The following is a 288,358-nucleotide window of genomic DNA, read 5'->3' as shown; positions in this document are numbered from 1 at the left end:
TATAGTTTTAATATTTTGCATGCTTTAAACAAAATCAAATACATAAATCAAACTTTAAAATTTTATAAAAATTAAGAAAAATCCAACAAACCTTCATTTAAATTTTGAAGTTTCTATTCGGAACTTTTAGACAAATTTTGGTTACGCAGTAACATTAGAATTTTACCATTGAAAGAATCGCGCGTATTCAAAAGATCTTCCACAATATGCGCTTATATGTTATATTTTTACTTACACCCTATGGTCCTAAAACACCGGAAATGTTTAAATAAAAAAAACAGAGTTAAATTCCAGGCAAATTTATTTTATCTCCTTCAAAATATGACCCGTTTGAAGCAACACACATGTGCCAACGTTTAACCAAGTCCGCCATGCACCTCTGGTAGGCCGACGAAGGGATGGCCTTCAGCTCCTTCGTCGCATTCTCTTTGATCTCCTCTATCGACTGAAATCTCCTTCCACGAAGTGGTAACTTCAACTTAGGAAACAAAAAGAAGTGGCACGGGGCTATATCAGGTGAATACGGTGCTTGCACGATGGTGTTTACTTGGTCTTGGGTCAAATAATCCAGCACAATTTGGGCTCGGTGCGATGGCGCGTTATCATCATGCAAAATCCAAGAATTCGTTTAAATTTTCTTCCTTGTTCACTCCTCTTGGGAGCATAGGGCCTCGACAACACTCAGCCTTGCGTTGGATTCTTTAATCTGTTCTTGATTTCTGACAGGCTAAGTGATTAGCCTGCCGCTACTAGTCCTAAGTAGTGGGAGTGCCCACCTGTCATTGTTTAAGAACAACGCCTTCTTACTGCTTCGAGCGCCATCTGCGTCTCACATTTTTCTGGCAGAAGGATCGCACTTTGCTAAATTTCGTGTGCCTGCGCTATTACCGCGGTCGCCCGCTTTCTTTTGCTGGCGCCACTGATGCAATGCAATAACTGAGAGTTTTTCTTTGTTTTTTGCTTGTTCAGCCATAATGCAAAAAATGCGCAGACTATTGTGCGGGAGTAAGGATGGAAAGGATAAGTTTTTAGGGTTGAGGAATGTAATTGGAGGAATTTGTAGAAACAGGGAAAGTGGTAAATTTGGAAAAGTGCGAGGGCCGTGCTTTACGTGGGATGTGAACCCACAACTTCTGGGATGGCAGGGTATATACAGTGCACAAAAAAAAAAACTGGGACACCGTTATTCAAAAAACTTTAATTTATATAAATAAAGAAACTATCCTCAGTGATTCCCCTACTTTTTTTCATAACTGAATTGCAAAAGGTAAGGGATTTTCCAATAAGTGGTGTTATTCCCGTAAAAGATCAATGGTTTAATTGCTTGTGTGACACGTAGTGCCGTCTGGTTGAAAATAAACGTTGTCCAGATCAAAACAATCCAATTTCGGCCATAAAAAATCTTTAATTATCTCTCGATAGCGCAATCTATTCCCCGTAACTGTTGCTCCAGCTTCATTTTGGAAAAAGTAAGATCCAATGACGCCGCCGGACCATAAACCGCACCAAACAGCCACACATTGAGGATAGAGAGGCTTTTCAACAATAACTCTTGGATTTTCTGAACCCCAGATCCGACAATTTTGCTTATTGACGAAGTCACCGAGGTGGAAATGGGCCTCATCGCTCAAGATGATTTTTCGAACGAATTCCGGATGATTTTCATGCATTTCAACGACCCAATCAGCAAAGACTCGACGTTGTTTGTGATCGGCCAGCTTGAGTTCTTGTGTTAACTGGACTTTATAAGCCTTAGGGCCCAAATCATTATGCAAAATACGGTGTAATGATGTTTGTGGAATGCCTAATTCCAAGGGACGACGAGGAATGGACAAACCCGGGTTTTCTTCAACAATTTCGGCCACAACAGCAATATTTTTGGATGTTCTTGAGCGACGTGCACGGGTTTTATTCTTCACATTATTAACTTGTCCCAACAGCTCGAATTTTTTCACCAACGAATACAGGGCGTGCACTCCTAGAAAAAGTTCCCTTATTTGTGAGTGTAATGTGAGTAAAAGGTTGAACTATGGTCGCAGTTTTTTTTGGAGAAGGGAAGGTATAGCGCTCAATACGTCTAATGGGTTGGTATTGTAAAACATGGTGGCGGCCATGTTATGAATTGGGGTACAATGACAGCAAATTGAGTGTACTCGTTTTGTTTTATTGAAGGCACCATGACTAAAATAAATGATCTAGAAATATTGAAGGGTCATATTCCCAAAACTGTCGAGAAATTAGTCCCTCGCTGCCGTCCTTATACAATCCCAATATAAACTCCCCCGAGAAGAGAATAACTAGAAAACTGCAAAAGTTGACTTTCTTGAAAAATATATTTTGCTCTTAATCGTAGGAATACAAAAGTTCTTAAATATATTGACGAAATTCTAAGAACTGCAACGGGAACGGCAATGGCAGCTTTAGTTGTTGTCGTTGTTGTTATTGTTACTTCAGGACAGCTATAGCTGTTGTTATTTCGGGAATTTAATACCTTAATATAGTTTTATTTATTCTGGAGAACGCTAGCAGTTGAGCCTCAAAACTGCAAGCATTGCAGACCATCAAATACTGCTTCTAGTGGAAATGTGATTGGCGTGGAAGTCATGTGTTAACTTACGTATGGCGCTTACACTACTTTTCGAGGTGCTTGACCGAGCTCCTCTTCTTATTTGTATTGTGCGTGGTGATGCTGTCCCATAAATAGAGGAACCCTAAGGACCTTCACTTCTTTGAACGGCAGATGGCTTTTTTTTATAAGGAAACTTTTGCCGTTGCCTACCGACAAGTGACAGATATGAGAAAATCCTTTTTCCTATCATTTTGTGTTTCACACTCGGTGTTTCGGGCCCGGTCCTTAGTTCCATTAAATTTTTGATTCCATCCCTTCCTATAAATCCCACCTCTTTTAACTAACCTAAGGCCCTTTGACAACAGAAGGACTATCTTTTCTCAGTCTTCTGGGACTGTCGTGATAAATGACAATATTAATTACGCCTCACTTCTACGGCTATACAGGTCCTTTTTCCTACCAGTAGTCCTCGTTGTTATCTTCTAGTTATCCTTTTTATATCAGTAGTACGAGATTTCGAATTCTTTTATCCTTGGTTTTTTGTGTCAAAAAATGTGTTTTTTAAACTATTCAAAAGAATACACCCATTTCGGCCTTTTAAGCTTCGAGAGCGCATTCAATAACGTATCTCCTGAAGCAATAACAACAGTGCATACGAAGATGGGAGCAAATAGTGCGCTGCTCTAGTTTACATAATAAATGAGAATCGGACGGACAATAAGTGCGGAATTAAGGAACTTCTACCAAGAAATTTCCGACAATGGGACGACGGTAATCTCACCACTGTTGTGAAAGTTGGCGGGCAGTAGTCTCCTCCAGAAACTTTCGTCCGGTATAACTTTCTTCCAGGCGGAAAGATAGTTAAAAGTGCCAATGATAATGTAAAAACAGTCTTGGGGAAACACCTTCTTCTACAAAGATCTCTGAACCAAGTGTTTTTTCGAAGGCTAGGAGTAAACATCTCCTCTCTTCCCTGTTCTAAAAAACAAAAATATTCCTCTCACTCTCTGAGTAACGAAAAGGGATAAATATCTAGTCCTTGTGCTGGAAAGGATACTTATCCTGGTTACTCACAATTGGAAAAGAAATGGGCAATGGAACCAATAATAGTACACTGGCTCTATACAGTGGTAGGTAAGCCAATCCGTTACTATGGCATTGTAGTGTAGCGTAACGAATCTATCTGCAGAATTCCTCGACAATTGTGGTCGACTCTCAACACTAAACGCACAGCATTACAGCTAAGCGAAAATAAGCACAGCCTCAGTGTGCTGATTTACATATGTTACAACGGGGCATGAAATGAAATGTGAATCAGTACGTTGTATGACTACTCCGGGCATCTATCACACCTCGTAGTCTGATTCTCTTAGAATTAATAAATTTTTGAACATTATAGCCCTGGGGTATTTCGTGCCATGCCTCTAAAAGAACTTTTATGAGTTCTCCACGACTTCTTGAGTGCTTTTTAGTAGATTAGTAGATTAGTATCTGGGCTTTGAGCTTATGTATCCAATGCTTTACTGCAATTAAAAAGAAACTACATTCTGGCCCTATGAGCTTTTTGGTTTAGATCGTTGCCCTGGTAGAATTTAAACTAAGTTGTTTTGTCAACAATGAAGCCAAATTTTGTTGCACTATTTGCCAAAAGGCATTGCAGTATATCCAAATATTGTGTTGCATCCATCTTATCTTCTATAAAGACCAAATCACCCACTCCCTTGCTAGATATGGATCCCCACACCACGGCAGAAAGTGTACTAAATTTCACTGTCGGTATAATATTCCGCCTTTTCAGTGATTTTAATGGCTGCCTCCACACTCTATTGGGTACATCGTTGCAGTATAGCATGATTTTAGTCTCATCGCAGAATATCACAACATCCCAGTAGCTATCTGGTTGAGCTAAGTAGAGGTGGTTGAGCGACAGATAACCGCTTTTCAATAGGCTATACAGAGGCTTCTTTTGAACAGCTCGTGCAGTATTATTGTGCTTTTGCAAAACTTGGTGCACTGTTTCATGAGATTTCTTGTCGGGCTTGCAGCTACTTTTCTCAACAAAATATGTTCGGCGCGGTCAGATATTTCCCGCGGTCTCCCACTTGCACAGTTTGGCTCGAGCCTATTTTCATTTTTTGCATGATTTATTATGTTATAAATAATTTGTTGGGTTAAATAAAACATTCTTAATAACTTTTGCACACTTTTTCCTATTGTATAATTATAATAGACCGAGTGAGTCACGTCAAACGAAGTCCGCTTTCCGGGCATTTTTGCGTTCTTTATAATTTACATATAATTTGATATTTTAATCAGCAAATTACTCTTTCGATCACTTTATGTCTGATTGATGACTAACGCGTGTGTAACAACTCAGTGAGATAAGGGTATATCAATCATCGGCAAATGATGCCGAAAATAGGTATGTAAAAACACTTTCTCGACAGCTGAGAGAAGTAATCCTTTTTTTGTTTTGTTTGCCTTGGTGGATTCAAACAATTTACCATTAGGAAATACTAGTAACTTTAGTAAATTAATGCAAAAATTTGAAAAGGCTCTCCAAATTCAATAAGAAGCGATAGTTTTAGTTAGAGAAGTGCAAATAACTTTAATATTTTAGTGTGTGAGAACATTTTCTTGACAAACTGTATATAAGGCTTATCGAGGAAGGAAATCGATCAAGGCAAAATTCTCAGCATCTACCTTATTTGGTGCCGCCATAGTAAATTTGTATGACCTTATTTTTGGTTTGGTATTTGGCCGAGCTCCTCCACATGTTTGTGGTGTGAGACCTACAGTTTTATGCCGCCGCCGAACGGCCAGGTATTTTTTATGAGGAGCTTTTTAATGGAAAAACCGCTATTAGAGAAAACTTATTCAATCATTGGTGCTTGATGACTTGTATTTCGAACATAGGCAACACCAAATAGTGATATCGCAGCAACTCAGAAAGAAAGAAATTTCTTACTGCTTGTCTTCAATAATAATAAGTTCGGAATGGGAAACGGAACTTGTTCCATGAGCAATGCTGGAGAGCTTGAAAATATAGGACACTTTTTGGCACGGTGCTCAGTACTAAGAGAGTATAGAATAAAATTATTTGAAAATCCACATTAGAAGAATCAGAATTAATTAATGTTCTGAACGGTATCAATGAGTGCTGGGATGAACTTCGTGATTAACATTAAATATGCCTATAAATATAGAAAATTACTTACTATAGAACTTAATTTTTAAAGAATGTCCTCATTGTACGTAATTTAACTACGATATACCGACAGACGGCGTATATTGAAAATTGACGCCAATGTTGAAAATTTATTGTATAGTTGATAATGGAGAAATCTTTGTAACTTTATTTTTAGAATTGTTTTAAAATTATATTTTTTACATCTTCTATATGAATAAATGAATACCACTACTACTACTGGCGAGTCCAGGGGTTTCAGCCTTTTTTTTGCCTCATTTTTCTCTGCATTTCATATACTTATGATACTTACTTATGTGGCGTCATAACCGTGTGTTGGTTTTGGCCGAATCCAAAATGGAGCGCTAGCTGTTTCTGACCTTCGCTCGTTGGTGCCAGTTGGAAATCTTGAGCAACGGAGATGTTATCTTCCTCTTCCATGGGCAGGCCAGCGCAGCCGCTGTATTTTTACACGCTTAAGGGGGTCTTCTACCGTCACGGTTTGAAAAAATCGATTTTTTTTTTTTAGATTTTTTAAAAGCTACTAATGTTAAGAGTATGCTATAAAGAGGGTTTTATGAAAAACATGTTCCTTCATGAGCATTTCGGGGAGAATACATGCATGCGCGTGGCATTTTCGAGCGTTTCTTTATCTTTAAACGCCTTTTCCCGAAAGTTGACTTTTTTCAACTTTCTGGTCACACATCTACTATAAATATTTGTCGAATTCATTCCATCTTTTTTCCAGTTATTCAGTGAACATCTCGCTATGTTTTCCCAGACCACTTTTTTCAATTTTTGATTAGTTTAATTTTGCGGGCCTCTAAAGTGTAAAAAAAAGAGGAAATTTTCAAACTTTTTTTTAAAATCACGCATTTTTTACAAATTTCAAAATATTTAAAATCGCCACTGCACTATGGGCCACAAGACCAAAAAATTTGGCCAAAAGTCATTGAAAGATTTTTCAAAATGCAATATAGTATCATAATATAGATAAGTGAAAGTAGTTATTTTGTAAATGTTATAAGTTTTAATGAAATATTTAAGCTTGTAATATAAGTTAATATAAGTGTAAGGCTTAAATGATCACCATATAGCTATTGTTCTAAACTGTCACTGTTTTACTGAAATGTAGTATTTGTCATTAATTATATTGCATTTTCTCATTAGTTGCAATCATGTAGTATGTGAAAATAGTCAATAGCTGAAAAAATAAATCTGATGTTAGAAATATTGAGAATAATTGTGAAAAATTTTGTTTTTTTTTACTACTTGTTAATACGCCGATTGAGCCTTGCGCAAAACTCCAGAAGCTATAAACAATTTCTTTACATTAACGTCTTCAGTAGTTCATATGTAACAAGCTAAAGGTGCGGTTTGCTGCGGTTTTTCATTTTCTTTTAAAAAAAATGAAGTTTACTGATCTATGCGCGAGTTGACTGTATATCAATCATTTGCCAATAGGGTGTAAAAAGTTAACCAAGTATTAAGAGTCACACAATTTTAACTTATTAAGGGCCGGTATCGTTTTATTTAGGTATGGAAATAGAGAGGGATGCATCTACTGGCACAATATCAATTCATCAAGAGCATTATGTGAATCAACTTCTTAAAACATGGGGAATGGACTCATGCAAGTCGGCAACTACACCTTGGGTTGATGGCACGGTACTCAAGAAGTGTGAGAAGCAGTGTAAAGATATTGACGCGATGCGATACCAAAGTTTAATCGGAGGGTTGATGTACCTGGCGGTAATATCTAGGCCAGATATCGCCCATGTTGTATCTAAATTATCACAATTTAATAATCACCCACATGAAGAACATTTTAAAGCTGCCAAGCACGTGTTACGATATTTGAAGCAGAGTTCAGCAGCGAAAATAACTTATTCATCTACTGGCGAAAATTTGGTGTGCTACACAGATTCCGACTGGGCTGGTGACGTATCTGATCGCAAATCATACAGCGGTTACGTAGTATTCATGTCTGATGGTCTGGTTTCTTGGGAAGCAAAAAAGCAGTCTATCGTTGCCCTCAGTACAATGGATGCAGAATATATATGTAGCTCTATGTCAAGGCGCAAAAGATGTTGTTTTTCTTCGAGCGTTGTTGCGTGAAATGGGGTATGACGGATACGTAAATGAACCTACGAACATGCATTGCGATAATCAAAGTGCACAATTTTTGCTGAAGAACCCAATGGTGCACAAGCGCAGTAAACACATAGATTTAAGATTTCATTACGTCCGTGAGTTGTTTGAAAAGGGCGAAATCGAGGTACATTTTGTAAATTCTGATGCAAATGCAGCAGATATAATGACTAAATTTTTAAAGAAATTGAAACATAAAAATGGATGTAAATTGCTAAAACTTACAATGTAATTAAAATGTACTCAAAAGTAGCAATATTATTATTACAGTTTTGTCGTAATGAAAATATTAAAATACGGAAAAAATCTTATATTTAGACGACATAGAATTATCCGAGGAAGAAGACTCACAATCTGATGTAAATGACGATATTTGACCTCGTAGAGCAAGCAATTAGTATTTACCTATTTTTAAAAAAATTTATAAAAAAAATAAAAACCAATAAAATAATATTTAAAAACTTAAAAAAAATTTATATTAAAACAACAAAAAATAAAAAAAAAACAGAAAGAGTCTGAAGTCGCACTGTAACCTCCTCGTGGTAGATTCCGGAAACTACAACTTATTATGTAGGCTAACTGCAGGCGTGTCTCTTTATCTGACATATTGGATCCACCATTTTCAATTGTTTAAATCTAATTGCAGATTTGTCAACAGCGATACAAAAAAGCCCGAGTAACAAGTTTCAAATTAATCAGATAAAATTTAAAAAAAAAGGTCCGCATAAGGGATTCGACATTTTTAATTTCTAAAATCTGGCAGCAGATTCGTAATCAGCGCCCCCAAAAACCCCTAAATACTAAGTTTGGTAAAAAATAATTAATTTTAAAAAATTTATGTCCGCCATATTGGATCCGCCATTTTTAATTGTTGAAATCTGATTTCATATTCGTAATCAGAGACCATCAAAACCCCTAAATACCAAATTTTGTGAAAAAAATCCAATTTTTTAAATTTGTGTCCGCCATATTGGATCCGCCATTTTGAATTGTTGAAATCTGACTTCATATTCGTAATCAGAGACCATCAAAACCCCTAAATACCAAATTTGGTGAAAAAAATCCAATTTTTTAAATTTCATGTCCGCCATATTGGATCCGCCATTTTGAATTGTTGAAATCTGACTCCATATTCGTAATCAGAGACCATCAAAACCCCTAAATACCAAATTTGGTGAAAAAAATCCAATTTTTTAAATTTCATGTCAGCCATATTGGATCCGCCATTTTGAATTGTTGAAATCTGACTTCATATTCGTAATCAGAGACCCCAAAACCTGTACATAGCGGTATTAAAAGTTATAAATTGTTGGTGTTTTGGAAATTATGAATTTTGGCCACTTATAAGGGTCTCCTGGCCCATAGTGCACTGGGAAAACATAGCCAACGCTACACTTTATGATAAAAAAAAAAATTTTTTTGATTTCAGATAAGTAAAATGGTCGATCGCGTGCCACAAAGTCGCCTAGGACATTTTTACAAGGGCAACCTCGAGGACGGTTCAAGGACACAGGGCCAAAGAATTCGATTTGAAAAATATATTTTTAAATAGTGCAAACTTGTGCAAATTAAATAAAAAAAATCTGATTTCATTATCTCAAGTGGTTGCTTTGTAATTAATTCCCAAAAATAGGCCCGAGATTAAGGCGCGACGGTAGAAGACCCCCTTAACTATGTCCATGTCCCTATATAGCTCATACAGCTCGCTGTTCCACTGTACGCAGTACTCCTCACTAACGCGGAGGGGGCCAAAAATCTTACGTAGAATTTTTCTCTCGAAGGCCCTCAAAACTTTTTCATCTGCTGTTTGCATTGTCCATGCTTCTGCGTCATATAGCAGGACAGGAATGATGAGTGTTTTGTAGAGTGCCAGTTTGGTCTTTCGAGAGAGAGCTCTACTTCTCAATTGCCTACTGAGGCCAAAGTAACATCTATTGTCGAGAGTTATTCTCCGTTAGATCTCTAGGCTGATGTCATTTCTGTTGTTAATGCTGGTCCCAAGGTAAACAAAGTCCTTCACAACTTCGAATTGTTGGTTGTCAACGCTGACACATTGCCCAAGACGCGAGGACTCCTCATTTACCGCAAGACCCACATTGCTCACCTCCCTCTTTAAAATGCAAAGAAGGAAAAGAAAATAGTTGTTGCCCCCTTAGGCCTCTGAGCTAATTTCCAACCTTGGTGTTACTCACTAAATACCAAATTTTAGAAGACCCGCCAATATAGTCGCTTTGCAACTCGCTTTCCCTAATGCATAAACATATTTATGTATGAATTCATAAACGCTTTGGCATACGTTAACTTTGTCCAGCGAAGCAGTTCCTTTTGCACATTAATTCTTACAACCAGAGCGAGGCACACAGATTTCCATAGTTATCTGGTTGTTTTGCATAAGTAGATAAATGCATAAGTATATGTAAATGCGTTTGTGCATGCGAGGAGGTTTATTTGCTTTAAGATGTGTAAATAAATCTGCTGCCCCTTTGAACCATCTTTAGCGTTGCAATGAGCATTCATATACCCACACAAGTATACTTACTTCAGCGGCATTTAAATATGTTTCGTACTTGCTTTACTCCAGCTCTGACTTTTGCGTACCGATATGCTTAGACACGCCACACTACGCTCAACTATAGCACGCTTCACACGCTTACCAACAACGCGAAGTTAAGCTAAGCAAATATTTCCTATAATAATGTCCTTTTCCAGCAGATTTACATTTGCGTGACCGCTTGTTCTGCAAATATACTGACTCACTCGGGTATGCGCTGATAAGCTCAGAGAAAAGGCCATTCACTAATGCGGTCACTTAATATTTGTATGAAAAGCTTTTATGTACACACACTCATACATGTGTACGTGTGTACTTTACAAAAACTGTAGATGTGTGTGACACTCTGTTTGTCTTATATATATTTATGTATGTGTGTACGAGCGCGCTAATGTGAACTACATTCGACCGCAAAGTGAAACGTTGTTTAAAATTCGGAGAAAAATATAGTATTTTTCTTCTTCTTCTTCACGGCAAACGAAGAAAAGTGTGCCACTAATTGAAATCAGTGAATGGAACCGAAATGCTTCAAATTAAGATTTACGGTCGGTCACTTACGTAAAAAACAAACCAAAAAAGAAATACCCAAACTCAAACATTAAAAATGAAATGGAAGGGCAACCAACAAAAATTTATTCACGCAAATGTCCTGTCGTCATCAACGCATATCTAATATCCTCTAACAGCTGATACGAACGTTGATGGACGTCCCCCGACATTTTAGCCACATTTCAACGCTCATTGCTATTTAAACAAGAAAAATACTTCAAATGGCTAAAGCGCACACATACTCATACACACCCTCAGTTAAGTAGACACCAGTGTGTGCCAACCCATCAGTCACCTCATTTGTGCTCACTTCCACTTTCTTTCCTTCATTTGTTAGCTGTTCATTGCACAAGTTGTAGTCATTCATTTACTTCGCCATTCATTCGCCCATTTAAACATTCAAGAGCTCATTTTCATTTGGTCATATCGCATAATTAAAACACAATCTTATCGCTGCTAGCACTCAGCGAGTGCGCTCGTTTCCAAGTTTTTGACATATGCACCTATGCACCCGCAATATTGGTCTTAAATATACACAAATACGTGCAAAATGCTAAGGATGTACACATGCGTTCTCAATAATAGTAACGCGACATATTACGAAGTTTTGACTTTTTTCTAATTTTTTATTTAATTATTTTTTTCTTATATAAAAATGTAGCTAATTTGAAAATCAGATAACTCAAAATGTCAAGTAAGGTTAGGGAGTGCTGGCTGATCTGTACAAATATCTCACTTAGCACTCTGGGATCGATTATGTTACCAGTTCTATATGTTTGGAGTTGAATTATTATTTTATGTAATAGGTCTATGAATAAGTTCGTGCGTTTTTTTTTACGAAATTTGAATTTCGGATCATTCCCATGGCTTTTAAACGTTTGGAAATGGTTGATTGATCAACTCCCAAAGTTTTTGCAACCTCTTCTTGCGTTTGAGCCGGATCTTGATCGAGCAATTCCTCCAATTCGGTATCCATGAACTTTGGCGGCGCGGCCAAAATCACCACTTTTAAAGCGTGCAAACCACTTCTGGCACGTTCGCTCAGCTAGAGCATGCTCACCATAAACTTCCATCAAGATACGATGACTTTCGGCTGCTTTTTTCTTCATATTAAAGAATTCCCCGCAAAAACACATTATTTGGCACGAAATTCGACATTTTCAAGTGTGGTAAAAATATTGTTGTTTACGCTTCAAATAAAAAACTTATACTGACGTTTGTGCCTTACGACAGTAGCTCTAAAATGAATGTTTGGAAATGTGGATCGATGGAATAATAATCAAGTTACGCCATCTGTTGTAAAACCGCACGAACTTATCCATAGACCATTAATATAATTCGTTATGGACGTTTTCACGAGTTTTAATATAACATTTCTTTAAGCCTTTTGTCAGCAGTATCCTTCAAGGATGAAAAATATGCTGGTCCTAGGCACAATCGTCGAGTCCCACAAAGAGCAGGAGAGTTGCAAAATAGGTGTTCAAAAGTACCTCTAGCATTCGCTTCGTTCCATGTGTTACACGCATGACTTTGGAGTAATCCCATTGTGGGTGCGTGATATGGGGTGAGACAGTGACCCGTCAGTATTCCAACCAATATTTTGCAGTCTTTCCTAGAGAGTGATAAAATAAAGTTTGCAGTTAGTTTTGTACGAAGTGGAGTGTTCCCATATTTTCTGCGTTTCCAGAGCAAGTGTTTCCGTTTCCGGAAAGGAGAGTTATGGGCATATTTCTGCCGTGCTCAATCTCGGCAAGCAAATACCTGGCTTAGTGAACTCATCGGCTCTCTCATTTCCTTTTATTCCTTTATGTCATCTATTCGGATCTGCATTGTTGAACACATTTCGAGTTAGTCCAAGGAGTCATAAATGCTTTAATAGCCGCTTGGCTATCAATAAAAATGTTTGTCCGAATATTAAGATGAGTTAGTCAGCTGCTTTTGTTGCGGCATAGATTTCAGCTTGAAATATACTATAGTAATTAGGGAGTCTGAAAGACATTTGGATATCAAGTTGCGGACAAAAGATAGCAGCTCCTACTTCTTCCGCCACTTGTACCCATTTTGCTCTTTTGGCACATTTAACTTTTGGAATTACGTAGTCTGACCTTCTGTCTGAGTCCAGAATGTGGCTGTGACCAGAAAACATCTTCAAGCTGACATCTTCAGCCTTAGAGCAAATCTTTTGGCTGAGTATTCTTTCTATCGGCCCTGTTGGAGTTGTGCTGATAGCGTCGGTTACATATATTCTTGCAATCCTTTGCACGCTTTCCAATCTTTTGACGTAAGTCACTTTATCGCACGCCATCCGCCCTACCAGTGAACCATAGATAATTATTGGTTTAATGACCGCCATGCATATCCGAAGTGTGAGTCGAGTAGATAAGCCCCGCGCTTTCTTCTGCATACGTATAAGGCGTTAGAGGCTTTCTTTGCTCTTTCTTCCACATTTAATCTCTATGGCAGTTTGCTATCCACAACAATATCTAGGTATCTAGTCGATGTTTTTGGTGTCAAATCTACTCCTCCAAGCAGTGGTGGTGACTGTCTGTTTTACTTTATTTTCAGTCCGACCAGTTCCGTCCACTTGCAGATCTCTCTAAGCATCCTTGTGAATATTTCACTCATCGTTTGTGGACACCTACCTGAGATGATAACAGCCAAGTCGTCAGTTTGCTATTCCCAAGCTTGTTTAGAATCTGATTTATCACTAGGAACTGAAGGTGTCAACTATGTACAAAATTTAAAAGCATTCAACAAATATTTATTCAAATTCCAAACATTTTAGTCAGAATTTTTAGAAAAATTTTCGGTAGAGCTCCAATGCAAAGTGGCTCAAAAATTAAGTTGATTTTTCAAATTTTGTTTTCTTCCATACCGAATACTCGACAATTTTATATATTTTGTCAAATCCTCCAGAAAACAAATTCGCCAAAAATCAAAGCGATTTCTTAAGGCATTTTAAACTTGCACTTTTTTATATTAGAATTCAATGGGCTATTAAATTATAAACTCTAAATTTTTCTAAAAATTCTTCTTAAAAAGTTTAAAGCTTTGATGAAAATCTGCTTAATTTTTTAAAATTTTGTTCAAAATTTCTTTTGATTTTTATTTTGACAAGGTAATGAGGGAATACTTCTTCACTACTAACATACTCAATGCTGACATTACTTAAAATCCAATTTGACGCGATGTGAAAATCTCCAGAACCATTATTGGCAAAGAATGTTTGTTGTTTGGTTGAGTTTCAATTTGTTCTCAGGATATCTGATTTGCTGCCAACGGCGCCTAAGCTTTCGTTTTTTTATTTATCAGCATCTTGATAAATGTTGGGTGTATTTTGCGTGAATTGAAGCACGGCATTATCAAGATGAGCAATGGTCAGAATACGGTCGGTGCCTACCACCACAGCTAATTACAGTTGGAATTACTGTCGTTCGGTAAAATCATTAAATCATTATTTAAACCCGAATTTTCTGATATTTAGAGCTTTTATAAAAAATAAAAAAAGTTAAATGGAAAATAAATAAATAGTCAAAAGTATGCAATATGCGCTGCTATTATTGTGAGTATGTATATATGTACATTTGGGTTACCATTATGAAATGCTCAATGAAAGAAAAGGAAAAGTATGTTTATTTCGTAATTTGAAGGTGGTTGGTTGGTCAAGCAAATAGAAACACACGCATTTATTTACGCGTACATACACACACACAAATACATTTAGCGGTAAGAAGCGCTTGAATGCTTACTTATGCAGCCAATTTCTGAGTATATGTAGATGAGTATGTATATATCTTTTGTGCACGAAATAATGAAATAAGAAAATGTAAAATTGTTTGCGAAAATATCGCCTTTAGTAGCAACAATTCTCAGCCCACACCCGACTTCTCTCACATTACTTCTCTTTTCTCGTTTCAGCTGCTAAAGAATATGACTTCTAGGCAGCTTTGCTTTTTCCAACCAGAAGCAGTGTTAAATTTCTATTGACCCAGTTAGAATTCCCAACTCGACAAAATTATAAGTAGAATCACATAGGCCATGGAAAGCGTTCTAATAGGGCACTGGGCCTCAACTCAAAGATGATAAGTTGGTTTTAGAGTGTGATCGTGGCAGCCAACTTAGCTTATACCTTCTCATATCTCAGCCTAGTGGGTAAAAACTTTACAGAAGACCGCCATAACAGCGTTAGATAAATTACTGATTATAGCTTGTCTCTGGATCACAGCTCTGATGTTAATTTTTTCACCTGCGGCTTTAAGACCAGCTCCTCTTCACATCTTTTTACAAGTAACGTTAGCTTTAGAGGAGATGCATTTGTGGTTCGATGAAGAACACCAGACGGTTCATGGAAAACCGTTGGTGCCGGATTAATCTGACTCCGGATGGTCAAACAAATTTGCTCTGGTAGTGAATTCCTAATCAAATTCTCTGACCGAAAAAATTTAAAAAATCAAATACCAGCTTTTAAACGTTTATTTGTATGTATTTACATTTGAATAGCAGCTGGCATATCGTATCTGATACCAAACACTCTATGGCGACGGGCACAGGCCTACAGTGATTCCAACAATCTCAACGTATAGCAGCATAAAACTTGCAAAATATATGAAAGCCATATTTTTGTTTCTATATTTTCAGCCATGCTCTTCAAAAATCCCCTCAAGCCCAACTTTTCAAGTTAAGTTAAGATCGGTTAGGCCACTTTTAATATGTTTTTTTTTTTCTTCTTCGAAAGCTTACAAGCAAATTATTTATAAAGGGTTTTTCAATTGGCGCGTTCAAATGATAAAACTTTATTATCAAAATGAGTGTTCATTAACGCAAATGTTGCGCGCATTGCGCCCATTTTTCGGTAGACGTGGTGGCCCTTCAACGTCGACTCTTCAACGTTTGGTGGCCAAATTTGAGACGACCGGGTCAGTAAACAATCAGCCAACACCCGTACGTTCAAGGAACACAAGATCAGCCGAGAACATTGCCGCGGTCCGTGAAAGTGCACAGCAGAACCCGAGGCAGTCTATTCCTCGCCGTGCACAAGAACTTGGCCTTTCGCAGACTTCAATTTGGCGAATTTTGCGTCGGGACTTGGGCCTACACCCGTACAAGATCCAACTGACCCAGGAGCTCAAAGTTGATGACCATAGATAACGCCATTTGTTCGCTGACTGGGCTTCGAATCGTTTGGAAGAGAGCTCCAGTTTTGGGCGAAAAATCATTTTTAGTGACGAGGCGCATTTGGATGAATGGCTGTGTTAACAAACAAAATTGCCGTATATGGGACGACACCAATCCACACGAGGTTCACCAGGTGATAATGCATCCTCAAAAAGTTACAGTTTGGTGTGGATTTTGGGCCGGCGGCGTCATTGGTCCGTACTTTTTTGAAAACGACGTTGGTGAGGCGGTCACCGTCAACAGCGAGCGCTACACTACGATGATAACCAATTTCTTATGGCCCATATTGAACCATATGGACCTAGACGACATGTGGTTCCAGCAGGACGGCGCTACTTGCCACACAGCAAACACCATTTTATTCCATTTCAACATCTACCCGCCCTTATTGAAAAACCCTTTAGAAGACATGGTAATAGGGTAACAAAACAAGTGTATCTAAGAAAACTGTTATCCATAACTAAGTTTTTCGATAGCGTTGCCACATAGTTGTCATTACAATGTTTAGTTTCGGTAGAAATTAAAAATTTCAATTTGTTATTAAATCGTTTTTTTCACAACCAGGCAGACCACGAAATGGAATATTTTTGAATTTATTGAGAAAAGTAATGAATGATAAACTAGAAAAAGTCGTTAAAACTTAAAAAAATACTACAAAATATATTCGAAAAGTGGTTTAATTAATTTTAGGCACCTAAAATTAGTATCAGTTTTTATAAAATCTCAAATTTAAATAAAACATAATATTTAAGGTGTGCTCATATACTTAATCTATTCGGTCACATCTCGAATATGAAGTTTTAATTTGGAGGTCGTATAACCAGCGTGGCGGCCGCCGTAGCCGAACGGTTTGCGAGTGTTTATAATTCGGTAGTACCCAGTAGGGTACGGTAAACCCCGAGCATGAAACGCCAAATGTTAGAAATATTTTCTTCTAATAACGATCACCACTCGACAGGCAAAGACAAACCTCCGAGGGCATTTCTCCCACGAAAAAGCTCCTCATAAAAAAATCATCTGTCGTTCGCAGAAGGCATTAAAACTGTAGGTCACTGCTTTGTGGAGCTCGGAGCTTGGCTAAATACCTACCAGTACCGGATGTACACGAAAAATATATATCTATATAAGTGTGGGTCAATTTGTATGGAACGATTTTTTTCGATATCGTTCCTAACAGATTCAAATTCTGTTATAAAGAGGAGTTCGCCAAACTGTCCAGTAAGTGAAATAATTTATACTATATTTAAGTATATGTATACATATTTTATCCTGCCATATTTAGGGTTGAACGTGTCCAAAATTATCAAAAATTTGATTCCAGAAATTTTGACATCAATGCTACAACAAAATATTGTAAATATACAATCATTGATCAAAAAATTAGATATAATGCCGAAGTTGAATTTAAAAAATTATACAATAATGGTGGGAATCAAACCGATTTAAAAAAAATATAACACACACGAATTCTGAAACACTAAGCGCTGAAGCTCATTATCGTAAACTATCTTAAGGTTCGTTTATTTGCAATATAAAATATAGACTTTTAAAACGTAAAGTTATACTTCTTGGCCCTTGACGATTATGCTCTAATAAATTGAAAAAATTGCATATTTTTTTAGTGTGATAAATTAAAGGGACATTTTGAGGAAGTTTAGATGGTACAAAATAACTTGCCATGTGAAGTCCGAGGAAGGGGCAAAAACAGTTTTCAAAGCCATTAAACTGTTCTATTAAAAGTTACACTGTCGATTACCTATATTGTAACGAAAGGTAGGCACTGTATGTGACTTCAATTAGGCAGATCAACATCAGAGAGCGCTAGTGATCTCTCTTTAGATTTGCATAATATCGCAACGGACTTTAGTTGTTGATTCCGGTCACTAGCAGAGGGCATCTTTACTACTAATGCACAAGCATTCTTGTGTGTTGTGTCCTACGTCTTTCGCACTTCACAGGCGGAAAACATCACGCAAAGGCGAAGGTTTGTGCTGAGCTGCGCTGCAAACCTTTAAAAAGAATTTCAAGCAAATACTCGCCAACTACTTGAAGGATTCCGTTAATAACGAAATCAGTTGAAATTGCGTTGCTTCCGAGAGACAATTCCAAATTTCCAATTTCAAATTTGCCACTTCAGCGGCCAGCTCACCAGTCATCCACATGAGCCTATGTTTTTTTTTGTTCATTACTGCAGTCCACTGTTCAATTTTCGAGTCTCTCTGCTGCTTCAGTTTCTTCTCCAACCTATCAAATACAGCTGCTGCATGAGGAGAGATTTAGGGGAGGATGCATGTTTTCGCACAGGATTGTTCTGTGTTGAAGGCTTGATTTGCTTTGTTAATTAGCATTCAGGTAAACCAGCATTATACTGACTAGATGAACAAGTATCTGCATATCAGCCGTAGTTAAAGCGCACCGTGAACGCTGTGTAGTGTGTACGGTACACCGATACGTTAGCAGTTATTAACAAAATTTGAAATATCTATGTGGAAAACTGCAAATATTAAACACGATTTACTTCAGTGGCACACGAACTCAAAATAATCTCTTGTGACCTCATTCCACATCGCATTTTTTAAGTAATTATAAATAATGATTACTATACCCACAACTAAACAAAACAAATAACAGTTTACAACCAAATGTCTTTTTATCTTAACATTTTTGTCTGCAGCTTTAATACAGTGAATATTTGTCCATAATAAAATGAGCGGGAGTGTTTTTAAAAATAACGGCGATTGAATGTTGCAGCAATCTTTTATATCTATAGACACGCAAACTTCTACGCTGGAAAAAATTTTAGAAAAATTTGTTAAAGACGAGTCAAAATCAAATTATAATCAAGGATTTCCAAGCGACAAAATATATTTATTTCCTCCATTGTGATTCGGACTTAATTTTTTTCATCAAAAAATTGTCTCTCTTAAAAAATGTTACTTTTCGCTTTCTTCTTGTTATTATTTTTTTTAAATATTGGGAAAATTTTTACAAACCCTCCGCCTGATTCCCGCCATTATTTTGTGCAATAGATTAATTTTAAAAATATAATAATCAAGGATTAAAATTGAAACACAAAAAACCCACATCGTAAATTCTTCCACTTCCCTATGACGCACCATTGACAGCGACTTGAGTTGTAGAGAATGTATCACAAGTGTACGTATTTTTTTATATTTTTATTCGATTTCCCAGTACAGAAGATAAGAGCCGTTCAAGAGCAATCAAGTGCCATTCAGTGTGATTTATGTGGCCATAAGCGAGGAAAATGAATAACAAAAGTGGCATTGTAAAAAGCATTTAATAATAAAAGATGTTACCTTTTAAGAATATTTTTAAAAGAAGTATGTAAGTGCGTGTGTGCATATATGCTGTGTATAATAACAAGATTGGTTCGCTCAAAGAAAGCACGGGCGCAAACAAAGGGCAATATAAACACACAACATGCAAACAAAAATTGTCTAACCATGACGCGCCATTCCATTGAAAGGCGATCAATGAAATAGAGCCATCCAAAAGTGCCCAAATTTATGCAACGCGGTGTCCACAATTTATGGTTGTGTTTTTGTTTTGTATACATATCTATGTATGCATGCATGTATATATGTATATATGTATATATGCATGTATGTATATATGTCTGCTCGCCAAAATACCACGGTGATGCGCCTTCAAATGGCTCATCCACTTGAAAATAGCACCAACGGCGATGTTATCAACGGCAACAAAAACACAACGCAAGAACAACCGCGTTGACAATTACTCAGTCCACTCGCAATAACAAAGCCATTTATTTATTTCACATAACACAAATTTGCCATTACGATTATCATATTTCATCTACAATCAGGCGGCAGCCAACTAGATATAGTACTTCAGTCAGTCAGTCAGTCACCCTAGGAGGGACATAGCGCAGCGCTAAACAGTAGCTACCCAAAGCCACTCATTTGAATGTAGACACCTACGCAAAAGCCCATAAAAAGCCACTCAAACACACATACTCACACGCGTATGTGTATATGTATATGCACATAATTCACATTTCTACTTTCACCGTTATTTTTGCCACGAGATTGTGTTGTTTTATCCCAAGCTTATGGAAAACGCGTGCGTTGGCTTTCAAAATATGGGCTCGTTGTCAATGCCTTGGCGCAAGGATGCCTAGTGAATATGATGATGTTGTATGCTGAACGTGCTCCTGACTGACGTGTATTTACCTGCTTGTAAGTGAGATCAACTGGTAGGTGGAGGCTTAAACTGAAGAAAGGCTGAGATTGTGGGATTTAAAGGTGAAATAAATTCCGAAATATTTAGCAGACATGCCAATAGGGGGTAAACAAGTGGAATACCTTTTGCTTTTATATTTTAAACTATAAATTGACATATTTTGATCAATTTAAACAGGCATCAGATGCGAGGAAGCGGAACATAAGTATGTACAGGCAAATGTTGCAGCAATACCCAGAAGCTAAGTGTGGTTGAGAAGGCGAAATATTTTGCAAATTTAAATATAAATATTTTGAATATTCGCTGTGGGTGCCAGGCCACATTCTTTTAGCTAGAGTTCCTTACCTTGATTAAGATATGGTGCTGTTACGTCGGTTATCTTAGTTAGTCTGGCGAAAAAGCGATACACCTATTATTCGAGTCAATTTATACTGCAGGCTGGGATATCTAGATATAGGTGGTGGTGGACCGATTCCAGTCTTTCCGGTCTTGGCAACTTCTGCAGAAAGAGCTTGTGTACATATGCCACCTGTGGAGCATTGCTAACCAACAATGACTCCGGTATGGACCGTTACTTCAATCGTAAACACACTTTTGCCTGCTTCTCGTCTAATTTGGCCATGCCAACCATGAGGTCTCACAATCATGAAGTTTGCGTAATAGATCTGTTTAAAATTTGTTTGCCTTAGATCCCATAACGAGTATTACACTTGGTAAATTGTGACTTTCTTATCTTCAATTTTGCGCAATAGAAAAATTACCCAGCTACGTATAAATACCAGCAAACCAAAGCAAAGTGACGTGCAAAAATTGTCAAAAGGAAGTTCGATAACTTCGATAACGACTGACATAATAGAGATGGGGCGAGGCAATTAATTTGAGAAAAGAGTAACTGCTATTGAGAGTCAGAGAACGCAACTTCATGGTAGCGTACGCCTTGCGTTTCTTAAATTCAAAGGGGGCACATGCAAAGCGCTAGCACAATTAGAGAAACTCGAGAATAATGCAGTTTAAACAGACATAGTCATAAATTGGTCCCACAAAGCAATAATGACAAAAACTCATGGATTGAAAAGTTCTGAGCCTAATACATAAATGGCATGAGTTTTAATGCATTCACCTCTTTTTCAGTTAGTACATCGCAGTGGGCGCCCGAATGAGACGGTAACACCAGAAAGCATAAAAGAAATCCATCCAGCTGACATCGTAAAGATATCAAAAGAACGTATTGGCTTTATATTGTGTGAGCAATTTACTATGAGAAAGTGGGGGCCCGTTTGCTCACTGATGACCAAAAACAAGAGCATGTTGGTGAAACTACATGAATGGTAAAACTACATGAATTGCACTTCGAATTGATCCTACATCCACTGTATTCGCTTAATTTGGCTCCCAGCGACTACTGGTTGTTCGCAGACCCAAAAAAGTGCCGGTAAGAAATTTCGCTCGAATTAAGAGGTTATCGCTGAAACTGAGGCCTATTTTGAGGGAAAAGATAAATCGTTCTACAAAAGTGGTATTGAAATGTCAAAGTGGCGCTGAAATGAATGCGTTGTTCTTGATGGAAATTACGTTAATGAATAAAGCCAATTTTGAACAAAAAAAGTGCTTTCTTTGTTAGGTCCGGGAACTTTCAGCCCATGTGTTATGAGCGAATTGTTTTCGAGGTAATGTCGGGCGATCGACTTTGGCCCACCAAATGTACTTAAGGTATTTCGAAAGCGACCATACAAAAGAAAGACAAACTCAGCGCCAATATAGATAAAACTCTACTCTTCGATAACAAGGAATAAATCTATTACTGGTTTCTGCAAACTCAAAAAGAGATCTTTATTGGTGTCTGTGCTCAGTCTTTGGCCAAACATAAATTAGTATGATGAGCTAATCTGGTCGAGTTTTGTGAAAAGTTCTTTGGCTTGCGCGGGGCTGTAGGTATTTCGACAGCGCTGTAGTGAAAAATAGAATACATAGTGGCACCACAAATCAAACTATTCTCTGAAAAGTCTGCATTAGTGTGGAATGAGTTTTTTTAATTGCTTTTCATAGGCCTGCAGAAAGTTGGCTTTCTATCCCAGAAATGAGGAGTGACATATTATTTGTCTCATCGCATGTTTAGAGGTGGCCCGGTACCATTAATTTTTGAGAGAACATTAAATTCAACCCTTTCATTTTCACATCACCAAACTATGTACGTACCTGCGTGCATACATTTATATATACACTTTTTTAGCCGTCACTATTCACTGTTAGTTGTTGCTATGGTTAGGTTAATTTGAAGGTGTTGTCCTTGCCTTCTAAGAAAACTCAGAGCGCTGTTTAGTGTTATCTATGTATTTGGTGACATAAAATGGCATAGTGTGTGATAATTTGCATCGGTTTTTATTATTCATTATTTAAGTTATGAATATTATTTTATTATTTTACTTTAGTATTGAAAAGTATTTTTCAAAGCTTGCAAAAAATAAGTACATGGAGGATATAAAATTATTAGAGAATCATTGGAATAAGTCTCATTTTATTCAATAAAAAAACCTAAGTTAATAAAAAAATTGAAATGTGGCTTTGTTACTTTGTTACTTTTCACCTAGGTAGGTAGGTAGGTAGGGTGGTTGTCGTAAGACACACTTAGACCTTCGGCAGGTCCATTGTGATACCACTGGAGCTTATCCTTACTCTACGTGTTCCTTTTCAAACCATCCGGTTGCTTTAATAAACGAGCAGAGCTTCGTTAGTTTTAGATGGGCTATATCCGCTACATCGGTTAGAAATGCTGTATCAAGAGTGCGCCGCCTTCTCATAGCTAGGTTTTCACACTCACATAAAAGGTGTCTGACTGTTTCCTCTTCTTCTGTATTAAGACAGCTTCTACAGAAATCGAAGTACGGAAGTCCTAACCTTCTAGCGTGGCTGCCTCTTAAACAATGACCAGTTAATACACCTATCATTTTTCTTATAGATTCTCTGTTGAATCTTAGCAAGATCTTCGATCGACCGCTGTTCCAGTTCGGCCATGTCTGTCTGCTTAGTTCGCATGTTGTGAGGTTTTGCCAGCTTGTATTTACCTTTTTGATGGTTTCCCTGTCTATAAGTTATTTACAAGTGGCTATGGGCGTGGGTATCAGCGCCTTATCCGGTTCGAGATCGAGCGTTGTACCGGTTCTTGCAAGTTCATCCGCCTTACAATGCTTGACTGTCCGAGTAAATGAAGACTTCATTTGTGGATAATACTCTCGTTTTTATTTCTTTAAGTCCCTCTTTTATGACAGTGACTTCCGCCTGAAATACAATGCAATGATCAGGTAAGCGAAATGATTGGCATACTCCGAGTTTGTCGGAGTAGACCCCTCCACCTACTTTGTTGTCCAGTTTTAAGCCATCTGTGTAGATGTTTAAGTCATTTAGCTTAACAATGAGCCCGTTATCCCATTCCTCTTTGGAAGGAAATACTGTGACAAAGGATTTATTAAAATTGATGTCCTTGGTCCTACAGAAATCCGTTGTGCTGGGAATGCAGGGGAATTGTTCTAAAATTGAGGAGTGCCCTCTTTGGTACGTTCTGAGTAGGCCGATTTCTCTTAGTCTGAGAGTTGCTTTGGCAGCTGTTTGCCTACCGTACTGCTCTATTGGTAGAATGTTAAGAATAATATTTAGTGCATCTGTGGGTGTGGTTCTGAGGGCCCCGCAGATGCAAAGACTGGTCATTCTTTGTACGTGTGCCATGGTTCTTTTAATGTACAATTTATCGAAAGCTGGCCACCATACTAATGTGCCGTATGTTAGGATTGGTCTGACAATTGCCGTGTAAAGCCAGTATACGATAGATGGGGAGAGACCCCAACTTAGTCCTATCAGCTGTTTACAAGAGTATAGTGCTATTGTCGCCCTTTTTACTCTATCTTCGACATTTGCCTTCCAAGTTAGCTTTCGGACTAGTATTAGACCTAAGTAACGGGCCTCATCACTAAATGGTGCCGTTCCACCTAGAGTCGGAGGAGCTATATTTGGAATTTTATATTTCCTGTTTCCTACTTTTCACCTAACCTGGATAAAAATAACATACAAACTTTGCAGACCTTTTTACTTCTACAAACTTCTTACAATGTGAAAAAATCTTATTATTATATTTATACCGGCTTAAAAAACAATATTTAAGGAGATAATAGTATGAACCAAAAGCAGAAAAAGTCTCAATAAACATGATTCCGTAAGTTATTCGTTTTTTGAAAGATGGCAACTCTTTGTTTAGTACCTTGCCCTAACCAATATAAGTTCCTACCCCTACGATTTCTGTGTATACGACACCGCGGTGCAAAATTTGTATATTTTTTCTTTCTTTCTACAATTTTTATTCCTGGATATTTCCTGGTATTCCTAACACCACTGACTTTTGGGGCTCGGTGAATACATACCTGGACAGGTCTTATCGATCCATTTTACATCCAGAGAAGACTGAAACAATGGGATAATAAATAATGAAAATAGGGGCAGTATATCTACTTATGGCTCAAGACTCAATGATCAAGTGGGAGGTGGTGTATTTTCCGAAACTATAGGCAGCAATTCCAAGCCGAAATCTTGGCAATCACAGAAAATATAAATAAAACTTGTTTGAGACAGTGTTTAAAATTATTAAAAATACTTGCAAAGTATTTTTCTACTCTGGGTGCCAGGACATAGTAACATTAAATGTAAATGGAAGGCAGATGAGTTAGCTAGATTGGGCTTCCCGTTCCAAATTAGTCAAAACAAGGCCGACATAATGCCGGCTCGAATGAAATATTGGTCCCACTACGAGTCTACTAAAATTAATGCTGGGGAAGGAAGGATCTTAGAATCGTGGAAGGTGTATGGGTACTGCCCAATAGGAAGATGTGTCAGTAGATTAGGGACACAATCCAATGACTACTGCAGAGGCTGTCAGGATATAGAAGAGGCAGAGACAGTCGAACACCTTTTATATGGGTGCATGGCTCTGTGTAGAAGACGGTTGGGATTGATCGGTTTCGCTTTTCTGAACAACATTGCGGATATTGCGAATCTCAAACTAGCTACGCAGTGGCGTAGAGAGAACCAAGTAGAGTAAGAATAAGATAGTTCCGGTGGTATCACAAGGAGCCTCTAACTGGCCTGTGAGCAGCGAAGAACAGCCACTTCACCTAACGTAACCCACTTTTTTTTTTAATTATAGTTCATACTACAACAAAAATCATGTAACGCAATATTTCCAATTTGTACCAAATGTTTCAAAAGTTCATCAAACCATCCAACATTTTAACTAGAATTTCAAGAATTTTTCTGAGAAAGCAGTTGTACAGTCTATTGAATTTCCGAGTTTGCTCACGATGTCGGATGCTTTCTTTCATATAAAAAAGTGTCCGTTTTATAGAGAAAATACCGAAGGCTGCTAGAAAGCGAAATTTCGGATTATAAAACTGGATACTCGCAGTTTTTCTAAAAATTCTGGTTAAGAGGTTTGAAATGTTGATGAAATGTTTTTATCAATAAGTCCTAGTGGTATAGACATTTCACGCAGTCTATATGTATAAGTATATGCTATGATAAAAATTAAAAACCCAATACAATAACTTCAGTTGTGGTATTGTCCCGAAGTCCTTTGTTTCACATTGGCGTTATGGGAAGAACTTTCCGTAAGCTGTAATGGACGCCTACCAATCCCCAGCATCCGTGAAAAAAACTCTACGCACACATTTTTATATACGTGAAATACTCAAATCTGCAATTACCAGCCCGTAGCAATAATAATGCAGTCACCGTATCGAATGGGTTATAAATTCAAGAGTATCACTTCTGCAGTATTATTGTCATTACGTCCCTCTAATGTCATATTACAACAGATTAATACTTTTCAACTGTATGCCTCAAATTTTTGTTTTGAATTTAAAATATTTCTCCCTTTTTATCCTACATATTTTCCCCTCCTACTACTAACAGCTTGTGCCATATCAGTTTCACATCTCCAATTTAAACATCAGCAATGTTGCTCATACGACCCGGTCGCTGGTCGCCATGCAACAATATCGTTACGAAATCAACCGGTCGACCAATGTGGCCGTCAGCTACTCTACACTCTGCACAAACGGTAACACAGGCATACAGTTTGTCGGCAATTCAACAATCACATCTCCCTATTTTTATCTATGGCCATCCTCTCCCCATCCTCGTCTGTGTTGCACCGTTATGGAGTTGAAAGTTCAAATTTCATTTTAATAATAAACGCTATAAATTTCATATTATGGCGTATTGTTCTGTTGGCGCGACGACACAGTGTCCATGTAAAGCCGGTATTTCATGCTCACAATTTTAGGTTCTATTTTCAGTATGAGTGGCAACCTGCTCGTTTTTATGCGATGCGAGTATGCCCTGCGGCAACTCACTCCCTGCCATATACCTTCTATCCTATCCACCCGTCTGTTGCGGTCATAACGGAAAAGAACTGAAAAATTGTCGAATCACACAGCTGCAATGGAACGAAATGGCCTAACGCACTTTTGCCAAACGACCAACGATCACTGGTGCTGAAATTACGTCGTAGCAGTAGGAGGCCCTACAGCGCCGAGATTTAGATGCCATTACACAAACATAAACAAAAAATATATCTGTCCCTGCGCTATTCGTCCATTCTTCATCCACCCACTGATTCATTCATTCCTTCATTCATTCATATGCTCCTCGCATTAATGTTTATGCTAATGGTGACAGAAAACGCGCTCAATTTTTTCTGGTTACGCAGTAATTGCACCACCCCATCGCAACAGTAGGAGTTCAGTGATTCAGTGTTTTTCACTTTTATCTTCGGACTTTTTCATATTAAAAAAAGAAGCTTAAAAAGTCCCCTAAATGAAACCTGAAGCTGCTGGGGGGCACCGTGGCTTTATTATGGTTTTATTGCTGCTCTGTGTTTTTTTTTTTGTGTATTTGTTTTTTTTTTTGTGAACACTTTTTGTTTAGTAAAACAATTTTGATGAAAGTTGAAGATTTATTATGTGCAAATATTTTCACAGTCATCACCTGCAATGTGTGCGAGTGCTTATTAATTTCTTAACGTTGGAAGCTACCTAGGGGGAAGCGGGGATGATATAATATTTTTGTAGATTATTGTAGGGTCACTGAAGAGTAAACATAATAGGAGATTAGCGCTCGGAAGAGAAGGGCGGCGAAGGAAGGATATTTGTTTAAAACATCCTCTTTTTTTAGAGAATTAAATAGACTATTTGTATTTTTATATATACTAGAAACAGATAAGGTGAAAATGTTATCAAAACTGGGCACACTTAGCCAGCTAACGCGCAAGACTGCTTTAGGACATTCACTTTTTAAATTGATCATTTTAACTGTACATCTTTCATAATTCTCGAATTTGGTAACTCCCAGCTACATAATTAATTAACAAATTAATTAAAGCGAATAACAAAACCGATTGTAAAGGGTGTTTTTTTAGAGGTTAGGTTTTCAAGTTGGCACTACTTTTTTCGTAGATGGTCTTTTTGACAGCTGTCACTTGATTTATGCTCAGTTTGGTTTGCCATTTCATAATGAATAGACTTACACCTGAACAACGTTTGCAAATCGTGCAAATTTATTACGAAAATAATGGTTCGGTTCGCGCGGTTCGAAAATAATGGTTTTTGTTCAGCGATGAAGCTCACTTTTGGTTGAATGGGTATGTCAATAAGCAAACTTGTCGCATTTGGAGTGAACATAATCCACAAGCCATATTTCTTTAAAAATGAAGCCGGCCATAATGTTACAGTCAATGGAGAGCGCTATAGAGCCATGATTAATGGCTTTTTCGTGCCTGAATTGGACGATGTTGATGTGGACGACCTTTGGTTCCAACAAGACGGCGCTACATGCCATACAGCCAACGCAACAATCGATTTATTGAAGGAAACTTTTGGTGAGCGCATTATCTCGCGCCATGGACCTGTGGCGTGGCCTCCAAGATCGTGCAATATAACACCGCTGGACTATTTCTTGTGGGGCTATGTGAAGTCGCTTGTCTACGCAGATAAGCCCGAGACGATTGACGTCTTGGAAGAGAATATTCGGCGCGTTATTGCTGACATACGGCCTCAATTGCTGCAAAAAGTGGTCGAAAATTGGGCCTCTCGGCTGGAATTTATTCGAGCCAGCTTGCTCGAAATCATTTTTAAAACATAATGGCAAACCCTTATCTTTATAATTAAGCTAAAGTCTTGGCCATAACATTAAATTATATACGTTTTATTTCATCTTGAAAACCTAACCTCTAAAAAAACACCCTTTACATTACGCAGGCAGAAAGTTGATTTTAGACTCAGAAGATCGTGGGTATAACAAATAGCTATCCTCCGGATGATTTCAAAGCAAATCGTCGAAATGCAAAAATGCTGTACCTCAGATTTCGCCGATTTTGAAAAAGCTTTTTCTTGACTACAACATCAAAGTATCTGGAGCGCACTGCGGCGTAAAGGAGTCTCAGATAAATTGGTAAATATAATACATGCACAATATTCAAAATGTCAATGTAAAATGCTGCACCACGATGCATTATCCAACCCCATTGAACCAGTTGCCTGATTGAAACATGGCTGCATTCTGTGCCGCTTTTGTTGCTGATCGTAATTGATGATGATTAGCAAAGCCCTTGACGCTCAACCTGGCAGAGGGATTATTTCAGATTCAATCAGTATTGAACATTTACATAGTCTCGATTATACTTGTGCTGCTTTATTGCAACAAAGGGGGCATATGGAGCGCAAGCTCAACGATGTAGCTTCGCATGCAGAACTCGTTGAGCTGCGTATAAACTTTGGAAAGACAAAGTCAATGGCCGTTAATGGTTCTAGACCTAGCGCATTCACGTTGTACGGATAATCCATTGAAGATATCAACAAATTTGCCTAAATAACCCCTGACGGTGACATTGCGCCTGATATTTAATGAAGAACAATTAAACATATAGCATTATTTGCCTCACTCTAAGGTATCCAAAAAGTTAACCACGAAAACAAAGCTGTCTTACATCCATCCCGCATATGGCGGCCCGATAAATCGATGTCAAATGCTAGGATCCTCACCCGCGATATGCAAAGGCCGGTCGAAATTGAGATTCGCGGCCGTAAATGAAGATGCATTGGTCGTGGTATGCGAAAACCTACTACTGACATTAGCAGAATGTCATTAGACTGGAATCCACAAGGCTCAAGCAGTAGGTCGACTAAAAGATTCAGTGAGGCGAAGCTTATACGATGAATTTACGATAGCTGAGGACTCGCTGGCATGGCCAGAAATAAAGCTTAATCGACCCTAACGGTACTTTTTGGTTTCTGCACTTTGCGTTCCCAGCCGGTGCGCTATCGAATAATAACAATAATGGAGCTAAGTGTTTGCCTCCTCACTTACGAGCATCAAATGCGTTCTTTTGTGGAATTAATTACGATGAAAGTTTAAGAAAACTTTTATGGCGAGCAGTTTTTCATTTTCATGGAAATAGTATGGGAATAAGTTTCCGCCCTCGTAAAAGAGGTATCGCTGCTGATACTATTTTTAGATATAGGGTTATTCAATAGGTGCTCTTCAACTTTTTTCCGATAGGGAGGGCGAACGACGCAATATTTTTTATTTTTCGCTTGTGATTTGTAAACTTCATTAGTATACATTTCATCATGGAACGCTACACACTTGAGCAACGATTGCAAATCGTGCAAATTTTTTATGAAAATAATCGTTCTGTTGCTGCTACTTTAAGAGCATTACGGCCATTTTACGGTCCATTTAACAAGCCGTCTCGTTTTGGGGTTATGTGAAGTCATTGATCTACAGTAACAAGCCGTCGACGATTTGTGAGCTCAGAGGCAATATTGAACGCGAAATTGCTGGAATTTCGGCCGATTTATGCAAAAGAGTGGTCGAAAATTGGGTTCAACGATTGGACTTCGTAAAACGTGCACGCGGTGGTCATGCAAAAGAAATTGAATTTCATACTTAAATGTATATGTTCAAACTCGATAATAAAAAAAAAATTAGTTAAAAAAGTCAAACCGTTTGTGTTTTATTCAAAAAAGTTCAAAAGTTGAAGCGCTCTTACTGAAACCCCTATATATACTGAAGGTGTATATGTGAGGTCTCGATCGCAGTAGTTGACATTCGTTTGAAGCGTAAAAATCCTTTTTTATCTGACGTCAAAAATGCCTTCGCTTGTCCCGAAAAAACCGCATTTGCGGGAAGTTATGCTTCATTATTACCTTTTAAAGAAAAGTGAAGCGGAAACGTGTCATATTGATCAATATTTACGGTAATCACGCTCTAACAAATACAACTTGTAAAGAGTGGTTTCGATGCTTCCAAAGTGGCAATTTCGGATCGCGAAGGGGTACTGAAGAAATTCAAAGATACTCAACTACAACGATTATTGGATGAAGACGCATGTCGAATCCTTGATGATATGTCTAAAGAGTTGGATGTTGACAAATCAACCGTCGGTAAACGTTTGCGCGCGATGGGAATGGTGCATAAAGCAGGTAACTGGATCCCACATCAATTGAAGGAGAGGAATATCGAGAGACGTTTGATGACGTGTGAGATGCTTCTTGAGCGGTAGAAAAGAAAAGATTTTCTGCATCGCATCGTCACTGCCGATGAAAAATGTATCTATTATGATTAACCTTAGGCATGGAAAATGTTCAAGCCTGCCAGATGAACCAGGTTCATCGACAGCGAAAAAATATTCATCATTCAAAGGTTATGTTGTAAATTTGGTGGGATTACCCTTGGATGGTGACACCCTTCATCTATTATGAACTGCTTAATCTAAACCCATCACTGGCGATCGTTACCCACTACAGCTAATGCGTTTGAATCGACTTCTCAAAGAAAAGCGGTCGGAATGGAACGGTAGACATGATAAACTGACTTTGCTGCGTGACAACGCCAGACCCCATCGGTCTTGAAGTATTTATATATTGTATAATATATATATAGTATATTTGCCCAATTCGCCATATACCCCAGACATTGCACCTTCGGATTACCATCTGTTCCGATAAATACAGTCAGACCTTATTGGAGAGCGGTTCACTTCTTACGAGAGCATCGCAAACTGGGAGTATAGTTGTTACTTCCAAAGGCACATAATTTACATAGCATATTGTATTATTAAATTATATAAATAATTCGTAACTTTGGACGGAAACTTATTCTCTTACCCAATACGTTTTAGAATATCATCTGCGTGCTCATCACCGCGTAGGTACTTTTTTCCACTTCATTTCTCCTTCTCCCGAAAATGAAAAATGACACCATAATGGACGGTGTCCTTTTACCTGCCATTTATTCTGAGAGCTTAATTGCTTAAACTCTGTGCTAAATTTGAAAATCTTGTTGAAAAATCTTCTGTTCATCACCCATTCATCTCTATTTGCTTTTAATTTCATTTCGCTCACACGCAATTCACTTTAAAACTGGGATTCCATTCCAGCAAAAACGTGCATTTTGCGTACCAATGCCATTCACTTTTTTCTTTATTTCCACTTTATGCATATCACTAGGTGGTGCATGTGGAAGTTGTATATATTTTTCTTGTATTGTTAGTTGTTGTTTATTGTTTGTTGGTGGTGATCAATTGTCGTTGGTCCTGTTTTCCGAGGCGATACAAAATGGCAAACGGAAACGGATGCCTTACTTTGCAATTTCTCAATGCAGCAACAATGCAGACACCGCTTACCGTTGTCCTCATTCAAATGCTGATGCAACGTTTACCTCATTGATGCCTTACAACTAACTATATGGAAAAAACTCAGCAGCAACACCAGCGAACAACTATCCATTTCATTCAGAGCATCGACTTCGACGTCAACATGCGCTAACCGCTCTCGTCCTCTAACTACCGACCTCCCCCAACAATGTATCATTGCCAAGTTAAATTATTCATTTCTTCTTTGGCACAAAGTGTTCGATGCTCAAATGAATTTGTCATTTTAAATTTGCCGGCGAGCAGCGCTGCTACCCGTTGTATAACGGAGTGGCGGAAGTGGCGGCGGAAGTCTTCCAAAAGAACTTAGTAAAAAACCAGCAATAGCAGCAATAATAACGAACGGCAACAACAGTAAGGTAGAAACAAAAAATGATGTACTCAAACCCGATACTAAGTTGAGGAAGAGACAAAAAACGGAAATGAAGGGAAGTGCAAACGGAAGTACAAAAAAGTGTTCAACAACCTAGCGAGCGAGCAATCGAGCAACCAAGCGACCCGGCGACCGAACAGCCAACTGGGCATACAACCAAAGAAACAGCATGAACAGACTGAACGGCCACAGTGCAGCGGCAATGGGGACAACAGTTGGGGCTACGAATGTGGCAGCAGCCAAGTTAGTTTGCGATCCCTCAAGCTTCTACAACCATTCCTGCCTTAAAGGGCAGAATGCGAGACAGAGAGAATTCTGCCTTTTACGGGTTCTACATTTTTTGCTCCACTTTGGGCTCACTTTGCTGGCTTCTGCCCAATATTCGCAAATTTATTTAAACTCTTTGCCTGGCTGCCCGCTCTCGGTTTGGTTTCATTGTCGATTCATTGGAAGCTGGGTGCTGCGGTTGTTTGCCCGCAAGCCTTAGAGTGTTGTTGGACCAGCTGTTGCCGGTGCTGCGTCACCTACCAACATACTCATGCATTCACATACATACATACATACATATGTACATGCCTATCAGCAGCCAAACTTCATTTGTGCGGAATAATTTCATTGTAATGTTGAGGTATGCTGTGTGAGTTAAAAAAAATTAAAGAAAAACATTTTGAATTCCAAGTTAACTGTAAAAATATACAATTAAAATATTTGATTTATTTAATTTTACTCATACAGCTTCAATGCATATCACAAAAGGTTTAATTATTAAAAAACGAATGGCTGTCGACAGTTTCACTATCAATTTAGTGATGAAAAAAACAAAAAGTATCTAAGTAAATATTCATTTATGTAGCCGATCGGTTATTTTAATTGACGTAGTAGTAAAACTGGGAGCATGAAAGACCACTTTCCATATTCTTGTACACGGTGAAGGCACTCAGTTCGGAATGTGCTCGAGAATGCCAAAGATTATTATTATACAATATCTTCAATATCGCAGAGTTTCGAAAAATGAAGTACGCGAAAAAAAGGTCTGAGACAGGATTGTTTTCACAAGTTCAAGAGAAGATTGAACCTAGCACTAGGTGGATTACTCATCCATCGCTTTAGCCAACACTCGATCTTCGAAGAACACTGAGCTTCTGATGCTCTCTCAGAAATGAACATATGGCCGTTAAGGCTACTGAATACGAAATATTAAGCCAAACGGAAGTTTCAGCTTAAGCCTGGATTTTGAAAAAAAGGATTTTCTTAAAGTGCCAAATATTGTAAATAAAATAAGTTACGACTCTAATTTATCGAGCAACGTTGCAGGCAATGCTTATATCTCTATGTTTTCAAAACTCTATTGTCGGTTAGAATTGTGATATCAATCAAGATTATTATATTATTTTAAAAGTCGAAGCGTATCAGGGAATGAGTAAAAAGGACTATTCCAGCGTTTTAACAAGTACAAGGGGACGCTAGTCACCCCATCAGAAGGTTTATAATTTTCGCAAATGCCTTCGTACGTCAATCATAATTGGCACTTGAGAACTAGACAGCTGCAGTATACAAACAGACAAACAGTGGAGCACGTAAATTTAATAAAAAAATTATTTAAACAAAAATTGGATGATTTATTTTGCACCACCTTGAATATAGAGTTGTAGGCTGGGGGTTCGTTTAAGCTGTATTTTTTACTGTTTCGCTGTACGTATTTGAATTTGTACTTCAGAAGTCATTATAAAAAAAAGTTCTTTAAATCCGACGAGCGTAAAATTTCATAAATGGTAGGCTCTTTATAAACTTATTTCGGGTATTTTTTTTAAGCGCTTGGGAATTTAAAATGATAATAAAAAACAGAAATATTGTTGGAATGACTTTGTTTTTAAGTGGTAGATAATTGCAAGATATTTATTTTCGAATGTGGTATTTGGACGCGACGAGTTACATGGTCCATTCGATCAGTCCAATAAATCGATTGATAAGCGCGCTATATGGAAAGTTGTGCCGTATTCTTGGAACCAAATGTCGTCGATGTTTCATGATTCATTTTTGGAAGCAAAAATTCAGTCAGCATAGCTCAATAGCACTCGCCATTCACTGCAACGGCAGCTCCTTCCTCATTTCGAAAGGAATCACGATCGATGATACCGCCAGTATTCTATGAATTTCGTCCACAGATTTATTTTTTCAAAGCAAATTTCTGCAACATGGAAATGTTGCTCTGTCGTTAAACGATTCATGATGATTTGCCAACCCTTGCTGAACCGAAATGTCAAACAAGTTTTCCATTCTCAGCTGTCAAACCATAGTCATCGATATGGATATTTCTCATGCAGCTAAAAAAACTACCGATGTTTCTAAAGAGTGCCCCGCAAAATCAATAATTAGCGATTCCCTGTGAAGGGATTCAAGTATTTTCAACAGTTTCCTCAAAATTTTTTTATACAAATGTAGGCTTGAGGTCTAGTAAGAAGTGAACTCTCAAACAAAAACAATTCTGAAAAAAATTAATCATTTTGAGATTTACTCTATGTTCAAAATTTTTGTTTATAGAGTGAAATTTTTTCATTTATTCTACCATTTTTTTAATTTTTTTATTATAAAATATACTTCTTAAAAAAATTATTTTTGGAAAAAAAATTAAATTTTTTGGAATACATTTTTTGTTATTTTGTGGAAATTTTTTTTTTTTTGTATTAATTTGTATTTATTTTGGAATACAATTTTTTTATTTCTAATTTTTTGGATTTTTTTTTATTTAATTTTTGTAAATTTTTTTTTGTTTAATTTTTTGGATATATGTATATACCTTAAAAATAAGTTTTTGAAAAATAATTATGTATTTTAGAAAAAAAAATATTTTAATTTTGTTTTATTATTTAAATGTTATAAAAAATTTTGAGAAACTTTTTTAACATTTTAGAATAAAATATAGTTCTTAAAAAATATATTTTGGAATTTTTTTTAAATAAAATTTTTTTAAAAAACTTGTTTAATTTTTTGGGATACATATATACTTCTTAAAAATTAGTTTTTGGAAAAAAAATTATATGTTTTGGAATATTTTTTTGTTTTTTTTTTTTAATTAAATTTTTCTAAAAAATGTTTTGGAATATTTTTTTGTTTTTTTTTTAAATTAAATTTTTCTAAAAAAAAATTTAGCAAATGTTTGAAGACCACCCCCTTCAGATTGCTTTCCGATTTTTGTCCTTAATAGCTGAGATATGCTCAGTAATTCCTGAAGGTTTCGTAGTTGCAATTCCATTAACTTTTCAAGATATGTGCAAAATATTCAAATACGAACAGCGAATATCTCGTTTTGTAATTTTTTAGAATAAAATATACCTTTTGAACAAATATTTCTCAACAACGTTTAGCAAAAAAAAATAAATTAAAAAAATGTTATCGCTCGCCGGAGGTTCGTGTGACCTCTGCCTGTTCTATAAAATATTCTATAAACCTTAGGAACATCATTTGGAATTCATCGTATAATAATAAAAAAAAGTGAGCAGAAATATCATCGAAAACGAATTAGTTCAACTTCGTAGCTTACGAAAGGATCTCAACTTGGTGAAGAGAGTATCAACAATTTTAAATAGATGATTGCGAAAAGTTTTTAAAATATGAAATTTATGTATCTGAAATACATATCAGTTTGTTCATGTGGGTCAAAAAATCTATTAGAATTTTACTGCACGTCGTAAAGTAGAAGTCTGATTAAAATTAGGCGAAAAATTTAAACGATTTATCTTGCTTAAAGTACAGAAAAGAAGAATAATTTCAAGCGTGCAATGCGAAGGATTAAATTTATTTTCAGTAAACTTGTCAATGAGACTATTTTGCAATTTAGCCATTTCGGTTGCGAGTGGCAAACGTTCGCTCAGTGTTTTAGCAACAAGTAAAAATGTTCATCGATTAGAAGTACAGTATCAGGGCTACTTACTCGGTGTTTATAATCAAAAATTGGATTGCTATTGGATTTTAAGTTGACTATCAAAGCATTCCCCTCAGTTAAAAGTCTGTATAAATTATGGTGTATCCAAAGCTTCCCCAAGCTCCTTGAAGCTATGCCCCCCTTTTTGCGAGGCCGTATGTGCTTATTGTGTTCTGTACTGATACAACTTTTAACATTAAACAACTTTATTTATATTCTCGCAGACAACCTAGAACCACTTCCATGAAATTGGATACACAAACGCAAAACAACGTAAAGTGTTTTAATAAAATCAGCCGCGATTCTGCGGTTGAGTGCTAAATGGCATCTACTTAAATGCATGCACATACACATTCGTGCATGAAGGGTACATACATACATCCGTGTACCAGCATCAACGAACGTATAGTTATTTCTTAATATGTGCCCTTAGAAAACTTATACATTGCCTGCAATTTTATGCACATGTGTGAGTATGGCCGCCGCATTTTGTTATAAAGTTTCAGATAAAAGGAAACTTCGAGGAAGAACTTTTACGCAGCGCTACGCGAATAAAAATAACCAGAAACAAGCGAAAAATGGCGTCCAGCACTCAACATGCAGGCGGAGTCCTACTACAGTACGCACACATACATACATATAATATATATTAAAAAAAAAAACAAAAAACAAAAAAAAAACAAGTAGGGGTAACGGCACTTGTCCCAATTTCACCAAAAACTCGGCCGTACATTGTTCCTATTCTTTTTGCTTTCACTGTTTCTTGTTGTTTCGGCAACTTTTGGCAATTTTCTGTCACTTCCGCTACCACATCCTCTGTTGCGTTGCTTTCGTTGCTTTCTATCGACTTTGGTCTTTCTCATGGCACTTGAACCATTTTGCTACTGTCGACCGCCTCACTTTACGTTTTGCTCCCTCACGCCGTTTTGCTTTCACTTCACATTTATAAACTTTTCTGTTCATTCGTCTTCGTTTTCTTCTCTTTCTCTTTCTCGTCTTTTTCTTCTTCTTCTGCAGTTTGTCGGCTTTGCCGTTTGCTCCCAATTGAATTACGCCGGCATGAAAGCCAATTTTATAATTGAAACGCTTTCATTGCTTAGAGGCAAAGTCTATTTTAATTTACTCTGAACAAATCCCCCTTTGTTGGCACATACACATATTTGCACAAACACGCAGACACAAGTACAAATATACTGAAAAATTATTCGAGTTGTACGAGTTTCCGGCATTTCTGCAATACGTAGCAAAAACTTCGACACCCCGGTTAAAGGAGCAGGCGATGTTCGCAGTACAACGCTTCGCATACATATGTACATATACTTGCATATGCACTCGTACAAATGTATAGGACAAAAGCCAGCCTGGCAACCAAGCGAATTGCTGTGCGCTAGCATCAACATCATCGAAATTCAACTGTCCCATCGTTAAATCGTAGTAATCGTCATTTTCAGCAAACCAGTACAAGCCACACATATACTCGCATACATATAGGTATATGCACACGCATTTATGTATTTTTTGGGAGTTTTATGCCGTTTCAAACTCACTTCCGTTCTAGTTCCTGCTTGCCCTTTACCATCCCTTCATCTGCCATACTCTGCTCTGTGTATTAAATGCTTTGCTCATTTTTATTGGATTTGCATTTTGGGTTCATTGAAAAAGTTGTCGGCAAATCAATAATGGCATGGGGTATTAAAGTAAGCTAACTTTAGCTGTTTTCTTTTGGTAAGCAAGTATCTGTGGTGGCAGTCGAAATTAGCTGGATTGTCTGATGTTTGCTACCCCACAGATCAGATGTTGCGATGAGCTGGTCGCCAAATCGTCGTCAATCGATTCTGCGAAATTATTATTCATCAGCCACGCCCCCTTCCTTTCGCCACGTTTCGTCTATTTTGGCTCTTCTTCTCCTTTCACTTAACGAGCGATACCCTTTTGGTAGAACGATGACGCGCCATTGGCGCTGTAATTGAAAACTTTTCGTTTACTTTGGATAACTGCGGCGAGAAGGAGGGTGAATGGTTGTGCAAGGCAAAAAGAAGGCTAAACAGAAGAAATGTGTAAGTATTTTCTGCGTTGAAAAGGATGCTCTTTGATGAGGCTGCTGATGACTAATAAACATTTTTTAACAGCCGCATTGAACAATTCGTCTTTTTTTCTTCATTAGCCAAATAGTTGAAAATACCAATTTTGGCTACTGTATCCTTTGGGATTAACAACCGCACTGAATACTCTATGTAGGAGTACAAATATATTCAAACAATAATCTGACGCCATACATATATGTGTGCATATGTACACTTGTCTACACATCAAGGGTGCCTAAACCGCAAATATTTGGGAAATATTTCAAATTAAGCAGTTTGCCGATAATCGTCAGAAAACTTGATATTAGAATGCTTGGCTGCAACGTCGGCATCTACCAATGTAGACGCACAAGGGTGGTTCATGTTTAGAGCGTGCATTTCTTTCTTTAGTTGTGTCTTTTATTTGTCATACAAATTTTAGAAATTTCCACAAGCCGTCGTTACACAATTTGGATTTTCCAATTTGGACTGCAAATGACGAAGACACAGCTCAGCGAAATTTTCTACCCAATTTCAGCCCATTCTATCCAACTAGGAGAACTGTTCACCCGGGACTTCAAGTAACGGAAGAGATATTTCTGGACAAACCACATAAAAACATCTAACAGGTTTCTTTTTTTTTTGTGGTAGAAGGTTAAAATCAAAATGTCGGAAACATCATCAACGGCACCGTCGCGCCAGTAGTATGTGGGTATACTCCCACTAACACTATAACGTTCCTTCTCCTCGGCTGATTTCCACCCTGGGAGCACTGTAAGCATTTCATCAAGGTGGAGCCGCGTTTATATATATTGACACAACCAAGTACCTGCGCCCTGGTTCCTCTCTTGTGGACGTATGGAGATTTCACGCCAACGACAGTATCCACTCCTCCCACTGTTGTAATAAATGGTTTTGGGAGAAATGGAACATCGGGATATTTTCGATTATTTATGAATGTGAATGATTCACTCAAGTGTTTGTGTTTGTCTTTATCTGTCCAGCAGCTGCCTTGCGCTCACATTCAATGAATTGAAGCCGTAGTATTATTTTTCCAGCAAACGCTCGAGCCGCCCCACTTAGCACTGACTGAGCACATGCCCCATAGGAGGCTGATAGGACTAGGAGAGTTTCCCAAACCCATTCAAGTACTGCCAGTTCTCGTGCGAAGCGATCTCAATGGAAAGTCACGTGTTTCGCGCTTTCGATTGCCTTAGGGCAGCTTGAGCACAATGGGCAGTACGGCATCTAACAGATTGCATATGCTTGATAAAGACTATGCATCCATCTCAAGCAGTAACCATACCTGCTGTATGGCTAATTAGAAAAGGATTCCACAACTCTGCAATCTCTTGAAAAGTACAACGTTAATCCTCAGTGGGTACCAAGAAAAAGCGATATTCCGAGAAATGATGTGAGAAAAGCATGTGGGACAAAGCTGGGCTTTCTACATTTTCCGAGGTCGAGGAAGGGGCTAATCTGTATACTTGCAGAGTACCTCGTTCACTTTAACAAACACTCAGTGAACGAAGAACAGAGAGCTTGCCAAAAATGAATATCCGACCTCCCAAACTTTGAAATTATAGAAAGTTTGGAAATTGGGCGGCTGTTTATTTTCATTCCTGCTTTTAAAAGACGGGGCGATAGAGGTTGCTTTCCAGGTTTCAACGAATTTATCTATATTAAGAAAGATTTCCGGCATTGTTTTGAAAATGCAACTACCCGAACATATTTTGAGTAAATCTTGTGCAGACAAATATTGAAACACTTCGAATGTTCCCTCATTCTACTATTCCCTTTTTTAATATAAGTAGTCATTTTTCTAATAAGCATCCACCGTAGACAAATGCGTTCGTGTGTGACTACCATTCCATAGTACCCAGACTCAAAATCTCGGGCATGAAACACCAAATGATAGGAAAAGTATTTTTCTAATATGCGTCGACCCTCAGCAGGCAAAGTAAGCCTCCGACTGTATTTCTGCTTTCAAAAATCTTCTGATAAAAAAATTCCTCTGCCGTTCAGAGGCGGCATACAATTTTTTTATTTTTTTTGGGATGATGCTCATGGAAAGGAAGCCTCTCATAAGTACTGCTATACCGACATAGCATTATGCGCGACTGGTAGCTTCACAGCTACATCTACGTACCACATATCCAGACTTAGAACACCATCGTACGTTAAGTTCCATAATATTGGGGGGTCTTAATCTGATCCTTAGGGAACCCTTGCTGGTACGATGTACTCATTTAACGGTTCTAAGTCTCAGTTTATACTCCGAAAAATAACTCCCAATTATTCTGGAAATATAACTAAGCGTCCCTACTTTTATTAGGATTTTTAACCTGCAGAGTTAAAACTGTAGGTCGCTCCAATTGTGGAATAACATCAAAACCGACACCACAAATAGGAAGAGGAGCTCGAACAAACACCTACCAATGGATGCAAGCAGCGATTATATTATTTTATATCCCTCCATCTATCAGTGTGCCTATATATTTGAGATAGAAGTTTTTTAAAGTAATAGTGGCTTATGCAGATATGAGGGATGTTAGAGTAGAATTATCGAAACTCTTCATTTTCTTCCTTCTGTATTTTGGAACCGTTGTAATACATACCCGTATATAGTATCAAGAAGAATAAGGTATAGTATATATATATAATAATTATATAGAATATTCAAGGAGTTGTATCCAATGAAACCACAACACTAATAGATTCCTGTTATTTAAACTTAGTTAGCAACTGCCAACGAATAAATGTGCAAAATCTTCAAACCAATGCCATAAAAATTCAATAGCGTCATTCACTTCAAGACCCTTAATTCCACATGTGAGATATCTTATAATAAATGTATGCACTTTTGTGGCCTTGTGCATGTGTTGGTGCTGGTGTTGGTGACAAGTCCTTTCAGTGCGCAGTTAATGATCACAGCTGCTTGTTTTGGCAGTGGTGTGAGTTGGTGTCTTATTTGTACTTGCCGATGCGTTAATTCATACTTACATACTAAAGCAGATGTAGTGCAAATGCTGCTTGTTACCAATTGGGACAGAGAACGACAGTTAAATATTGGGGTCGTGGCTGATACACTGATATAGCAGCTAAATCACACGCACATCCCTGCATATCACCTAACTACGCCGCATTGTATCGCACTGCCTCATAACTTACGTACATATGACTAGCCTGTTGGAAAGCAGTAGTGCTAGGAAGGCCCCAATGATAGTTTAAATTCTGGCAAAAAAGCATATTCATAATTACCAGAGCGCCCAATATGAAATGCCCGTTTTCACATACATATATGTACTTATATATGAGAAGAAGTCCACCCGTAACGTGGCCTTTGAAACCGGTTGGTTGACTAGGGAGAGGACTTGTTTAAGAGCCAATGAAAAAACCCTAAATCTTAAATCGTACTAAGGTTAGAGCCACAGAAGCAATAAGGAGGTGCGGAACATGGGGCATTTTTAAACGAAAATTGGTTTATTGTAGGTTTCAGTACAATAACAAGTAAATTTAAAAATTAAAAAAAAAATCGTTATAATTTTCAGATTTATGCAATATTGAAATTTTTGGTATAGAGTTTTTTAAATTGAATTAACTTCGATTAATTGTAATTATAATTAAAAACAATTTTTTTGTTTTGAGGAAAACAATTTCTTTCAGTTTTGAAAAAGCTCTAGTGAAGCGCTAAGTCTCATTAGAAAGTGCACGTGCAAAGTCGCTCTCTCTCTAAGTACATTAGAGAGGCGCACGTAGTTTTAATGATCAAATAAGAGAAAAATCTGAGGGGATATTTTTCAAGAATATTTTCCAAAAAATTATATTTTATCATGAATTAAAAAAAAAAACGTGAGCGGAACTGAGAACAACAATGCCCGAATAGTCTAAATACATCACTCTGTTGATACCCGTTTTTGGTCTGCCAGTTCTTTTTCTATCGACAGAACCATTTGGTATACTGTCGTAGCGAAAGCTACTATCAGTTTGTGTTCCGTTCTGCCCCACACTCGGGATCAGTTAAAGGGTGCATTTCTATAATAAAACACATCCAATATTTCCAATATTTGATTGAATGTGCCCAGTCCTCTGTTCTACGGCAGCAATGCATATCTTCATGAATCGCTGCGTGCTCTCATGCAAAACAAGCATTGAGATGCGCCTGCCTTGTTAATAAAAAAAATTACTGGCTCTGACCAAAAGTTAAGTCTGATTTTCTTTCAACCAACTCAACATCAGGATGTACTTGTTAGTCAAATGACTGTCTCAGCAATCTTGCCATCTGACCAATATAAAGGCTAATTATTTTGTATTAAACCACAGCTGAGATGTCAATCTGGTTGCTGTTTTTTAAACTTAAATTTAAAAAAATGTGCATAGGTGGTACAAGTAGAAGCCCCCATACCTTTCAGTGATTAAATCATGACTATAGAGGAGCAGCTAAAACATCAAATCCACTGAAAGAGAAAAGTGCTCGCTTTTTAGGACGACCAGGAAGAGAGTTATACATTACACAAAGTGGCGCTAAATTAATCAACTTTGGTTATGAATAAATTTTTTTAAATAATAATGGAAATCTTTTTAGTGATGGAAATCTTTATTTCGACCTTTACACGGCCTACTGCTTGTCTGTTTGTATACTGCAGCTGTCTAGTTCACAAGTGTCAAATATGATTGGCGTACGACGCCATTTGTAAAAATTAAAAATCTTCCGATAGGGTGATTAATTTTGTGCCACCTTGTACCTATCATATAAGAAATATGCTGCACCCGCTTTGGGCCAGTTTGAAGCTCATCACATTGTGTGTAGCAAAACTAGTACTTTTGGGAGTTTGCTCCAGTTTCCACTGTAGGACATTCACATAGTAGTGCATTCGCAATCTTTCATATTTCCAAACACATACGTACACACTTGACTCAACTCACCAAGCCCCCTGCCAAAGACCCTCGCAAAAGTACCAAGCATTACGAAATTCATGTGAAATTTGTCTTCTGAATTATTGATGAATGATGAACGTTGGTCTGCCTACGCTCGCTCGCTCGCTGCCTAAATGAACGAACATTTCTTCTAAGTATAATTTATATCCACACTGATATTTGTGCAGCCATTTGTACTCGTACGTAGATATGTATGCATGTGCATGTATGAAAGGATATCCAATATTTATTGAAATATATGCTTCTGAAGGACTCAGCGTATATGTATAAGTGTGTATGTGTGCGTGTGTGGAATTAAGCCTCCCAATGCGTTTGTAATGCAAATGCATGACGCACACACAAGCAAACTATCAGTCTAATTACCCGCTTTCGACATGTCCGTCGCTTTAATATACTTACTCTTGTGGCTGATGTGCCTATCGGCTGGGGTAGCTGGGAATATTTAGTTGTACGCTACATAGCTCCACTGTGCTCCCATGCAGCCTTTGAAGACTTAAAGTTATTTATGGTTTCATATTCGCTTGTCTTTTTTAATTTTTTTCATGTTTGCTTTTTGAGTTTTGCTATTTTACTATATTTGTGCAAATACTGCCAATAAAAGTTATGCGATTCATATGTTAAGTACTTGCATATTGCATATTAGATGTGCCAAACTTGGCATGCATGAGATACTTCAAGGTTGTGTGATGTATAACCTCATATTCATATTGTCCCTCTTTGCTGGCTGCAATAGTTTTGCTCTGACGAAACTTGCCACCCACTCATTTGCCTTTTCGTCCAGTAATTCATTTTTGTTTCGCAAAGTGTTTGCTTTGAATCAGAATTTCTCTCTGCTTTTCTTTCAACACTGCAAAACGAGCTTGTGTTACCCACATGGACGGACTCATTTCTAATTCCATGAAGGCAGTTTGAGTTTAATAACATTCCCCTTTAGCTTGTAGAAAATATTTCAAGACCTTGACTGAATACTTTGGTGGAGAGAAATTATTGCAGTACTGAGCCTTGCTTTTGAATTTATTGCGGCCCTAAGGGTATACATATGTGCATATGTATGTATGTATGTATGCAAGTACGTATAAGTATTCATAAATCGAAGAAGAAAAGCTTTCTAGCAAATGATTACATTTGATATCGAGTTTTGTAATTCTTAAATGTGTGGAATGTAAAGTATGCAGAGTGGGCTTAAAAGTAAATAAAACTTTTTAGGAATAAGTGATGTTTTGATTCAATTTTATTTCCAAATTAAGTATTTTATAATAATTCAATTATTTTACTCCATCAAAAATATTTAGCAATAATCAAATGCAAAAATAATCTCTTTTTTGTGGCATTTCGAAATAACATAATTTTTATGGAAGTGGGTGAAAAAGCAGAATTGAAGTGTAACGTAAGTATTTTTTGAAAAAAAAAAATTCATTGAATCAATATACTCGTCTTCCTCGACGGATAATAATTTTTCTGCTTTTCAACTTTTTCCTATACTTTACAACTAGTTTTTATATTATAACTTCTGCTCAAATATGAACGAGACGTTATCAATAAAACGGTCCGCGGATGACATATGGCAAAAATAAATTTTTTGATTTTTGGTACCACTTTTATAAGCTTACATGGCAAATTTCAGCGTGATATGTCACATAGTTTGTTTTCTGTGCTACTGTAAACAAGTCAAGCTCGAGTGTGTTCTTCGAATTTAACGATGGAAATTCAAGTTGAACAAAGAATTTGTTTGAAATTTTGTTATTCCAACAAAATTTCGACTTCAGACGCCCTAAAAATGTTGCAGACAAACTATGGGGACTCTGCTCTATCGCGTGCACGTGTTTTCCAGTGGTACAAATCGTTCAAAGAGGGCCGTACATCGGTTGAAAACTTGCCTCATGAACGTCGTCCAGCAACATCAGTAAACGACGAAAACAAAGGAAATTGTGCTTGAAAATCGCACAAATCGCAAAATCGGTTAACGCTGAATATTATTTAGACGTTTTAAAGCGTTTGCGCGAGAACATTCGTCTTAAAAGGAAGGAATTGTGGGACAACAAGTCATGGTTCTTGCATCACGATAATGCACCAGCTCACACATCACGTCTTGTTCGCGATTATTTGAACAAAAATAATGTTAATATCGTTCCGCAAGCACCGTATTCGCCTGATATGGCTCCATGTGACTTTTTCCTGTTTCCCAAGCTCAAGTTGCCGCTCCGTGGAAAACATTTTGAGACAATTGAAGTCATAAAAGATAATTCGAAGAACACACTCGAGCTTGACTTGTTTACAGTAGCACAGAAAACAAACTATGTGACATATCACGCTGAAATTTGCCATGTAAGCTTATAACAGTCCTACCAAAAAACAAAAAAATTATTTTTGCCATATGTCATCCGTGGACCGTTTTATTGATAACGTCTCGTTCATATTAGAGCAGAAGGTACATTAGTTTTTGTTTGTTCATTATTTTTCTCTCAATATGTCTTCTTGGTAATTATTGTAAATAAGCTATTTCCACCGCGAAACAGTTGTTTTTCAACGCTTTATTAATTCATGCAGTCGTTAGAATCTTTTCCAACTGTCCAAAAGTCAATTGAAAAAGATCTTAATCTTTAATCTCACTTAACCGTGCTTGCATTAATTTGGTGCTATTTATCGTAACTGGGGTGGTAAAGGGTAATGAATATTCCCATACAACTAAAAACAAAAAAATGACGAAAGTACCATTTTATTTACTTTTAAGTTGTATGACTCAGCATAACCTCCTTTATCTCGCCAATACTTAACACTATTAGTATTGACTTCCAAGCCATCGATCGTAAATGGTTTATCTGCTAAGAAAAGTTACTTGGAGTATATAAAAAAATGGTCCAAAAAAATTAAGTCCAATAACGCCGTGCCTTCAAATAGCAGGGCCATTTTTTTCGACAATTCGCTCACCAAAAATTCGTCCCATTATATTAATTCTGCAACTATTTAGCACTAAGACTATTGGTATTGAGATGAGATGCCAAAAAGGTGAGAAATAACTTCGGTGTTGGCTATTGGTATTTTTGCTGCATGCATTGTCTTCAATGGCACTATTAACATTTTCTTGAAGTCGAGTTATAGTCGAGTTGATTTCATAATCAAAAAATTTGAAAATTCACCTATCACCTTAGCTTTATTCAGCTAGCTTCGATAGTATATGTCGATTTAAATCAAATGTTATCTAACTACTCCAAAGTGTTCATATATGGATAGCTACATGTCTCAAAAATGTATTAATATCTTGACAAATCTCAAACTGCTACGGATTTAACAAAAAGCCAAAAAGGTATATGCCATTTTTTTTAATATTTTGGATTTGTCCATGAAAAAAAATAGTTGTTAGGGTTTTAAGCATTTAGAGTTTGATTCCACCCTTTAAGGAGTGTTTGAAATACGCGCGCTTGCCGTGATGTATTTATCAATGAATAGAACTGCGTTAAAAAATGTAAAATTCATATAAAATTATATCATTTTTCGTTTTCAAATTTTTTCTGAATTTTTCATAAAACTACTCCTCTTGAAGGTTGTGTTTTGATATAATAAAAAAAAGATTTAAATTCGGGCCCAGACAATCCCTTCCAAATTTTATGAACATTCAAAAAATTAAATTTTTTAAATCGGACAAAAATTGCCTTCTCTAGGATTTTTGAAAAATCCCCATTTTGCGGCGACTGCTCAGTCTCAGCTTTTCGAGAACGTCGCCTAGCCAGTATGTACATCCTCTAATGCACGAGGAATATTTCTTCCGTTCCGCTGCATAGTAAAGTGAGCGCATTGGCGTAACCGAAAAAATTATTTCTTCAAACCAGCCTGCTACCTACTTTAGCGGAAAATTTGCTTCAAATTCATAATTATTTGAAGCTATGTGACACAGTAAGTTAAAAAATTGCAGTCCATAAAAAGCAATCCACCCTTAGGCTCATAGTTGTGTGTGTTTGCAATGTAAATAAATGTGTGAGAAGGTAAGTGAGTAAACACCAGCTTGGACACAGCTTTATTGAGCACTCGTCTTAACCTGTACGGGTATATCGCCTTCGGTGACTTCCCAGTCAAATTGTCTACTTTAACACTCTAAACTTTCTTTGTAACTGTCTGCATCAAAGGTGGGAGGTAGGGGATTAAAATAATTGCAATGCACCTCGTTAAATTTTACTGTAGAAGTCTGTGACAAAAATTATATTTGAAGTCGTTTTATGCATTATATTTGCCATAAACTGTTCTCGCTTGCGTCCATAATTTTAAAACTGTATTATTATTATTATTATGATAAAGGGATTTAGCACTGCGACCTGACAGATATATTATGCCCCCTTCATGGAGTCCAACTTACTCATTATTTTTGTATTTGAGTTTTATTTCCTTCTCTGGTAAAATATTTTACCCAGGTATTTGTGCTGTTTATGCATCGGTACTAGGCATGATGCCATCGCATCGTTGGCGGTTTTATCCCTACAGAATCTGCAAGGTCTATTGGAATATATTATCAGGTTAGTAAGATGATGATTCAACATACTTTGCCTGTTAGCATTCTTGTTATGATTCTGAAATTATCCATATTTAATTCCATATAAACTTTGAATCGGTTTACGTTAAAGCTGCCTACCATTGATTTTTAATGGAATAAACCCGGTTGTTTATCCCAGTGTGATTTTCTGTAACTGTAGCAGTAACCCTTGGTAAAAAAAAACGTGTATCCCCTGGACTAGCACTGGCTTATTCAAAGTTAACCCTGGGGACATTGATCTTCTTTCATAATTATGTATTAGCGTTTGTTCGTTTTGTTTTTGTAAAATTTTAGGACTTAGTAATAAATCTGTCAGGAGAAGAAATACTTCATTATTTATCCTATCTGTATATTTTATAGCCACAACTATATATATTTTTTTATTAACCGCTTACAAAAATATTGCCAGGTTAAATTAAGTGTGTACATAAAGTACATAAAACCATGTTTCTGAAAAACACGAAAACAAGAAAGTTAGGGTTATATATATCTGTATTTACCCTTTCGCGGCCGCCGTAGCTGAATGGGGTCGTACGTGACTACCATTCGGAGTACATAGGTTCGAATATCCGTGAAACACCAAAATGAAGAAAACATTTTTTCTAATAGCGGCTACCCCTCGGCAGGCAAAGGCAAAATGCGAGTGTATTTGTGCAATGAAAAACCTCTTCACAAAAATATCTGCCCTTCGGAGTTGGCTTAAGAACCTGTAGAACCATCCATTTGTGAAACAGCATCAAGACACACGCCACAACACCCAAAAAGCATGTAACTGTATGTATATTAACTCTTTCGTAAGTCGTCTTATGTGGTTATTGATTGTAGCCACAGAAATATGGTACACATTTTTCGGTCTATGGTTTTTATGAAATTTCGATTGACTCAATACACATTTTGCACTTTTGGAAACTGTTCGACCAATTATAAAATGAATCCTTTAATAACAGTTAATATAAATCAGTATCTTTAGTAGCTAATTAAACAATCAAATCTGACGAAAAATGTTAACTGCTTTTAATTTCACAAATTCTGTCCAATCACCAAATCGACAATCTGCTAATTCCAGTGCTATACGCACATAAATACCACCGTTACGTATGTATTTATATATTGCCTGCATTTGTATGTATGCTTAGCTTGCAATCATTCGCAAACCGCACCAACTAATTTTGCACTTTCCGATGTTTGTCAAACATCAATCAAATGGAATGAAATCAAAGCATTGATGAAATTTTGATTTGAAGCGGGTTTTTGAAAAAAAAAAAATCAAAAATAGCAGATAAAGATCTGCGCGCAAATTACCAAATTGGCGCAGGCAACTGACAGCTGCTATTATAGCTGAGTATAATAAAACTTAATTGGTCATTGAAGTTTTCAAATATTCAATTCCTGAGAATTAATGAGCACAAACGCAATTGAGGATATTCATTTGTATGGATTAGTGCATGTATGTACTTATACACATGCACATATACATATTTCCCATACCAAATTGTAATCTGAACACGAAATTCGCCGCAATTCTGCACAATTTGGTTGTGAATTTCAAAATCAATTGCAGCTAGCACCCACATGCACGTACATACGCATGCTTCTATGTGTGTAGATAAAAAGCATTTAATCATCACTTGTTGTGAATATTTAGGTTGCTCAGAATGAGAATACCTGCATTGGCAGACGTTTCTGCTAAACGCGCATTGATTGCGCGGTAAATACTTTCATGCATGTACGCACACATATGTATATATTACACATTCATGTGTATGTGAGTATGGCTCCATGAAAGCAATTTGCTTTAGCATATGCACACTCAAGCACAAGTGCATACATACATATAACTGAATGCACGTATAAGCAGATGTAATTGCTTTGTCCTGTCGAATTGACTAGTTCGGAACTACTTTACTAACAGTTTGCTTTCTTGCTGCTCCGTTTTTTCAATGCTAGTAAACAGTGTGTTACAAATTTCTTCCGATTCGTAGCGAATATTACCAGTTTCAGGTGAGTTGCAAACAAGGTGCAGGTGGTGGCACTAGACCAACTACACTGTTCTGTACGTTTGGTTGTCAAAGCAAAGTATTGAGAAACTAGAAACCAAATAATGAATTCGCCTTGTTTCATTCTGAGCTGACAGCCACATGGACACCACGAAAAAAACACACAACTCAGCTGATTTACCAACTCCACCTTTAATAGATTTGCCTTGGTTGCAAATGTAAATACAAATTGAAGATTCAATGTATGAATTAAAATATTTCATTTGATTTCATTTCGTTTTTTCTTTTCGTTACTTTACATTTTATTTAGAACAACTAGAACAATTTTAACATGAGAAATTTCTTAATCTAAATTTTTACAACTGTTCATTAGCAAATCAATCCCATATAAATTAACAATAACAATAAAATACGGTTTTGATGGTAGGAAAAGGAAAGGTAGATTAAGAAAAAGTAGTTATTAGAAAATAAAGAGAAAAATACAATGCCCTAATTCCATGCAATCGAACACTTTTGAATTAATCATAGACTTGTGCCTAGTAGTTACAGAAATCTGTAAGTAAGGTCGGGTAATGAGTTCCACACTCCAACAACAGCGTTAATGAAAAATAATCTGGATGATGCTATATAATTAAAGTTTGGAGCATTCAAACTGACGACGACATTTGCAGACAGGAAAAATTTGAAGTCATGAAGTGCCGCCGTCTAAGTTTTTACTATATACCCTTAAAATTTTTATTATGGGCTACTGGGAATGACCAAAATCGTCATCAAGGTCTTGGGAAACTGGGATAAGAGGATACGCATTCCATAAATAATGGATTTGAAGAAACTACTAATATATCAAGAAAAAGTTTGTATTCTTTATTTTTAAGCAAACTAAAATAAAAGAATATTTTTGCACCAATTCATAACTTTTAGTGATTTGTTCAGTAATAAAAAAACAAAACACTGTGTGTGTGTTTGTTGTTTCATCTGGAAAGAAAAACAAAAAACAAAACCCCTTTTTGAAAATTTTGTATTTCCCTTGCCTATTTGGTATTCCATAAATGTAGCGAACTATTTGTTCAACCCCTTCAACTTCGTTACATCGAGGTTTCACTGTGCTCTGTTATCTCAAATGCTTGTCTTTTGATTGATGACACCGATAATAATTGAAGGGAAAGTAAGTTAAATTTTTAGGCTTCCCTGAGCAGATGATTGACTTCATCAACATTTAATTATTTATTTCTCATACCTTATCATTTAATTCTCCGTACCTTACAACTGGTACATTTCTAATCACTCTCGAACCAGTATGACTCCTTCCATCAAATACCATTTCATGAACTGGAATATTTACTGAGTAGTTAGGCTTTTCACAGCAGGGGTATGAACACTCACGCACACATACATACATTTGAATACGAGTACATATGGAGAATGAAAGCTACCTATAAATGTGCCACATTCGCAATCCATATTTAAATATATTTACAATTAGGGACGTAAATGCATACGAGTACTTACATTTATTGGTTTTTATAAAAAACATGATACTTTCGTATAAATACATTTGTATGATGGTATAGAAATACCAGTAGGAAGGTATGGGATGCTGAAAAGTAGCATTAAATTCTCAACTTCCATAGTTACTGTGTAAGGGGTATTTTTTGTATTCATTTTTAGAATATTTTTTACATTGCGATTCAGCACGCTCTGGCAAATTGCCATGGAAAGACTAACAGTCGAGCAACGTTTACAAACAGTGAAAGTTTGTTTTCGGAATTTGCGTCAAATGTGCTAAATTTGCAGATCACTTTATCTACATTACGTTTAGACTGGTTTCTATTTTAACTATTATGCGAGTAAGCAAAATGACTGCTAGGCCTTTAAGACATCTTTATATACGTTAACCCTCACTAATATTACCGAAAATATTGAGCGCTACAGGCGGTTATTAGCGACTTTTTGATCTCACACATAAACAGCCAATCTTTTTCACACAGCCAGCCTAATCATCACTTTACTTTGACAGAATCATCTCTGAAAATACTATACCTGTTTAAGTCAAGCGTTTTGAATTCTTTGCGGAACTACAATTTGTTGGGATCTGTCAAGTCGATGATTTGTGCTTATTACATTTGCTACAATTGATGACTGCAAAGCCAATATTTGGCACATTACTTGCAAGATAAGACCGGTCATGTAGGAAAAGGCGAAATAAAATTGGACGACTTTGACCCGGCTCGAGGTGGGCATGTCACGTAAATTGTTAAGCACTCCAGGAACCGTTTCTTCAACTAACTTTCAACATTGCAGCTCACTTATCGAAAGAACTGCTGGTTGCTAATTAAAAAAATGTGTTAAAAATAAAATGTGGGAGCGTGTCATTATTCTGTATTACAAAATTCTGGGTGACAAAATTCTGTAAATTGCAAAAAAATTCTGCTTTTTAAAATTCTGCTTTTTTAAAATTCTGCTTTTTAAAATTCTGCTTTCTAAAATTCTGCTTTTTCAAAATTCTGCATGTTTAATGCGAAAAATTCTGCTTTATTCAAGTTTTGTGATTTTCGTCATACAAGAAGTACCAAAATAAACATTTATTCCATAAATATACATATATGTTTAAGCGATAACAATATTTTAGTTTAGCCAATTACAATATTTTTTGCAATTCTTTTTAAATATGTAGTGTGACTTAATTCATTTCCTTTCTTAATAATTCTTCGCAGCTGTTTGTTTTTTTTTAATTATTTTCCTTTTTCTTCTAACTCTTTCTCCATTTTCTTTTCTTGATATTTGAGTTTTCGCTAAAATAAGTTCCTTTTGCAAACTTAGCACAAGATGGTAAAATTGCGAATTTCTTCTTCCAACAATAACTTTCAGCCGCCGATGCCACGCTTCAATATTGTTTTGTGTTCTAGGAAACGTTTCTGTTTGCGATGCATTATGGTCATGCACTGACCAAAACTCGGGAGAATATTTGGAATTATTATTATTTATATCAATATAATTTTTATCAAACCAAACTAGTAATTTTTTTACACTTTCATCATCGCAGTTATTAAGTAATGTTTGAAAGTAATTCGGTATTTCGCTTGGCGGTACGAAAGCTAAGCTTTTAATCATTCGGACTTGCAGTGCGAATTCCACCGAAGTCCCATATTTTTGAGCCAATCTATACATAAAAAGAACATACTATTACTTAGTATACATACACAACCATAAAATAGGCTTTAATTACCTCTCCTTCTGAACCTTTCGCCATATTATTTGTCCAAAATGGAACAAACAGCCGCGTAAATCAGTATTTGGGAAACATTGCTTAATTGCCGATATGATACCCATTTCGAAATCGCAAATTATACGCTGAGGGTACAAATTCATGGTTACCTGCAATCGTCAGCAACTCGTTAAAAACAGCGACATATGACTTCAACGTTTTTTTGCTCATCAAGCAAAAAACGAGAGGCACGATTTCGCCATGTACTCTGCCATGTATGGAAAAAAGTTGCCTCATAACGCGAGGAACAACATGGAAAGTTCCATCAACAGCCCAGCAGTCACTGCTACTCAGCATTTCCAATGAAGATTTTGTCCCCAATATTATAAAAAGTTCATCATCGACCCACTTTTCTGCTAAGACAAAAAGCTCGCCTTTAAGGACATATAAATTAAGTGGCATATCAATATCATCTACAGTTTTTGGTTCTTTCATGTTCCATTTCTTTGTCCTAGTCCGCATTATTTTACTTTTTTGGGCCATTTTAGAAGGTAAAGCATCACGGCTATCGCTCGGAGTTAGCACAATGGTTTCTCGAATTATCTGGCTAGCCGGCAAGCATGTTTTTTTAGATAACTCTTTAACCTTTATATTAGCATCGCGAACAAAACCTTCCACTGCCTCAGGGCTATGGGTATGTACACCGGACCTTTTAATCACACAATGGATACCGTCTTTTAATTCAGTCACCAATCGAGATTTACGGTGACACGCTATTCTCTTGGAACACGACCAATTATATGTCCTTTGTTTTGTTATTCTTTCTAAGTAATAGAAATACCCATCAACACCCAACATTTCCTTATTTTTATTTGTTTTCAAAATTCTTATTTCGGACATTTTTATCAATATAATATTAAACCACGCTCTTTCACAAAAAGTCAGCACTTAACAGAAGGTAAACAAACAATATAAGAACCGTTGTAGACAGGTGTGGTGAAATTGTAATTCCTCATTTGTGATAGAAGTTCTCATCTCCAGGTAATATTTGATTGCAAACATACCTATGTACATACCAATGTATAAATGTTGTCAACTATAATTAACGTAGGTATGTACATAGGTATGCACGAATATGTTAAAAACAATGGGGCGCATATACTCAAATTGTGTAAAAAGTTTTACTAACAAATAACCATACCTAAATTTGACAATGAATATCCCACAATGTTCTGTATTACAAAATTCTGTATTAAAATAATAATGTTAACAATGTTAAAGAGGTAATGTAATTATTTTGGAAAAGTGCGCACTTTTTCAAAATAATTACATTACCTCTTTAACATTGTTAACATTATTATTTTAATACAGAATTTTGTAATACAGAATTTTGTAATACAGAATTTTAGAAAGCAGAATTTTAAAAAAGCAGAATTTAAAAAAAGCAGAATTTTAAAAAGCTGAATTTTGTTTTTAGAATTTTGTACATACAGAATTTCGACACCAACCCATAAAATGTACCAGCTCATTTAACTATACAATGTTTACTTTGTACATGTGCATTCGTGCTTTATTCTCTACGAACTTTAAAATAGTATAAATGAAGTAAAAAATTATTAAATACGAAAACAAATTACTTGCATGTAAGTTGGTATTTCATATGGAAAAAAGGAAAATATTCTGTGGAAGAGTTAAAAGCCAAACATACGCACAACTTAACTCGAAGTGGGGTCGTAATATAATATCGTAATAGCGGACTATTTATAGTCAGATATGTATATATGTACACCGAGAAGTAATGTAAGTGTCACTATTTTTACTGTAGCTTGCTTGGCTTTGTCGATTCCGAAAGTTTTAAAACCAAATCTAGCTTTTCATAATCAGGCAGGTCCGAGGAGAGGGGGGAGGATCGGGGACTTTTTACCCCGGGCCCGGTATTCCCAGAGGGACCCGGACTCGAGATTATACGTATTTATATGAATTAGACATAATTGGAAAGAGCCTGCATTTCCAATTTTCCCCTGGGGCCCGGATATGCTCTCTACGGCCCTGTAATCAGGTCTCTGGGAGAAATTTTTTTCCTTTGGTTTTTTCTGGAACAAAAAAGAATATTTTTTATAACTTCTGAAAATTTTTTTTTCAATCAAATATTAAAGGTACTGTTTAATCTTCTAAAAAATTACAATGGTTTGTAAATTATGAGTCCCATTTCTTTTTAAATCAATAAAATAGCACCAGTAACTATAGATGCTTTCCATTTCAATTCAACCGGGCTATTCGGGTCATGTTCTTCGATTTCGATGAAACTTAAATATGTTGCTCTCTGGTCAAAATAATGAGACACGTATTTTTTTGTTCGCCCGAAAAAAAGTTTTTTCAAGCTTTATCGGCAATTTTGTTGTTCGGCTCAAACTCGATTTTTTTTAATTGTATAAGAAAAAATTTTTTTTAAACGCCCATAACTTAGTCAAATATGAACCGATTTTAATAATTTTGGGTTCAAAATGTTCGTAATTACTTACACGAGCAACTTTATGTAGAAACAATTGCAAAATAGTAGTTGAAAATTTTTTAGTTTGCAAAAAACAAAAAGTGCAAAAAAGTTTTTTTACTCAAAAATTCATTACTCAATAACAACTCATTTTAGCTGCTGGGCATTCAGCTTAATTGAAGTTTGAGTTGTCCTCTTGATTTGGAAAAAGTTATAAAAAAAAAAAAAATACACTTTTTGAAATATTGAATTTCGAAAAAATTTCAATTTTTTTTCTTTTGTGCTAAATAAAAAATTTTCAACTACTTTTTTGCAATTGTTTCTACATGAAATCGCTCGTGTAAGTAATGACAATTATTTTGAACCCAAAATTATTAAAATCGGTTCATATTTGACTAAGTTATGGGCGTTTAAAAAAATTTTTTTCTTATACAATTAAAAAAAATCGAGTTTGAGCCGAACAACAAAATTGCCGATAACTCTTGAAAAAATGTTTTTTCGGGCGAACAAAAAAATACGGATCTCATTATTTTGACCAGAGAGCAACATATTTAAGTTTCATCGAAATCGAAGAACATGACCCGAATAGCCCGGTTGAATTGAAATGGAAAGCATCTATAGAGATATTGAAATTTGAACTAAAGCTACGCAAAACTTTAGTTTAACCAAAAACAGACAATTTAAAAAAATATATAAAAAATAAAAAATAATTTTAACTAAGTATAGGAAAGTTTTGGACATCCTAGAGCTACTAATTTATAATAGATTACTATATGTTATGAAAAAGAAGCCAACAGGTCTCTTTCGGACCAATTTTCGAAATCCCTAAGATTTTTAAACTCGGACCGACAGGTTTATTTAAGGCTAAATGAAGTTAAATCAAATTAAATTAATTAAAGTAATGCGGCCGCCGTAGCCGAATGGGTTGATGCGTGACTACCATTCTTAATTCACAGAGAGAACGTAGGTTCGAATCTCGGTGAAACACCAAATTAACAAAAACATTTTTTTAATAGCGGTCGCCCCTCGGCAGGCAAAGGCAAACCTTCGAGTGTATTTCTGCCACGAAAAAGCTCCTCATAAAAAAGATTGCCGTTCGGAGTCGGCTTGAAGCTGTAGGCCCCTCCATTTGTGGAATACATCAAGACGCACGCCACAAATAAGAGCTCCTCCAGCCAAACACACAAAAAAGGTGTACGCGACAATTATATAATATACATACGGCGAATATCGCAGGGGATGGAACGATGAGCTGTATGAGCTTTACGGCGACATAGACATAGCACAGTGAATAAAGATCCAGCGGCTACGTTGGCTGGGTCATGTCGTCCGAATGGATACAAACGCCCCGGCTCTGAAAGTATTTGATGCGGTACCAGCTGCTGGTAGCAGAGGAAGAGGAAGGACTCCTCTGCTTTGGAAAGATCTGGTGGAGAAGGACTTGGCTTCACTTGGTGTGTCCATCTGGCGCCGATTAGCACGAGCGTAAGCGGATTAGTACAGCTTACTTTGTTAATTAAATGAGAAAACGGCATTAAGTACTTTAAAATTTTTACACTAATAAAACAAAAATAAATATAAAGAAATAAACCAGAGCTTTCGATTTTGTTCTCACATGAGCAACGAATGCCGGCAATCGATGCTCTGTACCTGAAAATTTTCCAGGCTGAGCTCAAGTTGTTTCGAGTAGTTTGAGCGAAGCTTGTTTTGATTATTTTGATTCTTTTTTTAAGTTTTACAAATTATTCAAACAGATGCTAACGTCGTTGGAAACCTAAAAAAATGCTGTTAAATAAAATGGACAGTTTGTGTGGTGTTACTTTGACGCCTTAACATCTCCTTCTTCTTAATTGGCGCGATAACCGCTTACGCGATTTTGGCAGAGTTTAACAAATCGCGCCTGTCGTTTCTTTCTCGTGCTAACCGGTGCCAATTGGACACACCAGGTGAAGCCAAGTCCTTCTCTACCTGATCTTTCCAACGCAGACGAGGCCTTCCTCTTCCTCTACTATCACCAGCTGGTACCGCAGGATCGCCCTTCTTATGGATTGGGCAGAGCACACTTAAATTCCAATCGGCAGGCATGCTTTCATCCGACCATATTTTGCATAGAAGCTGATGCATGCACCTTACCAGCTCCTCGCCACTATGTTTGAATAGCTCAGCCGGCAGTACGTCGGCGCCTGCAGCTTTGTTGTTCTTTAGCCGCGTTATCGCTATTCTCACCTCGTCATGGTCAGGTAGCCGAACGTCAATTCCGTCATCGTCGATTTGGGTATCGGGATCTTCACATTCTCTGTGACATGCGCAGCTATCTCTGTTTAACAGATTTTAGAAGTGTTCGCTCCATAATTTAAGATTTCTCTGGATGTCAGTCACCAGTTCGGCGTCTTTGTTTTTAAAGGAAAACGCCCCGGTCTTAAAACCTTCTGTAAGCCGCCGAACTTTCTGATAGAATTTTCGGGCGTTGTTTCTGTTGGCCAGCATCTGAAGCTCCTTGCACTCACGTATTTCGGCCCCTCGTCTCTTCTGCCGGATAATACGTCTCTCTTCCTTTTCTAGCTCTCTGTAGCGATCCCACATGGCTCGCGTTGCGCCCGATCGCAGCGTGGCTATATAGGCAGCATCCTTTCTTTCTGCGGCAGCATGACATTCCTCGTCGTACCAACTGTTTTTTCGGGCTCGCCGGAATTCGATTTCTTCTTCGGCGGCGGTACGTAGGGAACGAGAAATGTTGCTCCATTGCTTGTGCATGCCGGGTTGTTGGGCAGTGCACTGTGGGACCAAAAATTCCCTCCTTGCCCACCCTGGCGTTGAAGTCGCCAAGCACGATTTTTATGTCGTGGCGGGGGCAGCGCTCATAGGAACGTTCCAGGCGCTCATAGAAGGAATCTTCGGTCGCATCGTACTTCTCTTCCATAGGGATGTTAAAAAATCGCGCTTTGATGCGGATTATTGCGAGACGCTCGTCCACCGGAGTCTTGCCCTGTCCATTGCATCTCTTGGATGGCAGTGATGTCAGCCTTTACTCTCACCAGGACATCAATCAGCCGGGCAGAGGCACCTTCCCCATTAAGGGACCGGACATTCCAGGTGCATGCCCTCAAATAGTATTCCTTATTTCGTTTGCAGGGGTCGTCATCAGTGTTGAAAAGTTGTTGTATGTAGTTGTTTAGATAGTTGAATTTTGGTAGAATAAAGTGCAAGTTCAAATTTGCTCACAAATCGCGTTGATTTTTGGCAATTTTTTGTTTTTTGTGTTGGGTGTGTTCTTCGACGTAAAAAAAATGTCAGACATGTACTAAATACTACTGTGGGCAAAAAGTAAGGTGAATTTATTGGTCAAACTTCGCGGGATTAAAATTTCGCTCTAGTTATTTTTTTCATGAGTTGGCAGCACTGTTAATAACATCTGGGCCAACTTTCATGTGAATGTCATTATCAGTAATATATTTACGCTTGTGTTTACCAAACGACCAATAGTGCATTTTTCGATTTTTACAATGTCTGATTTGATTGAGCAGAGAAGTGCCATCAAATTTTGTTTGCGGAATGAAATTTCGGCTGCGGAAACGTTTAGCATGTTGCAGAAGGCATTTGGTGGTTCGACCATGTCGCAGAAAAATGTTTATAAGTGGTACAAAGACTTCAAAGAGGGTCGAGAACGTGTTGATGACTTGGAGCGCTCCGGAGGACCATCGAAGTCAACAGATGACCAACACGTCAATAAAGTGAAGGAGTTAGTGCTCAAAATTCGGCGGTTGACTGTTAAAGACCTTACTGATATGATCGGAATATCAGAAGGATCTGCGAAAACCATTTTGAAAGACCATTTGGGCCTACGAAAAGTCAAATCTCGTTTGGAACCGAAAACTCTCAATTTCTTGGAAAAAAGTCGTCGCGTTGATGTGTGTGAAACAATGCTTTCAGACTATCAGGACAAGCTCAAATGCATCATTACGGGAGATGAGACTTGGATTTATGCTTTCGACCCTGAAACAACCGACCAATCAAGCGAATATCGTGCTAAAGGCGAGGCCAGACCGAAAAGAGCACGTCAAAGTCGTTCATGATGCCAGTTTTTTTCGATTTTCGTGGTAAAATTTGTATATCATTTGAAGTGATGTGAAGTGATGTGAGGTGAGTGGGCAGCAGGCCTATTAAGTGTCCCGTAAGCCTGATGAGTATTTTGTAGCAATTAGTTTAAATGTTTAGCTCAATAACTCTATGGCTTGAGCAGTTGCTGAGCTGCTAAGTGCGATATATACATACATACATAGTATTCCGATTTCAGCCAAGGGTTTCCTTCCTGTTCGTGGTGTTCGTGTTCATGCTGCATTCTTTCCTTCAACTGGTGTGTCCTTTTGCAGCCCGCGAATTTAGTTCCAATAGAGCGCTTGCGATTGTTGTAAATCAATTACAATTACAAAGATACTCAAGCATTTAACAGTTATACCGAGAATATCACTAAAGCATATGTACCTCGTTACAATACTAACTCCGGTAGCCATGGCATCCATCAGAAATTCACAGAATGTGCATTAGATGCATATGCGCGGCGTTAGGTACGGGAAGAGAGGTTCGTTGAGAACAGCTTAGCATTATTTTATCCATCAGCAGAGAAATCGCTACATAGTTAGCGTGTTCTGCATACGTACATAGCTGCTTACACATACACATACAATCATACACATTCCTACAATATAAGCGCATATGAGCATGTGAAAACGCATGTGGATGTGTTTGTGAGTGAATGTGTTATATGTGCACGCTCGAGTGAGTTTGTGTTCGTTGCAATGAGTTTGTGTACGTTGCATGCATGCCAACGCGTACGCGCGTCACTGGTTGAAGCTTTTATTGAAATTTATTTCATGTTTTTCGAAAAAATGAGAAAAAATTCCTATTTTCAATTCTTTCTGTTTGCATGCTTGAGAGTGTTTCGAAATTGTGCCTTGACTGTTGGTTTGTAGCTGCTGGATGTCGCCACCCAACAGCCGCCTCTTGCCCCGCATCGCTGCTTGATTGCTGACAATCAGGCGTCCATGACAGAGTGACAGCCCAAATCCTGCTTGCAAGCATTTGGAAAATCAAAAGTTTGTTGCACAGTCAGCGTAACAACGGTTGTAACTTTCACCACCCAACCACCCGCCACTTTTGGTCGCACAAATGTGCCGCCGCTCAGGCGGAAGTGCGCCAGTGTTGCCACATCACGCCATTCTCTGCAGCATTCCCATCGTCGTGCTATTTCTCGTCTTCGTCCTCGCTTTAACTGCTCCAGGGCTGTGCGGTGCCGGTTGGTTTTGCCTTATAAGGCGTCAGTAGTCGTTGGTAGAAGTTTTTGCGCAAAAATAGAAGTACACCTACGCTCACATACAAACTTTGAATTTGTATGTACATAATGGTTGCCTGGCAATATTTTGCTCAGCCGCTCAAACTCATCGCAGAAATTGATGCTTGTGATTGTTATTGTTGTTGAAAGCGAGCGATCAGCGTACGCTTCGCTCGCTGCGGAAACTGTTGAAAGTTGTTGCAAATACAATACACACACACAATATACTCAAACTTGCTATGCGCAAATGTATAGAACGCTTAGCGATAATAACAGCTGGCAAAATTTTATTTTCCTGCAAACGCCACAACTCAACAGCAGTAGCCGTAATAAAAGAAACCAAAAAAAAATTACGTAATTTTTGTATTTTTAAACTTTGCTCAAAGTTTTCAGTTGTATGAACAACAATTGGCTATATGCATACATACATACTTATGTATGTTTATGTAGTGCACAAGTGCAAGAATGTGTGTACAAATTTGTATATTTGTGTGTGCGTGGAAAAAATTGACTTGTTTAGTACCATATAGGTATACCATACATGTATATATGTATATGTGTATGCGTAGGTTGATATGTTTAAAAAAAATTGATTAAAAATTCATTCAGCATTCACCCACTTTAAGCATGAAGAAAATATTTCGAAACTAGGCAACAAACATCATCAGTCCATACTCATAGTAATGCAGTTAGCCACATAGGTATAAATATGTATGCACAATAGATAGACCCAACCAACATTTATACTTGAGATCAACTTGAGTTTGAGTCAAGAAATTTTTTTTTTTTTTTTTGGGGTGGGGGAGGTAGACGTCCATGAAGTGGACCAGTTCTATTCACCCACGTCTGGGTCCACCATATTTGTAGCCAGCTTCCCGCTATAGGTTCGTCTTCCTATGTCTCTATCTGTGGCGCGTTTGTGTCTATTCACCACAATTGGTTTCTTTGTCCCCTCCTTTCGACATATGGAGGTTTAATGTCATCGATAGTCTCAATTTATCCCCTTTTTGCAGCAATCAGTATCAGATTGTTCGCCTGCAACAGGAGTCCAAGTAGCAACTCACGTGTTTGACGCTCGTCTCTCAAACGGTCACATTGGAAGATAACATGCTCTACATCTTCGATCGTGTTGCAGTAGCGTGGCCAGTAGGAGTTGTCGGCCACCTTAAAACGGTGGAGACACGACCGAAAGCATCCGTGTCCGCTGATAAACTGCGTGAGAACGCCACCATGTTTCTTGACACCCATGCTGCAATTTCAGGTATAAGCCCATAAGTTCAACGTCCGTTGACTGATAGATCCCATCTATGTTGCTATTCTTCTATGGAACGAAGACGTTCTGTATCTTTTATCTTTTTTGATGAGTTTGCTACCTGCCTGTCGTGGATATGACTCATTTCTCGTACCTATATATTATATCTATAGGGAGTTTTCCGGCGATAACGCAAATCACGTCGTCAGAGACGGTCCTGAATGCGTAAGCGACTCTTAGTGCATTCCGTCGTAACAGCAGTGCTACGTGTCGTACGTTGAATGGTTTATCTCCCATCCAAATAGGGGTAGAATAGAGAATAGCAGAATTTACCACCTTTGACAGGAGGGGTCCTCTTGCACCTTGTGCACCCCCCCCCAAATTTAGCAGAACTCTTATGAGCACGCAGTTCACTGCAGCCGCTTTGGAGCACACAGTAGTTAGATGCTGTTTAAAGCTGTTTAAAGTCGTGCATCAATCAAGACAAACAGGTACTTAATTGCCTCTTGCGACAGTATGTATTTCGTGACCGGCAATACGCAATTTCATCTGCTTCCTCCTTTTGCGTGCAGTAACTTGATTCCCGCATCCATAGCCAATGTTGCACTCTTGCCGCTGCATCATTACATTTCTCCTCCAGATTATCTAACCTTTTATCACACACTTCTAGCGCGATGTCCCCGGCATAGCCTAACCAATGTTGCTTTGTCTGGCAATTGTATCCTTAGCAGTCTATCATACATAGCATTCCACAGCGCAGGTCCCAGGACTGATCCTTGTGGAACGTCACCGGAAATATTGTATGCTTTCAATCCGCCGTCTGCATCGCACTGAAGGAGTCTGTCGCTAAAGTAACTACTAATAATGCGCATCAGGTACTCAGGAACAAGCAGTTTTTCATGCGACTGCAGTATGTTGGGTCCCCTCGCCGCATCGAACGCATTTTCACGTCTCGTGTGATAACTGCGCAAAACTCCAATAAGGTAAGTCCTCCGCTGATGGCTTCGCATGAAATGTTTGTCACCATTCTCATCGTCGTCGAAAGCCATATTATAGCTTCTACTAAGAATCAGTACTCGAAACAAAAAGCGCATTTTTTTAAACATTTTTTTTAACTAACCCCTCCAATTAAAAACCCCAATGGATTGTGAGCCAAAGGCGACACAGCGACTGCGGAATCTGATCATTTGGAAAAATCCTTTAAGCCTTATAAAGGAAATCATGCACCACTGTTCACTAGCATACATCAAGTTGAAAATCAGTTCTCGTTAGCTTCGCTGTCAGAGATTAAGCATGAATGTCTCCATAAATTAAAAAACAACATTTGACTTCGATCTTAACACCGCAGAAATCTTAAAAAACTTCCACAAAAACTTTAGTTAAGCTAACACGGCATATAAACGCATGCCTTAAGTTAGAATATGTGCAGGCGTACTAGAAAGTTTCAGAAGTAATAATGCCAGCGAAGCGTGGCAAAAGTCCTCAAGAAGTGTCATCATACCGTCTATTCTCCTTGCTAGCTATAATGTCTAAGTTACTCGAAAAGATAATTGTGCGGCGATCGCAGTCTTTTATTAAAGACAAACGGCTTACTCCTACTCACCAGTTCGGATTCCGATCAAAGCACTTAACAAAGTTCACAGAATCACAAGCGCAATGGAAGACGCAATCGAAGAGCAGAAAGTATGCTCTTTCATATTCTCGATGTTGCCAGACCGTTGATAAGGTATGGCATGAAGGATTGCTCCATAAGCTGAAGGCCTTGCTTCCAAAGAAATTTTTCGGCATATTAACTTCGTGTCTTTAGGAGCAAGAGCGATGGGACTGATTCAAGCCATAAGCCAATAAATGGCGGATTTCCGCCAGGAAGTATGCTAGTATCTATACTCTATGTGCTTTCCAGATCTGACCATCCGGTATCTAAAAATGGCATAACGGTCACCTTTGCTAATAATGCCTGCATTTTAGCAATCGCTGATAATGAAATTCAGTCCACTCGTAAACTCAAAGAGGACGTTAGCAAAATCACTGAATGTACTGGAGTAGCGTATAAAACTTAATTACACTATAACAATCCGTGTAGATTTTACCAACAAAAATATTCAGTATGCAACACTGCAAAGTACTTAGAAATGCCTCTTGATGCAAAGCTCTGCTGGAAAGAGCACATCAAATTAAAACATGATGAATTAAGCTTTACAATGCAAAAATTCAATTGGGTTATAGATAGAAGTTCCCCTCTTCCCATTCAAAATAAACTTTTAATTTCTTTGTTTGGGAAATAAGTTCGTAGCGGTTTTACCGAAGACTTTTATTTAAACGTACAACAATAATAACATTAATAAGTTAATGAATTGTACATACGCCGTTGCTGTTTACAATATCTCCACCAATTTAATGATGCCGTTCCATTAAAATCGACTGTGGTGTCAAAGTTTTTAAGCACTTCTTTGTTATCAAAGGTAACCCCCTAGATGGTAATCGATGGGTGCAAGATCCAGAAAATACAGCGAATGCTGAAGGACTACCGATTGGAGCTTCTGGACTGCGGCTTTAACGACTTGTGCAACATGGCGCCTAGCGTTTTGTAAAGGAAAATGGTTTGACCATGTCGATCAGGTCTTTTCAGTCGAATAGCCTCATTCACGCGGTGTAGCTAGGCAATGTAGAGCTCCTAGTTAACCGTGACATTCTTTTCAAGCATTTCCTAGTGCATCATGCCATCCCCGTCCCGCCAAATACAGGATCTTCTTTGGACGAAGATCCGGCTTTACTGTTGGCTTTGGCGTATCTCCTGACAATTCTCATCTCTCGTGACAATTCGGTATAAAAACCGCTGTTTATGACCGCGTGCTGCTCGATGGGGGGCGAGATGCCGAGACGCTGAGAAGCAATTTGAAGGGGACTTTCTTCACTTTTTTCTTCGTAAATCGCATTGAGTGAAGATGAATCAGAATCGTTTTACGATCGCAGTTCATTTTTTCTGCCAATTCATGACTAGTTTGATGAACGTTCTCCTTCAAAAATGATTTGAGACGTTTTTCACTGAATTCAGAAGGCCTTCCGCTGCGGGACGTGTCATCGACGGCAAAGTCACCATTTTTGATTGCAAACCATTTCCGTGCTGTAGACATGTCTATGAAACCTTCTCCATACACGTCGCAAAGGGCCCGGGCTGCTTCGGCATTTCATTAACCTTTCAAGAGATATTTAAATACTTACATCGAAGCAACAAAAAATCAATGCCTAGCGTTAGCATACATACTCGTATATTATATCCATTTGCCGTCGTAGATACACGGTATAAGATTTTCCGGGTTGTCGGACAAGTATTTGATATTTGCCTCTTTGCGCTGCTTACTCTTTAGGCGGAGAGTACTTTGAATATTTCTGCCCCTTTCTTCCTTGCAATTCGTCCACAGCGAAACTCCTAGAGAAATCCCTGTTACATGTAATGGCTTTATTCCTTTGTATACATTTTATATTAAAGCAATGTTAGTTCGAGATAATTTTTAATCTCAACCTTATCTCACCTTCCAATCCATTATAAGATACTCATTGGAGAATGGCCTTCAATCTGAAAATAAAATTATTTTCGCGGTTTAGATATCCAGTGCAGAATGATGTTCGATATTAACTTGAAGGTTATAAATTTCTCAGAGATTGAATGTCTATTGATAAGTATATAACAACTTAAAAACTATGCATAAATTTCTTAAATGTAACAAAAATAATTATTTTGTGCTTGCTGGACATCAACAATTTTGCCTGCAACAACTCAGCATGTCTAAAGTGGCGTTCAAGGCACGGAAAGCAGCAACGGCAACAAAACGCTTTACTCCAAAAATCACTCGTAGTTTAAAATATGAAAAAATAACCACAATAGCAAAGTTGAAAAATCGAAACCAGCAAAGAACCACTTAACACCAATTTCGTGGCCTACAGAAATATTCTAGACTGAAAGTTACATACGATTTGCTACAAGTTTTGCATTCCTGTGCATGCATACATTTTTGTTTTTGGTTTTTTTGGTTGGTTATGAAGCTATTTCCTTCAAGCGCTCAGTTACACATATTTCTAGGTATAATCACACAATACCTTGAGCTTCTTTTATGAATTTCTTTAGGAAATTTACAAAATTCGCAATTGTGTAAAGAATTTTATTTGCTATGGACGCTTGACGTTCGAAACGATTTCTGTTTATAGCAGGCAAAATGGAGCAATGAAATTTACAAAGGGGTAATTCAAATGGAGAGACATCTTCATACTTGGAATTAGACAGGTAATTTAATTTTGCATCATAAATTTAGTGTCGAGCCTCTCTTTCAACTCGTCTACGTACTTAGAGAAATACAGATTATTACATTTTCCTAGCTTCGACATTTTCCTAGACAATGACCAAAATACTTGGATCACTTGACAAGGAATCGGTTCTTAGCTATTCTGTTGTCGCGCGGTTAAGTTTTAGGTATTTTGGCTCTCACGTCTTTGCTAAACCTGCCAATATAGCAGGTCTTGATATTAGCCACCTGGTGAACTTCATCAGCATCACGAAGTGATTAACAGCAATTCAGTGATATTTAGACAAATTCACCCACAACCCCTCCTCCACCTTCTTATATCCATTCTCTCCTATTATTTCACCTTCTTTTTTTCTGCAGTGGTTTTACAAATGACGAATTTCATTTTTTCGGCCACGTGCATCCATTTTGAACAACCATTTAACATATACTAACTTAGTTCAATTATTATTGATCAAATTCAGTGTTTACATTGTGAGAATGAAACCTATTTATTCATTATAAATAGGATTTAGTGTCTTCACGCTAAGCCCAACTCTTAGCTTCTTTTGCGATTGCACCATCACTGCACCTCCAAGCTGAAGTTGTAATGACTGATTCAAAAAAATACTTTGCCTGAATGAACAGCAAGAAAAGATCAATGTAGAACATATTGCAATGGAGACTCTAGTAAAATATATCTTCACTCAGTTACGTTACTTATAAAGCTCTGCTGGATTGCTACCGAACTGTGCCGGAGATGGCTAAGCACAACATTTTCGACTACGCTTAGACATCGGGTTATAAGGGCATAGAACACAACTGTCTGGCAGCTGAGGTTGAAGGACAAAGTATGGCCAAGCAGATTTTTCCTGCGTGGTGATTAACGAACGGTACAATGTACGCAACGTTGATGAAATTGAGCCGTCATTATACGAAAATTCATGGAAAATTTCTTTAAAGGGATTAATGTTACATACCGGCCATTTATTTTATACATAACCTATAACCTCCACATGTAACGCTCTTTACTGCATGACAAAAAACGCCACAACTTTCCAAATAAACAGTGCGCCCCTCTTTTAAACTCCCAAATAGGAGGTCCTAATGGAATGTGCTACATTATTCAACATTTTTTGCTGTATGATCTACATTTGATGGCTATGAAAGCCAGCGCTTTGCTCTGGGAAGAGTAAAGTTTAATTAAAAAGAACTTAATTGAATAATTGTTCACATTTATTAGTGTTTTTTCATAGAAGAATTCCACTCGACAAACTTACACAGCATAGTTTTGAAACAAAAAAACAAAGGCAAAGCAAAAAAAGATATACAAACAGCAATCAAAGCCAACAGCAAAGGTGTGGCATTAACTACTGAATAAGTGCCGGACTGCAAAAAGCAGTCAGCAATAGAGCAAATGTGTGAATCAATTGCCGGACCAAGTATAGACGTACATTCTACGAGTATATCAGATACTATTTGCTTCCATGTACCTACATACACATATGTATATGTATGTGTCACTGTTCATGTGAGCATGTTGCACGCGACGACGCTCCTTGAGAGACTCTTAATCTTTGCAACTTTTTAATTACTTTTTCAAGAAGTTTGCAGCATTTAAAGTTGTTTAGAAAAGTTGGTGTGGCAGTCATAAACAGAATACGAAATACAGTAGAAAATACAACAGAAATAAAAACCAAAAATAACACAAACAACCAGCAAATAGCAAAAAATCAAAGGAGCACGAAAATTAACAAAAACAAACATTTAAAAAAATAGTAAACACCGAAAACCCAAAAGCACACGCACGAAACCAGGCAAACAAAGCAGTGCGTGCGTGTGTGGCACATTTCAAACTGAAACCAAGCCGCATGACACACGTACACACACACACACACACATTGGAATATTTGGTATTTCGGGCCGGACTTAATCCGCATGTTTCACCCGTCTAAGCAACCAGCACGACAGCCGTGAGCAGCACCGACAACAAAGCTCATTTCGCTGTTGTGCTATAGCAGTGAAATTTGTGGTTGGGCTTGCATGCCACACCAACTGGTTTTCCGTTCGATTGCAATGAGCCGTGGTGGCCGCATTTAGGCGTTTATTTCGTACGGTTGAATGTAGCGCACTTTTATACCCAGTGTGCTTAAGTGTTTTACGAGGCTCAATGTCAGGGTGTCTATATAACAAGGCCTAACCGTTCATCTTCCCTCCTGTTTATGAGCGTCGATGAGTGGCGAAGGAGCATTCAGATTTCGTCCTTATTACGGAAACTCTACAGAATAGGTGAAGATAATTGTAAATTATAGGATGACAGTGCTCCAAAGCTTCCAATGCGCTGGTTGATAATTCACTGATAGAGACTTTTGCTGCTGCTTTCAATTGCATTCCGAATGATTCTGATTGCTTTTCAGCCTCAAACGTTACACGGTGTTTTCATTAATAAAATCTTTCTATCAAACAATAGATGAAATTTTCAAGTGTATTTATCACTAAACTACATACGCTACACACTTTTCCCGGAAGCAGTAGGAAACCATCCAAAACATCTACATAAATATTTATTATTACTCACTTAAGTTAACCTACCGGGCTGGACCCTGACAGATTCGAATAAAAAATAATTAAGATAAAACTGCATATACTATATACTTAATATACCTATAAGTATAATTAGGCTTACGTATATTATAATTTAGTTTTTTAAATTTTTTAAATATTCTAAGCCAAACTATTTGGACCGAAATAGCATTAATGATTAACAGGCGTAAAATCTATGAATCGGCTCATTGAAGCTATAAGTTTTATATTATATTTTATTTTAAATATAGGTTGAACTCTTTGAACTCTGGGCGAAATGTGAAAATATAAATATTACAAAAGTGATACCCTGCATTTGCTTGTGTTTGAAAGGCTCAGAAAACGGTCATGAAATCATGAAAATGCATTCGGTGAAGAGCAAATTTTGTGAACTGTTGTATGAATTCCCTCCAATCAGTCAGAGCATACAGTGAATCCTGTAACCCATATGTGGCTTGGGTATCACGAATTGGTTTTACTGGCATGAGAATATACTTATTAGGCTGAATGAATTCTTGCGAGCTCGGTTTGATAAATCCGAGTTTAGAGTTGATGTCCTTCCTATGGCAATCAAAACTTAACTTTGAGCCGAGATAACCCCAAGTCTCTAAGCACATTAGGTTAGAACCAGTATATGTATCATACCCTATGATCAGAAAGCACCGGGAAGGTGATGTTGATTGTTTTCTTCGATTGTCAAGGCGTTGTGCACCATGAGTAGTACTCATTGAGTACCCTGCATCGGGCCAGACAGTCAATAAAGAATATTATTTATCCGTTTTGAAGCGTTTGAGAGATGCTATACGTCGCAAACGGGCACAAATGTGGGCACACAATTCTTGGATTTTTAATGATGATACCGCACCATCGTGCCAAACCCAAATTGTGGTTATTATTTGGTTATATTTCACCACGAAATAAGGAGTTTGATATCATCCTGCAAATTTACGGAACCTTTAAAACTTCTTATAATATGGTAGCTTTAGATCGTCGACGTATAGTAAACACTAGTCAAATTTTAAAACTTTTAATGAAGATAATAAAAATTAACGGGCCTGAATGATGAATTCACTGAAATCGCACGGAAGTTACAGTTACCCACTTTAACAACCAGCTTTCTGTTCTTCAGAAACTTTAACAAAATCAGTATATATTATATTATATTAGGTGCGCAACTAAGTTCCCGCTGTTTGTCAATATGGTAGATGCCGCCAGCAGTGTATGCTAGTCGATTCTAACATAACCTAAACGTCATAAATCAAGCTTAGACATATGGTAAACAAACTGCTTCGACACATTAGTGATTTAGTTTTGGCATCATATACTTTTGGTTTTGTGAAAATGTCTGATTTTGTGCCGAATAATCGTCATTTGCGGGAAGTGCTGATTTTCCTCTTTCATTCGAAAAAAACGGCGGCTGAAGGGCATCGAGAGCTACAAAAAGTTCTATAGAGATACTGCTTTAAGCAAAACAACGTGCCGAGATTGGTTCCGTCGCTTCAAAGACGGTGACTTTAATGTTGACGACCGTCTGCGTGAAGGAAGGCCAAAAACCTTCGAAGACGCTGAATTGAGCAAGGATCCGTGTCAAACGCAAGAAGAGCTTGCTTCAATATTAGGATTTACCCGCCATTCCATTTCCAAGCGATTGCATGCTTTGGGAATGATTCAGTAACAGGGGACTTGGGTTCCTTATGAGTTAAAACCAAGGGATGTTGAACTTCGTTTTTTCGCCTGTGAACAACTGCTCCAGCGGCAAAAAAGGAAGGGTTTTCTTCACCGCATCGCGACGGGTGAAGAAAAATGGATTCATTACAGCAATCCATAGAAAAGAAAGTCATGAGGTCTGCCCGGCCATGCTTCTGCGTCGTCGCCTCGGCCGAATATTCACGCTGCGAGGGTTAAGCTATGTATTTGATGGAGCAAGTTGGTGTTATTTATTATGAACTGTTAAAACCAAGCGAAACCATTACTGAGGATCGATATCGACTTCAATTGATGCGATTGAGCCGAGCACTGCGCGAGAAGCGGCCGCAATGCGCGGAGAGGCATGAAAAAGTCATTCTACAGCATGACAACGCTCGGCCACACGTTACCAAACCCGTTAAAACCTACCTGGAAACTCTGAAATGGGAAATCCTATCGCACCCGCCATATTCTTCAGATATTGCGCCGTCCGATTATCACCTGTTCCGAGTGATGGCACATGGTCTAGCTGACCAGCAGCTCCATTCATATGAAGACATCAAGAAGTGGCCTCAAAAGATGAACAGTTTTACCGCGACGGTATACGAGATCTACCAGAAAGATGGGAAAAGTAGTAGCGATGGGCAATGATAATTCAATGATTCACGTGTAACCATTTTGTGAGAAAAAACAGTGAGAACTTAGTTGCACACCTAATATATAGAATATCCACCTTAAACCTATTCTCTATTATTGTATATTAAATGTGAAGTTACAGAAAGTGGCGATGCTGATGCATAAAAGTAGATCTATGGGGCTCCAGCCTGCCTGCCTCAGCAACGCTACATTTTTCGATATTTACCACTTATTGAATTAAAATTTTTCAATATTAACCACTTATTAACCGCTCTGACGATTTGAAGATATCAGTTAAGTCACCCAAAAAGCTTGAAAATAAATCTCAGTGCTAGGTCCCTTCATAATAGTAATATTTACAGTAATACTACTTCTTCCGGATATTTCAGGTTTCGAATATTTCCGATATTTCCGAAGGTGCAAATCTGTACGGAGCAAAGCATCAAGCAAACGTCTGTATTTCGCTAGGTTCCTTAGAATAATTTTAACTAATTAATATATTAAATAAAAAATTAAACTTTAATTAATGTAAATTAGTTAAACTATTAAATTAAAATTTGATTTTAAGTAATTTTTTTAATAGTGCAATTAGTCTTCCTTTTTCTTCAAATTGTTTTTTTTTTATTTCTCACCTTTAAAATATTTTTATTTCACAATTTAAACGACGTTCTCTTTACTATTTATTACTTAGTAATTATTTTGTGGAATTTTGGCCGCAGACAAAAAGTACCTTCTGCAGCATATATGTATGTATTTGTGTCTATTAAAATTACTTCTTCTTCTTCTGCGTTGCTTATTCGTTTAAGAATGTATAGCGAGCATACAATATTTTACATATACGAGGTGTGTTCAAAAAGTATCACAAATTTTGAATTTTCGCAGGTTACGTATGGTATATTCGAATTTCGATTTTTTTGAATGTTCAGTTAATTGTTGACAGCTGCTTTGCTTGCACGTGCTTCGGCTCGTCTTCGATTTTTACCTATTCAAAACGATCAATCAAAGATCCTGTATCATATTTTGAGTGAAAACCGAAATTAAATGCGCAGATGCATTCCGAATGTTGACTGTGTCACACGGAGGAGCTACTTTGGACCTAAGCAACGTTTATCGGTGGTACAAAATGTTCTCAGAAGGCCGAGAAGATGTGAACGACGAAAAGCGTGCCGGACGCCCGAGCACTTCAACAACAGACGAAAAAATTGATGAAGTGAACAAAATAGTATTGACCAATCGTCAAATCATCGCTTTTTTTCAATGATTTGGGCATGAGACGGGTCGCCATGATATTCGTGCCAAAACTTCTCAATTTCGACCAAAAGCAGCATCGCATGACCATTGCTAATGAGATGTTGGGCTCTGTCCGTGACGACCCAAATTTGCTCCAGAGGGTCATAACTGGTGAAGAATCGTGGGTTTATGATTATGACGTGGAAACCAAAGCTCAATCATTTCAATGGAAGCTGCCACACGAACCAAGACCGAAAAAAGCGCGCCAAGTTCGGTCGAATGTAAAAGTTTTACTTACCGTTTCCTTCGATTGCAGGGGCGTTGTGCATCATGAGTTCTTGCCACAGGGTAAAACGGTCAATAAGGAATATTACCTGCAATTTGAGCTAAGCAATCCACCAGAAACGCTCGGATTTGTGGAAAAACAAAAATTGGCCATTGCATCACGATAACGCCCCTGCTCACACATCGTTGCTTGTGCGCGACTTTTTGGCCAAAAACAACACACTAATGATGCCACATCCACCGTATTCCCCAGATCTGGCCCCCTGTGACTTTTTTTTTTGTTCCCGAAACTGAAGAGGCCCATGAAAGGACAACGCTACGCTACGATTGACGTGAGAAAGACGGCATCGAAGAAGGAACTGACAAGAAAAAAAAAATACTTTTTTGAAGTGCTTCAAAGATTGGAAAAAACGTTGGCAGAAGTGCATAATATCTCATGGGGAGTACTTTGAAGGGGACAAAATAGATATTAATGAATAAATAAATAATTTTTGAAAAAACACAAAATTCGCGATACTTTTTGAACACACCTCGTATGTATATTTTTTCCTAACTTCATAACTCAAAACATATTAATTTATATTACAATATTTACAATTTTGTTATCAATCTCTCTATATTTAGCTGCCTCTCATAATTCTGCAACATGTGGTATTTGGTGTTTTTCATGATATGTCCATGACTCGGCATAGAACCTCTGAAACCTCCAAATCAGTCCACGGAATTTTCAAAATTCGCCTAAAAATCCACATTTCGAAGGCCTTGAGTCTGTTCATGTATGTCCAATTTTCCGTACCAAATAAGTGCTCAGACCACGCATAACACCACACAAAACATATTTTAAGATTCATATCGGAGGCAAATTTTTTTTTGTTGATATTTCGAAGTTATAGGCTTTTAAGAATATACTGTCAAATTTTTGGAAGGATATTCCCAGTATTTTCTAATCTACAGTCGTTTTAGCAGGTATAGCTTTTTTTTCATTTTTGTATTGTATATAGCTCATTCAACCAGCATCGAAGGTGAAAGGAGCGTATTTTAGCGTTAAAATCACCTTGCATTATAGTAATTTCGTGGAGTTTAGTAAACTTCAAAACTTCAGAACTTTTATTTCAGTATAGAAGGCTTCGAGTTCGTCGCTGGCTTTGTCAGCTGTTGGCGCATAAACTTGTAAAATGTTGATATTCTATGGTTTTGCTTCTAACTTTATCAACATTGATCTATCGGATTTAGGGGCAAAGTCTACAACACTGCGCGCTATAGTCTTTTTCATGATAATAGCTACACACCTCCTGTGATTTCTGTCTTGATTACCAGAATATTAAATTTTCATATCATATGATAAGATTTCGCCACTATCCGGCCACCATGTTTAGTTGGCACCTAAAGCACCATTTGCATATAATATAAATATGTAAGACATGGGCTGAAAAGTCCCGGACATAACAAAGGAAACACGCTTTTTATTGTGCAAAATTAGCTTTATTCATCAACGTAATTTCCATCCATTTTGCATCAAATACTAAAAATACAACATCGCTGTTGCGCTATGAGTGGAATGCCTAAGTATCCTTGATTTAATATAAGCCTCGATGCTTCCCGCTGGTACTTGAAAATTATTGATTTTGTTGTGATTCTTGAAGTTTTTCACTGCCTTCGAATTCGAACTTTTTCGCTCGACGTTATTGTAGTTATTTTGTACCAATGTGGGTTGATCCAGCAACATGGAGCAAAGTGTCGGGCGAATAGGCACTACCTTGTCATTGGTGTAAGGTGTCCACTATTTTTAGAGCGTCAACACAAAAAAATCGCAAGTTTCCACTGTAAACTTCAAGCAACATTAAGCAGCCCTTTCTCGAACTCAAATCTGTTGGGATAGCAAAAATAAGAACCTTTACATTTCAAATATTTGACTCACACCAACAACCATTTGATGAAGCATTGCCCCATAAAAGTACTTATAGTACGGTAGTGAATGATCTGGTACAGCATAAGGCATCTCTTGTAAATCCAAAAATTTCAAGTCACACATCCAATATAAGATCGTTTTTGGAGTACTATTTTTTTTTAATCTAGTAAATTACATTTAAGCGTCAAAATGTACATTGGGTATAAAAACGTGATTACATTCTGAGCTAAAATTCTATGTTTCATCTTTGTTAATAGAAGAGTGGTGGTTTTTCTGGCATTTTTCTCCAATCCTAATGCAAATCAGTTGTCTATTTTCTTTTTGTTTTGCCACATGTGAAGCCAATGTCTTTTCTTTAGTTTTCCTTTTTCAACTTCCTCTTTTAATGTAATTCTTCATTCATTTTTCTCTTTGCAGAAGTTGACACGTAAATAAAGGTGAAAGGGTAGACAGTGACAGAGAAAATCGCAAATCGAAAAAGGCATGTCAAATGCATATGTGACACACCAAAAATAAAGGTACTCGTATTGTGGGTATGTAAATGTAAAAAGGGATAAAAAATTAATAGAAAAAATGGTCGAAAAAGCAAGCCGCCATGTAGAGAAATCAAAATAGAGGATACTAAGAACACATTGTAGAAAAAAAATAAAAGCCAGAAAATTTATATGAAAAATACTGTATTCGAGATTCAACGGACACGCCGTCAAGCATCACCCACAAGGACACAAACACAATGAAAACTGGTTGATAGCTTCACGCTCTCTTCTGCCGCCGACAGAGAAATGGCAGCTGACGACTGTTGCTTGGCCGAATATGCGACTACTAACTGCCAGACAAGTACAAAAACAACTAGAATAACAAAATTGTCAAAAAAAAGAAACACAGAAACAGCAGCCATATCTACAACCAACAGCACAACCTCCTCAACACTTGTCAACGAACCACAGATGTGGCTGAAGCAACTGCAAAAGCAACAACGAATACAACTGTGGAGACAAATGCTGTAACTGGAATAACCAGCAGAACAACATTGAGCCGCATTAAACCACACTGCCGACGCCATCCACGCCACAGACATTGCCGCAGGCGTTGCATACTTTGAGGAGTAGCAGATAAAGTGCGGCGGGAAGCATTGCAATCACTGCTCGATACGGCTGCTGATTGTGCGACGCTTATGGTGAAAGTGCTGGTCAACGACCAACAAGCAATACAGGCACAAAACAACAATAAAAACAAGCGCAAATAGTGAAAAAATTAAGAGTGTGAAAGAATCAAATCAAAGTCCTTGGGCAGGCAATACGAGCGCATTGAAATTGGAATTGACTAGTTGCTAGCAGCAGTGAATTGTCTGTTGGTGTCGCGTTGCTGTTGTTGCTTGGCCAGTCACTGAACTCCGCTGTCCTGCATCGGCGCGACTTTTTTGTTGTTTATGTTACTTTTTCGTTTTTTTTTATTGCATCAAGTAAGCAAGCAGCACATCCTTTTTCCCGCCTACCACAACAACGACTAGCAAAGTGGCTATTGCAAGAGCAAGCAAATTGGCAAGAACACGAGCGCAAAAAATAGGCAGTAAAAGCAAAAAGGCACGACAAATCAACGCAAAGTACATCGCAACAAAAAATAAAACGCGCTAAAAAAGTCACGAATAACGCAACGAAAATATTCTACGAAAAACTGCCATCAGGAGACATTCTGCGTTTCCCTTCAATTTTTATTGGCTCACTATCGTTCGTCGCTTTTAAATTGACTTTGAAACAACTTTTCGCTCAACATACGTTTGTGTATCTCCTCTACTTTGGCCTTTCCATTAGCCTCCTGTCGCTGCCATCTGCTATAACTGTGTTGAGTATTCGTATAAATCCCAGAACCGCACCGCTATCCAACAGCTCTAGCAACAGTAGGAACATCGAGATGGCGTCAAAATTTTGGTTGACTGTTTGGTGTGCGCTAGTTAGCTGGTTTCCGCTGCTGGCCAACGGTTACCTGAACGTCTTCATTAGCCACCGCGAAGTTATTAAATTGATGGGTGAGTATTTGTTACCGTAAATACAAATACTAAATTTACAAAGTTAAAAATTTTAAATTTTGAATTATAACAAAATATTTGTGCAGTTGTGTTTGGTAAACATAACAAACAACTGCCGCAAAATCTGCATAGAATTTAAGGCACACCTGCACAATTGGTTTGGGGCTAAATCTGTTTGAGTTTATAAAACTGCATTTTTAAATTATCTGTGCATAGTTAACCTGGTAGCCGACTTTGGTAACTCATCCGCCCCTCCTAGGCGCTTGGCTCTCCTGCTTCCGTGTCAGTGCTGTGCCCACTTTTTGATCGTTTTATCACTATTTTTGACTACTCTGCTCCAAAAAATTCGTTGACGATAAAATATTTATTTATTCATACGAAATTTAGCATATTTTGCAGTCGAGGCTTCAATGTTCACGTGGCGTATGCGTAATATTTTCTTCAAAAGTCATATTGCAAAAGGAAAGCACCAAATAATAAATAAAAGAAAAATTTAATTCATGTGCATAAATAAATAAATAATCGATTATGTTATAAATTTTACAAATAAAATTTTTTCAAACAGTTTGTTATTAGGCTGAAAGTTAAAAGAGTTTTGAAGCCACCTGATATCAATAGAAGCTATCCATTTCGACACTTGTAGCCATTTGCAAAGCTATAAAGAAATGACGCTATAGAAAATCGGTTTGCTGGAAACTAAAATATAAAACGAAAATACATAAAATAAGCTCTCTTTTTCATCAAATTCTCATCAACTTTGTATTTACATACAAATGCACCACCCTTATAATGAATAAATTTGAGCCAACATGTTCCCCTTTGAAAGTACCTGTGCCAATAAATCAAAGCATAGTAGTATATATACATATATATATATTAGAAAAATATTTTGCTATCATTTAGTTTTCCATACACGGAGATTCAAATCTGTGCACTTCCGAATGGTAGTCACACAACAACCCATTCGGCTACGGCAACCGCCTATTTATACTCAAATGAACTATCTAAATTTCATCTCAAATACATGGCTGACACTTGAAGTGTGAAAACTACAGAGGCAAACAAATTTTTACTTTTATATATTAAAATATTTATATATAATAGAAGTCTCTTACACATATGGTTCTATTGGGAGTACGAATAGAAGTGGGAGTCAAACTGGATTTTCATATTTCATTAAACCAAATTAATTACAATGCAATGAAAAATGTAAGTCAATGCAGCGAACCTCCAGTTATGTATTTTCAGTTTCTTGATATTTGCGATGAGATCGTCAGACCAGCATTTCCTAGGCCTTCCTTTACATCTGGGGACCAGTGCGTGGTAATTTCGGATTTTTGGGGATGTTCCTCATACGCATGTCATGACCTAACCATTGGAGTCATTGGGATTTGACGAACTTAATGATATATTCGCCTTTGCAAATTCGCAGCAGCTCCTAGTTATAACTGATTCTAGAACAACCATCCGCAATACGGATTGGACCATGCACTTTTATTAAGACTTTTCATAGTTAGGAGTTTTGTTTGTGCTTGATTAACATTACCCATGACTCACAGCCATACGTCAACATTGGTCTTATTATTGTTTTGTAAATATTGTATTTGCAGCTACGCGAGAGTAGTCTAGATTTTAGTCATTTCAGGTTGGCGTATAAAGCTACTATATGTTCACTGCAAAAAGTCGATCTGGAATGCCGTCATTAACTTCCAAGTACTTGAAATTCTTTACCCCATCAAAAACGTACTGTCAGGCTTCCGCCTTTCAACATCGCGTAACATTTTCATATATTTGGTCTTATCGACGTTGATATGGAGTCCAACAGCCTTTGCTTTTGTTTCGATGTTAGAGAAAAGTTGATCCATACAGCTTCGATTTCGAGCTCAGGATGGATATGTCACCAGCATACGGGATGGTTCGGCCGGAGCTGAAATAGATGACCAGACTTCACATCGTCCTTGATTGCGTAGTGCAAAAATTAATTGAACACAGTTTTTGATCAAGTGTCGCCTTGTTTGACTCCACCGTCGCTAGCAAAGTGTTCGGAGGTTGACTATTGCACAAGGACTTTTCCTTTGGTGTAGTTAAGCGTACTAGTTTATTTGTATATTGACATTATTGAAATAAAAAGCATGCATCGGAAAGCGAACGAAAACTTTCAGTTATTCTAATTCATTGGCAACTTTTCCTGAGAATTTATTTATTTTTTTTCGTGTAGAGATACGGCACTTCAATCGTAAACAAAGCAACAAACAACTCTTAAAAGCCTCACAAAAATATTTTTGATGTCTCAAGGAAAATTAATTGTTCACCGTTAACACTACTGACACACTTTCGATCCAACTTCAGAAGAAGCGAATGGATAACGCGACTGATTGACTGATTAATAGCACCCACCAAGAATCACTTTAATTCACTTTTTCCTACGCACGCAAGCAGCATTTCCTACTCCTACACACACACGGCACACACAGCGCGAAGTCCATACATACATTCGTACACACACAAAGTGTTTATTTAACAAGAATCCGAATTGCGAACATTGGAAGTGAAAAACACTTGAAATATACTTACATACATATATACATGTATGAGTAGACTACGAGAAAGTCAAAACAAAACAAATACAAATGAGAGAAAGCATTAAGTGTTGCAAAGCTGAAAACTGAAAGCAAACCAAAAACTGAAGAGGTTAACAATCAGATACTTGGTTCATGTTTAAATGCGTGCCAGGCGCTGAGTGCAATGTGCTTGTACTAGCACATGTCTATGTATTGTACATATACACACATATATTTTTTTAGCAGTTCGAGTAGTTGGAAGCTTTCGAGAGGCTTTCGAGCATATTTTCACATTTATAAACGCCGCTCGAGTGCTTGGCAAATAGCGCATAAGCGAAGCTTAACTTTGCAGTTATTGTTCACATTGTTCTCATACGCAAGACTATTTACGCATACATATTTTCGCATACCGCTTGATACATAGCCATAGCTACAACTACACTACTCCGCCCATGAACCTGCTGCCCTTAATCTCAATAAACAAAAATTAAATCGATTTTCAGCTGTCGTATAAACATCGCTATGCGGCATGCTTATTGTCGGCAATCAACAGAACAACAACAACAACAAAATTGGCAACGAAAAAGCGCAAACAATGCCACACTTCCAAACAGCCAAATAACAATAACAAAGTAAATAAGTAGAAATAGTTAAAACGAAAGCGCACATCAACCGCCAACCGCAAGCGGCGAGTGACATAACGTCGGCAACCTCAACATTGCCACCGACACGACCACCTCCACTCCCATCACTCTTTGTCTTGTTATTCGCCGAAATATTAATGACACATCCAGGCGCTTTGGCAGTCGCAATGCATCATTTACCAAAACGCAATCACCGTCACCATTTATTTAGCAAAAGCAAAAGTAGCCAGGTTATCCTATACCAGTGCCTGACGGCTGAAAGCTATGGCCTCGACCTTGCCGATGAGCTGGCGTTGCGTGCAGCTATTGTTAAAGTTGCTAAAAATCTTCGGCGAGTCGCAGCAGTCCTTTCAAAGTATAGCCTTAAATGCACTAATACGCACATACACACGCACGCACACATCCATGTTTATTTTCCCACAGTCGCTTCGCAATTGATTAATGATGCTCCACAACCGCCCCATGCCCTTTTCCTGTCTCCGTACACTTACCTAAAAGCACCGTCGCTCGTTTGTTTTGTTGTTGCACTAATAGTTGTTGTCAGGCCGGATTTCTTTGTTAATGTGTTTCCTGGTGTTTCCTGTTTTCTTACAATGCCTGCGTTGTTTGTTATATTATTTTGTGTTTTTTGCTTTTGCTGTATTTTGTCGTACTTTAGTTTCAACGCATTGCTCGTACTCGTACAAGCCACTTCAGATAATAATATGAAAAAAGTAAACGAAAAAACCAAATAGGCTCGTAGTACAACACAAACATGAAGCAATGAATTTTTGTTTATTTTAACCTTCTCCTCCACTTTGTGGTAGTTTTATTGTCCCTTTTTCAACTTTGAGCTCGTTTCATTCGCATGGGTTCGCAGCCTCGCGTTGGGTGAACATTGACCTAAGGCCTCTAAGAAAGTTTTACAGTTAGTTTGAAGTACAGAAATTTAATGAGGTTTTTATTATCCTTTTCGCACCGCACGTTTTTTAAAGGACTCTTTAATACTGTAACTTAACGGATTTTCGGCATGATTTTTTTAAGACATATAATATTTTCATTTAAATAGCACACGAAACATCATTTAAATCGCCAACTCTTTGGTATTTGATAGCAGACATACGAGAACATTTACGGTTTATCAATAATTTCGGCCATTTGACTATGCCATGTGCTTCTTTAAAGGGCCAGTACGTCACGCGGAGGGTGATTTTATAGGTGTGGGTGTGAATAACTTATAGAGTCGACAAATTATGAAATTTTAATCCGCATATTTGGACGACGGCAAATTATGAGACTGAATTTGAATAAAATTGGGGAAATCTAAAAAAAAAAATTTAAAAACCGTGAATGTATATTATAAAAATTCAAATGTTGAGAAATCAAGTTAGAAAGTTGATTACGCTATGAGAATTACAAGGTTTGGTTTCTTATTTCAAAATATCTGTGCTGTTCTTGTATTCATGGTATACTGGGTTTTGTTATGACATGGAACATCCAAAGGTTAATCACGTCAACCCATTAACTCATGATTGGCAAATTTGCACATTTAAGCTTTTAGTATAAAGGGGATGATATATAATCATGGAGCAAAGCCTATGTTCATTGTTTTAGCGTATTTTTATTAAAATTCGAAGCTTACTAGTTTTAGCCACTCTCCCACTGCGTACATGCATTTCAGCTCCATCTACTGGTAAGAACTAAAAAGGAATGGCTTCATTGGCAAATAGAAAGCTAAGGCACAATGTTGTTGTTTATTTTTGAGAATTAAAGTTTTCAAACAAAGTTTTCGCATAAGATTATGTTGATTTCCATCTAGGTGCTTCTATTCTGAGAGAGACGTTTCAGGGTCCTGTTAGCAAACTTAATACAGCGTTGTCTATTCTAATGTATCGATTTGTACAGGCTGTAGTACCTCTTGATAGTGATGATATTAAAGGTTCTGATGATAATTGTAATGAGCTCATTAAGTCCTCCATCGTGTTTTCTCTCAACATTTTTCTATTGTGATGTTCTCTGAAAAATCTGTCCTGGGAGCGTGCTTCTTGAGCTTCTTTAGACAACATAGACTCCGCGACAAAACGATAGCACATCAATATTTAATATTTTCTTTATTTAAAGTGCATTATTCCGGCCGCCGTAGCCGAATGGGTTGGTGCGTGATTACCATTCGGAATTCACAGAGAGGTCGTTGGTTCGAATCTCGGTGAAAGCAAAATTAATAAAAACATTTTTCTACTAGCGGTCGCTCCTCGGCAGGCAATGGGAAACCTCCGAGTGTATTTCTGCCATGAAAAAGCTCCTCATAAAAATATCTGCCGTTCGGAGTTGGCTTGAAACTGTAGGTCCCTCCATTTGTGGAACAACATCAAGACGCACACCACAAATAGGAGGAGGAGCTCGGCCAAACACCTAACAGAAGTGTAAGCGCCAATTATTTATTTATTTTTTAAAGTGCATTTGTAAAAAATGTATGGCTCATTGTCTAACAAAAGCCTTATCAACTCACAAATTTTATACAAAAATTACAAAACTTTTAACTTTATTTTAAATTTTTTAATTATAATTTCCACAAATCTCTTTAGATTTTAGCATAATAAAAAATGCGACCTTAAAGTATGTAGCTTAAAAATCCCATTAATATTTAACAACTTTCTTTAATGACGGTGATTGGTGTTTTCTTCCACATAAAAAAATGTCGTACGTTCATTTTGTGGAGAAAATTCACAGCACCGTCAATACTATATTATTGTAGTTCAATGACTGTAGTTTTATAAGAAAACAGTAATAGCAACCAAAAAGGAAGTGAAAATAGTCAACATTGTACCTCGTATGTTTTCGAAGTTGCTTGAACGCATTAAGGTTAAGGATCATTTTCTATCATAGCAAGCGCAAAATTCATGAAAAATTATAGATTAGATCCCGTTAATTCCTGCTATTACCGAAGCTAGTTCAATGTACTCATATGAAAACATGTCAGGCCGTATATTCCTTGGTTGTTATTCCGAACGCCGTTTTAACTTGACCTATTATCAAATCAAACCATTTTCTAAATTTCCTTGGAATCCTAATTTATTCCCTATAAAAAAAACTTTTTTTTATTCCGCACTTACCATATCTTAAAGAGAAATCGGTAAGCGAAGAGTCCATAAATGAAAGTAAGATAAACCAAATTTATAAATATCAGAATTTGGTCCAAAGGTCTTTATTTCAATTGAAGCGCATACAGTATATTTCGGATAAATACCTATACCTACCTTAATTCTGCAACAAGCTCTATGTGACTCAAAGCTTCAAACTTCTTAAAAAGTACCAATATAACGAAATATCTTCATATGGAGAAAATGCGCAACACCGTCAGCGGAAAAATCAATCAAAAATTAACTTTAATTTTAAGTAATTACACTGGCACAAAGTTACATCAAAATTTGACTGGCATAACGCTGCTTACTCAAAATTTTTCTAAAAATTCTGACTAAAACGTTTAAAATATTTATGAAAATTATATTAAAAAATATTTATAAGTATGTTTCGCATAATTTCAAAAATTTTGCATAAAAGTTACCGGTTTGTATTTCTTCTTTCGGCTTTTAAATAAAATCAAAAAAACCTTTTACGTGTCCTATAAAAAATTAACATTTCCGGATATTAATAAAAAAAAATGTTTGTTTTAGCGTAGTGTAGAGACGTATTTTATATATTTTTATTCCAAACTTTAGGATCTTATAGCTTTCTACCATATACATGCAAATAAGAAAAGCATCAAACTAACTAATGAGATGGCGCCTACAGTGGCACCATTATTTTGCTCTTAGCGAATTTCGTCATGTTACCCGAGCGCAATTGGTGATCAGTGTGGTCAAATTACCATATTTGTAAATTGATTTTGCAGCTTTTTTCTACCCTCGGGGTTTTTGTTATTTCTGCCTGACATTTATCTAGCCTTCTTCTAATTAAAATGTAATGTTTATAATTATGTAAAATATGAATTAAATTAGTTCAATAATTCTCGCAGTTCCGTTTAGCTCTACTTTTTTATCATCTGGTCACATTATCGGCGATTGCGATTATTGTTGGTGTTGGTGATTATTAGACATTTCTTCGCTTTATTTACATTTTTTTTCAAAGTTTGCTCTTCTTCTTCTCCTTCGAGCAGTCAAATCTCGCCACTACCGCGTTGCCTAATTTTGGATATAAAAAACCCACTGAAAACGTAATTTAAAGAAAACAAAATCCAAATGATTAAAAAAATACTAGAAGATCTTTGTATGCGTGATAAATTGCCTTTAGTATGTGCGTTTTTTTAAACAATTGAAAAAACATAGTTTACAAACACATCCTTGTATTTGAAACTTATGCTAAGAGAATTTCTTTAAAAAAACGTCGAAAAACACTTGTTTGCTATATTTGAGGTTATTTAGCAAAATATGGTACTCCTTTTTCAAAACAGACGCTATGATTTCTCGAGTGTATTATTGGTATTTTGTTCTTTTTTCCGTTTCTGTACACCTCTATGACTTTGTTTGGTATTCAGTAAATTCAAAGACTTTTTAAAATTTATAAAAATGTTTCAAATATTAAGAAGAGTAAAGAGAATATTCTTGCATAACCTAAAAAAGAGCAAAAAATGAGAATGGCACTTTCAAAACATCAAATTTTCAATAGTACTGAAATTTTCTCAGCATAAGCTTTAAATGCATGAATGTCCTTATTTAGCCCTTTTTAATTATAAAATTTGTTTTCAACTTACAATTTCGTAGCTCTAAATAAGCGAAAGTGAAGCAAACGAAAAGCTCAACAATTTTTGTACTTTGGGTATAGACGAGTACTAAATTTATTGCGAAGAGCAAATGGTTGTCAACACTGCACATCTACACTAATCTGACGTCATGCACCCTCTGACGTACGCAATCTTGTTTTTATCATTCTTCAAAATTTTTACTATTACATTTTTAAACCAAGGTGTTTCCTGGCGCCAAATAATTTATTTTATAAGAAAATGCTCGGGTTAATTCTAAATTTCGGGTTAAGCCAACAATTTACTCGTGCAAAAGTACCCAGCACGTTTATATTGCAGCCAATGAATTTTTCATTCTTGCTCACTAAGGCGGCAAAGTTTGATCACTAAAAATTCGTCACAATAGAGTAATAACTTTAACGGTTGTGTGGAATTATGCACCATCTATTTGAAAACCTTGGCCCTACGATGTTTTGTCGATTAAAGAGCGGAATCAAACTTCGTCATGTTTGGCTGTATAAAGCTGGCTCGACCTACAGCTTTGCTATACAAGGAATGTAATAATATCTTTGGATATGCAACTAAAGTATTTAGGGAATTTCGCATTACCAATTCACTGTTATTTAATGCGTATATATATATATTCATAGCCGGATGGATTCACAGCAAATTAAAAGGAATAGAAAAACACAATGTACGTGCATATCTGTGTATTTCTGTTATTTTGCACTTAAAGGTTATTTATTGCAGTTTCGATAGCAAAAACAAAATTCTTCACCTTCAAATATCAATTGAAAAATATGGCATAAACACTTACTGGGAAGGGAAGCTTATAACCATAGTTCGACTTACTTAGTTGCGACTTACTTTATTATACTTGCAACGTAAGATAATCCTCTGTAGTTTATTGTACAGAAAAGAAATAAATCAAAGTTCTTGAGTAATCTTTTTTTATGAATTAAAATAAATGGCTCATAAAGTTACACTACTTACCAAGGGCATTAACTAATAATACCTTTTTGAGGCGCCTAAAGCTAACTAAGAACTTTTTCAAATGATGCACTTTTTCAGTCACGAAATCGCAATCTTGCACACATACACATGCAATAACATTAATGCATTACCCTTAAACACACATAAATACACATAAATACACGTGAACACACATAGATGCTAAAGATGCATCGTTGTAGCTCAGCTCAGACAAAAGATGTAGCAGCAAAGCGGGTTAGACATAAGAATGGCAATAAGAAATGTAAAGAACTTTTGAAAATATTCTTATGGTGTTCTCCTTACACAATAAACATGCTGATATGCATACATATGTATGTACTTAAATACATACAAACACGCATCCCTTTGAGAATTCAGCTGACTTTAAAATCACTTTAAATATTTCAATTCTCGACTATTTGTCAACGATACTTCGACTTCATTCATTTATAAAAGTTCGTATAAGAAAAGTCAATATCACAAGGATTTGAGAGCAAGTTAAATCCTTTCATAGAGAAAGATTAAATGAGAGAACTAGAAGCATACGTTTTTTTACTCGTTCCAGAAATAAAATAATATGATTTCAAAGGCACCTAAAATACATATAACAATGTAATTGGCACTTACACCCTTTATTGGGTGTTTGGTTGAGTTCCTCCCCTTATTTGTGGTGTGCGTCTTGATGTTTTTCCTCAAATGGAGAGACCTACAGTATCATGCCGCCCTGAAACGCAAATAGTTTTTTATGAGGCGCTTTTACTTGGAGATTTGCCATTGTCTGTTAAGGCTCTTAATAGAGGTGTTAAATGAAAACAAGGAACAATAACTAAAGAAATCCTTTTGGAAACTTAAGCCTTTCTCGTTTTAACACCGCCTCTAAATTATAAATCAGTCAAAACGGGGCGATCTTGTACATTTTTCAATGCAGTCAGTACCGAAAAATCTGAATTTTAAAAATGAAAATTTAAAGATTTTGGGGCTATATGGAAAATTTGAAAGAACGTTTTAAGTTCAATCAGATATATTGGCGTTTTTTAAAGCTTGTAAATTTGAAATGATAATACAAACATATTGTTGGAACGATTTTTTTTTTTAATATTATAATCTGGATCTACCAGATTATGGCATTTATTTTTGGATTATGATATACGGCATATGCCAACCGCGGTTACGAGTTGCATGATCCATTCGATCATAAACCATAAAAAGTAGTCCAGAGGCGTTAAACCACATCAATGAAGGGGCAGTGAACAGAACGGAAGAAAGTTGTCATCAAATTAATTTTGCAATAAATAGATTTTGAAGTGCGCTGTATGGAAAGCTGCGCCAAATGTCGTCGATGTTTAGCTGATTAATTTTTGGAAACAAAAATTCAATCAAGATGGCTCGATAGCATTCGCCATTCTCTGTAACGGCAGCTCCTTCCTCATTTCGTAAGAAATAAGGACCGATGATGCCGCCAGTGCTCTATAAACTTCGCGAACATATTTACGTTTGGAATGGCGTGAAATGATTTAAGAGGACTTGCCACTTACTGAACAGAAATGTTAATACAGTTTGCCATTCTCACCTGCTAACTAATATTTATCGATATCGATAGTTCTCATGCAGCTAACGTCTACTGATATAGTATTTTGTACCACATGCAGTATGTTTCTCAATTCTCTCAGATAACCACCCGCTTTTTAGCAATACCCCGAATCGCCAGGTGGGTTGTGCTTATATAGGTAAGTGTAATATTTATTTATTAGTTCTTACTCTTGCAAATCAAAAATTAAAATAAAAAATAATTCATTATTTTTAAGTCTCTTTAAATTAATTTAAGTTTACCTTTCCCACTTGAGTTGATTATGACAATAATTGTGGTACAACCAGTTTTTATCTATCTTTAAATTTTTTGGCTTTTAAAAACCACTTAAGGAGAGCGCCTTACACATACCTGCAGACATGTGCCTGCATATGTAATATGATATTTTTGCTGCTATTTTCAACTTTTTTTGGAAGATAGGAAAACTAAGAAAAAGTTGAAAGCTCAGCTAAGTCTCGACCGATTTAGATTTCTAAGATATCATTTGGAAGATATATTCTCATCTTTGGGAAAATTAAGCGATTTACGTTCCAAATTTGTTTCGGAAATATCAGCACATCTCTGCCCATTACTTGAAATTTTTATGCAGATGTTTTTATATTAAATTTTTCTAACACCAGATATGGTTTTTTGCAAGAATTTGTGGGAAAATAAATTTATTTATTAAAAATTAGATTTTTAAGGTATTTTTAAATAGGTCCAGCTCAAGTAAATCTTAATATTTTCAAAATTTAATTTTAAGATTCCTGTGGAAAAACAGCAATTTTTTATGGTGTGGCCCCACATAATGTACATATTTATGTTTTATTTTTTCCCGCACTAAGGCGGTATGCAGCTCGAAAAATAAAAAAAAAAATGCTTCAGAGATATTCAAGAAAGATATACAGGATCCGCCATATAACTTTACGGAATTAAAAATGCTATAAAAAAGAGACTATTCAATATTTTTCGAAAGTGTTTGTTTTATTTTGAAGTACAATCCTTCCGGTTAATGATGGAATACAACTTCATTCATATGGCTCTGGGCTTGGACTTTGTACGGCGTCATACCAAGGTCTTTACGCAAAATTCGTCTCAATGATGTCTCCGAAATGTCCAATTGTTGAGAACGACGGTGAACTGATGTTCCTGGTGATTCACGAACACTCTCGGCCACAGCAGCAATATTTTCGGGTGTACGCACGGTTTTTGGTCGGTCACGCGTTGGTTTGTCAATAAGCAACCCAGTTTATCTTACTTTTTTCGCAAAGTAACGCACATACGCTTCATTCGGTGCTTTTCTTCTTCCCATTGCCGTACGTAATTTTCGTACACATTCTGCAACATTACCATGATTTTCAAAGTAATGTCGCAATATTTCCCAGCGTTCTTTGAGCGTATACACAACCATTTTCATTTAGCGGAAGAATAAAACTAATTTTCTGTCAAATCAGATGACAGCTAAGTGTTACCATTCTTCAAATAATACCTAGTTCAAATCCGTAACGATAGATGGCGGGCCCTATATAAGGAAACTTTCATTGTCGTACACGCTTCCTAAGAAAATTTATAAAGTTTGTTTTTTTTTTTTGTGAAATGTATGTGTGTTAAACACTATCTTTTTCTTCTGTGAGAATGCCACATATCAAATCTCAAAATATATTCCCAGACATGGAATAAATAATAACAACATTTTTCTAGAGACTTTTCTTGCGTTACGTCCTAGCTTTTACTTTTTCACTCAACTATTTTTTATGTCAAAAAAAATGATAGTTATTATATATATTTGACCGAGTTCTGAATGATTTCTCTCTGAGTTTTAAACCTATTAAAAGTTTACCACAAAGATTAGATAAAATAAAGCTATTAGGGGCCAACTAAGCAACTATGATGCAACTACATATATGCACTTATTTTTCTTCTTTTTCATCTTCTTCTTCTTCCTCCTTTTCTTCTTGTTCTTCTTCTTCCTTTTCTCCTTCTTCTTCTTTAACTGCTTATGCATTGTGTGGATGTTGGCGGCCAGATTTATTAATGTAAATACTTACACTCGTTTTACATTTAAATGAAGCTACGAACCTCCATGAATTACATAAATATACCCACAAATAACACTACACTAAGACAAGTTTCTCTATCATGGACAGTAAGAATGAATTCTCCAATCGTTCTCAGTGCAGTCCATTCGCGACTATTTCTGACCCAGGAGATCTGTTACCGCCCTATTCCATCGATACTGATTTGAAGTGACTCAAATTTAGTGCCTCGAACAATGTATCTCAAATATGCCGTTATGCGGCACTTGATTAGGAGCAACTCTCGTCATTTTTGACATATTCTTAGAACATCTTCATTTGTGATCATTCCATGTGATCAGTCCATGGCGGTAGTACTACATCTAGAAGATTTATATTTCGTTCATTGTTGCGACGTTTAGAGTCCAACCTTCTAATACGTACAATAGTAAAGGCCACACGTGCAGTTTTATATTCAATTCTCGGTTAGTTAGAACTCTGGCGTATTTGACAAAACGAGTTTCTGGCTATCTCGTGACCTTATCCCGATTCAAATCATTATTTAACAAGCAGCCTAATTTTTTAATCTTATCTTAACATATTGGGCTTTAACTTTAATACCTTTATTTAAATTGCCAAGGACCTCTTGTAATATTTAGAAAGATCTGTATAAATGTTAAATAGCAAAGTGAAATCATACATCTTTGCCCTACTCCTCATTTTATTCGACCTTTTATTGTAACATTGTTGGCCCATACTCCGTCAATACTTACAATCCAGTTTTTTAGTTTCTTTAGTATTTCCATAAATTCCATGCATATATATGCTTACAACAACTAATTTGCAACAATATGCAGCTATAAGTAGATACATTTCAGGCTTTAGTCATCGCAGTCGCAAATGAACCTACCTCCAGTTGGTATTTTTTGAGTTTATACATACCGTTCGAGGCTTTTCAGGGAAATCCATTAACGTTCATTCTCCTTTCCATAAGACACCATGGATTTTATACGACACTGATCTAGAAAATGCCAACTTGTAAACCACTGATAACTTTTTTTTGTATACTTAGTTCGGTAGTACTAAATAAAGTGATGAAAATCTAGTTATTCTGTATCCTTTTTTCGATAGTTCCAAACAAAAACTTCGATAAACCGGAGCAGCAAAGCATTCGCTCCTTAGCACAGGCAAAGATTATTTACTTTATATTTATTTATTTTGCTTTTTCTTAAATCATTGCACGAAAGGGTTAAAACAAAATCTCGCTAAGTTGAATACAAGTCAAGAACCAAAAGCAATTTTAATTTCATAACTTTAATTTAAATTTTTTTTTTTCGTTTTTTTACATTCTTGTAATTTGCATTGACTTCTGCAAATCTATAAAGATATATCCACTTCGAGCACGAATTCTCAAAATATGTTTGCGACTATGGCTTTAACTCCTCTAATTGTCAAATCATTATTGCTAAAAATCTTTCATTTCTTTTCTTTGCTTTAATTTTTGTAAGAAACTTCTATAGAAGTCATACGGACCTGAGTTCGAAAAGTACTGGAAAAAATGTTGGAAGTTATCTGTTGTTTCAGCATTGTAACTTGGGCGTTATCGTAATTGAAAAAGTAGCGATACATTCCATAGTTTTTCTAGTTTCCTAAAAGGCTTTTGAAAATGTGTGACAAGCAGATTGCATTGTATTACATATTTTGCAGTTTACAGATAAATAACAACTATAACTTTTTCTCTGTGGAAATTAATTGGCACCTTCACTTTTGCGGCTGACTACTACTGCTTGGCTTTAATAAGTACATTCTGGGCCCTATAACATCGGCTGTTATTTGGCTTCTGGATTGTCAATGAAAAACGCAGCTCATCCATCCCCTGTTACTATTTTTTCTCTCATTTCAAAATTTAAAAAAAAATATGAGGCAAATGCATGCGCGTCTGTTTTGTGCATCAGTAAAAATTCATGAAGATAGTCGTTGAATAAATCGTGATTCAACCAAGACACTAAAGCTTAAATCAATGCTGAATCAGTGGCAAATTTGAACTTCACGAGAGTCATACTTACATCCTAATCGAAGGTTTTGGGCAACCTTGATGAGTCACCACCGAAAAATTTCCGCTCTAGAAAGGCTGTCGGGTCAAACAAGGCCTTTGAAACCAAGCTTACATCAAGAATAAAACTATGTACAATAGTTTGTTAGGCTTATTTTATGGATACGAAAAGTATCTTTTCCTCATTCCTCATGTTCAAGTAGAAGTAATTTAAATTTATTGAATTAAAAAAAACCGTATCAGATTTCAACTTACTCTAACCCAGGAATTTATTACAGCATGGTTGTTCATTTTTTTCATTATCACTCTGCAGGCAAATGCCTCTAGTAAAGCGTGTCGAAATAGTGCGAGTTCTGAACCGCAAATTGGTTTGACCAGTTCAGATTTTTCCTGCGAGGAATCGTTAACATATGCACGCATACACCCACTAACCAAATACATTCGTACTTCTTTTGTAGTTTTCCATAAATCCAGAGCATCTTAGAAAATAAAGTTTGCACGCTTGTATGCATACTTATGTCGAGAGTGTATAAAGAAATACATTTGCATATGTGTTCTTGTGTACGTTTGGAGGAAGTGCAGGTGCAGGTGCATCTTTACTTGCCCAACTTTTTTACTTATGTGCGTATGTATATATGAAAGCATGCTATTTGCGTGCCAATAAATCGTGTCTATGTATGTTGGTGATTGTGCATTTGCACTCAGCTTATCGTTGCGTAGCATACATATGTTCTGATACACTTGTCCTCTATACTTTGTATCCTGTATACTGTATATGCAACCTTTGAATTGATGCCAAAGTGTGTAAGCATATATGCATGAATATACGTACCACCTTCCTGCTGGTAATGTATATTTTTGCCGCCTATCTAATGCACTTTAACCGAAAGCTTATGCAGCGTAAGCGCCAGGATCAGATACGTGACCCAGACGGCGTAAGAACTTAAGAACAGAAAGTTGCACAGTAACCCAGTAGACTTGGTAGCAAATTCAGTAATTTAAATTTCAAATGCTCATGAAAGTTAAATCCAATAATGAAGTCGAATAGAAAACGTAATTTCGTAGTTTTCGTAGAATTTATAAAATGCATAAACCATAAAAATTAGAGAAGTTAATACCTTTAATATTATAATGTTTTTGTTTAACAAACTATACGTAGAGACATAAGGGTGGATCAAAAAACAGTTTTTGTTTCTTGAGGGTCTCGCTACATTTTTTCTATGGTTAAAAAAATTAGGCAAACATTTTTCATGTATTTTTTTATTTAATATTTATCGGTGCCCCAAAGCTTTAAAAATTAGCAGGGGTAAATTAAATAAATGAAATAAATTGGATATAAAGATTTTACAGTTCGATGTTATTTAGTAGCCACTTTTAATTTCCCTTCAGAAATGTCCGGAAAAACTTATACCCTATACTTAAAAAACGGAAAACTCTAACTTTTTTATAGCGAATTTGGAAGCATCCAAAATTACAAAAAAAAAAAAATATTAGAAAAACAAAAATATTTATAACGTTTTTTTACAAAATATTTTGGGCAAATATAATTAGAATATATTATAGTATTTTCAAAAAAAAATTTTTTTGTTTGCCCTCCAGGAGCAAATTATTTTTGCAAAGTAGCAAATTTTAGCTGATATTTTTTTGGGATATTTTTTAAGTAATCCCGGGAGTCCCAGACTCAACTGGGAAAAAAAGTAAAAATTCAGGTTAAATATAAATGGAAATGGAAAATATCCATTCCAATATTTATCAATTATTAATACTTAAAATCTAAAAATAATATATTTTTGAAATTGTATTTAAAAAATCTGGTTTTGTTGTGATCAATTTGAAGGTATCGGATTTCAAATTGAAATAAAACAACAAAAGTTCAAATTTATTGGGCAATCTTAATTATTTTTGTGTAGAACTAATCATGACATTTATTTATTTTTCAAAGTTAATCCCTTTCAAGTGTTGGCCGCAACTTTGCTGTAGTTCGGCCATCCGTAAACACCAATTTTGAATGACTCGCGGGAGGACTTCTGTCGATATCTCGTGAATAGCTTTAGTAAGGTTGACTTCCAACGTTTCCATCTAAGCTGATTTATCCACAAAGTATTTAGACTTTACGTACCTCGCACACGATTTTGGTGGCTCGGACTGTATGGCAATGTTGTTGAGGCGCATGTCTTTCCATGATAAAATGTCAATGAATACTGGAAAAAATTATGTATTTAGTTTAACAGTAGTCACACGAAAACTGAAAAAACCCACTCCTTTCTCATCACCCTTTATGTATGCATCGCGAATACCAATGCGAATATGAGGTATGTTGAATGTAATTTTTAATAATAAAAAATATTCAACTAAAATTTGCAAAAATATAAGAGAGCGAAAGCACCCAATTATAATTAAAGTCATTTAAAAAAAAAACAGTATTAATTAACATTATTGCATTTCCATCAATGCATTTGAAATGGAGTCCTCTAATTTTGACCTGAACCTGTTACATATAAAAAGTGCTGATAAGAAACGTCTTTCAGCCTCACGCCTGTCGGCTTAACTGTCAAAAGTTAGTCTTAACATTTCAAAATAATGAGCTCTATCTTCACCATAACAGAATATTTCAACTTCTTTTATCGCGCGTCGAATGCATGATAAGTATTTCGATTGAAGCAAATTTGCGTGGACTGATTTAATAAATGAAGCAACTCTCCCTTACAACGTTTTGTTTCACTTGCATTAATGGCGCTAAGGCTGTAGTTTTGGAAGTTTCTTTTCGAACTTTAGTTGTAATGAAATATTGCATTTTACTAAAATACTAGAAAAGATAAAACATCTTTGCGTTAGAAAAGAGAAAACCTATGGCATAATTTTCCATACAAAAATCTCACTTAAACGAAATTTATTACTTATGTTAACTATTAACTTTTACCCTTAACCTTAACTTTTTACTTTTAACCTGAAGTTTTAGACTGCTAACCTATTTTCCAGCCACCAGCTTTCCGAGCTACAACCACGAAAACTAATTAAAACTAAATCTAAATTAAGCTTGCGTATATTCAATAACTAATATAACTTTCTTTAAACGAGCGCTACGTGCTTATTCTGCATTCGACTTGCTCAATGTTCAATCGGCTTATAGCTTAATTTAAAATACTGCATTGCTTTTTTATTATACCCACCATTCACTCCAGTGCCAATGAGTAATGGTTTTCGTTTCATTAAGTTCTCTTACCCAGAGCAGACAGAAATCCCTCCGCACTTAAGCCAATTCTCAAGCAACTACTTATGCAAGGTGTGGATATTAAATAGTCAAACTAAAGCTGTCGCTAACTCGCAGCATTCGATCTATGACAAGTAGCTTCTCTGCAACAAAAGGTTGAGTGCCTTTTACTAAATTATTCAGTCGTAGGTAAATAAGGCTTCACATTGTTTTGTTTTTAAATTTGGAAATAGTCCGGTGAATAACTTCAAATTTAATTCTTTGATTTTAGCCATTAAATATATAAGGGTGTGTTTAATCACCACTCGAAACTCACTTTTCCCCATTATTCAAGCGGTATTATCAATTTCAATAAATGTGCGCGGATTCTCCTCTTTACCGTAACGAAGAAACATAGTCCGAGTGTAGCCCTAGTAGCTTATACTTAAATATTGTTTTGTAATTTTAATTAGAAATACAATGAAAAATAATAATAAACGAAAAATACGGTAATATCTGTGAAATCAAAATAAAATACTTTGCAGCGTCAGTTTCACTACAGCCACACCTCGAGTATCAGTTTCCAACACTGCCAAAATTTTTTTCCGCTACTTTAACTGCTACCGAAGAGAAAATAAATAAATTGAGAACATAGACGGGATCTCACACCCAACTCAAATGCCCATGCTGATGAAATGAAAAACCATCGAATCATCCTCATATTTAAATATTTATTGACACCTTTAACGAATTCTATTTCATGTGAACTGATCCAAGCATTTTGAAAATTGTCGTAAATTTTGCTGAAAATTGGTTTATTTGTAGGCTTGAGAAGTAAACTGAAAAAATTTTGAGATTTATTCAATTATGAAAATTTTGGTATAGAGTTTTTAAAGCGAAATTTCTTTCCTTCATTTTAATATTTACTAATGGTTTTTTTCAATTTTTTAGAATAAAATATGCTTAAAAATTTTTTTTTTGTTTTATATATTTAAAAAAAAATGAGAAAATTTTAGTATAAAGTTTTTTAAAGCGAAATATCTCCTGTTTCTTTTAATATTTAATAATTTTTTAGAATAAAATATACTACAGAAAATTTTTTTTTGGGATATTTTGCTTTATAAAAATTTTTGGAAAAGTGATGCAAATTTTTGTATAGAGTTTTTTAAAGCAAAATTTGGTCGGTTGTGTTAGGAAAAATATACTTTTAAAAAAATCTTATTTTTTTCCCATAACAACTGAGACTATGCTTAGAAATCTCTGATGGTTTCTGAAGTTTCATAATGGGATTCCATTTTTCGAGTTTTATTCAACTACCGGTAGGCTGTACGACTTTCAAAATATTTTAATTATTTTCCGTTAAATGTCTTTTTTGTACCCGAAAATACCTTAGAGAACATTTTTCTTCAAATGCTATCCACATCACTTCTCTAAATCGCTGCAATTACGCTACTGGGCCCATTTCTGCCCGGAAAGAAGTTCGCCAGACGACACGAAGTAAACACAAACATAAATGTAATCTAAGGCATATCTGGTTGTCAGTGTATGTGCATTGTGTGAATGAATGTCCGCTCTCACACGTAGCTACAAAAGACAAAGACAGCAATTTGCATAAAGTTGCAGCAGATAATTAGTGCCATTAACTCACTTTAGTTGCAAACTAACTTGGCAAAGTGCTTATACCAACACCAACAACAACAGCTACAAATAACGGCAATAGCAGCAGCAGCAGCAACGCATACAAAGCCAAGCCACAAAGGCAGCAGCGATGATGGCAAAAAGTGCTGGCTGTAGTGGTAATTGTGGCACTGGTGTTGGTAAAGTGATAGGAGAAGGGCTACTGAAAGCACTATAAAAAGCAAAAAATAGGGCGAATATGAGACAGCAACTCGCTAAAAGGGGTAGCGAAGCAACAAGGAGAATAGAGGAGGAGGGTAATATTAGAAAAGAAGACCAAGGCTGGAAACGAACTTTTTATACCCAAAGCATGTTGTATTAACTGGTTATTGAAAGACGTTTGGAAAAAAAATACCTCCTACTAATAATTATAAATGTGCATGGCTAGTTTTTAAGTTTGATATTTCATTTCAATATATAAAAAAAAACACAAATAGTACTGCAGAATAAATAGCTGAAAGCTCAGCATAAGTAGATGTCCAATGCAAGCCCATAATCAAACTTCTGGCTATATTTAACGGACTGATTTGTGACCAAATATAAATTTTATTTATTTATTTAATATCATAGTAAATATAATAGTGCAAATGGTTGAGAATAATCCTTAAGTTATAAAAAAAATAATTCTTAATAGTTCACCTCGAGCTGTGCTATCCACAGTAATTCTGTGTAGAATTGAGGACATCAGATGAACTCAATATATAAAATTGTATAAGAATTTTTTTTTTATTATTTACTTCCTTAAAATATTACACCTGTCGTTGGACAATAAGTAATTTAATTTACAATGAGATGGAATGGGAGTGATATTGAAGGGTCGATGCCCTCAAGCTCATTTAGAAGGAATATAACATACATAGCATTTAAAATGGGTGACTAACAAGCAATAACAAAAACGATTACTTGACAATTAACTATATAGATTTTGCAAGGTCTGTTGGTGTTTGACGGTTAAGCCGAGGTTTAGAATTCTCTTTGTTTGGGAGCCTTCTCATTACAGGATTTGTGTGCGTCACTAGTCTGCTTATGTCACTTCTGCTAGCGCTTTGTATTGTCTCGTCAACAGTATCGATGTCAAGGTCGCGATGAATATCTCTATGTACCAAGTTCCATCAGTCATGGTCCTAAGTATTTTAGATTAGACTTGATTTAGTTTGCTTAGATTACTTTTTGCAGCAGTGCGTCAAACCTTAGTTTCAGATTTCCAGATCGGTGCAATTGTCGTTCGGTATATAAGTACTTTATTTTGCAGTGATAATTTTGACTGAGGTCCAAGCACCCAATACAATTTCTTGAAACGATTTTTAACTTTATTATGTTTTTTCGGTATGTGCTCTAGCCAGTTTAATGTTGAGTCGATCTTAATGCCCAGGTATTTTGCTTTAGTGCCAATGTGCACGTCGGAATTGCCAACCCTAATTGGTTCGGTGGTTGTTCTTCGGATTGTGTAATTTATTTAATTGTTTTATCTGTGTTAATTTCGACGTTCCATTTTTTTAACTCGTTAATGTCACATTTAACTAGTTTTGTATCTTTATGAGATACCATTAGGACTGTGTCATCTGCAAATGTTGCAATCCTGTCTTCTCTTGGCTTCGGTAGCGGTATATCAGCCGTATCTAAGAGATACAATGCTGGTCCTAAAACACTGCCTTAAGAAATGCCCGAGCTCATGTAACTCTTAAGCATCCATCATTAAGGGGACAGTTACCTGTAAACGGCCATATTTTCCCTGATTTTCATTAAAACTATTCAAAATGAAGAAGTCAATATATTTTTTTCAAAATTGGCATACAGTTTATCTAAACATTAAAATAATATAAAAATTTGTTTGTTTTTGTTTTAATCATTTAAAATGGCGGATGTACACTCAATTCTTCCAGGAAGGTCGCAGCGGGGCTTCTCAATGGGAGGGCGTTGTAGTATCGGCGTCAGTGACCTGAATACAAAAAACCAAAATTTTTCTGTTTATTAATGTCATAATTTTTATATGAATTAAAAAAATGAAAAAAAAAAACAATTCGCGGAATAAATTGCTTAAAAAAAAAACATAAATGAATTTTGGGGCGAATTTTCCTACTATTTTTGCTTGGAAAAAATTATTTTTTTTCAAAATTTTCGAAATTGTAAATTCACATAGAAAGTAATATCATAAAAAAGATATGTGCAAAATTTCAGGGAGATCGGTCAAGAACTTTTCGAGTTATCGTGCACGTCAATTCGAAAAATATAATTTTGAGAAAAACGCGTCTAAAGTTTGAATACATAACTATGCCTCTCCCAGCGCTCGAACGCAAAGAATAGAGTCGTCACGGTTGACGATCTATAATATAAGAAATACTTAAATTTACATTCTAAAAATTGTTTGACCTATTCTTAAAGGATTATATTAATATTTTATGAAAAAAATAACTTTTTTTTTCGAAATTTTGCAGGTGTTTGTCCTCTTAAGAATGGAAACTAATTTCAGACAGCTAAGCAACTAGAAATAGCGGCAGAGCAAAATACTCGCAGGCCCCACCGCAATCTTCATTACATTCTAAGCCATTCCGCATTATCCAACTCATACAATTTTATCATTTTAGAGTTCCTTTACTTAAATTTTTAGTCATGCAAATATCGCTCATTTGCTTTAAGATTGTTCTAATCCAAAACACCAACATGCCCAAAGTTTTAAATTTACTATAGGTCTGTTCTTTAAAAAATTATCCAGTAACTTAATTTCCGAGAATTCACCCTCAAAGAAAAAATATCAAAAATAGTACATGAACGCAAAACTGGTAACAACTTACAAGTTTTACGAACAGCTAATTAAGTTGTTATCGGAAAAAATAAAAAAAAATTTAAACTTTTGCAATTCAACTAACTCGTATTAAACTAAAAAAAAAAAAACTAAAGCACATAAAAGGCAAACTAACGAGCTTAACTTCAAATTATCTTATTTTTCATTATTTGTAGTTTCATTTTTTCTGGATAACAAAAAAGGTCATTTTTATCGCACCGTACGATGATAACAATTCTGCTGGAGGTTGTTTTAGATTATTTATTAAAAAAAAAGTTTTTGGACATATAAAGTTAATGCGTTCTTAAATTTGCTTGTTTCAACAGAGGAACTTTAGGAGCTATTTTGCCTAATAGATTTACTGCATGTTGTACAATCGACGCAGTAATCATGCCAGCGTTATTGATTTCAGCTGCAATGACTTTTGATGCCTTAAAAGGATCCCCCTTGGCAAGAGTCACAGTTAAATTATCAGTATTGTCGTTAATAAGTCGTTTTATTTTTGCTACCACGTCATTCTGTGGATTTTTTGGGCTTAAAGGCATTTACAAAAAAAATTTGTAATCAGCGATAAATTTGTACAATTTTTTTAAATTTAATTTTAGTTATTAAATGAACTACCAAATTCGCTACTGACGTTACATACAATTTTTTTCACTTAATTAATTAAAATGCAAGAGCTATCCACAAAATACTTATTCTAGTGGCCACTGAAAATTGCACTTTATAATAACCGAATAAGGGCAACCAATAACGCAACTTACAATAATATAACGTTTTTTTTAATTAACAGTGAAGAAGTGATGCCATTTGTAAACAAGCGAAGTTTCAATAATAGCTTTAAATTTTTCAAAGCGGCACAAGGAAATCGACATATGAAGACAGGGTACCTATTTGTATTAAGAGCTGCTCTAAGGATAGTACGTTAAGACCAAGACGGATTAAATCCGCTGTTTTTTAGTAAAAAAAAACCCATTTTTTTATAGAAAGCAAAAAAATAATTTATTCAAAGTATTTGCCCTCGCTAGCTATACATTTTTCTCATCTCTCGGGCAATTTGTGTATACCACGCCAAAAGAATTCTTCATCTTTCGAGGCGAACCCCTCGTCAAGCCATTTCCGGACGTCTTCGTACGAATCGAAGTGCTGTTCGGCGAGCGCGTGACCCATCGATGAAAACAGATGATAGTCCGAAGGGGCGAGGTCTGGTGAATAAGCGGTATGAGGTAGCACCTCCCAATTGATTGTCTCCAAGTAGTTTTGGACCATTCTTGACGTGTGCGATGGGGCGTTGTCGTGGAGGAAAATCAGCTTCTCATGTCTTTGTTCATAACGAGGCCTTTTTTCACGCAAAGCACGGCGCAATTTGATGAGTTGTTGGTGGTGGCGATGAGAATTAACAGTTTCACCAGGTTTCAACAGCTCATAGTAAACGACACCCTGCTGATCCCACCAAACGCACAGCATCGTCTTGCGTCCAAAGCGATTAGGTCTTGATGAAGAAGTTGATGGTTGGCCGGGATCGACCCATGATTTTTTTCGTTTAGGATTCTCAAAGTATATCCACTTTTCATCGCTAGTCACCACAAGATGCAGAAATGACTTTCTTTTATGCCTAGCCAGCAAGATTTCGCATGTGTTTTGGCGTCGCTCCATCTGTCTATTGTTCAATTCATGGGGTACCCATTTTCCGACTTTTTGGACCTCTCCCATGGCACGTAAACGCATGGAAATGGCTGGTTGAGTGACACCTAACTGCTCGGCATGCATTTTTTGCGATTGGGTATCGTCCTCATCCAAAAGAGCCTGCAATTCATGGTCCTCAACTTTTCTGGGCCGATTTTCACGCTTCTTGTCACTCAAGTCAAAATGGCCGTCTTTGAACCGACGAAACCAGTCTCTGCAAGTTGTTTCCGATAATGCACTGTCACCATAGGCCTCCACAAGCATTCGATGCGATTCGGCAGCCGATTTCTTCAAATTAAAGCAAAAAAATAGAGCTTCCCGCATATGCTCTTTTTTTGGCACAAAATTAGACATGATTACGCAAGGAAAAAAGTGTGTTGCTGTATGAAATCACTGATGATGTGCAGTGATTGATGTAAACAGGTGTCGAACCCATGCAAAAAAAAATATGGCATTTCTATGGTAACTTGATATGCTCACTAACGCCATCTACGAGCAATCAGCGGATTTAAGCTTATACACCTTCTAGAATTAATTTTTAACCGAATAGTGAAAGATAATTTTAGTGATGGATTATTCTGAGTTCTTCCTTTTTATTCCGCTTTTAATCGTTTATTATTTGTTGGGAAGTTTTTTCACACAATTAATTCTTTCTCACTGTCTTCCCTTGTTCTGAATGTGTTTTAGAGCATTTACAAGAATTTGAGAAAATGTGCACCGATCTTAGAGTATAAACCAAGGAGATGTGTACCTGAATTGGTTCAAATAGAAGCAACATTTCTAAAAGTTATTAAACTTTATTCTAGATTTTAAGAATTTCGCTTGATGAAAAAATTACACTTATAAATTGACTTTCTTCAGTTAAGCTTTTGCCTTCCAGCTGGATCCAATGGACCCAAATGAGCTTTTATTGAATTCCCATATTAGTACGGTAACTTTTTCATTTTTTTATTTATATTCCTTATCTAATACTAAAATAATATATTTTTTAATTATTATAAAAGTGTTGGTAATCAAAATTTTTACCACACGAACGGTGGGTATTACTAGATGTTTTTTGCGGTAAATAAAGGGTTAATTTTTATGCCGTATGTTAATATTCTTTGCTCTCATTTCATTTTAACTTTATGACAGTCTATAATATTATATAAAAATCGAATAGACCAGATTGCAGAACTTATTTATTTATTAAGTAAAACTAAAAATGCATGATTTCTTACAGACTACAACAGCTAGGAAATCTTATAACTCTGCTTAAATAACGAAAAATCTCAATCTAAAGAGTTTGAAACTTGATTAAATTCTCGCAAAGTTCTGAGTAAAGAACCACAAAAAACTTAGATAGTTCTAACTCACTCCAAGAAGAACCGAACGGACTACGGGAGCAGGAGTGTGGATTGCCCTAGTTATAAATGGAAAAACCGAGCAGTTTGAGAGAATATTTCATCTGCTTAGCAAAGATTTTAAATGTGCTAATCCATCAAATTTACTTGAATCGGATCAGCGACATTTAACGATCTGAGAAACGAGTACGTTTGAGTACGTTCCATTGCATTCATGTGGCAAAGGTGGTTAATGCCTCCTTGCCGTTATACTATAAAGCAACGTATAAAATCCTATTTTGCTATTCCTCCAATTATCTGTCATTTTTCCCCCTTTTTGTGGGATGATTTCATTAAAAGCGGGAGTCAAATTATTTTAAGTGAAATGTTATATACTTTTACTGAAAATAGTCCCGCAGCTTTGCATCTTCAACCAGATTTATAAGTTTGACGAGTTAGTACTTATTTTTCGCAATAAATTTAAACATTTTATAAATGTTCTTGACACATAAAAGAATGTGTGGGGGTTCGGCACAACTTTATTTTCATTTTGATAACTCCTACTATAATCAAAATAACAAAACAATAATTTATAAATACAAATAATTTTGAAGCGGGAAACGAAACATAAAACTTCCTTTAACGAAACCTAAACCCAAATTTGAGTAATTTTTGAAACCCAGCACAGGACAGTAACAAAATTATGTTTACTCAATCCGACTTAGTCTAAATCTCGACACTCATGGAAAGAATTATTTGGAAAGCTAAAAACTGAAATTACGCCCACATTTTTGCTCTGCTGCCCTGTTTTTGTTAGACGGGGTTTGCTGAATTATTTTCTCAGTTAATGATTGCAGACCAGAATATTTACAGAGCAAACATATATAATTTAGTCAGTAATCTTACTAGCACATAAAAATTTTTCTAATTACAGTACTTCAAATTGTGTAAGTTTTGCTGACTTTGTTCGAGTTTCTTCTCTGTCCATACAATGCATCACAGGCAGGCATTACTGTAGCCTAAAATCCGGTAGGGCGTGTCATGCATCTCTTAATGGCTTTCAGTGTTTAAAGAGCAGTTCTTATATCGAAAAATACCACGCGCTTACTTTTTTGCCAGAGCTGCTTTCTAGCAGGTAAAAGTAACTACGTGAAAGAAAAGTAAGTGGGTAAACTAGCTCAAGCCTTAAACCTTATTTCAACCTGAAATATATCGGATGTTTTTTAGCTGCATGAGAACTATCGATATCGATAACTATGGTTTCACAGCTGAGAGTGGCAAACTGTATTTGACATTTTGGTTCAGTAAGGTTTGGGCAAGACAATATGAATCGCTTAACGTTAGAACAACGCTTCCAAATTATGAAAGTTTACTTAGCTAAAAGAAAAAAAAATCTGTTCGTGAAGTTCATAGAGCACAGGCGACATAACCGGTCCTTATTTTTTACGCAATGAGGAGGGAGCTGCCGTTACTGACTAAATTTTCGTTTCTAAAAATTAATCAGCTAAAATTGACGGCATTTGGTTCTAACAAAAAGGACACAAGTCGTCTTGTAGCGCTCTTAACAATCGATTTACCGCAATATTCAAGTCGCCAAAACGGCAAGATTTATTGGAAAAAGTAGTAAAAAATTGGATTGATCAAATGGACCATATAACTCCATAATAAAAAAAATAAATGCAATGAAATTATCTACCAGATTATAATAAAAAAATCTTAGCCCGAAGCGTGTTCTATCTTCGAAGCAAACACGATAATATTTTTAACAACGCTAATATTAAAAGTGTGCCAATAGACTTTAACATTACTTAAGCTACGTGATGTCGAGGGTCTTAAAATTTAGTTGTCAATAACTTAGAAGACGTATCTCATGCTGCAGGAGCTGTCTGTCTTCGATCTTCCCAAAGAGTTCTAATTTCCACTTCGTTATTCGATATGTACCTATGTATATGTGATTCTGGGCGGAGAGCGTAGGTCCTCACCCTAAATCTGTGGTAAATAAAACCATCTCCTCGCCCTGACCATATTAATTTCTAGCTAATTTGTATGCTGCAAACCGTTAGGTGAGAAATATAATAATACCATCAGAATGTTATGCGTTGGGCACAACGGCAGAGTGGAAAGTGTGCAAAGAAGATTGTGATACTGAATTGAGGCAAGTGACGAAAGTAGCGGTAGCGATGTATACTTTTTTATTTTTATTTTTTATTTGTTTCTATTCCCTCTGGCTTCTTTCCGTCACTGCCAGCGCACACTCAATTATCAGGAAAGTTGCATGTTGCATAGATAGTAGCAGGAGCGCTAAAGGGATTAAGAACTACAAGTGGGCCAAGTGACCTAAAAAGAAAGCGCAGCGCCTGCAAGAGAAGCGATTGCGGCATGGGCGAATTACAAAGCAATTGAAGCAAAAATCAAGCAGAAGGAATTAAAGTTCTTAAATTGTGGAGCCGAAGGAGCCACCAGAGCGTCGCCTAATAACCGTTTGTCCGCCCAGCAAAATACCTGCTGCATGTTGGAGTTGAAAATAGTTAGACACGTGCCAACGGTACGAGTAACAAAGACAATACTGGCAGTTAGAATTAAGCATAGAGGGTGGCAGAAAAAGGAAAATGAGCCGGACGTGCATCTGCTTGGTGTGGCGTGCAACGGGCATTATACGGAACACGAACTTGGATGCGGCTGCATGAGAGATTTTGAAATTCCTTTCTTTTCGTCCCGTTTCAAGGGATTTTCATTAAAAATTTTATATAATTCCGTTTATTTCACCATCAAAGTTGTATTTAGTTTCCCCACCCTGTGGGAGTTGACACAACAGTGCGTGTTGCAAGCAGAAATTGTGTACCAATGAAAGGTTAAACGAACGAAAGCTGTTTGGGTGCCAGTGAAGGAAGTAAAGGAAAATATTGTGCAAGAAATTCAAGAAACTCCCAGCAGCTTGACTATACTTGTTAATAAATAATTAAAAGAAAATCGTCGAAAAACTGTTTGCACAGTAGCAAAGTTGCACGAATAGCCATGGCAAAGGAAGCCATGCAACAAGAATTGCTGTACTAAAATCGCACTTGCTACAGGAGGAAAGGCGAAATGTTTGCCATGCAGAGTTGCACCGTTCAACTACGCATTGCCAATTCCTATAGTTCGCTTTATTCCGCTTCACTGATTCCCTCGCCTTTACCCTGCGCTATTCTGTTTGGCCATGCACGCCACCTCCATCTCGCCAGTTTCGCTAACGGAATTCGTTTAAGCAATACCAAATGAAAATTTGTCCCCACTTGTCTGCGCATTTCCTCAAAGCTACACTGCATTCGCCAAACCAACCAACTTACTACCCCTGATCCTACTTCTTATCCTTGCCGGGGTGTGACAACCAATACCATATCAATTTGATTGGCAATGTCCGTAGACACGTGAACTTACCGAAAAAGCTGCATATACCAAAAGGCAGCCAGCAGCAGCGCCAGTTTACGCATTTTCCACATGAGTAAGTCGCTAAAGAAACGCAACGCAACACAACGCAAAGCAATGCAAACATAACATGAGCAAAAGCTTCACACACACACACTTACGAGAGGCGTCTGATAAGCTCGCTCTCGGAGGTGCTTAATACGAAATGGTTATGTTAGACTTACTACCCTTAATATGTGTTCCTTTCCAATAAAGATTTCCAAAGTCCCTAATTATACTGATCTGATAGCGCATCAAACCCACTCCTCCAGCGATATTACTCCTAAAGTAAACTGTTTATTCGCACATGAAGTTCTGAATGGATTCTACTCCTTCTTCATCTCCACAGCTTCTTCAAGAATCGTTATTAGGAGTTCGAAACGAGGTTATCATGTGTCCAATAGACCTTTACTCCATCTGTACTCCCGTGTGAAGCCGGGAGCCTAGAGTTTCAGTAGGATCCGTTTTCTGTTCTCGTCAAGTGCCAACCTCTTAGAAGTGTTGAATAATTCTATCTCTTGTTCATCTCTACAATTTCTACCACAATTGATATGCGGAGTTCGGTGATCACGTATCCAATAGTGCCACGTTAATATCTATTACCATGAGTAGTTGCATGTTCGTATTCCTACTGCGTAGGTGTCCAGATAAGTCCAGTTGCTGGTAGTAGCTGCTATATTCTTATCTTCAACTTGGGACAACAGGAAACCCAGCGATGCTTGCCTACTTGGATTTGATTCCTCAAGTTCTGCCATTTTCTAGCGCAATAATTTGATTGCCCATTAGCGAAAACATCTTTACGTGCCGATAAATAGTACTGGGTGACACCGCACTTTCAAAGAGATTATACCAATCTTCGACATTCTTGAACGTGTTGCATCAGGAAAATTTGCTTTTATTATTTTATTTTTCAATATTGTCTTTCTCCTTTGATACAAAATCTTCTCATCATCTTGCCAGATCTGCCTACTGCCACCCCTCTTTCATATGATTGGCCCACGTGATGCATTCAATAAATTACCAAAATATTTACCATTGCAGATAAAATTCTAGGCACGTAATCGAAAAGTAGTATTACCTCATTATACGAAAAAATGGTCGCGATGAACTTGCATGCCGAGTTTTATTTTTGAATCTAATCGAAGGTCCTTTTTGATCAATTTATTGGCACTCGAACTAAAGTATCCACATTGCCTAAGATCACCATCCGGTTATTACAAATTGGTACCCGATTTTTCTCTAGTTAACTCAAAAATTCTTTTCAAATAGTACTCACTCACGCTGTTGGTTCGTGCTACCCATTGTGCACTAATTTTGCTTATATGTAAATGTTTATGCAAAATCTTTCCAATGCGCTCCCTGCTAATCTATATTTCTTCTGATATTTGTGTTCCATTCTGCGATTGGTCAAATCAATTCCTCAACTTTGAAAGTTTTCTTCCGTAACAACCATTGGCGATAAGTGCGTCCACTTTTTGCCATCGTCCAGCAGAATTCATAACATCTCCTCAAGTATATCTTCCAGTATATTTCCGCTTTTAATCAGGAAAGTAATTTAGTTGGTACCACAAATCGCAACAGTTCTCGATTTCGGTCGGCCGATAGTGAAGTTATTTGTTCGTGGATGTTGTATTAAATAATGAAATAAAAGAATGCATGCAATTTATTCTATCCTTGAGTAATATCAGCAACTTTCATTAATTGCTAAGTAACTTATCCCGTGGATAAATCATACGCTCCTCGCAAGTATATTTGCGTTTATACGGATGTGTAACAGCTTCGAGCAATAAGATGGAATGCTTTTACAACAAAAACGTGCTGCTTAACAACGACTACAGTTCAGTGAAATTAAGTTAAGTAGAGCTCAGTTGAGTTCAGTGCAGTTCAGTTTCGTTTAGGTTTAGTTCATCGGCGTAGACGTTAATGCAGCAGCTCGGTCAACCTTTATTATGAGTGTGTACATTATACAGTGTAGCGATTTTAAAGAGAGGGCAATTTTTTTTAATTTTCTTGAGTCGGCTTGAGTCCGCCTCCCCAGCCTCATTCTTGGCAAATGAAAAGAACACCAATATGAGTTGGTCTGGAAAACACAATGTTTTCTTTATTTTAAACTGCTTCATTGTTTTGGATGGAAGTTTTTATAAACAAAAAAAATTAGAGATATTCAAGCGAGAAAATAACTCGATTATACAAAGGAGGGTTTTTGAAGAGTCAGATATATTCCCTATTCTCACAATACTCGTAGGTTGAAGGTAAAAGTTGTTTGTCTTTCTGTGGCGCAATATCTGATACCGTTATGCAAATCAAAATGTTACCCTTAAATTATTAACTCTTAGGCTTACTTAGCTTATTTTGGAATCTTTTCCATGGAACAAAATGAATTGTTTTACCTGATCGATAATTTTTGCAGCCTACCCAATGGAGACCTTTAAGCTTATTATGATTTCTCTGCAACTCGGCGTATGAAAGTAGAATTGCATTCAATAATTCAAAGATAAGAATGAATAATGAAGATGAAAAACTGAAATGCCTCAGTAAAGCACGTTTGAACCAAACAATACTCGGATTTAGATTACTGGACTGTAATAAAGACGAGTTGTAATAATATAATATAAACTCAGTTCGCATTCATATAATATTTACGTTATTGTTGTTGTTGTAACAGCATAAACATTCCCCATACATGTACGAGGAATGCTGCTGGAGTGACAGTCCTTGGTCGGGTATAATTCCGGATCGTTCCGGTAACGTAGAGCCGACTGTGGTGCGAACTAAGATAGATATGGGAGCTAATGTACATCCCTGATAAGTCCACAGAAGTAAAAGCAGAGAGAAAGAATACCATATATTTGAAGTTTCACGAAGCCACAGCAGCCGAGAGAATATGTTGAGATAATTCCACCTTATTGATCTATCAGCTGCCAAAGGCTGCATCTTGGTCAAGTGCGATCTCCAGTTGGCCGGAAAAACATCGCAGCGTTAGATGAACTAATATTGTGGGGACATTTACGGGGGTTATTGCATGACACCCCATTTATACTAGCAGAACTCTACTTAATAATAACACATTTCGGCAGTCGGCAGTGGATTAGATCAGACCACATTTTTCTGAAAGTTTGCGTTGTATAAAGAAAAGTAATTTCCCTGTTTTCCCGGTTGAGCGTTTTCCTTTTTCTTTCATTTTAAAGTTGGTTGTGGAGGCAGGGTATTTAAAAAAAATTTAAATTGATTCGAATGCAAATATTTTTACCATTCTTGAGCTTTTCGGATACGAGAAATTTGTATCTGCAATCTATGTTTACTAAACACGCCCGTTAAGGGGCGTTTTGGTGTAAAAACATGACTAAATCCAAGTTTTAACGGCTTTTCCTGCTACGATCATAAAATCATATCTAATGTATCAAATGTTCCCATTTTTTCACAGAGCCCTAAATCTCCTGGAACGCATTGACCGCGATTCCAAGCAAAATCCTTTAACAAATGCTATGAGGCGAAAAATTTTAACACTTCGACATAAAGTTATACGATTCCAATCCTAAATACAATCACTTTAACTTCAATTTTCGTTCTGCGAAATATTTGTGCATTTCCTCAAATCCCTATTATACAGAACAGCAAGCTGACGAAGAGAAGGGGCACGCAACATGCGGCTTAAGCTTAAATTCGTTTGATTTTGCAGCCTTCACACAGCACCAAAGTCTATCCCCTCGCTTTGTTGTTGTTTGTGTTGTTATTATTGTTGTTGACGTTTAAATGAAACCTTTTTATATTTAATTTAACGTTTTTCCGTTTACAGTTCTTTTTTCTCAACTTTTATTTCATTTACGTAAATTGGTACGTGGTGTACAAAGGACACACCGAGCGCAGCAGTTCAACTCACGATGAAGAGGAAGGAAAAGAGAGAGTGGGGCAAAGTGAGAATGGAAATGGCAGTGGGGTGTGGCATGAGTAACCAGCAGGCAGCCTGTTGATGTCTCTGATGTATGCCTGTTTGTTAGCGGCGCAGTTACGTACGCACATACATACATACAAACAGGCTCACTTGATTCGTATCTAGGAGACTTGGCTTGCTTGCGGAAAGAAAGCCGAGCGGAAAGTTAACGACAGCTTGGGCAAAGACAAGTGAGCGCGCTATAGCGGTGTTGGGGAAACAGCTGTGGGTGCGGTTTTTGCACGCTTGCATGGGTTGTTGCTTTTACTGTGAATGCTTCACTGCTTCATTTAAATTAATAATCAAAGGAATTGAAGAAAATTTGCAGTCACATAATTTTTTCTTTACTTCGTTAGCATTTAACAAATATTACAAATTACATACAAATATTCGACTGAATGCATGCATATGTATGTATGCATGTATGTGTATGGATATATAGAATTTGCTTGAACGTCCTTCATTAGCGCTTTCAACGAGTGCAAGGGGGCAAGGAGCAGAACGCGAGTAAAAACGCGCACACGCAAAGGTCAAACAATGGCAATTAAGCGAAGTTTGCCAGTGAGCCAGTTATTGAATGGTAAAAGTAAGGGGTGCGTTAAGTTGAAAGGAGTGAGTGCGACTTAAAGCACGAGCAGTCACAGAGCTACATATAAATAGATGTAAATCGAATATTTGCGCATAAATGCTCATATTTTGCACATTGGAAGCCAATGCAAGTTTCTGCATGTGAGTTTGTTTAGTTATGATGTCATGAAAGCCCCACATGCATACTTGGCACATTTAGCTTTGCCTTACACGCCTTCGCACTACTGGCAAGCCTTTGCAAGCAGTGCACCGAATGAGGCCACAATTGGCTGGTATGACGGGCAAGCAAGGCGGCATCGGTGGTGGTAAAGTTTGGTGGTAAGCCACACTTATTGGCTCAAACATGAAACAGTTCACAAGTGGCTAATAACACTTGGACACATAAAGGCAGCCAACAAGTATGGCACATGTACATGCGGAGAGGAAGTTGTGACCTGCCTCATAAGCCATTATGGCAACTGTAATACTCATATGCCAAGTGCAACACACGAATCTCGCAAATTGACTCAGACGTTTATGAAGCACTAGATTTTGTGAAAGTAATGATTGCAGTAAAAATATGGATTGCTCCAAAATGGACTAGTCTTACACTAGTTCTCTCGGGAGTAGTTACCCATACATGTGATTGTCGCAAATCAAATTAATTAAGTGCGATAAATGATTGCAGTAAAAAGGTGGATAGTTTCAAAAAAGAACTACTCTTATACCAAATTCTTTAGAGAGGGTTGCCAACAGGTCAGTGTCACAAATTAACTAAGATGCTTAAAGAGGGCTGGATTGAGTGAGAATAAGTAATTGCAGTAAAAATTAGGACTATTTCAAGGAAAACTAGTCGCATACTTATAGATACGGTTTTGATTACCAACTAGTTTAGAGTGATACAGCCAATGAAAGTTTGTCTACCATTTTGTTCATTGTAGCGCATACCAAGAGGCTCAGAATTACGAGCTCTCAGTTTTCAGACAAATTCGAAAATAGGAATACTTAAGCAAACTTGGCCGCCGTAGCCGAATGGGTTGGTGCGTGGCTACCATTCGGATTTCAGAGAGAGAACGTTGGTTCGAATCTCGGTGAAAGACCAAAATGCAGGAAAGTTTTTTCTAATAGCGGTCGCCCCTCGGCAGGCAATGGCAAACCTCCGAGTGTATTTCTGCCATGAAAAAAGCTCCTCATAAAAAATATCTGCCGTTCGGAATCGGCTTGAAACTGTAGGTCCCTCCATTTGTGGAACAACATCAAGACGCACACCACAAACAGGAGGAGGAGCTTCGGCCAAACACACAAAAAGGGTGTACGCGCCAATTATATATATATATAAGCAAACTTGATTGCGTGAAAAGGAACTGGAATGAGATGGATTACTTTGCCTTGCATATATCTTTAGTACAAAGGTCTGAGTAGCCGCATATGTCTGCTAAGGCCCAGTTCAAATCTATTGCAAAACTATTGAAGTGTTAGACAATGTGCTCATAAGCATTTGTGTACCACTGGTATTGTTGATTAAGGCATGGACTAGAGTGATAGCGAAATGGTTTAGTTCTGAGCTAGTCCGAAACAGTGTGATTTACTCCGCCTTAGTGCGATAAGTAAGTGTTAGCACACTTATGCTTGAGTGCCGGAATTTATTCGCTTTGGATGGTTTAGTCTCGTCTGTTCACGAGATTTAATTCGCTTTGAGTTTCGGAAAATCGGATATACGAACAGACAAGTAAATTCAATAGACTATCGGAACAAAAGCACACGCATTCACTGTATCAGCTCGGATGCATGTACACTAATATGAAAGGAGGTTCATACAATAGCCCATCATTTGCTATTTCCCTAAACGGTATGGTGAGCATACCGCGTACCGCATACATACACCTGCGTTCGAAATAAGAGGAGCGCGACGAATTATCAAGTTTTAGCTATTTTTTTTTCTACTTAATTTATGTTTTTGTACAATAAAAGCCACAAAACTTATAGCTTCCGACTTTCTACAAAGTCAACGCAAATTACTTTTTACTCAGAATTTTTAGAAAATGTTGCGTATGTCGTCTTTTAGACCCTACGATATTAGTCGCTGGAAATTCTCCTTTATTTTTCACAATTTTTTGTTTCGCTGAGGGGTTCCACATTTTCTTCCATATAATAAATGATCAAAAATGTGCTTTATATGGCAGAAAATTCTGAACATCGCATGTATAAAAAAGTTCTATAACAAAACTTCAAACTTGCGCTTTGTTATACTAGTATTTAATGGGCTATAAAACTGCATACCATGAAATTCTTTAAGGCGTCTGATTAAAAAGTTGAACATTTTCATTACAATTTTATTTTTTTATTTTTTAAGAAATTTATGCACAATTTTGTGCTTCGATGTATATAGTTTTTGTTGCTTATAAACTAAATTCAAAACCAAAAAAACTAAAAATTACTATTTTGTCGGGCTTCTATTTTTTTGAACCCAGGTGTATACGTTGAGCCTATGTGTACAGTACAGCGCAGCGGCTTGCACTCTGCAAATGGCGACGAAGTGAAGAAAAATCACACGCATTGCAGCCACAATGAATGTACAAATGCAAAAATGCTTCAAACATAAAAAACTCTCAAAATACGCACCCCATTCAACGAAAACACCAAATGCAATGCTCATCCGAAGAGCATGTGGTATGCAGAACATTTGGGAATATCGCCATGTCCCCCTGCGAAATGAGTGCCTGTCAATGCATAGTGTGGCCTTCAAAGCCGCTCAGCGCTTGTGCACCTATATCGAGGTATATTTCAACACCAGTTCAACATGCTTTTTAGCGTTCAACATGACCAACCATCAAATCGGCAGCAACAACAGTTTCAACTCAACTTCAGGCTCAGCTCTTATTTATCCTTTATCATTGCATACCAGCTGATGATATTCGCCTTTTTCACTGTCCAATTTTTTACGTTCTTTGTTGTTGCTTTTTGCTTTTATTTTTTTTTTTTTGGCAAATGCTTTTCCTCTGTAGCGCGTAATTGGATTTAAAATTGTTTCAAAATCATTCGACGTCGAAACGAGCGAATTGACTGACTGTTCGACTGCTTGGTTGGTTGGTTTTCAAGTTGGTATGGCAACTATTTTTTATGTTTCCCAATTTTTATTTCATTTTAAAATAAATTTTTGTTGTTCATTGCTGCGTAGCAGACCGATGTTGCGACTCTTTGCTGAATTTTCCACTTTTCGTGCACCGTGAAACGCTTTTCCTGAAAGTTTTTCACTTCATATATGGATTAGAGAAAACGGTATAACAGAATTAATATTGGCTTTGATAAGCTTTCAATGTTTTTTACATAGAGTTGATGTCACTGAAGAAATGATTTATACATCGAGGGCTTGAATAAGAATTGCTCTGTTTTAAAATGAAATTTAAGAATTAATATTTTTTCAAAAACATTGCTTTGATTTTTTTCACTGAAAGTAGTTTAGTGTATCCACATTTATAAAGCGAGCCCCTTGCTCTAGGGTATAAGTTAGCTCGCAGCCTCATTTGTTGGTGAGCATACAGTGAGTCAAAAAAGTATTGGCACACTCGAAAAATCAAAGTTCTCAGTGCTATAACTTTTCTTCTAATGAAAGTAAAAAAAATAAAAAAACGGAATTTTCTAAATGTATTTATTTATTACGTATCTTAACAAAAAAAAATAATTTCGGTTTACAAGCTCAACCTTGAAAGGTAAAATGAGGTACAAATTCACATCAAAAAAGTATTGGCACAGGTAACGTAATCAGCTTGATCCAGTGCAGCTGTAATGCGCTAATACTTTGTGGGTCCTCCTATAGACTGAATAACGGCCTGCAAACGTCCTTTTATACTATATACCAGATTTGAAGTTTCGGAAGGTGTTATTTTATTTCATTCAGCAATTATTGCCTCTTTTAGAGAATCCTTTGACGTTATGTGGTGAGATTGTATCTTCCGTTCCAGAAGATGCCACACATGCTCAGTAAGATTTAAGTCCGCCAATCGCCGGCGTTCTAAGCTGTTGCAATGGTATATCAACCACTTCTGCACAAGATAAGATGAATGTTTTGGTTCATTATCTTGTTGAAATTGCCAAGTTTCCCTATTAAGGCCCAGTTTTTCGACACTTGGACTTAAATTTTCTTTAAAAATGTCGCGATACACATGCTTATCTATTTTCTCATCTATGAACACGAGATCTCCGAAACCTGATGCCGCAAAACACTCCCAAACCATCACATTTCCTCCACCGTGTTTCACTGCTTTGAGCAGGTTGTTCTCCTGAAGCTCTTTATTCGGCTTTCGCCAAATCTTTTGAGCTCCATCTGACCCAAATAAATTGAGTTTTGATTCATCACTAAATATGGTGGTGTTTGGGCATAATTAAATTCTGTTTAGCAAGTTCTAGCCTCTTTTTCTTATTTACCTTCGACATGAAGAGATTGCGTCGAGGAACTCGGCCATGATACCCAGCCTTATATAGGATATTCCGAACAGTTAGGTGGTTCAAATTGATTTTGCAGGGTTTCGCAAAATTTGACACTCGAGGTTTTTGGATTTTGTGCCACCATGGACACCACAATGCGTTCCTGTCGTTCGGTTAATTTTTTTGGGCGGCCAGATCTGCTCTCCGGAGCTATTTTGCCAGTATTGCAATAATGCAAAACGATGCTTCGAACGCTGGACCATGATTTATCGACAAGTTTGCCAATTTGCGACAGGATTCTTTTCTAAATATAGTTTTATCATTAATTGACGTAGTTCTAGGGAAATTTCAGCACCACGGCGCATTTTGGTCTATGCCCGTTGAAATCGCGATCAAAAGTGATTGCGCCCGTATGCAATTCCTAAAACGTACGAATAAGTACAAAGCAAGAGTCAAAATAACGGGAGCTTACCGTTACGACGCCAAAAGCATAAGCTCACATAAAAAATGTGCCAATACTTTTTTGATGTAAATTTGTGTATTATTTTACCTTTAAAGGTTGAGCCTGTAAACCTATGTCGTTATTAATTTTTTTTTTTGTTCAGATACGTAATAAATAAATATATTTAGAAAATACCGTTCTATATTTTTTATACTTTCATTAGAATAAAAGTTATGGCAGTGAGATCATTGATTTGTCGAGTGCGCCAATACTTTTTTGACTCACTGTACAATCTCCACTATAAGAGATTACAAGGGAATACGACGTGTGAAACTGGCTTATTATAAGTACTTCGAGTTAAGTTAATTTTTTGGAGCTACATATACAGACCATTTTATTGTAAACAATACAAAATGTTGTGCCAGTGCTGCCTATGAAAGACGTGGGTTTAATCTTTTACAAATAGGTAACGTAGAAGTCCAATATTGAGGGGAGGAATAAGAAGGCAACATTTGCAACAGAACTACGTTTTGGATCTACAACATCTTTATCAAACCAATTCTGTTGTATGGAATTCTCGTCTGGTCGAACTCACTGGAGCGGACGTAGGTTAAAGAACAGGTTACGAGTGTAAAGGTATGCCCCATTCGTGTCAGTGTGGTGCTTCGGGCCACTTCTACTCTAGCGCTTAACGTGACAGCGCTCCTGTTGCAAGCACGGATGCTGCCCTTTGTGCCCTTTTCAGTTTGCTCTTTGATACTATGTTTTCCCATCTATGTCCAGTCTTGTACTACAAACACATAGGTTCTCATTTTGTCAAATCTGTTGCGAGTTCATCTGAAATAGAAGAAATATTATTGAAGAGTAAAATACCTCATGCATGGTCTTCCGCTTCTAAAGGTGTCTGCGACACCAACTTGAACACCCATTTGCTCCAACTTATTCCTTCGAAAAAATGTCGAGCTTACCTATGACACTAGAGGCTAACTTGATTATTATAACTTTAATATCAAACAAGAAAATATATATTTTTAAATTTTATTATTAGCTATTCCCTATCACTGTGTCTACGTTTTCTTTAACCCCAGTCTCATGGCCATCACACCCACATATTTGACAGTCTGCCAAGACTAGCAAGCATGTGAACGCAATTCCCTTTATACACAGGACACATCCAGGCATACACCCAGATTCCTGCCAAACTGCCACTTAAGTTAGCCATGCAGCCAAGCAGTAAGCAAGACGGAATAGTATAACAGGAACAGCAACAACGCCACTTCCACTGGTCTAACAACCACCCACTGACTAGAAATGTGGACCGTTTGGGTAAGGAGGGAATTCGCTATATGACTACTCATCTAACCCACAGCTAGCTGCCACATCCGGCGCGGACTAACAGTATTTTAGCAATCTGCTTTGTTCATTTGTGCGTTTACGCATCTACTGCTGGTATATTTGTGTACGCGAAGCGACATTTGCCTTGTTCAAGCAGGAATACCCTGTCGTCGTTGTCGTTGTCCTTGTCGCTATTGGAAAGACGCTTTTGTCAATTGCGAAAAGCGAATGGATTAGCAATGATCTCAATGAGTGAATAATGCAGCAAAGAAATTTAATTTCACGTCTTTTACTTTTAAGTGCACTACACCGTATACAAAGAAGCATCAGCTAACTCCCAAGCCGCTGCAAACGGCTTTGATCCGCTACGAAGAGACAAAAAACCGCCTCAACTAAGTCACAATGTGACTCACAATGCCAAGACAGGACGTAAATGCAGACGGAGAGGCGGATGTACATATATTGAAATCTAACGCTGCTTCTTTGTTTGTCCGCATATTTTTTTTCTATTTTACCCGCTCCTGAACGAGTCACCAACACAAAATCTCTCATCAAAAAGACACTTAAATGTTAGCAGTATTTGACAAAGAGACAAAATGAATTTTCTAAGCATTATTCGTTTAAAATATATTTGACATCAACGCATCTGCGGCATTCATTACTTGCGTATTCTCTTCCTTACGCTTCCCCTCCCATTCGCAATTCGATTGACGTTTGACGCTTTCATGGTTGGCTACGTAATGGAGTGCTGCATAGAGGGAAGTAAGATTAAGTGGATGCGAAGAATCACAGATATTCGTTTTAACACTTCGTATTCGCGGCCAATTTCATGGTGGTTAAGCTTATTTAAAGCATAGTTTAAATACCTAATAAAATGACAGCTATGTAAATGCAACCCTACATTGGTGTCGGAGAAGCAAAGGGAGGTGCCGAATTGAATTCAAATGGTGTGGACGGATTTAAGTATTGTTTAAGCATCAGAATGCGTAATAAATGGGAAAAATCCCTATGTACGAAGAAGTTTTATTATAATTGAATTTCTCCATACCCTTTGTCCCTCCCTGGATTTATATGAGATAATAAGAATAGTAATAATGTAATTTTTCTCAATAATTAAATTAAATTATTTGCTTCGACCTAGTCCAAGTTTTAAAAGTTTTCTTCTTCCAACTTGGTGGAATACAGACCCTCTGTCTACAGTATCTGCTTTTAATATTCATAGGAGTGATTGCGCAGTGTGAATAGGTGCGACTGAAAACGGAATGCTGACTTGCAGTGAGTGGAACACTTTACAGGCGTGTCCTTTGAAACAAAAGTAACAGAAAAGGTTAGGCTTGAAACCAAAAAAATGTTTCAATAAAAAATAGAACCTGCTCGAATGGAATACATTCCATTGGCGGCAACTAGGTAAGCTATTTTTGGTATAACAATTTGTATGCATGCATTTCGAATGCCCGGTATGCTCAGCTAGTTGGAATTAGCCAAACATAAGTCCGAAGTAATCTTGATGACACGAGTTCACAAGACACTCGAGGTTGGTATGCAAATAGGCGACACGTCACTAGTGACTCAAAAAGCAGTGAAATATCTAGGCATTCAACTTGGTTGCAGATGTACATTCTGGGCCCAGATACTGCACGGGGTTGCCAAAGCAGCGAAGGTCACGATAATGCTAAGCATACTTATGCAAGCATCGATGGACCAAAACAGAGCAAAAGTAGGCTGATTATGGCGATCTCGAATTCAATATACTTGAATGGTTGCAAAATATGGGAGTTGCGTTAAACTACAGAATCAAGCGCAAAGCACAGGAACAGTACAACGAACAACTACTCTCAGAGTTGCTTCAGCCTACCGCACTGCCTCAAACGCGGATGTTTTTGTGACAAGCGGGGCGATACCTGTCGACCTCTTGGCATGGGAACTAAGGGATGCGTGGGATTCCACAAAAAAACACGCCATCACACGCCATACTGAACGGAGATGTGAAATTATGCAGCGGTGGTAAAGCCGATGGGATACTGAGTCGAGTGGCAGATGAACGGCGAAACTCATTCCAACACGGATACTTGCGGAAATACCCAAGACGCGTGGGTAAAGTAAGTGACCCCAGATGCATATACTGCAAAGTACCGAGCGATGACGCCGAACACACGTTCTTTAGTTGCGACAGATGGCTTGTGGGAAGAGATGCTTTCAAGCAGCAGATTGGCGACATCGCGTCGACCAATATAATCAGCGAAATGCTTGAAGGCGAGGATGGCTGGATTGCGGTGAAAAAACATACATTGAAGACGTATTACGGGCACTTTAGAACAAATCGAAGCCTCACTGACAGATACATAAAAAGACGAACCTATAGCATGACCCTATCTACATAGAAATATAGTGGAACCAAACGTGTGTGAATAGAACTGATCCGTTTCATGGACGTCGCAAAAAGTATTTCCTGGAAAGGAGTCTCCCCGGAAAAGGAGGAGAGTTTGTTTTAATGGTCACACCACTCAATGCATTAGACGACGGTCGCTGTAAGTGTGAAGTCATTTTGAACCCTACCTTAACCACCCTGAGATGGGGTGCAGCGCGAGTTATATAAAAGCGGATGAGTATTATGTGGAATTCGAGATCTTACTAGAACAAAGTATTCCTTTTGCGAATACGAAATTTTGGATATCTACAGAATAGTTTAAGCTGCTATTAGTTTATTTATTAAATTTTATTTACGGACAGTGGTTCGTCTGGTCCGGCTAGAGGTGGGACGAACAGAGGGTAAATGAATGTATTGGATATTACCAGTTATGTATTGAACCATCTAATAAGATAAATTTAGAAAGATAAAGGTTCTGGAGGTACACTAAAGGAAAAAAGCAAAACAGTGTATCTGCCATCTAGCAAACAGTCAGGGCACAGCGTTATTTGCGGCCGAATTGTTCCGATATAAAAAATTATTTTAATAGCAGTCACCCTTAAGTACAAAAACCCCGAATTCATTTTTGTCAAACAAAATAAATGTTTTCGTTTCATAGGGGCACATAATATCAGCCTTGATATCCGTTGGAAAATTTATCTTGCTACAAGTAATCCTTTAGAATGAGTAGATAATTGAAAATCAAACTCTCCTCTCGATGAACAAAAACCCACCCTTGTCTCATGATGGATAAAAAATAATTTGGCCCAAAACTATTTTGGGATTGTAACAAAAAATTTAAATTTTTTTAAAATTAATTTAACTTTAAAAGTAACAAATCGAATAAAACTAAGGAGTTTTTCGCTGCTGTGGACTTTTAAACTTAGTTCGTAGTTTTGTTTCCAGAAAAACAAGAGTTTTCATAAAGACATCGTGGAAGCAACATACCACCCACAAAGTTCTGTAAAAACATTGAAAAAACTCAGCAAAATATTTACGTTTAATCTTTTTTTAGTAAGGGTGTTTCAAGTCTACATTTTCTATAATGAAAGATATTTTGCTCTAAGCAAATCTCAAGAACCTGAAAATAATGCACTTTGTAGCAATGAAGTAAAATTCAGTGAAATTCAAGTAACTCAAAGTATGTATAAAGATCAAAGACTTTTTTCACACGTTCAAGCCTACTAATATGACAATCATGATATGGTCTCTAAAAATCAATACTTTCATTTGGATTAGATAATCTATACAAAGACTGACAAATCGTCGTCACATTACGCCGTTAAAACAAATGAGATTTTAAATAAACGAAGAGTTGATTTTGCACCAAAAACGCGGAATCTCTCAAACTTGCCCCAAGGTCGTCAATTAGAGAATTTCTGGAGAGTTAAGAATCGTCAGGAAACAAAAATACGGTCCAGTGGTAATTCGAAGATATTCCGAGAATGTTCCGACGCATGGCTGATCAGCGAACTTTTCAACTTTGGGGAAAATAATTTTATTGTAAACTTTCTGTGATGAAATAAAATAAAATCTTTACAACGTTTTAAAAAACAGTATAGTTTTTAGACCTCACTCATTAGAAAAGCCTGAATTCGTTATGACAAAGAAAGTTCTAAGCATTGTTAAGCCACCGATAAAGGCGGGGCGACCTCAGTATACATGAACAAAGCAAAACAAAAACGCCTTACGTTATATCAGATTTCCGTTATTGATGTTGAGTAAAAAGTATAAATGCGTATGCTAGGATCAATTACAACCCATGCGAATCAACAATGAATGAGTGTTGATCAATTTTTGTCGTATTTTGTGAACGCTAGTCAGCAATCTCTGGTCCAGTGGTAATTCGAAGATATTCCGAGAATGTTCCGACGCATGGCTGATCAGCGAACTTTTCAACTTTGGGGAAAATAATTTTTTTGTAAACTTTCTGTGATGAAATAAAATAAAATCTTTACAACGTTTTAAAAAACAGTATAGTTTTTAGACCTCACTCATTAGAAAAGCCTGAATTCGTTATGACAAAGAAAGTTCTAAGCATTGTTAAGCCACCGATAAAGGCGGGGCGACCTCAGTATACATGAACAAAGCAAAACAAAAACGCCTTACGTTATATCAGATTTCCGTTATTGATGTTGAGTAAAAAGTATAAATGCGTATGCTAGGATCAATTACAACCCATGCGAACCAACAATGAATGAGTGTTGATCAATTTTTGTCGTATTTTGTGAACGCTAGTCAGCAATCTCTGACTCACAAAAATGCGTTGTTTGTGCACCCATTATATGCAGGCGACTTGAAATTTTTGACGCAATAAGAAGCCTCAAGCTGACCTTAGTGAATTCGATTCATGGTTTACTTATGCATATACCTCTTCAAATTAAAAAAAATTATTTGAAGTCAATTAACCCAAATTTCGTAATAATCAACAAAATCTACAATAACGACCTCCAACCTTTCGAGGTCAAAAAACCTTGGAGTAATTTTTGACTAAAATACGAGGGGTGCCTTTTATATGTCGGGATTTGGCAACCCTGGTGTTGCAATCTGGCAACTGACAGTTGTATCGCAAAGTTTGACATTTTTTTGCTTTTACGTACTCAGGATGTTTTGAAATACCAGCGCTATTTGTGTTGTTTACAGTAACTTAAAAGATTCATCTCGGTCCAAAAATAGAATTAAATCGTGAACATTTTCGTGCGATTATTTTTTACAACTTTCGACGTGGATTAACTCAGGAACATTGCATGGATGAACTTAATTCATTTTTTGGCGATGAAACTCCATCAAGGACCAGTGTTTATCGATGGGATGGTGAATTCAATCGTGGTCGTAGTTCACTCCAAGACAAATTTCGTGAAGGTCGTCCAAAATCAGTTGTTGTTCCGAAAACCATTGATGCTGTGCGCGAACTGATATTGATCATCATGTGACCTATCGTGAGATTGAGACAATCTCAGGCATTAGTGGGACCAGCATACATTCAATACAGCATAAAAAATTTGTTCGCGTTGGATCCCACACAATTTGTCAATCGCTCAAAAAAAGGCTCGTGTCGATTGGTCGAAGGAAATGCTCAAAAAATACGATCGCGGGGCTTCGAAACACGTCTATGACATCGTGACAGATGATGGATCATGGATTTATGCGTATGAGCCCGAAAGTAAACAGCAGTCGACTGTATGGGTGTTTCAAGATGAGCCAAAACCAACAAAAGTTGTTCGCGCACGAAGCACTCCAAAGCAAATGGTCGCCTGTTTTTTCGGAAAAACTGGACATGTCGCAACCGTACCACTAGAACAACTCAGAACAGTAAATTCTGAGTGGTACGCAACCATTTGTTTGCCAATTGTCTTCCAAGAAATTAGGAAAACCAATCACCACAGACGGATCACTCTCCAACAGGACAATGCGAGCTCTCACACAAGGGCTCAAACAACTGCATTTTTGAGCACCCAAAACATCGAATTAATGGGTCATCCGCCGTATAGTCCTGACTTGGCACCGAATGACTTCTTTTTATTCCCGTACGTAAAAAACAAACTGAGAGATCAACGTTTTTCCGCACCTGAAGAAGCGGTTGCAGCATTCAGAATGCATGTTTTGGAGGTACCTCATTCAGAGTGCCAAAAGTGCTTCGACAATTGGTTCAAACGAATGCAAAAGTGTATAGATCTTCATGGAGAATATTTTGAAAAACAATAAAGTGATTTTCGATGATTAAAATTTGTTTTTGTTCTCTAATCCCGACATATAAAAGGCACCCCTCGTACTTCTGCTCAAGTCACATCAATTTTATTATCTCGACCTTGGGCTTTCTGAGACTAAATAAAGGGTTTTCCAATAACAGGTGTTACAGGTGAATGGATTGCACTATTGAGAAATGATTAACGATTTTTTATGGCCGGAATTGGATGGTATTGATCTGAACAACGTTTATTTTCAACAAGACGGCGCTACGGGCCACGCAAGCAACGAAACCATTGATCTTTTACGGGAAAAGTTTCCGGACCGTGTTATCTCTCGAAAAGGTGATCACAATTGGCCACAGAGATCTTGTTCCTTGTAACTTTTTTCTTTGAGGCCACGTGAAAGAGAAGGTCCTCGCCAGCCCACGATCGATTCAAGACCTCAAAGATGGAATTAGTGAGGTTATCGAGGACATAGGGCAGCCACTTTGCAATTCGGTTATGGAAAATTTCATGAAAAGAATATTGTCCTGTAAACGTTGTCGTGGTGGTCATTTGCCTAATGTTATTTTCCACTATTAACGGCATACCTTCCACTTTATAATGAAATAAACATCCGATCATTCATATTAAAAAAATGCATTTTTCTTTGAATGTCAAAATAACACCTCTTATTAAAAACCCTTTAGTTAAAGTTTTTGAGACCCTTACACAAGTAAATTACTGTCTACTGTATTTTTCCGGTCTTAGTTGGAATATTCTTGTGTTATTTGGAGACCTTATCACCAGTTTTCTATAACAAGAACTGAACGAATGCAAAAGATGTTTATTAAATTATCTTTCAATTTATCTGCCCCAATTCCATCGCATAGCTTCCGTCTGCTATTAATCAACTTAAAATCCCTTGAATGCCGTAAGTCAATTCTATGCTGTCTTTTGTATTAAGTTTAATGGGACATTTATTGAACGATTATGTTGTAGCACATTAAACTTCTTATTCCGGCGAGAACTTCTTCGATAATCTCTCACTTTTTATCTCAAGATATTCAAAACCAATATACCAAATAACCGCAGCCGAATGGGTTGGTACGTTATTATCATTTACGGTAGTGCCCAAGAAGGAAAATCCGAGTATTGAATACCAAATGACAGAAAAGTTGTTTATATTAGCGGTCGCCCCACGGCAGGCCTCTGACAAAACTATCTGCCAATCGGAGGCGGAATGCAACTGTAGCTCCCTTCATTTATAGAAAAATATCAAGACGCACACCACAAATTGAAGGAGGAGCTCGGCCAAGCATCCGACAAAGGGTGTAAGCGCCTATTATAGCAATGTCGAGTTCAATGCACCTATTGCTCTAGTGCTTCATGACTTTAATGAGATATAAAACTCCACTTGGTTTGATTTTGCATTTTCAACAATTTTTTTTTTTTTTTTGTTGAATGCATAATTTTAGTCGCTAATACATTTATAAATTTATTGAGCAAGTTGTATTTTACGCTTAGTTCTTTTGTTTATTAATTTCAAAAAATTGTATTACGATGCTCGTTTGAAAAGTCCATGCAAAATAAAAACTACTTTATTAACGGTCAACCTCGTTCAACACTTTTCTAGTTTGTTGGTCTCTTCTGAATAATAGGATTTGTCCAAGTCTGAAAAAAAGCGATTCTTTTCTGCAATCGTTTCGGCGTGTGAATATAATTTCGCCAACCATTTCTTCAAATTGGTGAGTGATCGGTTGGAGGTAAATCTGGAGAATACGTGAGATTCAAATGAGTTGGAACCATATTTCCGTTAATTGTGTGACACTGCTGCTGAGGTATGAAATTCCACACACGAAATTCTTTTACGTCCATTTACGTCCATTTTCTTGAAAATCACTCGACATACTCGATGTCAAGGAATGCCAAACACAAAGAAATAGACTGATCTGGCGGAAACTTGGTGTGTGCTCTTCCAGGAGATGCTATTACTAAACATGACCTCGATATGCACCAATAGTGCCATCTCTCTGACTTTGCTCGGACTTTTCACACGACCCTAGTAGTAAGTTAATTGCAGCAGTAAAACTTTTTTGATTTTAAGTGTAATAAATAAATAAATAAACAAATAAAAGGTGAGCCAATTGAGCTATTGGTTGCGCACCCCTCTTGTAGAGAACTAATTGCTTCGCTTGCTGGGTCAGGTCGTACAAATAAGCACAAATAATCCAGCTTTCGATGTGGTAACTGCTGTTCAAACCGCACCAATTACGAAAATGAAGACTTTGTGGCACTTACACCGTTTCACACATACAAATAGTTAAACTTTGAAGTATTTACTAATATTAAATACGCGCGCAATGGTTATCCTTCCGAAAAGGTAATAAAAAATGAAGCCAAAATAATTTTTTGTAATAACTAATGTGGAAAAATTAATTACTTATACAGAGAAAACTGCCCAGAATCACCTTATTGTTGCGCTTCATAACATAAAATATAAACACCCTTTTTAATATTAATCGAGAGTTTACATTTGTGTTCAAACACACACAAAGAAAAGTGCGAGCTGATAAGTAACCACAATATTAAACGTTTGCACTCGCTTCAATAGTTATACAACAAGAAAGGGACGGAGTGAGAACCAACCAACCACCGCCATTCAACATTTCCAAAACTCTATAGAAATGTAAGCACGCTAAGCTGCATATGTATGTATGTATGTACGAGCATATATTTACAAACAGTTGATCCCTTTCATATTTTGCACATTCAAGGCAATTTATTTCCCTTTACCCCATTTCGAAGCGGAATCGTTTTTTATATATCACTACAAATGGGAATACGCATATCCGTGGGAGTTTGTGTGTGTGTGTGGCTGTGTGCATTTGAGAAGCTTTGGCAAGAAATCGCTACCTGAATAGAGTTCACAAAAATGGCATAAAAAGTGAAAAGGCAGAAATAGGTAATATAAGCACTTGCCAAATATGATACAACAACAACTGCGCTCCCTTTGCGCTGCTAAAAGGTGCGTAAAAGTGCCGTTTTTTCTTGATTTTTTTTTGCAGGGCACGCTACACTCAAATAGAGCCACTAGCATACTAATCATAAATTGGGATGTTTTATTTTTCACCCCTAGCCGATATGACTTTTCCATTAAATGCGGTAACTTGCGCCAAGGTAGACAATTTTACCAGGGTTGTGTGCAGTTGTCAGAAATTCATTTTCAAGTACAAAGCAATGAAATTTGATTGCGCGATGATGAAGGTGTCACATTCAAAGGGCAAATAATTTTTCCAATTTTTCCAAGTTTTTTTTTTTACAGTAATACTCACACTTTTTTTAACGAGCGCAAGATCAAAGCCGAAAAAATTGTGTGTGCATTAGTTGTTCGAGTGTAGCAACTCCAGGGGTTGCTGTTGCTATCTTGGTAGTGTTGGTTACAGTTGATTCAAAAAAAAGGGGGAAAAAGACCAGAAAATTTCTTTGAAAATTGATACAATAGTAAATTACGTTTTAATATCCAACATGCGAGCAAACATATTTTATATAACTGTTTTCCCCCTCTTTTCTTATTTCTTTTCAACTCGCCCACATTGGTGTTCAGGCCTGGAAGCGGACTTGTTCTACGTGCACGAGGGTGCCATCAACACATACGCCATGCATTTTACGGTGCCGGTGCCAGCAGATGTACATGATTTAGAGTTCTCGTGGCAGAGTTTGACCACGTACCCGGTAAGTACATGTAACAGCGGACCTTCCTTCCTACCGCCTGTGTTCTTGACGGGCATTTTTTCTGCCATGCTCTTTGCGCACGAGTATGTGTGTGTCACTCTGTGTGACCCCAACGAGCATGGCAGTGCCACCACTTATGCAGCACTCAAAATCTAATTTGCACTCCATTAACCTTCTCGTCAACATGAAACAACTCGCGCTCGAATACATATGTGCATTCAACAACAATAACAACAAATCGTATTACACGACCACCCAACCACCACCACCACCACCAACTATAAATGCATGTGAAATGTTTTTGGCGCTTGCAGCTGCCCTATACTATCACGATCGACTATGAGCACGACCAGACCGCGTTAGCAGCGCCCACGCTAAGCATACCCGACAAGGGATATGTGCCTCAGAAAATTGAAACGTTTCTGGTGCATTTGCCGTGCACGGGGAATGGCAATATGGAGGTACCGCTTGTCGTCAATATGTTGGTGAGCGGTCCGCCGCGCACTAATGACACCAAATTGCATTTTAAACGGAATAAAATCTGCCTCAAAGGTAAGCGCCATCCAGCTCGGCTAATTCATTTACATCTACCTCGCCATGTATTCATCCCAACCCATTCCCATGTAATTTTTGCTTTTGGCATCATTGCATTTTCAAACGGGCATTCGCCATTTTCTCTACTCTTTGCGTCTTCTTCTTCCGTCTTCTAGGTTTATTTCCCGCCCCGAATCAGTCAGCAGCGCCCGCTCAAGCGCCCTCGCCGGGTCATGCGTTGCTGGGTGCCGCGGCCTGTGCATTAGGCCTGGTGCTGGTTGTTGGGCTGATTGCGTCGGCTATGTATGTGCGCGCACGCAAGCAGATACGTCAGGACTCATTGCAGTAAGTATTTTGAGAGAGAATTAAATGAAGAAGTTAAAGTGCATTTATTCTATGAAATTTTATGCCTCTTTTGACCTTTACCTCTTCTCCTTATTTCATTCTTTGTTATTTTAGTACCAGCTTCACCACCGCCGCTTACGGCAGCCATCAGAACGTTTTCATACGCTTGGATCCTTTGGGACGTCCACCCAGCGCGAACAGTGGTTCCTACGCGACTATCGCCAGCCTGAATAAGTACCCTTCGGAGTCGAAGAAATCTTGCAACATATTTGACAGTAAGTATTGTTAAAGTCTACAGAACTTAACCCCATTGAGTCAAACAGAAATTGGCATTATTTAATTTTTGAAGGGAATTTGATGTAATCCTAATGATTTTGTCTTTGTAGTTCTTACCATAGGAGACACTTTGATTCACGTTCCACGTAGGAGGGAGAAAATTGGAATCCCCCTGACTACCTGCGGTCTGCTCCTGGAAAGATGGGCATCGCGCAAACTCAGCGAGCGCTGGGAAAATGCACAAACGTGCAAAGTCGCGAAATCCTTCTGGCCACGTGTGGACCGAAGGCGCTCGGGTGAGCTTCTGAGGCTGACAAAATATCAGCTCTCCAATCTAGTGGGTTCTCTCACAGGACACAATGCGCGAGGAATGCATGCTGTGAGACTTGGAATCATCTCGAGTCCTTTCTGTGCTGGATGTATGGAGGATGAGGTGGAATCATCTCAGCACCTTCTCCTTAGCTGCCCTGCCCTGGCGGGGCTAAGATTCAGGCATCTTGGCTCTTACTTCTTTGCCACGCCTGCTGAGATAGCTGGCGCTGACATTAAAAATCTGATGAGTTTCATCAGCAGCATTAAGCGGTTGACGCAAACATAGTCATCGTTCATAATCCGCACGCTCCTAACCTTCCCATCACCACCTCTCCCCGCCCTCTCCCTGCACCTCATCGGTCCTTCCCCCTCTCCTCACTTACTTGACAATGGTATCACAAAGGACGAATTTCTCTTCGTCCAAGTGTGCCCACTCCCTGGGCAACCATACTAACCTAACCTAACCTAACGTAGTGGACGTTTGGACATCGACCAATATTTTTGGCAGTTTGGCGATTTAAAGCCCCTCTGAGATCAAGATATCGATTTGTCCATTTCGCGATCTGTTAACTCTTTCTGCTTTCCATTTTTATTAGAAATAAGAATTTTTGGACCAAAGACAATGAATACTTAAAAAACGACACCTTTTCACAGCTTTAATGCGCAAATAATGTAACTGTGTGACTCTATTCAAGGGAACCAATAAATCAAGCACAATTACAACTGTTGCAAAATTATTTCTAAATTATTATTATATGTACATACATAAGTATGTCTGTGCCACAAACTACACCGCACCTCAACATAAGCATTTTTCTTGGCATTTTTTCATATCTAGTATAGTAACAACTTTAAATTATCGATTTCTCTTCGCCATATTTGAAATTGGGTCGGTTGCCGTGTGCCGCCAAACCACAAATATGCACAAATGCATGTACATGAAATAAACGAGTAAGAAATACCAAATATTAACAACAGTTTGCTTTGATTTTCTTTGCAGGATTTCGCAGTTCGACGCCAACACCCTCCCCCTATGCGACCGCCTTACTACCCGTGGGCAGCGATCAAATGGCTGATACAATTTACTCTAAGCCGGAATCGATTTGTCCCTCGAGAATATCCTATTATGCCTCGTCGCAGCTAACGCAGGTATGTAGTCACAAGAGCACACATACACACATATACCTACATATGCACAAGTGTTTGCATATAAACCAAGCGCTTCCATATTTAATATGTAGCCAGTTCATGCCACAAATACCTCAGCGCCACACCAACAACCCCATAGAGAAAATGAGTAACTTCATAAAATCTTAGTTTTAATTTTGAAATGTTTATACGTACTTTGCACCCCAGCAACCTCCAGCCAATTTCTGTATGTACGTACACTCCACCGCCTGCTGGTAATTTCTTATTAGCGACAAATCCCATGAAACGGTACTCCAAACACGAAAAAGCGCTTTACAGCATTGAGCGATTTTTCTCGTTTTATGTCGGCAGCACGTGTTCACATGACGACAACAATAACAATGCAACACCAACAACATTCCAACAATAAAAACAACGATTACGTGTACATGGCAATGACGAATTCAAAAATCGCAATTATTTTGTAATTTTTTATTTCGCTTATTTGCCATGCAACAGCACCAGCAGCAACTTGCAACCGCAAGCAATTGGTTTTTATGTGAGTTTACAAATGAAATGCATTAGAAAATGTAAAATTGGTGTCAGTTCGAGGGTGAATGACAAAAATTGTAAAACCAAATTCCAACGACATCATCTTTTCAGATAAAAGTGGAAATAATAAAAAACTTGTGTATGCCGCCGCTTTGATAAGCAAATATCCATGCACTTAGAGAGTGTGCGAACTGTAAAAGGCATTAATAAATATGAACATTATCTTTACCACATGCCAACCCCCACTCCGCTGAGCTTTAAAATGAACTGGTGGCACGTAGCAGGGCGACAGGTGCACAGTGGGTTAGTGTCCAATAAATTCTACAAATATAGAAGTAACTTTTATTTGGCACATGAAATTATGAAAATAAGTAAAGCAATACCTCAGCAGATCCCATTGCGGAACTCATTTTTGAATCACAAATAAATATCCGAAATGTCGAAACTCACTTCAACCTCTTAGACCGCATTTCGGAGGAAACAGACCAATACGAAAGGAAAGAGTCTGATGCAAGACTTGGGGAATCAAGTCCAAGAACACATACCGCGCTGGATTTCCTCTTATCACAAGCTGAGCCGAAGACTTAAGCAGATATTAACAACAGGTAGATTTATCTGTGGCCATTATTCGAAGAGCAAAGAACACGTAAAATACTAAAGACCACTCCCGGCAATACTAATGGATAACTGATATACTGTCGGATCTCTGATGAAGATCCTCTATAAAAGCAATATGAGGATATGAGGTGGTACGTGACTACCATTCGGAAGTGCGTAGGTTAGGTTAGGTAGTGCTGGCTGATCTGTAAAAAGATCTCACTTAGGCCCCTTGGGGGCTTGTGTTGTCAGTGCTATGTATTTCAGAGTCGAAGATATTATTTTATATAATTTATAATGCACGTCTTCGCGAGTTTTAAAAACCCGTTCAGCCTTTTGTCAGCAATATCTTTCCAGGAAGAAAAATATGTCGAGTCCTACAGAGAGCAGAACAGTGGCAAAGTAGGTGTTCCAAAGTTCCCCTAGTGTTCACTTCATTGCAGTTTTTCCTAGACAGTGATAGCATAAAGTTTGCAGTTTTGGTATTCCAAGTCCTTAGCATTATTTTGACACTTTTGTATGAGGTTGAGTGTTCCTATATCAACTGCGTTTCTAGAGCTAGTTCCTCATTTAGTTCCGCTTTCAGAATGGTGGGTATATGTCTGATGCATAAAATTGCGGTAAGCGAATTTGTACTTGCCTTAGCGCACTCATCAGCTCACTCATTTCGTTCAAATTCTTTGTGTCCTGGTATCCAGTAGATAATGACCTGCCCCTTTCCACAGAGTTCATCTATTTTAGACCTGCATTGTTGAACACATACCGGACTATTGCAAGGTTCGTACGTACCCATGGAAGTGCGTAGATTCAGCGAAATTATTTCCCATGCACGAAATACCAAAACGAAAGAAAGATGTTTCTAATAGCGGTCGGTGCTCAGCAGACAATGGCAAGCCGCCGAGTGTATTTCTGCCATGAAAAAGCTCCTCATAAAAAATCACTTCTTCTTCTTAATTGGCGCTATAACCGCTTACGCGATTTTGGCCGAGTTCAACAAAATGCGCCAGTCGGCCATCCTCCTCCTCTCCTACCACCAGCTGGTGCCGCATCGAATACTTTCAGGGCCAGAGCGTTTGCTGATTCTTTATTCGCTGCGCCATGTCTATGTCGCCGTAAAGCTCATACAGCTCATCGTTCCATCGCCTGCGATATTCGCCGTCGCCAAAGTGCCAAAAAACTATTCGCAGTTTGAAAAAATATACATACGTCCCTCCTTTAGTGGAACAACATCACGGCGCATGCCACATAAGATGGAGGAACTCGTCCAAACAACCAAATGCCAAATACGGTCAACTTTATTGATGTGGAAGACGTAGAATACCTTCAGCACTTCCGGATAGTTAAGGCACAATCTCGTTAAAGCAACTACTAGCATTTTCCCATATGGAGATATGGGAACGTGGATCGCAGTGTACAGCAGCCACATTGTATACACTTTCTAAACGCAAGCTGCTCTGTCCTAACCGATGCTAATATCCGACGAAATTGAAGTTCATATACAAATGGCTTGAAATATCGTAAGCATAGCCATATAGGGATCAATTTTCTTTTAAAAATAAAAGACAACCCAAATGTCGTATTTATTTTTATTTACTTGTTCATGTAAATTTTCCTTGACTTTTTGGCACAATTCGTGCTGTATAATATTTATAACCTTGATTTGATTGATTTCATTCTTCAGCTCTAGAGTTGTTCCGGGCTTACCTGTATTAGCATAGACTATAATCTTCGTTTGGCCCTCGAGAAGAAAGTACAATGTTGTCAAAAAAGAAAGATCCCGGCGGTCACTTAACTTCGTTGTTTTCTAAGGTAATAAATTCTTTGAACTTCGTTCGCAATAGCGCACTTGTTTCATGAGTTGTTTTCAAGTGGCACAGTCTTGTTACAGCCACATATTGCCCAAGTTCATGTAATCTAATTCAGATCATAAAAGTTTGTTCAAATGCCGTCCGCGCCGATGACGAGGGTGTCGTCACCTGATGCACACTTTGTTCCACAGCAGCAATAACGACCTAATGACCTGCACGAGAACGCATGGGTACCAGTATCATCAAATTTCATCATCAAAATGCATAACGCGCATTTCGTGATTTTTTCGGTCAATTTAATCGTCCAAATGTGCGTACAATCGGAAAAATTGTGCAAAAGTTAGAACAAACCGGGTCTGTAGGAGATGTGAATACACCAGTGCATGCTCGTACAGCTCGTACTGCAGAAAATATTGCTGCTGTTCGCGATAGTGCGGTTGAAGAGCCGTCCACTTCAATTATGCCTCAGCGTCATCGAAAATTTGGACCATCGGATGTAGGTGTGCCGCCGATACCGCGGCGGTCATTTGACCAATATTTTATTCCATACGTCATTGAGACATACCAATATTATCATAATAAAGAGAAGTGATAATAATTTCCTAAAAAAATTGTATTTTATTCAAAATCAACACCGGCCCTTAAAACTTAACCGCCCTTTAAATTCACAACAAAAGAGAAGTACCCCAAACATTCTTCTCCCTAGGCCCTCCAATGAATGGAGCTAACAAATTCTTCTTCAGTGTCCAGTTAATGTTCTTCATTTCATAAATACTATATTTGGGGGTCAGTGTGAAAGAAAGCAGTGAATCTCTCTTGCCAATAAGTTGTAGTTTGGGCTACGTATGCAATTCAGTAGTAAAGTTCTCCATTGACGAACAAAACTATCACTCTACAAGGCTCTCATCATGAAGTGTTCGAGAGAAAGATTCTACGAAAGTTTTTTGGCGCCTTACCTTTTAGGGACGGCGAATATCGTAGGTGACGGAACAATGAGCTGTATGAGATTTATGACGACATAAACTTAGCGCAGGGAATAAAGATCTAGCGGCTGCGTTGCTGGCTCATGTCGTCCGAATGGATACAAATGCTTCGAAAGTATTCCATGCGGTACCAGCTAGTGGTAGCAGAGGAAGAAGAAGACCTCCTCTACGTTGGAAAGATCAGGTGGAGAAGAACTTGGCTTCTCTTGGTGCCGTTTAGCACGGGAATAAACGACTGGCGCGTTTTATTAAACTCGGTCGAAATCACGTAAGCGGTTATCGCCCCAATCAAGAAGAAAGAGTGTGAAAGTAAATCCATAATTTGCTTACAAGCGATTAAAACATAAAGCGCTCCTCGCTTAGAGAGATATTTTTACTGACAACAAAAGTCGCCCAAATTTACGAAAGATTTTCTCTAATATCTTTCCGGTACATTCTCTTGCCTTCCTTCATCTTCTCTATATGCACTTCTTAACGTTCACTTTTGCCACATTTTCAACTTCGGCATAGGCCCACTGTACTATGTACTTCTAAAGAAAAACGCACCCAAGGGAAGTACAAACGTTTAACAGATGAAAAGCTTCTTTCACTGTAGCCGACGTTTTACCTTTTCAACTTCCTCAGCTGTTGGCTGCCACTAAAAAGAAGGACAACTAACCGGCATTCATTTACATTTGCTTGCCTGTATGTGGCTGTGGGTGTGCATTAGAGTTTGAAACAAACATCCATGGCGCAGAAGGGCTGAATTACCAGTGAATTATTGTGTGCATGTGTACCGGGCGCATTTAGATAAGCAGCTGCTGCTGCAGCAAAAGGAAAAGCCAAAGCGAGTGATGATGCTGACAGCAGCGTTCAACCACAACCACAGCGTGCCAACGCTAACAGCACAGCGCTGGGACCTGGCCCATTTAGAGAAAAGGGCTACGGCTACTGTTCTGGGAACGGATCCAAAATATAAAGCATAAACGAAAACGTTTTGTGGTTAGCAGCGTCACGCCAACAACATTTCTCCATCTGCTACTAAAGCAATACCTACTACTATATTTTGTACTATTAGTTGTGGTTGTTACTGTATGCATATGTATGTGTATATGCATGTGCGTAAGTAACTGCCGTTGGCAAACGTCATGACAAAGTATGAGACGATTATATTTTTAATTTACATTGCAATGTGCCACAGAGCAACCAACAATGAACGACATACTTTCTAACCAATCTACCAACACACACACACACACTCATGGGGCAAGGCATTTACAAGTACATATGTATATTTATAGGTGTGGGATTATATGCACACCCACTTGTCATTTGCCACAAACGACACATAAATGTTGTGGCAAGCATAAAGAGACGTGTATTTGGGGCAAGCAACTAAGCATGTTGCATCGCCGTTGCTTTTGTTACTAAGGTTACGTTTACTGTTGCTGTTGATGTTGCTGCAAGTGAAAGTTGTTGCAGCTGATAAGTCCCACAACTGGCAGTTAACCCTTTTCTTTCTTCCTTCCGCTCCGCTCTAACCAACACAGATGCAACCAGTATTTTCAGCTATTGGAGCGTAAACAAGAACATTTACTACTTATATGCGTTGTATTTACATATATCTGTTAGTGTGTGTGTGTATAGTGCAGGCTACACATGATGTCCTGCGTGTTGCACGTTCGCAAAAACGAAACAAAAAACACCGTTTTCAGATATTAAGAACTAGCGTGCTGCTGCTGCTGTTGATGTTGCAACATTGTAAGAATACAAAGTGGCTTAGATAATCGCTGAAATTTGCTTGAAAATTAGTTAAATTTGTGGATAAAATAAGATGATGCTTTGTGGTGCAAGGCTAAAAACTTCAACATGCAGAGTTTTTTAATGAGAGGATTTTAAAGAAAAGCATAAATAAATAAAAATAAGGAAGTAACGGCATATGTTTAACAATTATGCCCATTCCCTTTAAAGCATTTCACTAAACGATAGACTTTTTTATTACAAGTGAATGTAACAAAAATAATAAAATTGCCCAGCACGCTTCTGTTAGGTGTTTGGCCAAGCTCCTCCTCATATTTTGGGTGTGCGTCTTGATGTTGTTCCAAAAATGGAAGGATCTATTGTTTTAAGGCGACTCCGAATGGCAAATATTTTTTATGAGGAGCTTTTTCATGGCAGAGGTTTACACTCGCAGATTTGTCATTGCCTGCCGAGGTGCGACCGCTTTTAAAAAAACTATTTCTATTATTTGATGTTAATGCACTGAGACTCGAACCTACGTTCTCTCTGAATCCCGAATGGTAGTCACGTACCAACCCATTCGGCGACAGCGGCCGAAAGGCTCTATACCTTTAATGTGAAATTTTTGTTTTATTAGAATTGGCTTTAGTATTTTAGTTCTCATTCCTCGCTTGTTTAAAATTTTATTTAGAACGTAGAATAAACATTTACGTATGACTGCAATTTCTGCTCTTCTGGGACAATCGTAGATCACACTGCGCAACAATTTGTGGGTCGTTGTCCGGATACACAATGCTTACAACTCAGGACCCTACTTACAGATTAATTGTAGTAAGATTTTATCTGAGGGGGTAGTGAAATTTTATGGCAAATAATTTTCTGGATATATTAAGCCTGTAGAGACCTCCAAAATTACATTTTATTCGGGCTTTCTAAAAAGGGATAAAAGGACGTTCTTCCGAGAGAATTAATGGATTGAAATGTTCTACAAATGTGTTCCTCTTCAAATTTTACTACATTAACCTTGCTAACAACAACAACACCTTAACAACATGCGCTGCTCTGAATGCCGTTTTGCACTTACGTCAATTTTACGCTATTTCTATCACTGCCCAAATTGCAATCAGGTTACACAAGGTTGACCTCGGGAAGAAAATTCTCAAGGGACATGATAGAATTTTTAGGCAGTTAACACCGTATTTCTCTAAACTTCGTACAGTTCTCTCTATCCGCAAACTGGAGTTCGAGCAATTTTTCAAAGTAGGCAGGATTGGAACGAAGGGAAAATCTTACGGCTCTAAGATGGAATCGGGAGTCTTCTCTAAATCAGCCAATTTTTTTATTTCCTTAAAAACCAATAATGCTAGAGTTTTTCAGGCAGTCGTCTTTGCAACCTTGCAGACTAGCAAATTGTTTAGGGAACGTGGGAGCGAGGAGACATTGACATTATTTCCGATAGTCAAGCCGCGATCAAGGCTTTGACGATGCCATGGTGCAGATCCAAAGTAGTCAATTCCTTTAGCTCCAGGACATATGAACGTAGAGGGAAGTGAATTTGCTGATGAGCTTGCAAGAAAGTGGTCGACTCAATTGGTCTCAGAGATTTCATGCCCGGTTATCGGCATCCCCCTGACTGTTGTTTAAGAGAAATTGCACAACTTTTTTCTCTGAAAAGCGCAGAAGGCATGGAGCTCCATTTGTTCATGAACTAATTGAAATTATTGCGTCCCTAAAAATGCTGTTGCACAGTGTTATTAGAAAATAATCTCATATCTATGGCTTGAAAGATGGAGAGAGTTCCATCTATGCTTGACATAACAGAACTTCTTCTATAGCATTTTAGAAATATCTGTGAAGTACAATTTCAGCCGCGGAACGCGCAGAAGTCAAGAAACTTTATTTCGAATCGGCCGAAGATACCGCACTCGTCCAACACAAGAAGATGTGCAAGAGCGTTTCAACTGTGTACCAACCTCAAGGAATGCGTATCACGCGGAGTTTGGAGAACATGGAAAATGTTTGGGAAGGCATCCTTGAGATCCGTGGTGCCTCCTTTCGCCATAATTCGTCACAATTGAACAACCTGAAAAGCACTTGTTAACTTTTTGTCAATTGGTTAAAAGTGTATTGCCTCATCGCTGGAAATGTAGAAATGTTCTCTCGGTGACTCATCTCCAAAAGCCACGATTTCGACTGACCTCTGCGCTTGCCCGAGCAAACGGAGCCGGACTTTTTCCTGAGGGGCTATTTAAAGAAAGGAATACATTCGCGAGGAAACTGACGACCCATCCTCAGAAATACTCTCAAATGTTGTGAAAAATACAGAAAAGGGATCCCAAACATGCGCCAGTGGAAATGGTGACCATCTTCTCGATATTGTTATGTTAATAAATTGTACTATAAGATGAGTATTCTCTGAGATGCCTTTCCTGTTTTTCTCTTTTAATTTAGATTTACAGCTCTTAGGGCGCACTAATGAGCTGAGGCTAGCTAACTGCTTTTAAATTTCTTTGTGGCTCGAAAAACTTTCGTAAATAGTCGCTCTTAGTGCCCATTTACACGAGGAGACATCTGGAAGGGAGACACTGGAAATTCTCTTTTCATGTCTCATTCGCGGCCACACGGGCAAATTTGTTTTCGGCAACATTTTGACATTTAATGCTTTAGCATCGTCTGGTTTGGATGTATTCTCGCACGCGCTTACATGTAAAGCGGAAAACGTTCGTCAACAATTTCTTAAATATATGAATGAAAAATGCAAACTGGTTAAATAATAAATAATTTGTTGTTTTTTATTTAAATATATTTATAAATTATTGTACTTGAATAAAAAAAATTAAATTAAAAATACTTCATACATAAATAATTAACTTAAAATTAACTTGAGTATCTAGAAATGCGGGGAAAATTAGAATTCAACAAAAACATGCCCCATAATATATTTTAAATTATACCTACTTTACTAGCAAAAATAATCGTGCATTTCCCAAGCAGTGTTCGGATGTTTGTCATCTTTGTTATCTTCCGTTTGCTTGAAAACCTACACATAACTCAGAACCTTCTCCCACAAAAGAAGAAAACAAATGAAGCAACTGTCAAAAATTGCTTTAAGATTGGAAATACGAATAAGAAGAGCAAAGCGTGTCGCCAGTACAGGAGACAAATTCCCTTCTCTCTTCCGCGGCCGTCCTTCACCACCGCACAAAATGTTTCCCTTCCAGATGTCTCCTCGTGTAAATGGGCACTTAGAGATGAAAATTTGAAGTAATGCCTGGTTGTAGTATGCACGCAGTTTACGCTTTTAATTTCATAAGCCATTTGGAAAATTCAAATGTGTGCTATGCGAATACATGGTACATACTTACGGTACATACATACGATTCGACGATTCTCCATAACAATTTTCTTCACTTTCCCAAGATTTTCATTGGTTGTTGATGTGCTGGGGCGTCCAGAGCGAGCGTCGTCATTCACATTTTATCGATATTCTGTAAAAAGCGTGTACCATTTGTAAAAATCTTTTCGACTTAGAGTTCTCTCACTATATATAGTACCTATATCAACATTTGAACTGTTTTTGAGCAATTAATTCCATTTTTTACACAAAACTTGATGCAATTTCCTTCCTCGATTTTTTTTCGATAGCAGAAAATCGCCGAATACGCAAAACACTTGTATATATGCCTCTCGCCAACAATCTAAACATACTATATTGCTCAACCGTGAAAAAAACTTCGAGACGAGTGTACCAACGTAAAAAAAATAATCGAAAGTCGAATGTATGTAACCCGCGAAATTTTAAAATGCCCCTTATTTTTTGAAAACACCTCGTATATAACTCTCATTTTCATTTACTTCAGCTCATAACATACTTATGTTTACAAAAATAACAAAAAAAAACTTATTTTTACATTTGTGCATGTTGGCGGTTATTTAATCCCATTAGCTCATCGGCATTTTCACCTTCCTAACTGAACAATTGGTCATTAGCCGTACTTGATGGATAAAGTGAACAAAGGAACAGAAATCTGGGTTTTGATACTAGTATTAAAAGAGTGTTACAAAAACTGAGTTGACGCATTTTTTGAACAAAATAATGTAGAGAACAGCTTAAGGAAAGTTCGGCTCTTTTTTGGTCACAATAGAACTAAAATTTACTGGCCGAAACCGCAGCTCAGTCATTTTGTAGATAAAAGTATCAATAAATAATAATAACATATCTCTAGATAATAGATATTCACCCAAGCTTTATTAAACAAAAATTTTGCCACTATTTTTTTTTTTTGGAAATTAACAAATTGAATACAAACATATATTAATTTTAAAAAATATGAAAGGCAAAATTCGCTTTAATCCAATATTATTTTTATATTCCGTTCCCATCTAATTTGAAACAAAAATTCTAATTAATAGCAAAAATTAATTAGAGATTAAAATATAGGTACCAAACAGAATATGTGTGGCAGAATGAACAAAGATTTACATAATTAAAATTATTTCTGTATGACCTTGCCACCAGGTGAAAATGTTAAATAATATGATAGTAAAGCCGAGTTAAATATTAGGATGTGGGTATTGCACAATTTATGATTGAGAACATTAAAATTAAATAGTATTTTTTTAATGGGGTTTGCCACTTATTCTTTAAATAAAAAATTATTGAAAATGCCATAAAGTATGTATATACATTAACTCTAGATCATTAAACTAAATCAGTGTTACTCTGTCACAAACCTTTCCTCTCACAGGCTACACATTAAAAACAAATAATTTTTTATATTTCATTTTTTTATTTGAAACAAATAAGTGTAAATAAGAGAAGTATCATATTATATATTATATACGAGGTGTGTTCAAAAAGTATCGCGAATTTTGTGTTTTTTCAAAATATATTTATCTATTCATTAATATCTATTTTGTCCCCTTCAAAGTAGTCCCCATGCGATTATTATGCACTGCCAATGTTTTTTCCAATCTTCGAGGCACTTCAAAAAAGCATTTTTTTATCTTGTTCAGTTCCTTCTTCGATGCCGTCTTTCTCACGCCAATCGTAGCGTAGCGTCTTCCTTTCATGGGCCTCTTCACTTTCGGGAACAAGAAAAAGTCACAGGGGGCCAGATCTGGGGAATACGGTGGATGTGGCATCATTAGTGTGTTGTTTTTGGCCAAAAAGTCGCGCACAAGCAACGATGTGTGAGCAGGGGCGTTATCGTGATGTAAGAGCCAATTTTTGTTCTTCCACAAATCCCGGCGTTTCTGCCGGATTACTTCGCGCAAATTGCGCATAACTTGCAAGTAATATTCCTTATTGACCGTTTTACCCTGTTACGCCAGTTTTGGTAAGAATTTTGCGGCGACCCGTCTCATGCCCAAATCATTGAAAAAAATCGATTGTCGCGAGCCAATCGTTATGTCTAGGGCCTCAGCAACTTCTCTCTTTTCACTTCATCAATTCTTTCGTCTGTTGTTGAAGTGCTCGGGCGTACGGCACGATTTTCATCGTTCACATCTTCTCGGCCTTCTGAGAACATTTTGTACCACCGATAAACGTTGCTTTGGTCCCAAGTAGCTCCTCCGTATGACACAGTCAACATTCTCAATGCAGCCGCGCACTTAATTTCGTTTTTCACACAAAATTTGATCCATCTTTTTGAATAGGTAAAAATCGAAGACGAGCCGGAGCACATGCAAGCAAAGCAGCTGTCAACAATTAACTGAACATTCAAAATGGCCGAACTCGTCGGCATGAGTGAGAGACATATCGCCACAAAAAAATCGAAATTCGAATATACGTAACCTGTGAAAATTCGAAATTCGCGATACTTTTTGAACACACCTGGTATAGGGAAATTGTGCGATTTCCCTTCCATAAATTAAATATTATGTATTAAATGCATAAAGAATTTCATTTCATGCGTAGGCAAAGCCGTGGACACCAACTAGTAAATTTTATAGTTTTGCCAGAGTCACCCTAATGTAAACTTACGTTACGTTGTAAACCAACGCGAATCTGGCGTTTCACTCTGATCAATTCACTCATTTCACATTCATCGCCCATTCAATTAAGTGGATTACAGAAACTAAAAAAATAATTATAATATTTTTACAAAAGCATTTTCAATTAGCTCAAAAGCATTTCCATTTGAAACTGCCTACTTTGCTTATCTATCGTCGAACACAACGCCACAGCATTGTAATTAACACCGACCAATCTGCACATCCAAGCAATCAAGCTCGTGAAAAAATCAAAGTCGGTTTGAAATTTAATTTTTGTTTGCTTGTTGCTATTTATGGCAATCATGTGAAGCAAAGCAGCAGCAGCAGCGCACGAGAATGTGTCACACTGTTTAATTTGGCATTTCGAAATTTGTTGCAACTCATGAACAGGATAATAACATTTAGCCATGGAGTAGGGAGTAAATGAGCGAATGACTGAATGAGTGAATGCATGAAACACTGAATGTGCGCTTGTTTGTCTGCTTTTACAACACTCACGGGCAGGGAAGGGGTGAGTGCCTCAATGATGAGCATAGCGACACATAGCGACGTGTTTACTTAATGTTGTTTATATTTGTTTAGACTCCAATTTCAACCCTTGTTATTATTGCCGTATGCCGCCATGCCAAAAACACAGCAACAAAGCAAAACAACAAAAACATGTATGAGGTGAAAAAAACAGCAGTGGAATTTTAGACGTGGCAGTGGTATGCCGCCATTTGAATGCCCGGCGATCAACTCATCAGCCACGATATCTCTTAGCAACAGCAAAGGCGAACAACAACAACAGCAGTGCAGCATCTAGCTGATGGCGGCAGGCGTATGGTGCTGATGCTGGCTGGCAACTGACTGGTGCGAGTGAGTTGGGGGCAGCGTTGCACAGAATGGCAAATCCGGGAGTTAACTGCGACCCACTTGTTATTGTTGGATGAGTAAATCGAGCAACGACGGCTCAGTGTTTTTGCATTCCAAAGCTTTCAAACGCGCATACTTAGGCATGGAGAAACGCACACACATACATTCAGTCATTTATTCGGTCATTCGTGCACTCATTTACTCATTCAAATCCACCCAAACGGCGGTGAAACACTTGGCAGTCAACCGCTCGGAAGCGAATTAAATGAATTTCAGCTAAAGCCAGTAAAGTGCAGAGTGGCAAGCGGGACGATTTGGTAGAGTCATGCTGCACATACACGCACTCACAAATTGAGCTTTAGGGGCTGTGGGTTAGTGGGTTTGCAGAGTTCGAAATTAGAGAAAACAGTAATGTAGTACATAATTGTTCTTTTTGAGCAATACAAATAAACGCGTGTGTGGTTGTGTGTATATGTACGCCCAGCTACTGCCATTATGCAGCCAACTTGTTCAAATACCACCCTCCCACCGTCCTCCCCCATTCACATTTATATTGGTACGCAGCATGCGTTCGGCACTTGTTATTCTCCCCATTAACTCACATCGTTTATTTTCTATTAAATCAGTCCATAAACGTTGGCAATTGCTTTAATGGCAACCAGGAGTTTATCGCCAAGCTTTCAAAGCAACAGCAATCCGGGGAATACCAAAACACACAAAGCTCAAACACGGCTTTGGGCAAATAGAAGCAACTGCAACTACAACAAGACGCCAGCAGTGTCATTAGTTAGTTAGTATTCGTAGCTCTCTTACCTTCCCTCTCCCTTCTCCCACTTTTTCACTGTGTGCCCCTTACTGTCTTTGCGGCTCATTTAAAGATACCAACAGTCGGAAACGAACATACGTCCTAGTAAACAAAGAAACAAGCAAGCACATGCATACATATGCACATACGTAGATACAAGAACAATAGAAGCAGCAACAATCAAAACAATGATTGCACTACCAGAAAGAATAGAAACCATTGTTATGCCAAGTGATACTGGAGCCATAACTATGGTATCAGCTGCGGGAAGTACCATGAACCCCCAAGTAAAAGTAAAGTTTTGTCTCGTCGATTCTGTAGGGCGTGCAAGGGATGTGGGCAACATTGCCATTTGTTGGTTGATCTCTAAACTCTTGTGTGCCATGTTTTGACGCTGCATCTGTTGAAACATGACTTTCAGGTTGTTAGGCAACACTTACAAATTATTGCCACAAGCTACAGAAATTCAATTTCGAAATTTTGGACTGGACCAGTGTTGCCAATTGATGTGAAGATATACAGTAAAAAACTAAGGCAACGCAACAAAGAAATTGCGAATTTGTGAAAACCAGATTTCGACCTCAAACAAATCAATGAAATCATATAAACTTCGTAGGTCAAGAAGATTCGCTAGTTTCTTCTCTCCTTTGAAAAGCAACATTAGTTATTAATTCAGATCTTTCTAAACTCGATCCCTACAATATACAGGGTTGTCGCATAAGCAAAAAAAACTAAAAAAAGAAAAATCAAAAAATAGTTAGCAAAAAAATTTTCAGCCGGCCTTTATCGGGGTATTAACCGGTAGAGTTTGGAATCGATCTTTCGTTATGTTAGACTATCTGCTGAGTCTATTCAGTTATATAATTCTAAGAATATTATACTTTTTTGGAAAGCGAAAAAGACATACTAGTTTTTGAGAAAATTTGCAAAATAGTTTTCATAAAATGACGGGGCGTAAAAACACGTAGTGAAAAATCTTAAATTCGCAATTTTAACACACAGCCATTTTTAACTGCCGATGCTTAGTTCAAATTTTATGAATGAGTTTACTGACGTTTAACTAAAAGCAGAAAAAGGGACACTTGAACTGACATTTCAAAAAAGTGAACATACAAGCAAACAAAAATACATTTTTTATAATAGTTTTTAAAATCGAATATCTCAAAAACCAGAAATTATCTAACTAATAATGCCCTTAAGTACCTACGACGAGTTTCCCGTAACCCTGCCTGTATCGGCAGACGTCATTACTTTCATAATAAAATCATGGGCGCTAAATGAAAGAATCGTGACCATAGCTCTTGAGCTCCATTAAAAGTTTCTCATGCCATCTTAATTTTGTTCAACAGCATTCATGATGTTTCATCAAAAACGAAGATTTGTCGTGTTTAAAGATATGTAGTGCAATTTTTATTCTCAAGGCTGACATTATGGGCTTCAAAGTTATACCTATCAACACTGACCCGAATACTCTCTACATGATGACAGCTACTGTCCTTGTTCCCCACTAAGTCCACCTCGAAACTGATTTTGCCTATTTTCAACAACAGCAATCCCATTACTAATAATAATATGATAAGTTTCGTTAAGATATATTTTATGACTTTATAATCAAGTTATTCACTGCAAAGTTTGATAACGTACCCTTTTTTAACGAGGTGTAAAAGTAATCGACAGCCTTAGTCAGTGTAGAACTTTAACGCCGGTAAAAGCACCTCAAGTTCGACCGCTCATCTTACAGGGATACCGGAAGCAGTCGTGAGCAATAAGCTCAATCGTCAGTTACATTTGTCTGCTGTTAGCCTTGCTGCATTTTATCAATACGGCAGTTGTTCTTGCTCCTGCGTCTAGCATCATTCCTCTGCGTCCGATCAATGTTGCGAAATTCCTCGATAATTTGTATTGCAAAAGCTTGCAGCACCCTCCACTTTTCATCTAACTCAAGCGTTTATGGGACTAGATTATTGTGCGTTAAAAACACACCATTTTTGTTTGCCAAGTGCTTACTGGATCCTTAGCGAACCTAATGCAATGAAAGGCCACATGTTCGACCGTCTCCCCTTCGTCCAAGCATTGTGGGTAATAAGTCTAGGCGATGCATATATTTTTGGAAGCATCCAAGTCCACTGAAAAGCTGCGTCAGAAAGAAATCAACGTATCCATGTTTCGACAGACCTACTCGTTAATCCCTGGGTTTAATCTGTGCGTTCACCAGCCATTTTCATTGTCATTCAGCTATCGAGGGAGATCTTTCTGCTTGTTTGAGTTCCTCTGTCGGTTTGGTATCTAGCGAGTAGTACAACCTCTTCTGTATATTTGCCCGGATGTTTATAGGCATTTTGCTAGCTATGACGCAGATTGCATCGCACGACACCGTTCTAAAGGCACCTGTGGTTCTCAACGCACTTATTCTACTGACCTGCAGTACTTCTTTAATGCTCTAGCCCTTTTATGCGCCAGCCCCGATTGGAGAGGCACTATTATAGAGTACGTCACAGGGAAAACAAATGTTTCTCCTGACACCCCTATGTTTGGCAGAATGTCAATAAGGGTGTTGCTAACCTTTGTCGCCTTCACACTAACAGCTGCAAGATGTTCCCTGAATGTTAGTCTGGAATCAATGTACATGCCAAGATATTTCATAGACTTCTGGGATTCTATATAACTTAGTCACCAACTGATATTGACAGCTTTTCTTTCTGCTTGCGCCTACAGATCAGCCCCAATTCTGTTTTTTAGGCAGCTAGTTCCAAGCTGGCGCTATTCAACCACCTTTGTATTCGTCACCTACACATCGCCTTAGTGATAGATATACCTATATGAAGATAGATCTTTTGTACCCAGTAATAAATCTTTCAGCCTACTAATATACAATGCCAGATTTGATAGGCGAATTCTTAAGGCTTAAGAGTTCAGTTATACAAGAGTCGAGTTGTTTTAATATCTGTCCGATTAAGATTTACACTAAATATACTCACCCATGTAATTAACCTTAAGAGAAAGCCGATAACTATATCGATAGACCGACCTAGCCAAGGCACAAGAGGGCGGAGACAATTAGGGCTGGTTTATGATTTTGATTATTCACTCCTTAACTTTATCCTTATTTAGTATGCGAGTATAATAGCATTGCAATTCTGAGCGAAGAAAAACCGCGTGTTAGAATCTATCTCTCAAAACAGTAAAAGGAATCCACAAAACGGGGAAAGAAAAATATTTAAATATAATACGGAGTTGCATTCCGGTACATGGAACTGGCTGCCAAGGGAATGTTCAACTGTTCTAGATCTTTACTTTAGCAAGTTAGACTCTCACCAATCCAGAATTAGCCCTGACATGCTCAACATATGTAGGTACTCCGCATGACTAACCTTCCAGAAGAGGGACAGTCATTTGAGCGGTTATATAATTGTCAATGTTGATGGAAATGTTCGGCAATTCTCAGAGCAAGGTTTCTATCACATACTTAATGCCAATGGGAAAACTTGCTAGAAACGGTTTTGTACGTGGGACTTTGCGTCTTCCTCTAACTTATGGATTTTGCCGACAAATAAAATATATAGCCATACTACTCACTCTAATGCTTATTTGTGGTCAACGATGAAATAAAAATTTACCATGTGCGAGAAATCACAATTGATGTAGGTTTTAGTCACAGTTGACTAATCAAACTTGGTGTAAATATCCCTCAGAAATAAATAACAATAGAACAGTTATATTTTTCCACCGTATTTTCTTAATAATAATAGCTTTATATTTTAAGCCCTGGCATTATTGGTTTCACTCTCCCATATATGTAAAATCTTGGAATGTACTATAAAAGAAAGAGATGGTGTAGTCTCTTTTGCACTAGTGAAACCATTTGCATCCCAATATATATTAGTAAACAAATTTTTTAAGTATTAGTTTGACACGCCTACTTTAACCCACTCATTAATGCCTCCCTCCCTTTAGTCACACCTTGGGAAAGCAGCCTGTTTCCTAGGTCTACCATCAGATGAGATTGTTGAAGTAGCCTTAGAGATACTTGAAAGTGCTCTCATTTTCCTAAATTTCTTAATGCACAGTTACATATTTCTTCTATTTTTTTCTCTCTTACGAACGATAAGTAATTTTTCTTCACCGCCTAAGGAAATATCGTATTTTTTGAAAATTGTAGATGGGTGAAAACTGAAAGAAGTGCGTGGTTATTTTTTAATTTTGCGCGCTTTCAATATCAGCCTATTTTGGCTTCAAATATTTCAATTTCCACTCAGGCCATCGTATACACAAACGGACCTGCATACATGGCTAGATCGATAGAAATATTTTCACTTACTATCTCTATTCCCTTATGCTGTTTTGAAGTGCTTTTTTGTAAACAAAGTTATAAAGAAGAAAGAGTGTTTTATTAGCAAGTTGGCAACTCGGCCGATATGTGACTCCTTTCACTTAGATACCAATAAAGCAATTCCAAGAACATAAAAGAGAAGCAACAATCAAAAGTAACAAACAGTAAAATGCCATAACACATCAGTTTGCTAATATTCGTACAAGTATATGAAACTACAAATAGTAAGTATAGGGTATTACAATAGGGACAAAGTGTCATGTTTACAAGGTACAAGCAGAACAGTTTCTTCTCCTTGATTAGCACCATAACTGTTTAAGCGATTGTGCCCGAATTTAACAAAGCGCGCCAGTCATGTCTTTCTCATTTTAACCGGCGCCAGTTGGAAGCACCAAGTGAAGCCATGTCTTTCTCCACCTGATCTTTCCAACACAGAGCAGACCTTCCTCGTCCTCTGTTACCACCAGCTGGTACGGCTTTAAATACTTTCACAGCCGGAGCGACATGACCCAGCCAACGAAGCTGCTGGATCTTAAATCGCTGCAGCAGAACAGTTTATGTCTCTCCAAATATGGAGACTTCTTACTTCTTAGTTACTTCTTTAGTTAATTTGATATTTTAAGTGAGTCAATCCAGACGCTTTCACAAAATTTGCGACATTGTGAAAGACTCCCATTTATGTGAACGGCGGGGGGCATCGACTAATTGAATCATTTTTAACTGAAGTACTTTCGACTACGATGTTTTTGGTACTTCAAAGAGTGTCTACGGTTCTCAGGCTAAGAAGCATTCAATAGTTAATAAGTAGACTCGAATTTATCCACTAAACTGCGTTTCCAAACTGAAGCACAAGGAAAAAAAGGTTCAATTGTGAAATGGCTCAAAAAACGTACTGATTTTTCACAATTTATGTGTTAGCGGTCTTGTGAAATTTATCCCGACATTTTTTATATAGGTGAAAATACAGCGTTCCAAATCAGCGCAATTTTTGAGCTTCTTCATACTCGCTCTTTATTCTACTAAAATTCATTGGGTTATAAATAAAACTGCATGCTTGCGATTTTTCGGTACAAGTTTCTTTAATTCTTTTTTATATTTGCACAAAGTTTGAAACTTGGATTTATAAGAATTTTTAATTTATCAGAATTCAAATACAATATATTTTCATAAAAATGATTAATATTATTTAATTATTCTCAAATCTTGTCGATGAGTCCCTGTGCAAAAGTTACGAAACGCACTTATTGCGACCGATTTAAACGATTTAAAGCTTACACCCCCCACTCAGTAGTAAAATTTCTTAATTTCGAAGCATTGCCCGTTCACGAGTTGTCATAGAGCTCATAAAAAGTTCAAGGGCTTGTACTTAAATACAAAATTGTTATGTCCCTATTTAAAAACCCGTTAAAAGCTAACTTTGTCGCAAATCTTCGATATCACCACAAAGTACACCTCGGAGGCATACATACGCAAGGTGAGGCATAGCAGACGGGTGAATAGTGTTTATCAAAGAAAACTACCATTGAATGCTAAAAGTTACATATAAGGATACAAACACAAGTGCACATGTTTGTTTGTATGTACTCATATACAGTTGCATACGGTGGAGTTGGAAATTTATGGGACACTGGATTAATGTTGGTACTTGATATATCATAGCTGCTGTCTGCATATACGTATTCTCATTTACTTAAGCTCCACGCCAGGCATTCCCCATGAAATAGACGCGCTGCAGAACTAATGGGTTTCATTGCCACTAGTCAGCGCATAGTTGGTGCTGGGGTATGTGGCTGCCGAAGGATGCTTGTGAGACGAGTGAGTACAACTTGCAAATTAATTTTATGAGCCAGCGAAACAAAGTGCCAACCACTTAAACTGTGCACTTCCTTTCTTGAATGGGCGAAGTAAAACGGTGTATGGTAGGTATGCCTGCCCCAAAACTCCTGCTGCCCATTAACCACTACATGCATACGCGTACTTGTGTTAAATGTCGAAGAAATAACAGGTGCGCTAATTAAAAATGTTGTCGCCTCATTAAAGAAATTTGTAAATCAACCTGAATGGCATAACAGGATATCGAGTGGCCTGATGCTTTGTTGACTGCTTGGGATGCGTTGGGATCGCTGGAGGGATACAAAGCAGTGGTACGAGTTTAAGTGGCAAAGGAATTAAGCATTAAAGCAAGCAATAACTAAACTAAATAACGGTACATTCTCACGTTGTCTACGCAGTAAAATTCAAGCAGCTGAGGCACCTGCAAAATTGTTGTAAGGGGGACCGAAAGTGAGGAAACAATCTCCTTGCGAGCGAAGCATAATAATTTTCCTTGTGTTGCGTTGTGAAAAATCATAGCAAGAAACAAAAGAACGTTTTTTTTTGCATATACGAACGCTCATAATTCGTTCATAAATTCTCCCGCCTACTGCTGCCAGACGTCATGGTTGCTAAGCGACGTACGCAAACGAGTGAGTTAATTAAAATTCAAGAAAGTTGAAACGCCAACGCAGGAAAGTACTGAACGCATTAATCATAGGCAGTGAGCGCAGGTGGTGCTCGTAACTTAACCGAAAAACCGATGCACAGTACCAACAACATTGCTCGCACAAGATTTCCAATTACATACACGCACACAAACACACGCGCCAAACAGACAAACGCACATTTTCCATCATTCTCAATGACACTGGCAGCAGCCTGCAGTGATTGTAATTATACTTTAGGATTACATTTCTATGAAAAATGAGGAATGAGCGCTGCCACATTGATATATCGTCCCATGGCGCTATCGACCCGCACAGTAACTTGCACATGCCTATAACTGGCAATCCATACGAGCGCACCTACAGCGATGTTTATATCTTCCGGCTTGTTATAAAAGCCAGTATGCGACCTAACCGTGCTGGCACCGCAGACCGAAGTTAACCGCAAAGTTGACAAATTGCACGCCACACCAAACCGGGCGACGCTCACTACACACCTGCACCCGCACACATTCACATATTTATTGTCTGACCCTAAGCGGCCGGGCTATGTCCACTGCACTACTTTCAAATAGCTTCTTTATTGGTCACTCCCATTTATGCTCGTAATCGAATGTAAAACTTCACACATCCCTACTTATGTACGTAATGCGTATTCCCTCATTCCCTGTATCCCTTTCGCCACACGTTTATAGCTACAATTGTTCTATAGATAGTTTATAGAGGCGACCACGTCGGTATTGGCGTTGGCGTTGGCGATAGCGGTTGCGGCGGATGCTAACCATTGTCCGGCTTGGTCACAACTATTGATTACTTCCTGTCAACCACAGACACAAAAACGGAAGAGCCCATAACGGATGTGATTTCATTTTGAATGCTCCAAAGTAAGTAGGGGCCGCACAGTGTTCTAATGCTGAACAAATAGTGGTAAATGAGGTAAAAACAGGTAGAACAGATGAGGAAAACACATATCGGAATTACGCAAGTTGCTTTCCGAAGTAAACAGTAAAAATACGTATTCCTCGTGAGACCATTTATTGAAATGCATCAGAGAGGTATATGTTTCACTGATGTACTAATATATTGTCCAAATTTCATGAAATTAAAAAAATGAGAATCGGGCAAGGCAGTTGATAAGATTTTTATTATTTGTTTTATTAAGCCTTGCTTTCAACTTGGTAAAACTTTTAACGAGAAGTCTTACACTGCCCCAGTTTATGATACCGAATATGTACATTCTGTCAAAAAAGTACAGGGAATTGTTCAATAAAACGCAAAATAATTGTTTAGTCATCAAAATGTATTTTGTCGCCTTCAAAATAGGCTCCATTCGAAGCAATACACATATGCCAAAGATTAGTTCAGTAATCAAAACACCTTTTAAACACGTTTGAAGAGATCTTCTTCAGCTTCTTCAGCGAATTCTCCTTAATGGGCCGTTTCCCATGCACATTCTCTCTCAAACGTCGCATAACTTCCAAATCATATTTTCTATTTACCGCAGCACCATTTGGAACGAATTCCGAGTGCACAACACCATGATAATCAAAGAAAACGAGTAGCAAAACGAGACTTTCACTTTTGACGTGGTTTTTTGAGTTTCGGCTTATGTGGATATTTCCATTCAGCTGCCTGCTCACTGGCTTGCATGTCAAACTCTTATACCCACGTCTCATCACCTGTTATGATGCGCTGGATAAGCGCTGGGTCCGAATTCATTTGCTCAAGCCTGTCTTCAGCCACCTTCTTTCGCTGAATTTTGTGAAAGAAATTCAACTCCCTTGGAAGGAGTCGAGCAGCCACTCGTCTCATGCCCAATTGATGGAGTAAAATGTTGCAAATTGACTCATGGCACACGCTAAGCTACCTGCCTCAAATTTGTTAATGGTTTTCTAGCACCATTTCCTTGACTTTTTCAACGTTTTCATCCGTTGACGACGTTTATGGGCGACCAGATCGGCGCAATTCTTCCACGACTTCTCGGCGCGCTGCAAAAGTTTTATACCATTCGTATACCCGTGTTTTTGATAAAGCACACTCGCTAAATGCTTCCTGCAACATTTTCAACAACTCGGCGATCGAAATCCTAATTTAAGACAGACAAAGTTCGATATTTTTATCCATAGTGAAAATCGCAGAGCACGCCTACGGTTGACTGATATAATTAAATGCCAAAAACAAGCTAATTGACAGTATTTTTTTGACAGAATGTATTAAATGGCAAACTTCATGAGTATCGCGATAGAAAATCAAAATCCGTGATAACAGTTCCCCAGACATTTCGAACATCAAAAAATTTCGTTTCATCTCACGCTATCGAAACAGCTGTTTACTGTGCCTGCCGTTAGATGAGACACAAGAACGAAACAAACAAACTACAATTGAAACACAGTTTCCAATAATCATGCAGTGGACAATTCTCTCACACTCTGGGTTTGTCTCTCCTGGAAACGTATCACGAGCAGGTTTTAACAACAAAAGAACGGAGACTATTGAAAGCGAGCAGGTAGCCTACCTATCCAAAAAGCTTCACCTGATTAGAGACAACAAATAAGAAGACAATGTTGATTCGCTTTAACGTTTCCTGGGGCATTATTCACAAAGAGTTTGCTCCACCAGCCTAAACCTTTAATACGGAATTCTAGCCTGGCGTTTTGACATTATGAAGGAGGGATGCTCTCTCTATCTAATCGAATCAGAATTAAATTGTATTTTCTTAGATAACCGAATAGGAGCTGGTCAGATATCCAAACGTGTTAAAAACAATACAGTTTTACCCAGGCTACTGCAAAAAGAAGACAATAGTCTGCAAAATAAACCAAGCACAAACGTACTTAGCTCTGTAGCAACTCTTACGGAAGACTAGTCGCTAGAAAAGGATAATGCAAGAATAATAATTTCCCATAACACAAAAACTTAGTCTCCGCATGAAGTAATATGAAATAATATATAATTGTTTGGCAGAGACTTGACATAATACCGAAACCTACTGTCTTATAATGGTATCCAATAAAAGAAAAAATAGATTCATGCCTGCCAAAGTATCCGAGATGTAGATAAATAGGCGATAGGCGTGTCTTTACTGGCACACCAACCGTCTAAGTGAATTTGGAAAAATTCTCCAAAGCGTACCAATCGTCTTATATTCGTTTTATCAGGCACCAAGTGAAGTCAAAATATTCTCGACATAGTAGTTCAAAGGCAGAGGGCATCAGCCATCTCTAAACTGTGGGGTTTCAGCCAGCCATCATCCAAAAAAGATCTCCCAAATACCCAATTAAGTGATGTTAATGATGATAAATGAAAGCAACAATATTCGCCACATTTTCTCACAATGTGCTATAAGTAACATTTGTACGGACGTATACTGAAAAATAATAATTTTAATTGCTACTCAATGATTTCGGCAACTAAATATCTTGTAATGTATCGTTCTGTGCATCGGGACCAAATGAACAAAAAAAAAACCGGTTTCAGTTTTAATAATGGGGGCACATGGAAGATCAGGAATTATTCTCTATTTATTAGCGCAAATTTAGTGACCAAAACCAGAATGCTCCCACATAGAAGCTGTAAAAACTCGTGCTTTACTACTGTTGTTTAAATATTGCATAAGGGCGCCTGGTTTCTCCACGCAAAAATACCAATCATCTGGGCATTCTTGACTCCTTGGTCTGGTCTTCTTCCAATATCAAAAAAAACTGTTTTCAACACATCAGCTAAGTTTTCGAAGAACACACTCTACAATTGATCAGGTACACAGGATCACGAACGAAATATGTAGAAAAAGCACTCAAAAACAAAAACGGATGTTTTGGCGTATTGCTCATTGTGACAAAGGCATTCGATAAAGTTTGTCTGACAGGTTTGCTTGTTAAACTAAAATTAATACTACCCAAACAATACTATGAAATTTTGGAGTTGTACTTATCTGATCGCTATTTTCGAATCAAACACCATCATTCAAGTCTTCGGCAAATAAAGGCAGGAGTACCTCAAGACAGCGTTCTTAGGCCTCTACTGTATCTTATATTCACACATGACCTACCGTCTCATCCTAATTACGCCACAGCAACGTTTGCAGATGGCATCGCGCTGATTGCAGTTGGTAATACTGAAAGCGAATCGACAGCCACATTAAAAACCGCTTTAAATAATGTCTCTCAGTGGACTAAAAAATGGAAAATTTAACTAAACTAAACAAAATATGCACACGTAGTTTCACTTCATAGTGCGAAGTACCTAGGTATGACACTTGTTTGTAAATTTCGATGGAAAGAACATGATAAGAAAAGAAGGGAATCTGGGCATCAAACTCAACAACATTCAATGGCTCAAGGGTAGCAGATCAGCTCTTACTACAAAAAACAAACTATTAATCTACAAGCTGATACTAAGGTCAGTATGGAGTTATTGTGCGTCATTCCAAGTATGAAAAACCAAATCCAACAGTTCCAAAATAGGGTCCTTACATTGTCATGGCACCATTTTACTGCAGAAGTTCCAGCATTGAGCGCGGCAAGAAAATAAACTGGGACAGCACTGAAATCGCAAAGAGCCCATAATGAAAGACAAATAAACCACATCAATGAAGAAACACATACTTTAATTGTTTAATTGAAGCCAACGGATTGATACGAAGCCTCGTACGCACTAAACCTAGCGATCTCATACCTCCATAAAAATGCTTTATGTTATGTGGAGTGAAAATTGTATAATGTTGTCATATTATTTTATGAACTAGTCGCAATCAAAAAAGAAACAGATTAAAAAAATCAATTTTCTATTAAACCTTTTGCGTGAATACCCATTAAGACCTAGCAAATCTTTTTGCCCCTTAGTGTGAATACCACGTACTTCTTAGCGACAATCTAACCTAAACTGGGTTCGTAGTAATTAAATTTACTTCTATTTATTTTCTCCTCTTCCTATGCATGTACACGCCTTGCTTTATGCCTAAAGGCCAAATTCACCGAGGTTTATACGCGCTAAAATATGAATCAAGTAGTTTGGCACATAAAAACACTGTACCAAAGTTTGCCTTGATTTTTCACCTCGAAAACCAAGTTATAAGTGTTTTTGTGGTTGTGTGCGATGATTGTGAAAGTGTTTGAATAACCCATCAAAAGCACGAAGTACTCTTCCGCTCTCTTAGTTGATGAGAAGCACATAAGTAAGCTAGTAAATATATACAAGCAGACGGCAAAAGAGAAATGGGACGGTGATCAACCGGTCATAGAATCCATCTCGCATATTTCAACTTATGCTAAAAACATTGAAAATCCTATAAACGACACAGTCAACGCACACAGTTTATCCAAAAAACTAAATCACCGACTGGCTATCCACTGTAATGCTTTGTTCACGTCATCGTATGACGTGGTTCAACCTCGTTAAGCTTTGATCATCATTGCTGTAGCTGGTGGGAAATATTGTGATGGCCCATGGCCCATCCAAACCAGCGAATTAACGTTAATCTGAATATTGACTTTATTATAGCAGACTGCGTTGGTTTGGCAAACTATTAATTTATTTTAGTTAAGTCAAGGAATGAGTATATAAATACATACATATAAGAGTGCCGAAACACATAGGTATAGGCACCCTGTTGGAAGTTGATTTCTTCAAGTTGCGCTCTGTTGTACTGGATTCCAATTTTAACTGTACATTTGCCAAAGGCTTGTGTTTACTAGTTGCACTTTTCTTGAACAGCTATCAGAATCGCGGCTTTATTTACGGAGTTGTAGCTCTCGAATTTGGTAGATATCCTTACCGGGCTTAGATGTCCGTGCAGTGCGACTTGGAATTGCTTCTCTGTATCCTCTGCAGAAGTAGTCTGGGGGATGAGGTGGAATCATATTAGTTGTCCTTCTCTCGTCGGGCAAAGATTTAGACATCAGGGCATCGGTTAATGTTGTGTAATTAGTCACTCTTGGCGGTCATCCTCTAATCCAAAACCCGCCCCTTCTTCGTTGTTCTACCTGTTTAGTTCTTTTCAAGGCGGCTGCCGTAGCCGAATGGGTTGGTGCGTGATCACCATTCGGAATTCACTGAGAGGTCGTTGGTTCGAATCTCGGTGAAAGCAAAATTAATAAAAACATTTTTCTAATAGCGGTCGCCCCTCGGCAGGCAATGGCAAACCTCTCCGAGAGTATTTCTGCCATGAAAAAGCTCCTCATAAAAATATCTGCCGTTCGGAGTCGGCTTGAAACTGTAGGTCCCTCCATTTGTGGAACAACATCAAAACGCACACCACAAATAGGAGGAGGAGCTCGGCCAAACACCTAACAGAAGTGTACGCGCCAATTATTTATTTTTATTTTTTTTTTAGTTCTTTTCAACGGACGTATTTTGAAAAATTAGCGAAGTGCGCCCTCTCGTATGGGCACTCATTTACCCTATCGGCGTCAGTTGGAAACACCAAGTGTATCTAAGTCCTTCTCCACCTGATCTTTCCAACGCAGAGGAGGCCTTCCTCTTCCTCTGCTACCACCAGCTGAATACTTTCAGAGCCGGAGCGTTTGTATCCATTCGGACGACATGCTCGCGGTCCAACGAAGCCACTGGAGCTTATTTGCTGCGTTATGTTCAAGTCGTCATAAAACTCATATAGCTGATTGTTGCATCGCCTACGATACTAGCTATTGCTAACGTGCAAAGGTCCAAAAATCTTACGCAGAATCTTTCTCTCGAACACTCCAAGGGAGGCCTCATTGCATGTTGCCATCGTCCAAGCTTCTGCGCTATACGGTATGACGGGCATGATGGGAGCCTTATAGAGTGTTAGTTTTTTTCGTCGAGAGAGAGGACTTTACTACTCAATTGTCTACTTAGTTCAAAGTAGCATTTGTTGGCAAGAGAGATTCTCCTTGGGATTTCAAGGCTGACATTGTTATCGGTGTTAATGTTTGAAAATTTGATTGATGATTGTTCTGCTTTAGTTTCACCAAAAGATGTTCTGGATTTTTTGAATTCCATAGCTCTATCGTTCAAGTTATCGTAAACCAATACCGATGAGACCTATTTTGCTTTAGGCGGTGAACTTAACATCAACTTTAATTTTTTGACAATTTTGGGGTCATCGAAGCTACTTGATTTTCTGAAAACAGTTTTCTAAGGGCACCTTTCTGCTCTTTAAAACTAGTTTCGTTATAAACATTCATTAATATATTTCCGTAACAACAGTACTAAAGTTCGAACCATAAGAATTATAAGGAAAGAATTTTGAAAAGCTCACAAGGTCAAAGAAAAGTTGAAAGTTTGGTCACTTCCAGGCTATAGGATTTTGGAAGATTTGGTTGAATTTTGATATTTTCAGTGTCGTAAAGACCTACCTTACGCCTTAAAGATTACACCGATTCTCTGAACCAGTTTATGCAGCCTTCTTCAATACCGAACGCCGCGCCTCCATGATCAAAATTTCCAGCAGGGTGTTACAAATTTATACTCACATACATATATATTATATGTACTCATACAGCGCATATACATTCAATATAAAGTAGAGTCTAGTATAGTTGATATTGGCGGAGTTTTGGTGGCCATTAAGTGGGCCGTCCAACCGCAAACAAACTGCCAAGCCACAAAGGCCACAGAAAACCGGCCATCGGACCGCAATGCCATATGAGCAAAGCAAACACAGTTTTGCAGAAAACTAGACATTCATATATGTATTTGCATATATGTATACGTGCATGTGAGTATGCGAATAGCAATATACATATGTGGTCACCAGCAATATTTCTATTGTCAACAGTGGATTGCATATACATACATAAAAGCGAAAATTGATTAGACTAAAATATGGAAAGTGTATGGACGGATTGGCGAATGCCGGAAAAAATAAAAGATAAAGTTTTTGCGCTATCGAGAACCAAAAACCACTAAAGCAAATAAGAGTAGCGTAAGCCGGTAAAACGGAAGTCAAAGGGAGAGGAAGAATAGCAATGAAAACAATAACAAAGGGAAAAACTAATAATGGATTGGGTCAACAAATAAATACAAAACACCAACGCCAACAACACGCAGGGTGATTTTGGGTTTGGCTAGAGCGCTGAAAATTATTAAGTACTTCAATTTCCTTAAATATTCTTGATGGTGAAGGACAGAGTGGTGGAAAGCAGAAAATTTGTGTGAGAAATTAAGGAAACGTAAAGAAGAAGAAGCATGTTTAGAGGAACCGAGTTCCAATAGAAACTATGCCGCCTGCTATTTCACTAAGTACCCCTACTCTTAGGCATACGACCCAATAATAGCAGTTCTTAAATTCATTTAAAATTCGTACGCGTGGCCACCAAGGCGACACAAGCAAATGAGCGGTAGACCTGGTTGCGCTGCTTTTCGGGGTGCGCTGTCGCGATAATGATGATTACTTTGATGGCTAAAGGTGTAATTATCGACGCCGTCAAGAGCTGTGAAGTAAACGCACAGGACAACGCGCTTAATTTCCGAATCTCACAACTCACAAGTTGCTGTCAATTAAGTCAAAAGTGATTTGTGCTTAAAACGAAGCAAGAGGTGGTAGGGGCAATTTCACGAACAGCCGAATATTCAAATTACAAACCGTCGCAAAGTAAATTAAGCGATGGAGTCCAATTTTAGCGCCAACATGCCGCGATTCATCGTGCGCTTAATCAAGACTACAACAATTCGTTGTTCCCTAGCCACTAGTAACAATTAAAGCTATTTGTATGCCGTTACAATTCGAATGTAGGTATGCAAATATATAAATATTTTCCTTCATGCCACAAGTCACTTTGAAGTAACTTACTCGCATATGGCATAATTAGTCTACTTTGTAGCATCGCTTGTACGCTCCTCCAACCGCGTATCGCCAGCTGCCCTCTGCCACCCACATCACACACAGCCAACATCAAAGATACAATTTACGTTAATTATATATAGTTGGTCGCAAGTAGTCCAATTGACGATGGCCCACCTTTGGTCTACTGCGCCACCAAAGGTGCTTCGACTTTTTGTCACAAACGTCTTCAACTCGACATTTCCGTTTATTAATGTCGCTCTATGTTTCTCCTACTTCCAGTCGCTTACATTTCTCATTGACACTTTGATGCACGTTCCGGCGCGAATGTTTTTGAAACGTTTCCACATAGTCGGTACCAATAATATTCGTACCAATTTGCTTCGCTTCGGAACGCATTGTCAACGCAATAAACTTAATTGGACTGGTGCTGGAGGGAGGCTTTTGGCCATTGACTATATTGTTAGTTTGTGGCACGTCTTCAATAGCGTAGCTAACATTCTCATAAATAAAAAGCAGATATATATTTATGAGCACATATAACTGTATATGTATATGTATAAATACATAAATAAGTATATAGTATGGCTTTACTTGTAAGTGCATGTATCTTACACTACAGATAGACACCCATCTTTGCGTATGCTCGTATGCATGATTGTGCACGTTTTGTGACTTGGTGTGAGACTCCATAATTAGGTTTCGATTTTATCGAGTGACGTGACAAAACGTGACATTTAACCATTTGTCACTTACACCTCCACCTCTTTCAATATTCCCACCGCGAATATCACCCCTTTAATGGGCACAACCCACTGCTAAGTAAATGAATTGAAGCATTAAAATGTAAATTTAAAACTAAGGATAGTTGAAAAGTGGAAACTAAGAATTCAAAGGAAATTGTATTAAGCAAAATTTTCAAGAATCTTATTTCCTTAATGTAAATGCTTGAAGCCTAAAGATATGTATATCATATATTAGGTCTTTTACTAAAGGTTTTGCATATTTAGAAACTCTTCCATGATAATTCAATTCCAAACAAACCATGAGTGCTCAAAACAGATATTTGCTCGTATTTTTGTTGTCGCAATACAGCTTAGCTTTTGTAAGAATTATAGCATTGCCATCTATCGGTGCCCGTCAAGCATGGATTTTAAAAACGAATATTATTATTATAAAAAAACCAAGTTAGACAAATTATTTCCGAAATTTTATTTTGAGGCTATTAATACCTTTCATTTTCAAACTATTAGGTTGGGGAATAAGTTCGTAGCGGTTTTACCGAAGACTTTTATTTAAACAAAAAACAATATTAACATTAATAAGTTAATCAATTATATATTCACCGTTGCTGTTTACAACCTCTTGCCCCCTTTCGACCAATTTGTTAATGTCATTACGCCAAAAATCCCCTGGTCTGGTGCCAAATTTTTGAAGGACCTCTTTGTCATCGAGGGTAACGCCCTTCATATGGTTTGACAAGGAGCGAAAAAGATAATAATAGGTTCAAAGTCCGGAGAATAGGGCGGATGCTGAAAGGCCTGTTATTCGAGCTCTTGAAGTGCGGCTATGACGACTTGTGCAACTTGGAGCCTTGTGTTGTCGTGAAGGAGTATGATTTGACCATGTCGATCAGGTATTTTCAGTCACATAGCCTCCTTCACGCGGTATAGTTGGGCAATGTAGAGCTCCTTGTTGACCGTGGTATTCTTTTCGAGCATTTTCCAGTGCGCCATGCCCTCCCAGTCCCACCAAACACATATCATGATTTTCTTTGGATGATCTGACTTTCGACTTTGGCGTATCTCCTGGAGTCACCCACTCCTTTCTTTGTTTCATATTAAAGTATTGGCACCATTTCGCATCTCCCGTAACGATTCGTTAAAAAAAGCCCTGCTTATGACCGCGAGTTTCGCGATGGCGGACAAGGTGCTGAGAAGCAATTTGAAGGCAACTTTCTTTGTTTTTCTCATTGAGCTCGTGAGGCTCCCAGGCTATCAATTTTTCGGTAAATCCCATTGAATGAAGGTGATTGAGAATCATTTTATTATCACAGTTCATTTTATCCGCCAACTCACGACTGGTTTGGCGACCGTTCTCCTTCAAAAGTGATTTGAGATGTTCTTCATCGAATTCAGAAGGCCTTCCGCTGCGGGACGTTTCATCGACGTCAAAGTCGCCACTTTCGAACTTTGCAAACCATTTCCGTGCTACAGACTCGCCTATGACACCTTGTCCATACACGCCACTAATGCCCCGGGCTGCCTTGGCAGCTTTTTGACCTCGATGAAAAGCAAAGAAGAGCAGGTGTCGAAAATGTTGATTTCTGCCTCCTGGGTATTCCATTTCTAAGTCTCAAAACTAATAAAAAATTAAATAACTCAAAAATGCAATTAACATAGTTTTGTAGAGCAGAAAAAGTTTTATCGAATGAATACTTACCCATTTGCCAAACAGCAAAACAAATCGTTTTAAATTAAAAGCAAATATAAAACACTATGAACTTATTCCCAAAAATAATACAATAAATGGCAAATGAACGGCTATACCATAACATATGAGCCTATAGTTTTGAAACCGGGATAAGTCACCGCAAATGAAGCCGCGGGTAGTCTTTATTATTACAACAGTACGCATTTATTGTGTATTCTGAAAATGTCTAAGTAAAAAAAACATAAATAACTAATTATAGTAAAACCCCAGTATAACGAAATTGATGGGGATACACAAATACTTCCATACATGTCTAGTTTCGTTATATTTATGGCGCAAAATTAATCATATTTGACACTTGTGAATCAGACAGCTGCAGTATACAAGCAGACAATCAATGGAGCGTGTAAAGGCCAAAATAGAGATTTCCATCACTCAAAATATTTTGTTTTTTTTTCAGAAAACGTTATTAAACAAAATTGGATGATTGATTTTCATTAAATTAAAATCGACTAAATCGATAATATAATATAATAATAATAAAAATATATAAATATAATTCCTTCAAACAATAAAGAGAACTACTTAGTCTTACCATAAATTCCGTGAGAAACTTTACAATGCATACGGCGAGAAAAAATCGCAGAAAAGAGTTCGGTTATTTTTGCTTTTGCTCGTATGTTATGTCTGCTCATAAATTATACTCAGTTTCGTGGCAAATTTCGCTTGTTAACAATGGTGCGGGGAGCTAAGGAAAACTTAATATTTGAAAAAATTTAATATTTCGAGAATGTTTGTTTTCCGCACGATCAATCGTTTTTCCCAAACGTCTGAAGTGACAGACAAAAAAAGAAGTGGTCATCCTCGCGTGGTTCGAACCAGTGCAGCCATGCAAGTCATTTGAGAAAGAATTCGCAGAAATCCCCTTAAAAGCAAAAAATCATGTCCAGGGCAATGAATGTATCGACCAGATCTATGTCAAGACTAATTAGAGATAATCCCCACATGAAAGACTTCCGTCGCTCAACTGGTAATCTACTGACAAGGCGCTTGAAGAAAATTATACTCGGCAGATGAAAGCAACTTCTTCGGTGGCACGCGATCAACGGCCATCGAAATATTGGTTTGGGGAAAAAGTAATGTCGTATTTTGTCAATTGAGCGCGACATTTAAACATATCTTGCGTTGTACTTATAGCATCGGATCACACTAAACGGCGATTTGAAGACGACAATCTGTACTACAAGTGTCTCTTTGACATCGTACGTTTCAGTCTTAAGTTAAAGCGCGTCAAAGATGGAGTCCACCAAGCAAGAAATTCGTCATATTTTACGTTTTTACTACCTTAGAGGTAAAAATGCAACGAAGGCGGCGGCAAAAATTTGTGAAGTTTATGGGCCTGAGCTGTAACGATTCGCACAGCACAGCGGTGGTTCGATCGATTTCGTTCTGGTGTAGTAGATGTGGAAGATGCACCCCGTACTGGTAGGCCAGTCGTCGTAGAGACTGATAAAATCGTTGAAATTATCCGAAGAGATCTGCATGTGAGCATTCGCTCGATTAGTCAGGAACTAGGTGTAGACCACAAAACCGTTTGGAACCATTTGCAGAAGATTTGATTCCAATAAAAGCTGGATGTTTGGGTGCCGGTGCCACACGTGTTGACAAAACAATCTCTTGGACCGAATCAACACATGCGATTCTCTGCCCAAACGGAATGAACTTGACCCTTTTTTGAAGCGGATGGTGACTGGCGATGAAAAGTGGATCACGTACGACAACGCCAAGCAAAAAAGATCGTGGTCGAGAAGTGGCGAGCCGGCCCAAACCATCGCCAAGCCCGGATTGACCGCCAGGAAGGTTTTGCTGTGTTTGGTGGGATTGAAAGGGAATTATCCACTATGAGCTCAACTATGGCCAGACCCTCTACTGTGAGCAACTTGACCGTTTGAAGCAGGCGATTGACCAGAAGCGGCCAGAATTGGTCAATAGGAATGGTGTTGTGTTCCACCAGGACAACGCTCGTCCTCACACATTTTTGATAACCCACCAGAAGCTACGAGAGCTCGGATGGGATGTTCTATCGCACCCACCATATAATCCATATAGTCACCAAGTGACTATCATCTCTTCCGTTCCATGCAAAACGCCCTTGGTGATACCAAGTTGGCCTCAAAAGAGCCTTGCGAAATCTGGTTGTCTGAGTTTTTTGCAAATAAGGAGGGGGGTTTTATAAAGGGGGAATAATGAAGTTGCCTTCTAAATGGCAACAAGTTTGCGAACAAAACGGGGCATATTTGACTTGAATCGGATAATTCTAAGGACGTTAAATAAAGCGTCAAATTTCGATCACAAATACGACATTTCTTTTTCCCCAACCCAATATTATTTTTACAGATGAGAAAATTTTCACTGTTGAAGAAGTTTTTAAAAAGCAAAACGACAAAATCTATGCTAAAACTTCTAAAGACGCAAAAAATGTTGTTCCAAAGGTTCAGCGTGGCCACCATCCAGCCTTCGTGATAGTTTGGTGGGGAGTGTCTGGTAAAGGCGTTACATATCTTCATTTCAGCGAAAAAGGGGTTAAGACCGGGGCCAAAGTATACCAGGAGGATATCTTAGAAGGCGTTGTTGAGCAGTACTTAAATGATTAAATAAAACTAACTTCCTTAAAAAAGGCATTATAATTTCTCATCTATAACGGACTTAAGTTGTAACAGAACTTATGGCTGGACTTAGTACATATTATTTTGATTTTTTATTAATGAACACATCCTTAAAAGTTTTCAAATATATACAGTTACTTTAATTCGTTTACATTCATTTTGAATAAGCAATCAATCGATTTTTCCGCATTATGTTTAAGCGATTTTTCCTGAAATATAAATATAATATATTACAATACAATAGATCTCTTCTATTTGCTACTTCTCTGCTCGACTACCTTGACGAAAAGTTTCCATGCGAAAGCAACAACAAAGTTATACAGGGTTGGCCATATTAAACTGACCCATGTGATTATTAAAAAAATATGGAAAAAGAAACATTTTTTTGTGTTTCATTGTGAAAAACATTTAATTTAGTTCAAGGAGATTCGTTTACATCACTTTTTGAATATAATATCGCGCAAGTGGTCGCCCTTAGCACGTATTTGGATATGTACAGGGTTGGCCATCTTAAACTGACCCATGTGATTATTAAAAAAATATGGAAAAAGAAACATTTTTTTGTGTTTCATTGTGAAAAACATTTAATTTAGTTCAAGGAGATTCGTTTACATCACTTTTTGAATATGATATCGCGCAAGTGGTCGCCCTTAGCTCGTATAGCGTAATGTGCCCGTTTTTCGGCGTTTTCCATAGTTTTGGCCAGCGTCTCGGCCGATATGGCGGCTATTTCCCGTCGGATATTGGCCTTAAGTGCGCCTAGTGTCTTTGGCTTGTTGACGTAAACCTTAGATTTCAAATTACAGTAAAAAGTTATAGGGTTACTCAATGGGTCAGTTTAATATGGCCAACCCTGTATATACACCCGTTTTGGGTGCTTGGCCGAGCTCCTCCTCCTATTTTTGGCGTACATCCTGATATTTTTCCTTAAATGGAAAACAACAATTTTAAGCCGACTCCGAACGGCAAATAATTTTTTTATGAGGAGCTTTCTCATGGTAGTAATACACTCGGAGGTTTGCCATTGCCTGCCGAGTGGCGACCGCTATTAGAAAAAACTTTTTCTTCATTTTGGCGTTTCACGGAGACTCGAACCGACGTACTCCGAATTCCGAATTGTAGTCATGCACCAATTCATTCGGCTACGGCGGCCGGCGTAAATAATCGAGTCTAATAATGTAAGTTTGAAATGGGCAAAAGCAGAATACAATATTTTGGAAGTTTTTGAATCGGCAAAATGAGAAGAGTGGCATCCAACAAATCCAAGTAAGCTAATGATTTGATGTAAAAAAATAAATAAATAAATAATTGGCGCGTACACTTCTGTTAGGTGTTTGGCCGAGCTCCTCCTCCTATTTGTGGTGTGCGTCTTGATGTTGTTCCACAAATGGAGGGACCTACAGTTTCAAGCCGATTCCGAACGGCAGATATTTTTATGAGGAGCTTTTTCATGGCAGAAATACACTCGGAGGTTTGCCATTGCGTGCCGAGGGGCGACCGCTATTAGAAAAATGTTTTTATTAATTTTGCTTTCACCGAGATTCGAATTAACGACCTTTCTGTGAATTCCGAATGGTAATCACGCACCAACCCATTCGGCTACGGCGGCCGCCAATGATTTGATGTAATGTACTTTAAATCCGTAGTGAAACGCTATCTATTACACAGGCCAACAACCAAAAAACTTTTTCGATAATTTTAACTAATTACTTTGTAATTTGGTGTCCTGATTACGAAAAAATTATAAAAAAGTTATATCACCCATCAATTTTTCACATTTTACAATTAAGTAAAAATAAAGTTTATGTACCAAAATGTATCGGATATATTTCACAGTCCTGCGAGGTACAGTTTCTAAAACGGGTATGGGTGTTTCTTGAAGGTTTTTTTATGCTGAAAACGCTCCAGCACGTCAGGATTTTTGGCAATTTGAGGTTAAATAGTCAAAAAATGCAGATTTTGGCCATTTTTTAATTTTTTTTTTTTTTGAGCAAGGGAAAGGTTTTTTTTAATTTTCCATAACGGCATCGCAAAGTACTAGTATTCAGCCTTAAAATCCATTTTTAAAAATATTTTTGCGATTAATATAAAAAAAGTTATATATGAATAGGTGCTATCGACATCAGCAGATACTTTACATGCCATCTTAGAACAACTCGTCTAACTCATCTTACTCGAAGTGTTTGACTTTTGCGCCACCGTGCTTGAAAGGTTTCAGCTGTCTCGCAACCAAACGTCCTATTCCACTTCCCATGAGGGCTGCCAAGTTTTCGGTGCAAAGAGGCACATCTGAGCACCTCATCAAAGAAAAAAGTTAGCAATGAAGTTTGGCGCATTTTACTAAGTCGCTGATAATCAATTACAACTTACAAAATATGGTAATGATACTTTAATTACTTCAAGCATGCAAAACACGCTACCAAACGAATGTAGAGCTAAACTTTTTCCTTTCCTTCAACTTTTGGCCCTACTCACTGAACTTTACATTTACAATTTTTGCAAAGTTTTAATATGCACGAAAATCACTTGCCAGTATTACATACTTACATACACACCTACATTATGAAAACGGTTTAATTATGGGTCTTAAACAACCGCTTAGGTGTGCTCAAAGTAATTAATTATAAATTTTTATCGACATTGTGGCTATTTAATTCCTATACACAAACACCTTGCCAACCCCTCAGCCAACCCGTTTTGCCTGCACGCAAAATAAAGCACTGGCGCCACTCGTGGTAAGTAAGCGTGTAAGAAGCATGTGCAAACATTATACATTTTCCCACTTGGCAGCGGTTTAAGTTTTCAACAACCACTTTCCTTACGTTAATATGCCACTCGAATCACCTCGCTTTGCATACCGCTTCAGAATATTCACCGTCTTAGCGCTTGTTCAAATGGAGCAGCCTATGCGCTAGTAATTTAAATTGTATAATTTACGCAATGCTGAAGATTCAAACATAATCCTAGATGAGACGGAAAGTGTGTTGGCAGTGAATGAAGAGTAAGTAGCGGGGCTCACAAATATACTTGTACACAGTGCTTATATAATTTTAGGCCTAAGACAGGCTGCGTTGAATTCTTAGTAAAATAACCTGTCCCATATAAAATTAACACCTCACCTGTAATGGCATATTTCAGCGCCATCAAGGGAAATAGGCGGGGGTTAGTAAGTAGGTATTGTTGAAGAGTTCTTGGCGCATTTCCCATAGATTTCATGGCTCAAATATAGTACACTTTAATGGCACTCTGTTGCGCGCACACTACCAGATGGTGGGGAGGAAGGGTTTCAGCTAACTACCACCTGCAGGCTGAGACCTCCAACCGGTTCGTTAGTTTAAGCAAATTGAAATATAATTGGGAAGCTTTACAGCTCTACGCACGAAATTATTTCACACACCGACGACGAAAGCAGGGAGTTTGGAAAGTAAAGGGTAAGCAAAGGAGTGTAAAATAAAACAACTGCTGGAAGGTAGGAGCAAGATGGGCAAGGAAAACAGCAAAGGCGTACTAAGTACAATCGCTGCGAGCATGGCAATGAGCACGTTGATGAAATGAATCGAGAAACAAAAATGAAAATGAATAGCTGGCGCATACCGAGAGCTTAGCGCAATTTAAGGCGCCTCGACAACACCTGCCCAATTTCACGTTCATTCAGTGGGCTGCCTGATGCCAAACGGTCGCCGCACCAACTCAGCGCGCGCGTTTGGTTTGTGTGAGTAAGTTCGGCAGTATGGGTGTGTGTGGGTGTGCGCTATTGTGTTAGATATTTTCACAGCTGACGCAACGGGTAGCATGCAACCCAATTATATATACAGTTGTGCTTTTGTCGATGGAGGAATTTATATTTTGTATAAACATGCGGCAGTGGTTGGGTGGAAGCATAAGCCTCGAGTGGTGTTAGTGTCGAACGGTATTTCACAATTTGTAAATTTTCACTATTGTGCGATGTATATAGAAGTACCCTGTTAGAGCTGTCAAACCGCTTCCCTTCACTCCTGACCCCATTCAAAACCGCTACTGATTTTGCAAAGCACATAATTACTTGTAATGTCAGGGTGACAAAACCGAAATTGTTTGTTACGCGTCGAGCAGCACACAGCTGTGCAACAACACAACCAACAGAAAGTGGACAGCTGAAATGTTCACCAGCCGGTATTTAACAAACCGACCAAGCTTCCGACACAGACCCAACGCTAGCACTCAGGGTAACGGACATTCACTGTCATTGAGTGATTTGCATTTTGAAATTCACTAATCTAAATACACACATACATGCATACATACGTTCACATTTTCTCATCTCGCACTTTTGATTTTGGGTAGCGGTGCTGTCACATTCACTTTGATTTTATAGTCCCAAAAGCATATTAAAACACCATCCGTCCATCCATTCAAATCTAGTTGCACGCCATATACTTATACACTTGTGCACACATACATACATACTCGTGCATTTGTATTCTATTCTGGAGCAGGCGAATTGTTTTCATTGCAAGTGCACTTCTGCTCACTTAGAGGAAGAGTGACGTTGGTTGCATCAGTCACGCTGATGCTTGTTGGCATTTAGATTAGTACTCGTGCTCACGCGCAGGCGATTGAAGAGTGCCGTTTCAACCTGAAGAGCCAATGTGTGTAGTTAGTAGTACCGATTATAATAATTTAGTATCAGAAACCCAGTAGAAACGTGAGCTGATTACAGGATCCCGTCGCATTTTGCATTGGCAGTGTTGTTGTTGCTTACGTATAATTCTAAGCGGTGATTTAAAGATACTTCACCGTTTACAAAGGGTGTTTCTGAAGTTTGCTCTCACACCTTTAAGATTGTCTGATCCTATACCTTCTTATAACTCTCACCTACTTCATAAAACGAGTTGAAAAATTCTTTCCTCCTCTTTCGGTATTTTGGTATTTTTAGTGGAACAGTTGATTGTCCGTCTTTAACGTATTCTTTTTTCGTAATAAGTGCTCCTCTTGCGCATGCACTTCGGAAATGAGATACACAGTTCTCTCTTTCTGGATTTCGAGTGATCTAAAGAGTTTTTCCATCATTTCTATGAATCATCATCATCACTTGGCGCTACAGCTTCTTTGAGCCCTGGCTGAGTTTTCACCATTTTTGAAATTCACATGCTGCCTTGTGCCAGATTCTAACTCTTATTTTTAGAAAAGTGTCAGCGCCTATCACGATTAGTGAGCAGAATTTGAGTAAGCACATTGAGTATTAATGGCTCAATGTGCTTACTCAAATTCTGCTCACTAATCGTGATAGTACCATGCATTTTGATATTTGTTGATTGGTTCTTAAACAAACATCTTCGGTGTGGGTAATATAAGGCACTGTTCCAGTCGTCATAGATTTCTGCAAGCAAGGGCGATGTCATCTACACAGACAAAGGCCTGGGCCGACGTTTTCATCATATGTCCTTAATTTCTGGTCGTTTACTTCACAGCACAGCACTGGGTTGAAAGTTGTCGGTGATAACTCATCTCCTTGTTTGACTCATTGTCTTCACTCCTGTGTTGACTGCAAACTCTTCGGATGTCTCGCCTGGAATATTGATTCAGCACTATTTGCGTTCTTCAAAGTCTTCATTATCAGTCTAGTTTTTTTTCTTGAACATTTTACCTGGAGTATGCAATTCTCAACAGCAAGTTGCGCTCTTTAGTCATGGTTCGCTTCTAATGCTTAGTAGTTTCAAGAAGGATTCCTACCCTGGCTTGTATTACATTACGTCGGTCGTAAATTTCCTAGGAATTCTACATCTACACAATGCATTCTACACCGATCAGCATAGAGCCGAAGTGATACCGGTTGCTTAATGAAGACTAAACCACTTTTGTATTTACTTTATTTGCCGAAAAATGCCAAATTTATGGAACGAAGTTGTGTAGAAATTTTGGGCCGAGAACTCAGTAAGTGATATCAAACAAACACGGGGCATTCTTATAAAAACCGGCCAAATTTAGACAAATATTTACCGACGTAGTTTTTATTTTGCTTACGGATTTTTTATACAGAAAAGGTAACTCGTATTATAGTATTGTTTTTGAAAATTAGCAAGGATCAAACAGTTAGAACCTAAATCGAGAATTTGTAAAAATTAGTCTCTTAGTCTAAAATCACAAAATTCTAAAAATTTGTATTCGCTTGTTATCCAATAGATAAAAAATCAGAAATTAAAAAAAAACAATCAGAAAGTTTCAGTCAAATTAAAAATCTTGCGGACAGAAAGGTGTTTTTGTGTCCTCTGCTCATGACAATATAACATCCAATGCCAGTTCACTCGATAAGATCAGGATTGAGCTGGAATAGGTAAAGCGTATACGCCTTTCTTCTGACCGTATCATCCCGAGATATGTACTCCTTCTTCATGTTCTGGTATCGCATTCGGGATGAAGATGTATGGGAGTTTCTGGGTATTACTACCATTACAACTACTATTTGGAGTTTAAAAATGCAATCGGATTAATGGTAAATCTATCAAAAGTTAGTCATTAATCGATCAGTCATCGATGGTGCACACGTGGACAGAAAATTATTTAATAGAGCATTAAAATTGTTGGTCTTGATAAAAATAAATTCTTAGATTTCGGCGGAAGTATGGGAGGTTTCGAATTTCTTCTTAGATATCTAATTAAAGCTGTGCCACTCAACTCTTTCAAAACTCGGAAGTACAATCAAAGGAAAGAATTGACTTACCTATGAAACAAGATAGTTATGGGCAGGTGAAAAGACGTTTTGTTTCTTATTTCCTTTTTAAAGAATCCTTATCAAAATCGCATAGCATTTCTATCCCCATGGCATTTCTGTCTCATTTCAATCAATGCTCTCGTATCCCGATCCGCTCGAAAGCTCTAGTTTTTCTCCTAAAGCTAGTTCATCAACACCTTTTCCGTTCAAACTGTCACCGTTTGGTGATCATCAAAAGCCTACTTTAACCCAACTCAACTCTATAAACATCACGGCCAGCACTAAGCACTCATCCGCCACCTTTCCTCCAGTTTAATATGTAAAACGAAATGTCAAGTACAATTTAAACTTTAACAGGCAGGCGTGAGTGCGTACATAAATTGATTTAAATAGCCTACCAGGACCGTAACCACTCCTTCACCACAACCCATGCTCCTTACTATAACTCACCCTTCCAAATGTATTAATCTACCGATGCGTGTATGAATGAATTTTGAAGCATTAGAGCATTGAGCAATAGCTGTCACACCCACTAACAATAAAGGCAAGTACCCGTACAAGGCAGTATACACACGCTAGCCTAGCTTCATTGTGATTGTATGTATAGGGTGTGATAGAATTTGCACCCTCTTCAGCGGAAAACAACCGTTAACAATATGCGTCAACTGCAGCATTGCAATTGGAACAGCAGGCTGAATGCATTGGACATACCAAATGTGAATAGATGTCACATAAAAGCAGACAGGCATATCAGTTCATACATTCTATAGTATGTATCTGTTTGTATGTATGTATATGCTCGCATATATGGATTGGAATTGTGGTTCTGTTGATAGATTACATTTTTGGTTGTTTATACCAAAACATCCATTAAAGCTAAATTATGACTTAGGAGAAAATTATAACAAACAGTGGAATTTTTCAGTCTTAGACTGAGGACGATCCCGGGGGTGAAATTGTTTTAATAAATTAAACGGAGGGCTTTCATTAAAAAAGAAAACAAATTTTTAAAAGTACACCCCGACAGAAGGGGTCTTATCGAAAGCTTTATTAATGAACTGGGGGGGCCCGAATTCGACTGATACATTGGGGTAACTAAAGACACAAAAATGTCCACTTCGATAATTTCTTGTTATTCTTGACGTAAAAGCTTCCACAAAAGTTGTTGTGGGAGAACGTGGGTATTCAGCGGTTCTGGTTTCTACCTTCACACCCGATTCTTTTTGGAAGGATTCTCGAATCATGACATTGCCGAAAGCCAGAGACATGCCTAGCCTATTTAAAAAACAACGGAACTACCCTTATTTTTAGAAATCACATTTACCGATCTGTGGCAAATCGTAATTACTTCCGAATTGACAATGATAAACTCTAATCCTTTGGGAGCAGTTTCGCTATTTGAGTTAATATAGACTTTACTTATTATAACATCAAATAATCGAAAGTTATTGCAGTGGTGAGATCTTAGAGTTCAGGTTCTCCCTTTTTCTGTTCTATAACTTTAATTTTTAGTTTAGCTATTACAGTATAACAAGGATATTAGATGACCAAGTCTGGTCATTCGAAGAAAATTTGTGAGAATAACATGGCCGAAACTCAACAATGGTCGTTCAAAATACCTGCTGAAACTGAATACAGAGCATGCAAGAAAATTGATAGGTCTGTTTACCGGTCATTGTCTAATAGGTAACCATGCAAGAAGGCTGGGAGTTCCCTACTATAATTATTGCAGAAGCTGCTACAATATAGAAGAAGAGGAAACTATTAAACACCTCCTTTCTGAGTGTGAAGGATTATCTAGAAGAAGACTTCACACGCTTCGTAATGCATTTTTAACAGAAGTAGCGGATATAGCGCGTCTTAAACTAACGAAATTAAGCTCGTTTATAAAAGCCACAGGATGGTTTGAAATTGATCTCATAGTGTAAGCACAAGTTCCAGTGGTATCACAATGGACTTACGACAGGTCTAAGTGTGTAATTTTAGCAGCCACCAGACCTACCTACTTACCTACTTCGTTTATTCGGCAGCATAATTGTGCCCGCTTATTTCGCACTTATTCACACACTCGTCCAATCAGCTACGTGTAAAAGCTACGTTGACTTTTTTCGCATCCATCAACATAATCTCCGTTTTTTCACCGCTGTCACATACGTAGTTACGTCAACAAATCAGCTAATTCATTCAAACTGGCTGAGAACAGGTTAACGGTCTTGGGTTGGCCACACCTCTCCAGTCTGTACATCTTGCTACCATACCACTACATCGTAAAGCAGAACCTGGCTTCGAGTACTACTGAATTGAGTAAATACACCAATATTAGGGGCATGCCCCATTTTTGGCTCAGTACTCTCTTAACTATATAAAGAAATTACGTCCTTTCACACACGCTTCTGGAAGTTTTTCATCTACTTCAATCTTTAATCAAGATTATTTAAAACCTGTTCGATTAGCCTAAGTATGGTTTTTGTTTAAGTCTTAAGCGGTGGAATATTGTACCTCTGGACCTTTTTTTCCGAAAATATTTTTTTTTAACACTAGAACTACGAACCGGTCAAAATGACCGGTTGGAACATTTATTTCCCATTTCCTCTTAAATATTCCAATTACATTTTTTTCGATAATATCATGATTTTTATTAAATTTGTGTATAGAATAATATATTATTATAGATTATTTTGTTCTTACGCTTCCAATTTTCAGAGTTAACTATGTGTTATACCTAAATATACGAACCGGTCATTTTGATCGGTCATAAAAATATCATGAATACTTTTTGTATATTCTTTTTGAATATGGACAATTCCCGGAATTCAAAGATTTTGCGTTTTCCATATATTATGCGAAAATTTGTATAACTGTAATATGGTATATGCAGTTATACTAAATCCGTAATATTATATGAATACAATTTCTACAGTCAGTCTGTAACCCCTATACTGATAAGTTATCATAAATCGTAGCATATAAACATTTCAATTTAGTATTCTTACTTACCGTGTATAGTTGCAAATGACAATAAATTGAATATTTTTTATATTTCTTTATAATCTCACATTATTCTTGCATACATTGTAAGTGGTTTCTGATTGAATATTTTTTTCATTATTAGAAAGGGAAATAAAATTATAGTTTTCAGTTAGAAGTTATTACCCTGAAAATGGCGTCACATTCGAAAAAAACAAAATTTCTTGAAGATATAACAAATATATGCGAAGATATATCCGAAGTTGTCTGCAAATCAACAAATATTTCAGCGGTCCAGTTTGATAAAGAGAAAGTCTATGTATCCAATGATAGTGAAGAGGAGAACATACTCAAGGTATGTAAAAGAAAAAGTGTAAGATTTCCGTCCTATTCCGATGAGAGTGAAGATCAGCAAACTAAAATTGCTAATGGAACTATATACAATAAATGAATAAAATATGTTTCTTTTGCTTGAAAATTTAATTATCTTATGAATTTTTAGTTTTATTTCTAAATTTCTACTGTTTTGTGTAGTTAAACAAAAAAACCGGTCAAAATGACCGGTTAGTTAAAATAGGTATATGGTAAATCTTCATAGTTCTATTGTTAAAATACTCACAATTTTTTTTTTTTTTTGTATTTTATAGCTTTAAACGAGCAATTCTTGTATGCATATCTGTATAGGCACACGATCTCAGGATTAGCTCAACGGATTTGAATGAAATTGGGCACACAGATAGTGTATCACATTTCTAGACTTCTCACCTAGGTGTTGCCACTGACAATGTTTCACAGGGTTGCCACCTTTTCGAAATTAAAAAACAAAAATTGCATGAGATATGCCGATGTGGGTATCAAAAGAAAGGTATTTCACTCCGCATTACAATAGAGATATAAAACTCCAATTTTTTTTTTATTAATTTTATTATATTAAAATTAAAAATTGTTACATTAAAAGTTTTCCTTCAAGTTATGCCGAAAATTTAGAAAAAAAAGTTCTGACGTGTACATAAAAAACTGGCCGATACACGTTATTTTTATTTTTTCTTCCCTTTCCGAAAAAGTGTATTTGGTTCATAGGACAGAAAAAAAGTTCGTTTTTTAAACGCAGTGTTATATTTCAAAATATTTTATTTTTTTCAAATCTTTTTCAATTTAGCTCTTATTATACACAAGCTCATAAAGTTATTCATTTTCAGAAGAAAGACTTTGTCCAAACTACTTGGATCGCTTGACATGGAATTGCTCTCTTACAGGAAGCTCAATATGTTTTATGAATAATCATCGGTCGCCCCTAGATCTTCATCAATTTGACTAGCCTTTTTAGTATCTCTAATTGTGCAAAAACACTATTTTGTTGAACGTAAGGCCATAGCAGTCACAGCTCTTCTCTACTTTATAATTTTAAATGTATGTCAATGGTTACTGGTAATAATATACTATTTTTTGTCTTGTCTGCAAAAAAAAAATTAGAGTTCGAGCAATTCTAAGGTCTACAGTCGCTAATTATGTTATTTAAAACAACATTTTGCCTCACGATCCACTTTAGCTACTTGCTTTCCGTTGCCATTAGCAATTCACCGCATGTGTGCCATGTTTGTGTGTGCATTTGTGTACGCTTTTATATAGCAAAGTGTTTAAGTTTATGCATTTGGCGTTCGTGGTTGCAACGAGTGTGGTGGTGGTGACGGCAGGAATGTGACTGATATTGCAACAGCCGGTTTGTTCCGACCGGCCATTCATCGGGGATGATATTGGATATGTCATTTCAAATGTCACAACAAACCCATCGAAAATGTCAACTCAACTCAATTTAACTGAGCTATTCCAAAGACCAAGGGGTAACAAGAAGTGACGGAGTGGCGGAGTAGAGGAGAATTTGGAGGTATGGTGATGTACCAAATGGATAAGCGGAGCAAAGTGCGTGCCCACAAATGTTATTCGTTTGTGCAAGCAGCAATTCCCATTTCCCAAAACGCCACAGGGGTAGCAACGCTTGGCAGCAATTGTCAAAATTTCTAATTTGCGCACAGCCAACATTGCAGTTTGTGCACAGATAAGATTGACAACAACAATTACAGCAACAACCACGATACAACAAGCACAATTACTGTTCCCCAGCGCCACGCTTACACTAATTACCAACTCGCACAGCTCGCGCAACTCGAAAGCTGCAGAGCCTTGACTTTTGCTGACTCACTACAACACCAACTAAGCTCCGCGCCACTTGCACTATGCATACACCACCAATTCGGTGGTTAGAGTTGCTCATTAGTTTTAAGTTCGGCAATGCTGATTTTTCTACACGTATTGCTTGCAGCAAACCCATTTCGACTCTATTAAAGATTTAAGTTATGACATCGACATACCGCAACAGCGGAGCAGTGGGAACAGTGGGAACAACGGCAACAGCGGCAACTACATTGACATGGCATGTTAATACATTGCCACCAAAAACCAATGTCAACCGCAACTGCACAGCTGCTTGGCTGCTGCGCTCTTTTCGCCTGCCCTGCTCCACAATAGTTGCCCTCCTCTCTGCCCGTATTTCCTCGGTTACCATTTATTTGCGTGTTGGTTCGCTTCAGCTCGTTTGGCTGTCGTTAGTCAAAGTTTTAATTACACTTTCACTGCGTTGTTGGTTACCGCCCAACGCTGCATGCCTCCATGCTTCTCACTGTCGCTTTCGTCTTGGCTGTTTTGTTTGGCTCGGTGGTTTTTCAGCCAGCCTCTTCCGCTGCTCCTCCTTAGCTTTGTCACAAAACAGCACATTGGTATTTATTCGGCGACAAAGATTTATCACCAAAGCGCCTCGACACTCCTACCGTTCGTCCGACTCATCCTCATCCGAAGAAGTGTTTGCGTGTGTGAGTTCGCTCTTTTTGTCTCGTCGAAATGGCGTTTGTCGTTATGGCGCTGGATGATAGAGTGTGTATTGTTTCGCTTTAATTGAAATTTTCTTTCTGTATGTTCGCACATAGTTATATAATTTAGACAATATACACGTGTATGTGTGTGTATTTAATGTTTATGTATGTAGAGGTCATGAAACGTATGGCGTTTGTGCTGCTTTCATGTGCCCAATAAACAAAATTTGTAGTTTAATGGATAGAAAGCTACAGGTGGCCCTAAAAAAAGAAATTAAAAAATTAAGTTTTAATATTTCAGGTTATGTAGTAATATCAACTTGGGAAACTAGTGTCCAAAAAAATTAATATATTTAATAATTCATTCAAATATATTTCTCAATTCTCAAATCTAACCTACCGTTGATTTCACTCCTAGCGTTAAAAAATTCGTTCTAATTACCCCCTGAACTCAATCAAAATGTTTATAAATCGAGAATAATAATTACAAAAAATATTTTTTTAATGAATCACCAATGAAGCAAATATGTGCCATTTTGATCGTCAATATTTTACAATTCCAATTCGTGTAGATCCACTGTTCCATTAATATAAAGCTTCTGGGTTTAGTTGCTGGCTGAGTTGGTTGCAAATTGCTACAAAACATAATAATTAAATTTTTCATGTAAACAAACACACAAACAACTGATTGCATGTGAACTCTCACATCTGGGCAACCTGCTGCGATGTACCCTCGATGACAATGTTCAATCAAGCATTTTCCAGTTTTACAGACAAAAATTTATTTTGTCTTTTAATTTTTTTCCCTAAAAGGTTGAATAACTAACTTAGTTTTTAACCTATTTTTAAAAGTAACCGATTTTTAAAAATTCAGGCTTCTTCTTTCTAAAACCGGTTGAAAATTGTTTGGTAATCAACTATGTTATACGCTTATAAGTCACCGATTTTTTTAACAGTAAGTCTAGATTTTGGTGGTGATGGACAAATTTCATATTATATTATATTTCGTTTCTCGCTTTACTCGACAAGGCCTACAAGGAAAATAACATCACCTGCCAGGTATTTTTAAGTAACGAAATCCTCTTGGTCCTATTAAATGCAACCTATGAAATGCAATCTCAGTAAATTCAGTATTTTCTTGTTACAATTAGAAGATTTATGCAGGGTCCATTCTCAAGCGAGCGTCTGAAGACATGTGAACACATCGAAGTATCTTAGTTAGTCAAATTCTCTTGGTGTCATAATGGAGAGCACCGGCCAACTTTTAGGTTTGCCTTGCTTTAATCTGATAAACTGATAAACATATCAGCTTAGCCAGGCAGTAGTTAGTTGTAAAGTATAATACTATTCCCTTCCGATTCCAACAAACACAAATTGCTCGTTTTCAAATTATATGAAAGCCAGAGAAAGTTTAGAAGTAAAAGATTCAAGTATTGTAACATTGAATGAAAAAATGAGAAATTATTTATGGTTTATTTCAAGAACTTAAAAGCAGTAAGATAAAGAGTAATATGTTATCAGTGCTGAGAATTTATAACAGCTAGGAGGCTAGTCAATTCCAACTTTACTATAATTTTAGAAATATCAGTTCGCATCTTCTAACGTTTATACCAAATATTCTATTATACATTTTTCATCTTCGGAAATCATTCCCTTTAAAACTGGTTTAAATTCGGTTAACAAATTTTTCCTTCCTTATTCATGTGGCACTTAGACTTTGAGCTCTTATTATACCCAGTTACTTTTAAAACGTTTTAAAACCCGTTTTTATGGATATTTAGTTCCTTAGCAACTCAATATTTTCCATGATTCCGTTGACTGTTTCAGTCATAGTGGACAAAAGTGATGTCTATCTGTAGCATAGGAATGAAAACGAGAACGCTGTTTTTCTAATCGCCTCACTTTGTTCCAATTATGGCTTTTTGTAAGTGCTCAATGGAATCGAAAATTGTTCAATTCTGTCCGAAGCATTTTTTACTAGTTTGCTTTTTGTAACTAATTTCATTGAAAAGTAACGATATTAAGAGAAGTAAGGTTCGCCGTTAGATGCCTCTGATGAGCCATTCTACGTTTCAAAGTAAAGGTTAAAAAAGAGACAATAAAAAAAGTTCGATACGACCAACGTGAAAAGGCAGAGACAGATGAAAAAATGTGTGTTGTTTATAGATCATTCAGACAGTATCGAGTGCGATAGTTTCAACAACTCCTTTCTGGTAATATGAATGTCGAAAATTGGACACGCACCGCAGCGATTTACATTGATAAAATCATGGAAAGAGTCAGGCCGCCGCATGTAAACACCTATTCCACTAGCTGGGACTAATTATACGGTGCAAAGTTAATCGATAACAAAAAATTAACCATCAGAGAGCTGGCAGAAGACTTAAATACTGCTTATGGATCCATACAGGACATTGTAAAGCGTTTTTCAGTAAGAGCGCTTCAACTTTTTTTTTGAATAAAACACAAACGGTTTGACTTTTTTAACTAATTTTTTTTATTATCGAGTTTGAACATATACATTTAAGTATGGAATTCGATTTCTTTTGCATGACCACCGAGTGCACGTTTTACGAAGTCCAATCGTTGAACCCAATTTTCGACCACTCTTTTGCATAAATCGGCCGAAATTCCAGCAATTTCGCGTTCAATATTGGCTCTGAGCTCACAAATCGTCGCCGGCTTGTTACTGTAGACCAATGACTTCACATAACCCCAAAGAAAATAGTCTAGAGGCGTCAAAACACACGAGCGCGGCGGCCATTCGACCGGTCCATTTCTGGAAATAATGCGCTCATCGAACTTACTCTTCAACAAATCAATTGTAGCGTGTGCTGTGTGGCTTGTGGCCCCGTCCTGTTGAAACCACATGTCGTCTAAGTCCATACCATTCAATTGCGGCCAAAAATAATCGTTTATCATGACGCGGTATCGATTTCCATTCCCAGTAACGTGGCGATCGTTCTCGTCAACGAAAAAATATGGGCCAATTACGCCGCCGGCATGTAAACCGTACCAAACAGTGATTTTTTTGGGATGCAACGGTGCCTCATGAATCACGTGTGGATTGCTTTCTGCCCAGTAACGCATATTTTGCTTGTTGACAAAGCCATTGAGCCAAAAGTGAGCTTCATCACTGAAGATGATTTTTTGGAAAATTTATAAATTTTCATAAAAAATTTGCACGATTATTTTCATAAAAAATTTGCACAATTTGCAATCGTTGCTCAAGTGTGTAGCGTTCCATGATGAAATGTATACTAATGAAGTTTACAAATGACAAGCGAAAAATAAAAAATATTGCGTCGTTCGCCCTCCCTATCGGAAAAAAGTTGAAGCGCACCTATTGAAAAACGCTGTACTTATAGTTAATGATTTGGGTTTACGTCGTGTTGCTGCAAAGTTGGTTCCAAAGGACCTGAGTTTCATGAGAAAAAGGGGCCGTGTTGACATCGCAAAAGACATTATTTCCAAGGCTCAATTCCCATCCCATATTCATCAAACGCATCATTACTGGAGACGAGACGTAGGTTAATGAGTACGACAGGCAATCCAGACATCAGGCGAGTGAGTGAAGAACTTCAAATGAACCAAAACCAAAAAAAGAAAAAAAACCACGTCGTTTTCAGTCAAAAAAGAAGCGAGGCTCACAGTGTTTATGGATTAAAACGGTACTGTACAACACGATTTTTCCCAAAAGGTCAGAGAGACAACAGTGGCGTTAACCTAGATTGTTTCGCTTTATGTGATATTTACGTGAAGCAATTCGGCAAAACAGAAAGTATTTATGGAAAAACAACCCGAGGATTTTGTACCATGATAATGCACCGTCGCACAGGGCCATCATTATCCTTGAGTTTTTGACCAAGAACGAAAAAAGTACCATCCAACAGCCATCGAATTCACCTGATATGGCTATGATTTTTTTCTGTTCGACTGAGTCAAAAAAACCACTACGCCGATCACATTTTAACAGCTGAAAGGAAGTAATGCAAAAATAGAAGACGGCTCTGGTGGTTATACCGAAAATAGAGTTCCAAAAATGTTTCGAGAGCTGGGTCAATAGCTGGCATAAGTGCATTGCATTTGATGGGGAGTACGTTGAAGGCGATAATATCACTTTTGAGGAATAAATTTGCATTTTAAATTTTCTGGATATATTCCGCGAACCTTTTGATCGAGTGGTATATATATTTATAATTCAAAAATATATGCTGTTTAACTATTCCTATGCAAGTATAAAAATCTGGACGAGAAATTCGAGTTAAACTTTCTCAATATAAAAAATAAAAAAATAAATAATTGGCGCGTACACTTCTGTTAGGTGTTTGGCCAAGCTCCTCCTCCTATTTGTGGTGTGCGTCTTGATCTTGATCTTGACAAATCGAGGGACCTACAGTTTCAAGCCGACTCCGAACGGCAGATATTTTTATGAGGAGCTTTTTCATGGCAGAAATACACTCGGAGGTTTGCCATTGCCTGCCGAGGGGCGACCGCTATTAGAAAAATGTTTTTATTAATTTTGCTTTCACCGAGATTCGAACCAACGACCTCTCTGTGAATTCCGAATGGTAATCACGCACCAACCCATTCGGCTACGGCGGCCACTCTCTCAATATACACAACTTTATTCCACTTCTGAAGTTTTAATATATAAAATAAAATATCTAAACTATCCACATCTACCCGTGGATTGTTCGCTGGGCTGCGGCACCTATTTTGTTGTTGTGCTTTTATTGTTCTCTAGCTGTTAGTGCCCAAAGCCAATTGACACACAACTTACTTATGCTCGCGTACGTATGTATGTGCTGGCACTTTTCGCCACCACAATCACCTGCAAACTTTTAGTCTGCTTGCCATGCCGACTGTCACTCGCACCATTCAGCGCCTCATCGTTTTGCTTGCTTTTGCTCATTCAGCTTTTATGACTTGACTGATGTCGCTTTTTATGTATTTTATGTATATGCATATGTATGTATGTATGTATATGCATTGTAACAAAATATTATTATCGTTGCAGCAGCAACTTTTTGTCACTCTGTTTTGTACGTTGATTGTTTTTTCTTTGTACTTATTAAGGTAGTGGACTGGTACGTAGAGGAGCAATTGTTTTGATGGCTGGCTATTTTGGGCAGTACCATCATTGTCACTATTTAAGCCCACGCCGACCACAGCCACATTGACGACAATTTGTGGTCGAACGCAAATAAATTTTCCTCATGTTGCGGTTGTTCCCTTTAATAAATGAAATCGTTGTCAAAGCCCGTTGACTTTTTGCGTCGGCCACTTGGAGCTGATTCTGAGGTCGTGGTTGTATGTCGCTATGTTGCTGTTATTATTAACTTGCTCAACAATGCTGTCATGTTGCTGTTTTTGTTTCTTTTTTTTTTAATTGTCACTGGAATCTTTAATTTCCTCGGTTTTCTTATTTTTGTTATTGTTTTTGGTGCGTACATGGGTTTGAACCAAGTCGCTTGAATACAATTAAACCATATCCGCACTGTCCCGTTACTTCACTTCTCTCTTTTGTATGTCTGGCTCATTGTTTTTCTTTTTGTTTTCATTGGCTTTATTGTTTTTTTTTTTTTTTTGTTGGTTACATTCGCATTGTTTTTCGAAAATTGCTATTTGCCACATTTCCAAAGCGGTTATGGCCAACCCCACATATGAACCGCGTATGGCACGCTTCACAAAAAGCCACACAAGGACAGCGGCCCACAGCCCTTGCAGTCATGGCATGCCAATCTGGCAATTGTTGCCGGTGGCTCCGACAGTTGGCGGTTGGGAAATTACGTAATTTTCACTTGATGAAGATTTACGGCGTGTGCGGACCCAACCACTGACTAACAATTTGAGGTGGCGCCATAAGCAATACATAGTCGTCCGAACAGCTGTTAAAATGACTACATCACTACATCACCGCCCACTCTCAAGGCGAAAAAGCAGCAAACAAAAGCGCTGGCGATCGCAACGAGATAAAAGTCGCATTGGTTTTGGCTGCTAGTCGTTTTCCTTTTGTTTGTTGGCCTATTGGCCTTTTATATCCGTTTGCGGCTTTCGTCCGCTAGCTGGGCGCTACAGTGACAACTCTATTTACCTATTCAAAACTTTTTTAATGTCTTGCAATAACAACAACGAGATAAACAAAAACATTGGCCGAGCCACAAAAAAAGGAATTTAATCTAAGAACAGTTGTTCGTATAAAACACTTAAGCTTAGTCGTATTAATTGAAAAAACAAAAACAATGATGATAAATGAAAGTGGACGGGAATGCCACAGGAATTTAGTGATTTCGGTAGGTAATTAAAATAAGGCGAGTAGCTTGCAATACGCGTAACAAGGAGCTCTCCTTATGCGCCTTCCTCCACAACCATCAATTTGTGGGTTGACATTTTTGTCTTGTTGTTAATGTCATTTTTGTATTTTCCATTAAGGGCTTTTGCTATTTAGCATATCAAAACACAGCAACAACTAGCTTAAATTGTCTCAGCTGAGCAAAAATAAATAAATCGCTGCGATATTGGGTTAGCGGGGAAATTTAAGGCAAAACGTGAAAAAAGAGGAATTCAAGGAGATATGCAATGAGGAGAGGCAGGTTACTGTCACTCAAGTAAAAAGTAAGGCACCGATATTTTTAGTAAGGCAAACGGTATTGGTTTTTAGGTATGGACCACCTTTTTGGTGTCAAGGTATGGACCACCTTCGATAGCAGCAAAATTAAAATTCGTCTTTTATTGAATATAAACAGACACAGAGAGACTTAGAGCTGTGAATGACAGACAACAGCATTATTATGCAATAGCTTTTGGTACAAGGGGGAGCAAAATTAATCACGCTATTGGAAAATTTATAATTTTTGCAAATGGCGTCGTACGTCAAACATATTTAACGCTTATGAACTAGCTGCAGTACACAAACATACAAGCAATGGCCAAAATAAGATTTCCATCACTCATGTATATTTCTCTTATTATCTTATATTTCACTCAATCAATATTTTTATTTGGTAAAAAAAGTTATCCAAATCAATATAGATGAATTTTGCTTCACCTTGTGACAACTTTGCAAAAACAATAACGAAAAATGTTTAAATGAAAGCTAATTTCATTATGAGAGTGGGAAGCTTAAAAGTGCCTAATTCACACAGAAAATATGACGAAATGCATCAACGCAAAAAGCCGGAATATACGTACATACATCTGTGTTCACAATAATGGCAGCGCGACATATTTCGAGGTTGTGACTATTTATTTGATTTTTTTTTTAATATTTTATTATTTTTTCATAAAAAATATAGTTCATACTACAACTAAAATTATAACGGGTTTTCCAAAAGAGGCGCCTAGATGTTGTTTTAAAATAAAACAAGTACAAAATTAGATTCTTCGGGTTTTTTATTCAAAATACGACTCTTAACAATTATATATGAAAAATTAGATCATTTAAATGCTCACCATGAAAATCCGCCAAACAGTCAATTCATGAATGCCTAGTGTAGGAATGTCGAGATGTCAAAGTTGAAGGTTGTTCAGCAACATTTCGCGCTGCAGCAGCAATATTCTCAACGGAACGTCCAGTTTTTGGTCTATCAGTGCTTTTCTATCCTCAACAGAACCGCTTTCTTGAATTTTTTTCACCCAAATTTGAATTGCCCATTCATTCAAACGATTATCTACACTAGAAAAATTACGAATTTTGAATTTATGTTGTTCTTAAAGATGGAAAATTTTGATAATAAGTTTCAATCATTCTATAGTGTAAAATTGTATGTACATCTGCCTACTTGACAAATGTCAAATAACTATAACATGATCTAGGAATTAATCACTACTGACATCTAAGCGTCACTTTCGAAAGATCATTTATAACTGAAAAGGTCAACTTTGTAAATACTTGTTTTTTATGTAATTTTAATATTTATTAAATTTATTTATTACTATTAGTAATACTAATATGTTTTTATTCACACAAGTACGATTTTTTTTTGTATGAAGAAAACGCGCAGGCAACCAGCAAGAAAAAGAATTCAAACATCAACACGATTCATGACCCGTTCAGTTTGAAATTTTTCACCTTTTTTAAATTTTGAGACTCTTTTGAAATGTTGAATAGTAAAACTTTGAGTAATATATTTTTATTTTTTGAAGTATGAGCTACATTTAAATAAAAGAAAACAAAACCAAATACACAAATAATAAATAAACAGACCAAACTTTGCAATATGGGGCGCTGCTACTGCTGTAAATACAAGTTCAAACTGTTTCGAATAGCTTTCATAAAAGTTTAGCTTATCTGGAGCTTTTTTTTTTGCAATAATTTTGAAAATGCCTAAAAAACAAATTTTTTGTCTTTGCATCGAAAACACTTCTTTGAAAAAATAAGTTAAACAAATTCTGGTAATCGGCGACCTCAAATTAGTCTAAAACCCATATTTGAGGAAGTATTTTTTAGTGTAATTAATGAAACAATAAGTTTTTGGACAAGTCTTAAATTTTAATTTCACTCAAATTTTTATATTTGCTTGCTCCACTATAAATTTAGATCAAGGTTTTGTAAAATAATTTCAGATTACACCTACGTTGCTGGGGTACCGAAACAAGTTGGAAACGCTATTTCCATTAATTTTGCGACCACAAATGCTGAGGCGTGAGCTGGTGCATTTTCGTAGTGGAAAGGCACTCGACTCCCTCGATTTAAATGAAAGCCAAACTCAAAAAATAGTCCGAACGGGTTGAAACATGATGTGTGTTCTTCCAAGAGTTGCTACTAAACATACCTCAATACGCACCAGTAGTGCCATCTCTCTGACTTTACACGGACTTTTCAAACAAACCTCGTATTATAACAGAATTATCCCCTTTTGGGGAACAACATCATGACGCATAAATTGGAGGAGGGAGTGCACGCTAATTATATGTATATAAGAATATAGTATGGAGGCATGAACCGCGTTTTACAATTTTCGAATCAAATACAATAGGATATAGTTTGTTAGAAATAAGAAAAAGATTTAAAGATGAATGTCTAATGACTTCATTAAATGCTGAAATCTTTCATTTATTTCAAATGCTTCAATGGCAGTTGATTAAATTCGTCTTATCTTTCCTCGTTGTTTTTGAAATTTCTTCTTACCAATTATTACATATTTCGGGCACTGTTGTAAATTCTTCTACAAATTAGTTTTTTCGTAGGCTTGATATAAAAGAAGTTAACTGAACAAATCTTAAGCCAAAAAATTTAATTACTTAGAGATTTATTCAATGTTGAAAATTTTGGTACAGAGTTCTTTAAAGTGGAAAATATGCGGTTTCTTTGATATTTAAAAAAAAAAAATTGCTTGGATAAAATATATTTTCAGGAAAATTTTGTTTACAAAAAAAATTTAAATTTTGTTTGAAATTAAAAAAAAAAACATTTTTTTTATTTTCAAAAAATACTTCTCAGAATTGTTTTATATTTTCTGAAACTGGAAAAAAATTATATCTTTGTTTAAAATTAAAAAAAAATTTTTGTCATTTTCTGAAATGAATATTATAATTTTTTTTTAAATATTTGTGAGCAAATTTTTCTTGCTCTTTCTGAAAAAAAAATTCTCTCAGGTTTTTGTCATATTTTTCAAAAAAATATTATAGTTTTCTTTGAAATATTTAGGAACAATTTTTTTTAGCATTTTTGAAAAACCCTTTTATCAGTTATTTTTCATATTTTTTTGGAAAAAAATTTAAAATTTTTTGGAAAGTACTTTCTTTGTTACACATTTTTGCCTCCTTTTTCATAACATCTAGTTAATAAACTCTGCAACCTTCATAATGGTATTGCCATATCTTCCGAGTTACATTCAAATACGAATAGCAAATCAGAGCGAAATACCGTTCCATCGAATCAGTAGTATTCAGCTGTATGTACCTATGTACACATGTATTTACTAAGACGCTAGAGCAGCCCATTTCACTGATGCACTTAATTGCAAAAACAAATTTTTTCAAAAAAATTTAAAAAAAGAATTTTTATATAATTTTTTCCAAAAAAATTTCTTTAAAAAGCATATTTTTCCCAATCAAAATGTTTAAAAACATTTATAAAAATGTTAAGAATTTTCAATTTAAGTTCATTCAGTTTAAAAACTCTACCAAAATTCTCAATATTGAATAAATCTCAAACATATTAACTTTTTTACAGTTTACGTCTGCATATAAGATAACAAAAAACCCACAAATAATATAACAAAAAATGGACGACAATGTACAAAATGTAATGAAAAAAAAACTTTTTAAGATTTTGCCTCAGAACTAAAACTTTATTTTGCAAAAGTGATAATTAAAAGAAACATCACACGACTTATTCGTGTAGACCAGAAAAAGTTGTATCACACAATCCTAGCAAGTAAATTGTGTAACCCCCTTCCCAAAATTCTATATTAAAATTGCTGTGCTGGTCAGAAGAAAGCTAAACATAGTGCCCGCGTTTAATGACTCTCCTGGGACATAAACACAAGGCAACAGGAGTTCTCGCGTGATGTTGTGAAAAGGTAAAAAGGAGAAAGATTCAAAATGGCACTAAGAGCCTCAGTTGGTGTGGCTTTTGAGCTCCCCGAAATCAGATCACAACAGCTCCATACATATTAACAATCTCAAGCAGCCCTTATTTGTAGACCTGAATAATCTAGCCACTGCCTTCCTTGACGAGTTTATTAAATTTACCGAAAAATCGCTATATTTCATAAGTATGAGTAGTCGAAATATCTATCGACTTTTTTGCCTTTATTTCCATTTGCTCTAAGGAAGTTTTATTTCAGATTATTTCACTTCCTTTCGAACTTTTTCCTTCGCCTTTTAAGTGTAGAAAAATTTCCCCGATTTGAATAAATTTATTTGGTATTTAATTTCAATTAAAATCACGCAATGGGTCAATATACCGAGTATTTAGTTGTTCCTATATGCACATTAATTATATTCTCTGCTATTCTGAATACTCACATATTAATGAATACGCAAATGTATGTATATATACTAGAATATGTGCACGTATGTATGTAAGAACACACGAATATTCATTGAAACTGATTGTTTAGATAGGCGTAACCGCACTGCGTTTGATGTGTTTTTACCACAGTGTCCGCCACACTTTTGTACTGTTGGCAATGATATTGGACATTTATTTGGCCGGCGGTTTAGTTAGGCAAACGCTAACATACGCATAAATGCCAAACGCCCCATCCAGAATGGAGTGCAAGTTCATTAACTTGGATATTAAACGCACAAAGCCACATCTCAACTTTGCCAATCAACTGATAAACACATACAGCTCATATACATACTTACATAAATAATTCTATACATTTGCGTGTGTACGACACCCACTCTCATCTACAGCTGCAACAAATTGATTATCTACTAAATATCGTCAATCCGCATTAAATCCACCCGTCACAATGAGTAATGGCTGAGCCATCGGACACACTGCCCGATACCACAGGAGCTTAACAAACACTTTTCTTTGCTAAGTTTTCTTATTTTATTTCACGGTACACTCCTCTCTTTGCAGGTCTACAGCATGTCCACACCGAAGAGCAGTCGCGGTGGCGGCAATGGCAGCATTTTCGGTGGCGCTAGCTCCTCGGCTGGTAGCGGCAGTGATCCAAAAGAGAAACTTCGACGAATTCCTAACGTACAGCCGGGTACACTTATGTGTCAGCATCTCATCAAGGAGGGTACTTATGGGCGCATCTACGCTGGCAATTTAGGTGACTCCTGCGATGTAATTATCAAAACGGTCGTCGATGGTGCTTCACTGACACAGGTTGCTTGTTTGCTGCAAGAGGCTTCAACGCTGATCGGTGTAAGTCATCAGAATATACTGACACCTTTATTGGCGAACACCGAACTGCCAGGGCCGCCCGAGATTGCATATCCCTATCCGTCCAAGGGCAATCTGAAAATGTGAGTAGAGACGCAAACGACTTAGCGATATGTAGAAATTGAAACTGACTTTGTTTTCCCTTTGTTTCTTTATTTCCGACAGTTTCTTACAGAAGTCGCGTGAATTGAATTCGCCACTCAGCACCCGCCAGCTAGTCGAGTTCGGTTTGCATGTAACCAAAGGGCTGGCGCACTTGCACTCGTTGGGCATTATTCACCGCGATATTGCAACGCGTAACTGCTAGTGAGTATTTGCCTTGAATTAGGACTTCTCACTGAAAACTACGTAGAAATTTGTTTAATTTATTTATCTCTTCCCTTCATCTTTCCAGTCTCGATATTGATTCCTATGTGAAAATTTGTGATAGCGCTTTGTCGCGCGATCTTTTTCCCGACGATTATCACTGCCTGGGTGACAATGAGAATCGTCCGCTCAAATGGATGGCCTTGGAGTCCTTACAGAAAAAGTACTTTAACACTTACAGTGACATTTGGACTTTGGGTGTACTTTTCTGGGAGTTGGCTACCTTGGCGCTTACTCCTTTTGAAGAGGTAGACATTTTTGAGTTGAGCGCATACCTCTCGGATGGTTTTCGGCTGGGCCAACCTATCAACTGCCCTGATGAATTGTAAGTAAATATTATATAATATTAAGTCATCCAAGTTAGAGTGCAAAAAATTATTTTTTTTAGGAACTGCTAATAGCCAATCTATCTTCGGAAAAGTCATAGTTCGTGAAGAGAACAGAGAAATCAGTCAGTGAATAAATAATTTTCTTGAGAAACAAGGCTTGAAAAATTTATTAGCTCTTGTTAGCATAAATAGTAGAGTCTCTAGGCAATGAGGTCAGACTGTGAACAATTTCCTTATTTGAAGGATATTTTTCAACAATAATTGTGAAAAGGGAGAGAGGGAAACTTTTACATTTAAAGAGATTTTCTTGTAGCATATTTTTCCAGGCGCAATGTATCAGAATTCAATTAAGAATAATCGCTCATTGTCCTCACTCATACTGGACAATCCAATCAGTATGTCCATTCGCAGTATACTTTGGTGACTATTATTTGTGTGCACATCAATAAAAAACACATTCGATATATTTCTTAAAGTCCGATTTTTTCCGAACATCTTTACCACAAAAGTACACTGTGAGCAGAGTATATCATCGGCCACATTTCTTCAGTCGTTATATTCCTAAAAATGGGTTATTATGGCCCGGTAGACTTTGTTTTTAGCTGTTCATTCCACATACCTTACTGCCCTATTTATTGAAAGAAGTTTTTGTGGTAAGATTACCTTCAGAAAAGGGAAGGTAAAGTAAGATATCCCACTAGCCTCCGAGGCAGTATTTTTGTGGGGTTATTTGAAATTGTTTGTCTGTTGCAATACTGTTGTCACAGCAATACTGGCAAAGTAGTTGCTTAGAGGATAGAATTCAAAAAGGTAGAGGCACCGGCCGTAGAGACATCATTGGGTTCGCTTCTTGAAAGACACTTAGCTCATTGTCGTAATCTGCCCGGTTTTCTACTGTCCTCTAGTGGAAAGGGAGAAACCTTATAGAAACTGCTCGGAAAAGCAGTTGCAAATTTTATGTATTCTTCTTCTTCTTGATTAGCGCCATTTCTGGCGATTTTGGAAGAGTTTAACAAAGCGCACCAGTTGTTTATTTCTCGTACTAACCGGCGCCATTTGGAGTTTTGGGTCTAACATAAATCAAATAAGTACCCAGATGCTATTTTTTAATATAAATGATCGGATGTTTATTTCATTATAAAGAGGAGCATACCTATGTTGTTAATAGTGGAAAATAACAGCAAATGACCCCTCCCTTTCATGAAATTTTCTATAACCGAATCGCAAAGTGGCTGCGCCATGTCCTCGATAGCCTCGCGAATTCCATCTTTGAGGTCTTGAATCAACCCTGGGCTATTGGCGTAGACCTTCTCTTTCACGTGGCTCCAAAGAAAAAAGTCACAAGGTGTTAAATTACAAGATCTCGGTGGCCAATTGTGATCACCTCTTCGAGAGATAACACTTTCCAGACACTTTTACGGATCAATGGTTTCGTTGCTTGTGTGGCACGTAGCGCCGTCTTGTTGAAAATAAACGTGGTCCAGATCAATACCATCCAATTCCGACCATAAAAAATCGTTAATCACCTGTTATTGGAAAATCCTTTATATCGTTTTGATGTTTAGCTGAGCTCCTCCTACTAATTGTGGCGTGCGTATTGTTGTTCCACAAATGGACGGGTCTACAGTTTTTAGTCGACTCCGAATGGCAGATTATATTTTTCTATTTATGAGCAGCTTTTTCATGGCAGAAATACACTCGGAGGTTTGCCATTGCCTGCCGAGGGGCGATCGCTATTAGAAAAAACGTTTTTTTTCATTTTGGTGTTTCACGGAGATTCGAAACTACGGCTCCGAACTCCGAATGGTAGTCACGCACCTACCCATTCGATTACAGCGGCCGCCGATGCGTCTTACATAGTAACTGAAAAATCAGTAGAGTTATATTTTATTTGTAAATATATCCAAACTTTTTCGACAACCTCGTTTTTATTTTTAATTTTTGCTTTATAAAATTTTTAACTCATAAATATATTCCGTCCTTTTTTAATTTCTACCTCACAGTTTCACGGTGATGTCCTGTTGCTGGCTGGAGGATCCCAAACAACGGCCCTCATTCCCCCAACTACTCGCATACTTACAAGATTTTCATGAAGATCTTGGCAAGTATATATAAATACTACTGGCATCAAGAGGCGAGCAGCACAGAAGCAATGGTTCGAATTCGGAAGGACAATGCACTCGGAAAATTTCAAATATGTATGTAAATAGCTTAACAGTCAGTCAATAAAAAATAGAAAAATCTATCAAATCGATTGGGTATTTTAAACTGAAATTAGCTAGTTATTAAAAGCAAAAATAGTTATGAATGTGAATGTAAATAAACGAATCACGCAAATGCAATTGCAATTGTAACTTAAAAAATTAAATAATGCGATGAAAAAATTATTAAAGTATATTTAATGAAATTAATTAAATTGGGCAGGGTCAATTTTCTCCTTTTATTGAATGCGTTTCATGTGCGCCACAAATTATGTGTGTGTGTGTGTGTGTGTGTGTGAGGCAACGCATACAAACGCACTCGTACATTTATTGTTATTGTATTGAATATAGTATGTATGTATTATTATGATATTTAAATATGTAATATGTGTGGGTATTTTTTAAATTTAAGCGAATATATTGAACATATTTTTTACACACACATTTATGTAAGTATTAGAGCAAATTATGAAAATTTAAGTGGCGGAACGAAAAAAAATCACAAAAAGTAAATAAAAAAAGTTCAGTTCTGGAAATGAGCTGATTGAATAGCGAAATGCGAAACTGGTGGTGAACAACAACAATAGCACCATCACTTAAAGAATGATGTGCGATAATTGTGCGCAAATGTTTCAATATTTACACACGAGTGTACATATACATATATATTTGTATTATATTATATTTACAAACTAGGTATTTACTGTATGTATGTATATTTAAGAGTCAAACTGCATACACAAGCAAAATTCTATGTATATACATATATATATATTTACATTTTTGTGTATGTATGTATATGTTGGGAAATTAATAAATGAAGGAAACACAATAGACGCAATTGTGCTGAAGTTTAAGTAAATTTAATAAATGTTATTGACAACAAAAGACCGAAAAAGTGTGAGACGCGAAGACAAAGGAGCACTTCGTTGTTACGTAACAATATTTAGTATTAATTGAATGTAAAATCACAGTACATTTCCTGCCATAGACTATTTCCAATATCAAAATAACAGTGCAATAAACCGGGAAAAGGCAAAATCCAAAGTAACTGTAAATCTATATTGATTAATATTATACGCGCACACTAATTTGTTTTTTATTATGAGTATTTTATTTGTACTTTTGTACGCACTGTTACTTTTAGTCATTAATTTAGTTGTTTTTACACATCCAAAAAATCATACAAATGCATGCAGACTTGCGAGGTGAAGTCAAGAAGTTCGCAGTATGGAGGAATTTTTTATTCAATACAGCTATTAAATTTATTTGTTTTATGAACCTGTGAGATATGGGGAGATAAAGAAGTCAAAGAGAAAGGAAGCAAGCAAGAAAGACTACATTCAGTTCAAACCGAACTTTAGGTATATGCTTGCGCACAATTTAGCAATTTTTGAAGTACAACAAACTCATAGACAAAGAGACTTATGACTTGTAACATCAGACGGATGTACCGAAATTTAGTGCTACGACGAGTGGACAACTTTTCTGAATAATACTTTTTCTCAATAACATTAGCTGTGAACATGAAAATAACAGTACCCTTAAAAATTTATTTTGAAGCCATTTATTTTTTCCCCCTTTAAATCATACCAAAGAAAATTTCAATACCAAATATCTATGAAGTGTTAAGGGATTTCAGATATGTAAAGTTAATACGAATAAATTTAGCAACTACGTCAATAATGAATCTTTACGTTTTTAAGCGCAACATTACAACATTGAAATAGCAGTGCTTTCAGTTTTTGACAATAGGCCGGGTCGATTTGTGGGGAGGCAAAAAAATCGCCCATTGCTCTGTGAAAATCATATTCTAGGGATCAAAATAAGAAACTTTGCCGAATGAACCATACCTCTAAAACGAATTCTGATGTCCCCCAATTTGGGTCGAACTTTTTAGTTTCTTTTCTATAACTCACTTACAATAAATTAATTTTTTCATTTACATATGTTCTGACTAAATAAATTTCTTAAGAAAAAAATAGATATTATTATAAATAAATAAAAATGAAGAAAAAACATAGCTATTTAGCTGATTTTTTCATGTAAAGGCCAAAAATGGTGATATTTTTAAATTGGGGGACATCAGAATTCGTTTTAGAGGTATGGTTCCTTCGGCAAAGTTTCTTATTTTGATCCCTAGAATACGATTTTCACAGAGCAATGAGCGATTTTTAAATCGACCCGCCCTATTATACAAGGAGTATTAATAAAATTTTGTACAGATTTAGATCAAAGAAAGTTTTTTTTTTAATTTTGGCGAGTCTCGTGCATATCCCTCCGTTGAACACCTTGTTTAAAACCTTTGATTGCGCACTAGGGTCTGGCCTTGTTTTCGCCCTGTTCAAGGATCCTTAGGATCCTTTAAAGGTTATATCCATAAATCGATTGAAAATTAAATTTTAAGAAGCTGAAGTCGTCGGGTTCCAACGGAGGGACGAATTACTCACTATAGTAGGTCGAGCCAATCACTGCAGCACAGAAAACCGAAAGCAGATTCCGAAATTAAGATCAGTTGGAAAATCTTAGAGAGAAATACAAAATATTCTTTCATTTTCAGTAAAAATGATTTCAAATGCAATCAAATTTCTAGAAAAGCCAGAAAAGGAGGGAGGAAAACGAAAAATTCCCTGCAAGACAGAATTGCAAAGTGCCACGAAGAGAATCTCATGAAATCAGCCATACAGCTTAATCTGGGTCCTGGCACATCGGAACATTGAATGTGGCGAAAGAGCAGATGATCCGGCCATGAATAACGATCTTGCAGAATCGGTGTTCACACCACTAGGTGCAATCTAGTATGAAATTTCCTTAAAATACCTCCGCATCTCGAATTGTAGATAGAGAGACCAGACGACGTGCAAAATTAGCAGAACGGGCAAACTAGCAGAATGTGCAAATCGCTGTTCGAGAGTCTCGAACTGTCTGGCTTAGATGTCAACAACCTAATAAGGTTCTTCAACCGCACAGAATGGATATAGCCATGCTGTAAATAACCGTTAAACAAGTTGGAAGCGAATATGTGGCAACAAAATGGCGCCGAAACGCTAGTTGGATTCTGGATGAATCACCGCTTTAACCAACAAACCATACCGCTTCAACCAACTAGCCATACAAATTCAATGCTCGCAGCCCACGAAAAAAGCCACTCCCGACACCAAAACACAAGGGAAAACGTTTGGAATTTGCAAGAAAACATGCTAGCTGGATAACTGACATGTGGCGCAACATTTTATGGACTGACAAGTCTAAAATAGGGTTCACGACAATTTGTTAGAAGTCCACCTGGCACCAAAAATCAGCCTCAATACACTCTAAAAACCATTAAATAACCGGGCTCAAAAAGAATGGTATGGGAATGTTTCTCATATTATGACCTAGGCCCTGTACAGGAAATTGATGGCATAATGGAAACCAATATTTATGTGGAAATAATGCAGGATATTATCTTGCCATATTGTAGAGAGAAAATGCCAATAAAATGGGTCTACCAGCAGGATAATAATCCTAAGCACACGAGTCGGAAGGCTAGGAATCAGTTTCGGGCAAATAAATTATGGTAATGGAATGGCCAGCTCAGTCCCTCGACCACAATCCCATAGAAAATCTCCAGGGAAACTTAAAAAGAACTGTACACAATGTCAAGCAGAGTAACAATCAACCACTTTGGGAAATTGTGGAAGATTCCGAAGTAGCTGCCGTTATAAAAAAACCGCAATGCAATCAATGCAGTTATTCTTTAATTTTTCTATAAACTCGGTAAGAATGCGTTACTTATATGGCCACTGCTATTTTAATGTTAACCTTGAATTTCTATTCTTTGTTATAAATGTTTTTACTTATTCGTTATAGAATTGATTTTAATATGTTTTCAGTCAAAGAATAGAATAATATTTCAAAATAATAATAAAAACTTTCTAATCACATCATAGATTACGATTTTTTTTTTTAAATCTAATATATTTTTGGTACTGCTATTTTCGTATATGCAACTGTATGAGGTGGGTAGCAATCCGTGTACTAAGTTTGAGTGAGTTACATTAACCCATTTTCGAGATGCGCGCGTTTATCCAAAAATGGATGTGGCACCGCCCATTTCTTCAAACTTTTCTTCCGATTGATCTTGAGCTCGCCATTTGTACCAAATTTTAGTAATTAGGTTTGCTTATAACAAAAAAAAATATATATTTTCTTTGGGAAATTGAAAATTACCATTATATGGGAGATAGGCATGGTTATTGACCGACTTAGACTATTTTCAATACCAAGCTTCCTTAAAGAAAGCATTATAGGTACACCAAGTTTCATTGAAATATATTAATTTTTGCTTAAGCTATTGTGCGTATGGAAAGAGGGACGAACTGGCGTGGCTTAATCGAGTCGTGCCATCATCAATTCGGTGTATATCTGTCTACATCCATCTGGACTCCTTTATACTATTGCATACAACCGCTGTCTGAACAAAATTATAGTAGCCTGGGGCAAAAGTGCACGGCTATAAGAACAGCAACTATCTAGGATATTATACCCCTCATTAGGAAAGAAAAACACTGGAACACATATTGAAATATTTTTTATGTATTTATGGTGCTCCTGACCAGTGTCGAAAAACATCGAAAAACTTGGTAATAAATTTCTTCATATGAAGAAAACACAAATAGAGAATCAAACTACGGCAATTCTAAGTATTCTCCAAAACAAGCTTATCGCAAATTAGTGCCGAGATAACTCAGAGATCACTTCAGATACCAAACAGTGCGCCAGCAGTAGCAACTGAATTTATGAAGTGGGTTCTTAGAGGAGACGAAGAATAGATTTATCAATATGAAATTGAGCCGAAGCAGTAATCTGCTAAGATACCTCACCGCCTAAGATGTTCAAGTCAAGAGTTTAACGACGGGCTGGAAATATAACGCCCTCTCTGTTTCGGCAAAAAGGTGGACAAATTTCACTGAAGGATACTACTTCCGGACTTTCAAAGAAACTAAATGAAGCCATTAGAAAAGAAAATGGACCCCACCTTACGACTTCTCGCAAGAGTCTTATGTCGATGACTATCTTATACAAATAGTGCATCGAAATGCTCAAACACCACCACTATAGTCTACAGTCTATAAAAAAAAAGCCTGGACAAAATAGTTTTGTGTGTTTGATGATTTAAAGAAATGTTATGAAAGATCTGAGAAGTGTATTGGGTTTTGAGGAAAACATATCAAAAAACATAATTTCGTACACATCCATTCGTTTTTATTCTATGCACTTTTTCACCTCAGTTCGTATACTCGAATATTTTCATACCCTGCTTGCCAAGGAGCATCTTTTCACACAAAGCGCCACAATTGTGGCGTACCATCAACGATTTCCGTTTAATTCTACTAATGGGATGAACTTCAAAATGTTCTATAAGTATTTCATTCACAGGAGCTGTGAGCAGCTTTGTGCTCTTAAGACAGAAGAACAACCAAAAATAAAAAATTCTTGATAAAATCAATTGTCGAAAGTCATTGAGCTGCATTAACCTGGTACTAATTTATTCGCGGAAGACTAGTAAATTTAGAAAATATTTGTTTTTGGAACATTCCGACACTACAGGTACACCGATCCCCAACCATAGAGGGACTTCTAGCCTTTCATAACGCACTTTAAAAAAACTATTTTCAAGTTCTCAAGTGCAACCGCAAATATTAACTTCACAAATGTTTATATACATATACCTATTCTTTCTGAGCTCCTCTTTGAAATTTATTTGAAATAATAGCAATTTTTTTCATACGAACTCTTTCAAATAGTACCTGGATCCAAATCCTAATTTTAATTAGCTCGCAATTCCAAATTGAATGCAGGAAGCAGAAGCAAAAATGAGAGGAAATCGGATTAGACAGAAACCGAATTATGCATAGCAGAACTGCGAGTAATACATTCAAATGTATCTGCATTGAGAGGCTGAAAAACTTCAAATTTTCTTCAATTTCTATCTGTGTTGGTGAGATTTTGTGTGTGGGTGTTTAATCTGTACAAATACACGACATAGCAAATCTCCTCAAATATGCGTTACTCCTTCCTGTTTGTACTTGTACGTGCGCTCAAAATTACCAAATACGGAAAAACATTCTTTCTTTTTTTTCTTGCTTGGAATTTTCGTTTAAATAACGCATGAAATTCGATCAAACCTTGAAAACCATGTTCAAATTATAATCATTCTTCAAGCAGCACACAGAAAGATCCAAAAGTGTTGATTTGATTAAAATTTCCTTCAAACAAGATAAGAGGAACTAAAAACAATTGAAGCAGGCAAGCATTTCTACGTACATACGAGTATATGAAGTTGCCGTGGGATCGTTTTCAGAAAGTGAAATTTCGCTTTTAATTAGATTTTCTTATATTTTCTTTGTTATTATCTTGAATTGAAAATCACTCAAATAACGCACAGAGTTTGAAAAATATATTTAAATACTTATGTGAATTCACATTTTTTCAATACTGGGATTTCCTTTATTCAAATAAATATATCGTCGATTAATGAGCGACTGATTCCATGTCAAGTGATCCTAGTTGGTTGGACATGGTCGTAAATTTTTTAGAAAATTGGTTTATTTGTATGCTTATTTAAGGGGGTGGTAGGGTTTAGCGCTAAAATGAAAAAACAATTTTTTTTTTAATTTTTTACAGAAATATGGCTTAAGATACTTTAATAAAATCAGTTGCATGTTATTGTACATCTTTTCAATAAGGTTTTAAAAAATATTAATAATAAAATATTGACAAATAAGCCCATGACAGAGTTTTTTTGGAGATATGTTTTTCGAGAGGTGCTCTGCGGTGCCAATCGGCATTCGTCGTAGAATCATCTGAAACCAAAGAAGTCGAATTTTTCAGTTAAAGTATGACGTAATGCTCCCCCCCCCACATGAATAAAATTTTTTTTTTCATTTTTGTAGTTTTGGTGGCAAAAAAACGTAAAACGTGCATTTTTGGCGAAAAATTTCGCCATATTTGTAAGTGAAAAACAACATTAAAAAAAATAAATAAAAAAAAAACAGTGTGGGGGGGAGGTATTTTTGATTTAGAAAACGTGTGCCAAATTTGAAAAGAATCGGTTGAATAGTTTCGGAGTTGTGATTGGCACCGACTTTTAAGAAGTCGTTTCGGGAAAAACGCGTTTGAAAAAATGACTCTGAAAAATTATCTATGCTCCGCATTCGAGGTAGAGTGCCTACAAAGGCTATAACTTTGAGAGTTCTGCTCCGATCCACTTAAAATTTTGACACAACATTCTTGAAATGATTTACTATAAGATGAGTGAAGAAAAAAAATTTCGATTTTGTGACCCTACCCCCCCTAATGTGGAAAATTTTCATGGTGGGAAGATATTTAGATATGTGGCCAAGGTCAGATGGTTAACCGGCTTTTAGCGAAACCGAAAGATTTAGCTGATTGGCTGACGTAACCGGGGCATGACGACTGTTTGTGTACAAAAAAACTGAGATTGTGTTGGTGATACACGAAAAAATCAATGCGACCACTGTTCATGTTACTTTGTTGCCGTCTGAACAACCACTAATTGGGCGAGTGTGTGAAAACGTATGAAATGAGCAGTGCTCCCGGTGACGTAATCTATCATTTTTGGAAAATTTTGATTTATAGCTATTTAAAGTGAAGAATTTTCGGTTCCTTTTAACATTAAAAAAAAAAAGTTCTAGGGATAAAATATACTCTTAACAAATATTTTTTTTGGAAAAGTGAAAAATTTTCGAATCTTTTTAGCATTGCAAAAAATTCTAGGGATAAAATTCTATTTAAAAATTTTTTTTTGGAAAAAATTTAATTTTCTTGTTAAACATTTTTGTCATCCTAAAAAACTAAAATAACAAAATTCTATATTAAAAAGAAGCGAAGATTTTTTATATAAAAAAACTCGAAAAACTTGAATAAATTCCAAACTTACACTTTTTTCAAAATTTGTTCGTTTTTTTAATTTTTAAATTTTATAAATTCCAAGCATGCAAATAAGCGATTTTTTTTTTAATATAAGACAATGTAGGATAATATTTTGATCACTTGGTATGAAATCGCTCTGATAAAATAGTCATTCAGTCTTACAAAGTTAGACACACACAGCAGAACTTGTTCAAGCTTTTTCCATATCTACTAATAATCAATTGAAGAAGAAAAGAACGATGTGTGGCTATGGTGAAAGTAAATATGCTAATTTTTCAAATCTTCCTAGTAAATATCTCTGTGGACACTGGGGTTTTTTTCGCTCGCAAAACGTTTCGAAGTATTAAAAACTTATGCTCTTTTCGGATCGAAGTCGTAATTGCCGACTTTTTGTTGGCTGACAATATGAACTTAGACGACCTTTCGTTCCAACAAAATTGCGCCCCATGTCACACAGCTCATCAAACAGTCAATCTTTTGGGCGCCGTGTTCGGAAATATGACCTCGTAAGCTTTTTAAGCGATGCGAATTAGCGGCTTCGAAGCTGTGATTAAGTACCTTCAAATATCTTCTGTGAGTTTTTTTTAGATCCAGAAAAGATATAACGCTCAAGGCGAATATTTGACGAGCCTTTCGTGAGATAATAGTAAAAAATGTTTAAATTTGTCAATATTGAAAACGGAGTGGGCGCAACGTGTGACTTAAAGGTCAGCATTGGTAAAAATTTTAAAAACTAGTTGCGCAACTAAGTTTTCGGGTTTGACAAGTGGGTGGTGCTAGTGACCTTTTTAGTATTTATTATGTGTGTATATTATATATCAGAAGCTGGTTTCTTTCATAGAATGGATATTTACACATCCCTCTTTGTGCCAAATAAACGGCATTTGATGAACGTTCTGCTTCACTATTATATTTTGCAAAAAAATTCAACTGTAGCACGTAGTTTCTTTGAGTTCGAAACCCCTACCTCGCACATGCGCCAAGGAAACAGCATGCATAGATTGATTTAAACGGTTCAAAAACGGTGGCTTCGACAATGAGAATTATTTGAGGACTCGCTGCAAACATTACTGGACAAAGGTGTTAGGCAAACCCCGGAACAGCAAGAAAGAGGCGTTGGACATAACTAGTCAAGCTGTTTCTAAACATTTTAATCTTTCTCGCAAAACTAGTTTTTTTGTAGCAATAATAAAAAAAACCGGAGAGTCAAGAGCACATCTATTAAATTATAGAAATAATAATGGGCAGATTTACTTTTCTAGGAACTATTTTTTTGCTAATCGTAATCATTGAACAACATTGAGCGCTTTTTTATTAAATATTTGCTCAACGTAATTTCTTTTTCCAAAAATAAATTTTTTTTTAATCCTGAAAATATTTACACTTTTTTCCAGCTGGGTATCAATTCCAAAACCTATACATTTTCAAATATTAAGCTTACCCCAACACCATATCACGTCTACAACGACAGAATGAAACGATAATCACCATCTACTCTCATTTTACTGCATTTCCATTTCACTGTGACTCTGAGGACACCAAAGGGCAGATACAAATACGAACAGAAAACTTTTACATACACAAACTGAAGTACTCGTAGGATTTAGCCAACACTCGTTGATTAGAATAGATTTTAAATAAATTGATTGCAATAACCAGACAGAAGATACAATAGAAAATATGCATATAAACAACAAAAATTAAAGATATAAAGAAAGTAAACAAAAATTACGCACCTAAATCGAGCAAGTAATCCCTCCCCCATCTCTCAACAAAAAGGCAAACCAAATACAAGCGTTGCAAACTTAATTGAAAAATCATAGCAAATAAAACTAAGATATGTAAATGAAATTTTACGTTAAAAATAAAAAAAATGTGAAAACGAAAATGATTTGTGATTGTGTCATTGTTGAAACTAATTGTATTTTAGTTAATTTAAATAAAAATGAAAACCTAAAAACTCATAGAAAAATAATAATACAATGAAAGTAAGTTGTGAAAAAGGAAAAAACAACAACAACAAACAATGGGAACAAGAAAAACTTAATACATACTACTCGTACTCTATTTGTATATGTCTTCATTTCGCTCTAAGTGTTCTTTGTCCACTTTTGTACACACTTATCGTGCAATACAACAATGAAAACTACGATACACGTACATGCATACGAATATACATTCATACCTAATAATAATTGTACTTGTATACGTAACTCTGTATTTGTATGTAACTGTATACGTAACTGTAACTATAACTGTAACTTTAACTTTACTTGTAACTTGTATTTGTAACTGTATATCTCAACAGCTCAGCAGATCATCTCACTCACTCACTCACTCACTAACTACAATGTCTCACTAAATCACTTATCCTCTGAGAGAAAGCAAAATCAAATGCAATACTCGTATACAAAAATCTAAGCAAATACTGAAAAATTAAGTTACTCAGAAAAAAATCAGCTCTAAATGTAGTTTCAACTCTAAAAGTCATTGTCGTCCTTGAAAAGATAAGAAAAATATTATAATAAACATTTTAAACTAAGGGAATGTTGAATCGACTAGAACTAAAAGTTCTCGAAACTCGTACTTAAAAAAGACAAAAATAAATAAAATTATGTGTTACTATTAAATTTAGAAAATTTCAATGATTTTCATATGTGTCACCTAACTAAAGATGTTGATGATGAATATGCGATCTTAAGTAATTATGGTGGCAACGTAACTGGACTTCTTCACCAAACTTACAGTGAAACATTCACAATGCACACAAAATACACCAGCAAAGAGAGAGCCAGGGCTTTAAAGTTTCTTTTGAAAACAAGATTTAAAAAGATTTGAAAAAATTCAAATTTTTATTAAACATAAAATACAGTCAATACAATTAAGTTTTAAATGTCACATCTTTCTAATGACTTTTACAACTACTATTGCAGGAACGGGTCAGAAACCCATTTTCGAGCAAGTTTCCCACCATTGGGTCGTATGTCATGAATAGCGCATTAAATATTGCATTTTAAATCATAAAGAGAGCCTGGTTTGTTCACATGGACCAATGACTTCAAATAACTCCAAATAACTTCTCAAGAATGATGGAATGCAAGATTGTGACTACCCAAGAGCTGCGACGTTAGGTTAGAAAATAAACAAGTGAAAATAAGAAGAAGAATAAGCGAGATTGAGTGGAAAGCAGAAAATATAGAATAAGTCGGGCACACGCACATTTGCCCTTTTATGCATTTGATGTCACGGCACTCCATTGCCAAAATCGACAAAAAAAGTGACAGTTTCGAAAGGCACCACCTTCTGTATTCTCTTTATCGTGGGTGACGTTAAGCCTCAACTTCTTGGAAGCCATTAAATACCATAATTTCAAGAGACAATCGAATCCCGAAGTTTTCTTACAATAATTTGATTGTTTTACGCTGTGTTGCATGCAGTCCATCTTGAGGGAAAATAATTTTATCAGAATGTAAGCCCAAATCTTTTCTTAAACTCCGACATACCCACACACATGCAAATGTATATATGTAGGAGCACCTTCTTCTTTTAGGATAGATTAAGATGGCCGTGAGGAGGCTCAATGTCCAAAAAGCCGTTTTAATGCCATATACTAACTCTGCTAATAGAGCTAAGAATGGTGGAGGCGGTGGATACACAAATCCTGCAGAGTATTCTACTCAAATACTCCCGGAAAAGTCCTCCATTTCCACAATAAAGCAGAGAATCTACACAGAAGTTACTTAAATTCTGCTACAGCTTCTGCCGCAATCATTATTAACTCTACCAACCTTTCTGGCGTGGGTGACAAAAGGACAAATGTCCAGTAGAAACGGCTCAGCTTATTTATCAAACCTGTTGGGGGTAGAATCTTATTCTCCTTTTAAGTCATCATCAACCTCTCTGACTAAATTATCGACAACATATTTCAGAGGATATTTCGGTAGCAAAAACCCAAATGAACCCCATCGAGAATTGTTTGGTGACGCTATTCAGAAGAGATCTGCATTACATTGTGCAAATTCGAAATTGGGGCAAAGGTTTTGACAGTTACTCTTGGTTAATTGCGGTCTTCAAAATTTAATGGCTTTGTTTGTTTTCGAGATAACGTCATTTGAAAATTTTCCTGGAGAGCTTGTGAGGAGGCTGGAAATCCATTTAAATTTGACTCACATTACACAATCAGATATATGTTAAAGTGAGACGATCTTGATGATTCTCAGAAATACCTGAGAATATATTAAAAACCAGTTATGTGCAAAATTTTAGTGGAATCGCCTTAAAACTGAGAAAGCTATTCACAAAAAGTTAAAATTTAGGTAAATTAGAAAAAAAAAAATTTAAAAAAAAAATCAAAACCAAAAATAAAAAAATAAAACCAAACCAACAAATTAAAATGTAATTTCAAAATTTATAATGTAAAGTTGTTTCTAAATGAGCTCTCAGCGGTCCCAAAGGAAATTTTCAAAAGCCGTTTTCTCGAAAACTGAAACCTATCTGACAAACGGGGTACACATTGAATTTACTTAAGTACGATTAGCTACCAAAACCTCTGCATAAAAAAATGTTTAAAATCCGATCACTGTGTAGTCGGTCTACTGTTGATTGTGAAATACGCCAGAGCGAAAATAGCAAAGGAACAATTGAAATAATTGCTGGGCACTTATCTTGTCATCCTTACGACATGACACTCCAAAAGACGATAGCTAACACTTCTATCTGCAAAGGCCTAGCAAAATCAGGCATATGAAAGGACCTTGGGGTAAGAATCGATGAAAACCACATCAACAATCTTCTACCTGTATGTACTACCGTCGATGTATAAGTGATAGTTGCAACCGGCATATCAAATTCTCTATTCTATCAGGAATAACGCCAAATGTTTCTTATTGTTGTTGTAACAACATGTTGGTGGAGTGACAGTCCTTTGCTGTATATAAATCCGGGTCGTTCCGATAGCTTAGAACCGACTGTCGTGGGAACGACCAAATGTTTCTCTTACTAGCCGCTTTCTACTTCCTTACCGTGCGCGATTCAGCCAGTAATTTTTCAATCAATGACATATTTATGTCAATCGTAAATGCAAAATGAGTTTAATTGCTTATACTTGGCATTTCGAATACTAAATATACCTACTTTTCTATCATATCTATGTCCCTTCTCGTGGAGAAGTCACAACAAGAAGTGTGCGTTCCAAAGCTTTGTTGATTTTCTCAATGGGAGCACTTTTTACGTGGTAGATCAGCATAAGCTGCTCTATTAGCGGTCTGCAAAAAGATCGCAAAGAGAAGATATTTAACAAAACACAAACTAACACCTTGGATAGGTAGGTGAAATGGTTAAAGTACCAGTCTAACACTCCTCAAGTAGCACTAAAGCACCGTTTTGCAATCATTATGAGACCTCCAACGAGCAGCTACCTACAGCCAACCAGGGCTGCTGCTGTAATGGAGATGGTTGATGGGATTTAGGTAGGAGCACTGCACCAGGTGGTCAAAGAAAGGAGCACCCAATGATTTTAATCGTCTGGCTGCCAAACCCGGATATTTACATAGAAAGTGCTCAAAAATCTTCTTCTTTGATAGGTCCCCACATCTTCTGCCATGACGATTAAATTTTAAACCTAGCTTTTCTGAGAGTGTGGCGATTGCCCAATGGCAGGTAAACAAAGCTACGACTATACAAGTTGAATGGCATGGAGTCCGCAGTACTCTAAGACCTTAGTTCATACTAAACTTAATCGCATTCGCAGTGTTTGGGGAGAATAATTCTATGCGACAAAATGCCGCCATCCTCTCACGATTTTTGGCCCACAATATAGAAAGAACAAGTCTTGAGCGTGAACCTTAAATAGTACAAACTATATCGTCTGCTAAATGGGATTTTAAGAGTTTTAACTCAAATAAGCAATAAACCTAATTTTTTCTCCTGGGTGAAATGGCGTACGATGTGGTATTATACGCTTCACTCTCAGTACAAACTAAAAAGTTTCCAATTTCATATTACAGTTTGACGCTTAGTCCACAAATTCTCATCTCTACACAGCTCTCGGTGCTATATCACAAAAAGACACACACATACACCAAAGCACAGACACATACGACTACATACATACATATGTAGATAGTTTATTTTGGGGAAAACCAGCAAATGTCAGAGTAACTCAAATCGTATAAAAGAAGTATTAAATTATATGAAAATAGAAACGAGAATCAAAATAAATATCTAATACAAATGCTAATGTGACAGCAAACAACAACAACAAAACCTAAATAGAGTAACACATCGTGGAAAACTACCAACATAGCTAAAAAAAATAAGATAAATGAAAATTAATATTAAAATGAAAACTGTTTGAATGTACGAAATGAATAAACAACTGATATTTTGTTCCTTTACTGAAACAAAAAGATTTTTATTTCAAATTTAATACTCGTTACCACACAGCCCATAGCCCAAGCCAAAGTGGGCGAAAAAGGTAACAAGTTCATTTGAGCATGTAAGTATGTATGCATGCAAATAAATATATGTGTTATGTGAATACTTATAAACTAAATACACCCTTGGACAATACAATAGGTGTGCGGCATTTTGACAAGTATTAGCTAATTTACTTTTCTTTACTTAGTCTATACTGATTTCTTATAAAAGTTTAACTCGTTATGAAACGCAAACCAAACAAATCGTTTTCTCAAACTTTTCTGCTAAATTTCTGACTTCTTAATCAGAATATTTAGAATAATTTTTGGTACTCAATTTTATAGTCCATTGAATTCGGATACATTTATTATTTTTTATTTTTGATTTTAATAAAGTCCAATTTGTAACTATCCACAAACTACCGTTGGTTTTTTTACATTTTTTCTTTTTCGCTGAGGGTGCTAAACTTTTGCTTTCAAGTAACAAATTCGTTGGAGACACTTTGTATGGAAGAAAAAGTGTAACTGTCAGCAAAAAAAATTTTCAAAAATCAACTGTATTTTTTATACAGCTGCAACTTGCACTAAAACTTAATAGGCTATAAAACTATATGCCAAAAATTAGTCCACAAATTCTACTTAAAGGCTTCCAATTTTGTTAAAAGTTTGCAGAACTTATAATTATGAATTACGAAAAAACGATTTATATGGCTTTTGTTACATAATAAGTTAAACTTTTATAAAAAACTAATGACACTAAATAAACAACGGTAAAATAGTCAAAACTAGTCCAAATGTCACTCACCTATTTTATTGTCCATGAGTGTATTTTATGGATACGAATTTATATCAATATGTAAATATGTTCAATATCAAAATACTGTATAGGTAAAATAGAATACGAGTATAAATTGCACTCTTCCGGAAAAATATTTGCTTAATTATTTCAAAATATTTATCATCCATACGGTCGGTCATTTATCAAAACGAACCGAAAAATGTGAAGAAACATTTTGTGTTAGCCTATGACCAGCAAATCAATTTCCTTAACTCTTTCTTAACTTCACCTCACTCTTGCACTTCTTCAGTTACTCAGTCTGTTTGGCTTAAGGGAAAATGAGCATCTTACACATATATTTATAAGCATAAGTTTGTATATGTATGTGTGTGTTGTATGTATCTCTGTAATGACTTAACATTAGTAAGTCAAATAGTCACTTTGCCGGCCTTTTCTATTCCCACACACAAAAACACTCACAGCTACGCCATTTTTAGTGAATCTGTGAATGTTTGTATGAGGGAAAAGCAAGTTAACAATTTGTGCCTAAGTAAATGAAGTCGTTCAAAGTAAATATAATGAAGACAACAAATGCCCGCAAGGCTATTCACATAAATCTCAACATTTTGCCATTTTGTAAGTACAAACAAATTGCTTTTGTTCATTACGTATTGTTGGCATGGATGTAAGTACATAATATGATTGTGATTGTGAGGCTGTAGAGTGGATTTCAAGGCGCACAGTACGAGGGTAGTATATAATATTTTGCGCCCAATATTGAAAACACAGTAAAATAATGATGAAAAGAGCTTCATGATTTTTCAAAATATTCCCCCTGGAAGTCAATACACTTCTGCATTCACCGAACCAATTTTCAAAGCACTTTTGCCACTCAGAAGTGGATAACTCCAAAACAAGCTGTCTACAGGCTTCAACAGCTTTTTGAGGCGTTGAGAAAAGTTGGCTCCGCATTTTATTTTTGATGTTCAGAAACAAAAAGAAATCATTGGGTGCCAAATCGGAGCTGTAAGGCGAATGATACATTAATTAGGTGGGAGCGAACATTGTCGGATGAAGAATGATTTATTTTTGGAGGTTGATTTTCCTTAATTCTCCGAAAAATTCTGGCAAACAAATGGTTATGTATCACTCAGAATTTACTGTTTTAAGTTTCACTAGTGGTACAATTGCGACATGACATCGACATAATTCCGCAGAAACAGTTGACCATTTGCTTTAAGGTGCTTCTTCTGCGAACAACTTTTGGAGGATTATGCTCGTCTTTACCGATGGATCCAAGAACGAAATACGTTCTGGAGCTAGATGGTATATAAACGAGAGCAATAGGTATCTTTACGCTATGGAAGGAATGGCAACTGTTTTTCAAACGGAAATTTTTGCCATTCTTACAGTAGCAGAATGGATAATTGAGAGGTGATGGAGCGGAAAACATATTGGAGTCTTTAGTGACAGTCAGGTTGAGCTAAACGCTCTGGAGAACGCAAAGCAAACCTCAAAGCTTGTTCACGAATGTAAGAGGAAGTTTAATTCTTTTTCAAGACAGAATAAGCTCGTACTTATATGGGTTCCAGAACACTGCGGGGTTCGTGGGAATGAAATTGCCGATGAATTGGCCAACTTTGGATCAGCGGTTCCTCCATAGGAACCAGAGCCAATAATCGGAATCAATTTATATAAAGAGCGATGGTCCGGTCTGAAACGTGGCAGAACTGCAAAGTATTTTGTGACAAGCCCAAACAGAAAACTGTCGGACTTCTTTCTAAAGCTTGGAAGAAAAGATGTTTGGTTGTTGGTCGATATTATTACAGGACACAATCCATAGGGTCAAAATATGACCACCATGGGCATCATTGAGGACCCGATTTGCCTGTCTTGCTTAGAGTAGGCGGATGGTGCTGAGCATTTTCTCTGTGAGCGCCCCGCATTTGCTAGAGCAAGGCTACGATTTTTAGGTTCCGATGTCAAGAGAACAAGTAAAATTCGTTCTCTCAAACTCGAGGATATTCCCTATCTTTTTCCTTCTGTTACTTCTCTCCTTTCCTCCTTGTATATTTACCCTTTCACTTTCCAGGGCTTTAAATACACTGGGCTTTTTAGCTTGAGTATTTTAGGAGTCACCAAATATCTCGGTGCTTCTTGGCTCGACCTTTCAAATTTCAATTTCTAAACAAAATTTTAAGCTCGTCTTGAACCACCCATAGTGCCGATTGCGGTTTTGTTACCGACTCTTTAAAAATATTCCTATTTCTATTGATAAAATGGTATTAATATATATTTCAATTCAAAAATATTATTTTCTTTTCCGAAATCTCTAATTTTAAAGGCGAATTACAAAACTAGTTATTTCATTAGATTATTTTTACTTACTTATTTTGCGAAATATTATATACATACATGATTTCGAAATAAATGGTTTTGTAAGGGAATCGCCTAAGTTAGAAAAAACAATTTTATTTTATTTGCTAATCTCAAAAGTGACTCAATTAGGAACATAATAAGGCTGGTTACAAAGTTTTTGCTAAACAAAAGTGGCCTCCAAATCAGTGAACCTGAAACCCCCACATAAAGAGACTCAGTCGAATCTGTTCCTTAAAAATAATGGTTCGCCAATTTCGGTCTGCCACTTTGGATTTTGAAATCTGGCCTCAGATTTGTAAAGAACGGCTCCAAAAACTCTACTATATTAAATTGTATAAACATCGGACTATTTAATTCAGAAAACTTGCGTTATTTCCTAATTTTTAGTAAATAATTTGTGTCGGTTCTAAATTTTGTTTCTTATCATTCGTACACGTGAACCGGCGTAAGAGTATTTTCTTATTTAATTTAAAGTTTCCAAAATTCCAAAATTAGCAAATGCAGATATTAGCCGCAATATTAAAGAAATTTTGAGTTTTTCACATTTTTTTAACTCGTTATAAAATAATTGGGATTAAGTCGATGCTTTGTAATAATTTGATTTAATAATTAATATTATATGCATTTTTCTTTTAATAAAATACATTGTTTACTGCCACATGATCAAACAAGAGCATGGAAAATACGATTTTTTTTTAATACAGGGTCCGCCATATAACTTTACGGAATTAAAAATGCTATAAAAAAGAAACTACCCAATATTTTTCCAAACTGTTTTTTTTATTTTGAAGTACAATCCTTCCGGTTAATAATGGAACACAACTTCATTCATATGGCTGCCTCGGCTAGCCATGCACCATCCCAATCCGATCGGTCCAATTTTTCAACACATTTTCGATTGTATGCTGCTGTATTTCAGCTATGACGTAGCGTATGTTGGTCTTCAGTGCATCAATTGTTGCTGGTTTGTTGTATGGCAAGTAGCGCCATCTTGTTGGAACCAAATGCCACCAATATCCTCCTCTTCAATTTCTCGGAACAAAAATTCGTTCAACATGGCCCGGTAACGCTCTCTATTGACGATTACGGCCACTCCTCGCTCATTTTCGAAGAAAAATGGACCAATGATGCCTCTCGACCAAAATCGACTTTTCTTCGAGTGCGTGCGGGTTTTCTGAGCTCCAAATGCGGCAATTTTGCTTGTTAACATACCCGCCGAGATGGAAATGAGTTTCATCCGAAAAGATGATTTTTCGGTAAAAGTCTTCATCTTCTTCAAGTCGATCCCAAGCCCATGAAGCGAAGCGAAAACACATTGGGTGGTCGGTTTGCTTCAGCTTCCGAACCAATTAAACTTTGTACGGCGTCATACCAAGGTCTTTACGCAAAATTCGTCTCAATGATGTCTCCGAAATGTCCAATTGTTGAGAACGACGGTGAACTGATGTTCCTGGTGATTCACAAACACTCTCGGCCACAGCAGCAATATTTTCGGGTGTACGCACGGTTTTTGGTCGGTCACGCGTTGGTTTGTCAATAAGCAACCCAGTTTCTCTTACTTTTTCCGCAAAGTAACGCACATACGCTTCATTCGGTGCTTTTCTTCTTCCCATTACCGTACGTAATTTTCGTACACATTCTGCAACATTACCATGATTTTCAAAGTAATGTCGCAATATTTCCCAGCGTTCTTTGAGCGTATATACAACCATTTTCGTTCAGCGGAAGAATAAAACTAATTTTCTGTCAAATCAGATGACAGCTAAGTGTTACCATTCTTCAAATAATACCTAAATCAAATCCGTAACGAAAGATGACGGGCCCTGTATATGTTGTCTTTTTTACTTAAAGTACAAAAAACTAGACTTTTTCCAGCTAATTTTAAGTACTTATTTTCTTTAAAACGCAAAACTCGTCTCTTTAAAAAGGGACATCTTTTAAGTCAGTTGCAAAATAACAATGTAACGTGAAGTATACCATATTAGTCACTAAAGCGATGGTATTCCCATGTCCTAAGGGCTACCACAAAGCAGAATTCCTAACTTAGCACTGTAATTGAAGTCCAAAATATAATTTTTTTAATATTTCTAAATATTCTAAATATTTTTCCCCTTATTTTAATAATATTTCCGAAGCGCCTGAGCTTCTTTTTATGGTTAGAGAGCCTATTACAACGTTTAAATGTTATTTTTCGTATCAAAAACTTAACGCAGCTCCACGTATTTATGGTGAACTAAAACTCAACTTAACCTAGGAAACTTCGTCAACTGTACGTTTTAGATTCCTAAGTTAAGTTTCTAAATGCAAAGAGAGCCGTGAGATAATCATGTTGCCATATCATAATTCCACAAATTTGAATAAAATTCCTCCAAATTTGAATAAAATTCCTCCAAATATGCCTACGAAAATGATTATTCGTACAAATGTAAAACATATGGTTAAAGCGTCAAAGCGAAAACGTCGAAATATTGATGTTGAAGGTTGTTCAGCAACTCTTTGTGCTACAGCAGCAATATTCTCAACAAAACGTCCAGGTTTTAGTCTACCAGCTCTTTTTTCTTTCCTCGCCAGAAACATTTTCTTGAAATCTTTTCACCAACATTTGAATTGTCGACGCATTCGGAGAATTATTTCCACCAAATCACGGATTTGAAAGCACACAGTGGGACAGAAACGCGCTCTCTGTCTCAAAAATGTGTATCTCTGTTATCTTAAGCGATAATAAAAATTTGTACGCATATTATTAAATGTATGAACTTATCAATGAAAAAAACTTTTAAATAAATTAATAGGAAGTTTCATATCAAAAATGTTTGAAAATTTAAACCCGAAAATGATAAACAAAAAATAAAATTATGGGATAATGAGGACCTATTTATAAAGACAATCATTGAATTTTTTTTATTAGGCCTCATTATTTATAGTATATTTGGCTTCCAGACAGATCCAATATCATTTTGGCATCATCAAATAATTCCTTTTCTAAAGTGACGTTTGGCGGTCTTAGGCATATGGATCTGATGTGAATAATAATGAATCTTCATTAGTTGTTGAACAAGAACACATCCTGGAATGATGTAATCGGTGTCGCCTATAATATTTGTTTCGTGTTTCTTGTGCATCCTCAGGCAATTGACCCATATGTAAAATTGCGAAAAGTCTTTAACATGAAGAAGGATTTTATGAAGCGATGATGGCATATAAAACCAATTATATAGAAAAGAAGTAAAAACATCTTCTTGTGTCAAACAACTTTATTGAACTCCGATTTTTACAAAGACTCTTCTTAGCTTAAAGCTTAACTAATATTAGATAATACATTTAATGAGAATGGGAGAAAGTAAAACTAGCAATGAATGTAGGAATGCATGTTGTGTGTATGTTGAGTGCGTGAGTAAGCGTGTGGGTATAGAGTGTGAGAAAGTATGTAAACCAGTTGTTGGTTTAAATAAGAGTTAGCATAAGTAATTAAATATAAGAGTAAGATTAAGTTAGAATTAAGAGTAGGTATAATATATGAATAGATATATACGTATATAGGGTGATCATGTAACTATATTTATTTACAAATATTTTGGCAATGAAGCAGGATCCCTTGTGTATTGACAGAATCCGGTAGCATTTATTGCCACTCCAGAAGACATCGTTTACAATATTAAACGTTTTAGCAACTCTTTCTTAATATCAGTAATATGGGCTGAAGATTGATGCATAGTTTGAAAAAATTCTTCGCGCGGTGTTAGCATCATTACTGTTGCCAGGTCCTTGTCGAGGTTTATCTATATGGATAAGATAAGATAAGGATTTAATAATTCGCATTGACATTTCGTTAAGTTCAAATCAATATATTTATATACACAGAGCTTCGTCCTTTGAATAAAAAGGGGCTGATTCTGTTACATACGATACATTTTTAGGAATTTCCCTTTTGTTTTTCGTGGGTAAAGCGCGTGCAATACTCACAATAGAGGCTTCATCTGATATGCCGATTGACTGTAAGTATTGGACATAAGCATTGTGGATAAAATAAAATGCCAATTCTTGTACGAGCTCGATATATTTTCGTTTTTTAGATTTCTCACACGATTGTTCATTTGACTAATGAGGTCGACCATATTCACCTAAAGTTCTAAGAGTATTATCCTCAAATATAACCTTGAATTCACCATCCAGCCAAACAATGTTGCTTTTTCCAAGTGCATGTTTGTATGCCAGTGTGTATGTTTGCAAACAATTTGTACTCTCTGCTTACTACAGAGCCGCATTACTATCGGATCTATTTTCAACACATTTTCTTGTGCCTGGCAAGAAAAGGCAAATAAGAAGCAACAAAATTATCTTTGCCTCTAAATTAGATAAATCAAACATTTTAATAAGATAAGCAAGCAGCCTGCATTAAACTAAAGTCTAATTGAATACACAGAAAACCATTAAAAAAAGAGGCATTTGGAAACGAGAGTACGATTATATTAAAATAAATATTATTATGGTTTTTACTTTGTGGCATTACCTCAAAGCTTGTACTTTCTAAAAATGTATATCAAACCCATAACACCGATTAAACAATTTATAGGAAACTTATTTAAAATTTCTGTATATAAGTAAGTAAATCAATTGAATAAATATTCTATCTTCCTGCTTTTCAGTGACTTATTTTACTAGTTTAGTTACAAACAAAAGAAAAATTAATATCGAACTTAAATTACCTACTCAATTAACTATTGATTTTCGTCAAAAGAATTAGGTAAAACCAACATCATTTTTGAGAGGAGGAGATTTACCACAATGCGGCGGATTTTTGAGAGATTGTGTTCATAATACATGTAGGAAAAAAAAAATCAACACTGCCGCCACATCCGCTGTTACGTCAGCAGATTCCTTCAAATTTGCTAAGAGCCGATTAATGGTCTGATGTTGGCCAACCTTCTGAACTCTTTTCAGCATGGCTGGTGCAGCTCTAAGTTTCTATGAATGCTAAGTTAAGTCTAAGTCTAAACTAACTTAAGGAGTCGACAGCTCGAAAATTTAGGGTATTTTCAGGAATTTTTTTTACAATAAAAAAAATAAAAAACAGTATTTAAATTGTCTAGGCTTTTTCTTTCACTTCTTTTACATACAAAAATGAAAACAAAAAATTTTAACTTTAATAACTTTAAAAATGGCGCTGAAATTGAACCTCCCGAAAAATTGGACCTGGACGGTGTTGTCCATTTTGTCTCTTCTATTTAACTGAAACACAAAAACCAAAAATATTACAAACAGTATGACTGTAGCTACTAGAATAAAAAAATTTACAAAATGGCGCGGTTTTGAATTTGACACTCTAAAAATCGGTTATTTTTCAGTTTTTTAATCAAAAAAATACGAAACAACTGAAATAATAATATGATTCTAGTACGGGCGATTTTGAGAACACCAAGCCGAAAAAAGTCGTATCAGACCGCTCTCTACCTATGTAGTTAGTGGGCTGTAGAAGCTGTAATATTAGGGATTTCTTCATAAAAAGTTCACAGTATATTCTTATGATACTCTACTTTCGAAATATCGAAAAAACAAAAAATCGATTTTTTTTAATTTCTAGACCACCAGTAGTTTTATATTTCAAAACAAATTGCAATATTAACAATGCTCTTCGCAACAAAATGCTCTCTCTATTCAAATTTCTAATTTCTGATAAATTCTGTGCGAACTCATGCGATTATATAGCTATGGAAGTCCAGCCTACATAAGCTGTTACTAGCAAAAAACGCATGTGAATTTGTATGCAAAATTATTTAGTTTAAATTGAAATCATGTCAATAACGTAAATAAAATGTTGCCAGAAAATGCATGTGTATGTATGCACAAAAATGAAATTGTATATATCTCTCCAATACAAACCGTACATACATATTTATTTTGGGCTGTGTGAATGTGCTTACATTTAAATATTTTGGATGATTGGCATGAATTTTCCATTTGATTAAACGCAAACATTGACATGGCCTGCATAAAAGGTATTTCAGGCATACCAACGGCCTGCCCTATTCCACCAGAGGAGCATAGAGCAGCTGTTGCTGTTGACAACGTAGTAGGCAGAATGAGCTGGGAATCGATGCAAAGCAAATCAAAAGCGCACTGGAATGCAGTGGAGTATGAAAGAATCTAATGAACATTTGATGATTTAGCCGAGAAATGGACAGAAAAGACGACGACAGAATCAAAAAACAAACAAGAAGTGGGCACTAACCAACGCATAAGTAAACTTGGAAAGTTTCAAAGTTTTTAAATTGCAAGTGAAATACTGCTTTGTACTTTGTTTGGTGTGTTTAAGGTTACACCTTGACCGGATGGCGCCAAACGACATAATGGAATAATTAAAAATTTACGCCAAGTTAGAGACAAGCTGAAGCACAGACTACAAGCAGGAATGGGCAGACGAAAACTAAAAAAGTGCTTTAGAAGCAAATCACAGCAGGCGAGCTGCGAGAACAGAAGATGTCGAAGATAGCGCTAGCAACGCAGCAGGTAAACAAATTAGAACCGATAGAAGTGGGAGAAGATGAAAGGAATGTGAGTGTTGACAACCCGTGAACGACCAACGACAGCAGTGTATGGAGTACTGAATGGAAACAGCAGCAAAACATAAAGAAAAAGTATTAATAAAAAAATAACACAAGGGAAAGTGGCAGCTAAATAAAACTACTTAGAAAAAACTTAAAAAGTAAATTGGTATTTAAAGGAAAACAAAATAAAGAGAAGAACAACAAAGTAGTTGTGCTGGAATTTCTTAGCATTCCTGCCACCGACAAGTTGATCCAGCTTCTCTGGCACCCAGGAGCGCTAAGCGCACAGCACAATGTCCGCAACAATAAGGAGGCGGGGTAAATTTCTAATATGCTCAAGTCAAAGCAATGGAAAAATGGCGCAGAGAAGCCGACTAGTGGCGAATACAAAAACACGCATGAATGTATGCATGTATTTGTTCGCGTACCTATGTGTGTATGGGACTTGTGCGCCCATCACTGCACAGCGTGTGCAAAAAGTGTAAACAAAAACAAATAAATTAAGTGGAACAACAACAACAACGCTTGATGGCAATAAAACAGCCACAACAAGAAATCACCAACATTTACGCACCGACATTAGGGGGTTGAAAGTGACTGCTAAGCGTCGCACAGCATGGCTAAGGACACAAGAGCGCGGCAAAGAGGATATGGTGCGATTTAATTAAACGGCCATTAAATCAGCAATTAACAGCAAGAGAAACAACAATTACAACAGCCGAAAACAACACAAGCAATGCCAAACACAGCGGATCGTGTGTATGTAGGCAACATTGACATTAAACGTACAACGCGTCATTAGTTGGCGACACCAATGACAGCAGCAACAACAATAACAACAGCGCAGCACATTGTGCTGCGGGCAATGTTACCATTATTGTTGTTGAGACATTTGTCGAAGTCGCTGCTCGCTAGTGTTACTTATATTATGTTTGTATTGCTTGTTGCTTGCTGCTGTTGCCGTTGCTGTTATTGTTACTGTTGCTGTTACTGCCAGTTATTGCTCTTATGTCGCCAACGCATGTCGCTTGTATGTTTACTACTTAGTCTGCGACTCACATCCGTCAGCGCACTTCGCCTTTGAGTCCTCGCTGCAATTTATGTAAGTGAACTCTAAGGGAATTTGTTGCACTCAAAGATAAAGGCGCAGCAACAACAACTGCGCGTGCTGTGTTGGCGGAGTAGCACAATCTACAATAAGCTTCTGATGACGGCATGTCTCAAGCGACGGGTAGCCAGCTGTTACACAGTGAAAAAGTAGAGTGAGCAATGAAAGTATTTTTAAAATAAGCGACGAAAATTTAGTTTGGATGGAACTTTTTATGGAGCAAATCAGTATTTAACATATTTGTGGTTCTAAAGAAGCAGAAAATATGTAAAGTAGGCTATTTACTTTTTTCTAAGGAATTAGGATTAGAATTATCTCTCCGACTTCCGCACTACCGTAGCGTCTACCAGGCAGAAGACTTAGCCATAAAGGAGGTAACTGTACCTTAACACACAACAAAAACAACGATAAACAGCTTCTCGGACAGCCAGGTCATCATCTCGGAATGCCTGGCAGATCTTAATGATATTAGCACCGCCTTCAAGATCAGCCCCTTATGGGTTCCGAGACATAGAGATATTGCAGGATGCTGCAAGGACGATGAGCTAGCCATAAAGGGTACTAATCTTCCTCTGCTTGAAAACAGAGACAAAATTGGAATTCCTATGTCAACTTGCAAATTAAGGATAAAAAGTATATTGTTCAGGAGGCCAATAGGTCATCGAAAGAAAAAAGTACGTGTTTTACAACCAGGCAAACCAGGCCGCAAATAGATAAAAAAAAGATCAGGAGAATTGCTTAATCTCTCAAGAGAGAACGTCTCGAAGATCGTGGCTTACATCACCGGTCATTGGTTGTTAAATAGGCACTCTTCTAGGCTAGGCATACTTTTGCATGAATACTGCAGAAATTACAGAGACGAGGGAGTGAAAGAAACAGTAGAACACTTCCTCTGTAGTTGTCCAGCCTTAGCTAGGAGTAGAGCAAGATTGTTAGAAAATACTCTTTTGACTCTCTTACGGAATTATCCGCTGTTGGAATAAAACCTATCCTACGCTTCGTAAAAGCGTTTAAAAGGTTGCATGAAAAGTAAACAGTAAGGTTCCCGTGTTACACAGTGGTACCACAACGGACCTGCTTGGTCTGAGTGGTTGGCTACTCTAAGCCGACTGCCAGAAAAACCTAACCTAAAGAGTGTTTTCCTAAATAGCGGTACGTGTCATAATTATATACTTTACTTTGAAGTTATTTGGCCAAATTGGTTACTAAAACTTAAATTTAATACTTTGAAGACATCCGTTTTATCGCCTGTCTGCAAAGTACTTCAATTTTAAACTAAGCGAATTCATTCAGAACTAGTTCTATATACTTTAAACAATTACAAATGTATTTATAAAGAAAAAATAATTATTTCCTCTTAGTTGTTTAACACCTGCGATAAATTCAAAACTTTCTCACCAAAACACTTTACACGATTATTTGAATAACTAGGACACTTGCCGATAAAAGTGAACGTAGCTTCAACCACATTTAAATTGCAAACAGTAAAAATTGATAAAGGCTCTCGCATTAAGCTTTAGTAAGCCGCCTCCAGCTCTAAAAATCAAGCTTATAGGATACGCCGAGAGCTCATCATTAAAATAAATTGATTCTAGCGGCGCCAAATGCGAATAAAGATCATGTGTTAATGTCTTTTGAGCACATTCAGCAAAAGCTAGCAGTTCCTTCTGAACCAATTTATTTATTAATAATAATCTTAAGGGGTCCCGGTGGTCTAGAGCTCAAAAATTTACGGTATTTTAAGGAATTTTTTTTTTACAATCAAAAAATTAAAAACTATACTTAAATTTTTTAAGCTTTTTATTTCACTTCTTTTACATACCAAAATGAAAAAATTAAAAATTTTTAGTTTTAATAATTTTAAAAATGGCGCTGAAGTTGAACCTCCCGAAAAATTGGACTTGGAAGGTGTAATCCATTTTGGCTCTTCTATTTATCTGAAACACAAAAACCAAAAAAACTATGAATCAATATGACTGTAGGTATGTCGCGTACTATATTAGAATAAAAAAAAACAAAATTTGACAAAATGGAGCGGTTTTGAATTTGACCCTCTAAAAATCGGTTTTTTTTCAGTTTTTTAATCAAAAGAATACGAAATAATAATATGATTCTAGTACGAGCGATAGCCATTGATATTGTGAACAACATATTAAAATTTCAGACGATTCGGTCGAATGATTTTTTTGTTTTTTTCGACAGTACCAGACCGAAAACAGTGGTTTTGAGTTAATTATGTTTGAAGTTTTGAGAGTGAGAGAGAGATATTATCCATTGATGCCGCCGCGTGACGAATCTGACTCTACCTGCTGTAGAATCGAAAATACTGGGAATATCCTTCCAAAAATTTGACAGTATATTCTTAAAAGCATACACTTTCGAAATATCGAAAAAAATCGATTTTTTGAAAATTCTGTACCACCGGAACCCCTTAATAGATGAATGGCAAAAATTGAGTCCACTTCTTAACCCAATTCGCTCCCTGCCTTATGGTTTCCTTAGCCAAGATGCAAGGGAGTCGATATGCCGGAAGACTAAGGCACCGTACAGTAAAAGTGGGGCGCATATGGATATAGAGTATTGAAAAATTGCGGTAACAATCCGGTTTCTAGGTGAAGTATATAGTCGGTGTGCTCGGAGATAGAAAAATTAAGTTTTTTAAAAAGGATCGCAGAAGTTTCTCTACTGGCTCATATCTATCAACACCCCAATCTAAGCACCATAAAACATTATCGACCTGGACGCAGCGTAGAAAATTTTCAATTTTTTTTTCAGCCACGTCGCATTTATTGCAAGTTTTGCCTCAGACAGTTTTTTATCCAAATGTTTTATGTAACTAAGTTTATGTTTAACATAATACCAAGATATTTATATAATTAATTGACGGCTTCGATTGGAAAACAACCGTAAAACCGATGACAGCCAGCAGGAATCTTGTACAATCTCTGAAAACCATAAGTTCAGATTTAATCAGGTTCACATTTAGACCCCAATGCGTCCAATAAGCATAAAGATCAGCAATAATTTCAAGCAGAAAGATATCGTCAGCATACAGCAGTACCTTGACCGTAGTATCAGCAATTTTAATACCGCACTGTAAACTGTCACTTAGGTCATTAAGATAACGCAAAAAAAGGGTAAGACTCAGCAAAGTTTCTATCACATTCTCAAAGCTAATGCGAAAATTGCAAGAGACGTTTGAATACGTATGTTTTGCACCTTCTTTTAACTTATGGATTGTGTCAACAAATTCAACATATAGCTGTACTGCTCACTCATTCACAAAACTTATTTGCAGTCAACGATGAAGTAAATATTCCTCACATACCTACATATGACAAATAACAACTGATGTAGTTTTTAGTCCCACTTAACTCGTGATTCAATAATGAAAGGTTTTTTTTCTTGACAAATTGGCTAAGGGACACTGGGTTGTTAATTCTATGAATTTTGAGTAAAAATGGAGAAAACGTAAAACTTGTAGGAAAAGCATTTTGTTTTCAAAAGATTGTGATTGTCAGCAAGACCGGGTTTGCTATGTCCAGGGCCAGTACGATATGGAATGCATCCTGACATACAGCTTAAATCAGAATAGCATAGAACATTTTTTGGGGGCAATGCGCGCGAAATAGGGAGAAAAATTGGATGGAATCTACGAGGGCGCGATGAAATACAATGCAGGCTTCTTTATAAGGAAACTGGGATTGACGGAACATGTTTCCAATGAGCATACCTTCAAAAGAGTAGATGAAGTATTCGTAATACGTAAATACCAGCGCCAACGTCAAGATGCGTTTTATTGTTTTTGTTTTTTGTCAACAAAATTCTGCTATGAAAGACTTCGTGAGCGTCATAATGCTTCGGTACATCATAGCGTCATATTGACGAAATTTCGCAGCTTCGCAAACGATTTTAAACTTAAAAATTAATTGACAAAATATGTTTTTTTGGATTAAGTGGAACCCTTTTTTGGTTTCCTTAGCAATTTACATTTTTATACGAAATATATTTATATACATTTATACCATTATACCATAATATACCATTTACACACTTAAATTTATTTTTTAAATCATTCACAGTTTGTTTCCATAAAGTGAAAAATCACACTTTTTTGCTACCATTTTTACCAAAACGTATTTAATTTTTTATACTTTCTTCACCTGCTTAAATGCAACCTTTCGAAAGAAAGCGTCAAAAACCGAATATCAAAACTGAGCAAATTTAATAATTGAATCATGCACCTAACTAATCAAACTTGATGTAAATCAAGGATGTCAAATACTTAGCTAATTCTCAACGCTGGTGGCTCGCACACGCTTTTAGGCTGCACAAAACAGTTATCTATTTCAAAATCTGGCATTACAAACCAATAATAAAGTCTATATCCAAAACAAATTTACAAGGCTTCACTAATAAGCCTTTACTAATATTCACACAGTTTGTGACTTTTATTTTGAAGGCGATGGAGCTACGAACCTAAGAAAACCTGGTACTCTTAACATACTCATAATAGACCACTATACAAAATCGATTAAAGCATATAGTATTCCTATAATCTCATACAGAGTGACCGGGGCAGTTTGAATTGTTGTTTTTTTTTTAATTTTGTTTGACAGCCATAATAACATCCATGATATGCCAGAAACCTAGTTTCTGGTTAAACATTTGGGAAATATGGTCCTGCAAATCTATGTTCGGCAAAAATTGGAACTCAAACCACTTGTCGCTCTTTGGATGCACAACGTTTTGGATCTGCCAAGTTTAACGTGTGGATGCCTGGTTTGGTGGGAAGCTCTTCGGAATGGCTATAATAACACTAATATCTGATGCATTCCATTTCAATTCAACCGGGCTATTCGGGTCATGTTCTTCGATTTCGATGTAACTGCAATATGTTGCTCTCTGGTCAAAATAATGAGACACGTATTTTTTTGTTCGCCCGAAAAATTTTTTTTTCAAGAGTTATCGGCAATTTTGTTTTTTGGCTCAAACTCGATTTTTTTTAATTATAAAAGAAAAAATTTTTTTTAAATGCCCATAACTTAGTCAAAAATGAACCGATTTTAATAATTGTGGGTTCAAAATGATCGTAATTACTTACACGAGCGACTTCATGTAGAAACAATTGCAAAAAAGTAGTTGAAAATTTTTTATTTAGAAAAAAAGAAAAAAAATTGAAATTTTTTCGTAATTCAATATTTCCAAAAGTGTATTTTTTTTTTTTATATATTAACTTTTTCCAAATCAAAAGGACATCTCAAACTTTAATAGAGCTGAATGCCTAGTAGCTAAAATGCGTTGTTTTTGAGTAATGAATTTTTGAGTAAAAAACCTGTTTCGCACTTTTTGTTTTTTGCAAAATAAAACATTTTCAACTTCTTTTTTGCAAATGTTTCTGCATGAAGTCGCTTGTGTAAGTAATAACGATTATTTTGAACCCAGAATCATTCAAATCGGCTTATTTTTGACTAAGTTATGAGTAATTAAAAAAAAAATTCTTGTATAGATTCTTTCCATTTCAATTCAAAAGGGCTATTCGGGGCATGTTCTTCGATTTCGATGTAACTCAAATATGTTACTCTCTGGTCAAAATAATGAGACACGTATTTTTTTGTTCGCCCGAAAAAATTTTTTTTCAAGCTTTATCGGCAATTTTGTTTTTCGGCTCAAAATCGATTTTTTTTAATAATATAAGAAAATTTTTTTTTTAAATGCTCATAACTTAGTCAAAAATGAACCGATTTTAATAATTTTGGGTTCAAAATGATCGTCATTACTTACACAAGCGATTTCATGTAGAAACAGTTGCAAAAAGGTAGTTGAAAATTTTTTATTTTGCAAAAAAATTTTTTATTTTTTATTAGCAGAACATGCAATTCAAACTGAAAAAAAATATATATGTAAGTATAGAAAGTGTTTAGGTGTAGAACCCCGCTCGTTTCAAATCCAACCGATCGCATTTAAAAATCTTCGCAAATTGCCTGAACTAACATAACCTAGCTCAGCCAGTCTGCTAAAATATGGTATGTCCATGAACCTCATTCCGATTTTGGAAAATTAAAATGCAAAACACTAAATGCAGACTAAACTGCAAAACACACAGTTCCCGGTAGCCTTGTGACAACAACGGTATTAGAGGAAGGTCATTAGCTGCAATGCACCACTAGACCAGTCTTGAATAAGAATATGCCGTAAAGCTGCTCTCTTAATAGTGTTGATAGTATCGATGTATCTACAGTATATGGCGTTAGAGGTAAGCCACTATCACTAAATGGTTGTTAAGAATCTTTGCTTTTTTCATGATTTTTCAGGTGTTCTCCAGGAAAGTATCCTTAAGGGGGGCCTCTTATCAGTGGCTTCAAAAAAAGGTATTTTTTCTCAATTATTTTTCGAGGCGAAAAAAGCGACACACAGGGATAATCTTTTGTATTTATTTAAAGGCATGATTGAAAAGTTATAAACAATTTTTTAACATAAATAAAAAAAACAAAACGGCAGACATATGAGGGATCTCGCACAGCTTCTCGTTGCGCGCTAGTAAAACGGCGTGTAAGATTGCGGTCGTAGTTTTCACCTGAAACACAAAAGTAAAATATTGTCTTATTCAGAAGGCTTTCCCGTATACGAGTATAATAGACTACTCTTGTTTAAAAATATGAAAAAATGAACACACAACTAATTATTGAAAAAAAGTGCTTTTTTCAAAAAAGGTGTTAAATAACGTTAAAAAATGAATTTATTTTTTTTGTATTTTGTTAGTTATAATAATTAGTTGCACATTTTAATTATCTTTATATAGATTATCGGTTTGAAACGATTACTTTCGTCGTTTTTTTTTAATCTTACACGCCATTTTCAAAAACATGGTTTTGAGAAAACGTGTTTCAAAGTTTTCAGAAGGTAGATGAGCTCGCCTGACGGGGAACGGTACACAGGCCTGTAACTCCGAATTCCGCTATAAAATTTTGAGGGCATATTCTCCTATAATATATCTATCGATTGCAGTAAAAAAAAATCGATTTTTTTAAGCCGACTGATAAGAGGCCCCCCTTAAGTCTCTATTATTTATCATCTTTATTATAGATATTAGCTATTGTTCCTACATTCAAGATTCTTTTTGTATGAAGATGATCTGAAGGGCCCTCCGTAGTAGCAAGAATGGCTGATTTCTTTTCACTTTAGTCTGATCTCGACAGGCTTCAAGTCGGGTGTGTGAAGAATTGGATTTTTCTTGACACTGACACACTAGCACATAAGAAATGATTATCGCTTTTGTCAGGTCTCGTTTGGAATATGCCGTTATTATCTGGAGGTATACATAAGCGTTACAAGAAATATATCATATATTACAAGATTTGTCCATCTGAAGCAAAATTATGAGAGCGACTTAGGTGGATTTATTCCAGGTGACGGCAACCACCAATCTGATTTTTTCGTCGTAGACATAAATAATGTCAAAATTATTTGTTTTGTTTACATTCGTGTTTACTTAACCATTTGAAAATTTTGAGTCAAATAATATCTAATTTATATATATGTATATATAAAAAAAAACGTGAAAAATTTTGTGTTGTGCTTCAAAAACGCTTTACCCCCACAGCTTTACCCTTTATTACTGTAGGAACAGAGCATATCGAATACAGCTAGGAAGCAATGATCTGATATATATATATATATATATATATACTAGCGGACCCGACAGACTTCGTTCTGTCAAATAGATTTTGAATGTGGCAGTTTATATTTCGACCATAAGACGTTTTTACTCTGCCTGATTGAAAAATAATCTAAAGGGATAGTGGGAACCTAAAGATGATAAATATTTATAAAGTGGGTGCTTCAATGACAGAACATAGAGATAATTAATTATTTATTATTATTATTCTTATTATTATTATTATTATTAACATAGGGTTCATAACCGATATAATAAAGAATAATGAAATAAAACGTATACATGTAAGTATTTTCAGTAATCGCTTTATTTTAAATCAAGTGAATCATATTATTAACAAAAATCTGTTTTATTTTCTTTGTAGTGCTTTATGATATGCAATGTTTTTTGTTAGATTACCTGTTGAATATACGAACAAATTTGATGGTTTTACAACACTGGAACAGGCAACATACAATTGACCATGTGAGAAACATGTGTTTTCTAGATTAATAATGTTTGTCTTTTGTTCTTCTTAAAATATTTTTGGATTTGTTCATGATTATTCTTAGAATTTACTTAACTATTTTTATTTATTATTTGTGAATGAAATCATTCCTTAACTCCTTCTAACTCTAAAACAAAAGAAAGAATATTGCGAGCCCAATCAAATCTATAGCACTTACATTTTTTGACTTTTCAATTTGGTCGGGTTCACGATATTATCACTTTTGTGTAATCCTCCAACGCGAACATGCACACACACGAACGCGCAATATTTGTATGGGAAAAAGAAAAGGGCTGTTTTAGGATTTTCCCGGAAATTATTCGAATTTTTCTCGCCCTACAAACCATCCTTGGACTTCAAGGAACATTTTTAAAAAAGAATTGTTAAGATTGATCCGTGCATTGTTGAGTTATGTGCTTACCAACATGTATATATATATATATATTGTATATTAGGGCGGGTCGATTTAAAAATCGCTCATTGCTCTGTGAAAATCGTATTCTAGGGATCAAAATAAGAAACTTTGCCGAAGGAACCATACCTCTAAAATGAATTCTGATGTCCCCCAATTTGGGTCGAACGAAAAATCCCACTTTGACCCATTTAGAGTGCTCCAATCGAGTTCAAATGTATGACCGACCCCCACTAACTTTAGATGGCCGATCCACCTATGCCAGTGGCACACCCACTGGAACTCCCCTGGGGGGTTCCCCATACAATCATTTCAAAATATCACCATTTTTGGCCTTTAAATGAGAAAAGAAACTAAAAAGTTCGACCCAAATTGGGGGACATCAAAATTCGTTTTAGAGGTGTGCTTCCTTCGGCAAAGTTTCTTATTTTGATCCCTAGAATATGATTTTCACAGAGCAATGGGCGACTTTTTTGCCTCCCCACAAATCGACCCGGCCTAATATATATGTACATATATATAATCCTTCAACTCCTACTTGGAGCATTAGGGATCTTAGTTCGTTCCACGATAATCCAAGTGGCTTCATTTCAGCTTATGTCAGCTATGCCAGCAGCATATGAACTTAATTGACTTGCCAGTTTGGAATTAATATTTGGTTCAAGTACTTGTATGAAATCCTCATAGCCGGCACTGCACATAGGAAGAAATATTATCTCAATTATTGCATGCATTTACTGCATTTGCATACACAACACCACAACGCAAGCAAAATACCTCATTGGCCAGAGAAAATTGTTATCAATGCTGGCATCTTGAAAATCAAGCAACTTGCTTGGTTAAAAGTCAGACCCACAAATTAATAAGCCAAATTGAGAGTAAATTGAGAATAATTTAGACGCGAAACCTGAAATTCTTTATTTACATTCCTAATTATATTTGCATAAGCAGCATATTTCCACATGCATGTATTTTTTAATTATATGCAGATGCCATCACCTGTAATAAATTCGTCTTGAGCAGAATATTTCCTCCCTCATTTCGCATGCATTTTTACGGTGGTCCAATCAGCCGTAGTTTAGAATCACTTCAAATTGGAGTGAATTATCTAGCTGGTTATTTATTCAAAAAGACTTATCTGGAGCTATGGATTATTGTGATGTTATTATTATTATTGGTGTCTTCTAATTAAATATAACTTACATTATAAAATTAGGAACTTTTGCGGGCCATGTATCGTAATTCGCTAAGCGATTTGGATGTTTCATTCTTAACTGTATGCCTCCACCCGCATTTCTTGTGCTTAATGTCGTTATCTTCTCCTTTTTGTTTCGTAAATTCTCAAAGCCTTTGATTAAAATCGTTCGTGGCAGCGAATGTGTGCCACGTCTCGCTACCGTAAAGGAGCACTGTTTTCACCCAAGCGTTAACAGTTTCCAATTTTGTCGTTCGATTATTTGTCGAGGATTTCCATTATTTCGAAAGAGAAGCGTAAGACCGCTTGGCCTTGCTTAGGCGATTATTTACATCCGTCGAGGTACCCCCTTCAGGCATAAGAACGCTGCCTAGGTACTCAAATTCCCCCACATCATCAAGAGTTTCGTTATCGATATAGAAAGATTGCACATATTGAATGTTAAAGCGCATAGTTTTCGAGTTTTGTTTATTGATTTTTACGCCAACTTTGTGCTAAACAGTGAATTTGATGTTAAACATGCTTTGCATTTCGTTGTGGCTAGCGGACAAAAAAACTACGTCATCTGCGTAAGCTAAGCTTCCAAGCTTCTCATTTAGTCCCCATTGTATACCACATTTGACGAAATCACAACATTCGAGGATCATGTCGAGAGTGACTATAAATAAAAGCGGAGAAAGATCGCAGCCGTGCTTAACACCGCAAACTGTTTGAAAGGTTGGCTCAGCTGTCCGGCGTGGAGTGCCCTGCAGATGACGTATGTTGGTTAGTTTTGGTGGGCTAGCACGAGCTTACAGTGCAGCCCATATTGCGTCTCTCCTAAGTTCATCAAAGGCTTTAACATAGTCAATAAGCTCGGCAGACTGTTCAATGATAATGCTCATTGCACTAATGTGATCGATACATGAGTGATTACCACGAAAAACGGCTTGATTTTTCGCTATTGTGGCATCAAGGGCACCTTCAAGGTAGGATCCATATTCCGCGCCAGTTGGAACATTTCTGTTTGGTGGAATGAAATATACCATACATAGTATTGTTTTTTCTTTATAAGTTATAAATTTAGCTAAGCAAAACATGACGATAAAAAAATCTGAACTCTTTTGCCCTAACCCATTTAAGTGTGGCTCATTTGAGGTTTGAAAATTGTACTTTAAATCAATTTTGGAAGTTGGTCTCCATAGCTATTTGGGCAATATACTAATTGTGAACATTTTTCCAACTCTTTTGGTAATTCTAAGGTTGGTGTGCAAGCAACTCTCAGCGCTTGCTGACGGACGTCTCAGCTAGTATTCAAACTCATTTGAAATGGAAGTTTTTCATCAATTCGTATGGTATATTTCCAAGCGAGAAATAAACCATCGAGAAAGAGGTCTCCCGTTGTTGGCCTTATTTTATTAATTTATTTCTAAATCAATTCATTACACAAATCTTTATATTTTAAAAACAAAAATAATGTGGCCTAATAATTTATAGAGAAAAATCAAGCAAATTTTTGTATGTGCATAAAACATTTCGTAAGTAGTCGCAGCTCTGTTGAGCTCATGTAGAGCGACGAAATTGCAACTTCCATTGCTACCCGACACCCGTTACCCATCAACTGCATCCGCGCTATTTTGTGAGCTGTCAAACAGCTGGAAACTCTGCGCATTTAGCAAGCGCTCGAAGTAGGAAGGCACAAACATCAAGTAGCAGAGGCAATGGCGCGTTCAAACTGGCTGGCTGCCTGTCACTCATACGACTGTAGAGGCGTCGAAGACATCAACAGTAGCAACAAAGCGGAAACAAACGCGGACGCCATTTTTCTATAAATTTTTTTTCTTGCTTTTTTTACTTGAGATTGCTTTTTATTTTCACCTCCGTGACAGCAACAGTGGCACACCAACTGAGTTTTTCTTTATAACAACCAGCTAGTAGGAAAAACAACAGCTGCTGGTGACGACTGCGGGTGGTAAATTGAAAAAATGAAAACTGGTAAAAGTGAACTTTGATTTTTTTCTTAGTTTTGAACGATTTGTTGTGCGCACTTTTCAATTTGCGGCTAAATTTGTGACTTTTTATTATTTTCTAAAGCTTTTTTAAAGCTTTCCTTTTGTCATTGTTTTTTTTTTTGTTTAAATTTCACTTTTTTTCAAAATCGGAAATTGCTTCTGTTTGAGCCTTTTTGTGTACATATACATATACATATTTGTAGCTGTGTGTGTTTTTGATTACCCAGTTTTATATTTTTAATTCTTTTTTCATTGTTCTATTTGCTACATATTTTTGAAATAGCGCGGGTATCCCTGCTGTGTAACTGCACAACAATCCGTAATGTACCCAGCAGGAAAATGCATTTACACATAAAACTTAGCTGCGTTCAATAACAAAATTAGGCATTCGTTACCACCAAAAAATCATCCATCACTGAAAAATTCAGAGATCAAAGTGACAGCTCCATGCAAGAGAGACGTTCATTTTGTGCTCAAGAAACTTTACTCAGCAAAAATTACCCGTCACTAAAACATATGACCTTAAAGAACATGATTGAACTTTTTGTAAAAAAACAAATTTAAATTTTAGTAAATCTGGCCTTTTGTACACTTCTGCCCTTGCGTCTTCTTAAAATTTGTAGTTTATAGTCAGACGCGATAAAATGAAAATTTACCAGCAAAAAACATATAAAGTAAATCTACCGGTTTTTGCGAGTGATGGGAAATTTTGCGCTCGTAAACTTTTTCTGCTCATTGGGAGAGAATTTTGGCTAACGTTCTTGATTCGGATTGAGGGTAGATTACAAATAGATACGGTCACTCTCAAAATGAGTAGCGAAGTGATTCGTACTTGTCAAGGTGAATTGGGAATTCATACCTGAGAGCAGTAGAACAGCTGATTTAATTTTGTTTTCTGGGGATTTGGTATTTTGAATGTCAAACTGAACCACAGAGATATACCAGGGAACTATAGGGCGGACCAACTTGCAAGAGAAGGTACCTGTTTGCCAGACATAAGTAATTTTATGGAGATACCTCTCGCAACTTTTAAGCTTCTCATTAAGGATGCATTAATCAGGTCTGCAAATCAAAGACGGATTAGCGTTAACACCTGTGAAATTGCTACGCAAACATAGCCAAGGCTAAATTTACGTCTGTCCAAGAGTATTATAAAACTGAATAGACTTCAAATCAGGACCTTAGAAGGGGCCCTCACAGGGCATTGTCTCATAGGAAATCATGCAAAGAGATTAGGCGTTTACACAATGATTTCTGTCTGTCGTAGCTGCGGAAATGGGGAGGAGTTGGAAACAATTCAACACCTTTTTTGCACATGCCCAACTCTAGCCAGAAGCACGAACCAATTTTTAAAGTCCTACTTCTTAACGAATATAGATAATCTATACATTTTAGGTATGAACAACCTTTTACGCTTTGTCAAAAGCTCAGGATGGTTTAATATGGAGAGGAAAATGTAGCTCAGCCCCCGCGGTTCACAACGGACCCATTTCGTGGTCTAAGTGGCATCATTGTCTCTATGTGCGATGCGGCTGCCAAACCTAACCTAAAACCTAACCTAACTGAACTATTTTATTTCTTATTGTTTTCTCAGTTTGTTTACATTCTGCTTGACATTTTTAAATTCAAATAACCCAATTTTAAAAACAAAATTCATGTAAATTTTGTTTCTATACTACTTCACTATTTGGTATTGGTGTTGAATCACAAAACTATATTTCACTAGTTCTAGTATTCTCTGCAGGGCTAAGTACATTGCAGTTTCAAAGTGAAAGTGTAAGGGACAAAAGAAAAAACAAAGATTTGCAGAAATGAGCCTCAATGATAGACGGGGTTGAAAATCAATATATAGTACGAGTACATACAATTGCACATTTGAATTGTAGCGCAAAAAACTGCTGACAACAAGGAGAATGACCATTTCACTACTTACATATATATATATATTTTTTGGCTACATTCTATTTTGGGGTGAAAATAAGGCAACATTTGAAAATCTATCAAAATGGCACATTGTCATCGTCAAATGACGAATTTCAGTCGATTTAAATTGTTGCATATGGAAGCTCTTACCCAGTTAAGTAAAATTTATTTGATAGTTTTGATTTGCTCACTATAATTTATTAATGAAAATATAATATAATATTTAGTATATAAATTTTGTGTTTGAAAAACATTTTTACTAAATAAAAAATAAATGATTTTGAGTGATGAAAATCTTTAGTTTAACCTTTACGCGCGCCATTGATTGTCTGTTTGAACAGTGCAACTGTCTAGTCCTTAAGTGTGAAATATGATACGGATGATCACATAAGATGGCACTTGCAAAAATTATAAAACTTGCGTTGGGGTGATTAATTTTACGCACCTGGTATAATAAGCAGGCACTAACTGTTACACTACAGTAGAGTTACAGGGAAAATCATCCTAGATATTAAAGGCATTACTATTTATTTACTGTTTTCGTGATATTCGATTTTAAAGATTATTTACAAAAATACATTTTTATTTGCTTGTGCGTTCACTTTTTTAAATATTAGTTCAAGATCAAGACCACGCTTTTTCTACTTTTAATTAAAGGGTATATTAATTTAAAAAAATTCTTCATTAAATGATAACCCAGCGCTTTCAGTTAAAATGTAATGAAAATTTAAATTCTTGAGCTTACGATTTTTCTAGTGTTTTCTGCTTTCATTATTAAAAACAAAATTGTACGGAAACTATTCTGCAAATTATTTTAGAAACCAGGATGTTGTTTAAGCTGTCCAAAAAGTTAGAATACGGGATTTCGTGTGCCGAATCAATAAAAATGTTGCAGAAAGCCTATGTCGAGTGTGCTTTATCGAAAACACGGGTCTACGAGGGGTATAAGGCTTTTGCAGACGTCGTGGAAGATTTGCCCCGTTCTGGTCACCCATCAACCTCTTCAACGGATGGAAACGTCGACAAAGTTAAACAAAGTTAAGGAAATGGTACTGGAAAACCATCACTTAAGTTTGAGGGAGGTCGCTCGTGACCTTAGCGTGTCTCACGAATCAATTTGCAACATTTTACACCATCAATTGGGCATGAGACGCGTGACTGCTCGACACGTTTCAAGAGAGTTGAATTTCTTTCAATAAAATCATCGGAAAAAGGTGGGTGGAGACATGCTTGATCAAGTGAATTCGGACCCAACGTTTATCCAGCGCATCACAACATCACATGAGCCGAACCCAAAAAAACCACGTCAAAGTTGGTGAAAAGTGTAAGTCATGATACTCGTTTTCTTTGATTATTATGGTGTTGTGCACTCGGAATTCATCTCAAATGGTTCTACGGTAAATAGAAAATATGATTAGGAAGTTATGCGACGCTTGAGAGAGAATGTGCGTAGGAAACGGCACTATTTGTGGAAAGGAAACTGGATAATAAAGCACCGTCCCACAAGGCTGATATTGTGAATACTTTCTTGACCAAAAACTCGGCAAATATAATCGAACAACCACCGTATTCATCGGATGTAGCCTCCTGTGACTTTCTCTTTCTCTTCAAATGCGTTTAAAAGGTGCTTTGATGACTGGACTAATTGTTGGCATATGTGTATTGCTTCGCATGGAGTCTATTTTGAAGGCGACAAAATAAATTTTGATGATTAAACAATTATTTTGCGTTTTATTGAACAAGTCCCAGTCCTTTTTTGACAAAATGTACTTACATACAGGCCCGACGAGAGGGGGGTATCGGGTACTTTTTCCCCCGGGCCCGGAGTTTTCAGAGGGGCCCGGACTCGAGGGTAATTTCAAGAAATTTCCTGCTTGAAAAAATATAGTAAATAATACTTCTACCAGAGTTCCGTCACAGACTTGTTTTGGTGTCACCATATCGAATGTTATGATCACGATTACGAAGAATAAATATAATATGGTGATACAAAAGTGTATATTATTGAGCTCTTATTAAAATGGAACATTTTATGCTACTGATTTATAAGGTAATTAATAATTATAGTGATGATTAGATTAAATTTAGATACTTGTATTTTAAATGAAGACTAATTTTGAAACGTAGCTATTCTTTAAAGCAATTTGTCCTTACGTTGATAAAGAATTAAATGTGGAGATAGCAATAATACTCCGTTCGACTTGTCGTGGCAGTCATTTTCAAATATTATATTTGCAAGGCTCACAAAATGAATAAAAAATTTTAACTTTTTTCAGATCTGCTGAAGAGTTTTCTAAAATTCATTTTAATCAATATTTCATAATTAATTCTATCAAAAATTTTATGAATGAGTTTTTCAATGTTTAAATGTTATATCACTATAACATAATACGCATTTTGATAAATAAAAAAAATTTGAAGGGGCCCGCATCTCAAGTTTCCCCCGGGGCCCGAATACTCTCTCCACGGCCCTGCTTACATAAATTAAAGAAGTAACCCGTAGGCGGATTTCTTACGCAACTACGGAAAAATTACTGTTTACCGTATTTGTTCGATCTAGGTTGGAGAATCTTTCATTTATTTGGATACCTTATCTCCAATTTGCTAGCACAAGAATAGAACGGGTACAAAAGATGCTCTAAGATTTAAGATCTCTAACCTCTACGTCTAATCTCTAATTTTCTGTCCCATATCCCTCTTATAGCTCCCACTTGTTATTAATTGATTAATTTGAGCCCAATAGTGAGTATTGTGGTTCAGTCCGTGTCAGAAAGAAGGAACTGCGATTATTCATGAAGTATAAAAGATGCAGGGTGAACGATATGAAGTGTTACCAACTTCATACTGCTTGTATCTGTAAAAAAGCTCTTGACATCAACGTCAAAATTGTTCCAATGACAGTTCAATATATTTTTTATAAGCCATCAAAAGCATTTGCGTCTCAGTTTTGCTGAATTTTTTCTGTGATGGAATTCAAACGTAATAATGTGATTGCGTTATATTTGACTGGAAAATCACAATCAGCCATTGTTCGTGAGCTCAGTCACCTCAAAGTGAATAAAATGTTTGTGTATCGCACTATAAAATGTTATAATGATACTGGTAGCATTGCAAAACGCCTTGGAGTTCGGAAAGTGAAGACTCAACTTGAACGAAATCCACGTCGAAGTGGAAGAAAAATGGCCAAAGAACTGAAAATATTGCAAGACAGCATTCGACGCATATTGAAAAATAAGCTCAAGGTCAGGGCTTACAAGTTCCAAAAAGCACACGATCTTTCACCCCAGCAAAACACAGTTCGGTGCGAAAGAGCAAAGGAGTTGTTGCGCTTGCACGAACGTGGCGAATTTCCTAACATTGTGTTTCCTGATGAAAAAAATTTCCCAATTGAGCAGCTCATAAACAGCTCAAAAACAGCCTGGTGTCAAAGTAAATACGACTTATTATCGGGAAAATGTTTTAGAAGCTGCTTTAGAGCCGTGGACGTGCAAGCACTTCGGTTGTAGACCGTGGACGTTCGAACAGGACTCGGCACCGTCTCATAAAGCTCGTGTGAACCAAGAATGGTTAAAAAATCATGTTCCACACTTCATTTCGTCCACACAATGGCTTTCGAATTCACCATACGCAAATCCGATGGACTATTCCATCTGGTCCATTTTAGAGAGCAAGGTGAGGACTAAAAAATATGTCAGTATGGATGCGCTAAAAAAAGCGATTATACGAGAATGGGCCAAAATACCTCAAGATCACATTCGTGCAGCATGCAACTCATTTTTTGACCGTTTGAAGGCTATCGTCAAGGCAAAAGGTGGTTATATCGAGCCAAAGTGAATATATAATATGTTAACATTGTAATCATTTTGGAACAATTTTGTCCATTTGCATTCACTTTGTCCGATTGGCTTTGAGTGAATGAATGCACAGAAAGCAAAGATTGCATTCATCTAGATGATCATTCGGTGGTAAAAATGAGTATTTCAGCAATAATTTCTCCACTCTTGCATACTCCCTTTGAGAGAGTGCAAAATTAATGATCATAAGCCACAATCCCAAACGAAAAAAGTCAAAAAGAAATCTTCATAGTACACAATTAGTGATTCCGAACTATAGGGTGGGCCATGTAAAATTTGTTTTTTGAATCGGCTATAAAAAAAAACTTATCAATATTTTTTCAAACTTTTTTCTTTATTTTGAAGATGGAACATCATCATTTATGAATGAAAAATAATATCGTTCAAATGACTGCCACGACTGGCTTCACAGTAGGCCATTCGATCAATGCAATTTTTAAGCGCATTTCCGATTGTTTGGGCTCCAATTTCATGAATGGCAACTTCGATTTCGTGCTTTAAAGCATCAATCGTCTCTGGATGGTTTGCATAGCATTTTTCCTTAAGGGCTCCCCACAAAAAATAGTCCAACGGGCTTAAATCACAGCTCCGAGGCGGCCAATTGATATCGGAATTCAAAAACGGTAGCCAAAAGTTCGAGTGTTACTTTAGCAGTATGACAAGTTGCACCATCCTGTTGAAACCAAATGTCGTCCATGTCATCCTCTTCAATTTTTGGAAACAACTCGTTGAGCATGTCACGGTAACGCTCGCCATTTACTGTAACCGCGGCTCCTCGCTTATTTTCGAAAAAAAATGGCCCGATGATGCCGCCAGACCAAAAACCGCATCCAACAGTGACTCGTTGTGGATGCATTTGCTTCTCTACAGTAACGTGTAGATTTTCTGAGCCCCAAATCCGACAATTTTGCTTATTGACGTAGCCACCCATGAGAAAATCAGAAAAGAATTAGAAGACTTACCACTTTGGAAATTGGTTTTCAATATTTCCCAATTTTGTTCAAGCGTATAGCGTCCCATTTCGTAAATGTCTAACCTTTAAGTAAATTATGAACACATTTGACATGTCATTTTTGTTACCATTCTCAAAAAAATAGGTGGTTCAAAAAGCAAACGCTATATGGCCCACCCGTTAAAAATGACTTCAGTTCTGCAAAGGATGTATACCAGCACTTTTCTGCGTACTGGGTGGAAGCTTTTATCTACAGCTGTAATTGCACAAATACATTTTGAAGTGTGTATTTTTATTTGACAGCCGGCTGCTTGCTAAGCACATCATGCAGTTAACGTGTCACCGCCCTTTGCTCCCCACGCAATGCTCATCCACTCACTGCCACAATTGCCATTTGCCTCAATTGATGCAGCTTATTGTGCGATTATTGCAAATTCCTGCAGTTTTATCAAAAAAAAAAATAAAGCTGTGATGCGGAGGGAGCAGGCAGCGGCACCTTTTCTTGCCTGTCATTCATCGATTGCTGGTGCCGCCACCACTATTGCAACAGCACTTTTTATAATTTGGGTATGTGCATGTGTGTGTGCGACAAGTGACACGCGCCGCTCATGCCACACATGCCACACAAGCCCAACAAACTGAGCCCCACCCACCCCTAAGCATCCTTAGTCATTGTGCCACACTTTATTGCTTTTAAATTTGCTAAATTTGTCGAATTTCGTCAATGCCGGCATAACAGCAGCTAACAGTAGTGTGCAAATTTTAATCTACATATGTATATGTGCATACAATTGACACCCTTGCTATACACATACACATGGCCGCAATCGAAAGCTAGACACGTACATGCATACATACAAACAAACATATTTTGTTCATAGACCTTTTGCCCTGGAGGGCGAATTTTTGTGCACCCGGCCACTTTTTGCCGCCCAACCATGAAAAGTTAATGTGTGCTGCAATGCGTTACTGCATGAACATGTGCTTGTAGACACACATACATGCATACATTCGTGATTATTTGTACATACACCATCTATATACATAAAATCCACCAATTTTCTCGTTAGTCCCTGCTAGTGGTATACAACCATACATACACACACACCCAAATATAGACATATACTTTATTAGTTGTGTGTCTACTTTTGTGAGCGTTGATTTGATTAGCATAATTTGAAAAACTAACTGCACACACTCCATGCCCTAGAGCGCATAAGCGACCCAAGCGCTCATACCCACACTCACCCACACACGCAAACCTTCTTGAAGACAAGCTATTTCACTGTTATGCTATTTGTTTGTCAATTGCCACTGAAGTGCAGCAAACCTATGCCTTCCAGTCGATTTCTGTTCCAACCCAGAGGAGAGAAAAAAGGCAAACATTATTTAAATCATATAAGAATCCCATTTGCCAGAGTTGACTGAGTTCACTGAGTTTCTGCATTTTGTTTCGTTGCAAATTAGTTGTGGCATTGTGTTCAACCCGGCCTACACATACAAGCATACATATTTATGTATGCGTCAATGCTGGTTGGGCGGTGGGAGCAAAGCCGTTTGAGGGTTTACCTTCCACGCCATTTATGCGCTGCGGGTGTTAAAACTTATTTTTCTCTTTATTTTTGCTGAATGCGCAAAATGTCATATTGCCAACAAATCGTGAAGTTTTTTCTAAAATTAAAAGTTTTTTTGTTATTTTTGGTGCACACATACAAACACATACTTTCATAACTCAGATGAGCTAAAGCACTACTACTTCCAACTTAAAAAAGCAGCAGATACCACCACATCCTTTCTTTCTGGCTTTGTCGAAATGGGCAAATGGAAAAAAATTATTCAAAAATCTAGGCCAATGGTCAAGTAACGAAGGCTGCCTCATATACACACATACATGCATACATACCCACAAATGTACGTAAGTTTGAATAGCGGGCCTTCCTACAACCTTAATTGCGAAACAAAAACTCTACAAATAAATAAGAAAATTCGAAATCATTGGTGTAAAGTATGGAAATTGCATGAAATGTGTGTGTAATGAAACAGAAAAAAGGCCCAACAAATTGAATAACAGAAGTAGAAAGTAGATATTTAATTCATTTATTTACTTTTGGAAAGGCTATGCAGACAAGCACCCGTATAGATATTATTTAAAATACTATGGAAATCTACATTTTTTTCGGAGAAACCATAAACTTACTTCAATAGCAAAATCATTTAATTCCAAGATTTCACTGATCCATAACGCTACACTTTAAAACTGGTCTATAGCTCACTTGTGCGCTCTAAGTTGTAGTGGAAACCTTCCATCTATTAAATATCTATAGACTTGAAAGAATCCAGAGTTTTTTGAGACATGCTCCACGTTCATTGCGTTTCAATTGCTCTATTTTCTCTTACAGTGCCAGATGCAGGCTCGTTAACCTGAAATCGTTACACGACAAAAGGACTTTAATCTCGCATAATTTTCTCTTCGACATAATGCGCTGTGTTATTGACTCCCATTGCTCCGATGTCGCTGAGAACGAAGAAACAAGCAGACGACGAGCTACGCAATTGGGCATCACCATAAGGCTCTACAGCGAATTTTAATGAAAAACTTATACATCTTTCCGTACAAGCCGGTCCTTTCCTTTCCGTCAGTTAAGGCCGGTTGACCGTCAGCCGCGTTTCGATTACTGTCAAGCCATCCCCAATCTCAAAAACGGAGAGAACGATTTTGTTTCGAAAATAATCATGTGCAACGAGCCGCATTTCCACTTAAGAAAATAAAGTAAAAAAAATCGATTTGAAAACTCTAACTGTATAGAACCCCTTAAGCGGTTACGCCAATAAGCACAACCTTCGTTTTTGGGGCACTGAAAATCCGCGAGTAATGCCAAAGATCCATTACATCCACTCAAAGCCACTGTTTAGTGCGGCATTCACGAGGGAGCAGTAATTGGGCCGTATTCTTTTGAAGACGTCATCGACTGCTACTGGCGAAAACTACAGGACCATGATAAATGACTGCCGAAATTGGATGAACGGGTCTCGGTGAACATATGGTTTGAACAAGATGGTGCAACCGCACACAAAGCATGGGCCACAATTGATATTATGAAGGTATAGTTTCCTGATCGCGTAATCTCCCATTTTGGCGATTTGACATAGCCAGCTGTATCTCCCGATTGGGCCATCCCAGACTTCTTCCGTTCGGGCGGACTTATTCCAATAAACTTCAGATAATCGCAACCCTTAGGGAGAATGTTCGACGCGAATGCTGACAATTATCGCCAAAAATCTTGCCGAAACTCATGGAAATTGGATAAAACGGGCACAAATATGTATCAACCATGACGGCAGCCACTTGAAGGGTTTAATCTCAATGATTAGGTAGGTAGTAGGGGTAGGGTAGGATAGATAGGGGCACGAATTAATATTGGTTAGGGCAGGTGTACGAGGTGTGATCAAAAAGTGTCGCGAATTTTGATTTACCGCAGGTTACATATATTCGAATTTCGATTTTTTGTGGCGATATGTGGTACTCATGTCTCTCATTCATGCCGACGAGTTCGGCCATTTCGAATGTTCAGTTAATTGTTGACATCTGCTTTGTTTGCATGTGTTTCGGTTTGTCTTCGATTTTTACCTATTCAAATAGATGGATCAAAAAACCTGTATCAAATTTTGAGTGAAAAAAGAAATTAGGTGCGCGGATGCATTCCGAATGTTGACTGTGTCATACGGAGAAGCTACTTTGCACCAAAGCAACGTTTATCGGTGGTACACAATGTTCTCAGAAGGCCGAGAAGATGTGATTGACGAAAAGCGTGCCAGACGCCCGAGCTCTTCAACAACAGACGAAAAAATTGATGAAATGAAGAAAAGGGTATTGGCCAATCGTCGAATCACCGTTAGAGAAGTTGTTGAGGACCTAGAATATCGATTGGCTCGTGCCCGTGCCATTCGATTTTTTGTCAATGATTTGGGCATGAGACGGGTCGCCGCAAAATTCGTACCAAAACTGTTCAATTTCGACCAAAAGCAGCATCGCATAAACATTGCTAATGAGATGTTGGCCTCTGTCCGCGACGGCAGAAATTTGCTGCAGAGGATCATAACTGGTGACGAATCGTGGGTTTATGATTATGACGTGGAAACCAAAGCTCAATCATCTCAATGGAAGCTGCCATACGAACCAAGACCGAAAACAGCGCTCCAACTTCGGTCGAATGTAAAAGTTTTGCTTACCGTTTTCTTCGATTGCAGGGGTGTTGTGCATCATGAGTTCTTGCCACAGGGTAAAACGGTCAATAAGGAATATTACCTGCAATTTGCGCGAAGCATTCCGCCAGAAACGCCCGGATTTGTGGAAGAACAAAAACTGGCTCTTGCCTCGCGATAACACACACATTGTTACTTGTGCACGACTTTTGTCAAAAAACAACACATTAATGATGCCACAGCCGCCGTATTCCCCAGATCTGGCCCCCTGAGACTTTTTCTTGTTCCCGAAACTGAAGAGGCCCATGAAAGGACGACGCTACGCTACCATTGACGAGATAAAGACGGCATGGAAGGAGGAGCTGAACAAGATAAAAAAATAATTTTTTTATGTGCTTGGAAGATTGGAAAAAAACTTTGGCACAAGTGCATAATATCTCATGGGGGATTACTTTGAAGGGGACAAAATAGATATTAATGAATAAATAAATAATTTTTGAAAAAACACAAAATTCGCGATACTTGTTAAGCACACCTCGTACATAAGTTTGACTCTAAATACATTGGTGAGATGGAACAAGAAGCCTTAGGAAGTGCTTGAATTCAGTAGAAGACTCCAATTATAGGCTCGCGGTCAGGCACATAGACCACATTAGAGGTCGCAGTGCACTATGGCTCAACAATAATAATGATGGTAACGCTCTTCCTCATGTCGCAAAAAGGGAAATTCATACGCAGAAATACTGAAATTGGAGATATTACCACACCCGCCATACTGTCAAGCGTTGCTCCTTCCGACCATCATTTTCTTTGATCGATGGCACATTCTCTGACTGATCAGAACTTTCACTCTTATGAAGAAGTTAATGAAAATGAGTGATTAAAATAAAGAAAGAAGTGGAGATGGATAGCAGCAACCGACGAACGGTATTTCGAAAGGTTAATATATTATGGTTTTTCTAGATAAAAAAGGGTGTAACAAAATTGTAAACTAGTTTGCATTAATTTCCTAAAAAATACAGACTTGATAAAATAAAAAACTCAATATAACAACAATTTTTCTCATTCCCCTGAAAAAACCTCAATGTCCGAAATTTTCTATACAGAAATATGATACTTCACGGGCAAAACGCAGAAATTTTGAACAGAAAAACCTTCGGAATATGTTGACGGTTAGAATCCCGCCTGGATTTTACGAAATGTCGCGCGTTGAGTTCACATTGTTAGTTTTTTTAATTAGTTACTGTATCAGTATTGGCTTCGTTCCAATGAGAATTCACTGTTTCATAATTCATATAATTTTTCATAGCGAATACTTAATTATTCTGCGGTCTGTCAAAAATTAAATACAACCAAAATTCTGTCAAAGCATCGATAATTCATTAATAAAATCATTTTTTATTTTGTTTATTTCAGCACATTGGCGAATAAACAATTACCACTAATCATTAAAACTGAAATTCTCTACATTTTGTGTATTTAAGTACATAAGTGCATAAGTATTTAAGTAATGAAAAATTAAAAAAAAACACAAACCCACTTGATTGGCGTAAAAAAATTCAATTATTGATTATTTTTCAATACGGGACGTTGCCAACCACAAAAACGTAGATAAATTGCTGCCAATTAAGGACATGTTAATAACCACAAGCAAAATACGCAAAACCACAAATGTGTAAAAAGCTGAAATGTAAAATGAAGCCAAGTGAATTTGGAAGCAAAGTGAGCCGAAGGAATAGGGCAGGAAATCTGTTAAATGCGCAGAAGAGAAAAACCAACACAAAGGCGTCCAGAAAAACTAACTGGCAAGTGCTAATAAAACCTTGCTAGCCGCCGCACGTATACACATACACGCACACGGACACAAACATTGAATACAAACTTCATAAATATCGTGCATTGGTGTTTGTGAACTCCATTGAGGCAGCTCGAATGGTAGCGTTCAACTGTTTTGCGATTTCTGGTTTATTTTTCTTTACATTTTTTGTTTAGAATTTACTTTTTATTTGAATTTTTCTTTCTTTTTTTGATTTTATTTATTAAATCCTGCCACTAAATGCTCATAGCCTGTGGCGCTCCCACAGTAGCAACAATTGCCAGGATATGCTAGTGAATATATGAGTGGGTGTATGTGCCATTGCTTATGAATTGGTAGTGAATAACTGCGTGGACCTCGCTCGTTCGCTTACAAACGGAAACCGGAAACAGGAAGCACGAGAAAAATGTGAGAAAAAAGTAGTCATGAACTTCTACTAATATACTTGGGCACAAAGCAAGGCAACGCTTATGATCAAGAGCAGTGGTGCCACTGGAAATATTAGAGTTAGAGTTTTGAAGTTGAAGTTGACGTGAAAGATAAAATTAAATTGAATTGAATTTAAGAGAGTTTCGAGTTGAGAGCATTTACAAGGATTGTCGCAAAAGAATCGGGTCTGGTGGAAAGTTAAGAAAACAGAAGACTATTTTGCAACATCGATTTATTTTTTTCGAAATAATTCCCCCCGGACATATCAAATGACTTATTTTACTCGTTTTTGGAAATCTGGCTTATGACGGTGGTAATTGACTTTTGAATGTCTGCGAGAGGTAATTTTGCAAACAGAAAAAGTGACAGGAAATTAAATCAGAAGAATATGGTCCCCTTAGGGCAGATAGGCGCATGAGTTAATACCCATCCTTACGACATGCTTACCTCAACCTACCACCTACCTCAATTTTTTTGAGGGCATAACCTTATATTTAGAAAATACCTCCATAAATTTAAATATGACAGATCAGCAAACTGCCCAATTTGCACGGAGAGGGAAGAAGATGTTTACCACGCCTTGTACCAATGCCCGAACTTTGCTCCCGAAATCTTTAAATTTTATGCTGAAATCAGCTAATAACTGGAAGAGAATCTGCGTGTATGTAACAATAATTTATAACGATTTAAGATGCGCGGTGTGAAGGCGTCAACAATAATTAGGTGCCTTTGAACCAACCAGCCCCGTGAGGTAATACATTTTTGGCAGTTCCGCGAGGAGAGTGACAGATAGTAGAGAGGTGTTTAGTACGTAGGTGTAGAGGTGAGACTACAAATCGTACGCACTGGTATGCCGGTATAGCAGTACTCATGAGAGTTTCCTCTTCGCGGGCGTCATCCCAAAACCAAAAAAAGTATACAGGGTTTGATTGAAAAGTAATGAGCCTTCCCGCGCGGAGCGTCTGCCAAGCGATCAACCGAATCATCTGGTGTGGGAAAATTATCGTTGGACCTTCCCCTTCCACTAGAAACCGGTCCCAGTTCGCTGGCAACAGCGGTGCAGTCAACACCGATCCGCGCGTGAAAGCTGTTTTAAAAGTGTGTTAGGATTTTGCAGTGGCGAAAATGCAGTGATCGTTGGAGCAACGTTACTCGATCAAATTTTGCGCAAAGCTAAACAGTTTCTACCTCCAGGAAGCACTGTAAACGCGGCATTTTACAAAGAAGTGCTCCTTCGACTGAAAAACCGCGTCGCCCGGGTTCGGCCCGACCTCGTCAACAATTGGACCCTTCATCACGACAATGCGCCGGCGCACACCGCCTTCCTCGGCACCTCTGCATTGGCCACGATGGGGGTTCCGGTGCTTCCCCACCCTCTCTACAGCCCAGACCTGTCCCCTCCGGACTTCTTCTTGTTCCCGCGCCTGAAAAGAAAGCTGAAGGGGAGGCGTTTCGACTCCATCGAGGCGATCCAAAAAACTGTGACAGCCGAATTGAACGCGATTCCGGCGGATGAGTTTAAAAAATGTTTCCTGCAGTAGAAGAACCGCTACCGCTATTTACTTTTCAATCAAACCCTGTATGATGGTACATTTCCATGCCAAGCAATGAAATTTTCGACACAAAAGCTATAAATCTGGGACGATCAACACGATCGTCGTCTTCCAGTACTTCTCGATCTTCTGTAATCGCTTAATGCTTTCAAACGGAATAAACACCATTTATCATGAGCTTTTTACACCATTTCCAGACACGTTCCGGACGCTGTTTTACCGAGTTTAAATAAAAAAAAATTTTAATTATTATTTTATAAAGACTTATAAGTAAATTTTTAAAAGTAAACTTAGAGTAAGAGAAATCAAAGACTAAGGAAGAAGAAAAAGCATTAAATTGAGCTAGCGTCCTTCTGAAAGCAGATTTCATTCCATAAACAGTTTTAGCAATACTCACAAAAAACAGTTCATTACAACGGAAAATGCGTGAGCAAACATGAAAATTAATTTTATTGAGCAAATACGGACAATCTATTGAGCCCGCACAAATATCGAAGACAAAACACATATTGGTTATGTCTTATACGCGAGGGCGGTTCAATAAGTACCCGTGTCTGATGACAGCGGACGTTCCTGAGAGAAGTTGGTGTTAGAATCGTGTGCTGCCCTCTATCAAACGACAACAAAGGTTGGATTGGGCAGCTATTCGAGTAAGATGTGTTTCGTGATTTTCGCTAAGATGGAAAGAGCGCATTATCGTTCGATAATTCGCTTTTTGTTTTCGGCTGGGAAAAATGCGAGGAGATAAAAGCAAAGTTGGACACTGTCTATGGGGACGTTTCGCCATCTATAACCCAATTATTGGTTCAATGAATTTAAACGTGAACGAACATACGTTTTTGATGAGGAGCGTCAGGATGCCCGGCGGACGTGGTTACCGAGGAAATCATTCAAAACGTCCACGACATGATTCTCGCTGATCGACGAACGGAACTGCGCGAAGTAACAGAGGCCATAGGTGTGTCGACCGAAATGGCAAATAATATTTTACATGATAGATTGACGATGAAAAAATTGTCGGCCCGATGGGTGCCTCGATTGCTCATGGTAGAAAACAAGCGGATGCGGCTGTTAACTTCGAAACTGTGTTTGGAGCAATTTAAGCGATATCCGAAGGAATTTTCGCGTCGAGTTCTCACCGTTGATGAAACCTGGATTCATCATTACACACCAGAAACTAAGCAAAACAATCAAAACAATGGATTTCTCCCGGTGAATCTGTTTCAAAGAAAGAGAAGACAGTCCCATCGGCCGGAAAGGTCATGACGACGATTTTTTGGGATGCGAACGGTGTCATCACATGTATTTTTTAGAAAAAGAAAGAAAGATATCTGGACAGTTCTACAGTAAGTTATTGGGCCGCTTTCACAAAAAATTAAGGAGACAAGGCCTTTCAGCTTCGAAACAACGGCCATGACTCATTTTTGTTTGAGTTCATCATTTCACATAAGGGTAGTCTTGAATAGCTTCTCGCTATTCGATTACCTTCAGAGTTTTATAGTCTGCCTGATTCCCTTACTCCGGCCAAATTGGATGGTTGCAGTCAAACCGGCGACGGACAGATGTCATATGGTTGTCTAACTAAACAAATTTATTTGGTCGTTTATTATAGCAGTAGCATGCATTCTTTTAGTTTACGATAAGTATTCTTTGCCCTTCATCACATATCATACTAGATCGCTTATTTCAGATCTTTCTATTCCATAGATAAGGGATATGTTGTGCCACACGAAGGCTTCTTTACCTCCCTGCTAGGCTGCTTCTCGGCTCTCTCCTGTTTGTGGATCCGATACTTGAAGTCGGTACTACTGGAGACTTGTACAGTTCTTTTTACGTCATTAAATATACGTCTGATCCGCTGCCCTTTCGGTAAGGCCTTCGACAGGTCATGTTCTCCATTTGTGATTACAAATTGTAGTCCAATTGGATTCTTATCTAGACTTCCAGACGGCCAATCTTCTGGGGTTATGAACCCAGAAATAGTTTTTTAGCCACTGCTGAGTAGTTTTTGCCTTATGGGCTGAAACGGAATCTTGCTGAAAGATCCAACCCTCTCCATTGAAAAGAGTGAAGAAAGTACTGAAAGAACTGCTTTACCACACCTTCTAAGATATCCTCCTGGTACACTTTCGCCCCGGTCTCAACCTCTTTTTCGCAGAAATGAGGATATCTGACGTCTTTACAAGACACTTCCCACCAAACCATTACGGAGGTTGGATGGTCGGCACGCTGAACACTTGGTAGAACATTTTTTGCGTATTTAGAAGTTTTAGCATAGATTTTGTCGATTTGCTTATTAAAAACTTCTTCAACAGGGAAAATTTTCTCATCTGTGAAAAGAATATTTTGGTGTACATTTACCGCGTGCCACCGAAGAAGCTGCTTGCGTCTGCCGGGTATAATTTTCTTCAAGCGCATTGTGGAAAGATGACCAGTTGAGCGACGGAAGGCTTTCATATGGGGATCATCTCCAATTAGTCTTGACATGGATCTTGTCGAAACATTCAATTCCTTGGACATGATTTTCTGCTCTCTAAGGGGATTTCTGCGAACTCTTTCTCGAGCAGCTTTTATTTTTTTTTTTTTTTTATTATTTCCCTTTTTAAATTACAATCTGTTAAATTTTAACAATAAGTAATTATTTTTAAAGTAGTATTGGAATTCTTTGTTCTCTAACCAATGCTAGATAAACATTCAATTTTGCTTCAGATTATGCTACATTATATTATTTTCTGTGTTATAATTATTATTATTATTAATTATTACTATTATTTATTATTATTATTTATTATTATTATTATTTTTGTTTTTCTTTATTGTTTTGTTAAATTGTGAGTTCTGTTGGGGTTAATCGTTTTAATCTTCGTTTTCCCGCTTTCTCCGATTGTGGTAGTTTGCGCATTTGTTCATTTTGATGATTTGTTAGTCGTTTTATATGCTTCATGCTGTATTTTCTAATTGTGTCATCTATTGTGTCGATATTGAGGTCGCTGTGGATCACGTCGTTTGATATGTACCAGCCTGCTTTTGTTATTGTTCGAAGTATTTTAGATTGCGTCCTTTGAATTATTTTGATATTGGTTTTTTTTGCTGTGCCCCAGATTTCAATGCCATATTTCCAAATGGGTGAGATTATACATAGATTTATATATCACTACTTTGTTGTTAAGGCTTAGTTTTGAATTTTTAGCCAACAGCCAATATAATTGTCTGAACTTGTTTTTGATTTCATTTCGTTTGTTTTGTATATGTCGTTTCCAATTTAGTTTTTCATCTATAGTTATGCCAAGGTACTTTGCACTAGGAAGGATTTTTATTTCATTGTTTTTTATTGTTAATTTATGTTTCTTAGGCTTTCTGTTTGTATATATTACTTGTACCGTTTTATCTTTGTTGACTTCTATTCCCCAATTATCGAACCATGATACGGTGTTATTTATTGTTTGTTGAAGAATGTCAGTCGCGTTTTTTTTTTCTATTTTATCCGATGCCATTAAAACCGTGTCATCCGCGAATGTGGCTATCATGCAATTTTTTGTGGTTGGGATCGGTATATCTGCTGTAAATATCAGGTACAATAGAGGCCCTAGGACACTACCTTGGGGTACACCTGCTGTCATTTGCATCATGCTTGAGCATTCGTCTTCGAACTTTATAAAGAAATGTCGGTTTTCCAGATAACTTTTGAGAATGGTGAAGTGATTCCGTGGTAATATTTGACTGAGCTTATGTAGTAGTCCTTTATGCCAAACCCTGTCAAAAGCTTTTGCAATATCCAGGTAGACAGCTATGCAGAACCTTTTATTTTCCATATCATTTATAGCTGGACTGGTTCGAACCAAGCGAGGGCGAGCACTTCTTGTTCTGTCTGTCACTTCAGACATTTTGGATAAACGATTGATTGTATGGTACACAAACTTTCCCGAAATATTAAGTTTTTTCATCAATTCGTAACTCTCACTTGCACTTTTACCACACTTTTGCAATGCAATCACTGCAATGCGATTTTCCTTAGCTCTCCACTCCAGTGTTAACAAACGAAAATTGTCATGAAACTGAGTATAATTAATGAGTAGACAGTGCATACGAACGACTTCAAAAATAACGGAACTTTTTTCTGCGATTTTGTTCTCGCCGTAAAAAGCTTGTCACAGAAGTTATGGTAAGTCTAAGTAGAAGACCATTGACCGAGAGGTACCCTCACGGGAAGTGCTGTCAGAGAATTTCCACTATAACTCCTATGGCATAATTGATTATGATTTTTATACAAAAACAAAGCAGTGAGCACCTACTTTTATGTAATATTAGTTTGGCGTGAAATTTTGAGATGTCTTAATATAATTAAATTTTAATATAATTAAATTTTCATGAAAATTAAAATTACCTACCTCCATAAGTTTTTTTATGGTGGCATTGTCAAAAAAAAATTTTGTACATACATACATATTATACATATAAGAAATTTTGTATGCCTGTATGTCGTATTTGAAAATAATTTTCAAATCCTTTTAATTCGAATTTTCATTATTCCCAATTACTGCGCTGTCGCTAATATGCCGCGATAGCATATCACATATTGATTATATTTTAACATAATTACCATTAGTATTTATTGTAGCGCTTAAAATTTTCACGCTCTCATTATACGGTTATTCTTTAAATTTTACGTGATGGTACAAATTATGGAGCTCTGAATACTAACACATTCGAACACCTGCACACGCTCTTACTGCTCTAGTTTATAAATGCCCCCGCACACACGCATACCACTCATTCTCATTTCTATGTCACACATTCAGGCCTATAAAAATGGAGTATAAACCCAAATTGTGTTGCTCGACCCGAGGCAGGGAAATATCTACGTCAGCCGCGAGATGAGGAAAATAAAAGAGAGACAAAATTGGAAATACACAGAAAAGGTGGGTGGTAGAGTTGGAAAGGCGTGTTTTGGGATTTGTGGCGTGTTCTGCGTCACTTACACATGTACTTGTGCATGTGAGAGTAGTACATCAACATATGAAAAACAATTTAAACACACACATATCGACGCACTTTTAGACTAACAAATAGTTACACACAAGTTCATCATGTTATTGTTACAATTTTTGCGTTCGCTTTTGCTGTTGTTGTTGTCAATCTCATTGTTACAGTTTTCACATCACTTTTATTTGCTTGCGTATGTCACTGACATCTTTGCATATCCAAAGCCTCTTCACCCGCAGTGTGCGAGTATGTAAGATTTTGATTGTTGAATGATCCTTCGGTATTTTCATGGACTCATATGCACACACACACACAAGCATAGAAATATTGTTTGGATGTACTCGTATGTGTTTGAGTTTGTTGTTTACAGATTGGTCAAGTGTCTGTGGCGTGTCGGAGTTGATCAACTGGCTGTGCTGGGTACGGTGCGCTCCGTTTGCGAGGAGGGTTAAGTGAAAGGTAGCCTAGATAAATATTTGTTTATTTTGTTTCGTTTATGTTTGCTTTTAAAGGCTCGTTGACGCCTCTGGCAGCAAGCAACATCCGTAGCGACAACAACAACATGCAAAATTGGCAAAGCAATAACAACAGCAATGGATTGTAAGGATTGCAATAACACAATGGCAACAAATAATAGTTTGTGTCTGACGTTTAGCAGTCTCGGTTTCGATTTAAATTGAAATTGAAATTTAGGCTTTATTCGAAGGAAAGCAATACACACATAGTAAGTACATATGTATATATTAGGCCGGGTCGATGTGTGGGGAGGATCAAGAAGAAACTTTGCCGAAGGAACCATACCTCTAAAACGAATTCTGATGTCCCCCAGTTTGGCTCGAACTTTTAGTGTCTTTTGTGGGGAGGCAAAAAAATCGCCCATTGCTCTGTGAAAATCATATTCTAGGGATCAAAATAAGAAACTTTGCCGAAGGAACCATACCTCTAAAACGAATTCTGATGTCCCCCAATTTGGGTCGAACTTTTTAGTTTCTTTTCTATCACTCACTTAAATTAATTTTTTCATTTACATATGTTCTGACTAAATAAATTTCTTAAGAGAAAAAATAGATATTATTATAAATAAATAATAAATATTATTATAAATAAATAAAAATAAAGAAAAAACATAGCCATTTAGCTGATTTCTTCATGTGAAGGCCAAAAATGTTGATATTTTTAAATTGGGGGACATCAGAATTCGTTTTAGAGGTATGGTTCCTTCGGCAAAGTTTCTTATTTTGATCCCTAGAATACGATTTTCACAGAGCAATGAGCGATTTTTAAATCGACCCGCCCTAATATATATGTACATATGCATGTACATACTTACTAATATAACATAAGTATATATTTTTGCTATGCCTGTATGCGTACAAGCGTGGGCGTAGCAAATAAAGAATGAATCTCGGCGATTTGAGAAGTGAAAAGCAATTAAGAGGAAACATGACTTATGTATATCAAATCGCATCACTAGTCCTGAAACACATCGCACTACAGATGGACTGGTTATAAATCTGAAAACGTCGAGAATCGTAAAACTCGCCCTCATTTGCTTTCGGTACGGTGCTTCGTCATATACCTGACTTTTTATCCCATGCACAAAATCCCAAGTAGAGCCTGCTTGCAAAGCTAAATTTTCCATACTTCATACGCAAAATGTTTTTTTGTAATTGTCATTTTAACTAAGAAAAACATAAATTTTTCTACTTCATCTACGAAGCTCGAAAATTCTTCAAGAAAAATACTTAAGAACGCAGCAAAATAATAGTAAAATCATAAAAAAATGCATTCGAAAGGGAAAGGTATACTATATAGTACATTATAAAGGGTTTTTCAATAAGGGCGGGTAGATGTTGAAATGGAATAAAATGGCGTTTGCTGTGTGGCACGTAGCGCCGTCCTGCTGGAACCACATGTCGTCTAGGTCCATATGGTTCAATATGGGCCATAAGAAATTGGAAGGGCCACCACGTCTACCGAAAAATGGGCGCAATGCGCGCAACGTTTGCGTTAATGAATACTCATTTTGATAATAAAGTTTTATCATTTGAACGTGCTGTTCAATCGTGTAACTTGCCAAGATCATTTGGCATAAACAACTGAATAATAAACAAAAGATTTGACAGATGTCACCAAAACAAAATGGCTGCCACAGGGCGCCAAAATCAACCCGCGCCAATTGAAAACCCCTTTACTTGCCAGTACCTTCGAGATATCCTCTTTTGAAACGCAAAACAGTTCCTTTGTCTTTTTCTTATTTAGTTTGCTCGTGTCTATAGGCATCCCAATGGTACTTCTATCACTAAGCAGTTACTGGCTACCTCATCGGCTTTACAATTTTCCTCAATATCTCTGTCCCTGTTGCCCTTGAATACGACTCTAATATCATTTAGGGCTGCCCGGCATTCCTGTGCAACCTTTGATCTTAGTATAGCCGCATTCATTGATTTAATGGCCGCCTTTTCAAATAACTGATCCAAATTTGTCATATTCAGCTACTGAATATTTACGTCGTTCCAAAGATGTTCCGTTGAATTTAAGTCGGCATTGAAAGATGCTCAATCCAGAACAGTGATCAAATAGTTTTCGAAAAGCTTTTTGCTACACGAGAAGTGTGCTTCGGATCATTGCCTTGTTGAAATTTTCAAATCACTGTAAAAGCTCTTCCACATAAGGTAGCATTACAGTTTGAAGTACCTGAACGTAATTGAGCGCATCCACATTACCATCAATACGATGAATTGGTCCGACACCTTTCCAATGAAACCAGTCCCGCACCATTATTGAGGCTTGCCCGCGCTTTATGGTTGTTCAGACGATCCTATCATCTTTTACTCTGTTTATTTTTGTGGAATAAAATATAAGGTCACTGATTTTGAGTCCATTTTGATCATAAGGTAATCAAAAAGTACCGTGAAGGTGATGTGGACTTTTTTCTTCGATTGCCAAGGCGTAGTGTACCACGAGTACCTTCCATCGGCCCAAACAGTCAATTAAGAATATTTTTTAACCGTTTTGAAGCTTGAGAGATGATGTACGTCGCAAACGGCCGGAAATGTGGCCAAACAATTTTTTGATTTTGAATGATGATAACGCACTATCGCACCGATCCCAAATTGTGCTGGACTATTTGACCAGACACCAAGTATTATAAATACCATCGCGCAAGCACCGTATTCACCTGATATGACCCCGTGTGACTTCTTTTTGTTTCCCAAGTTGAAGTTACCTCTTCGTGGAAGAATATTTTAGTCGATAGAGGCGATCAAAGAGAATTCGACGAAGGAGCTGAAGACCATATCTTCGTCGGCCGTCGGCCTACCAGGGGTGCATGGCGGACTGGATTAAACGTTGGCACATGTGTGTTGCTTCAGACGGGTCATATTTTGAAGGACATAAAATAAATTTTTGCCTGAAATTTAACTCTGTTTTGTTTTATTTAAATATTCCCAGTACTTTCTGATCATAGGGTATGTGCTCTCGCGCAAACTCATTTCGGCGTTGTCGTTGCGAGGCTGTTACCAATAGATGATCCGTGCCAATCGACCGTGAAGCCCTGTTTCTGCCAATCGAGGCGCAAGAATTTTTTTCGTTATTGGCTTTTCCAGGTTAAAAAAAAACTTCTCAATGGATGTCAGCAGTGCTCTTCCTTGGATTCTGTATAGATAAGCTAACGATCATCCTATCAATCTGGTTCATAGTCTTTCACACTTTTTTTTGCCGGGAACGTTTTCTGCTGTTTTATAAAAAAAAAATAAATAATTGGCGCGTACACTTCTGTTAGGTGTTTGGCCGAGCTCCTCCTCCTATTTGTGGTGTGCGTCTTGGTGTTGTTCCACAAATGGAGGGACCTACAGTTTCAAGCCGACTCCGAACGGCAGATATTTTTATGAGGAGCTTTTTCATGGCAGAAATACACTCGGAGGTTTGCCATTGCCTGCCGAGGGGCGACCGCTATTAGAAAAATGTTTTTATTAATTTTGCTTTCACCGAGATTCGAACCAACGACCTCTCAGTGAATTCCGAATGGTGATCACGCACCAACCCATTCGGCTACGGCGGCCACTGTTTTATACTCAGAGAAATATTTGAAAGCATTAAAAACCATCCTTTTTGAAACGTTTAAATGAGTTGAAGTAGCACTGTGGGATAATTTGGTCTTTTGCAACTCTATGATTACTTTTCCAAGAGCGGGGTGCAATTTTTCCCTTTCGACATTATTGATTAGTTTCAAAGTACTGTTGATGTACTCCAGATACTTTATTTTTTACTTATTTTCCAGTTGCAATATAAAATAGAAATCAATTCACTTTGAGCGAAGATCGAATCGTTCTTAAGGATATTTCTCACAAAAATATCAGTGCTCCTATTAAAACGCAAAAAATCAATGCGAGCCCGTAAACGTAAAAAGTACCGTTACGGTATGATACTCGATAAAGCATACGCATATATGTATGGTTGCCAACGTATCGTTCATAAGTATTTTTCAACGGTTGTATATGCAAAATTTCTAAATGTAATTTGTAATCTTTGCCAAAAGCCTTTACAAGGCAAATCGCTCACTCAAAAACCTCAACTTCACAAATTCTCGACGAAATTAGAAGTTTTTAATGTATAACTGTAATCTGATCTTAAAAATGTGAAAAGATAAAGAAGGCTATTGCTAACCTCACTATCTTCAAACTTCGTCAGCTTTTTTTGAACACAATGGCTCTAGATAGTGGAAGGTCTTTTATATCATTTCAGAATAGTTTGGTTAATGTTTCAAAGCATTCCTTATATCTATAATTTTTTTACGTGCACCTGGGTTCCCAATAATAGGAGCTCGACGTATTGCAAAGTTTTGACAATACATTTATTTTTCATTTTTTTTATAAAAACATAGTTCATACTACAACAAAAACCATATAACTCCATTTGACAAATTTTGTACAAATTTAAAGAAATTCAAGAAATGTTCATCAAAATTTCCAACTTTAAATTTTGTACAAAGTTTGAAAGTATGCAGTTTTACAGCCCATTCAATTTTGGTATAATAAAGTAAGAGCTTAAGTGGCTTAAATTCTTCTTAATTTAAAAAATTTTTTTTTTTTTGTTCCATTTTCTACCACAAAAAGAATGCTCGAATATAAAAAAAAAGCGCAAGACTGTCAAAGAAAAAAATTATCAAAAATCAAGAAGAGTTTTGAGACACTACAAACTTGCACTTTGTTATACTAAAGTTTAATGGGCTATAAAACTGCATACCCATATTTTTTTTAATTCTTATTAAAAAGTTTGAAATTTTGATGAAAATGTATCGATTTTTTCTCGACCTTATACAGAGTTGAAAACGTTGATTTTTGTTGTATAATTTTTATTGTATAAAAATATATATTTTTATACAAAAATTAATGAAATTTAAAAAAAACGAGAGAAAAATAGTAAAATAACGCGATTCTAATATTTTGCTCCCACTTTTAATTCCTTCTGTTTAAAGTGCTTAAAATTTATTGAATTATTTCTCTTATCAAACAAAATCAGTTCTCTCACTTTGAAAAATAGTTAACCGTTTTGCATTAAAAAGTCATTATTATAAATTTAAAGAAGATTTTAATTAACACACATTTTTACATATGCATAGCAAGTAAATATTTCAATCCTTTTTGTGTGTATGTACTCATGTGTGTATGTATAAATGCTGTCTGTCATTTGCACTTAAACAATAGCAATTATACTTTTCACAAAAAGACAAAAATCAAAATTATCTATCATATAATCATTTGCATACTAAATACCTTCGCAATTTACATATGTGTGCCTGAGTGTTCATGTAGATACGTCTGTGTGAATGGTGAACTATTTAAACCTTCCTCTTTCCCTCTTGCCGTGAAAACCGCTTTTAATTCATTTTTCAATTGGTTTTCAATTATAACAAAAACAAGCAATAATAACAACACCAGCAGCCTACACGCGTACAACTTCAAATGCTTCACTCACAAAGCAATCAAATTCACCATATAACAACAACAATAACAATAACAAAAAATCAGAACAATCAACAGCACACATGCGTAGACACATATCAAACAACATTTGTATGAATTTATTTGTAGCAATCAATGAAGGCCAACAGTTGCCAAGCACAAAGCAGCAACAACATAAAACCGTTTCACCTACGAGCTGTCACAACAACTCCACCTTCCTTGTTTTCGGGCAGATTGGTGTGTTTGTTGCACGTATGCGGTGACACGGCTGGCGGTAGTGGTGCGAGCGTGTGTGGCCGAATGGAAGGATAGCCGTGTGCTGTCGGTGTTATAGTCACTGGTAAATGCCGGCTAATAAGCGTACAAGCTGAGGCTTTGCATTGCTAACATATAATTAGAGAATTTTAATGAAATGAGAAAAACGCAAATGCCACTCTTAATTAAGTTAATTTGTTATTATTTTCTTATTTTTGAAATAATAAGCGAATACTTAAAAAAATTTCAATTAAATTAAAAAAAATGTATAATAATTTAAATGTTGTTTAAATAAATCAAGCACATGTGTACCGGTTAGGGATACAGGCGCGAATTATTTGTTCCGGCGACTGTGTTGTGAAGCAAAGTGGGGTGGTGGGTATGCGCGGGGCGGACGGATAGGTTTTAACCCTCTTGGAGACTGAGAAATGCTTCCACTTGGAAGTAAAATGGAATCATTCCTTATCATTTCCCGTGGAAACTCCGAAGAAGTTTTAAAATATGTAAAGTCTTCTAGTTTAAACAGAATCAAGAATGATAGAATAAGTATTTGAGGCTTCCGAATTAGCACAGACGTCAGGCTCCGAGATATACAAACATAAGGAAGGGGAATTACTTATTCGCGAAGAAGAAGAGTAAGCGAAAGGAATAGAAATTACCAAACACAAGAAATTTTACCACACACACACAGACTTTCTTGCCACGGTAGCTTACGCATAAAAACGCAAACAAACTGCATTTGAGAGGTTTTATGTTCATTTGGGCTTTCACAATTCTACACGTGGCACTTCGTTCCCATTAGTTCTTTTAGTTTAACTGTCACAAATCACAATATTATCAAGCCGTGCATTGAATATTTCCATTTGTTTGTTTTGTCTATTTGATTTGTATTATTATGGCGCATACGTAGGCCTGGTCAAAATCGTGAAAAATAAAGTACTAGTTTTTGGAAGGTGCCACCTTAGGTATTCAATTCGCCTTGTTGCAGTATGAGATTGCACACAACCACAGAGACGGCGAAGTTCGTCGTTAATAGGTGCATTTTTAATATTGCGGCTGGCGCCGTCGACAAAATCAGCTCTCAGACCCGAAACAGAATTGGAGCGGACAGGGGGTAACGGGTCGATGGGTAGTGGACAGTTGATCCATTTCCGTCCATAATTCGGTCCGTTAAACACAATTGCGACGGGCCGGTTTTCAGCTGGAATTTTGTGGTTATAATGAAATTAATTTTGTAGCGAAATCTTTTGTTTATTATGATTATTTGTGAAGCAACTCGTTGAAGTTTAGTTGTGGACTCTCTTCTTAATGATCTGTAGGAAATTGGACACATACAAACCTATCAAACCATCATGACGATCATCTGAAGCTGTATGCAATAAAATGCAGGTAGCTCTAAATAAGATTGAGTATTAGTGCGAATTGCATGGTCTTTCGGGGAATCCTACAAAAAGTACCTTAGTGCTTTTCACTAGGAAACGCCATATGGAAGGCCTGTTACTACCCACATTGAAAGGGGTAACACTGCAACTGTCGTCTAAGGTTAAATACTTAGGAGTAATCCTAGATAGTAAGCTTACCTGGAAGAAGCACGTCGAGCAGAAGGTCTCTCGAACACTAAAAGTCCTCTGGCAGTGTAAGAGAACATTTGGCAAGACATGGGGTCTAAGGCCGGCGATAGTACACTGGCTGTACATCACCTTGGGTCTAACCCATTATTACATACGCCTCTGTAGTATGGTGGAAAGCCACAATGGTTAATTCCAGAGTAAAACCCCTCAACAGGTTACAGAGAAGTGTGTGCTTGGGTATCACAGGTGCCATGAGCACAACATCTGGTGATGCCCTTAATGCCATTCTGAACTTGCAACCTCTAGATCTTCAAATTCGAAAGGGAGCAATGAAGGCGGCGTACAGGCTCAAGTTAAACGGGGTCTGGGGAAATAAAGTAAGCACTGACCACTGTCAGATATACCACCAGTTGTCGAAGCGGTGCACACTGTTCTCAATGTCTGTGGACAATAGGGATAGAGATCAATGGATCAGTGATGGTAGCGGATCTGTATGGTACTTAGACAAAGACATTAAGTACTCCTATGCCACAGGACACATGGCCACGGTATTCTTTGCGGAAGTCTATGCCATCTTGAACTGGCTAATTGAGAAAAAGTGTCGGAGTAGCAGCATTGGAATTTGTAGTGACAGTCAAGCTGCACTGAAAGCCCTTTGCTAACCCACGCTGCTCTTCGAAGTTAGTCGGTGAATGTAAGACAAAACTGAACAGTGTTGCAAAACACAATAAAGTTAGTCTTATTTGGGTGCCTGGACATTGTGGTATCACAGGGAACGAGTTAGCTGATAAATTGGCTAATGAAGGCTCTGAAAGTATGCCACTAGGCCCTGAACCTTTCCTAGGTGTCAATTCCACATCGATTCAACAATGGATTGACGACTTCATGAGGTCTCCCCATAGAGGACGTTAGTCTGGGTTGAACTCGTACAGAGTAGCCAAGTGCTTTGTGAAAGAACCAAACAGGACAATAGCGACCTTTCTCCTCAGAAGGAAGGAACTGAGTGTGGGTGTAATCACAGGGCACAACGTCTATAGTCAGCATATGGCTGCCATGGGGGTCGTAGACAGCCCGATATGCCTAACCTGTCTTGAGGATGACGACACTGCAGTGCATTTTCTCTGTAGCTGTCCGGCGTTTTCTAGAATCAGACTTAGGATATTGGGTTGCGATGTACTGAGTATGGATAAAGTTCATACTCTTCCTCTTCCGGATCTCTTAAGATTCATCAATGAATCCAAGACTGTTATGGAAGAATGAGCTCAAACTAATTTATCCGTCTTACCACCCATTTATCTTTCCTATCTCTATTCTTTCTACTGAAATCTATCCGGGTGTAGTACAATGGCCTCTTGACTGAGTGCTTGGAATTGTTCAACCCCCCACAAATCTAATCTAATTTAACTCGTTGAAGCTCGTTGTTACATAAAAACCCACTCCTTTCTAAATTATCGATAACGGAATTTACTTGCTTATTATTTGCCTGCCAAATTATCATCAAGTGATCAGAAAAGCAACCTTGAATCTTCAACCCGGCGGAGTAAACAGAAATGAATAACCGAAGGCAACATATCCGTCCTCGACGCAATTCTGTGCAATTTTTTTATTTGAATTTATTAAATTTGTCTAACTCGTCTACCTGTTATCCGCTGTCCGCTGCAATTATGTTCAAGAGGTCAGTGAAAAATGCAAATAAAATCTTTTTCGCAAGCATTGCCTCACTTACGAATATGCCTTGAATATGTAAACTTTGATCATTTGAATAAGTCGAAAAAATTGGGGATTTATCTGAACGATTAGATTCTGTTTGTGCTATTCGCTTGCAAATAAATTGGAAGGATTCTTCTTCGCTTCTTGTTGAAACTCTGAAAGAAGCAATAACAATTTACTGTTTCAAATAAAAAACCCACCGTAACGGGTTCCTGAAAATACAAATCCCCCAGTAGCTTTTATTCAAGGATGATAGAATTTCCAGGTTTACTCTTTAACTATGGTGAAAAAGAAAATTTTGAGGGGAACTTCGTCTGCTACGACACTTGGGAGATTTAGCCGATTTCTGCACGATCATTTCACATGTACTCACACACTCCTCTAATCAGTCGTTGTTCAGATGGCAACGAAGTGTTATTGGTTAATTTTTTTTCCTATATCTTCAAGACAATCTCTCATTAAACACAACCTAAGTGACGTAATCCCATTAGCTGATTCTGTCAAATTCTCTCTGCGGCGAACCTTGGCACACCTCTAAAAAGCTTTTCACCATGGTGGAGGCCATGTGTTTAATTATTACCCCTTTTCCAATAAGCTTCTTCTATTCGCCAATTCTCTGCTCGCTATCTCTCTGCTCGCCTAACTTGACAAAAAATTTGCGTGTGAAAGCAACAAGAAAGTTATCGAGTTTGGTTATACCTCATAAAAACTCACTATCTTACAAACACATGTATCTTTAGGCAGCACTATTCCAGCGCTGCCAGAAATGTTTATTTATACCAGTTGCTTCATCTATTCACCACATTCTAGCGCTTGGCGAAAAGACGAGGCCTATTACCAAAAAACAAAAAAGTTTAGTTCGATTTATTAAACCAGTTGATATACGGCGAATCCCTTACTGGTGTGGCGAATAGATGAGAATCCTATGCAATTTAAAACTCCAAAAATGTTATTTAACATTGGCGCCTACTCATTTCATTAACATTCCTGGCCCTGGTTTTCTCGTTAACATTCTCTGTTGTCAGATATCAGTTACTCAAAATTTCCGCCAGGCCAGGTAGCAAACTGTACTAAGTAAATTTTAAGAATATGCGCGACATCTATAGTAAATATAGTGAATGCTAATCTAGTTGGCTGGTCATTCCTGAAGGTGGCGGAGAAACGTGAGATTGCCCCGTATACCATAAGATGTCGCACATGTAGACTTGGGTGTTGCCCATAAATAAAACAATTTAGACATTTTATTTAAAGTCTTACAACTTAACGAAACTATAAGATTTCAATGTAAGCTGCTAAGAATCTTAAACACGAAATCCAAATTCAATAGTAAAAATGAAATATTAATGAATTAATAAGCTCCAATCATAAAACTGTGATAAATTTCGTACATTTATTGTTGTAATATCAGAGTAAATATATAAAGGAAAATATACAAGCATTGAAATTTTGCTTTCGTTTAAAAATTCAAGTATTTGAAGCCATGAAAAAGCTCCTTATACACAACTATCTTCCTTTCAGAGGTGGCGGAAGACTGTAGGTCCCTCTATTGCTTGAACAGCATCAAAACACGCACGACAAATTGTAGGAGAAGCCAAGAAATGAATAAATTTCGTACTCCCTAAATTTTCGAGTATTCTCATTTAAATTTCGAAAAAAATTCATAATATGGGAATACTTCTATGAGTGAATTTTATTTCTTTTCATTAAAAGTGTGGAGGTGAGACGGAACAGGTCTTGTTTACAAGTAGGACCAGTCAGTGCAAAGCAAAAGCGCGAATTTTTAAGGCAATGTAAATCAGGGATCTACTAAAATTTTTGAAAAGTTCACACTGGACTTAGGATAAATAAGGACAAGTTACCCACGCGACATCACAATGGGCTACCAGACTGAATGTGCCCTATAGTGGACAACCATTACAACCTAACCTAACTTAAAATAAATAAAAAATCTTCTCATAAATAAGCTACCAGGTTTTAAGGCAATATTTATCCCTTGAAGTTTAATCTATTTTAGCAGGCATAAAGCCCAATTACGTAAAAACGACTTTTAATAATTAAATCACATACATACGAGTACATATATACTATAAATAGATACATATACGAATGGGTAATTAAAAAACTCAGTTCCCATGCAACAGATATGTGAAATATTTGATAGCGAAAAGCAGCAAAATATTTTCTTTTAACGAAAGCACATATATTTTTATTGTAAGTATGTATGCATGCACATATCTATTTATAAATTTGTTAGTATGTGAATATGTGCATTTATGAAGATTAAAAATAATTAAGTTCTTTTTATCAGCATTTTTTCATCGCATCTGGCATCCTTGTCATTCTCATAGGGGTTGAATTTGGTGCGCAGAAATCCACCCTTCCAGTGCCACAACTATGGAGAAGATGAACGCGAGCCAAGGGCGTTGGAATTCGCAACTGTTCCAGTCGTTAAACAAAATGTAGGTACATACAAAAATATGGAAATATTCAACGAAAAGTACATAAAATTTAATTAAAAAATCAATAAATTTACAATAACTTTTACTGTTGCTTTTTAAATGGTCATAGATCAGTGGATTAGCATTAAACATATATGTACATAGATTTTCGAAATCGCAGATATTTGAAGAATTTTATTATTTAATTTTGTAATTTTTCTTACAGCGACCAATGCCTGGGAGCCCCATTGTTTGAGGGTCTGGAGGACGTCTCAAAAGCGGATCTCCCAGCTCCGCTTAGATTCGCCAAAAGCACTGACATCCTACATGGCATCTACTTTCAGTATTCATAAGGGTCGGTCTCCATCTGGTATCGCTAGGGATCCAAAGGTCTATGCGTGGCTTATTGCCAACCAGGCTAACCTAACCTAAACTTACAGCTACCTATTTAGACTTAGTATGCAGCATAGATAAGTTATACTGTGTAATTGACATATGTATATACATAAGTATGTATGTACATTAGGGCGGGTCAATTGTATTTCGACATGGTTCCCAGCATATTCGTATTTTACATGAAATGAAATGAAGAAAAAAAGTCCACTAGAGCAAGTCAAGTCCACTTAAGTCAATTTCGAGCCCCTCACATGTTAAAAGAAGCTGTTAAATATGAAATGAATAGGCGAACACCGTAGCCGAATGGTTTGGGGCGTGAGGTTCGAATCTCCGCGCATGCAATTATTTATTTATTTATTATTATCAAGCTTAATATTGACCGAAGTACAAGGTGGCGCAAAATTAATCATCAAATTTGGTTTTTGCATCACTTTTTTACTACATAAATAAAAAATAAATGATGTTGAGTGATGAAAGTCTTTATTTTAAGCTTTGCGCGCGCTATTGCTTGTCTGTTTGTATACTGCACACGTGTCAAATATGATTCCCGCACGACGCCATTCGCTGAAATTACAAAACTTCCGATAGGGTGATTAATTTTGCTCCACCTTGTATTATGAATGCTAATAGTACGTAAATCAAATTGAAACTAGTAAACAACCCAAAATTATTTGAATTTTACAGTATTTCCAAATTTTTGTTGTTTTTGTAATTTTTAACACTTTTTCTTATAATTTGCTTGTAAAATTATTTTGGTTTTACATTCTTTTTACTTTGAACATAAACATAACTTTCTCTCATTTTTCATACCAAATAAAAATAGCTTCTTTTAAAATTTGTTGGGTGCGAAATTGATTTTAGAGCTATGTTGTAATGAACTTTTTTCTTAGAATTATGAGTAGAATTCGAATCTAGGAACCATGTCGAGAAAAATCATTCCATAGGAATTGGCGCATCCTAATGTACATATGTACATACATATACAGCGCACCCTCGATAACATGAACGCTCTAAAGCGTGAACACCCCAAAACGTGAACAGACATTTTTGTGCATTGACTACTCTAAAACGTGAACAAACCCAAAAAGCTCTATAACATGAACAATAAACGTTACAATTATTTGAATGTAGTTTACATTGATCTGAAGTAATTTTAATTATAAAATAGGCATTTTATTCGTAATTGCATGTAAGGAGTAAAATATTTCAGTCGCGGTTTTGGTTTTGCAAAGAGTGTTTCGACTTATGTTTTCTGGTGAAAATGAGTTCTGAAAAACCCGTGTGCTTGACATTAAAACAAAAGGCTGAAAATCTCGGCTCTTTAAAAATAAAAAAAAGGCTCATCTGTGATGATTTTAGCAAAGAAATATAATGTTGCTAAATCAACAATTTGTAAAATTAAAGCGAAAAAGCAAGTGATTTTAAAATGCGTAAACAACACGTATTGTGGACCTGGAAATAGAAAAACACTGCGTTCTTCAGAGTTGCCCAAAATGGAGAGACTTTTTAATCGTTGGTTTATCCGAATGCGAGATAAAAATTGGCCAGTAAGTGCTCCAATGTTGAAAGAAAAGGCAAAGACACTGCATGCTAAATTTAAAGAAAATGAAGCAAACTTCTTCGCCGGTGATGGATGGCTCCAAGGAATCAAGAAGAGGTACGGTATTCGTCTTCTTAAAATATCAGGCGCAAAACTGTCTTCGCAACCTCAGCTAGTGGCTCCGTTTAAAGAAAAACTTAAAGCTAAAATGGCCGAATTGGTGTTGTGCAACGATCAGTTATATAATACTCATGAGTCGGGGTTATTCTGGAGACGTTTGCCAGAGAAAACGTACACGTAAAGTTTGGAGAAGAGAGCCCCAGGGGTAAAGTCCGAGAAGCAGCGAATCACGTTTTTATGCTGTTCAAACGCCACTGGATCCCACAGGCTTAAGTTTTTGATAATTGGAAAGGCGAAGAATCCACGCTGCTTTAAAAGCTTTCTGTGTCTCACCGACAATAAGAGCTCGAAATCCGCCTGGAAGACGTAGGCTATTTTCAAGCAATGGTTTCATGAGTCATTTGTTTCACATGTGAATATTCCTTTTAAGTTTTGTCCGATTTTTAAGGTTAGCTGGTTGTTTTTAAGGTTACATCGTTTTTAAAGGATAAAGCCTTACCAATTAAAGCTCTCCTCCTAATCGACAACGCTCCTTCTCACCCAAATGAAGCTGAACTGACAACGGAGAATGGGCAAGTTTTGGCAATGTTTATGCCACCAAACGTTACTCCTCTCATTCAACCGATGGATCAGAATGCAATAAAAATAACTAAGTTGCATTACAAAAACAGCCTTCTAGCTTCAATAGCACGACAAAGTCTGATTTGCTCGAGACGTTGAAAAAAATTAACTTAAAAACAGCCAAAAATCTTTTGGATGCGGCTTGGTTACGTGTCGGTGAAGCAACAATAGCTAAGTGCTGTAACAGTATTTTAAATTTTGCGACAAGCAATGATGATCCCAAAGACTATGTTCCGTTGGCGGTTTTAAAAGAAAAATTGGAAGCTGAACTTCGCACCTTGATGAGCAACACCGTCGACCTCCTTAGTAGTTTAAATCCTAAGGTTCGTTCGCGTTCGCAGATATGCTCAAAGATATGTATGTGGGTTATTGAAAAAAGAAGATGACTGATTTTTTAAAATAAAACCATCGTATGACTTAATTATCAATTAATATGTAACGAAAACAAGAATAAAATGTGAAAAAATATATTTACTTAGTCTTTTTGGGCATTCCAAAACGTGAACACTTTTGTTAACGTGAACTGCCTTGGTTTGAATTAGTTCACGTTATCGAGCGTGCGCTGTATATGTACTTATCTAAAATTAGAAATTTTAATTATTTATTATTTTTCTTTTATATATACCTTTGTTCTCCTCATCTACAGCAGAAATGACTTCGAAGTAAATACAGCAATAATAATGTATTTTTTTAGCTTATTTTCTTTTCCATCATAAAGGCGAGAGTATAACATAGATGCAGATTCAAATGCGAAAATGCAATTCTTTTGGCACCAAGAAACAAAAACATTGGAAAATCCTTTCAAATTATTACAAAGAAGCATAAAGGCGCCCCAGGAACTGCATTGCCAAAAATAACCGACATGATTAATCTGGTCCTAGATGAAAAGTTGGATTTTCACTATCGTTAATTTTTTTTTTTTTTTTGAGTTTGATACTGAATTTTTCCCCCCCATCAGGCGCGGAATTTCGGTTGGTGAGCAGAAGACCTTATTTTCTCATATTCTTCTTCAGTGCTCGTTTGTGTAATGAATGATGTCTTATCAAATTTCCGAAATGTTTTGGAATTTATAAAGGCAAACACAATAAAATCCGATTTATACTCGTATTTGGAACCACGATCGTGTTAGGAAAAAGTATTTGTTAATAATTCTTGATATTGAAGTTTTGAGCAAAGATCTGCCTTGATTTCTCAGTTTTTGAAGATGTTCTTAAACTTCTAATGTTCGGACTTGCATACTGAAAGTGCCCAATTTGTTATTAGTTAAAGTTCAGGTTCCGGCCGCCGTAGCCGAATGGGTTGGTGCGTGATTACCATTCGGAATTCACAGAGAGGTCGTTGGTTCGAATCTCGGTGAAAGCAAAATTAATAAAAACATTTTTCTAATAGCGGTCGCCCCTCGGCAGGCAATGGCAAACCTCCGAGTGTATTTCTGCCATGAAAAAGCTCCTCATAAAAATATCTGCCGTTCGGAGTCGGCTTGAAACTGTAGGTCCCTCCATTTGTGGAACAACATCAAGACGCACACCACAAATAGGAGGAGGAGCTCGGCCAAACACATAACAGAAGTGTACGCGCCAATTATATATATATATATATATATATATATAAAGTTCAGGTTAAAGCTTGAAGTGGAGTCACAAGTAAATAAGAATACTGGGCATGCGCCACGTAACTTTAAAGCGATAGTCGTTCCAACTATTTTATATGAACGATGATTCACGATTCAAGGTGGCGCAAAATTAATTAACCTATCGGAAAACTTATCTTTTTGCAAATGGCGTCGTACATCAATCATATTTGACACTTGTGAACTAGACAGCCGCAGTATTCATATATAAACTGACAAGCGATGGAGCCCGTAAAAGTCAAAATAAAGATTTCCATCATCCCATGCCCTCCCATGCATATGGATAAACATATGGATGTACATATGTATTTACATATATAGCTGCAGGTGTTTACTTTTGAAGGGTTTTTCAATTGGCGCGGGTCGATTTTGGCGTCATGTGGCAGCCATTTTGTTTTGGTGACATTTGTCAAATCTTTTGTTTATTATTCAGTTGTTTATGCCAAATCATCATGGCTAGACGACATGTGGTTCTAGCAGGACGGCGCTACGTGCCACACATCAAACGCCATTTTATTCCATTTCAACATCTACCCGCCCTTATTGAAAAACCCTTTAGTTAAATTTTTAGATCAAATTACTTTTTCCTTCGTAGCCGAATGGCTTGGGGCTTGACTACCATTAGGAAGTGCACAGGTTCGAATCTCCGTGCACGAAACATCAAATAATAGAAAGCTTTTTTCCAGCAGTCGCCCCTCGACAGGCGATGGCAAAACTCCGCGTGTAAACCTCTGCCAAAAAAAAGCTCCTCATAGAAAACCGTTTGCCGTTCGGTGCTAGCTAAAACTGTAGGCTCCTCAAATTGTGCAACAACCTGAAGACGCACGCCACAAATAGGAAGAGAAGCTCGGCCAAACACCAAATAAAGGGTGTAAGAGTAAGAGTATCTATATAGCTTTTCGTTGTGAATTGTGTAATGGAATTTGTTTAATTTCTAATTGGTTAAAATGAAGGCAGTGCATTTGGATAGAAAATATTATTTTAAAACGATATTGTATTTCTCCATAGTGCAACAACGGACATTAAATTGAAAATATGTACAGACATACATAGCAACTCAAACTGTTACGTGAAACGAAATTTAAAACGATTTGAAGATATCGCAATAACGATTAGGCATTTTTCTACTATCGTGAAGCAGGCAATCGTGAGCACCATTTCGTTGACAGATCGCTACAATTCGAAATTTGATGTAATATTTTCTTTGAGTTTAAATGCACGAAAAGAAACGATATGTGTTTTCAAAAAACTGTTCCCACCCAAGTATCATTGCCGAGTCTTCTGGACATTATCTCGATGGCTCCTTGGTGCTCAAAGCCCAGTCTCAAACTGTTGCAGGCACAAGAGTGCAGGTAGAATCCTCAATCATTTTTATCATCAAAAAGTTGAACCACTTAATTAGCTGTATCTATTTTTGTGAAGCTTTGTCAAAATATTTTTCCAATACTCCATGAATTTCTTCATTCTGCATAGTTTCCATTGGCGATATAATTTAAGTGTGCCAGTAAGTTTAAATATTTATTCAGGAAAGATAAATTAAGTGAAGTGTAAAAGTAAAGAACAAAAAATCGTTTAACACTTTGTAATTCACTCATTTTTAATGCTTCGATAGGACACAAAAGGCCATGAAGTCGAAGTGCAAACCTCGAAGTAATCTACATACATCCAAGTGTAGTACAATGGACTTGATTAATGTCTGAGTGCTGCACTTGCTAGTTGTGCCAACAAAAAAAAAAAAAATCTACATACATATCTATCGATAAATTACTTCCAACAAATACATGCGAGTATGTACATAATTCACCTTTAACTTAAATGTCAAAAGTGAATCACAAAACTTCGTAAGCAATTCAAGGAAAAGCCGAATTTGGCTGGAGTCATATTGAACTTTGTGTACAGTCTCGTCAACGCACTAAGCACTGAAAGTGTTCTTCATTGCACTTACTAAAATTGTTCAAACGAAGCAAAGTTAATGCTTACGATGTCAGCTTTTCGGTTTCAAAGCTAAGGTAAATTATATTTCTTACTTTGAATCTACAAAATGTCCAGAAAACAATATTTTCTTGAATACCTTTCTCGGTACTCATAATTATGAAAACAAAATCGTATGTATGTATGTTCATATATGCTTTTGTATGCCCTGGGGTGGCAACAGTGCATCACGTATGAATTCGCCTGCAACTTAAACACTCCACTGCGGCATGCGCTCGTCAACTAGAACCACTCCTGCAAGCCAATCAACACACCGCTAAACAACTTCGGTAACAACCGACCAGCGAAGCCGATCCAATGGCCAATCGTTATGCTCGGCTGTGCACGATTCGTGTCTGCACAGGCCCGCCCTTGTCGGTGGAAGACAACATAACTGCAGCATAAAGCAACAAAGTGTAGCGGCCATACAGCCGGCCGGAGTCAGTAAAAGTACAGTAAACCAGGCTGAAGTTAGTGCATAACGCGCGTTGGTTGCTATCGCATCAATGTGTGCTGCGTACTGGCGCATTTTGTGCCTTTTCGCAGGGAGTGCTGCCGTGCTGCCTAGTGTACAGCATATGACGGTGGCGGCAACATTTCGAAGGGCGTTGGCATTGACTGGCTGGTCTGCATGTGTGAACAAGCGACGGTGTGCAGTGGCAGCACGTACACCATTTTTTTACGCTTCCCTTTTGAAAGCATTCCCTGTTTTAGGTTTATTTTGTGTCGGCTTGCGTACAAAAATGAAGCTGAGCAAACAATAAAAATGGCTCTTGTTGCAAAGGGCTACACAGCGCCAGAGACAATCTTAAATGAGGTATTGGAATTGTTTAAACTGTAGACTTGAATTGGAAAGAGGTAGTCGGATTTAATTGTAGGAATAACAGGGATGAGTTAGTTGTTTTAGAAAACATCAATTTTCGAACTGTAATTTTAATGGCAAGATTTCTTTTTTATAGTTTAAAATTTTTTGTTTGATATAAGAAAAGAGAATGCATACATCTGATATATGTATGTATGTATGTATTAACAGTATATGTATGCATGCAATCGTATTAAGATGCTGGCACAATGCACGCTTGCTTTACTTCGACAAGTGTCAAAAGCGCAGATAAATATGCGGAAGGTATAAAAGTTAGCCAACTAGTATCTTTGCTTCACGCGCCTGCAACGCTTTAAAGTTTCCAGTAGCGCAATGTTCTATTTGATAGCGCTATATTGAATATATTTGCACACAAAGGTTTGTTAATTTTCTGTACTGACGACACTTAATTGTCTAATTCCTCAAAAATAAAGTACCGATTTTCGGAAAGCGCCGCTTTCGGTATTCACTACATCGAGGTTATCATAGCTACCACTTGGCTAATAAAAGTTTTTAAAGTAGAGCAAAGCCAGTAAAGCAAGGCCGCATTGAGGCAGCACCATTTTGAATGCTCTAAAATTTTTGAATGGCTAAGGCCCTCACTTTGTTTTGTAGTCTTGAAATGTTGCACCATAAATGTAGGCTTCACCCTACTAATGAAAGGATAATCTAAAAATAAGTATGCAAAAGTTGATTGGTGAAATGAATTGCAATTAACTGAAATATAAAATTTCCAAAGATCCCAAATCTAAGGATTTTAACTTCTGGAAAAATGTGTGCTTCATAGATGAATGCCATCTCCTTTAAGCGGACACCTAAGAGACTGACAAATTTGTCCTCTTATGGGAGGTGTTCGCTCAAGAGAAAAAAATTAAAAAAACTTCTTAAGGATTTGTGGTATGCACTGAAGACAGTGCGCGCTTGTGGGGGGATTCCCATTCCCCGGCTTAAAAAAATCGATTTTTTTTTTTAACCGATTCTTGTTTATTATACTTTCAAGAAACTCTGTGCAAAATTTCATGACAAAATTCGGTAAATTGACGAAGTTATGCGTGATCAATGAACTCGGCGCGCTCCATAATACTGAGAAAGCGCGCGAGCAATAGCCGAGCCTTAATGCAACGAAAGAAGCTCGAGGAAGAGGGAGTACTATATTATCCTGGAATAGCTGATTAACACGAAAATGCTGTGGGTCTTAAATATATACCTTCTGTCACATAAATATTTGTATGCGTTTTTCTCAAAACAGCATTTTTCTATACGGCCGCCATGATATCTCGAGAACTATTCGGTCGATTGCTGTCAAATTTGACACGAATCTCGAAATAATATCTGTCTCTATCATATAAACTACGGAAAATAAGATACATGCATGACTTTTTTTTATAAATAAAAATCTGAGGAAAAAATGTGCGAAAAAACAAACTTTGTCTTTCAACCATCGCAGTTATATAATTTTCAAAAATTTTTCTGTAAATTTTCCAAAAGATTCAACTGATGGTTTCCCAATAAAAATTGGTAAAAACCCGTATTTTTGGCGTTTGAAATGGGAATCCCCCATTATGGTAGGTGTCCGTTAGGAGAGAGTACACTGTATGCAGATGTATTAAGCGAGCTAAGATATGAAGTAAACTTGGCCAAAAACTCAATAAACAAATCAAGAACAAGAGAGCAACACAAAATCAAGAAGTTGATTACACACCTAATGATTTGCAACATGACCAAACTTTGTTACTTACCACAAAAAGTAATAAGAGATTGCATTGCTCAAGTAAATGAATTGTGTGAATGCTTTGATGTTACCCGTGATTATTTGTTTTTGCTTACTCCTGAACCATCAAATCTTTGAGCGTTTCTGTCAAAGATGCTGACGAATCCTACATTCGAATAAACTCCACTCCAATACCACTCAGGTCGAGGGATTGTGGAAGCGTTCTAAGATTCTTTGAAATCGTTATATGTACAACAAGAAGCATTACGTTTCGGGCCGTTGCTCTGTTGGTACTAGTAATCCTTTCCCGGCACGAGCTGCTTCGTACATTGTTTTTGATTTTCTTTTAATATAACTAGGCTGAGTACAAGTGCTATGTTCTCTCTTTCTCGGAGGCACATGCATCCGCTTACCATCCATCACTCTGCCTTCATCTTGTTGTTCTTGTAAAGGTGACGCATTTATATTTTTGCGTATTTACATAATTTAAATCTGATTTTTCATATTTTTTCATTCCAATTTACACCCTTTTTTGTTCCTTAATTATTTTCTCAAATTTTTCGTTCTAAAAAATGTTTATTGTAGAAAGGTGTAATAAAAGATTGTGGATTCCCAAAAACTCTGAAGTCAGTATAGTAAAAAATCACACGAAAAAAAGAGGGCGAATAAGCGATTGTAAGTTGAAAGCCAAGAATGGTAGAATAAATGGTGCACACAAAGATTTGTTTACTTTCTGCATTGACGAAACTTAACTTACTAATTTGTCCAGAACAGAGCAGCTGTTTTCGGCGCCATCTTCTGTATTCTCTATTCATTGCGATCAAAAATAAAGAGTTCTCTGAAGCTTCCCACTATCAATCAAGTAAACTTAAGAAGAGTTCATATTGTGCTAGTAATTTTAGGGATAGATTGTACGCAAAATTTTGCTGCCGAGTCTATATTTGTATGTACATACATACCTACATAGCATCAATTATTAAAAAAGTATCCAACTAAATATCAAATTTATCTGAATTTAAAATCAAATACCTTGAATTAATTTTTTTTTGTATGACAAAATTGTTCTAAGTTTTCTAATTGAAACTGGAAGCCCACGCTGTTTTAAACATACACACACATTTGTAAATTAAATGCTGTACTGGAATAGCGCGTCTATTGCTTAAATGGAAAAGTAATTTGATGTTAATTTCCGCTCGCCGCACCCCCATTTCATATCTCTTCAACAGCTTGAACTCAAATTTTCCCTTTAACTTAGCTGCGCCAATATTCAGTTTTCACTTCGTCACATTGTACGCTAGACATGCATACATACATATAATTGCATAAAATTACCGACAAATCGTACGAGTGCCCACGAACAGAATTGAACGCACCAACCCAAGCAAACAGACGAGCGAACGAACAAATTGCGCTGTCAGCAATGAACGAATCTACAGAGATATGGATACATATACCTACACACAGCGACACCCCTCTCACAGCTCAGAGCTCCTACTGTTACATATTTGTACATTCATACATACGACGAATTTTCGTTTGCTGTTCAATTTAATCTCATTCTCATATACAATTTAATGCCACGTTGCCACATTTCAACTTCTTGTTCGATTGCTTGTAGCTTTGCTATCGTTTCGGGCGCAAAGTTACATACACAGGCACAAACACGAATGCATAACAAATGATATCGTGCTAGTGTATGTAAGTATGTATGCGCATATGTAGAAGCGCTAACGGCGAACAGTGGAAACATTAATAAACATTGTCAGCCGCGTGAATTGGAAATAAAAATTAATTTCAATTTTAATGTTTTTCGTCACTTGACAGCGATACAGCATTTTTGTTGTGCACGAAATCTGTGCTGAGGCGAGTAAAAATTAGTGGCATAGAAGTGAAATGAAGTATAATATATACACACATGTATGTATGTATGTATGTTCAAGCAGACACATAATTTATATGATAAATTAATGACCATAGGAATTTTATTATTGCTTCATAAATAGAGATTTGTATTTGTAGAGGTCACTGAGTGTACAAACAATGGCGGAAGAGAATTTACATATGTACATACATATGTATGTATGTATGTAGATAAAAGTGGAGACCCGGAAGCTATGCCATTAAACTAAAGCAAATGTAAATACATACATTCGTACATGCATACGTTCATATGTAGATATTTGTATTCAACGTAACAAAGACTTAAAGTTAATGATTTTTTTATGTAGTTACGGTTTTCTGTTTATTGCTAAATAAATTAAAAAGTGAAATATAACTAAAATGAGAAAACCTTTCGCTTTAATTTAGTGATTTGAAAGGGGAAATGTAAAAGTTTAATTTTAGTTAGATTATAACTATTAAAAATCGTATTCGATAATTTTTAAAGATAATGGCGCATATTCAGAGTCAATTAAAAGCCAGCTCTCAATAAGTTGGAGCATATTTTAATTAAAAGTGTACTTTATATTCCTCATACTCGAGTTAGAGTCGGCTTTTTCGCTTAGAGACGAAAAGCCACTACTAAAGCTGCTACTAAACCCCACAAATTAAAGAGAATTTCAACTTCTGTGTATTTGCAGAAATTGAAAGGTGCTCCATTTTATAAATAACTTATGATTTCACCCTTTTTGGGTGTTTGGCCCAGCTCCTTCTCCTATTTGTGGACGCGCGTCTTGATGTTGTTCCACAAATGGAGGGACCTACAGTTTCAAGCCGACTCCGAACGGCAGATACTTTTATCAGGAGCTTTTTCATGGCGAAAACACACTCGGAGGTTTGCCATTGCCTGCCTCTGGTGCTTAAGGAATGGTTAAAATGTTCGATTTTAACGAATCAGGAGCCGCCAGAGGATAGATAAAACCACTGAATAAAAATACTTATTGTAAATCTAAAAGTCATGATTTATTAATTGACGCCTTCGATTCACCACTTCATGTGTAAGTAACAACAAAGTTATCGAGCAAGGTTCGCCACTAACGAGTGCGGCAGTGTCTCATAAAACTGTTATAACTCACTATTTTCAATGCTGCCAAATCTCTCTTCTTATGTTTGGCAAATTTCATTAGAGCGCGTTCATACAGAGCAAATTTGTCGGTCCAACTTTGCGAATTCTCTTTTGGTGTTGCCGCCGTGTGCAAATATCTCGCAATTGCTAGTGTTTGGTCAACAGTAAATAGCAATATTGAGAAGAACGAGAACAGAGAGGGCATTGACAGAGCGCGAGCATCACAAGAAACAAGTTGAGGCAACAAATTCATTAAATACTTCCAAACAAATGTAACTTTTGGCACCTCTTTTCCAGCACCTGTATATTTATACTAGTTGTTTTATCTATTCGCCGCTTGTTAGTGCTTTGAGAATAAAAGATACCTATTATTAACAAACTAATCTCTGTTTTTTAGAAAATCTCCTGACTGCGGCACTTGCTTTGAACCACGTTGAATGAGGGAATCGGTCGTCCAATCACATGCGCGCCTAAATTTAATTCAGACCTGCGATTATAATGATTCGTTGATTTTAAGAAGGCATTCGACACATTCAAACAACCCCAATATGGCTGGCGTTGAGTAGAAAAGGAATTCCTGCAAAGGTAATTTACCTTATCAGAACCCTTTATGAGAACTCCGAACTGGCACAATGGCAATATCAGTGACCCATTCACCACCAACGCTGACGCAAGGCAAGGTTTTCCCCTGTCCCCCTTCTCTTCACCATGGCCCTAGACGACGTCATGAGCCAAATGACCCAGCACAAAGGAGACATCGTATGGAGTTTCACCAGACATTTTGAGGATTTGGACTTCGCAGATGACATCTGCCTCCTCCCTCACAAACTCACTGACATGCAAGCGAAGGCGGGCAGACTAGTCACGCTGGCACGCACTGTCGGACTGAAGGTATATCTCCAAGACGAAAGCTATGAGATTCAACTACAATAAAGCAAGACGAATAATGGTTGACGGGTGCCTGGTGGAATTTTTCGAAAGCTTCTGCTACCTCGTCTGCACTATCCCGGCAGACGGCGGAGTAGATGAAGATGTCAATTGTAGGCTAAACAAAGCCTCGGACGAATGAGTTCATTCCAGGCGCTCTAACCAGCGAACTGAAGTCACAGTTCAAAGGTGAGATAACCACCTCTATGATTAATATCACAAAACTGCTTTTCAACTGATTGCCCTTTGGATCGTACACTTGCTGAATCATTATTAGCTCTCCCCTGTCTTTCTGTAGTATAGAACTTTCCCTACCTTTGAGTTACTGACCACTTTTAGCGCTGTGGCCGCAATGGTTTCATTAATTATTAATTTAATTCTCTTCTCTTTCACTCCGCTGCATTCTGTTTAAGAGTCTACTAAAGTAAGCAGCGTATATCTTGGAGGAACAAGGTCTCTATATAAAGGTGCACATAAAATTTAAATCCCACAGAGTGGCGTTCTACGCCGGATTTGCGATCCAACCGCGTAAAACATTTTTCCAATGAAAACCAAAACAAAGCCTCTGTTGGCGAGCCCGAAAAAACAACTGGTATGACGAGGAACTCCACGATGCCGCAGATAGACCAGGCAACGTCTATAAACTCGTTTTGAGAACAAAGTGGGATCGCTACCGGGCGTTGAGAAGAAAAGAAGAAAATATTGTCCGAATTAAGAAGCGACAGCTCGCATTAAGTGAAAGCGAAGAGCTTGAGATGTTGGCCGATTGGAAAAACATCCACAAAATAGAAAGTACGGCGGCTTACAGAGGTTTCATAGGAGCTATGGCCAGAACACGCGATCAGTGGATATCGCAAGGAAAGGGGAGATCCTATCTGAAGATACAACAACATCCCGGTCGCTCAATCGTTGGCGATGGGACTGTTGCTCCGTTACCCGGCCATGACGAAGTGCGGAGAGGACCGCTTAAAAACAACAAACGCCAGCTGAGTTATTCAAAACGGAGGGAAGGAGCTGGTAAGGTGCATGCATCAGCTTCTAAGCAAAATATGGCCGTGTGAATGCCTATTGATTGGAATTTCAGTGTCCACGCCCTAATCCATTAGAATAGTGAGTCTACTATCGAACGGATTATGCGAAAAGCTGTATCGTACCAATTCACTGGACCTCAGGCACGGAAAATCTGCTATAAAAAAAAGGCCGTGTATCTTTGTTGTATGTCATAGCTGCTTCGAAAGCCTATATGCCTAATAGGGCTACGTAAAGTGACGTTATGCAATACCAATGACTCATCAGATTTGAGAAGAATCGCTTTCGGCCATTTGATGGCAAATGCGATTTCAGACAGGTTGGCTCTCTGTCTCATGCTGGAAAGGATTGTGCGAACTGCAGAACTTAATCACCTAGGCATCAGGTTCTGTAAGAACGTGCAATTGCTAGCGTCGATGAAATTGATGTCATCAGCTTTAACAACCGCGCTGTTAGTTCTACCTTTTCTATGCTGAATAAAGAACCGAAGCAGATGGGTCGTGTGCTGAAAGAGGACAAGACGAAGTACTTTCGGTGATCAAACGCGAAGTCGGCGATCTCGTGCATCCTGTAAAAACTGGATTGATCACATGGCTAGAAAGTTGTATTTTTTCAGACTGATGAAAGGAGTCGATTTAATCAAAAATTAATATACATATTTCATTGAAACTTGGTATTCCTCTTGATTCAAGGTAATTTGTTATTGGATACAAGTGCGCGGGTATATAAAAGTGTATGTAAGTATGTATGCATAAAAATTTGCATCAGCCTAAACAGTAGCCACTGAAGAGCCAAAGTAAATGCAAAAACAAAAAAATAAATAAATTAAATTGGCACAGAAATAAATTTGCTTGACAACAAAAATAAATGCTCAGACGCGCAAAAATGTTAAGCAAACTTTTACAGAGAATGCCAACCAAGCGAAGCAGCAACAAAACCAAAAGCAAATAAAAGTCAGCGAATTGTTTGGGTAAGTCTCGTAGTCAGCGGCAAGTGATTGCACGAATGGGGGCAAACGATATTGAATCCATTTAGTATATATCGATTTAGATAATTGTGAAAGGGTCGGTTGAAAAGTATCGGGTGGTATAGGATTGTATATATCGAACCAAATGTATGCGAACATTTTGAAAGTATCAAGTAAAAGTAAAAGTGGAACATTTTTTTAGTGTAAACTGATATTTATATGACAAATCGATAAAAAAAAATTGGCTTTCCTTTACATTTGTACATATTTGAGTATAATTTGTTAGACTTGATGGGATTTTGAAATTTCAGCTGAAAAAATAGATTTCAAGAATTATTAACCCAATATTTTCAGATATTTTTTTGTGCATGCATATTAAATAAAAAATAAAATAAACAAATAATACATATAGTACACTTACATACATAGTTACTATAATATAATGAGAAAACCTTTGAGACGTTTGAATTCTCAAAAAAAAATCAATCGAAGTACGTTTCGATTTCTAAGGGTTTAGCAAAGAAATCTGCTTTAATTTTGGTATACCACAACTGTTGGACAATCAGTGCACGTCTAAAATCAAAAATTTTCCAGTCAATTCGAAAAGAGTTAGGTTCTAAAGTATTTGGTACCAGTGAAAAATTATATAAAACTAGTTTGCAATATAAACTTTGTTCAAAAGAATATTATCTGTTTAATAAATTTGATTGTCCTGCTAATGAAACGTAAATTTAGTATAATTTCAGTCGCCGGACAAACATAGGATAGCAATTTCAATAGACGGACAGGTATCGCTGCCATTATTGTAGCAATAATTTAATGAACTTTGTATTATTTATGGAATAAAGAATGACAATTCGCAACGAAATTACAAAAAATAGATTTGACGTTATCTATTGGTAGGAATATATGTATATGTAAATATACATATATAGATAATAAAATATGTGGGATTATATTATAGAAACAATGCTCTGAGTATTTGGAAAGTTGCTGGTATTTAAGGCATTCCAAAATCAAGAAATAAAGATAGTCTAAGGTTATTACGGATTCGAGCAAATTCCGCGTGAAAAATTATAAACAGTGGTAAGCAAGCCCCATTTAAGGGAATAATTGTTCCTAAAGCTATTTTCAAGCGCATCTTGGATCTTTCAAGGCGAAAAGCTGATAAAATAAATAAAGGTTGCAGAAATTTCCATAAGACAATCTTTACTCCAAAAATGATGGAATAGAAGATTGTGCCTTCAACGTTGCGCTAACTGGTTTGGACAGGCAGCTACTTAGAAAAAACACAAAACTACTTCACTTTTGTTCCGATATTTCGCCAGAGCTTTTCCACTAAGTTAACTTTCTGGCGTCAGAGAAAGTCTCAGGGTGCAATATTCTGTTTTATTATTCTTGGGTTTACTCAATTGGATGAATCTTTCAAGAGTATTATGTAGATGGGTGAAATAGTTTAAGTACTAGTCTGGAACTCCCCACGTAAGACTTCTAACGGCAAATATCTTCAGCAAATCAGAGCTGTTTTGGAGAAGCTTGATGGCATTTAGGTTGGAGTACTGTCGAAGAAAGAAGCTCCCAGTAACCTGCCAAACCCGAACATTTACAGAGAAAGTGCTCAACTGTCTCCTTCTCTGAAAGGTCCCCACAGCTTCTGCAACGAAGTTTTCGAAATAGCAAACGGAAGAATGGAGCTGCATCTGTTCTGCGCTTTTCTGAGAAATAAGTTGTGCAATTTTAATACCAGTCAGGGCAATGCCGATGACCGGATGGGAGACTTCTGACACCAATTTAGTCGACTCCTTCCTGGCAAGCTCATCAGCAATTTCAAACCAGCAAATAGTAATGTTTAGTTAGTGTCAGAAACTTGGTTGTAAGCAAGGCAAGGTGTTGGCAAATCAGCTGATTTATTTATTTTTTTCTTTCGATGTGTCCATGTAGCTGTCAGCACAGAATAAAACAAGGCGAATTAATACCTTGCCGTGACAATTAAACATTGTTGTTGGTCTAGTGCCACCACCTTCAATAAATACGCCTTGGCTATATGTAAAGCCAGTTGATGAACATTGAAATATTTTTCAAATACGTTTCGAACTGTATTGAAAATAATTGATGGAAGAAGCTATAGGAAAGGAATTTATTTGTTCTTTTTCATTCTCTTTTACCTATCACAAATTAGAGATTGCTTTACAAAAAATAATTATGTTATTTTTATAAATGTCGCTTTTGAAAAATAAATTTGATTAATGAAGAGAATTATATATTATACATAAGTACACATATGGAGAAAAATATTGTAGTTTAGTTTATTGTTGAAAAGGAAATAATTAATATTATGCAATAGTATCGCAGATATAGCAATTTTGAGTATTTTTAAACTGCAATTTTCTTTTTTACACTTATAATAAACATCATTTAATAATAAGATTTACCAATTCCGCACATATTTTGTGTTTAGTTATCGATAATTCATGCGATACATCGATATTTTCTTCAAGTCCCTATCCACAACGAGTAGCGAAGAATAATTAAATTTTTAAATTTATTGAATATTTGCGCCGCCGATTCGAACTTTCGCTTTGATGCGAACTTTTTATGGCTGAAATAATAAACACGTAGTAAAACAGCAACAACAACAAAACAATGGGACACGAGTAGGTGATAAAAGGCAAAAGCGGCAGCGAGTAACAATAAAGCGATAAGCACCACTAAACGTATGAATGCATGTGTGTATATATGTATGTTCTCTTGCTCGTTTAATTAATGCGCTTAATAATTTAAAAGAGAAGAGATAGCCTGCTTTTGCAAATATCTACATATATGTTAGCATGTGTGTGGGTGTGTGTGTGTGTGTGTATGCAAAATAATCACTATTCCAATCGTTTCTACTCAATGTGCGCGGTGCTTGTGCTCTCAAAATACCGTGGCCGTATACGCTCGCTGTTTAAATTATCGGATGGATGAATGGAATGGTATTTAGTCACAAACACACACATACACATCCATTTGGCAGCCCAGCCATAAGTAAACTGCTTAAATATTGCATGAAATTAAAAACTAAGTGATTTCAAAACAAATACATATGTATGTATGCATGTATGTATGTATGTATATTGTCATAGCTCAGATCTCCATATGCAAAATTGGCAATGAAGACATGCATGGATACAAAAATATGTAGGTGCAATAAATTATGATGTCTGTAAACATGAAAATAGCTCCAGACATAGGCTATTGATAAATTTCTTTTTACACATGCATACATACATACATACATACATACATATATATACATATATATTTCACAAGTCAGCAAATAGATGTTTTTAGTCTTTTCTAAATTGGGTATTACTGGTCCGACTTTTCGATATCACTTGCTACCAAATTTTCCTGTTATAATTTTTTTTTTATTTGGGAAAAAAGTTACGATCCTTTTTTGTTTACGTGTCACGACTACTAGTGGATCAAGCTCGTGGTGAACTTTCACACAGAAATTGTGCCCGCAGTACAATATTTAATTGCCAATTTTAGATTTTGTTTTCTAAAATGAAACCCAAAGGTTTTTATAGACCGGCCCACTCTAAAAGGAAGCTTTTCAAGCCTATTTAGATAAGTTCTTGGATACGCAGGTTTTATATGTCGAGATTCGCCGTGCATTCCGAGCGATTAGAAGGGATTCAGAAAAAGTTCACTAAATTTGCGTTCTGTCGATCGCCATTGTGCAATCTTGAAGGTAGAATTTTGAATCTATAGAGTCTGTAAAGCGGATGCAAAATTCAAGGTATTACTTTCATAAAGGATATTATGAAAAACAGAACTGATTCGCCTGAATTATTATCACTTTTTCCTTTTTTGCACTTTTGTCAGACCTCTAAGAAAACAGTCTAGGGTCTACCTAAAATATCGATCAACTTCTTATGACTTGAGTAATCCATAAGTTTAAATCGTTATTTAATAGCAGCGGATTATCGCGTAACTCTGGATCCATTGTTAATATGGTACAAATAGTCCGAGCAAGTGCGCAAATTAATTAGAATCCTTCTATAATAGACTCGCGGTCAAGCATAATAGACCACATCAGAGGTCGCAGTGCACTATGGCTCTTTAAAACTGAACGAATATCATATCAGTAAAAGTACTACTACTTTTCTATAAATAATACATGGGCTGAAAAGTCCCGCGCCTTTTCGAAATTGACTTTATTCATTAACGTAATTTCCATCAAGAACAAGCAATCACTCCAGCGCCACTTTTGTAGAACAATTTATCTTTTGCCTCAAAATAGGCCTCAGTTTCAGCAACAACCTCTTGATTCAAGCGAAATTTCTTAACGCCGAGCATTCTAGAGCTTTCTCCTTTCTATGAATATAATGTCCTGACATTTTAACAGCTGTGTTTTCGAGGTTTAGGTTAGGTTAAGTTTGGCAGCCGCATCGCACATAGAAACAACGATGCCACTTAGACCACGAAATGGGTCCGTTGTGAGCCGCGGGGGCTGAGCTACATTTCCCTCTCCATATTAAACCATCCTGAGCTTTTGACAAAGCGTAAAAGGTTGTTGATACCTAAAATGTATAGATTATCTATATTCGTTAAGAAGTAGGATTTTAAAAATCGGTTCCTGCTTCTGGCTAGAGCTGGGCATATGCAAAAAAGGTGTTGAATTGTTTCCAACTCCTCAACATTTCTGCAGCTTCGACAGAAATCATGCTTGTAAACGCCCAATCTCTTTGCATGATTTCCTATGAGACAATGTCCTGTGAGGGCCCCTACTAAGTCTATTCAGCTATATAATACTCTTGTACAGACGAAAATTTAGCCTTGGCCTTGTTTGCCTAGCAATTTCACAGGTGTTAACGCCAATCCATCTTTGATTTGCAGAACTGATTAATGCGTCCTTAATGAGAAGCTTATAAGTTTCGAGAGGTATCTCCATAAAATTACTTATGTCTGGCACACAGGTACCTTCTCTTGCAAGTTGGTTTGCTCTACAGTTCCCTGGTATATCTCTGTGTCCTGGGACCCAGCATAAGATTATATGATATTGCTTGGCCATCTCATTTAGAGATTGGCGACAACGTAAGACACTCCTTGATGTTGTTTGGAATACATCCAGGGCTCGTAGGGCAGCTTGGCTGTCTGATAGAATGCAGATATCCGTTGATGATATTCTGTTTATCCTTAACCATTTTAAGGCTTCATGAATAGCGTTTATTTCTGCTTGAAAAACACTACAGTCATCCGGTAGTTGAAAGGTGTTTTCAAGGTTAGATTAACTAAAAAAAAAAGAGGTGATAGCAATAAAACTAGTGCCATCTTTTTTTTGTTTTCAAGGTTAGTATTAACTCAAAAAAAAGAGGTTTGTCCATGTGTTTTTGTCCATGTGGCATGTTTCGGATCATTGTCCTGTCTAAGTAATATTTCGACGAAAAACCCAACTTTTCAGTGGTGGGTCTTAAATTTTAATTTATAATATTTATTTATACATATGTATATGTATCTTGTCCATTACTTCTTCGATGAATAAATGAGTAATAAAATAAAAACTAAAAACAAATGAATTAAAGATTAATAAAATAAAATAACACTAAGTTGTAGTGTAGTACTAAAAATAAAATATTATTTTTATTTAAATAAATAAGTTTATGGCCTATGCTAAATTATGCCTTCGTATCTACGCGGCGCCAATACTTTTTTCGGTGTGCGTATGTATCCATTAATCAGTGACGCGTGTCGGTAAGTACCCGGCTCGTGGCTTGTTTTCAGCAAAATTTTCAAAAACTCTTTCCACCGTAGGAATTTGAGTCTCTATGGACGTTAGTTAGTGCTGCCCTATCCAATCGCCCTTTAGCCATATGCAGTTCTGCTTAAACACACTTCCTCTCATTTGATCTAGGCCAGATATGTTCCTTTTGTTTTTGTGTAAAATTATTTATTAACTCCAAAACTCGCCCCACTTGGGTGCAACAAAATGCACACAAAATATTTTCAATTATACATATGTATGTCAGATCATATAAAATATTCGCAAGTCTCTATAACAGTGTTGAGACATGCATACATACATAAAAAATATGCATCTTTATTTGCCTCTATTTGATTGTTATATGCACACATACACACACTCGTACTGATATCAAATAAACATCTTCAATTTAATTTTTGGTACAAATACAACAAACTGTGCACCACTGCAGTGTTTATTTATATTTATTATTAGCGCAGGGTTAAACAGAATTAGTTATTGATTCGGTGATGTGATACTTAAGCCATTCTAAACACATCTGTAGATACATATTGTACCTTTATGCATACACATGCAAACTAGGTGAATGGCATCCTCTGAAAACGGTTAACAAATATTTAAATACATATTTGCTTTTCAAGAAACCTTACTGCAGCACTTAATCCACAAATGCAAATGTTTACAGCCCGTTCGAAGGTCTAATTTAGTTGTTAGCTGGTTCGGAACTCTTCATCATCCTCACAGCACATAATTTATGTTATGACATGAACAACATACAGATGAACATACGAGTAAAATTGAACGAATAACAAACAAAGACTTGATTTGTTCAACATACACATTTACATACATATGTATGCAAGTATGGTATATGTAATGTGTGAATGAAATGTATGAAAGCCTGATCCAAATACCAATTTTTGTTATTCATCTAAGAATAATAAAGTAAAAATGATTTATGGAATACAATTTCAACACAATTTCTCAGTATCTTGTTGACAGTTTGTGGCCATATCTGTCGAATGGCTCGAATGATATTTGATATATGTATGTATGTACATATGTACATAAGTGACGGAATTGGAAAGGATTGGAAATGTGGGTAGTGGGAAATTTTTTCAAGCACTATGGAAATATTGGCCATCGCAGTTAAAGCACAGAGGCTTATAGGCCTTATCCGTTTTTCGAGGGAAACAGTCTGTAGCTCATCCATTTCTCAGCACATCTGATGCAAAAATGTCCCATATACATATGTAGGTATGTATGTAAAGCTCAAAGTAGAGGTGCCATACCATAACACCATAACTTTAACCGTAGTACAGTGACCGACAAATGTCTACATACAACCCCCATTTCCACTGGATTGAAAGTTCAAAAACTTTACTGAAAAATGTGTTTACACAGTTTTATTTGAAAACTTTTTCTAATTATTATAAACTTAAAAAAATCCATACATTAACATAAAATAGCAAAGCTATGGCAAAAAAACCTAAAACCAATGTTGACAAAAGTCTACAGTACACAAATATCTTACTCCAGTGTGAAAAACTTCACTTAACTCTAAGTAATATTGCTTCTTAGTATTTAGTTGGTCTACCATTAGCATCAATTACAGCTTGAAGTCGTTGTGGCGGTGGATGTGACTAAATTTGTTAACTCTGCAGAAATTATATTATTCCAAGCTTCTATTAGTCGTTCATGAGTACTGAAGCTCTTGAAATCGGATTTTTGCTAATTTTTCGATCTAAAATTTCCCAGACATGTTCAATAATATTGAAATCTGGGCTTTGCAATGGTGTATTTAATTGCCTTGGAGCATGGTAAAGCAGCCAATCCTTCACAATGTGTGCTGCGTGCTTTGGATCGTTATCCTGTTGAAAGATCCAACATGGATCAAGCTCCAAATCATCCACTGAAGACTTTAGATTAGCTTCCAATGGTGATTTGTACTCATAACGATCCATACTTCCTTCAATAAATACTAATCTTCCAACTCCAGATGCAGCAACAGCTCCCCAAACCATTAAATTGTCCCCACCATGCTTCACTGTTGATACTAAATTCTTCGGACTCAGTACAGTATTTTTTTTCCTCCACACTTTTGCTCTTCCATCGCTACCGAATATATTAAACTTCGACTCATCTGTAAACAAAACTTTTTGCCAAAAATCCATCCCCTTTTCTCTGTATGACTTGGCGAACTCAAGGCCAAGTTTACGGTTTTTTAGAAATAAGAGGCTTTTTTCGTTGTGTTCTACTATGAAAGCCGTTTTTGGTCAGTGCTCTTTGAATTGTTCTGGGATGAACACACTTGTTGGACGAGCTTGCTATATCCTCGGCCAATTTCGGAGCAGAAACTTTTGGAATTCTGTACACTTCCTTTAGAATCAAGCTGACGTCTCTGCGAGATAGTTTACTCCGGCTTATTTTCGGTGGAACCACTATTTTTAAAGTTTTTTACAATGGTCTGGACTGTTGTACGACTTAAGTTTAAGATTTTTAAAATTTCGCCACATGATTTGGTTTCTTCCCTGTGCTGAATAACTAAATTTCTAACGTCAACTGATATTTCTTTTCGAGGAGCCATTGTAGATGCTTAAGTATTCAAATTGCAACTAAAATCTATCTTAGCAAAGCAACAAACATAAGAAAAGGAAAAAAAACAGACAAACGGTATTTTACCGTTATCACAACATAGGATATCAGAGTACAAGCTAGGAAAACGGTTCTGTATGTACACTTTTGTCAACGCTTTTTTGCGTTTTCTTAGCTTACCTGTGTTGTTTTATGTTAAAGAATGGATTTGTTTTAGTGAAGTCGATTAGAAAAAGATTTCAAATGAAATTGCATAAACAACTTTTTTAGAGAAAGTGTTTGTACTTTGTAAAGAACGAAAGGGAGGGGTGTATGTATACTTCTGTTGGCCACTGTATTAACCATAACGATATTTACTGTCATAAATTATTGGTGAAATAGCCATAAGGAGCTGATATTTATGTACATATAAATACTATCACTTATTTGTGAATTTCGAAGAGCAGAAGCTAAAGAAAAGGTAACAACGTGTGCAGTGACGAGGAAATGAGTAATTTCTTCATTAAATAATGACTTTAGGCCTCTCCTTTCGCCAAGACTTAGCAAGTGGCGAAGAGCTGAAGCAAATGGACATATGTCGGCAACGTGGGAAGAGAGCTGCGTTGATTTACATGTGCTGATAAGGCAGTGCGGCCTAATGAGCTATAGCCATACTCGCTAGCGGCGAATGTTACCCATGCAAATTTTTCGTCAAGTTAATCTAGCTTAGGGATAGCGAGCGCGGAAACGGAATAAAGGAGGCCTATTATATGCCACAGCAAATCAACAATGAGCGGGTTATAGTTACGCTGAAAAAACAAAATTGAATTGATCTGTCGGGTACGATTATGACTGCCACATTATGGTGTGTCACCTCTAATCGATTACAGTGTTGCCCATGAATTCGTTCGATCAGCAGATTTATTTGGTAGTGGTTATGGCACTTCTACTTTGAGCTTCTGTCTGAACGGATAACAGTGACTGAATTGTTTTTGAATTTGTTTTCATGGAGTGTTGCGATTCATAGAACAACTTTCCAAGCGTTGGCTTACTTGTAGCGTCTGAGTAAATCAAAGAGCATTTATCAAGCTTCTGCTACTAATTGCAGCTACTTCCTGCTTTCTTTGCGGCCTATTGTGGCAATAGTTTTTTTAAGATGGAAGCATCTACAACAAGCCATTTCAAATGTGTGCCTATGCAGACGATATACTAATAATGGCAAAAACTAGAAATGAGCTGCAGGCTGCGTTCAAAAAGCTGGAGGAAAGAATACATCTACTTGGACTGATAATCAATGCAGAAAAAAGATTGTATCCAATGATCTGGAGTGTGGGGCATACAGATTCCAATGTGTAAATGAGTTCACCTACTTGGGCATTACATTGTCAGCCAACCAAGACAAGTCGGTCGCAATCAATGGCAGAATGCGGTCAGCCAACAAAGTATATAATGCTAATCTAAAATTGCTCAGATCTAAAATATTATCGCGTGAGCAAAAATTAAGAATGTATAAAGCTCTGATACGACCTGTGCTTACATATGGCTGTTGGAACTATGGACGCTGAAAGCTAACGAGCCAAAACAGCTAATGTGCTTTGAAAGAAAGGTGCTCCGAAAGATCTATGCTCCATTTAGACTGGCAGATGGCACTTATCGCATTAGGCACTATGCCGAACTGGAAGATATAGTTACGAACGAAACTATAATAAGATTTGTTAAATGTCAACAACTTAGATGGCTGGGGCATGTGGCTAGAATGGAGGTTTGCCATTGTCTGCCGAGAGGCGACCGCTAGTAGAAAGAAAGTTTTTCCATCGGTTTTGGCGTTTCATGCACGGAGATTCGAATCTACACACTTTCGAATGGTAGTCACACACCAACTCTTGCGGCTAGAGCGGCCGCCAAAAATATGATTAGCTAAATTAAAAAAACCAGTAGCTAAGTAAAGAAAAGTGTTCGGACCCATTAAAAATGAAGATGGCAGCTACAGAATTAGGTACAACTCGGAATTGAACGAACTTATCCAAGACGAGACAGCTGTGCGTTTTGTAAAGGCGTAGCGTATGCGGTGGCTAGGTCACGTGCTCCGTATGCCTGCTGAATTCGCTGTAAGGAAAGCCATGACTGGAAAGATAATTGGTGCGAAGGCGAAGGGAATACCGAGAAACCGATGGATAGACGCAGTAGGAAGCGATCTCACAGCAATGGGAACTCGCAACTACGAAGGAAAAGCAAGCGATAGAACACTTTGGAGGAGTTTTGTGAAGGAAGCTTTGACGCACCCCGCGTTGTAATGCTGTGAATGATGAATGAGTAGAGTGTATAGTGTGTGTATAGTGTATACGAGTACCTATTTCTGTATGTAAATGAGTTCATTAAGTACGATTTTTAAAAATCCTGCAATTAAATTTTTGCCGCATTCTCTGTCTACATATGCGTTTCAAGTTACTGCCACTTCTCACTTACAAGTTGATAAATTTGTTGAAATAAGCTATGAGACACTGGTTGTGTGCGTTCTAACGCTAAAGCTGGATGGTAGAGTACGTTTAAATTGTCCCATCAAAATGGCGTAGTAGTAGCAGCAGAGCAGAGTAGTAGTAGTAGAGCAATCAACAGTGGCAATTCTTTAAACTGTCATAGCTATGATTATTGCTCTATCATGAATATGAGTATCTCATAAAGATGATGAGGCGCCGTTGTCAATATCGGCGTTGATAGAAGCATCATAATGGTTGGCGTTAATGTAAGTTCTTTGTGAAATTTATTGTTATAGTTCTCGTTACTTTTCTTTTTAATAAAGTTATTTTGTGCGCTACAGAAGCTCCACTTTGCTTTTCAGCTATGCACATTCTTACAAACATGCATACATACAGTTAGTTACGTACATACGTGACGGAAGATGAAATGTGGCAACGCTGTAGTGAATGGTGGGTATGAGGAATTATAAAAGAGGGAGGGGGAATTGGTGAGGAGATGGCGGTAACGAGGACGCCGCTGAAGCGCCAACAGCAATAGCGCCAGCAACGGAGAGTATCTTCGTCCAACTACCGAATTTGAATGACCTTTTTCGGTCGAAACGTCAAAGTGTGAATGCCGAAGTTTCGGCAAAAGCCAAAACCAACTAACGAATTTACTTGTTCGTGCTAACGAACAGTTGAACGAAGATTTCCAAACGATGAAACTACAAGCAAACGGCAGTCAAAGATGAATAGATGCGATAGCGAAGAGTAAAACATGCACGTACACATACTAACAAACATGGTTGTAACACCTACACATCTACACAGCTATGCGTACAAAATCTCGAGAGAGTAGAGAGTACTCAATGCATAGAGAGCGTCAAATCAAAATCAACAATACCATTAACGTCGCTCCCATTTTACCACATCCACAACAAACCACTACTCTTCTGAAAATCACCCAAGCCATTCTGAACTGAATTCGCCGCAGTAAAATTGCAAAGGTTTACTCGCACCACAAGTCCAAAGCTCTGCTCGCCACCACCCATGCGTCAAACCATTCAATCAGCCGACCGACCGGCCGGACGCCTTGGTGGTTCGGCTGAACGAATGTCGCGCTCGACATTGCACTCATTGCCACACAATCATCGAATTTCGATATTATATTCGAAAGTCAGTTTGGATGAGCGTAGCAGCGAACAGCGGCTGCTGCTCTAAAACCACACGCACAAGTACTCACTAACAAACACTCACATCGACGCAACCGGCGTGCCATTGCTTTGGTAGTGGTTGAAAAAGGCGCGCGGCGAATTCGAGGTGGTGCTGGCACTCGCTCTCAATTTCCAAATGCGCTGCGTTCTGATTGTGTGCTAGTATGCGTTTTTTACCCGTGTGTGGGTAAGAGTATAGAGTTTATGTTTGCCTGTGCGCGCGCAAGATTGAATGTAACTGTGTGTGTGTGCATGTATGGCCTCGGCTGCTACCGTACTAGCAACAACAAAAAGGATCATAAAGAGCGCATATAAAAGATGAAGAAATCTACAACAAATACAGCAAAAGCGAACACTTTTATAAAATACAGCGCAATAACGTGCGACGACGTAATATGGAAAAAATTTTAATGTTGAAAACTAAGCGAGAAAAAATAGAAATGGCGAAAGGCGATGAAGAAAAATTATGCAAGAAGTAGTAAAATTTTTAAGAAACAAGGTATTAATTTCTCAGCGCTCATACATATTTATATGTATAGGCATGTATGTATGGATGTAAGCGTATTTTGTATCGCTTTAGATACATTTTTAAACTTGAATTGTTTGAGTTAGAAAATGTGCACGTACATACATACATACATACCAACATATGCAAATAGGCAAAATTTATTTTGTAATGCCTCAAAGGAGTAGCAAGTCAAGAATTTGGCTGCGATCAAATATCAATAAGATATAGATTTAAACTGAATTTAATGTAACTCTCTTTGCGCGGGTGCACACTTGGATGTTTAGGCTTTTCTAACAGGCGCCTGCTATGCTGACAGCTCATGGCGGCCATTTTTTTTTACGGCGTCTGACAAATCTGTGGTTTATTATTCAATCATTGATGTCGCATCACTGTGTTGAGTTAAAGGATTAAGCAGGCCGATTGTCACTTATGACGGATTTGAGGCGTTTTTTTTTTTTTTAATTTTTCCTCTTAGTGCTAATCACGTTTCGCGCGGTATATTATTATCTAAAAGTGTAATAAAGTAGACATTCATAGATATGGGAAAAGAAATGAAAGCATATTTAAAGTGGGAAAGAGCTATTTGTTTTAAATAATTTTTATGTATGTATGCCCATGCAAATATTTAGAGTTAAAGGTTTGATCATCTCTTGGTAATTGGTAATGATAATTAATATAATAAAGAAAGAGACGGTGAATGGCTATAGACTTGAATATCGAATTCAGAGATTTCAAGCAACAAGGGCAGATAATAATCGCAAGGTGTTTCAAGTGCGATGGTTCGCTGTAAGGTTTTGCATCGTTAATCGTTGGAAAAAATCTGTGGTACCAGACTATTTTTTAACCGGTTAACATAGCACAATGAACACTCTTTATATACATATGTATGTATGCACGTATGCGGCAATCCTTGGTCTTCTTTTGCGTGGGCTTTGTCACATTCATTGCCTTCAATATCGATGTTTGGCATAAATCCAGTAGAATTTTATTTTGGGCTTTGGTGAAAAATGTGTAAACGCCGATGAATCGAGTCAATAAGTTGTGTAGAAGTGCTAGGACTCTGAATGTCGTCGAGACACGATCTACTGCCGCTTTTCCTTGCCCCACGTTGGTTTCAACAAGAGCCTCAGCCTAATAAATGCATAAATGCAGCCTAATAAATTGCATCACACACTTTCAGATGATTTAAATTCAATTCAATTTATATATTATAGTAGCCTGGCTCACTCTCAATTTACCTAAAAACTTAACTTAGGAATATAAAACATACAACTCTCTAATTTTTTTAAGTTAAGTTGAGCTTTGGCTAACAAGAAACACGCAAACACGTATGGTAAGCTGTAGTAAGCTATGGTAAGTTAAGTAAAATTGTGTCTAGGGCTTGGTCGTTGTCATGCCATTCTCCATCTTCATAGTTTCGCTGAGCTTCAAATGAAGTGGCATGAAACTAGCAAGCGCAGGACACCGACAGCGTTGGAAAAGTGAGGATTACTCTTATGGAAAAGTTTTTTTGGAATGGTCGCAAATGTCGACAAATGCTTGGGTATTTTATGGCTCTTCCCCATAAGCCTGCATGTTCGACCACTTGTCTGAAAAGTGTTTTAACCCGATTTTAAGCCGCTTATCCCAACTACATAAATCTGACGGATTTACAGAAGTGGTCATAGACTCGCTCAACTTCTGATAGTACATATTTCGGATGGTCGGGGAACCATTACGTTCGTCGATTGTTACGCACAGAAATTTTATTTATTTGACGAAAGTTAGCTGTGTGCCATTTAAATTGACTACGCCGGGTGTTCCAAGTTAATGCCAGGTCTTACGTTTTTACGTCAGAGAATGTCAGCTTCACGCCAACTTTCCACGTATGTATTCGAAATGTGTTGTGGAATGGCCTAAGGTCGGGAGTCCTATGTCGTGGGCCAAATCATGTTGATGTTTGGTGGCAGAGAACTGAAGCTTTTCTACTATTTACGACGGCCGCTAGAGACGAAAGGGGTTGTACGTGACTGCCATTTGGTAGAGCTCGGGTTCGATTCCCTCTGTAGGCATGAAATATATACAAATGATAGAAAAAGCTTTCTGTGATATCGAGCGCCTCTTGGCAGGCAACGGCAAACATCAGAGTGTATTTCCATCGTCGCTAAGTCGTTTCTGTATTTATTTCCCTCAGCCTATTAGCGTTGAGTTGATGTTCATAATTAACAGACGGGAATGTGTATTTTAGTCGACAGCCATCCGTTACCACGGGAAAATTTTGATCTCCTAACCCGCCGGACGATACTTTCACTATAACTTTCAAAGAATAAACATATTCTTATATTAAAAATGGGAAACAGTGAATTTCGATTTTTTCGAATGTTTGGTGATGTCAAATGCGAATTCGAAGGTGTTCGTGCCACGACTAGTAACCGTGCACGAAATATGCAATCATTACAATATACCAGATGCTAGGGAACAATCAAGACAATGGACCTCCTTGCGGTAAATCGAAGTCGAATAAGGCCAAGATGAGTATGCCAGCCAAAAAGATTGTGGTGTCAATTTTTTTGGGATGAGCGGGACTCCATTCAATTCGTTTATCTTGGAGTGCTAAT

At 37.1% G+C, this 288,358-nt stretch overlaps 1 protein-coding gene and 1 pseudogene across 1 annotated transcript; both read left to right on the top strand.

Annotated features, from left to right (window-relative positions):
* Positions 1-76,770: 76,770 nt before the first annotated feature.
* On the top strand, positions 76,771-189,840 carry LOC129245306 (tyrosine-protein kinase Dnt). The gene is made up of 10 exons (XM_054883387.1): positions 76,771-76,885; positions 125,919-126,046; positions 126,361-126,598; positions 126,757-126,925; positions 127,040-127,200; positions 128,514-128,662; positions 186,698-187,092; positions 187,175-187,315; positions 187,404-187,700; positions 189,708-189,840. The coding sequence occupies exons 1-10, from the start codon at positions 76,771-76,773 to the stop codon at positions 189,817-189,819; spliced, it is 1,905 nt and encodes a 634-aa protein (XP_054739362.1). The 3' UTR covers positions 189,820-189,840.
* A 70,646-nt stretch (positions 189,841-260,486) lies between these two features.
* LOC129244189 (jerky protein homolog-like) lies at positions 260,487-264,446 on the top strand (annotated as a pseudogene).
* Positions 264,447-288,358: the final 23,912 nt, after the last annotated feature.

Source organism: Anastrepha obliqua, chromosome 4 (genome assembly GCF_027943255.1).
Source record: "Anastrepha obliqua isolate idAnaObli1 chromosome 4, idAnaObli1_1.0, whole genome shotgun sequence".
NCBI lineage: Eukaryota > Metazoa > Arthropoda > Insecta > Diptera > Tephritidae > Anastrepha > Anastrepha obliqua.
The sequence above is the reverse complement of the archived record's forward strand: the minus strand, read 5'-3'. Positions and strand labels throughout refer to the sequence as shown.

Coding starts and splice junctions, on each gene's coding strand:
- LOC129245306 (XM_054883387.1), top strand. CDS start 76,771: ATGGCGTCAAAATTTTGGTTGACTGTTTGGTGTGCGCTAGTTAGCTGG. Junction 127,201..128,513: donor ATCTTGCAACATATTTGACA/GTAAGTATTGTT, acceptor TTTTCTTTGCAG/GATTTCGCAGTTCGACGCCA. Junction 187,316..187,403: donor ATTGCAACGCGTAACTGCTA/GTGAGTATTTGC, acceptor TCATCTTTCCAG/TCTCGATATTGATTCCTATG.